Source organism: Protomyctophum bolini, assembly GCF_963924005.1.
Source record: "Protomyctophum bolini genome assembly, chromosome: 11".
Lineage (NCBI taxonomy): Eukaryota > Metazoa > Chordata > Actinopteri > Myctophiformes > Myctophidae > Protomyctophum > Protomyctophum bolini.
Window position 1 is genome coordinate 24,594,856 of NC_137872.1, and position 288,358 is coordinate 24,883,213.

Genomic DNA, 288,358 nt, shown 5'->3' on the forward strand with positions numbered 1-288,358 from the left:
AGGGCCATCTCTGGAGAGGTGGTCTTCATACAAATAGTAACTGAACTGAAAAGACAGAGAACCCTGGACTCAAGACAGAAAAACTGATACCATGTATTGCAATTCCTTACTACTGTACTGCCAAACTCAATGTAATAATAATTATGACTGCCATGAATAATTTAATTTTAAAAAAAGGAAAGCAGGACATGGGTTTAAAATGTATTTCGAAACTTAATTGTTGTATTAAATATTGTAGGATGGCATTTTGTATTGCCGCTATTTTTTATTCCTCAGGTAGACAGGTACCCACACTTTCACTCCATAATAAGAACACACGCTCTTACACCAAATGGTAGGGCTGTAATGATTACAAATATAAGTTTATGATTAATTGTCACACATAATTGGGTGCTTGGACATGTATGAACCCACGCGTCACTCATCACTAACTAATGTCCTACACATACAAGACAAAGGAAGTGTCCCTCTCTCACACAGCAGTCATCAGTGCTGCTGTACGGTACCTTCTGTATGGGGCCGAGACATGGACACACAGGACAAGGGCCCTGGATGGAGTCAGTCTGCACAAGAATGTACTAACTAGGTGTCACATGGACGGACCACACCAGAAATGTGAACCTCTGTCTACTCTACAGGGACCTACAGTATACCAGGGGTCGGGTCGGGTCAGACAGACAGACAGACAGAGGATGAGGCTACATGCTTGGCAGGACTTACATTGACAGAGGTGTTGACACAAGCCAGCGTCATATGAACCAACCAGAGAGAGAGCGAGAGCAAGAAAAGAAAGAAAGAAAGAATTATGGCCACGGCGGCCATGAGGAATTGACCAGTACATAGAGATAAGTTTTGCCGTCAAGCCAGTCATTAAACAATAGCCGTCACAACACACATTCTTCAACACACCCACAACACAGCAGCCGCACACTTAGTAACAATAACTAACTACGGTATCTACTAACTGTAGTGTAGATGAACATCAGTCTTCATTTTTAAATGATGGCTGTCGTCATGTGAAAGCCCAAAACCTCTAGCTTGAACTTAAAAGGCTAATTGTTTGTTCAGTGGCAAACACAACTGACTGCAGCATCCACCCAATCCCAGAGCAGACACAACACAGACTGCAGCATCCACCAAATCCCAGAGCAGACACAACACAGACTGCAGCATCCACCCAATCCCAGAGCAAACAACACAGACTGCAGCATCCACCCAATCCCAGAGCAGACAACACAGACTGCAGCGTCCAATCCCAGAGCAGAAACACAACACAACACAGACTGCAGCATCCAATCCCAGAGACACAAACAGTCACTGACTGAACATGTTTCATTAATTGCCACCCAATCATTGCGTCCTAAAATGACAGCAACAGCTTGAAGTGTACATACAGCTTAATTTGCTTACAACACAAGCAGCAGCAGCAAAGATGGGGAAAAGGGTTCGTACCTTGAGCTGTCTTCTACTTCAGTTGTAGAAGAAAGGATGGCGGCCAGCAGGGTCAAAGTTTGGAACCCACCAATGGATAGAGAGAGATAGAGCCGTCCTCTTTTAGTTCGTCCTCATATGAGCCCTCCAGCGGGGTTTCCAGTCCTCTCCATCCTCCATACATCCCGACTGTGGCGACTGTGGCTCAGGAGGTAGAGCAGGTCCTTGGGCAAAATTGCTCCCGATGTGCAGGTTGGTACCTTGCATGGCTTCCGTCGCAATCAGTGTATGAATGTGTGTGTGTGTGTGAATGGAATGCATATGTAAAGCGCCTTGGATAAAGGCGCTATATAAATGGCACCGTTTACCATTTAATCCCAGTGTCAATGGCACCGACCAGCCTCATTCTCCTCCTCCTGGAGGCCATCTTCTCTCACCCACCCTCGGTATCACTCCATACAGATGCATGTTGATAACGTGTTCATCCTGGTTGATGTTTAGCACTGCACGTAGCATTCTGGTGTAGCACAGTGGGGCCAGGGACGGTAGAGCAGGCTTCAGGGTACAGCATTCACAGCTATATAGGAGAGCGGACATCATGAATGGTAAATGGTGCATTTATATAGCGCCTTTATCCAAGGCGCCTTACATAGATTGTGCATTACATTCACCCATTCACACATACATTCATACACAGATGGCGGCGGAAACCATGCAAGGCACCAACCTGCACATCAGGAGCCATTAGGGGTTCATAAATAATAATAAGATTGACACAGGGGTGAAAAATGGGTTACAAAAATCGTGGGATAAAAAATATATATAAATCATAAATAATAACTTGAATTTATATAGCACCTTAAAAAAACAAGGACACATCAACAAAAACAACTTGTAGAAATGCCTATTCTCATACTTTAGTGTGACAGTCTTGTATGAAGAAGTATATAGGGCATTAAGCCATTTTGGGGCGGGAACCCCTTTTGGTGTTTTAAACATTATGTTATACTTTAGCTATTGAAAAATAGCAGATCTACAAGCTCATAGCGCGCTATAAACTTGTAGGTCTGCTATTTTTGAAAAAAAATTCCTCAAATCTTTGAATATATATTCTTTCAGAGTTTCAGTTCAAATCTTTGCTTCTGGGGGGTCCCTGGAACAACATATTTTCAATGGGGGTCGGTGGCATATTACATATCATTTTTGGGGTCCTTGACATGAAATATTAAGAACCACTGATATAGAAAATTAGGTTTTTCTGAAAAAAAATAGGGTATATTCTTTTAATTTCAGGCCTAAATCGGGGATATGATATTTCTGCCTAACAGCAAACAAACACAATATTATTCACTTCACAGGCACAGCACACAAACAATTATGCTTTATATCCTGACTAGTTCTTTCATTTTACTTTTTGTAAATATAATTAGTGACATGACATTACACACAAACAAACAATTCACCTCTATTAACCATGAATGCTAAAGCAGCTAATTAACTGTAGCTAGGTAAGCTAACGCACCTGGTCTCTTGGGGAATGGACGATAATTAAACTTCTCCTCCTGCTGTCACCGTCATGTCTCTGGGCAGTTTCCACTCCCTGACAACACTGACAACTCTCCTCATCTTCCATGAGGTGGAAGTTGGGACGTTTTAGTTAACTTGTTTATTTCACTGTTTTACTAACAAACACAGGAGTTTGACAAACACTCGTCAGTAGAGCAGGTGTGTGTGTGTGTGGGGGGGGGGGGGGGGGGGGGAGGGGGCTGGAAAACCAAAGCCCTTTAAAGAGCCCGCGCGTAGGGAGTGTCTGCCAATAACTTGCATCACAGAATAGAGTGAGCGTCTGCCTTATTACGTTTTTAACTCAAATCTATGCTTCTGGGCCGGGGGTCCCTGGAACAACATCTTTTCAGATGGGGGTCGGTGGCCAATTACATATAATTTTTGGGGTTCCTTGACATGAAAATGTTTGAGAACCACTGACATAGAAACATAGGGTTTTTCAGAAAACTGTCATGATTTAGAAGACATTTTGTAGAATCGTTCTCACGTCTAAATGGGTTAAGACATTTAGGACTGAGGCTGCCGATTCTACAAGATGTCTTCTAAATCCTGACACTGGTGCTCAAACTATAGTTCATGTCAAGGACCCCCAAAAAATTATATGTAAAAATGATCCGCCGACCCCATCTCAAAATATGTTGTTCCTGACCTGCAGGGACCCTCTTCACCCCAGAAGCAAAGATTTGAGTTAAAAACGTTTTCTGTGAAAGAATATAAAATTAAAAGATTTGCGCTACATTATATATTCACAGATTTTTTTCAAAAATAGCTAAAGTTAAAGTTTAAATAAAGTTAAAATAATTGGTTAAAGTGGTTAAGAGCTATAAAGGTGACACAGATGCGTTCCAGGTCTCAATGGGATAATATAAGAAAGAGGAACACATGTTGAAAATAGCTGATCTACAAGCTCACAACGCCTCGCAATATTCATCTGTGGAACAGAAAAAAACTAAATGTAATGCCTCAACTACTACAAAAGTGTCAGGCTGGGTAGTCCCCCGTTCATATGATTATTGTGGGGGGTCCCCCGTTCATATGATTGATGCAAGCTAAATAGCATCATCTAACTTTTAAGTTCAACCAATCCTACTCTAAAAGTGATTCATGAAACAGCTTTGTTGCAAAGCGTTTAATGGTGTGATGATTATGTAGAAGCCGTAATTCAAATCCACCAATTAAAACTTTTGATTGTACAACCCAACTCCTCATATACTCCCACATGGTGGATCTGGTGCCTGAATGACTCCAGATTTTCTGTCTGATCCCCATCCTGTTCTCTTTATATGCTGTTTGTTCTCCCAGAGCAACCACATAGATCATGATATTTTATCTGTTGTGGTCAAACGTCGGTATGAGCGAGAAGCTGATAAACAGCCAAAAGACACGCACATCCCTCCCATCCCAATTCCCAAACCTAATGGGTGCTGGTCTGCTGGATCAAGAACAGTAACATTATATAAGAATAAAAAAATCTGCACACCACTATTGCCGCTCCCAAATGCAAGTTTACTTATGTAACGTTTGTCTGCCATGACATTTTATCAATCATCTCTTTTCCTGGCAAAGAAGACATGCCCAGAGACATGAGATTGTGAGAGATGCAAAATACTTATTTTGGTCTGGTCGTAGGTGGTGGTGAATGCAATGTATTATTCCTGGAACGGAAAGTTGTCCTCACCACAGCAGCTGCCTGGGGAGGCCGAAGCACTGAATGCAGGTAGCAGATGTCTCTGCAAGCCTCAAAATCAACCAAACAGGGTACCTGGTGACTCGGTAGTTCTCAACCTGTGGGTCGAGACCCCAATGGGGGTCCCCACATGATTGTGGGGGTCCTCGGATGACTTTTTAAGACCTTATTAATGGATAAGAAGGGGGGGGGATAAAGAAATATCACACCCATGTGGAGTGAGGGGCGCTCTTATCATACATCATCTCATGAACAACTGAATTTATGTGATCGGTTAGTCGATTTGCTCGCCTACATATGACGTACATTTTCCCTTCAAGGCTTCATGGTCAATTGCATTTAATGTTTGTGTTGCCACAAATCACATCATATTTGAGATATATGATCTATAATTTCTTCTTTCATTGTCACTGGCAATTATGAGACGTGTGGGGACAAAACCTGTAAAAAAAAAGATTACGGCATTAAATAACTGGTCAAACCTTGACAAAATTGTCGAATAATATAAGAAAGCGGCATTGTGAGCTTGTAGATCAGCTATTTTCACAATATTTATCTGTGGAACCGAGTCAAATTTAATTGAATGCCTCAACTCCTACATTCCAAGTGCAGGGTGGGGTGTCCCCAGTTCAAATATGATTATTTTGGGGGGGGGGTCACAGGTTGAAAAGGTTGAGAACCACTGAGTTTAGTGCACTGCACAGACCATAATTATGCTCCTTGCAAGCAACTGAGTTTGAATCAGATTGTCTTGCATGCATCTTCTCTCTCTGCCCCTTCTACTCTCCTACCTGAAATAAAGCATGAATTGCCAGAAATACATGTTTGAAAACAAACTACCCATGCCCAGCGGAACTAACGGAGCCAGCTTCATCACCTCAGATATTGAGGTCACGCTTCAATCCATTAATCATGGAAATGAATCAACACCATGATTCATTTTTAACAAGGGCTGATTAAAAAGACATGTTCAAATTCAAGTGATGTTAAGTGATGTCCTCTGTGAGAGCCTTTCGTCTAGCACTCTAGCTGGTCAATGTGCATGACGGCTTTATCTATGAGGTGAAGTATAAAGCATATGTTTCTGGGGGAGTCTGACTTTAATTATTTTACAGATTTATGAAAATATAGACTACTAGCAGCACCCATTCTTGAAAATTGGGACATACACAACAACAAAAACATGTTGGGTGAAAATTAAACTTGGACAGGCTGCCTGATACATTCCTTTATATAATTTTTTTGTCAGACCACCCACTGACTTCTTGTGGGAACCTCTGTCATCACCCAACACCACAGGAGAGCAGTAATGCTCTTAACTGCATTTTTAACTGTAAATCAAAAGTTGAATGTGTATGCAATAATGTGCGGCTTTCATACTAATTGTTCCCTTTAAGTGATTTTGTTGTGCCAGTTGTATTTTAGTATAATATAAATGTCATGTTTTAATGTATCTGGCTCAGGGTAGCAAGAAGAGAACACAATAAAAACAAGCCAAATTCCAGACAGAATGAGGGAAACCCCCGGTGGACCTCCTCTCACAGTAGCTGGATATGTGCACGAGTGAGCTTTATGGCTTTGCTCATTCACTCACTTAATCATAAGTCAAACTTTAGAGCAAAACAAGAGTAATGCATGTGGTAATGCATCACAGCCCTGCGGCTTACCAACCCAGCCTGGCAGACAGTATGCAGGCTCAGAGGAGTGCACCTTTCCAGTTAATATTTTGCCCCACTGTTGTGTGTGGGGCTCTTAACTGATTTTGTGGTACAAATATACTCGTACCCCCCAGCTCTAGGAGACGTTATCTGCCAGCTACGTATATCTTTGTACCTCTGCATACTGTGTATACAACGGTTGAGCCCCACGGCATAAAATTGATCCGATTGCTATGGCAACGCCCCGTCATCTCCAGCTATGGGACGTAAAGTCTGACCACCATCTACCTCAGTTTTACCCACACCACCTCACACAAACAGGATTTTCAAACCTCCATAAATCGGAATTTTGGAGAGCTGTCCTTGGTGGATCTTTTTCCATCCAAAGTTTGGATCTAATTTGTGACTTTGTAATGTAAACATTTCTGTCGACAGGTATACAGTGTGTGCTTGCACTAATGATAGAGTATGTGTGCTGAGTGGACTGGGGGGGGTGAGCAAAATCCTCCTCTTGACTTAAAGACAGTGGACGCGGCAATGGTGGCACTGGGAACTGGGATTTATGATTGGCACAGGGGTGAAAAATGGGTTACAAAATCGTGGGATAAAAAATATATATAAAAAAATAATCATTCACTCAGTGTCCCGGCTATATCGGGATATATGCTGATAAGCAATAGGATTTACCTTGGTCTGTCTGTCGACTAATGGCTTCAGTATCATTCACTGATGTTATTAAGGTATACTATCTACTCAAACCCAAAGCTTTCAGTTAACCAGTAGTTTCACTTCTTGCTGCATATGGGCCCAAATGGACTGAAATGACTGGAGGCCTGTAGCACCCATAGTGAGCAAATGCTTTGAGAAACTCGTCAGAGATGATCAACAACACATTGCCACCCACACTCGACCATCTATAGTTTGCTTATCGCCAGAACAGATCCACGGATGACGCGATCGCCACAGCTCTCCATACCACCCTCTCTCACCTGGAGAGAGAAAAGTCATGTGAGAATGCTATTCATAGCTCAGTGTTTAATACCATTCTTCTTCTTCCCCCGAACAATCAGATACATGAACGAACTGATAAGAACCAAACCGAAACCGGGCAAAGGAAAACGCTAGCCCCCCACCCCTCTCCCTCGGCCCTCCTATCATGATCAATTTTTGCACACTTCTAAACTAAATTTGCTGTATATATGGAACATAGCCTCAATTGCACCTTGCACCTAAATTGTGTTGTATATGGAACATAACCTACTGTGAAGCTGTTCACAAAAAGTTTACCTAACTTTGCTACTACAGGGAAAACATGCACATGCATACATATGTTACTATTTTTTTTACACTTTGATTGCCCTTTCTTGCACTCTTTATTCTTGTTTGCTGTGGTTTTGTTGTTTTTTAATGTTATGCTATCTATGCTGCTATGTCTCAAAACAAACTGGTCAGAGAACTCACCTAATGCCTGCTCATTCTCTGATCAGGTAAAGAGTGCATGAGACTAGTCACCTGATCAGGTAGGCGTGCTCACGAGTTGTCTGCCTGAACTAGCTACACAGGCTGCACATCATTAAAACAATAAAACAATAACTCTGAGATGTCCAGCAACAGTAAAACAATTCTACTCTGCATATGAATTGCAGACATTTGTCTGTCTTATTATTTAAGCTCACAAACAGAAGAGTCCTATCAGCAACAGACAGGCTATTTGTGGTCACTAGTGTGGAATGTTTGCCTGGGCTGGTTTCAGCCTACTGATGGAAATAGTGAAATAGGAGAATGTGTATATAAAAGACAAAGCCTGGAGAGGTATAGTGTGTGTGTATATGTGGACTTCACAGTTTTTAGATTTTCTTTGTTGTTAGAAAGTGTTGCCAAAACATCATGCCATGTAAACACTACTGTATATAAAATAAATTGCATCAAGGCTGCATGTGATTCTGCAGGTTATTTGTTGTTGCTCCTTTGGCTGTTATCATGCACATGGATAAATTTATATAGAATCTCATGAAATCATATACTGTAGGCTTACTAGGCTACGGTATATAAGCGGGACTGACTCCATGGCCAATAAAACATGCAGAACATACTGTACTGATTTAGCAGACACGTTTTCAAACATCTGACACATGCTGAGCAACCCGGGTGGTGTTTCACAACACCGCTCTCCTCAGTGGTGGAAAGTAACTAAGTACATTTACTCAAGTACTGTACTTTAGTATCATTTTGAGGTGCTTTTTTTATTTCACATTTCCAGTGGCCTTGTGGTTAGAGTGTCCACCCTGGGACTGGGAGGTCAGGGTTCGATCCTGGGTAGGGTCATACCAAAGATTCAGAAAAATGGGACGCAGTGCCTCCCTGTTTGGCACTCAGCATCAAGGGATGGATTGGAGGTCCCTGTGACATACTAGCATCATGTCCAGGGATTGTACTTGTACATCATGTCCAGGGGGTGTATACTTGTACATTATGTCCAGGGGGTGTATACTTGTACATTATGTCCAAGGGGTGTATACTTGTACATTATGTCCAGGGGGTGTATACTTGTACATTATGTCCAGGGGGTGTATACTTGTACATTATGTCCAGGGGGTGTATACTTGTACATTATGTCCAAGAGGTGTATACTTGTACATTATGTCCAAGGGGTGTATACTTGTACATTATGTCCAGGGGGTGTATACTTGTACATTATGTCCAGGGGGTGTATACTTGTACATTATGTCCAGGGGGTGTATACTTGTACATTATGTCCAAGGGGTGTATACTTGTACATTATGTCCAAGGGGTGTATACTTGTACATTATGTCCAGGGGGTGTATACTTGTACATTATGTCCAGGGGGTGTATACTTGTACATTATGTCCAAGGGGTGTATACTTGTACATTATGTCCAAGGGGTGTATACTTGTACATTATGTCCAGGGGGTGTATACTTGTACATTATGTCCAGGGGGTGTATACTTGTACATTATGTCCAGGGGGTGTATACTTGTACATTATGTCCAAGAGGTGTATACTTGTACATTATGTCCAAGGGGTGTATACTTGTACATTATGTCCAGGGGGTGTATACTTGTACATTATGTCCAGGGGGTGTATACTTGTACATCATGTCCACTTGTCCAGGGGGTGTATACTTGTACATTATGTCCAGGGGGTGTATACTTGTACATTATGTCCAAGGGGTGTATACTTGTACATTATGTCCAAGAGGTGTATACTTGTACATTATGTCCAAGGGGTGTATACTTGAACATTATGTCCAAGGGGTGTATACTTGTACATTATGTCCAGGGGGTGTACTTGAACATTATGTCCAGGAGGTGTACTTGAACATTATGTCCAGGGGGTGTACTTGAACATTATGTCCAGGGGGTGTACTTGAACATTATGTCCAGGGGGTGTACTTGAACATTATGTCCAGGAGGTGTACTTGAACATTATGTCCAGGGGATGTACTTGAACATTATGTCCAGGGGGTGTACTTGAACATTATGTCCAGGAGGTGTACTTGAACATTATGTCCAGGGGGTGTACTTGAACATTATGTCCAGGGGGTGTACTTGAACATTATGTCCAGGGGATGTACTTGAACATTATGTCCAGGAGGTGTACTTGTACATTATGTCCAGGGGGTGTATTTGTACATCAAGCTGCCTCACGCTACAGAAACAGGAGCTATAGTCTCCTGACCTATCATCCTATGGGCCTCATGGCTCGGCAAGGCTTCATTACTTTACTTTACAGAGGCAAACATTTTACTTTTACTCCACTATTATTTCAATCCATTAGATACTATAGTTACTTTTTGATTATTACAAAACATGAATTAACCACTTCAGCCCTATATACTTCGGCTATTTTTTTAAGATTAATACATTGTAGACATTTAAAAACTTGTGAAATGGGACATTCTGCGTATTGAGTACTTTTACTTTTGGTAATTTGCTATATTTTGATGCCGATACTTTTACTCTGGTACATTTTGAACAACGGACTTTCACTTGTAACAGAGTATTTGTATTTCTACATTGCAGTATTGATACTTTTACTAAAGTAAAACATGTGAGTACCCGCGACACACTGTCATGCTGAATTACCAGCCAGGGTGCCTGGACTGCTAAGCCGGCCCAGGCCAACTGCCAACATGTGAGTACTTGATAGGTGTGAACAGAGTGCCGTACTCATCTGCTGCAAATCACAAAGAAAAACTGCTCATGCAAACATCCAGAGACATGATTATGTAGGTTGCTCAGAGATACAGGTTTATGGCAAAAGACAAATGGCGGTGAAACAATGGAGTGCCCCCCCCGTATCAGTAAAGGACAAAGGACTGAAGCTATAGTGCAGTATGTTCTGTGTGTACCAGTACTACACTACAGAGACCGGGTCAAGATCAACTATTGTGCCATGAAAAGCATTCGTACAGTTTGTGTTTCCAGGGGAGAACAATGCAGAATGGAGATGAAACCATATTGAGATCTCTACAGGATTTATGCAATGCACATGGGTGGATATAAATACTGCCATTACAAGTAAATGTAGAAAATGCTATTTATTTTTTCTTCTTTCCTTTTTTTGAGGGCCTCCTATTCCCAGCTTTGTGTGTTTGTGTGTACCCCATAGCGATGATTTGATTGGCTGAGCAATGTGTGTACCCCATAGCAATGATTTGATATTGGCTGAGCATGGAATGTGATGTATGATGATAAGAGCACCCCTCACCTCACACAAGTGTGATTCGGTTCGGAGTGGTGCAACCAGGGTGCAGCCGTGCAGCACTCCTATGCCCAGCTTTGTCTGTCTGTTTGTCCCTCGTCAGACAGACAGACAGACAGACAGACAGACAGGAACCAAGACACTAAACTATCTGCAATGTCGCATGGATGACTGTTGCATTGCACATCCCTCGTCAAACAATGTCCTTTCTTTTTTTCTTGGTGCTTGCATGATAGAAGGTTTTTCTGTAAAAGTCTTCACAGACCCTCTGTTTTAAAACCATCCTATGCCAGCGGCAAATATGACTACATATATATTGTTATACACAGCTGCTGAGCTAATGTGAAAGTCAAGTACCACAGTTTTCCCAATTCAGAGATGAAGTATAAAATACCAGTGCTGTGCTCATTTGTGGTCTCAGCTGTGATCACCACTGTCCTCCTGTTCCAGTTCCAGGACCACACACCATGAAGTCAAGATACGTTTCAAGACTAGATTGTCTGGCCCATAATTTAGAGTTGTGGAGAGAAGGATGTGTACGAGTCGACTGTACATGCATGCAGGTGTGTGTGTGTGTGTGTGTGTGTGTGTGTGTGTGTGTGTGTGTGTGTGTGTGTGTGTGTGTGTGTGTGTGTGTGTGTGTGCTGACTCAGAGACTGTGAGAGTCTCTGAGGACATAATAACCCCCTCACCTCTGAGCTTTTCTATGTGACAGGAAACAGGTGGTCAAAATAGGTGATCTCGTCTCGCTGTCGAGGCTCCTAAACACCGGGGCCCCCCAGGGGTGCGTCCTTTCTCCACTTCTGTACTCATTATATACTAATTTCTGTCAATCTCACTTTAGTACAGTTATGATGTATAAGTTTGCTGATGACACATCTTTAGTAGGTCTTAATAGCAACGAGGTTGAAACCGACTACCGCAGAACAGTAGAGGAGCTGGTGAGATGGTGTGAGAGTTACAACTTGATTCTAAACATCTCTAAAACCAAAGAGATGTTCATAGATTTTAGGAAAAATAAATCGTGTCCCGTCCCCCGTCCCCCCTCTTCATCAATGGGGAAGAGGTAGAAAGAGTTTCCTCCTTCCGGTTCCTAGGGACCACCATCCATGAATCCTTATCATGGGATCTTAACACCAGTCTCATAATAAGCGAATCACACCAGCGTCTCTATTTCCTGCGGCAGCTTAAGAAGTTCAAAGTCAGCCAAGCAGCCATGACTCACTTCTATAGGGCCACTATTGAAAGTGTTCTCACCTTCTCCATGCTCCATGTCTGGTTTGGTCACACAACCTCTCAAGACAAATCAAAGCTGGAAAGAGTAGTACGTCGCGCATGAAAAAACATAGGATGCTGGCTCCCTACACTTTCCTCACTCTATTCCACCAGAATAATTAGGAAGGCAAATAAAATCATTGCAGACAACTCCCATCCTGCACATCACCTCTTCAATCTCCTCCCATCAGGCAGGAGATATAGAAGTATCCAGAGCTCTACATGTCGCTTCAGGGATAGCACTTACCCCGTAGCCATTAGACATCTGAACTCATAGTATATGCATATAGCACTTAAAAAAAACTGGATGTAATTTCCTATGCTGCTGGTTTTTGTATTGTACTGTCCTTCTTGTTTGTGTATATGGTTGTCTGTATATGTTGAGTATGAACCAAGACAAATTCCTATCAACTTGTTGACATGGCAAATAAATTATTGAATCTTGAATCTCTTGGTTATTTTTCATGTCAAGAACCCCCAAATGATATGTATTTGACCACAGATCTCAAACTATTTTGTTCCAGGGACCCCCAGAAGCAAAGATTTTAGTTAAAAATGTTCACGTTAAATATAAATGATATATATTAGGCTATATATTCAACAGATCAGCAAATAGATCGGCACAAAGTGGCACGCTTGTATATCTGCTATTCTTGAATAACCAAAGTAGACTATAAAATAATGGTTATTGGTTAAACTCTAAAATGACACTGTATACGGTTTCAATGGGTTCATAAGATATCAGGCCCATTAGGTAAAGAGCAGGAACAACACAGCCAAACATTTATAAGAATAATACTCTTTATGTATTGATCACTTTTGACTCGAAGATGTTACACTACTGCTGATTTAGACTCAAGTGAATACTTTAACAAAATCCAACAAATCTGGAAATGTGAAAATATGCATACCGGTATACAGCATATAAACCTGGACAGTATTTAATAAATAATTACAAAAGCTCTCTCTGATACTAATCACAATATTATATATCTGCACTATTACACATAAAGACACTATTACAAGTAGGCATTACTAATGTACGTGACAGGTGACAGACACAGCTGTAATTGACTGGTGTAATACTGCCCTCTACAGGGCAAGAATGACTACACAAGTTAAATTAAGATTACTCTGGAAAATTACAGACAGATTAAGACAGTTGAAAGTAAAACAAAATAAATGAAAAAAGAAAGAAAAGAAAAAAGCAATGAAATGAAAAAAGTATTTTAAACTTCTTCATCTGTGCCTAATCCTTTCATATCTATTCATTGTACAATCACTCACAATGCAAATAAAATACTAAAGTGCTCGGTCACTGATATTCCATATTACTAACTTTAATGAGACAATGTGGTCAATGAGTCCATTCACAGCAGAACCCATGAAAATTGAAATCGTTTACTGGGGCATTCCGGTCGGGTCTAGTTAGATTGGGTTTTTGGGAGTGGAACGTGTCCCCTCTTTGCTGCCACTGTACACACAGTAAATGTAAGTGTCGAGTCAACTCTGAAAGTAAAAATGGACCCTGGGTCAATTTCTGAATGATAACTCCTGGAATTTCAATGTGTGTACTAGTTTGTCGAATGGCCAACAAAGTAATGGCCTTGGCTTGGAGTCTGACATCCGTCAAAGTGCCACAAATCCCTCTCAGGCTACAACCACGGTACCAAAGTGCAGCCTGAGCTGTTCCAGAAACATGAAGGTCAGAACTGTGTGAGGGATGAGGCGGATAGCAGCTGGAACGAGACCCTTCATGGACACACAAATAGTGAAGTTAGAGCTTTACATTTTTCAGAGGAATATTGAAAGCAAGTAAAATGAGAACAGAACATGTGTTTAACAATGAAAGGGATTATTTGGAACATTATAATCATCTCATTAATAGAGCATCAAAGTCTGACATAATTTACGCATCCTACATGGGTTACGTTTTTCCCCCATTCTGAATTCTCATAGACATCTTTAATATAGTCATATAAGAACTGTGTTCCAAAAATAATGACATGAGCCTGGCGATTTACGACAGCAAAAACATTAACCGCTCACCAGAAACCGACAGTATCAAATATGACTATTGTAAACTATACAGAGCCCCCTCCTCGACAATAGTGGCAGGACAATTTGTTTATTTTTTAACCACAATTCATATATGAGACGATTCTAAGATGACCCATACTCCATAGAGAAATTACTTCCGTGACCATGGGGATGAGTAAGTGACGTCAGGACTTGGTGTTAGATTCTACCTTATAGAATGCCCTGGGACCCAGCTTTGCCGTTTCTGTCAGGCAGTGAAAAACACCCTGAAACCAAAATAAAGAAATAAGCAGAAGCTGGGGAATGTTAACCTGTGTAGTTCTCTAGTTAGTGCCAGCAATTAAACATTTATGCCTGAGCAAAGACAAGCTGAAACCACATTGATCACCTAAGAAGGAACGCAATAAATCATAAAACATGGAAGCAGACGCAGTAGACATGATACGCTTGTTGTAACATTTCGGTAACACTTCCTATGAAGTCCATGTCTATAATGCATTATAAATATACTTATACGATGCATTATAAATTATCTGCTTATAATAACACTGTATAATTATAATACAAGACCGGTCAGAAAACAGACTCACCCTGTATTCTTCTGCTGAATTCATCATTCTAGTTTTAACAACATCCAGTGGTTGGCACAGGATGGTTGTACAGGCCCCCTGTGTAGAAAAAGGGGATAAGAAAGCTTTTGACATTGATTCTTACTGTTGAAGTGTACTGGATCAAGAAAGACCATGATGGTGGGAAGTCATTTACTCACCGCAAAGACACTGGCCAAGAAGTGTGTGAGGATGTTGTCCTCCATGTAGCTAGTGGCCAGAACCAGCTGTTTGGACTGGTCATAACAAGCCAGCTGCAAGGACACAACAATAGAACCACTGCCTTAGATCTAGAGCCTGTAGATCTAAGGAAAGTGGTTCATAAACCCCCCAAAATAAATAATCATATTTGGGGACCCACCCACCACCCTGACAAGCACTTGGAATGGCCCCCTGGAATTCAGGTATAACATTTTGTGTGACTCAGTTCCACGGATAAATATTGTGAAAATAGCAGAGCTACAAGCTCACAACACCTCGCCTTGCGGTTTTTTGTGCCTCTTTCTTATTATTATTTGACAATTTGGCCAGTTTTTGAGCGGTGCCTTCGCTCCATTACGGAGCTTTGTGTGTCCCTATGTTTATGTATTATGTACTGTATGTATGTATGTGCGTCCCAGCACAGATGAGCACGGAGAGCTGCAACACGATAACTGTCATTTCTCTACCGTTTCGGACGCGGGAAGGCTCGCCAGAACAGGCTCGCTCCCCTGGCCATGTTCCTGAGGGTCCGGATGTTCCGGGGACCCTCGGGGGACACACAAACGGTAACTGTCATTTCTCGACCATATCCTCACCTGTCCCACAGTGACGAGAGCACCTCTACTAGAAGCCATCGTGGCTCCAGAGAACAGTTTCTTCAATCCTTCTGGAATAAAATGGTCCAGTGGTTATGCTATATTGTCAGAAGATCAAAATCTAAACGCCTTCTAAATCCTAATCTAGGTTTTCTGGAAAAACCTCATCTGTTCTCCTCTGTTACTTTTCAGGACTCAAATTCAAAAGCATCAAAAGTAGCAGCTATAAGTCTAGAGGCTGAATCATTGTTTTTATAGAATATTTTCTTATATCAGTGTATTTATAGAACCAAAGACATACGGAGCCACTTTCAACCTGGCATCCCTACTTTGGCCATGTACAATTGCATTAGTGAAAATAGCAGATCTACAAGCTCACAATAGCATCTACAATGCATCATGTTGTGAGCTTGTAGATGGTCCTGGACTGTGAATGTGAAGATTCAAAGCTTCTGCCTGACAGCAACGATATTCTGTTGTTTTATGGTGACATTAGGTTAGGTATCCTTAAATTAATTACCTTACCTTTGCTCCAAACTCGAAACAGTCCGTCTAGTGCATGCGCATAACTGGTGGGACAAAACTCACAATGTGCTGATTTGCATACAAATATACAATATTCCTTTCATGAATGGGACTGTAAAATATTTCAAACTATGCGTAATACTGTGGACTAATGTTTCCAAATACTCACTTTCTCCTGAGCTCTACTGGCAACTTGACGTCATTCTGCATGCTGGACAGAAGTCGAATGAAAAGCATTTGATGTAAAGTGTTAAACTGTCACTGAACAAACTAATGCAAATACACTAATGAGACGTGATGATTTTGAGTCAAATTTGGAGTCCATTGAATTAGAAATACTTTACTAGCAGGGCTATATAATAGTAGTTTTATTGCCATCTGTTGTTGTGGTATTGCTGCAACAGCAGTATAAAATCATAGCCCAGTCAGACAATATTAAAATACTGACAAAAAAAGAACAATAAATCCACAAAACACAGACCAAATGATTCATTCTATTATGCTTTTTAAATTTAGCCTTTTAATACCATTTTATGACTATGTAAAGCACTTTGAATTGCCATTGTGTATGAAATTTGCTATTACAAATTTAATTGCCATGGCCAGTTGGCCAGTTGATCATCAATCACTGATCTGTTCAATACTTCCACAGATAAGAAGAGGTTATGTACAATTTATCTCAAAACATCACTCACCGGACATTTATCATGTCAGCTGGCGTCCCAATGAAACCTCCTGCAAAACCTGCGGGACAAGATTACACGAATCGTCAACACAGCCATCAGACATGACAAGACCTAAAAGAACTGAAGAAGGTACCTGTAGCCTATGTAGCGTCACATACCTGCAAAGGCCCCTAGCAGGACCTTCTGATAAAAAGGCATATCGCCTTTGTTCTGGCAGCTCTGCATATCCCTCACGGTCTCATAAATGGCAAACCGAGACAGAGAATATGTCATCTATCGGAAAGGAGAAGCAGCCATTTTAAACAAATTGTTGTTTCAAGGGATAAACATTGATTGACTTGATTTATGCAACTGAAATAATATGGTTGCTAAATTGCCCATGTGCACGTGCATGTCCATTCACCTGCCGACAAAGGGCCGCACTCAGACCGTTGTAGAGGGCCAAGTATCCCTCTCTCCTCACAACGCTCACCACCATCCCACTCATCCTCATCCTCACCTCCTGCTGCGTCTGTAAGTGCACCTAAAATAACAAACCACATACAAGTGAATCCAAGCAATGATACAGAAGATAGGCCTACTCCGCACAACGGCAGTGGCTCAAGGGTAGAGTGGCTGGATGGTAACCGCAAGGTTGCCAGTTCAAACCCGGGCTCCACCAGAGTTAGTGTCGAAGTGTCCTTGAGCAAGACTCTGAAGTCTGAACCCCTAATTGCTCCTGATGTGCTGGTTGGTGCCTTGCATGGTTTCCGCTGCCATCGGTGTTTGAATGTGAGTGCAAATGTAATGCAAAATCTATGTAAAGCGCCTTGGATAAAGGCGCTATATAAATGCACCATTTACAACAAACATTTTAAGGCTCAAGGGAACAAATGGGGCAATCCCACTGACTGACACATCTGTACTATACACTGCACACACACACACACACACACACACACACACACACACACACACGGGATAACAACCCCTTGATGTATACCTGCTTACCACCTCACTGACATGTAAGGTAGCTTTCTATGATCATGAACTGTTCTGTATATCCTACTAATTTTACTTGAGAGTTTACATTCTTTATTTTGTTCTTGTTTTATTAAAGTTTCTCATTTTATTATGTTGTAATGTTATCGTGTGTATGACTGTAGGTATAGTTTGCTTTTGTCACTGTTCTTATTCAATTTAACACAAAGTTCTACACAAGGTCAAATAAGGACTCTCCAAACACCTGGCCTGGGCATAAAGCATAGGAGGATCCCATGATTTGTGTAGTCATCAACACATTAACATACACGGATAAATATTGTAGAAATCTCAGGTAGCAATAAACTCAAACTAAACTAAAATATAGCCTTTGTAAAGATTTAAAATTAGTGGTTTAAGTAGCCTAATCCGCGCGAGGAACAGCTGGAATAGCCTATAGGCCCCAGAAGGTTTTAAGAAGGTCATTGAAGTCGCTAGATTGAAAGCTAGATTGAAACATTGGAAAATGGAAACTGTTGGCGACTCCGTGGCTTCATAATCTGAAAGGTTTGGTTACTCAGTGGTAGGTGGCCTACTTTAAAATTCGTTAGTTTTTACCTTGATCAAATCCAATGGGTGTGTTAGACAGGCGGCTGCGCTGCTGGCAACTCCGCCAAAATACCAGCGAGAGAAGCGCTTCTCTTGCATTATGATGGAAGTTGAACTTGAAATTAACGTTCATTCAAGTTGAACAGATCCGAAGAACGCGTCGCGTCTTGACTCCTACTGTGTCTGTGTCCGTCCACTTCCGGCCTCGCATAGCGTTGTTGTTATTCCACTCCAATGCTGTTGTTGATTGCTGGCCATGTTCATCATTATATCACATACATGAATCATGATGGACAAAATGATTGAAAATAAGGGTAGCCTTAGCCTATTACTTATTGTAAAAGTGAATTCAAATTTGTTTTCTCAAGTAGCCTTCCAATGCCACTTGCGTGCTGCTCCAGTGGTGGTGTGTGTGTCAGATCAACTCCGTCTCCATGGTGCCAAGAAAGGGGTGCAGCTGGTTAGGCCCCAAGTGTACGTGACTGATACAAAAATAGTAAAGCCAGCCTTAACCCTTAAGTAGGCTATACTGCTGTAGTTTTGTGAATGTGGTAGCCTATGCCACGCCAGCTGCCAAAGTCAGTAGGCTGAAACACTGTAGGCATCTCAGTAGTAGTATCATACTTCAGAATGCCTAAATTACTGCACTACAGCCTACTCACCTCAACAGAACTGCAGGTCATAGGTCAGGTCAGAGAGTTTGGAGAAATGCAGAGAGAAGACAAAGTGTGTAAGCAGTAAGCACTGCCAAGTTGCCAACACTGTCCCACTCAGGATTACTATTCCAAAGTTTCTCATAACTATAGTGCAGATTCTTGAAAATAGAATTGTTGACCTTGCAGATCTGCTATTTGCTGTATTTTGGACAATTTTGATAATAACATGCCCAGAATAGACAGCAAGTTGAAAGTGGTTCAGGCATGACATCATGACTTTAAATAGGCAGTGTGAATGGGGGAGTTTGGCACAAATGTGTTGACATGGTCTTGAAGCAGGGAACTGCACGACATGATAGAAACATACGATACTATATAGTAATTGGATACTCACTCTGAGCAATGCCATGTTAGGTTAATGTTAGGTTAATGTTATTCTTCAAAATAGGTTAATTAAATTCCTGCATTTACAATTTTACACAGTAGATAACACACTTGACAATCTTACTGTGTACAGCGAACCAGCGAATGTACCTACATTAGGCCAAAAACATTTAAAAGTACATGGTGAATAATATTCTACCCCATAAGTGACTGGTAGTAATGTATGTCTTTGCCTAAAAACGACACCAGTGGATTATTCCTATAGTTTTAGCATTTGTCAATACATTTTCATTTAATCAGGGTCTTGTTTGTAGACCTGTCCAACATGTTTTTGATGACATCTAGTGGTTATCAGCAGCAGAACAGTATCCACATATGCACTGGGTAACAGTGACTTGATATTATCAGTTTAGAAGATTGACAAAGGATTATGACTAGGGTTGTACCGATCCGATCAAGTGATCGGAAATCAGAGCAGATCACGTCATTTTAAAATTATCGGAATAGGATCGGGAGCAACAAACGTGATCGGGACATGCCTAGTATCAATATTATATCCATATCATATTAGACTGGATATTGTCTGAGATTTGGGATATTTTGATATGGCAGTGTTCTATGAAAATATAAACATCGTATCGGGAAAAATCTGTATCGGCATTTAGCAGATACTCAAAATCAAATGATAGGAATCGGATCAGGAACAAAAAAAAGGTGATTGGGACATCCATAATCTAAAGACCATACTGGTGGTGTGGCATCTTTTCAAAGCATACTGTAGTTCATCTAATTTCCAAGCATATCATTGGATTCCATTAAACTGAAAATCAACTTGAAGAAACTTTTTTTAGATAATAATCCAACAACAATTATCATTGCACGGTTATTTTCTGCCAAAGTTCATTTATTCTCGCATTTTGAAGCATTTTAAAGTGCGGTTCGATTTGAAAAGCCTAGAAACTATTCCCTGGAAAAGAGATTGGTCTCCCCAACTAATGTCAACTTTTTATCTACACAATGAGGTTTAGAATAATTGATGCAGAACCATTACAATGACTAACATTTCTAAACATTAAACAAACAAAAAAAAGATAACCGTTAACAGGGAAATTGACAATTTATTCACAACATATAGTCAAAGCTGTGAACAGACTGACATGTAGGGACGGCAGTATGTTCAACACACTAAACTTTTTCTTCAATAAACTTAGATTTCTAGTTTGCATATCCAGGACTCGAAATGTAACAGTTTTTATTACTTGGTAGCAGTGGCGCAATGTAAATATACATTGTAAGGGACTGATGGGAGAATGAATGTCAAGCTGTCTGATGAAGATCACACAGAAAACAAAGGAATGTCTGTGCATTCTATGACATGTGCCAATGTGCAAACCATCTCCACACTACATGCCCCTCAGTAGGGGCGGCAGTGGCTCAGGGGTAGAGTTACCGGATGGTAACTGCAAGGTCGCCAGTTCGAATCCAGGCTCCCCCAGAGTTAGTATCGAAGTGTCCTTGAGCAAGACACTGAACACCTAATTGCTCCTGATGTGCTGGTTGGTGCCTTGCATGGTTTCCGCCACCATCGGTGTATGAGTGTGTGAATTGATGCACAATATAAAGCGCCTTGGATAAAGGCGCTATATAAATGCACCATTTACATGCACCAGCTTTCCTAGAGCCTACGGGACTACCTTTTACGCAGAGCCTCTGTTTTCGATGGGCGCTGATTGGACGCTTGTAGCCGCTACGGCACTGTAAAACAAGCGTCCAATCAGCGAAAAGCATGCACCCATATAAAATGCTAGTACGCTACGGCGTAGCGTACTAGCATTTTATATGGGTGCATGCTTTCCGACATACCATTGGTCCGGACAACCTACCTCAAACCCTAACCTAACCATAACCGCAAGCACGGAGCAGCGCATCACCAACCTTAATCCGGTCGTTTTAACGGACCCCTCACCAACCTTAATCCGGTCATTTTAACGGACCCTTCACAAACCTTAATCCGGTCTCCTGTAAAACAAGCGCCCCCCTCAGTGACCATCGACTACCAGACTCTGCGTAAAAGGTCATCCCTAGTAGAGCCTATTGTCAGCTGAACTCAGTTCACAAGGCACATACTGAGGGAACTAGCAAATATACATATGCATACTGTAGGTGACAAAACGGTTGCAATTTCGAGCCCGGATTTTTATCACTAGACCAACTTCTTTGTACCCAGATTAATCAACCGTAAATGAACCATGTAAGAATACATGAAAGAAAATTAATAGGTTTACTTTAATCACATAATTAATTCCCTTGAAAAACACCTGTGGTTTGAAGTTATTAATTAGCCACAGAAAGACACAGCTCTATCTTCTCGTGTACTCATTGTTTATTTTCCCCACAGGTAATAGTACGAGTGTCCCTATAGGCAGATGTTCATAACGACCCTCATGGCGAGTTACAGTAGATACAGACAAAATGACCACCGACTTACTTGGCAACCCAGGGCCAGCATTTCTGTAGCTCACAGGCTACGAACAGTATGAGACAAATAGACGAGTTGACACATGGACAAGCAGACAGCGGGCGGTCACTGTGCTCAGGTTAGCAGCCTGCAAAGTTCAGTCCGAGTTCTGTCCCGCCGCACCTCTGATAAAGCAAGTGGGAAACGTCCAAAGGCATTTGCTTCATCCCTCCCAGGTGCCTTTCTTCTTCAATGTATAAAAAAAAGGACAAACAGAAATAAGGAATAAAGTGGAGAGTCAGGCGGCTGTGCAGATCTACTCCAGCACCACGGTGCCACCTGCCGCCTCCAGGGCTGCTTTCAATTTCTCTGCCTCCTCTTTGGACACATTGGCCCGGATCTCCTGCGGAAGGGCCTCTACCAGCTTCTTCGCCTGAGTGAGGAGAGACAGAACACAGAAAATAGTGAGATCTACAACCTCAACACGTTGCACAGCTAGTCCACTCCCTTTATAGACAGAAAAGAGATACATACACATAGTAAGAGACAGGAGTAAACCCTGATTTATCCTGAAGGATTTGATGATTGGCAGTTCCGACAAATTAGGTGAGATTGCTGGTACCACACATCCATTCTTCATGAATCATGAGATTATATTAAAGGTGAATTGGGGCTAAAATGTACCTGATTCTCAGTTTCAAAGGTTTTGAACAACGCCATGGTGATCTTCTGACCAAATATATCACTTTAGAGTGAGCATTGTATGTACTGTACATGGTAGCCTACAATGAATTATTTTGAGGCATGTAAATGCACCACCAGAATGATCACTAAATCACAGAGATCATGTCATCAAAACAGATGCACTACCCATCTATAATTGAAGTATTTCAAGACATAGCTAAGTCGTCTAGTTTAGTTTTGATCTCTGCCGGTGTAATGGTAGACTGAGACTTTTTATTGAGCAGAGCAAAAGATACAGAGCATTTCCTTTTCCTTCCATGTCTCATGCACAGTGAAAAATGGGATACATGGACATTTTTACAGAAGTGGTTCTAAAATAAATGAATCATAAGAAAATGTATCCGATTGACAAATGCATGATTTTGATTATTGGATGGGAAGTCAGTTGATATATTTGTTATGTTGACTTGTATGTATTATGTTTAAGACTGTTTGAATCAAAGAAACTGTGCAAGCAACCTCAGTGACCTCGTATGGGATTGTGTAAAATGACATGCACTGTGCAGCAGTACTAGAAATAACTGGCCCGCAACAACCTGTACAGAACTCACACATGCAGAACTATAAATAACGTTTAAAGTTAAATTCCGCCCTCTGAGACTCTTCCATCAATAACTCATTAGTATCAATCCATGATGTTTAAAGGGGGTTAAGTGATATATTTTACGAATGAGTGTTGAATAGCTCTGTATTACGATAATAAGTGCTATAGTGTTTGTTCAGTAACAGGTCTCCCAAACTCTCTAGCTCTTTAGCAATTGGGAGGTACATTTTCAGGTCGGCCAGGGATACAGACTTTATCCAATCAGGAGGGAAAACTCATACAGGATAAACTGGTGAAATTGCAAGTTATGATAAAAAAGGTAGACAAAATTGGAACACTAAAAATAAAAGGTGCTAAATTATATTTATGGAGGTCTGTCTCCTGTGATCTTATATTAAAGCTGGTATGGGTAGATGGAGGTTGAACATCACAAACGTAACATTATCTGGGGCACACATGTGACATCCGTGATGTAGTGCTTATGTCAGGAAAGTAACATGATTGCAATCAGAGCTTAAACTTTACAAAACCTTATCACCTACCCCCTTTAATGTATTCCAGCAGTCATTTTGTGATTAAGCACTGCAATTAACTTTTGAGTGTAAGCATTTCCCCTCAATTACAATTAAACGCTCTACATCCATTGAGTTAATTCGGTATTTACTATTTAAGCCGCGAGCGCCTCCTCCAGATCCACTTCCGGGTCCTTAGGAGCGGTGTTTGAACCGATCCGAGACTAGAACAACCACTAAAGTCTCATTTTACCACTTTCCTTTTATTGCATTGTGTCAACTAAATCCTCCATTAGACATCGTATTAATGCAATACTGCACAAATTCTAATATGCCCCCGAAATATTGTATTGAGCAAATGTAGTTACCACCATCAAAAAATAATAATTATAGTCTTTATTGTCTCCACATCATATATTTTCTTTGTCATGGACTCCCGGGTGCCACTTGGACCCGAACGTAAAGTCCTACGTTACAAAATGACGTCAGACTTAAAGATGGTTTCAAACATTTCCCAGAATGCAGTACAACAACCTGTTCAACTATGTTGATTGATTGCTTTATGAACAGAGGTAGTGTACAGTTAAAACACTTGGGCTAAAAGGATAACACCATTGTGGTCCCATATATTGAAGAAACATTTGTGATAGACTAATATATAGCCTGGGAGAGTTAATACATTAAAAACTACTATTCTTAATAAACTGAAATAAAAACACCTACCTGCACTAGATTCAAGCCTTGGATGCAGTTCTTCACTTCTTTTATAAGTTTGACTTTCTCAGCTGCTTTCAGTTCTGTCAATTTCACAGTAAAAACAGTCTTCTCTTTCTTGACTGGGACGTCGTCCTCTTCTGGGGCCTGGGAATACACAGGGTAAAATGAAGTGGGATTATACATTTTATTTGGATTCCCCATTTGCTTCTGCTTGCTTAAATGACTAGAACCAACACCTTGTGAAATACTGACCACATGGCATGAGAGTAGTTATATAGCCATGAAATGTAAATCCAGTCTGATTTATACTTTGTCATACAAGCGGACTGTATTGCTCCACTCGCCAAATATAGCTGATCTTTAAGCTCAGATAGGTTATTTCCAGCAAGCACCACAGTCACAGTTCAATGGAGTTATATAAATTAAGTATAATGGATGATAACCAGAACGCTCGCCCCATTTTGTTCCGCAGACAACTCACCTCTGGCGTTTCTTCTTCTTGTATTGATTTTTACCGAGGTTAGGAATAAGTCTAGGCCGTGTTAGGCATAGTTTAACGAGGTGACGTTTAGGAATAAGGTTAGGTTTAGGCATAGTTTTACTGAGGTTAAGTTTAGGAATAAGGTTACATTTCACAGTCAACTGAGGGTTATGTTCAGGAATACCTGATGCCGACCCTTCCGAGGTCACAGGATTGGACCTGGGGGGAACATTCTGGTATTCTAATGAATGGGTTAAAGAATATAATGAAGTACTCCATGGTGTGATGATCATTTAACTCACCTGAACAGGCGCTGCTGCAGTCATAGCTCCCATCGGCATCATTCCAACATCTTGAATATTGAGGGTTTTCTGTGACAAAACGTATGTCAGAGCGGTGTTTATAATATCATCCATGGTGCCAATAATTATCACCGTACTTAACATGGTTTCAGGTTCAGTCCGGATATTTCACATACCTTGAGGAGCTCATTGAGGTCTGAAACCTCTAATAAAGTGAGGCTGGCTATGTCATTGACCAGCTGTCGAATTTTGTCTGGGTATTGTTTGGGAGCTCCATCTAGTGGAGGGGTGGCGAGGGCAGCATCACAATGAACTGCTGGACTGGTCTTCAGTAACCTAAAAGCACAAAGTGCTGGTGTCTGCCTCTGAAGGTCTTGCCTGTGGAATGAATGTATGACCCAAATGATTACATGATGATGCATGGATATCTCATCTAAGGATCTCCTCTTTTTTGGCTTGCATCCAGCATTTACGTCCATAGATAGAACAAAACACATTTTTAATAATGATTGTACCAGTGTGCTTAAGAACTGATAGATTTGATTAATTCAAGTATAAATTAAGATCAGTTTGCAAAACAGGTACATCAGTACAGAACTACAGATTTATACAAATTACAAAAGGATGCCAATTGCTATAAAGCCCCCCAAATCCAGAGCTTATTTTCATTGAGGTCGTGTCTGTGTATTCAATTAATCGAGACATTAACTTTTCAGTTCATGCAAAACTGAAACCTTTGGTGAAGTCAGCTATAACGGTTATGCATTTAAAATCACACAACACTATAACACTACTAAGTCAAATGAGCATGACCTTGGCTGCACATCTAGTTACAGGGATCGGACATGGAGAGGGATCGAGGGGGGGATAATTTACAGTCATTTAAATCAAGTAAAAATACAAGTGCAGTTCCAACATAACTTGGCTCAGAGAACTCGTCTTAAAATAAGACTTTACAGTTAGCAAAGCATCGCTAATGGTTGACAGTTGAGTTAGCCACCGGACAGGCTAACTGTCAAACTGCCGGGGATTTCTTCAGTGCAGATGGTCTGCTCTGCTCGGGCACTTCAAGTTACCTACGTAAACTCCGACTAGTGTTTATAATTCTACAATGAAACGAGTTGGCGGTCTTCTGTCCTTGAACAACACAGATGTCTGAGTAGCAATGACTGGGGTCTTTTCATAGCAACAAGACCCCATACAACCATACTATAGCTTCTCCAGCTCCAGCACACTGACACTGACACCCGCTTATCTTAACGTTACATACCGGTGTAGATTAGCTGAGATCCGCAGCACGGTCCGTATACAGCGTCTCGTGCAATACATCCTAATTTATTTAATATAAAGTTCCCCAAAATCCACTCTGATCCGCGCTGGTCTACGTTCAGATCCTTCTCCTCAAAAGCACATGGCGTCCTCCGCTCTATTCCTGACCTACCCACAATGCAGTGCATGACGCAAACCAATCTGGCTGCGGCTCACAACTTTATTAACAGGACATGGACAACAGTGTTAGGGCACTGGGCAGTGGGCAATGCGCCAATGCCATGGGGCAATGGGCATGTAATTACGGTGGTCCATACTATACCGTTATATACATTTTATAAGGTATTAAAGGTCTAGGTCAGTGCTTCTCAACCTGTGGGTCGGTCCCCACATGATTTATTTTTTCTTAATTGTTTTGTCCAATAATATAAAAACAGGCACAAATAGAACTACAAACTTGTGAGCTTGTTGATCTGCATTTTTGTAACAATATTTATCTGTGGAACCGACGAGTCAGACTGTTAATGCCTCAATTCCTACAAGTGTTTGGCAGGGTGCATGGGGGGTCCCCAGTTCAGATATGCTCATTTTGGGGGTCACGGTCTGAAAGGTTTGAGAGCCACAGGTCTTCTATAATCTAGGACGGTAACCATATGTGCCATAATTATAAATATAAGAATAAATTAATAAATAACCAACCAAAAATATACTTGGTTTATTAATGTATGTATTTTGTGCATGCATGTTTTCCAGGGGGATGTGTGTGTGAAGAACTTGAGGGGTGAAGGGGCACATCATGGAGAATCAATCCTCTTAAACAGGTAATCTCTGGACCCATCTGCTCATGCCTCAGCCTCCACCAAGAAGTCATTTCCTCGACTTGTGGTGGTACAGCAGAGTAAGTTTTTGTCTCTCTGAGAGAGAAACAGAACACATTCAATGTTTCTAATTGTTTTGCCTTTATGTTATGTAGACAGATGCCAGGTCATTTGTAGAGCTGGCATCCTAGTTTGTATAGTTTCAATGTACATTATTATTTTAGCATTTTATTTTTATATAGGCCTACTGTTTAGATTATTTCTTCTTGGTTTACATATGATCCTAGATTACCATTTCTATGCATTTTATGCATTATCTCGTGTTTTCCTTGCTCTGGGTAAAGAGTGTCTGCTAAATTCCTTGATTAAAAATTGTAAATACCGGTAGTTTTTATGTGGTAACACAAGACATGACTTCTTGTGGTAACACAAGACATGACTTCTTGTGGTAACACAAGACATTCTTCTCCCAGCATGCTGCTGTCTCCTCTAGCGGAGAGGAACTGGGAGGATGTCTGTTCGGTGCTGGAGGAGGTCCTGGAGGTCCAATCTCACAGGGAGCTGTTTGCCTTAGAGCTGGGTTCTGGAACGGGCCAGCACGTCACACGCTTTGCACAGAAGATCCCCTTTGATGTCAAGTGGCAGCCGTCAGATATCAAAGACGAATGTCATGAGAGGTGCGTACTACTGTGTGTGTGTGTGTGTGTGTGTGTGTGTGTGTGTGTGTGTGTGTGTGTGTGTGTGTGTGTGTGTGTGTGTGTGTGTGTGTGTGTGTGTGTGTGTACAGTGTACACTGTAAATCTGCTGAGCATATTAAAATCATTAAGAGCTCATGAGGTCTATTCTACAATGTCTTCTAAATCCAAAAAAAAATCAATGGTGCACACACTTTTACATGTGAAGGACCCCCCAAAACATTTTGGCCACGGACCCCCATCTCAAAATATTGTTGACCCCAGAAGCAAAGATGAGTTTAAAAAGTTTGCTTAAAATAATTGACATATTCAAAGTTTTGCACAAATTTCCACAATTTTGTGACACACTCACACACACCCACCCACACACCCCCACATTTCTTCTTTCTACGTGGAAAGCTGCACGTGGCGTTTTTACAAGGGATACCTTTTATAATGTATTATTATTTTAAAGATGACCAACGTTTCTGCAACAAAATGCCTTCTTCGGGGTTCTTCTACCCTGAAGGCATTTTGTTGCCGAAACGTTGGTCATCTTTAAAATAAAAAGTTTGCATCGTGACTACGAGCTGTGTGACCTCTCATTCCTTTTTTCAAGTTTATCTCCCGTGGTCAGCACCTCCCCACTATTGGTGCATGTGCACTCCTACCTCTTTGTTTTTTATCATGTATTAATATGAAAAATCACATTGCTTGTTTTTAACAGCATCAAGGCGTACATTGCAGCAACCAAAGCAAAGACAGTGATGCAGCCTGTTCACCTGGACGCAAGTGAATCATGGGAGAAATGGGCAGGCCTTGCCCGTAACTCCTGTGACATTATTATAGCCATCAATTTGCTGCAGTATAGCTCCTTCAAAACAGCCGAGGTATGTACAGTCATCTTAAAAAACACAGCTACATCGCTTGATTAATTAATCCTCAAACTGAATGTGGACCAATGAAACCGCATCAATGGATTGGATATGTCAAAGTCCACGTCCTGTAAATAATAAGCATGTGTTGTTTAATCTCATTCCCTAGGGTGTATTCAGTGGAGCTGGTCAGATCCTCAGACAAAATGGCCTTTTGATGCTATATGGGGCATGTATCTAATCATTTCATGTGTACTGATGCACATACACCAGCAGCCATACAAATCGATGCACAGTGCATATCCTCCATTAACTTTCAAATACACTTCCCAGGCATATGCTATTAATGGCATCATTACACCAAGCTCTAATGAAGATCTGGATGCAGAGCTACAAATGATGTGAGTGTGGCATATGCAGAATAAGACATGATCACTTGGTTTTTGCTGTGTGGGTGTCAGTATAATCTACGTTTCACCCCTACAGGAATGCAGAGTGGGGCCTCCCTGATATCGATGTGCTGAGACAACTAGCCTATGGGAATGGGATGCGTATGGAGAGGATGGTGAGTAGCCGAACAGTTTGCATATTTGCTCCTAACATAGTTGACACAATATGCCTCATTTAACTTGAGAAATGCAACGTTCTTCCAGATTGAGATGGAAGAATACAACAAATGCCTCATCTTCAGGAAATTCTAACATGAGAAGGCAATTGGGAAGAATGGAAAATGTATGTGAAGACCTCATACTGAAGTACTGCACTAATCAAGCAAACTGAACTGGTGTATTGTCTTGCCAAGGACTGCACATAGCAATAAGTGGTACAAATGGACCCAAAAGGGTCCATTTGTACACCAAGTTAAATACTCAAGGTTTTACAATATGTACACAAATCAACTGACCTTTGAGTGAGATGTAAAATATCCTTCCCTGTACCAATAACTTTCATATTTCTGCCTTTTCATTTATAACACTAGGCTAATGTGTTAGTTCAAAGTCAACCTAATGCTTGGGATTTTTCAACCTGTGGTATACGAAAACATTGTATTGATGAGAATTAAACCGGTATATACAGTATGCATCATTTACATATTAGAGAACAAACAGGATGAAACATGTGGACAATAAGAACAAGATATTTATTAAATATAATCTTAAAATTACTTTGAAGTCAGACAGATCAGTATAATGGAAGAAAGAACTTCACAGAGATGGCATTTAAGGGTTACAGAAGTCACTGACTGTGTGTATGTTACATTACACATGCAACACATGTCCATCCCACCACACATGGTTTTCATATCGTTTAAGAGACCCCAATGCACTTGAGAAAGCAGCCCCTCCGGCTGTGTTTACACTGCAGATAACCTCATCCAGAAACACAATCAACAGCAGTGTTAACCAATGACAGGTGGACAGGACACCTGCAGTTTAATTTGCACTTAATTAATTGGCAATGGAAAATGAACCTACACTAACAATCAGATTGAAAACATTAGCCATTGATAAAGGGATGCAGGGTCCACAAGAGTTGCAGGAAGGGTAGTGGATCATGACTTTAGTACTATCTACATTGTTGCTAGTTGCCTCGTTGATCATAGTTAGTGACGATTAAAGTACCAACTGACCGCCTTTACTCGCAGAATCTATAGCCTCGTTGATCATAGTTAGTGACGATTAAAGTGCCAACTGTCCGCCTTTGTAACAAGTTAACAACCCTTCCAATATGTAATCTCCACCCTCTGTTCCGTTACAGGTCTAAAATTAAACATGTGACAAACAATATAACACGCAGGCAACTACAAATAAGTGGCAGAAATGGGTGCTCTTGCCGTGTGTGTGTAGGGGGCGAATCGAACTAGCCTGGCTAATAAGCCAGACCGAATCAGCCGTTGGCAAAAAAAACTTGCCTGCCAGTCTGGCTTATTAGCCAGGCTAGAATCGAACGTCTTTGGAATGTCCATTTGTGAAGCCGATGGAGGTATAGGTTAATTCCGTTCTAGCTGTGCCGTCTGTCCTAGAAAATCTCTCTTCAGTGCATGACATGTACCCACTGGTCTCAAACTGCACACATAGATGTCACGCCATTGACTATATTCACACAGCAGCCATTGCTTTTACGGGTGGGGAAGAAATGAACCCGGAGTGGCGTTATTTCGTTAACTGGCAGGTGAATATGGTGAATTTGCCACTAAAAGTCACAACGCTCACTCCCATTTCAGAAAATAATGACAATTTAACACATGCACATTTTCTTTAGAAAAATATGAGACAGGATGGTTATGCCTTGTCTTTTTTCTTCTTGAATTTTTAACATGTTCTTGTTTTTTTTAATTGTATATACCACTTGACAATTTTTTGAGCTTCTGCAATTTGTTTAATATGGAAATACTACATACATATTGGAGGGACCAAGATGGAAATAATTTAAGAGCGTCTGGTCTGCCCCCCCACACCCCTACCTCCCCACCATCTAAAGCCACATTCCTGTCCTGTGGTGGGGTGTGTGCGTGGGGGAGACCGGGCCAGAAGAACAGTTCTGTAACATCATTACAATATTTGCACATTGCCACAACATCACAGCGAGTTGAAACCATGTGTGTGTGTGTGTGTGTGTGTGTGTGTGTGTGTGTGTGTGTGTGTGTGTGTGTGTGTGTGTGTGTTTCCAGAGGGGAAGGAAGATGCGGGGGGGGGGGGGGTTGTCCAGGAGAAAGGGGAGAGACAAGAGAAAGATAAGGACAGCTAGCAGGTGTAGTGTGTGTGTGTGTGTGTGTGTGTGTTGCACCCTGCAGGTCGAGGCTAGAGTACTTGAGCAACGGAGGTCAGTCAAAGGAGATGAGCTGTGCCTCTGCACTGCCGGGGATGGCCTGGGGAGGGTGCTGTTGCTGTTGGTGTTGATGTTGCTGCTGTGGCTGCTGCTGTGGCTGCTGCGGTGGGCCACCAGGGGGAGCCATCTGACACAGAAACACACAGGTTAAGAATCAACAGATTCAAGGTCATTCATTACTCATGCAAGTTTGGTTTAGCTTCCTCAAAATCAATAACAAGAGAAAGAAAGACTAACTAACTAAAGTAGTACGATAAAGAAACGATAAAAGTATGTACAGTAATCAGCAGACTTTGACACATACGTAGGGGGGCAGACAGAAAGGCAACGTAAGAGGATAAAGTCAGACATACATTTGTCAGCTCAATAAAATTGAGAGAGAGAGAATGTGACATCAAGTTCCAGTTCACAAGACAGCCGTCACAATGGTGTGAGACCATCGGTGTGAGGCAAACAACAAACAACATTGTCCCTGCATGGCCGATGGTATGCAATACCATCGGCCATGCAGGGACAATGTTGTTTGTTCACCATTGGTGAAGCTCTTGCTCAACAATTGCATCTACATGAACCATAGCATTAAATGTGATGAGGTCAGCACATTTGGGCAAATGGCCACTGTTTTTATACATTCTCAGGTCTTAATAGTTAAACGGCGACTCTCTGCTTGCAGAAGACCACAGGCAAGGAAGTAGAAGGAAGGGGGAACAGGAGACTCACCTGCTGGTACATGGGCTGCTGGCCTGGCATGTAGGGCTGCTGCGGAGGCATGTTGGGGTCCTGTCCTGGCATCATGTTCTGCATGCCGTACGGCTGGTAGCCCATGTAGCCCATGCCATTGACAGGGGCTGCTTGGGGCATGGGAGGCATACTCTGTGCTTGGGAAACCGCATTCTAAAGGATGGAACACAGGCAACAGGAGGCAGCCGTCAGCAGTCCGTTTATCAGACACCAAGAGGTGAGAGGAGTGTGACAGTGGGCCGCATGGCTAGCGGGTGGTCATCCTACCTGATAGCCTTGTGTCGGGGTGGGCTGGTAGTTGGAGTAGGCAGGACTGGTGGTGGGTGGAGGGGCCTGGCCCGGAGGAGCAGGCTGCCCATTGGTGCCCGCTGTCTGGTACATGTAGGGGTTAACCATGTTGGGATCTGCAGGAGGAGATCCCCCATATTAAGCATCTCAAATGCATGGGCATGGGGCTTTGTTTCACTCCATGTAACAGTCGTATTATCAATGGGCGCTATGCACACACGTCATTTTGGAAAGAACTTGGGGCCCTTCCCTACTTCCTTCACAGGTGGTATCGATGATACTAATAAGATCACCGAAGTCCGACGTCAATATCGGTAGAGGGCGCAAATCCACGGGCTCATGTACTTTTTATTTGCATTGTAATCCCCATAGGGGGATTTTAAATCGCCTCATATAATAACTGTTGAAAAATCAACTGACAGAGAAAACACTATTGTTACTGCTACTGAATATAGATACTGTAGATAGATATAGACTAAATGAGTGTCGCAAATTATACAGCAACACCTCCCTGACAATAACGAGGAGACAGTTTGTTTATTTTTGGACCACAATGCTTATATGAAACAATTTTAAGATGACCCCTGGTGGAGGGGATGAGCGACTGACGTCAGGACGTCGGCGCTCTATGAAGGCTCTGTTCCATTCTGGTCCAACAGAGTCAGGGTTGGCTCACTGGAAACACTGCTACACCAGGCTGAATACCAATACCCAAAATCTCGCTCACTCACACTCCAGCATGGTGATTTATTGCGGTTGGCTTATTTGCAGAGTTTAAAGGGGGTGTCAGTGATTTCAGTCAAAAACCCTTAGGTTTCGTTTTTGCCTTGGGACACAAGCTTTCATCCAATCTGGATAGAGAACAAAAACGAAACCTAAGGTTTTTTGACCCCCAGGGGTTAACTGGGGACAGGTAGGAACTCCTTATATGGTCAGCACACTCTATAGTAGAGAGGATTATCACAACAAAACAATAAAATAAGTGATATTTGAATTAAGTGAAATCACTTACTCTACCTTTAACCTAGTGATATTTAGGCAGCGTATTTAAAGACCTCCGTGCAAGTTATGTGAAGTCCACAAGATGGTCGCATATTTTGATAGGTCACCAATTTCACCATGCTGGAGTGACCAAGTATAAGTGAGCGAGTGACCAATATTTGGAATATGGCTAAAGTGTCCTTGAGTGGGTTCCGTATGGGTTTGTAACTGAGAGTTATGGGGGTCCATAAAATTAAAAGGTTTGAGAATTGTAAATGGAACAGAGCCTTATCATCGGTAACACCTGTGGCTGTGAAGGAAGAAGTTATTCTGTGCAAATAGAGCATTGCAGTCCTGCTCCCAAGGAGGGCACCGGAACAGAATTTAAAAAAGGGCAGGATACAACACTTTTTTTTAGAGTGTGAACAGATTGTTGTCCCGTTGTTGAGCTCCTGACCTGTAGGTGGCATGGCCTGGTACTGTGGGGGTGCATTCTGCCCAGGTTGGTTCATGTAGACGTTGTGCATGGGGGAGCCCTCCACAGAGCCGGCAGGACTGAAGGTGCCAGGGTAGCTCGGTGGGGCACCGGGCTGGTACACCACCCCGCCCGCCACGTTGGGCGGTAAAGACTGCATCTGGGCCGTGGAACAAATTGACAGCTAATGAATAATCCAGCACTGAGGACAGGACCGTTTAGTCATTCTGTGCAAGATCTCTAAAGTTACTCTTATCAAGCTCCAATAAAGTCAAAATATCAAGGCTACGCCTTGGGATTTTATTTATTTATGATATATTGTAGGGATGCACCGAAAGGGAAATTCTTGGCCGAAACCGAATACCGAATATAGGAAACAGTTGGCCGAAAACCGAATACCGAATAGCCGAATACATCTTTGTTGTAAAGCTACCTGATTATGGCAAAAGACATGATTATGGCAAAACCTAACTTAAATAATAAACACTTATGGGTCCATTAAAAAACATCTAAATAATTGGAGGCTTTGTGATTAATTAATCTCAATTAATCACATTTTAATCGCATATCAATAGGCCTATTTGACCTGAGCAGTGAGCTTTTTTTTCTGCATAAGCATAGGCAATAAAAACAAGTAGTAATAATAATAATAGTGATAATAATATTATTTATATTAAGCTTCTCTGAGTACTTAAAGACACTTTTCAAAGAGAACATGAGAAAACAAATAAAAACAACTTTATTAGAGAAAAACTAAGACTATGGAATAAAATAAATTAAAGTGGAATGAGATAGCAATATTCCAGAGGTGGCTTTGAATTTATAGGTGGTGGCATGTCTCTGAGTTTTGGGAAGTGTTTTGGGAAGTTTTGACAGGTCTGCCTGCTGTGGACAACGATACAGTCTATCATTCATTGTTAAAGCTCCAAATGATATTCCCATTCGTCTTTGTGTCTGTCCGTGTAAACGCAGCAGCGAGTGTGAGGGGACGAGGGTTGGAGAACGGATGTAAAGTACATAGTGTTAAACTAACGTTAGCTCCCATGCTAGCTACTAGCTTTCCTCGTCAACAGAACACCACCACAGATCGGGTGGAAGCTGCTAATATCACGTTGCTTGTGCCCGTGGATGGGAAATAAGATTTAGAAGGCTATGGAATCGTGGATGAAAGCACAGTTGTGTCGGATCTGCCTGTGCGTTCCGTGACTGCTGCTCGTGTGTTGTGTTGCGAGAAACTTGCGACTGTCGCTGGCTGGGGGCTGCTGAATGATGCATAGTAAAGAGCGTCATAAGCATGCGCCCTTCCTGCGCTGAAAGTAGCAGATCTACAAGCTATCTACCCGTCGCAATGCACAGCGCGTTGGGCTTGTACATCTGTGTTTTCCTCTCAGTTTAGTTCGATTCACAACTTTAGGACCACTACTACTATTCGGTGATATTTTTCGGCTTATTTGAGCCGAAACCGAATAGGCCGAAAATACATTTTTAGCCATTTTCGGCCGAATATTTTCGGTGGCCGAATTTTCGGTGCATCCCTAATATATTGTATGATATATTGTATTTATATCATGCAAAATAGTCTCTATAATGGATGTCATCAGTGTTTATTTTATATACCAATTAGTTTATATACTAATATACCAAATTTATAACAAATAAGTTTAACCATCAATGCCCAATTTCATACTTTCACAAATAGCGAAAATAGCCCATCTCTGTGCTGAGAGTGCATGAGACAATTAAAAAGAAATAATTCCAAATATGAGGGTGTAGAATTTGCCTCTGCATTGGGAAATGAGTACTGATATAGCAAATTAAAAGATGCATAAACTGTAGTGTATACTTTGATTCCAGAGGTACTATAGATGTTTTTGACATGACATGAGTTTTGCTTCATCACGTCATGAAGCAAAACCTTACAAAAATGATAATTAATGCGGCTACCTGGGCGTAGGGCAGAGAGAAGGCGGGCATCTGGGCTCTCATCTGGATGGTGTGTTTCTGCGCTTCCAGGCGCATCTGCCTCTCCTTCTCCTGTTCCTGCAGACGCTGAATAGCCAGCTGTCTTTGCATCTCCAGGTACTCCTGAAACTCAAAACATTCTCCTTGTCAAGGCACTCAAGACAACACACATATACAGGTAGGTGCGGTGCAGAGATTGAGATTGTGTGGAGTCTTCATTGTCGCTTGCCTGCTTCTTTTGCCTCATGATCTCCAGCTTCTGTGCCAGCTGGATCTGTCGCTGTCGCTCGGCCTCCTCTGCAGCGCGGCGAACCTTTTCTCGGTGTTCGTCCCGAAGGGCGTTGAGGGCGGCCCGTGCGTCACGTACCTGAGCCAGCTTGTCCTGCAAGCCCTCGTAATACACTGCAGCACCCATGATGATGACACACAGGGGTGTAATAGGTTATACATTTTTTTCAACTAATTTAAGGGCTAAATACATTGTTGTACAATGAATAGCGATCCAAGCTAAGCCGCTAAGCATGTGTTTCGGATACTTGTTTTTGGAAATATTTGTAATTGTTGCGCCTATAATGACATGCCCAAAATAGGCATACCAGGCTGAAAGTGCTTAACATTTACCCTGTAGCCGTGTCCACAAGGCCTTTTTTCCAGTGCAGCGTATGTTTTGAGTATTTTCAATGGGAGCGCCGCATATTCACGCCATGCCGGAAACACCAGCAGCGCTGAGTGTCTATTCTGCCTCTGTCTTTCAACATTTGGAAGCGTTTTCGGTGCGTGCCTTGCTTTTTCAGCTGGGGAAAAATGCTTTGGTGGACACAGAACTCTAATGTAAGTATGTAACCCAAGCCTCTGGAAAAGTGAAGACCAATGTCCTCACTTTCAGCAATCTGGGGCAATGTTGTTTGTTCACCATTGGTGAAGCTCTTGCTCAATAATTGCATCTACATGAACCATAGCATTAAATGTGAATGCTTTGAGTGGTTCAGGAGTGAATTTGTCATCCTACGGTCTAGCACACTCACGTCTCTTCTCGTCCAGCTGATTGAGGATGTCCAGCAGCTGTGGGTGCATGTTGTTGATGGACTGGAAGAGCGACAGCACAGCGCTGTCGTTGGTGATGCTGCGTCCGCGCATGTGGTTGCTCTTCATGCGGTTCAGGAAGGTGGTGACGGCGTTCGTCAGGGCCTTCAGGAACTGCTCGTGGCTCTCCTCCGACTCCCCATTCTGGTACTGCTGCTGGAATGGGTCGAGATTCAGGGAGGGAGCGTCATTTGCAGCATTCGATTGACCTTGGTTTGGTGTAAACCATTAAGACCTGAGATCTACAAATGTACAAACTCGTTTTCTTTCTTTTTTATAATTATTTTGGGCTTATTGCTAAAACAGTAGGTTGACAGGAAATGGGATGAGAGAGATGGGGAGTGACACGCAGCAAAGATCGGGAATCGAACCTGTGACGTCGAGATTGGGATTCGAACCCGCAACGTGCTGTCAGGCTACATTGAGCCTAGGTACCAGAACACTAGGCCAGGGGTCCAGCCCTTGCTATATGAGTGGTTCTCACACATTTTCATGTCAAGGACAACAAATTATATGTATTTCAGGGACCACCAGAAGCAAAGACTGTTTGAAAATATATATAATATTATTTATTTATTTTCAAAAATAGCAGATCTACAAGCTTGTACTGTATTTGCCATTTTTTTAACAGCCAACCAATGTGCTGTGCTATATATAGGTTTGCCATACTTTGCATAAAAGATTCAAAATACCTCTACTATGTTGGCGGGCTGAACGGGGACGTGAGTGGGGACGTGAATAGGGACGTGAGTGGCGACGTGAGTCTCCACTGGCTGTGGCTGGCTGACTGGCGCCGGTGGTGGTGGTGGTGGTGGGGGCAGGGGCTCGGCTATGGGCACAGGAGCAGGGGCAGAGGGGGTGGGACTCTTGCGAGCCTCTTCTTGTTTCTTCTCCCAGTACGTTCTGTTCAGGTAGCGAGCCAGCTGGAATGTGATTACAAGCTTACATCAATATCAGTGGGTTTTTATTTATTAGAATATGTGGCTGGTAGTTAATGAATGAACTGAAGCACCCGTACCTCTGGGTCCACGTCTTCAGCTGACGGAGCAGAGGAGTTCTGGAGAGAACATGACAGTATTAATGACGAAAGACAAGACAGACTCTATCCAACTGAGAGGCTAATTAATTTATACTTTGGCACATTTTCACACATTTTAACAGAAAGGTGTCAACGCAACAAAAATACAGAATTGATCTTAGCCACTTAGATCTTACGATAGGAGAGGAATAGAGGGTGCTGACTGGCGGGGCTGAGGAAGTTACTGGGGTCGGCTCGGCTTTAGGATACACCGAGTAGGAGTTCTTCTGCCTCTGAAAAAACAAATGCAGCCACGTGTCAGCTTCCTGATGTACACTTGACTTGACAGTAACATGGTTGTAGCAGTGTTGATTTCGTCGACTGAAACTATGACAGAACATTCGTCGACTACCTTTTTCCATTTACGAAAACTAAATCAAAATTAAATAAATACGAAAACTAAGACTAAATACATTGACAATTTCATCAACAAAAACCAAACTACACCAGCTTGTAGATCGCCTATTTAAAGCATGCAACCAAGTGTAAATAACGCCACCAAGGGCAGTCAAAATACATAAAACATATTTACTTTTATGAATTTTCATTCAAAAGACTATGAGAAAAACGAAATACAAATATTTCTGTCAAAATCAACACTGGGTGGTAGTTTATGCGAGTAACCCACCATCCTCTCCTTCTCCTCAGCCTCGCTTTGGGACAGAGCGATGGCCAGCTGGAGCTCCTCCTCCTCCTGCAGCGCTGCCTCGTCTCTCTTCGGGGGCATCTGTTGAAACACGGGGGAAGAAGGTCAGACCCGAGAGTAACAGCGAGTGGGAAAGCTCTCAAGGGACTAGCAGAGGGACAAAACATTACCATGAATGGGGTTTGCCAGGGACGGGTGAATTATGGATACAGTAGAAATACACATAAAAAAGAAACACACCAATCCAAATTGCACAGTATAATACCAAAAACCTTTTTTGGTACATCTCAAGAGGATTCCGACAACATAAGGAACAAATCACAATTGTCTAACATCAAATGGAAGTTATTTAACACACCGAGCTGCATCCAAGCAAGCCTCAACCTCAAGATCTCCATTTGAGCCACAGATTATTATCATTTCTCTTTTTGACGAGGCATAATTTTGAACTTTGACGCCTCATAAAAGCTGGGCAGTAAGTTGCTACAGCTCCACTTACTGTTTCTGAGACCTCTACCTGAGACTGCTGAGAGAGCGGGCTAGTCAGGTACTCCGGGGGCAGCTCGGCAGGGCTCGAGGGCGGGGCTTTGCCCTCTGCTTTCCTAAGCGGGGGAGAGAGGGAGGGGTGGCTGGTGAGGAAAGGGGATCAGGGGGGACAAACAACCTTGTGAATCAGCTGAGGGTCAAACGCCGTTTGAAATATCAACAACCCAAAACAGCAATGCCTCCATATAATGTACTTCACTATACAATGATACATGCAATCATCAGATAATATATAGAAAGTACTAATAAATGCCTCAAGGTATCGTGAATCGTGAGTACAGAATGAAATCAAAGCAACCTTAGGTTCTACAATTCCAAATATATTGCTTGAACCAATGAAGAAATTAATATTTCCTTTCAGGGAACAGCTGCATCCAACATGTTGTATGCAACAAACTTTACACTCATAGAATGGAATTCTAGTTATTTCCACAAGTTCCACCCTCGGCTCTTCTAGCCACTCACTTGTTCAGAAGCTCATAGCAGGGCTCACACACACGCACTTCCTTCTCGATGCCAAACTTTGGAATGGTGGAGTATTTAGAGGAGCACTTCCCACAGAAGATCTGACCACAAGCACGGCAGTGGTGCTGGCAAAGTGAGGGACAGGAAACTAGGTCAAAAGCATGTCGTCAACATGCGCCAACGTTAAATAATGACTCCATACAAGACTGCTACTCATAAAGGAAACCATAAACAGTCCCCCTGGTGGCCTGGTTCCAGGTCAGCATACCTTTCTTGTCATAACACCAAACTGAACTCTGCACCGGTGGCACTCTTCAGCATCAACCCAGTCTGGGGCCTAGAGAGGACACAGAGCACAGTACAAACGTTTGTGAAATGTCACCCGATTAATGCAGTCAAACCACAGGTGGGAAATATGAGAAAATAACTCACCCTCTCAGCTGCAAACATGGCATCGCTCTCCTTAAACTCAGGAAACACGTGGCCTGTGTAAAAAGGAAAAACATTTGGTTTTGTACAGTATATTTGTATGGTTTTGTAATAGTGTATGCCATTATTACATGTATTTCAATGTGGTTTAGAGGTATAACAGTGTATAATGATATACATGGGTATACGTTTTTTAATGTATGCTTTTAGCGAAATGTATTATACATTTCAGTAAAAGCTGTGAATTAAAAATGGTTGGTCACAAAAACAAATCGCTACACTATTATAGTAACATTTGTTTTTATGACCCAACTTTGTTACTGTTGCTAGTATTGCAATATTCAAGTTTATTGAATTTATGGAGTGAACTGAAATCTGTCTGGTGCTCAGACTATCTCTGTGGTGTTGTCTTGTATCTCTGTTTTTATATGGAGTGTGAAGTGAGAGCCCCCTTATCTCTGCTCAGTCAGACACATATGACGTGAATTCTCCATTCATTGTCAATGAGAATTTAATGTTTGTGTAAGACGAAAGTCTACACTTATAGCTGCATATAGGAGGGGCTAGTATCTAAAATAATTGCATCAATATGATATCACTTTAAGAACACCTTCAGAGGTTCAGGGTGGTCTAGCTTAGCGGTGCTTAACACTAGAACATTTTTTACCGTTTTGGGGGGCCCACTTTTGCCCTCTCAAATTAAATTAACATTCAGGATTTTGTAGTGTGGAGGTAAAGAATTCCACCTACCCTCCACCTTCATGATCTGGTAAGTGTCTTGGACCACTTTGTACTTGGGCTCGTTGCGGAAGGCGTGTGCCCACGCCTGGATAAGGTAAAGGATCTTATTCTTGACGTTGGGTTCAGTCTGTTTCTGCGAGAAAAGGATCACAGCTCAATCTTTTGAATACCAAAAGCTTCTTATTTCTGGTTATCTATGCAAGTATTACAATATAATACAAGCTATAGATACAATATACCTCCTCTTTGTTTACATCTCTAACAACTAACAAGCATATCACATTTCAGAGTGAGGTTTTAGAATTGTTGTCTTGATCTACTCTTTCCCACAGGGAAGTCCCTTGCTTTGGTATGACTCAAAACAACATGTGACCAGACGATGACATCACCAGGAAGTAAAACCAACATCAGCTGTGTGAGCCTGTGTCACATGATGAAGTCAGCATCCAATCAGATATTGCTAACTCATACCATAATGCAGCCAGCTCTGAGTGCAGGAGTAAGTAGTTATGGAGCCAAGTGCCTTAGTTAGCTATAATATAAATTCACAATAATCACCAAGACACAAACACAGTGATGAATAAATAACATATAATGGTGACCTGTATATGCAAAAGATACAAATAATTCCCAAAAATCTTTTGTCCACCAGTCGACTTTGAGGCTTAATCAGGAGTTGTAGTAGCCATGGGGTAATCAAAGCGGTGGACATTGCTGTTTGTCTTTATGTATTTAATATTGTTTCGTTTTTTGTGCTACAGTATGTCAATGTGTGTACCTGTATGTGTTCTGTTTACAAGACAAACTTCAGGGTGAACTGACAATAAAGTACTATATCATAATTAATCATATCATATCATAGTTTGGGGGCAGTGGGGGGATTGGATTGTTTTCAGCAGGCTGATGACAGTATGGTCCAAATGTTTTGACAAACGTGCTTCACAACTATTAACTACAAGTTAACAGTGAAAGCAGACCGATAGTAGACAGGTTTAAACAAATGTAAAAGCTAATGCAAATGTGTGGGTGGGTCTATGTAAGAACTGGACAGTGGTAGGTAAACATTGGGTTGAGTGATGTGAATGGGTTGAGGGGATTACATCCAAAGTGGAATGAGGGAACCTATTAACGGGACAAAGGTCACCTTGAGTAGATCCTTTAGTTCCTCCATGGTCAGTTTGCTGGCCACCTCATCATGGACGGTCTGACCACAGTTCTTCACCACAGACTCCAGGACCTAGCGGAATACAACATTAACACATAATTAAAACCGGGAAAGCATTATCTTAAGCTCTATATATAGCAAGTTTTTCAGAAAACTGTATATTTCCCCGTAAATTAACGCCCTACTTGATACAGCATCACACAAAAGCATAAAAAAGCATCAAAAGTAGCAGATCTACAAGGTCTAAACGAGGCACAAAGCGATCCGTTTTGACCCTGTAGATCTGCTACTTTTGCTATTTTTTTATTTGAATCCTGAAAAGTTGAAAAAGAGGTTTCCACCCGACAGATGATTTGTCGAATCAGCCTCAGTTCTTGGTTAAAAGATGAACAAACGACCACAACATCCTAAACGCAGCCTCAGTGATAAGGCTGTTAGTCTAACAAGGCTCTTTTAAGAATATAAATAAAATGATAGAACTATAAACTGATAATGAATAACAGATATCAGATATATCCAGTTACTAAAAGTGTCAGACAGCTGTCTTTTCCAAACGCCTGTACCCCACACTAAGTACCCCACCTACCTCGAGGGCATAGAGGGCAACATGTGGATTTTTGTCATTCAGTTTCTTCTTGATGGCGCCGATTGCATATTTAGCTCTGTAGTTGAAAAAAGAAAGCACTGTTAGTTTTTAAGAGACGGGTGATGAGGCATTATTCAACATATTTGTCCAATTAAAAAAAAGTCCTTATGCACATATACGGCGACAGGTGTGTCAGATAAGTGAACTGGAAGAGTAGGAAAAAACTGGAATCCTGCACAACTGTCTTCACTTACAGAATTTAAACGGCAACATTTCGGTCGGTCAGACCTTCATCGGTTAAGCCTTCATCTATAACCGATGGAGGTCTGACCGACCGAAACGTTGCTGCTTAACCGTGTCAGCAGCATAATGTCTAGGGAAGTGAAACAATAACATTATCACTCACTGTGTGTCTCCTTGTCGAATTAAATCACAGATCTGCAGGATGGACTCCCAGTCTGTCTCCAGCAGAAGTTGACTGGTGGCTTTATCTGAAGCAGCATGGCAAAAACACAGGGGTCAACTAAAGTCTGCCAAAGATCAAATAAATACTATACCTGGCATGACAAAAACCCTCCATCTTGTGATGTTATAATAGTTGTGTACTTCGTGTGTGAACATATTTTTTGTTACAAGATTTCGGCGATGTATTACAGCAGTGGTTTTCAACCCTTTTCATATCAAGGTCCATTATTAATTTGGCATTTGATCTACAGACCACCACTTGTTGAGATTTAGCCTCTCTTTATATATATATTTTGTTATCGTTGGATAAGATTTTCTCAACAATTCCATCCAGCAGTGATGTGGTACTATAGGAGAGATAACAGGCAAATATTGATCAAAATAACAATTGTTCTACATTCTCTAATTGTGTAGACTGTAAATTAAGTAATGTGGACATTTAACAATAATTTTACGCTATCACGAGTTCAAGATCTATAAGGGTCCATTTGGTTAGCAACTCCATCATTTAGCTGGAGACCCCCTGGGACCCGTTCAAGGATCACTGGTGGTCCCTGGACTACTAGCGAAACGGCAATGCTTATAACATTGGGTGGAAGGTTGTGGTTTTGTTATTGCCGGCTTAGACTGTTACGCTTTACCATTAACATAGTATGTCATTAACTAGTTTGACAGCTAAACTACAAAGCCAAGCATTGTTTTAATGTTGACCAACAATGTTCTGGACAGTCAGTGACACATCTCTCTAAGCCACGTGAACACTAGCAATGCATTCTCTTATGCAATCGATTATCAAACAATCAAACAATATTCATAAAAGAAACTAAGGCCTCGTTGGGCGTTGGCATGGGTAATTACTAATTAATCAGGTTAATTAAACAGCAGTTACATAAAAAGCTTTTTTCATTAGCCATTTGTTACACAAACTAAAACGGACAAACACCAATTGAACCTGTGTTGTAAACCATTAATAAGCCCTTGTTTGTTAAATGTTCACAGCGCTGCTACATGGATGGCATCAGTCTGTATTAAGGACTGTTATGGCATCTTCATCTGCTTGATATGAGCTGGTTCAACCATTAACCGTTAGTTATATCACAGTAGTTGACACTTGACACAATGAGCAACGTCTTGATCCATGACGAGCCTTGTTGGATCAATAATATCAATCATAGCTGCATTTGATCGATTGTGATATTTGCATATCACAGATGCATAGATGTATGCAAATACCAAAATCGATAGACTTGATCCGAGGCTTCGACAGTACAAAGATTGCAACGACTCATTTTTATGTCCTGTAACACAACAAGGGTGGAAACTACATCCGACGATCGCTATCCAGACAATTAGTTTAAATATAAATGTCGGCTACGAATAAGTTTGTAGATGAATTTGATCCAACTCGGGCCTCCAACCCTAAACAATAGCTGTGTTCGCTAGCCAGTAGCAGCTAGTATGTGGCCTGGCTGGCAGTGGGAGCCCCAGCCCAGCGCCTTAGCTGCCCTGTCATAACAATACAGAGCTGAAAACATCGCACTTTTTCCTCGTTCATCACCAAACTAAAAAAGATACAAAGCATGTCCATAATTATATTTTACCCAGCAGTCGATCGAACGTGCCGCCGCCTTTCCCCATGATATGATCCAAGTCGCAGACAACCGCAGACGGAGTGACTTTAGTCTTCAGCCAAGACTGTTGTTTTTCACCGATAGATTAGCTTGATAGCTGTTAGCCTCCTGGCTCCTAGCACAGCTGTAAAGTTATCCTACTTCCTGTTTCCGGCGTTGTTAGCCAATCAGTGTTTACTGAATATGCTGGGAATTTTGCTCCCTCTAGCGTTTGACGACTGTACTGATTACTTGAATGAAATATATCCTGGTAAAAAATCTCTCTGATAAAAATAAAAATAAACAGTTCACGACTTCACGTAATTATTCACGTAATTTCACGCGGATGAAGATGGATGGATTGAAGATGGTATGGGGATTAAAAGGAAAATATCCTAAAACCTCAAAATCCACAATACATACAACTGATACAACATAATATTGCATCAGAGAGCTCCAGACTTCCCTCTACAGAGCCACATTCGTAACTTCATTCTGTGGGATCCCAGAACATTTTGGAGTTATAATCTCTCCATCTCAATGATCTCATCCTTGGTCTGCCCGGGGGTCTCCTTCCAGTGGGACGTGCATCGAGGACCTCCCTATAGAGCGTTGCAGTCCCGCCCCCCTCGAGAGACCCGGAAAATAATTCTCCTTTCATATTCATCTTTGTAATTATTTGTTTGGTCCAAAATATTGTGTTTGTTGTCATGATTTGTCACGACTCGAGTTGGTTTCATACAACGCTTAAAATGTCTTTAAATAAATACTTTTTGAAATGTCTATGGGGAAAATGCATTGGGAATTATTTCCTGGGCCTGGCGTCGTCATGAAAGGGGGCGGGACTGCGACGTTCTATAGGGAGACGCTCGAGAGGCATTTTTACCAGATGCCCGAACTGGCTCCTTTCCAAGCGAAGAAGCAGAGATTCTACTACTCTGGGTCTCTCATGCGTGACTGAACTTCTCACCCTATATCTCTAAGGGAGAGCCACCCGTCTGAGAAAACTAATTTCGGCCGCCCATACCATCTTGATGAACTGAATACACAGGACCACAATGGAAACAAGCCCCTAGGGCTTTTTGTGTTATACTTAATCAATCAAATTTACCTCTGTACTTATGCAAACTCTTAATAAAGTATTCAATCAATCAATCAATCAATCAATCAATTAACATTGCTCAGTAAATGTAATCTTGTCACTGCAACTCAAAGGATGCTGCCCTATTTCTCTTATATCCAGGGGCTACGGCTACCTCTATATTTGTGTATATTCCCAACAGGAAAGTTTAGTTTAATACATTAAATTAACCTCTGGCATGTTCCTCAAGTTATAACATGAAATAAATGCTAATTGTATTAAAGAAATTCATGAGGAAATCATTTGAGACATTTTGACATACCAGTGTATGCTGCTACATTTGTGTTGTGTTGTGTTGTGTCATGCCATGTGTCACCACCAACAATGACCAACCAACTCTGTTCTAATTTCTAGTGTAGAAGTTTATGTTTATTTATTTGACATGGACATCACAATAATAACATTGGATGAACCAGATGCATTGCTTACACTTACAGTGTACAGTGTATTAACACCTGTCCACAGAGGTTGTTCTATTTCTAAAATAGAATAGAATAACACTCCTTACATTTAAGGGGTAGGCTAAATTGTGTATAAATAATATATTTTATTCAAGAATAGAGAACATGCTGAAAACATATGTCCTGGAATGACTCAATGTTTAATTCAAAATTATTTTCCATAAGATGTTTAGAATTGCTCAATCAATTTAATAATAGGTATACAAATATGTTTTCATTCAAAACAAGGAGGACATGCATATGAAATAATAAAATTTGTTCAGATTTCCCCTAAACTATTGCCTGTTTTGTGTAGTCGGTTATCGGTACAGAATGTGGTATACAAGTAGCACACACACTGACTCCATTGGAAGCTCCTGCAAGATGTTGCTCTGCTTGTTTATTGCCCATAGTGCAGTTTTCATGCTCTATCCGCACACAATGACACAAACTGCCTTACTGTATTCACAGCATTACTTTATTTCCAACATTGGTATATAGGCCTACTTAGGTCATACATGAGTCACTACCTGGTACTTGGAACACTAGGGTCCATTGTCATCGTGGTGTTGTAATGCCCAGTACAGTGACATTGTCAGTGCTCTGCCCTCAGCCGTTACAAAAGGACGGTGGCAGAAAATGAACGGGAGCCAAGTATGCTGTCACCATTATGGGCTAGCTTATTAGAGCTGATAAATCTACAGTAATACGGTAACATTTCTGATCTTGTACTTGTACAATATCATGAACCATCCAGACCTCTCAGTTCATCTGGAAAAAGTCTGCTTCCTGTCCCTGTAACCACATTTTTTGTTTTTATGCATTATGTACCATTTATCTGGAACAAACAAACTCCCAGAAAACATGCAGGACAGTGCTGACACTCTTATTTATTTTAAAACACAAGTAAAGATCTTTCTGTCTGCTACTGCCATTGAGTTATTGTCTCCAACAGGCCGAAGGCATGGGGAGAGAGTTTGTTTTGTAATCCGTCTGTCAGTGTGTCTGTCCGTGTGTGTGTCCGTGTGTGTGTGTGTGTGTGTGTGTGTGTGTGTGTGTGTGTGTGTGTGTGTGTGTGTGTGTGTGTGCGTGTGTGTGTGTGTGTGTGTGTGCGTGTGTGTGTGTGTGTGTGTGTGTGTGTGTGTCCGTTACCAGCTAATCGCCGGCACCGTTGGCCTGATCCATGCCAAACTTTGCAAACACACTACCTAGATGCCAACGATGAACCTCTGCCCCAACTTTTCCAGAACGGCCTGTTATAGCGCCACCAGGAGGCCGAATTTTGTAAAACATTTTTTTTGCTATTACTCCTCCAGATTTTGTCCAAAAATCCCACAAATCGTTACACAGTATCTCTATAGTCATGTGCTCAAGGCGGATCTGTCCGATATTTCATATTCCATCCTAATTGGCTAACATTGTCTTTCATTGGCTTTTCAAAATCTTTCACACACTTTCCTACTAGGCTGAGGAGTATATCCCACCCTTTCACATTGGCCTGTTATAGAGCCACCAAAACAAACACATTTTTCTTACAATATGCCTCAAATCATCCAATTACCATCAAAGGCATAATAACAAATGGCACCCTTTTCACATTGGCCTATTATAGCGCCACCAGGAGGCCACAACCTGACCTGCCCTGGTGGAGACCTGTGCCCAGAGGGGCACTTTTCCTAGTTTTTATTTTTTCTCTATCTGCACTGTGACTCTATCTACATTGTTTTATGCATCCAAATGTAATTTTATACATTTTCAATTGTGTTTCCTTTGCTTGATGTTCTGTGTAAAACACATTGAATTGCCTTTTTTAAGATTAGTTTTTTTTAGCTTTCTGCCTATTGATAATTACAAGACGGACAGGAAAGAGGGAGGGAGAGCAGGGACAGGGGAGAGACATCAGACATGCAGCAAAGGCCGTCATGAACACATGACTCAAACGCATGACACGCTGTCATGGGCCAGAGTGCCTATATATATGTGGCATGTGCCTGGACAACTAGGCCAGCGGGCACGCCTGGACCACTGGGCCATGGGGAGCCACTTGAACTGCCTTGTTGTTGAAATGTGCTATACAAATAAAACTGCCGTGCTCCTTGCCTTGTCTATGGGCAACTAGAATAGTACAAACCATTGAAATTATGAAATCCAATAACCATTATATATGGCTGATGATATGTGTTAATAATGTCCTCATAATCAATAGAACAAAGTTATTATGAATTAGCTGTATTTTTTAATATATATAAATAGGGATCATGAACAGCCATTTAAATCAAAGAAATGTAGCACAAGACGCTGAGAGATCTCAACAATGTCTCATGAATAAAGATATGCTCCATAGTGAGCTATAAGATCATCCCACATCACATGCTTACACAAAGACACACAGACTCACACTTTGTATTTCATTTTTCTGTATTTCAAAGGATCTTATAGTTATAGTATAATATTGTCTTCCATTGTCAGAAGAGGGTCATGGTTGTGTGTTTGGTTTATTGGTCTGGCTCCATCTGTAAGTCTTTGTAATCTTGGGACAACGATTAACATTATAATTTGTATTATTATTATTGCTAGTCTTCATTACTGGATGTCTGGATCGTGGAGAATAATCGGACGAAAGACAATTCACGCACATAATTTCTCTCACACGCTTTCTCTCTCGCACACGCACGCACGCACACACACACGCACACGCGCACACGCGCACACACACACACACACACACACACACACACACACACACACACACACACACACACACACACACACACACACACCACACACACAGACACTTGTCAACAGTATGGCACCACAGACAGACGTAAACACATCCCTATTGTTCTATTGTTCTGCCCCAATCAACACAGCACTACTCATTATTGTTCACATGAATGAGAAACACATGCATTGCAACAAACCATTCAATAAAACATGTGCTGTAGAAACTGCTTTTAAAAGAAGAACTACTGTTTATAAGACACACATAATACACACGATTTTCTCCTTCGGAGGAATTGGAAGACTGAAGACTTTATTGTATTTTACACTGACAAACAGAGCAAACAAGGTTATCAGAGGACATGCATATGAAATAATAAAACAAGTTCAGATTTCCCCAAATAGCCTCCTGCAGCTTTCCAAGGAAAATGGCAAAATGGCAACATTAAATATCAAATAATTAAAAAGAGGAATATTGAGAGAGGGAGAGAAAGGTTTTTCATTTTTCACTGGTCAGGGTGGATTTGTGGGTCTGGGATATTCAAAAAGAATTGCGCAATCAGACGTAACCTTTGACCTGTGAGGCAGCCCTACGCGGACTGCTGTCTCCACTGCTGAAGGTGGGAGAGCCAGGCATGCCAGGAGGACTCGATCCAGCGTAGAGCAGGGACCCCCCTATAAGGATCAAGGCAGAGGCCACCCAGCCGACATAGAGGGCCGGGCCCAGCTCACGCTTATGTGGCGCTGCTACGTGTGGGTCATAGAAGTCCCTGATGATGGCATGGGCAGTCCAGCAAATGGGCACAAGGTACAGGAAGCCTGCGATGGCGAAGATGGCACCAGAGATGCGAGCGACACGGGCCTTTAGGCTGTTCACACCAATGCACTTGGTGCACTTGACTCCTACGACACCCAGAGCCAAAGACAGGCCACACATCAACATGGAGAGCACCGTTAGACCCCGGGCAGCTTGCATGTCACTGGGCAAGGCCAGCATGCTGTCGTACACCTTACACTGGATCTGACCTGTGCTCTGCACAATGCAAGTCATCCAAAGGCCCTCCCAGATGATCTGAGCCACCACTATGTTGTTACCAATGAAGGCAGTGACTCGCCACATGGGCATGGCACACACTATTGCCCCACCAACCCAGCCTATGATGCACAGGATAAGGCCCATCAACTGCATGCCTGTGGTTGCCATGGCAAAAGGTGTAGTCTGGATCAATTAGCTTCGTCTTGGCTATATGAAATCTGTCTCTCTCCTTGCCGCACCAAGGCCCGACTATAGTCCAGAGAAGAGTCGTGATTAGGTCACTAGGGCACTCTATACGGCTGGAAATGTGTGGTAGACTCTGGTCCACTGGACCCCCTGTGATAGGGTCAGAGAGCTGCTGAGGTCAGCTTGGGGCAGACGAGGGCTGGTACCTGAAACAGAAAAACGGAAAGCAATGGTTAGACTCAAGCTCTTGAGTACATTTTGTCCACTACTACAAGTAGTGCTGCACAGCAATGCACACCATAGTAATAGCAAAAAATATGAATGACTCTTAACAGGATTACTACTTGATACAATTAGCATAACACGAGTAAGATTTTAAAAGATCATGGAGCATATATTTATCAGAAATATTTGGAAAACAAGCTGGGAGGGCCATGGTGAGTGGATTCCAGTGAAGAGCAAAGAGAATGGCTTCCTTTGACACACAGCTGTGGGTGTCAAGCTACGCCTGGCCGGGTGAGTGGATAATCTCAGAAAAACATGAGGAGATTCTGAACACAAGCAGCTTTCATGGAGACTCGTAGAGTGGGCCAGGACGACCTGTCTCAGTCTTTTACTAATACTGTGAATCAACTCATCTCTTTATAGCACATCAATTCATACACTTCATTTTTGCTTGTATAGGACATTTAGCATTGGGTTAAAACTGTAAGCATATAGATTCAATGATGGAAGAGGGAATACATATTTACATATGATGACACATTTGTGTTCTTGGCTTTGAAATAACTAAAACAAAGTTCTACTCTGTCATTTTCCCCCCAAAGTTGACTACTAGATGTTGGTACGGTATGAGACAGCTTGAGATTTACCTCGAATTAAGCGTTCTGGAGTCAAACGCCTTCCCTTGGTGATGGTCCAGAGTCTGCTTTTAGTCTTCCAGTCCTATGGTCCAGTAAGTTTGTTGTGAGTGCCTGGAGCAGGTTGATGGTGATGGCCCTGAGAGGATCTTCGCTCAAGAGGGTCAGGTGAACTGAAGCAGAGAGGTGCTGATCGGCTTCGACACACCAGGACTGGACTGAGAGAGGGGGCTGTCCTCCGAGATGCCAGCACAAGACTGTGTGGTGCGGTGGGCAGAAGCACGCGCTTCTGTGCGCGCCCGAGTCAGTGTGTGAATGCGTGAATGTGTCCGAGTGTGTCTTCCAGTGCCTGGTGTGCGAGCACAATGCCCCGCTGTTCTGCTGTGCCCTCCATCCCCGCTCCTCTGCAACCTCTGTCCCACCCATACCCTGCACCCCACCATCCATCCAACCCAACAACCCATTCTCTCCTCTTTTTCATCTCGGGCCCTCTTGTTCCATGATGTGAGCCTTTTCTCTCTCTCTGTTTCATCTCGCCTTCTCTCTCCTGTACTGCCATTTTGTGGGTTCCACACTGAAGCTTCACATTGAAGGGAGTCCATGTGCTTTATGTTGCTCCTTACCTTTGTGCTCATGTTCATGAAAGAGAGGTTGAAAATAGTTATGTAATGTTCTGGAGTGGAATGGGTCAGTGGTGGGCCATTCTTCATTGTTATTATCTTAATAAATAGCATGATTGAAGCTGAATAAAATAAAATAAAGTCTGAAGATTTCCTAAAAGTTCAGATGCTGCAGCAACTGGAGATAATCTTTAAGGGGGCAGTATTTTTTCCACTGTACAGGCGCCCAGGACTGAAGAAAGGATGGAGTCTGTCACTAAAGGTATCCGTGAAGGTGTGGATGTGGACCCCAGTGTCTACGCAGTAGAAGGACACGTGGCCCGCTCTGTAATCCAAAAACATGCCAATCTTCGTGGGCTTCTGTCCCAAAGCCAGCGGGGTGACAGGCAACGTGTTGGCCATATACTGGCCTCCAGGCTGCAGGCTCACTGTCCAGTAGCCGTTGGCCGGGCTAACGGTGAACTTGCCCTTCCTGTTCACAGACTGTCTGACCACGCCGAGACTCCACTCTATCTTCTCCCCCACCTCCACCTCCCAGTAATATCTCCCGCCGCTGAAGCTCTCCTTGCCCAGGGTATTAGCCACGCGGTCGAACCTCTTGGGATTTCCGGGCACCTCCTGGAGCTTGTCTGTGTGTCTCACCTCTTTTCTGTCATCTGAGACACACAGGGCAGGGTGGGCCGTCTTAGGACTCAGGTTAATGTCCACTGAGACAGAAGGAAGGACAGAAAGACAGAGGGAAGTCAAGCAACTGCATGTTATCAGGTAATGAAATATAACAAAACTTTGATTCGTGTCCCTGCACCCAATGCTTACCTGAGTATTTTTCGATTCGCTTTAGTTCTGCAAACGAAATAAATTTAAATCTTAGTGAGATATAGGAACAATACAGTAGAAGCTGGGTTACACAGCCAATGAGAAGCACAATCATTTATGTTAAAAGACATGAGTTGAGTGAGATATAGTTGAGTGAGTCATATATGGGCCATGCAAAAAAAAGTCACTAACCTGATTTGCAGAGCCTGTTCACCTCCCCCCTTATCGTATCCATTTCCTCCGAAAGGGCTCGTCTGGTGAGCCCAAGACAAGGATCAGCTTCTATTGTAACCTTGGACCAATCCTTCATATTGGAGGGGCATATGTTGGAACTTGAAGTGATGCCCTGTGTTGTGTAATATACAAGCAGGATATTACTTTGAGTGTAGCAATTTACAGTGGTGGAAAAAGTACTCTCATTTTTTAGGTGTGCTAGCCCCTCCTATAAACAGGTTTAATGTTTGTCTTTAGTTCAACGTCATATTGTCTCTTTATTGTTAATGGTGTTTAATGTTTGTGTTGGCACCGTTTGTTTTACATCTTACTTCACCTAATCAACATGAGTTACTGTAGACTTTAATATATTTTCGCCCCTCACTTCACACGGGTGTGATTTTTTACTTAAGTAAAGTATCAATACTGAAATGTAGAAGTAACTCTGTTACAAGTAAAAGTCTGGAATTCAAAATGTATTTGAGGTATTGGTATATAAATTTACTTAGAAAGAATTATGCAGAAGGTCCCATTTCACGAGTTTTCAAATGCATACAAAATGTGAAATGTATATGTAACTACGGTTTTCAAATAATTGTAGAAAAAGTACAATATTTGCCTCTGAGATGTATTGGCGTAGAACTAAGTATTGAAAATTGGAAATACTAATCCAGTGAAGTAAAAGTACCTCAAAATTGCACTTAATACAGTACTAAATTTACACCAGTGCAATTTATAACACTTTTTGTCTATCACAACCATGACTCCCCGAATGCTGCTGCAAGGTGCTCAACCTTTTTCTCGTCGTCTCCTTCATCGTCGTGTAGCTCAGAGTCAGACACAGATTCGTTGTTCTCGCTCCTCCTCAGTTCCATGATCTCCTTTTTGAGCTCCTTCACAAACTTTTCTACTCTCTTCTCTTCCTCTCTCTGCCTGTCCTCGATTGCCACCACGACCGCTTTGTGGCTCTTCTCCATGGCATTCACCAGGGCAGAAAACACTCTCTGGCTCTCACGCACCTCTCGGTGACAAGAGGTCTGATTGGACAACATGGTCATCATCATAATATAATAATATATCATAATATTATCAATATGAAAATTTAAAAATGTAGTTAATAACATAGTTTTGAACGCACCTTTAAGAGCTGTAGAGAGCATTTAATCCTTTCTATTTTCTGTAGTCTCTCTTGAATCAGTTGCTTAACATCTACCTGCGTGCGTGTTTGTGTGAAGGAATAAAGCAAGACACAAATGAGCAATGACAGACATATCAGGTTAATGTGTGTTATACTATTTTGATAGCTTTATGGAGGAGAAGAAATGGCAGCAAGATTCTAGTTACCATCTCCTCGACAGGTGTTTTCTCTGGGCGAGACTTCCTGAAATTGTCTGTTACATCTGCCAGGATGCAGTTGACACTGAGGCCAGGCCTCTGAGTAAATACTAGCTTGCACTGGGGGCAGTAAGACTGGTGACGGGTCCAATACTGGCAGAGACAATTCTTGCAAAAGCTGTGTCCACATGGTATGGTCACTGGGCTGATGAAAATGTCCATACACAGATGACACAAGAAGTGCTTCTCTGGGAGGAGGCCTATCGTAGACGCCATACCCTGGAAAGGACAGACAATGCCTTTTACAAACCAGTATTGACAAATAGGACAGAATGTGGCAGTGCTACATGTCTCTGCTCAGCTCCCATATCATGAGTAATTCATTATGCAATGCATAGGGAAATAGTTGTATAAAAGTGAAAAGGACTATTATACATTATAAATACTAATATTAAATTACGTATAATAATGTAGTATGCTGTTCAAGATGACTCATCAGTGACATCTCTCTGCTCCTTCAGACAGGAAGGCACATAGAGGTTTCCCAGTTTGTTACAGAAAGTTATGAATGTCCAATAGAAATATGTCTCGCATACAGTAGCCAGACCTTTCTTCACACTTTGATTAAGCGCTGATTAAAACGAACCCATAGTTGAAAATGCATGTGTTATGAAGCCCAAACCAATAAAATCATACTTAATTCATACTCAAATGTATCTTGTTGAAAGCAAACCTACTGTGAATGTATTTGAATACCATGTAGGAATGTATATTAAGAAACAATAATAGTACGGTAAGTATACATTCTTGTAACAGTTTTTGAACAAATATTTGTGAAACAAATGGCCTTTTCTCTTTTTTCAGTTTAGAATAACTATTTATTTTTGCACTCATAAGCATTTACAGTAGAACACTAGAGCAAAATCAATCAGATTTTCAGTTCAGCACAGTTGAACTTATGCCCTGGGCTGTATAGGGCAGCATTCCACCTCCTGTTACATAATGGTATTACACAAAAGGAATGACATGTAGGCCTACTCTATGTTCAATAGTGAAAGTATCGTTAATTTTAATGGCCGTGAAGGGCACGTTTGCAAAATATTAACCCTCTAACAATGTAGTTGTACGCACTATACCACGTCCACAGTTCAGTGCTGTTTTATTTATCATATATCGAAATGGATAGAGTTATTTTGGTTGGTAAGAGGAAGTTGGAGAGAAAGATGACGCTGAGTGACTGACTGTGTTGAGGATGTAAAGTATGCGGCAGAACAGGTAGTCACAACACAAAGGATCTTTGAGGTTACTGCTAATGAATTCTTTTGAATAATTCTCACAAGACATGATACCTTTTTCTTTACTTCAAATAGTACAAATACAATGAAAATATGTCAATTTAAACAATAATGTGGTGAACATAAAGATTCTAAAATATTTCTAAACAACAGTTTAATCGTTTTTTTTGTTTCAGTTTCGTCATGGTTTAATCATTATCAAGACAGAACACAAGTATAGTTTAGTTTTTAAAAATAGAATTACAAACTACTGATAAAATAAGCTTGTAAGAGGATGACAAAGTTTACCTTACCTATACCAGCTGTCCACATATAGTCTCTGTTTCTGGATAATTCAGACAGTACAATGGACTATGGCAGGTGTATACTTAGGTGTGTGTTGTTTGGGAAAGGGGCAGTACTTTAAACAATGGCATCTAAGACTCCACCCCGCAAAGCATTATGTACACAGCTAGTGACCACTGTCGGGGGAGGTCAATCAGTGCAATACAAAACTAAAGAGAGATTGAGAGATTTACAGAACTAGTAACCATTGCTAAACAATCTAGTTAAAATCTGCATGTGAACTTGAAATGATCTAAGGCTGATTAAAGTTACACATTTTCTAAATCCAGTTTTGAATCTGACCAGAACATGTAAGAAACCTCAGCAACATACCAAAAGTGCATGATAAATTAACATGTTTTAACACTTTGTTAAAAACAGGCAGGTTGCGCACATGCAGTCCCTTGCTGGTGCTGGACAATAGGTAGTTGCAATGTAAAAGAGAGAAGTCCGCACATAGCTCTGCTCCACAGTTAAATTTAATTTAAAACAAGGGCATTGATTTAACAAACAACAATTTCACAAATACGGACAAGAAAACAGGGCAGTTCTCGTCGGCCACATGACGTGACCCACGACCATATAGGGGAGGCTGTCATTGTCATTGATCTTGTCACCTGATGAAGGCCAACCATGGCCGAAACTACACCTGTGTTCTTTAAATCAATGCCAGTGTTTTAAAATAAATGAAACACTGTGGAGCAGAGCTGTGTGCAGACTTAACACTTTGTTCCCACATAAGAGAATACATGAAATGCAACACCGTTCATTGTAATCACGCTTGTTTAGAGAAGTTTGAGAAGAAGCGATTAATGAAGATGGAGTTGAAGTTGAGCCTGGCAGGAGGCGCAACTCTGTCATCCATGTGTTTTATGGCCACCTGGGCTGCACCTCCCGCTGCACCCCCCACAGCACCACCTATTATCCCATACAGAACCATGATCCCCGCGCCGCCCACAGCCCCCACTAGGACGCCCATGCCAACCCCAGCACAAAAGCCCATTCCCAGCCCTCTGGCCCGGGAGACTCTGAGCCAGTTGTTGTCCACTTCTGCCCGGGCTCTGATCTCTTCCCCAACAGCAATGTTGTAGGCTTCTTTCTGCCTGTTCAAGCCCTCCCTGTTGTACTGTTTCTCCAGTTCGTTCCACACCTTCTCTGTCTCTAGCTCCTTCTCTTGTCGAAGTTTCTTCTCCTCTTTCTTCACACTGTCCTCCGCCGTACGGAAGCTCCTATTGGAGAAGTGGTCGCCCCCCAAAGACTTCACCATCTGCTCGAGCTTCTGCAGAAGCTCTCGGCTCCGGCTGCGATCCCTGCAGTTCTTGTTGAAGACGTGGTAGCGTCCCCCAAACATATCTATTAGTTCCATCACCTTGTCATTCAGTTTGACTCTATCCGGGTTTCCTCCGTAAGCCAAGAGGACCATGCAATGACAGATACATTTATCTCCAAAGCGTCTCATCACAAGCTTTGGGGTCCACATGTCATTTGGGGAGATCTTCTCCAGGTCAAATGCAATGAGCAGGCCGTGAGGACCGGGGATGCTCAAACACATGGACCTCTTCAATTCCATTGTCTTCTTGGCTTGGCATATGTCTTTTTCATAGATATTCAGTCCATTGATCACAGCCACTCGTCGCCCAGCCAACTCTCCAGTGAACTTTGTTGCACATGGAATGCTGGTGGTGTCTTTAGAAAACAGATGCCTACCAAGTATTGCATTGGTACATAGAAACTGAGATGATCCACTGCTGCCGACCACCATAAGCCTCAGTTCAGGTTCTGTGAAAACTAACAAAAACAGGTGAATACACAAATAACGAATGAAATTAAAATAGTGTGTATGTCAAAATTATTCATAACTGGTACAAAGGAAACTCACCTTTCTTTCTTTTATCCATTTGGCAGGTTTGCACTGACACTTTCATTCACTTGTTGCAAAGCTGTTGCATGCAAATGTTCAATCAATGGCTTTAAATACCTACCCTCGCCCCTCTCTTTCAACCTCTCTCTCTCTCTCTCTCTCTCTCTCTCTCTCTCTCTCTCTCTTTTTTTTTCTCTCTCTCTCTCTGATTGGGCACCAGATTTTAAATTTGGTGGAAAATATCCTGAGGGCATGAGGCTGGCAGAGAGCACATGCTCATTTATTGATTAGTTTAGTTTATAAAAAAGAAAAAAGATAATCAAGCACTCATTATGCAATAAATGATTATATAATGTATGGAAGGTGTTATAAAATGTTAGAATTATTACAACCAAATGTGATTGATAAAATTAGCAACTCAGCAATGTCTCTACTCTATAGAGAGTAAATAAAAGAACATGGTTTTAACACAGGTTTTTATTTTATTTTATTTACAGTAACCAAACCATATGATTTATATAACCAGAACAATGTTTTGCCTGTAATCAGGGAAGTCAATATCTAATTATCCTAGTCAGTTTGATCTTTGGACATATGATAATATTTTCAAAGATAGCTGTGTCCCCCAGTGAACTCCAGCCAGTAGTGCTCTTATAGAAAATATATAGGCAACCGCCAAACAAGGTTTACCTTTAGAGAGATTAGATAGCCTATAGCTCTTTGGTTATATAGCCTATATAGCCTATAACTCTCTCATTTCTCTACCGTTTCGGAAGAGGGGCGGCTCGCCGGAACCGGCCCGGCACCCTGGCTGTGGTCCTGTGGGTCTGGAACCTCCGGAGACCCCACGGGGACCCCCACATGGAGTTGCACCACTCACTTCACACCGTTGTGATTTTTGTTTCTTTGTTGATTTTTTTTCCTCTTCTGTGCTGTCGTTAAAAAGAAGAAAAAAAAAGAAGAAAAAACTCAAGCATGGTATTTTTAAGATGTTCATCCTCTACCAATGTTTTGTAGTACTCATTGCTAGTGTTTGTTCAGTAATAGGAGTCTCCATGTCTCTCCAGCTTTTTATTAGACAGAAAAGCAATTTTATCCAATCAGGATCGATAACGCAGTCAGGATACAGATTAAACAAGTGGAATTGTAAGTGATTAGTGACACTGATGACACAAAGAAATGACTTGAGCTGAGCAGACAAAATTGGAACTGGAAGAGTATAAAAATCCCACCCGTGTGAAGTGAGGGGCACTCTTATCATACATCATCATACATCACATTCTGTGACAATAGGCTACAATACAACGACTCAAACTAGTTAAAACATGATGTATGTTTTATGTGTAACCTCTATTAATCTAACTCTAATATATTAAAGTCTATCTCGATCATGTTGCTATGATTTAATAGCCGGTGTCGGTGATGTAATGATCGTTCCCAAGTAGGCCGGCACGTAGGCCTACAAGTCTAGTTGAACTAAAAAAACAATTAAACCTGTAGGCCTACATAGGATAGGCCCTCAAAAATAGCTACTCTCTCCTGATTCGCTGACATTTTGTCACCTACCTGAAAATGTATTTTCTGTTTATTATTTTAAAGGTCCAGTATTCTATAAGAGCTGGAGAGACAGGGAAACCTCTGTTAATGAACAAACACTATAGCAATGATTACTATCAGAATAGTATTACCTTTTAGCAAAAAAACTGAAAATATCACTTACAATAAAGTGAACGTTTAAGGTAAATGATGTGGTAGCATGTAAGTCCAAGAGGTTTGTAGCCTACTGTAGCGTTCAACTCAAGCATGCATACATTTCAGTAGCCTACTGTTACTGTACAAGAGTCGGAAGAAGATAATTACTTACATCGAACAGCACCACCGCGTGGTCAAAGTGGGTAACGAACAAGCTCAAACTGGAAGACTGTTATTGTTTTCTTCCTGGTTCGCCATGTGAAAGGTTCCGGGGTCCTAGTCCTACGAGGGCAATACTGGAAGCACATTATAGAAAATAATTAAAATATGACCAAAATGGTTACACGTGCATTGCTTACAGCAGCATTTGCTCCATCCTTACATGTAAGACGGTGCTCATCCGTGATAGAAAGAAGCGACTTAATTCAAACAGTGACAGAAGAATTCTCAGGCTCGAAATCTGTCCTGAACGAGGCTTCGCTCTATCTGCATGTGAGTTGAGTTGGTACATTACCGCACATATCACTGTAAAAAATGGCATAACCAAACTAATATCATTTAAATGTACTGTACAATAATGTATGCGACCTCGCTCAAGCTGTCGAACTCCTAACCCTGTTCCAGTGTCGCAGTGTGCGTTAGCAGGAAAGCTGTAACAACGGGTAAAGATTCCACTGCCATTCTGTTTTGTGCTGGTGAAAGTTTATTCTCCAATCTCCAGGCCGGCTTCTCTGTATGATATACTTTTTTGGGGGCATAGAATAAAACAAAATAATTTATTTAGAGCGCCCTCTACAGATCTGGTCTGTACTGGGCCAGGGCTATCAAACTCTCTGTCACTGTCTCCTCTCTCTTGCAGTGGCCCTACTGTCTGAGAAGGTGTTCCTACTGCAATTTCAACAAGTATATTCCTAAATCTGACAATAATGCCTTAATGACGGCGTGCCTTCAGCGAGAGACTGAAACACTACTGCGACTGAGTCAGGTGTCCAGGTAGGTCTATAATATGGATATTTATTCAACTAGTAGTCACTATACTCACTAGTCTGTCTCAAAATCATCTTATCTAATGCCTACCTTACATTTCATCTTTAATGCCAATGTCAGTTCAGTTGGTCTACTCACACCGTCATTGATTATGATGTTTCTTTTAGCATCACATCTGTCTTCTTCGGTGGTGGGACTCCAAGTCTCGCCCACCCGTCTACCATCGCCGCTGTCCTGGAGACAGTTTCCAGACATGCTGCTCTCTCAGACGAGGCTGAGGTCACACTCGAGGTCAACCCTACGCCTGTAGGGAAGTCTAAGTTAGAGGACTATTTCCAAGCAGGCGTGAACCGTTTCTCCATTGGTGTGCAGGTGAATAATCAGTAATAACAAACTACTACTGGCTTAATTCAGGATCAATTTGCGTGATTCATAATTTCTTTTCCTTTTCTTTCTTTTTTCCTCACTCTAATCCTACAGTCTTTACAGGATGAGGACTTGAGAATTCTGGGGAGAGACCATAATTCCCAGCAGGCTTTACAGACCATTGCGGAGGCCCAGCGGCTGTGTCCAGGGAGGGTGTCTGTGGACGTCATGTTCGGACGGCCGGGACAGAGTCTTGACCGCTGGGAGAGCGAGCTGTCCGAGCTGCTGCTGCTGTGTGACGACCACGTGTCTCTGTACCAGCTGACCCTGGAGAGAGGTACCCAGCTGTTCAAGCAGGTGCAGTGGCGTAATGTAACTGTGTACATTTACTCTGGTGCTGTACAATTTTGATGTCGTTTTTTTATTTACTGGAGTATTTCCACTTTAACTTTCTACTCCAGTACATCTCAGGGGCAGATGTTGTACTTTTAATCCACTACAATTATTAGAACTTTAGTTACTTTGTAGATTTGGATTATTACAAAAACATATACAGTATGATTAACCACTTCAACCCATACATTTTTTGGCCATTTGAAAGTAGCCGATCTAGGGGTGCCCGCTGGCCTACTGGTCCAGCCGCATATCACACATACATGTAGGCAAGTGCAATGTGCTGTGATGCGACACATTGTGACCTTTGTGATCTGCTATTTTCAAAAGATTTGTATACATTTTATACATTTGAAACATTCTGCATACTTTCTATTTTTTCTTTCTCTTTTCTACTTAAAGCACATTTTAATACCAATTGTTTTGTACTTTTATTTAAGTACATTTTTGAATTCTGTACTGATATTTACGTGAATACTTTTCCCACCACTGAACAGGTGCAACACAGGGAACTGACCCTTCCCAGTGACGATGTCACAGCGGCCATGTATGCATCCGCCCGGAGGATTCTTCACAAGCATGGCTTTCGGCAGTATGAGGTGTCAAACTTTGCGAGACACGTAAGTACTCCGCAAATGGAGTATTGGACATCGATCAATCAGTAATAGTATAGATCATGTACCGATAGTTTTCCTTCCCGATAGCGATTCCGATAACTTGCTTATTGGTCGATACTGAGTACTGATCCGATACCAGTAGGCCTATGTCATTTAAAAAAATCACACCTGTGTGAAGTGAGGTGCGCTCTTATTGATTAGATGATGTAATGATGATGTAAAACAAACAGTGACAAAACAAATATTAATTTCTGTCCATTGTCAATGGTATTTTAAAAATAAACCTATAAACCTGTATATAGGAGGCTCCCCTCAAATATGTGGTCCAGGCCAGGGACCCTCATGGTTCCTTGAGATGGTTCCAAATGGACCCTTACTGCAACTTTGAGGGTGTACAAATCAAACCAGTATACTCAGAGTTATGGGAGGTCCTTGAAATTAAAAGTTTTGAGAACCACTGGTCTAGGAATAAAATAAATACTGTAAATACAAACCCATAATAATAGTTAAAGTGTAAAAGAATTTACAACAGAAATCTACATTCTCAAGAAGACCTTGTGTCTTGACTGGGAGCTTTGTGCAAAAATAATAATCTCATCACGTGATACATGACATGGTATCGGAATGGCATAGATTGGCATACTCACCGATACTTATACTTGCATTTTAGGCAGTATCAGCAGCTTGTCCGATACAGGTATCGGTCAGAACAATTCTATCAGTTAATCAGTGGGGTTTTGTCTGTTGATGTGAGTAGTGGAGGCTTTAATCAATGCGAGTAGTGGTAGCTTTAGTCAATGCAACCATTGCAACAATGAGGCTGTCGTGTGTATGTAGGATGGTATGTCACTCTGTTTGCATTGACTAAATACACTGTTATTACAATTAACCTAGCCCAGGGATGCCCAAAAGGTAAATCGTGATCTACCAGTAGATATCAAAGACTTCAGGTAGATCACACACATGCCCCTAAAATTATATATAATTAAAAAAAAAAATATATATATATATATATATATATATATATATATATATATATACATATTGGCATCTGCCAACTTGTGACTTGATTGATTAACATCAAAAAGGGCCTGTCAGTTCAAACCCACAATGCAATACTTTGCTTTGAGCACAGACATCAGTAGCATTATAAATATATAAACAACCCTACCAAGTCCATTTCCTCCCCTCTTATTTCCCATCCCAATAAGTGCGCCGCTACGTACATTTTTAAACAATTTTCAACAATGGGATAATACTTTTTTTTGGGTGGGTAGATCTTGTTGAGCTGGTCATTTTGAAAGTAGCTCGCAAGTCAAAAAATTGCTTTTGCCTAAAATGATATGCCCAAAATGTGCGACGAATTACATTTCTAACTCAATATCTGATGTGCAATTTGGTGGTCAAAGTTGATCCACACTAGCCTGACTCTTTCGTTTCACTTCATTATTCGCCAGGAGATATTTTTTAATCGTAGCGATTCAGGGCTGGAGCCAGGCTAGAGCCACACAGCACAACTATGCACTTTTTTCAGTAATCTTCGATCAGTGATGAAGATGCCTGTGTGGTCTTTTTTTTTGCAGAATGCCATCAGTCTTCACAACATGAGATACTGGAAAGGGGGGCAGTACCTTGGTGTTGGGCCAGGTAAATTATCAATGATTTAATCAAGACATAATTTGTATTATCGAAATTTGATTAGATTTGAGGAGGTGTTAAGCCCTTAGTATGAAGCCATTGGGCTGTATTTTGTGTGTCTTAAGAACCAGGTCTTATTCCCTAACTTGAGTAAACTAAAGACCTGGAGGCGTGATCAATGCCATTTGGCTATTCTGAGTGGCCAAAGAGCATTGACCACGCCTCCAGGTCTTTAGTTTACTCAAGTTAGGGAATAAGACCTGGTACTTAAGACACGCAAAATACAGCCCATTGTCTTTTCAGGAGCGCATGGACGTTTTGTTCCCCTGGGGGAGGGAGGTGTTGTTAGGGAGGCTCGTACCCAGACCCTGGAGCCTGACATCTGGATCCTAGAGGTCCAGCAGCGGGGACATGGAACACGGAGGAGGATCTCCCTGAGCCATCTTGGACTGTAAGCTGATTGCTTGTAACCGGTATTATGCTTTTTAACTGGGGAGGCGAACATGCACAGCTCATAACATGTTGCGTCCGGGGCATGTAGATCAACTATTTTCAGCAAAGATATTTGGTGTAGATGGAAATAAGGACGCAAGCCAGTATAGACCTCCTTATATAAAGTGTCTGTTTAAACTTTAAAACAATGGCCTTGGGGCACTGGGGCAGGGGAAGTTGCAATTTTCATTTAGTTCATCACAAAAAAGAAAATACTCTGTGAAATGTCAGTATGACTGTCATGACACAGTATGAGCAGTGTGATAATGGTTGCTATTCCATGTCCATTCATTCAGTTGTATTCTATTCTATTTTTGTCCTTTTTGGATTGATTCTTTATTGTTAGATTACACATTACAGTAGTCTGACAGGAAATGGGGAGAGAGATGGGGGTGACATGCAGCCTATTTTTGTTCTTGAGCTCTCAGTCATTCTGTCTTCTCATTCATTCATTGGTTTATTTGGACGGGACAGCATTCATTTATTAACTAATGAACACTGCACATACAATGCAATGTAAATATGCTGGATTTAGCAAGGATGCTAGTTTCCATCTGTAGTCCCCAAACGGAGAACAGGCAACGAAACAAAAAGAGCACATATAAACATTACTAAGGGGGTACAAATATGAGAGAAAAAAAACAATAGTTAAAAGGCCATGTAATATGGCCTAAAATACAATTCTCAAAGTAATACAGTACCAGTCACGACGGAGTTATGTCATAGCCAGTCCACTTATTGTGATGTTCACTTATGAAGATTCTGTTTTTGGCAGATTGGAGGAAGTGTTGGTGATGGGACTTCGAATGACTGAGGGCATTACTCACCAGGTGAATGCACACAATTATCCATCCATTCATACAGCACATAGTGTATTCTACAGCAGTGGTTCTCATATCTCCGGCACCGTTGGCTTGATCGCAGCCATACTCTGCACACACACTCCCTGAATGCCACAGCTGAACCTCTGCCCCAAGGTTTTCACATTGGCCTCTTATAGTGCCACCAGGAGGCCGCTTTGTGCAAAAACAAAATTGGACAGTACACCTACAGATTTTGTCCAAACATCACGCAAATTGGTACACAGTCTCTCTAGTGCCATTCAGCGAAACTGCTCATTCATATTTCTCCATCCTGATTGGCTAAGATTGGCTTCCAAAGTTCGCAGGAGTGCTCAGTTTCAAACAAAATGCCGTAAATCACGAACACATCGTGTGATTTCTGTGAAATTGTGCACGCACATTCCCACTAGGCAGAGGAAGAAATGCCACTTGAACATTTTCAACTCAGCCTCATGGTGGCGCTATAACTGGCCGATTAGCGTTTTTACCTCTAACTGCACGGATCTGTGTAAAACTTTGTATGCACACTCCCTAGAGGCAAAGGAAAAACCTTTGCCTGGAATTTTTCACATCTGCTCTATATAGCACCACCAGGAGGCCGACATATGTAAAACACATTTTCTAATATTACTCCTTCAGATTTTATCAAAATTTCACGCAAATCGGTACACATGCTCTCCATATTCATATGATCAAGACGGGTTTGTTTGATTTCTCATAATGCATCCTGATTGGCTACGATTGGCTTCTAAATTTTTCAGGAGTAGCCCGCTTTGTACCCGTTTTGTACAAATCGCCACAACTCCTCAACACGGCGTCCAATTGTGGTGAAACTGTGCATGCATATTCCCACTACACTGAGGAAGAAATGCCACTTGATAGTTTTCAAATCAGTAGGTGGCGCTTCAACAGGCCATGTCGCATCACACACACACACACACACACACACGTCTCACTCACACACACACACACACACACACACACACACACACACACACACACACACACACACACGCACACACACACAATTATAATATCATAATACTATGCAAACTATGCAAGGCTCAAGGACACCTCAATACTAACCCACTGTTGCCCCCACCCACTGCCCCATCCATTGCCGCCCCCATCCACTGCCACCCCCTTTGTAGAATTCTGTCCTGAAACTCCTGTCCTGGCACAAAATTATTTCAAATACGTATCAATGTGGGTGTCAAAATACAGACAATAAGTATCAATTTGGGGGACATGAAAATCACTGCTCTACTGAATTATTAGGACCACAACACTACATGTATACCTTCTCTCTACTTTATTTTAATAAAAATGTATAAATGTCCCTTTCACTAATTATGTGCTATACTAATATCTCCATGATTTCTTAATTTATTTATGAGTACATTACACAATTATGCCACATTTGTAATTTGACAACAGCATTTGTCGCCGTATACAGTTAAAGAAATATATCTGAATGCATGGCTTATCTGTTTATGAATGCAATATATCTGCTTTGCACTGGCATATTGATTGCAGCATTGGCAGCTATTCAGCTCTGACCTGGATCTTCATGAAATCTTTGGTACGTCCGTGGATGTGCAAGAACTGCTTGCAAGCAGACAACTAGTTCTTGATGACAGGTACTTTATATTATATGGGCAGCATTTTCTAAAGGATCATATTTGTATTGTTTGTATTGTATTTTCATCACAGAAGGAGAATAGTGCTGATTTCTGTTTTGAGTCTCTGGACCTTTTGCTTTCTAGGGGCCTGCGCTGCTCCTGGAAGGGACTGGCCTTACTGGACAGTATGTTACCAACCTTACTGCTGGACCTGGAAACCCAGGTCACCCAGAGACAACAGAGAAACCATGTGGCCGATAGACAGAGAGGCAAAACTGCCTCGCCCAGTTGACAGATCCCTTAGGCGCAGTGTCCACAGAAAACGTTGCGCCGGAGCACTACCTTTTCCTGGCACAAGCAAGGCATTTAAGTGATCGATATCTTTGATCTTTGGCAGAATTCCCTGCAGGGTACCTCAAGCACAAAAAACTGTTCAACATTTGGGAGAGGAGTGCCGCACAACAATGTCACGTTCCTATGCATAGGGGTGGAGAGATGCCCACAAGCATTTGTCTCACTCAGTGCATGTGTAACGCTCTCTGGATATGATATCCAAAGCTGTCCGTGGCTCAAAAAACCCTTTCTGTGGACACAGCACAGCCCTTTATGGAACTGCCTTAGGTTAGGTCCACTGTGCACAGTGGGCAGGGAAGGATAGTAATGCCCAGCAACAGAGAAGTTGCTGGAAACAGGCTGCTCTGTGACACTACTTTCTACTAAATCATTGGTTGGTGGCTGCACCTGCACGTAGTATGTCATGTGTAGCTGTTTTATTTTAAAATCAATATCCACCTTTACTTGTAAGTTGTGTGCCACGATCTGTCTGATGACTGATATTGTCCTCCTAATGCTTGAGGGCCACTGAGGGGCTGTGTTTTATTTTATTAATATTATTTATAGCGGTAGACTTCCGTGTTCTGGCTGATACGACAATAAGCATTTCAATACATTTTGATCTTTGTTAGGTCAAAATCATTGTAAAATACTATAATGAAATGATACTACTGGAAAATGTGCAGGTCGAAAATAATGCAGGTCCCACAATATTGCTCTATGCAGACTCTGTATGTGGTGCTGGTTTCATTCATGCCATTTCCAGGCCTATGATTTATTAATTTCCTTGTGGATTTAATTTGCTTGTTTCATCTGACATATCAGGAAGATGCATGACTTACTGATAAAAGTGCTGTATGTTAGGTGTTATTTTCAAGTGTGTTGGCACTTTAAATTCCATCATTTCCACATATAGCTGCCTTGGCAGCCTGGGCTCCTACCCACATCTTCACCCACCACATCCAGTCTGACCATAAATGGTTATTATTGGCCCTTTGAAAAAACCCAGCAGTACAACATAGATAAGGGCATTGTTTTATTCGTTTTAAAGCAAAACAGCAATACAATAAATACACAAATGTCTAATGCATTTGTTAGTGCAACTACAGAGTATAACTCCTTACATAATTAATTATTGTAGCATACTACTACAATGGGTTTTTTATTGAGAAGCAACACAGTTCATTGAATTTGACACTTCTCATGTTTGTTTTGTCCACCAAGGTGTTTGACCTGCTCCAGGTCGCTTTGGAAGCTTGGGCGGCGGGCCAGCGGGTACATAGTGGCGATAGGACCGTTGAGCTGGCTTGGTCTCCATTCTCGCATGCTACCCGCGCACAACAGTTGATACGTGTGGATGGAGATGTTTTGGTGTTCTGTCGGGCTGGTCTCGTTAGGAAGCCGTCCCTGTTTGGCGAGGGCACTAAATGCACATGGTAGTCCGGTGCCCGCCTTGGCAGAAGTTTCAAAGTATGCAACCCCTTCACCGCCGAGGATTGAGTCAATTTCAAAGCGGCTGACAACTCTCGCCATGGGGCCCAAGTCCATTTTGTTCCCACAGACCACGACTGGAACTTTTGCCTTCAGCTTCATCAACTTTGACTTGGCTGCATTGATCTCCTTAATCAACTCACAGACCTCCCTGAACGACTCCCTGTTGTCCACACTGAACACCAGCAGAAAGATGTCACCTGAAGAAAATACAGATTTGTTAATTTGTATTCATTTCACTTCATATGCCTAACACAGTGGTTTTCAAAGTGGGACCTCTCTAGGCCAGGGGTCATTGAGAGAGGGGTCCAGGGTGTCCCAGCCCAGACATTAATTTTGAAGCCTAATAGTATTTTAATTACTATACATCAATTAGCTTAAATTTAATCAATTAAAATTGTGTGTGAGAAACCTATTCAATAAGAATATGTTTCAATATCACCACTATAAATCTATTTCGCATACAATGTATAATATTTTTGAGCTATAGGTCAGAATCATTTGAAATGGGCATGGCATAATGAAAGTCTGAAAGTTCGAAAAGAGCTAAATGAAAAGCATAATATCCACAGTACTGTCCAGTCCTTACCTGTCAATATTGACAGCCTCCGTTTAGCGGGGTAGTGTCTCTCTCCCGCAGCGTCCAGAATATCAATCTGATATTCCTGTCCTCGTATGTGGTACAGCTTGGTGTGGAAATCCTCCGTCGTTGCTTCGTAGTGTTCTTTGAACTCCTCGCCCAAGAAGCGCCGGAGGATGTTTGTTTTGCCCACTCTCGGTGCGCCAAGCGCAACTATGCGCCGACAGTTCCGTGGTTTAATCAGAGTCTGATTAAACGCCCTTTTGATACCGGTGTCTGTCAGGAGCTGGGCGCGGGCTTTGCACTGGAGACGCCGGATCGGACTGAGAGTCATGCTACGGTAGAAACGGCTGTGTTTGTGAAGTGGAGTTGTCTCACATGCACCCAGCTTGGTATCCGCCAATAGCGATGCCACGCGCGCTTGGCGATGCCCGGTAGAGCCGAAGGTTTTTTCGGGGATGTCATCAACGGACAGGTAAATATTTTCACTTGTGTTCGTCTCCTCCATGATGTTTTCAATGTGTCCAGGAGGCAGGCTACGGGGACGTAATGTCTCCGCTCGGTTCCCTGAGCGGCATGCCACTGTGTGTAGTTGAGGCATTATTGTCTGTCTGCAGGAGCGTATTCGTCGAGCTATATAGGAGTACCAACGTCAAGCGAAGCGTCATACACTGAACTGATTCCCCTCATACAGAACACGCTCCTTATATAGCACTGGCCTATGAAAGGCAGTATCTACTCAAAACACATCACGACACGACATCAATGATGGGTTTCATTAGCCCCATTTACACCTCATCAATGATTCCCCATGGTGAGGTGTAATGGGGCCATTGAAACCATCACAGATGGGTCTATGCCTAGGTTTCACTAGACATGCAAGGTTTCGCTTCCCTTTAATGTAAATGAGTCAGATGGTATATATAGCCTACACAACATCCTAAGTGCTTTTGGCCTTATAGCTGGATGTGCTATTACTATTAGGCCTATGGGTTATATGGGCCTGATAATAGCTAATAATAATAATTGTAGCCTAATGGAATTCATATTGCTCAAAGTGTTGTAGTAGAGATGAGACGGTGAAAACCATGCAGAGATAACAAATGCCATATAGGCCTATGAACAGAATTAAATTAGCTATAGATTGTTAAAATCCACAACCAAAGTGTGGCCTGCATGTGCTAAGACCTGAATTTCAAGAACCACCTTTTTTTATAATAATAATAATAATAATAATGTTGATGATAAATGTATTTAGAATAATCTTTCCATGGTGGATTAACGTGTCCCAAAACCAAAATCCACCATGACTCCAATTTCCACAGAAGCATCCAATATCAATTGGTAGCCTACTATATGCAGACACGTATACTAGCTTCCTCCAGTCACAGTGCAATCTCTTATTTTTTCATTATGTTTCCCATTTTCCCCCTTTTTATTGTATTCAAATGTCCTCCTTTTATATTATGTGTGTGTGTGTGTGTGTGTTTTTTTTTTTTTTAGTGGTGCAACGACTCCCTTACGGAGCTGTGTGTGGGTGGCTGGGTCTGAGCACGAAAACAGTGGTTGTTTTTCACCACCGGTGTGCAACCTAACACACACGCACATATTAACTGTATATGATTTTGGGCGTGACAGTACAGTACAGTGACAGTACAGTAGAGTAGAGGGACCCCCACACTGTAATTCTGTCATTTCTCAGCCGTTTCGGACGTGGGGCGGCTCGCCGGAACCGGCCCGGCCCCCTGGGGGTCTGGATGTTTTTATAGCTCTGTGTCCTGAATAGGTAATTGCCTGTAATTGCCTTGTTGAAATAATCATGCAAATATTTTTGCCTAGATGTTTTTGAACAAAACCTTGCTGCAGAGCCTTTTCTATTTTTGTTAAGTGTGTGGGCATGTGGGAACACCGTGTTTTTGCCTTTGTATGATTAGATGGATTGCACCGACATGACCTGATATACTGATAATGTTCACTCTGTTGTCATGGACACTGAGGATGTGAGGTATGTGGCTATGTGCACGATGTTCTCTTATAAGGCTGTCATTGAGACAATAGTGTGTAGCCTGTATTTACATTTATTTGAAATGTATTATAATTATGCATTCATTCAAGACCTGTAATTTATATTTACATCAAGTCCCAATGGCATGTTTGCCATCATTGCATTTTAAACATATTTTGTCACAGTATCCACTGACATAACTCTTCACTTGGTGTTTTGTTTACATGATAAAGCAGGCTTTACAATAAGTTATTGTTGCATGACAAACCTCTGTGTGCTCTACAGCGATCACAACTTCTTCCACACTGTTACGTGTTGCTGTGTAAAACCTGAAGAAACGCCTCATGCTCTGATTCACCAGGACATACTGATGACTCCATTTTGCACCAGGTACAATGATGACATTTACAATTTTAAGCATAAAATCCTCTTACTGGGAGTCTTTGGGACGTACCTTTTTGTGTGAAAATTGAATAGCTGGACGTTTAGAAGTCATGCAATATAAACCCAAACGCCCACTCCAAACTTAGTTGCAGTGATGGAAGTACTGACATTGTGTACTTAAGTAAAAGTATCAAATAGTCTGTTAACAAGTGCATGTTTGGTATTCAAAATGTACTTGAGTAAAAGTGCAAAAGTATTGACATATATTAGTTTTTATTTGGTTTTTATAGACATGACAAACAAGACATACATTGACATCAAAAATTGAGTGAGTAAAAGTACTCATCATTATGCAGAAGGTCCCATTTCACAAGTTTTCAAATGTAGAAAAACCCTTCGGAGTAAGATGTAACGCACATCCTCTGTCATTGGTTCTGAGCCAAACCGTTAAAACAGACAAAGTAGAACAACGTGGGCCTCGCAACTCACTTTAGGATGCTCCAAATAATATAGATATATTATTCAGCAACATGGCAGGCAAAAATAATATGACGTTTCAACCGTGTGGTCTTTGTCAAGTATGTAATACAATATATATTTTTACAAAGACCACCTGGTCGAAACATATTATTTTTGCCTGCTGTGTCACTGATTAATATTTTTAGGCTATTATTATTAATTTAAAAACATCCTCAAAATTGTAATCAAGAACAGTTCTTGTGTATTTACAGTTCTGTAAATACACTTAGTTACTATCCACCACTGATTACTAGATTAGTTGTATATAGGCCTACAGAAAACGGTTCCCGGTGAAACCTGACAGAATTTTCTCACTGCTATGGAATTTGGCCTTCTTTCAACACATGCGTGAAGCATGTGAAATGGAAGAACATTATATCCCCCATGATAGAAAATGATTAAGCCAGTCTGCTTTCTCTTGAATACCACTAGGAATTCAAGTCAAAATTGGAGATATCTCCTTACTTTACAATATGTTTCAAGGTATATATGTTTAACCGCTTGAATTCTAGCATCCCGTTATTCTAGGCATGTCATAATAAGCATAAGAGAGAGAAAAACATGGCAAGTTACATAATGGTTGCTTACAATGCTGAATTTCAATTCAATGCCCTTTCTCTATCCAAGGACACTCCAAAATAAATAGCATTGTGCTGTTGGAAAGGGAAAAAACCTATTGCCATGGAGACACTATTCTTGTTAGCATTGACAACTTTGACTAAGAAAGGATAGAAGCCGCACAGCTCGTGGTCACGATGCTATAGAAACTTAATTAAGCATTGACAACTTAAAGCTGTTGAGGAACACTTCCATTCTGCCAGATATATTTGTCATCATGTTTCATTACTCTTAATCTATAGCATTTCAAGTGAGACAGGGATTTTTAAAATAGCAGATCTACAAGCTCATAGCATGAAGAGACGCACTATCTATGACGGGTATATTCAACTAGATTAGGCAAGGGGCCACAATTGTAAAAATTACTTGACGTCGGGGGCCACCAGACAGACCGTAAATAAATGTGTAACTGGTTGGTTAAAACGGTTAATTGTGACCGAAGGTGCAAAGGTCATTTGTAGGTAAGTTTATTACTATAAAAAATGTACCTGTTTTTTAGTTTTGAGTGGACTCCAATCACCCATAATAGCATCCCGGGCTGAATATCATGATGCCCCAACTCTATACTAATGTTCATGAAATGCATCATGAGAGCTTGTGCTCTCTCTCTCTCTCTCTCTCTCTCTCTCTCTCTCTCTGTCTTTCCCTTCTAAGATGAAAGAAATGGTGCCTTCTGATAATGCGCATGAGGACCGAATTCCAATTATATGAAGATAGACTGAAAATTGGTGAATCTGTAGCTGCCTATTTTAGATTTTTGAGTGGACTCCATTCACTCCAATCATTCAGCTGTATGGCTGAATGTCATGATGCCCTAACGCTAACTCTGCTTCTGCCTAACCTCGCGTCACCAGACTTTCCACCTTGGAGGAAAGCCTGGTCTGTGTTTCTAAATCCTGCCTGATGATTACAAATCAGTGACTACGACGTGACGTAAGTTACCATCCACTCCCAAACCGGATCATAAACCCGAAAAGGAATGCTTCCCAGGCTACTGCCTTGTTCTATAGGTTGAATTTGCTAAACCTAATTTATGCCCAGTAGTATACTGCACCTGAGATGTTCCTTTTTTACTCAGACCAAGTAATAAAAATACACTGAATATCAATACGAAGCAACTGAAAAACACGTTATTTTGATGGTAGTGGATGGAGAGAAAGGATTTTTGTCCAACCAAGAAACAGCAACCAATGGATGGGAGCAAAGAGGGGCATAACCACGGGCGGGACTTGACAAAGACACACCCGAGAAAGCCGGATGTCCGGGGTATTCGAACCCACAACCTCTGTGGTGGTGGGCAAGGACTTTACCACAGAGCGTTATAAATTTCATTTTAATGTAGGGGCTTAGAGCTCATTATCTCTGTACAATCACCATGGGTACGGACAGCGTTCTATTATTCATTGTCTATGGAAGCAGATGACATCATTCCAGTCCTGTCTCTGCTGTTGTGTTTAACTTAAGGATAGACTTGTTCAAATTCACAAATTAAAACTATAACAGTACAATATTATAGAAATAACATGCTGTACAGTACTGTCCAAAATGTTCCTTTTAAAATTAAAATGTCGGAAATAGCAATTTTGCCAACGCCAATGTGACATGTTTTGAGCTTGTAGTCACGCCATTGATCATTATTGCTCTAAGAAATTGGAACATTTTGTGTCCAGGGAACATTTTATTGAAAGAATAATGAATGTATTGTTTCTGGGTCACTTCGTTGCCTCTGGGTTGGATCATTGTTGCCCAAAATACTTTCTACTTTCTATTGTTATCTCAAGACACTGCAATACACTGACAAAGGGTATAGTGCATAAGTGCACTATTTGGAACTTTGTCTGGGGCTAATCTTGCAAAATGCTCGACAGATGAATTCCAAACTTCTTATGGATGCTGCCAGTAGTCCAAAGAAGAACATTTCCACTTATTGTTTTCACACATTTCATGTTTTGTATTTTTTTATTTCATAGTGGAAATCGATTCAATTTAATTCAAATGAGCTTTATTGGCATGAGAAAACATATGTTTACATTGCCAAAGCAAGTGCCAAAATCTATCTATCTTATATATGCACCACGTCTCTGTCTATGTGTACGGTTGTAATGCACGTAACTCGAGAACCGTTCACCCCACCGACTTCAAATTGGACACACACGTTCCACACCCCCACAGGGAGTGCAGTGCCCGTTGTGTGTCGGACCCACGGTTGTCCAGAACCGCCACAAAAGGCCTCTGCCCAGGCTCTGGACAGGGCCACTGCCCGACGTCCATATATGGAGCTGGCCTGTTCTGACATCATTCTGACATCTGCATAGACTTCATATTTGGGCATGCCTGGCAAAGAACTCCATATATGGGCATAAATGGGACACAGACACAATATCTGGGTGGGGCATGCATTTCCAACTATCGTTCCACAGTATGTAGAGGTTCCAACGGGCACCGCTCTAGTATAATAAAACAGTTGGAGTATGGAGTATACACTAGTATACAGTTTATACAGTACAGGGAGTATATACAGTTGGAGGAGGTACAGCATTGTGTAAACACTGAGCTATGTCACATTGCATTGTTATATACATGTTATATGTACAGGGTCAAGGTATGAAACGAATAGCAGCAATCTTTTGAAGTCATTTTGGGACAAAACTTTAAATAGTAGGCTATACAAAAGGGGAGAAAAACTCAAATTTAAGTGTGTGTAAAAGTAGCAGCTCTGTTTACATAGTTACAAGTTTTATGTCGTTGGTCATGTTTTCAAACTAATTTTGGATGTGTGTAATCTGTGGGAAGTATGTGTCTCTGATATCTTCGTATAGTGGGCAGGTGGTTAGAAAGTGTAGCTCTGTTTCCACCACATTTGGAGGGTTGTGTGCAGTCATTCATGTTATCATTGGTACTTCTGTGCACTGTTGAACATTGAAGAACTGCAAATATTTTGAAACATGTTCATTTATATATTGAAACTGTGAAATGTTACAGTACATTGATTGTAGGTCACCTGTGCCACCTCTGCAGCAATGCTGTTAATTGGGAGGGACTTATTTTTGATTGATTGATATTTATAACCGTTTGCAGAATTACAGTATACATTTCAAGCACAAACTCAATACAAAGTGAGGGGAAAGGGGGGGGGGGGATTCAGATTTTACGGGGGCCAGTTTCGAATTGCAGCCGTCCGTAGGTGCCCTTTGAGAGAGGTTTTGAAGGAGTCAAGGGATTACCATGTCTTAATGACTGTTGGTAGGGCGTTCCACATTTTGGTGGCATAGGAGCGAAAATAATTTAGTCCCTTGTTTGTGCCGAATCTGGGTTGTACATGGTTTGTTGCACTCCCTCTGGTGTTGTGGGTGTGGACTTCGTTAACATTAAGGAAGTATTTAGACAGGTACATGGGTATCTTGGTGGTGTATCGAATCTTGTGGACCAGACCCATTGCAAGATGCTGTACTCTGTCGTCGACCCTAAGCCATTCCAGCCTGTCAAAGTGGGCAGGGGTGAGGTGGGTTCGGGGGGTGAGGCCTTGTGAGGTCTGGAGCCTTGTTTTAAGGGCCTTTGAGGTGCTGTGGTACCAAGAGGTGCATGCATAGTCAAAGAAACCTTGTACGAGGGCTCCTGTTAAGGTCTTCAAGGTGTTTTTGTTGACCAGTGAGGAGATCCTGTAAAGGGATCTTGTGCTTTGATTGACTTTTTTTATTACGTTGGTGGCCATTTTATCACCGGAAAGATTAGCCTCCAGGGCCAATACTGTAAGGAGGAGGGGTGTTTGGTTTCATGTGTTATTTAAGGTAAATGTTGGTTTTGATTGAAGATTTTAACTGAACAACATATTGTAATACTCTGGCAGGATGAACTGACCAAACAAAAACACTTGAGGGCAGCAGACACTGAACATACACTTTCAAGAATGAGAGTATAGGCTTTGTTATGTGGGCAGACTGGGCACAAATTGACATTTGACAACTCACTAAGCAAGGTCCAGATCTTTTTCCAGCAGGAATCACCTCTCTCCAGTCCCGTGATGTTACAGCCATGCAGTAGGCTGGTATTATTATCAGTTTCCCCCCACCCCCTTCTTTTATCTTCCTTCCAAGACCATGCCAGCATGTCCCCCTGCAATGACATCACCCAGCCTTTGTTTGGAAACAAAGAATGTCCAGGAGTCTGTTTTCAGAAGAAATAAGAGAGGAGGCGGCCGAATGATGAGATATAATTTGATCGTTTGAATACAACTGAACCAACCTTTTGACAGAGAGTTTTATTAAAGATGAATAGCAGTTGCAAGTTGCAACAAGTGTACAGGCGAAACATAACGCAAACTTATTTGAACTATCCAACTAACCGTTTCTGAAATGCTGACCCCTGCTCTTTTGTATAATGTCACCTCCGCCTCCTCCCCTTGTTGCCAGATAATGTTATATGGTTTCTTTACTCTGCTCCATTGTCGTGTCTTTGTGGCTTCAAGGTGGAGCTGGTATTTCCGGAAATTCCTGCTTATTGAACCTGTCACAAGATCCACTGTTCCCTTAAGTCAACAAGGAATGCCTTTTCACTATGACTTTACCTGTTTTATAGCCTGTTGTACATTTACATGTACATTAGGCCTATGTGTACAGTTTGCAATCTTCATTTGTAAAGTGTCAGGGAGGGGGTGGATTAAAATGCGGACCCCACAACCGATACTCTTTATAGCTTTATCTTAAATCCTTACCAGCGACTTAAAAAGTATCCAGGGCTTTGTATAATGTATAAGAATGTGACATCACAAAGTGTGCCATTAGTGGCCATGAATAAGTAAAGGGCAACACTGTAGCAGAGATTGAACAATGAGACTGCTAAAACGGAAATGAGTGCTTTGAGGAATCCCTCTGGAATGTTTTTTCCATTATTTTCTTTTGCTGTGGGATTTAGCGTACATCTCATTTCATTTGCTATCATTATAGCTAACAACTCCATTGAGTTAAAAGCATCTCGTTGCACAAAATGTGAACACACAATTCACAAAATGTATACAGAAGGCCTCCTACTGAAACCTAAACCATGCCATCTGAAGAAACACCTGATACCATGCATTGTATTTTGTGTGTAGGGCTACTATGCATCACTTTCTCCAGCCAAGCCAATACACAATCAAATCCTGAATCCTCCGTATTCATTTTTCCCTTTATCATAAGTCCGAGACTGTAAAAATGGAACCAAAATAACGGACCCGCCGTATAATGTACAGTACTGTAAATAATGAAAGCCCAACAACTGTGTTGTGTGTACAGGGCCAGGCATTTACTTCAGCAATGAATGGGTTAAATCTGACTATGCAGGGCAGGCACCGAGCTGCACCCCTCCCTCTCTGACTCCCTCCTGTCGTTCCCGTTCCATTCCATTCTACTGGCTTTTTAGGGGGTTGTGCCAATGATCTGCAAGCCTGCCGGGCCGTGCTATGTTTTTGTCATATGCACACAAGCAACAAAGTTTCACGTCGGACGCCCGGTAGCAGAAAAAAGACGTCACCACGCAAAACATTTTCGGTTCATGTAGCTTCGGTAGATGCTTGTGTTTCTATGATTCGAATATTATTTTGTATTAGTTTCTTTCCCCCCCTTTTCCACTCGAAACCCTCGGATTCGGAAGATGTCGACGGGAGGCGTTGCTTCTTTTACCGAAACTGATCCCAAGTTGGGACCTTTTTGACGCGTGGATCAATGCCAGAGAGGTAAGGGAACGTGTAACCATACGTGGTTTATTTTTACAGTTTGTTTTAATTTAGAATTCTGATTGTTTGTAGGATCAACTGTCGTATAAACTTAAAACATAGAAGCTATCTATAGCTGAGTCACGGCTGTGCTCTGTTTTGCCTGGGCTCACCTCAGCCGATCATCCCATTTGACGCAATGTGAGGGATGGGGGCTCATATGCGTCCTAGTTAAAGTCATATCCCCAAAAATAAAGTTGCAAAAGGTGCCATCAGTGGCTCAGCATTAAAACGCAATTAATATTGGAAGGGCTCAATACAAATTAATGTACAAGTCTAGCAACTAGACCAATGAGTGGAACCTCACCTTAGCTACATGCATTTTATAAGTGGTCACAACTAAATGACAATGACAATCAGCTTATAACTTGAGGATAATGTTAATGAAAATATATATATATCCACAAACAAAAGTTAGCACTCTACTTTCACCAATCAGCCCCCTATATGTCATGTCAAGGTCATGGCTCCCATTCTTTCCCAACATATTCTAATCTAAGGTGTGTAACAGTTACACAACACCAGAAGAGAGCTAATGGAGAATGCTGAAATACTGTCTAATATGTCTGTGTGAGGTTCTTGTTGTTTTTTTTTTTAATATCTGAATGAAACACTGCACTCAATTAAAACAATTTAAATTAGCTTTATTGGCATGAGAAAACATACATTGTAATACAAGCCAAAGCATATTATAGTCCATGTCAAGGTGATATTTGTATCACAAAGCTGCATGTGAATCTAAACATATGTCAGTGGAAGCATCCAAGTTGGACCAGAAATCTGTCCTGAGGCAGAGATTTGTCCCACTCTTCCATCGTCCCATCATGTCAGTTTCATCATTAATAAGTAGCCTATGAATTCAACCCTGTACCTCCCCAATGAATAAACAGTAGGCTACCAGCCAGGTATAGATATATTTTTTAATAAACAATGTTTTTTATTTGTATATATATTATATTTATTTCCTACTTCGGCCTGAGTGGGAATTCCAGGAATCCAGGGTTTTGCTGGACTGTCTGTCTGCCACAAGGATATACTGAGTGATGAGTGCTGGGCAGAACTTGTATGGTGACCACTTGAGATAGAAGCCTGCAAGTTGTCAGCCGAACCACAACACTGTCTGCCCCTTCCACTTGTCTATTTACAGTTACAGTTTGCTATCTATTATGATATCATAAAACGTATTAGCTGCCCAAGTCAATGTGGTCACCTTTTTACTTATTGTACGTGTGGTGTGTATTATAGTGTGGTAAACTTATATATTGTGTTGAGACAATTAGGCCTACAATTGGTTGCTTTTGTAATATACTATGTTTAAAAACAATGTTTAAAAACTATAAGAAATATGTTTGGTCATTTGGTTTCTTAATGATCACTAGCAAACCATTTAAAGTGGGCAGACTCCTACTTAACTTAATTTTACCACCATTTTGGAAACACTATAACTTGGGGCAACACTTTCTCCTGAACAAAGGGATTGATCCTGCATGTTCATGCATATAAATGATTTGTTAAATAGGTACCATTGACTTATGAGTGGAAAGTTTCCTGCGTTCCTGATTCCCTCCCTGGCTTGATAGGTAACAGAAAGCATTTCAAAGTCCAGGTTAATGCCCACTGCTGCATAGAATGCAACGTGGAAAGTGTAATTTAATATGATGTCAACTGGTAGTAATTTCATTATTGTTGTGTGTATGCATTGCAGATATGCAATAGGTAACCACTTAAACCACGTATACTTCATTAACTGGAGTCCCCCATGGCTCTATCCTTGGCCCCCTCATTTTCTCCCTCCACCGAATCTCTTTGCCAAAAATAGCTGATCTACAAGGCAAGCTCACAATGCGTCGCAATGTATGTCTGCTATTTTTACCAAAGCGAGGGTTCATATGTTAAACTGATTAGTCAAGTGGAGTTTTGCTGGTCGTCTAATGGTCTGAGGTCATACTTCTGCTCTGGTGTTGCAGTTAGGTCACTAAAGATGAGAAGGGGCTCCTCCCTTTTTGTAATATCTCTCAAAGGAGAAGTGTTGGACAGATTTTGACTAGTTATAATTTCTGCGATCACACCCATTCTCAAACTAATAATATTTGTGTTGCCATGAAACAAGACCTGCTGTTCTGATATGGCATGGAGGAAAAAGGCTGACAACAGGCCGGTGATTATTGCTTACTTTGAGAGGATTCCACCATGATCAACTTCACTGTGCCACTGCCAAGTTCACTTAGGTTAAAAAGAAAAGTCCAGGTGTACTGTTTCACATTAGTGGGGAGGTGCTGAGTGGTTCCCTCCATGATCTACTCCTGAATGGACAGAAGGGTGACAGTTGAGTTGTATTTACCCAAGCATGTGTTACAGATAACATGCCAAAGGTCTCCGTGGTACAGGAAGAGGCTCCGTAGTGTTTGTTTAGCAGGGTAAGAGTTCACTTACTGTAGACCCTGGAAGGTACCAGTGTGTGTGTGTGTGTGTGTGTGTGTGTGTGTGTATATATATACAGTATATATATATATATATACGGTCTGTGTGCACTGACCGGCTAAGCCACAATTCACTCTGATATCACAAATTGTCTTTAGACCATATATCTTGATGTGTCAATATTGTGCTGATGACTGTTGGTGCTTTCATATTTATACAATGATATAAAAAAACATCCTCAGTAGTGCCTATATAATAACTATGTAAAAGCAAATAATAGAACAGTTGGGTACAGAATATTACCTTACTGTAACGCAGTTACACTACACAGTTACACTACACACTTACACTACACTACACAGTTACACACACTTTAAACACAGGAAGCGACAACACTAGTGCCATTATGATATTATGATATCCATAAACCCAGATTATATCTAGCCTCAGATCATGATATCAATATAATATCGATATAGATATATATACTATAGATAGTTAATAATGATACTGCCTATGCATCTAACTGATATGATGTTATTTTTCAGTAGGACTGAGCTCATGGATGTCACCAAAGTTCTCTAGAGGAGGACGACGTTGCTACTTGAATCCACTGAACTGATCGTCAAGCCTCTTCCCTTTCCAGGACAATACAGTAGGCTGGCCTGCTGTTCCAAGAACTTCTGTTAGCGGTAGGCTACTGCTTCCACTGCCACCATGCAGACCTCATCGCTACGACGGCAGGTGAAGAACATGGTCAACAACTATACGGAGGCCGAGGTCAAGGTCCGCGAGGCCACGTCCAATGACCCCTGGGGTCCGCCCAGCTCACTCATGTCGGAGATCGCCGACCTGACCTTCAACGTGGTGGCCTTCACCGAGGTCATGGGCATGATCTGGAAGCGGCTGAACGACCACGGAAAGAACTGGCGCCACGTCTACAAGGCGCTGACCCTGTTGGACTACCTGATCAAGACGGGGTCCGAGCGTGTGGCCCAGCAGTGTCGGGAGAACATCTACACCGTCCAGACGCTGAGGGACTTCCAGTACACGGACCGGGACGGGCGCGACCAGGGCGTCAACGTGCGGGAGAAAGCGAAGCAGCTGGTGACTTTGATAAGGGACGAGGAGAGGTTGAAACAGGAGAGGACCCAGGCACTGAAGACCAAGGAGCGCATGTCGGGAGCTGGGTCGACTATGCCACCCCCGTACCCAGGGCGTCGCACGAGCCAGCCCACAATGGCAGCCCTCTATGGGGACGAGTTCAGCCGGTCTAGAGGGTCCCCCCCATCCTCCTTCCAATGTGAGTATTACAACAACCGTTAAGCCTTATTTATACTTTGTTTGTTGATGCTTTACTTGGGAACATTCATACAGTACTGTATGTATGCTCTTATTGCGCATACATACAAGCATACATACATAAAATGTATAAATCTGGCATTTCATTTCTGAGTGTCAACTGTCAAGTTAACTTGCAGAGTGTACAAATAAACCCATAAAGGGTCCTACTTCTAGAGTCTTGAACGTTACATTGACAGTATTGTACAGTGTAGACAAAACTCAACACTTACCCATTGAAGGAATGACAGAAATGACAGAAACCAAACACATGTCCCAAGCTTCTGTACAGTAGAACTAGATACTGCAAGTGGTTAATGAAAAAACATAAAATACCGGTTTACAAGATTAAAACATTGCCTCCTAGCCTTCTTCAGGCAGGCTCACTTACCCATTCTTGGACAAATCGTGTTTCCATTCCTCATGTGGTTCATAGAGTATCATAGACCTACCCGTTCAAAGTAAGAATGTCTCTTTCAGTACACAGCCTCATCACCTGAGCGGAATGTACTTTAATCAGATTTAACAGCATTCAGGCTTTGAATTCATCACTTGTTCTTTTGGTATTTGAGAAGGTTTTATGGTGAAGACACAACATGAACTCTTTTGAACTTTGTGATGTTCTTTTCTGACACTCACCTCTCAAGAGCTTATGCAACCAGCAGGAATTTACTCTCATATCTGTGTGGCATGGGCCCTGTTTGAACAACAAAGTTTACTTTTTGCCCATGTGATTTTCATAATGAAATAGAAAGTGTTTACCATGCAGCAGTAAAAAATAGCTGTATATTTCCGCTCTCTCCAGCATTCTGTGTGGTTTTGCGTACAGGCCGCTGCAGCTGCAGCAGCAGCAGCAGCAGAAAGTGACAAACGTCAGCCCCAGTTCCCCATTGAAGCAGGTGCCATTGTCCTTTCAGCAGCTGGACACCAGGACCTCGATAAAGTCCCCAATGATTCGTTCCTCCGTATTGTCCTTCCGGTGGTTCACACACAGAAAGTGTTTGTTAGTTGCTGTCCTGGTGGTGGGACACGGAGGGCATTCCACTCATTCCCCTGCTTATCGTCCCGTCAGCTAAACTGGAATGACAATGGTGGGGAGGCCCTTTTTTTCTGTCTGTCACACACATGAAAACCATGAGTGGCCATCCACCCACCATGGTCGCACTGGTTGTACAAGTACCGTTGTGCTGCAGCTGTGGTACATAGTTCATAGGCCAGATTTATATTTACGTTTTTATATGATAATTTATACTGTACTCTGGTTGACAATTGTCATATAAATAATTGTCTGGCGGTCAATGCTAGTTGGAAGACGTGAAACTTTTTTTTGCAGGCTGTGGGAAAATGTTAAATTGTTTTATATCTCTTGGTGGTTAATTAAATAGGATTAGTTTTTCTCCTATCATCTGATGACAGCAAAGCATGGAAGTGCTTTGGGAATATAGCTGTCAGAAGCATGTTTTAAAAGTAGTGAGATCAGCGTGTATTGCGGTGCTAATGTACCATGATCATTTTGAATTCATGTTGGTCTGTGCAAAGGATTTAGTGTTAGTGTGTGTGCTTTGTTTTTAACCACTTTAACTGTGGCATCCCAATTTTTGGGGGAAAATCATAAATTAACTTTTCCTCCAAAATAGCCAATCTACAAGGTTATTTTCAAAATAAATATGAAAATGTTTGTGGTTAAATGGTTATGGTAAGTGTAAGTGGTTAAGTATTTGGGCTGTGGTTTCAGAAAAGCATCAGACAGTCACTTGTGTGACTGTCACCCACATGTCATAGGCCTACGTCTGGTCTCTGTGGCCAGCTTGAGCTTCCCAGAGTTTCACGGTGGGCAGAGTTAGACGTCACGTGTGTGCCCATAGATAATATCAGACTCTCTTTCACCACTGACTCTTTTAAAATCCAATCCCAGTTGCTGTTTCGCTCCAGAGAATTTTCCACTTGATTTAAGTTCCGCACATAGCTTCCCCCTTTCCCCTAGTTCTCTGGTTCAGTGTTACCTTACCGGTACAGCTTCACGAAAAGAGCATCTCTGAGAAACCGAAAGGAAATCTGATAGGTCCACCTGACTGGAATGCATTATAGCAAATGTTCTACATGCTCACTTTGGGAGTTTGTTTTCACCAGACCAAAACAAAGTGTGTCAAAGTCTTGTTCAGTGAATTTTCGTTTCCATGCCGGATGATAAACATTATGATTCCACTCGCTAGAATTTCAACTTGTAATTAAAATCACTTGGTCTAAATGCCAGGTTGGCAGGCTTCCAAGCAGGCTGCACAAGAAGCTGTGGTTGTCCCCTTGAAACAGTTGAGTCTGTGTTTGTTCCCACAAACACTCTAGTCTACCGCACCTCAATATTGACTTTTATCACAAATGTAATGTACTGTAGGTTTCAAATTACTTGAAAATGGACATCTGTGCATTATGTGCTGTTTTGTCTGCGTGCAAAGTACAATAAGTTATGCTTAATATATCTAGGCACAGGGCTGTGTATAAGTATGACATTATGCTTTAGTGCAATTTGCCAAATAACGAAAATATAGCAGATCTACACAACATGTTGCAACATAGTGTATGGAACGCTGTGAGCTTCTAGATCTGCTATTTCCACAGAAGGTTTGATCATTTTCACTGAATGTTCACCTATTATGCCCAGAATAGGGACACTAGGGTTCATGGGGTGCAGTACTTAGTTTAGAGACAGTACTTGGTTTAGACTAGTCATTGGTTAGACCAGTCATTAGTCGTTAATCACTTCTGGCTCATTTTGAAAAAGGAGAGTGGAGACAGAGTGCTACTGCGTCCATTAGAGACCTTTTTTGACACCCGCATCCGTGTGTGCATATTAATAATCCTCTCTTTATCCGACCGCATTCATTAATTAATCCAATTTATGAATCGCAACCACCCGCCATCCGTTCTCTGATTGTTCTCTGAAATGGTGGACTCTGTTGTAAACAAGTGTAATGCTTTATCAGTGTGTCGTCCACAGTAATAGTTTTAGTAATGAGTTACACAGTAATAGTTTTTGTATTGAGTTGTGCTTACATGTGAAATGAACCCATTTTGAAAACTGTTAATAAACACTTCAATCAATCAATTCAATCGCGCATGGAAGCACATTCAGTATAATTCAGCCATTAATCAATGTGGATCGGCTATACAATATGTCACTCACCACTCTCGAGAGTCACCAATTTTATGTAGTGGTTGTATTTCCATGGTAACAAGCCGTCCATGTTCTGACGTTCACGTTCTCATATCGTGACGTATCGTCGGCAGGGTTAAGAACTTCAATCCCATGATGTCTCACGCCAAACTTATATTCCTCTCTTCTTTTTGAGTGGTGCAGCCACTCCAAGGAACAGCAATGTCCCTATGTCCTTCCCTATGTCCGTCCATCCCTATGTCCCTATGTTTAGAGTACCAGTAGGGGCAAAAGTGGCACTGTTGTGCTAGAAACAGAGAGAGAGATAGTGTTGCACTGTTGCCTGCTAATTACAATGTGGAGCGTGCATGTGAGAGAGAGAGAGAGAGAGAGAGAGAGTGTTACAGTAACTCTCGACCATTTCGGACGTGGGTCGGTTCGCCGGAACCGCAACTCTGTCATTTCTCGACCATTTCGGACACGGGGCGGCTCGCCGGGACCGGGCCGGCACCCTGAGCGCGTTCCTGTGGGTCTGGAAGTTCCGGGGACCCACCGGGAACCACCACACGGAGTTGCACCACTCAGTTCACACGGGTGTGATTTATATTTAGTTTTAACTTTCTCTCAGACTCATTATAGCTGCCTGTAGCCTGTACCCGCACTGTGTTTTGGGTCCTTCCCAATGCAATGTGTATATTGGCGGGTAATTTGTGCCAGATGAAAGAATGTGTGTTTTAAAAGCTTATAGATAGATGCCATACATTTCTTTCTGGCATTATTTCACCCGCGGTTTATCCAATATTAATTTATAATATGTTTTAACGACCCATATCCACCGCGGTTAACTGCGGCAACCACGGCTAAATCCGCCACCCGCTGGTCTCTAGCATGCATACCGCTGGTGGCCTTGTGCGGGTTCCAGCCAGTCAGCCTGTGGCTGAAGGTTTGATGGGCTGCTGATGGACAGAGTGGGTGGAGGTCAGGAGGTTGGCAGCATCTAATCACCAGCGAGCATTCCAGTCCAGGCGGGGGACATTGAGGGGCAACGCAGTGGAAGTGATTGGGTTCAGAGACCCGGCTGTGCCAACGTGTGGCCCACTGCACTTTTTTTTTTAGCCCCATTAGCCCTGACCCACAGCCTCGCACCCAGACTGGTACCCCGCCAGTTTACCCTCCCCACACAATCTGGACGTTACTTTAGTCCTCCTGGAACCCACCCAAAGGATGTGGGGGTAATAATACAGGCCCCACTCCAACCCCCTTCCCCTTTCCCTCTCTCACTCCCTTCACCACCCCAATTCCTCACACAGGCACGCCATTGTTCAAGTTGGAGGCACAGTCAGACAGGCCGTGGTAAGCGATGCCAGCACAGGCCCTGAGACAACAGAATTAACATGCAAAACCAGTGGCAGCTCTTTCTTATGCCCTGATCTAAAAGAAACAAGTCCAAAGCAAACTGTTTACCTCCCCCCAACTTCCATCTGTCAGTGCTTCTCTCAATACGCCGCATGAACACCACTTTCCTGTCCGGTTCCTCTGTCATTGAGCCTCGTCTTCTTCCCCTCGTATAGCTCCAGACTTGGAGCAGGCTCGGCCCCAGACCAGCGGCGAGGAGGAACTACAACTACAGCTGGCCCTGGCCATGAGCCGTGAAGAAACCGATAAGGTACATTTCCTCATCATAACACACATGGAGGCATGCACGCACACACATCACACACAAGCAAACACAGTGACCAGACACTAAGCACAGCAAACCTCAGTGCAAGGACCTTACAGTTTGTAAGAAGCCCTTTTAGTCCTGCTGACTGTGCAGGAATGCTGTAAACACGACCACCCGCCCCCAACCCCTCCACCCCTCCACTCAAATGCTTGGACAGTATCCCCTATGGAGGAGGTGGAGCATCCCTCTGCGCTCCTCTCTCCTCTAAAAGGGGCCTCCACTTCCCAGAACCCTAAATCGAAAAGAGCACCATCATCTCCTGTCTCTCCAATGTGGTCAGTAATGGAGCTTTGGCCAATCGGTGCGAGTGATGCTGCAGGAATGAATGAGAGGCCAGGGCACCTTGATCCACTGCCAGCCCTGGTGTCTGATCTAGCAAGGGCAGTCACTGTCCTCTGTGCAGCTTATTTATGTTAAAGGGAATATTGTGCATGAGAAACTTCCCGCTTTTCCATTGTAATCAAAGCAAATCACGAAGATTTATCTTTTGTCATGAAATTGAGTTTATTATGAGTTATACTACTATAAATATAATTATAATAGATTCTCTGTTCTAATCACTTTGAACTGGCGAATGATTACATTGATTAACTGTGTTGTATGTCTTTCAAGTTATAAGATCATCTAATCAGGCGTTTAACCCATTAAAACCTGGAAAGCATCTGTGTCATTTTAGATTTTAGCATACCGGTATTCAAAAATAGCAGACATACAAGCTCACAGCATGTCACTTCGTGCCGCGCTGCGAGCTTGTACATCTGCTATTTTTGAACATTTTCGGAAAGTGTGAGAACTACTGATTCAGGAGGGATTTGTATAGAATCGTCCTCGGGTCTAATGGGTTTAGTCAAAGATGATTTTACCTTTTACCCTACTTGAACCCAGCCGCCGCCGCCTCCCCCGGTGGATATCGATGAGCAGACCCAGCTCCAGATCGCTATGAGTCTCAGCAAGGAGGAGGCCAAGAAGGTACACAGAGAGATGCCTGAGCCAGGGATGTCCCCCCCTGCCTTGCACCCAGCCACTGACCCAGGGATGTCCCCCCCTGCCTTGCACCCAGCCACTGAGCCAGGGATGTCCCCCCCTGCCTTGCACCCAGCCACTGAGCCAGGGATGTCCCCCCCTGCCTTGCACCCAGCCACTGACCTGTAGCACATGCATTTCCCTTCAGAACAAACTGCTGCATGCACTCACTCTCACTCTCTCTCCCAGCATCTGATCTGTGGCCTCCCCTCACCCCTGAGCAGCTGAAAGTGGCACGTGTCTTTCTCGCTCTAATAATTAGAGACTAACCAATAGCACTCTCTTTACTGTATCCTGTCTTTAGACCAATCATTTGCCAAGCCCAACAACCTTAGCCTCTCTGACCTCTTCTGGTGTGATGGCCGAACCGTTCTGCCAGGGAAGGGCAAAGGGACACCCCCCCTTTGCTCTTATTGGTTGGGTGGAGAAATCTAGTGTGGCTTGCATGGAATATATATTGTATGGTTATAGCAATGCACTTTTTTTTAAAGGGGATGTAATTTATGTGATATGTTTTTGTTAAAAAGTTATATCTCTATATACTATATACCGGTAGTAATCATTGCCTATAGAATGTATTATTATTATTTGTATTATTACAGTATAGGGGTCTCCCCATCTCTAGCTCTTTAGCAAATAGCAAAAATAAAAAATATCGGAAATATAGAGGAATTTAAAACGTATTTTAACACAAATATATCAATTACTCCCCCTTAAGTCTAATGTTGATGGTTTGCAATGTCCTTCACTGATCAATGTCCTCACAGCCGGTGCAACGCGCCCCCCCTGAAATGGATGAGGAGGTTCAGCTCCAGATAGCCCTGAGCCTCAGCAAGGAAGAACACCATCAGGTAATGTCAATGAGGCCTGATTTATACTTGATTGTGCACCGATAAAAAAGGCTTCTAATCTTTTTTCCTGAAAAACCTGTTTCTGTGTCAGTGGTGCTCAACCATTTTCATGTCTAGGACCCCCAGAATTACCTATATTTGCTTGCGGACCCCCAACTGAAAATATGTAGTTCCAGGGACCCCCCCCCAGAAGCAAAGATTTTAGTTAAAAACGTTACATTATGCTTAGAACACCAAAAGGCCAGGGCATAGTGGCACAGTTGGTAGTGCTGTCGCCTCACAGCTAGAAGGTCTTGGGTTCGATTCCCGTGCGGGATGCTGTGGGTGCTGGGGGCGTGTTCTCTCCTCCGCGTCATCAGTGCCCATACCTGAGACGGGTTTGGCGAAAGGGCCTTTCTGTGTGGGGTTTGCATGTTCTCCCCGTGTCCCCCCCTCACAAAAACATGCAGTAATCCTCGTCTCTAAACTGCCTCTCCCTGGACAGCCGGGGCGCCTGAGGGGAAAGGAACTGGTTGGAATAACGTGTTCCTTCCACGCGCTACGTCCAACCAGGGAAACTCCCTCCTGTTAGGTGTAAAGGAGCGACTTGGACACTCATGCATGAAGGAAGCATGAGTTCAAGTCCGTTGCTCTCCCCAGGTTGGCGGAGGGTGTGTAGAGCCCAGGATCACATTAGATAATTGACACAGGAGTGAACAATGGGTTACAAAATCGTGGGATAAAATATTAAAAAATGACACCAAAAGGGGTTCCCGTCCAGAATGGGTTAAAATAGCTGATCATCAAGCTCACAACGTATTGCAGCGTGATGTGTTGTGACCTTGTAGATCTGCTATTTTTTGGCACTCAGCACACATTGCAACTGAGCCATAAATCAGCCATAAAGGTAGCTCTACAGTAACACTACAGACTACAGATTACTGCAGACTGGTAGTCGAGTGAAGTCGGGAGATCAGTCGGTTGGAAGGTGTAAAAAAAAGTTGCTGAATGCACCTGAGAGCCGATACTGACAGGCGGCAACTATGGTGCTAAAATCGCCTATTGCTGTTGTTGGGTGAAATTCCGACCACGTTCTGCTGACTGCCTCGTAACATAATGGTCTAGTGACTAGACTTTCAATCCATAGCTCCCGTGTTTGAATCGAGAGATGCAAAGTTTGGGGCGTTTTATTTTCTCCCAAACGAGTCTTCCAACAACAATTATAGTGCAGTATAAATAGTGAAGGCCTTAAATAACACTTTACCAAAATTTCACAAAGAAACTAATACTTGACAGCAAACTAAACTAATGAAAACAACCTAGGAACTTAAGATACGGTTTAACAGGCAAGACAAGACAAGGGCCCTGGCAGCTCTCCCCTAGGCGCTTACAGCTTGTCTCCCTCTTATAGGGAGTGGATCCTACCACATGGCATGCAATCAATTAACAGTCATTAACCCAGCTATACATTCTCATAGCCTATGATGACTAACCTCACCTTTAAAGGATGTTGTACACCATAATATAAGTTACATTTCTCACTCAACATTATATTCAACAGACTCCTACAGACTCTGTAGTGTGCAGACTACAGTCTGCACACATTCAATCTCTTGGTCTGGTGTTGGGTGGGACCAGCTTTTATGTGTGTGCCCTCTCCCTGACTCATAAATATAATGTTTATGACAACCTGCCCAAAGTACTGTCATGCCCACTGGCGTCCATGTGTCTGTGTCCATTGCCAGGAGCAACAGAGTCGCCAGGGAGACGAGTCTTCGCTCCAAAAAGCTCTTGAAGAGAGCAGACGAGAGATGGAGACCAAAGGCATTGGGGTATGTTCTTTTTACTGTACCAGGAGATTCTTTCACACATTCTCTTCAGCATTTTATGGGAAATATCAACTTTAAAAAAAACATATTCTTGTTCCTGTGGTCAGACTGCCTTCATGGACCTGGTGGATGTTTTCGCAGTACCCGCAGAAGCTCCCCGCAGTGACAACCCCTGGGACATGTCAGGGAGTGACAACCATGTCCGGCCTCAGGCTTCTGCTCACTTGGCTGGCTCAGACCCCTGGGACTCGCTTGGTGAGCCATGAGCTAGCGTACTACAGTATGCCTGGTCCACAGCATACATATTAACCTCGCTGTACTGAATCATTGATGAAAGGCCCATATGGGGTCTCCATATGGGCCTGTGATCACCAGTCATACTGCATGTCAATACACATGAATCGATTGCACAACGCATTTTGTATTGGTTATTCATTAACACAAGTCCTACTACACCCACGCATTGCAAAAGTATGTTGCAATCCATACATGCAAATGTATGGATTGCACCGCATCTCTAGCACTGACACATACAAGGATAATGTTACAGTTCAGTACAAGATAAAACCTCAAAATTAAACACCTCAACAAAAGGCAGCGGTAAATGGAAAAGATTTCTGCACCCATATTTTACGGTCTTGTGGTCAAGTTCACCCTGGACTGGCCTTCCATGCATTTAATAACATAACTGCAGGAGTATTGTTGTATATTCTCATAAAACTAATGTGCATGTCACTCAGAAACAGTTTTTATCATGTAAAGTAGGCCTAAATAGCACAGCTTATCTGATGATTTTCGTTTGCTGCTTACCGTATCTAAATTAATCGTCATTCTGATTTATTGAATAAAAAATGGATGAAATTGGCTCAGGTAACTGCAGCTGACAAGACACACATTGGATTCAGACAAAGCTTTGGGTACAGTGTGGCTACAGTGTTGATAATGTAAATGACTTTAATTACATAAGATTATATTATTATATTTATTATTATAACGTTTTACAATTTTTGGGGGATTTTCTGCCTGTATTTTGGATAATGCCGTGTAGAATGACAGGAAACAGGGAGAGAGATGAGGAGTGACACGAAACAGGTCGCGCTCTGGAATCAAACCCGCAGGCTGCAATAGAGCCTATATAAGATACACACCTTAACCACTAGGGCTAGGCCATCGGCGTCATTACGGGATAAATTTAAACTTTCAGATTTAATGGCCATCTAGTCTAGTTATCGATGGCCCACTCAACTTGACTCAAGTGTGTATTTATATATATTCACAACTGTTCACATTGTTGCTTTTTAACCCATTTAGACCGGGAACCCCTATAAGTATAACTATACATTTAAATCCGGTTGCTGCTATGTATAGTATATAGCAACATACTGTATATTGTTTGTAAGTAAGTATTGAATAAATATTTTAAGTTTTTCAGAAAACTTGTGTCAGGATTTAGAAGGCGTTTTTAGAAACGGTCTAAATGGGTTAAGCTAAATACAAATGAAATCACATGAAGCATGTTCATAATGAATGGCCGTCAACAAAGTCAAACTCAGTGTGGACATATATTTCCTGTGTACACTAAGGCACTCGCTGGTCTTTCCCGCAGCAGACACGCATGTGAGACACCACGTCGATGTGATGCTTCCAGTGTGTTTCGGGTCTAAGCACGTACTCTGGTTTCGAATATGTTGATGAGATAATAACACAGCATTGTGTCTTGGCATGTCTCTGCAGCTGCTTCGGGTGTCGATCCATTCTCTGCCCCAAGAGAAAGAGCTGCACCTGTGGGTGCTGCTAGGGCACCTTCTCCCCGAGCCGGGAGCCCCTCAGGTGAATACATGTTAAACCCTCTTGTCCCTGTTTTGTCATCATTATTAGGCTTGCCAATATTATGACATAATCGTCGAATCGCAATTATTTTTTAGATTAGATTAGATTCAATTTGACATTATTTTGCATAATTGTTTTCATGTTGAAAAATGTTCATACATTTTCCAAAAATAGCAGATCTACAAGCTTACAACGTGTTGTGTTACTGCTATTTTAATGGCCATCAATAGCAGAAAATCAGATGAATCGCAATTATTTCTGTGACAATTCATCGTCAACTTCAATTTGTAATTAGCACTTGTAATTAGCACTAGTAATTATAGGTGAATATTTTCAAAGGTTTTCAAAAAACATTATTTAACTTTCTTCCCAAAATGTGCAGAAATAGCGAAAATAGCTGATCTACATGATCGTATTCTAGTTTTGCTATTAGTCGTGTGACAGAGTATACCGGGATTGTGTGGCTAATGAGGTTCGATGACTCCCACATACGTTGGACTTCTGACCTCTCTTCTCCACCTGTTAGATGGGGATCTGTTCGATGAAGCCATGGATGGAGGCCACATGAATGGTAACTGGAGGGGTGGCGGCAGCCCTGAGCTCTTTGACCTATCACGTCTCGGGGAGAGCCTGGCCGCTCCCAGCCCTCGTTCCTGTCGGACCCCCGAGGCCTTCCTGGGGCCCACCGCAGCCAACCTCGTCAATCTGGACACGCTGATACCTGCCAACTCTCCGGCCAAGAACAAGAACCCTTTTCTATCATCAGGTAGGCCCCATACTTCAAATCCCAAAACATGGTGTGGCAGCCTAAATTGGGAAAGCATCTGTGTTTGATTTTTGGCTATTATAATGGAAAATATGAATATCCAGTCAGGGTGAAGTGTTGAGAATTAATTCTGAAGCTTCAGGCAGAAGAACAGCATACAGATCATAAGGAACAGGCCTCTTCCAGCAGCCCCTCGGGACACAAGCCTTCCTCAGCCCCAAACTTAGACCATTCTTATAGTCCTCTCTAACAGAGATGCTATTCTAAATGTTTATATAAGGATCTGCACTAAAGATAAGAGCAGCTTTCCAAACAGGATTGTTTAGGAAAGGGGTTGGTCTCACAAATGTATGGTATACTAGAAGGGTTTCATAAAGATGACTCGGAGAAGATAAGACAAAAATGGACACAGGATCTTCAAGTGGAAATCTCAGAAATTGATTTGGGTTTGATATGTTCCAAGGCACAAACGCAAACTATCAATACTAGATTAAGACTAATTCAGTATAATTGGATAATGAGAACTTACATAACCCCGGAGAAAGTAAATAAATTTGATCCAAACATTCCTGATTTATGTTATAAATGTGGGGAACATAAAGGTACGCTGTTCCACTGCTTATGGGAATGTGAGGAGATTAAAACATTTTGGAGGTCCGTGGTCCATTATGTCTCTCAGATTACGTCAGGTCCAGTTCCTCTGTGTCCTAAATTATGTATACTCAGTATTTATCCATTAAATTGTACACTAAATAGTAATGAAAAAAGAATGACCGACCTCTGCCTGTTACAGGCCAGACGCTCAATTGCGCTATGTTGGAAGAATGTCAATGCCCCTACGATCGGCTTTTGGCTGAGGAACTTAACAACCAGTTTGGCACATGAGAAACTAACATATGTAATTAGGAAGAAACCTGCAGTATTCTATAAGATATGGGAGAAGTTCTTGGACTTCATTAAACGAGGTGATATTGAAGAGGCTTTGGATGTATAGTGGTTAACTCAGGGGTAGTCAGCTGTGGGGTGGGGGTAGGGAACTGTGATGTATGTAATGTGTTTTATTTTCGTTTTATTTTTCGTTTTGTCATTATTATTTATTAATTTTTGTTCTGTATGTATTGTTGTCAAAACATTTTGTGATAAGATTTTGTTTGTATTTGTGCTGCCATGGGGATGTGGGGGGGGGGGGGGGGGAATATATGTCAATTGTTTTGAAAATACTTCTTTGTACTGTAAAGAAAATCAATAAACATATGTTTTAAAAAAAAAAAAAGATAAGGGCAGCACACAAATAGTTACACAAGTACACATTCGCTGACAGAGTGATAGTAAGTAAGGAGAAGTCAGGTCAGCTGTTAGACAGCTGTAGTCTAGTCTAGGCGAGTTAGAATTAGCACATTGATGCTGTGAAAAGTGGCTCACTAGCATGAGATTGACAAGTACAGAATAATACATATATTTTTCAATATATTTGGCATTCTAAAATATCTATTACACTATTCTAAAAATAGCAGATATACTGTACAAGCTCACAGCACGTCATCTTGTACATCTTCTATTGTTGAACATTTTTTAAACATCTTGAAAGTGTGAGAACTACTGATTTAGAAGGAATTCGTAGAATCGGCCTCAGGCCTTAATTAAAACAGACCTGATAATATCTGTTTCCTTCTTCAGGCCTGAGTGCTGCTCCTTCAGCCACAAATCCGTTCCAGACTGAACAGCCCAAACTGACTCTGAATCAGATGTCGATCGGCTCTGGTTCTCCCGTACCCCCTCCGGCCACGTCTCTCACATACAGTGCGTCCCTGCCCCTGCCAGTGAGCACCCACCAGCCCGCCAGTCTCCCAATGTCCCTCACCCACCCGACGCAGCCTGGTCTGGACCTGCCAGGGGCCCTCCCCCACCCGCTGCTGCCCCTCTCCTCTGCCAGCACTCTGGGATCACAGGTTGATCAGCACAGTCAAAACCCTTTCCTATGAGGAACAGGAAAAACAAACTGGAACTGGACCTTAACTCATCGCAGTGTGTATAGAGGGAGAGGGGAGGGGTGGGAGGGGGCAACAGGTTATACTTACCGTACTCTTGAATTATCAGTCTAGCCTCAGACAGAACTGGAAAGTCCCAGGACTCAAAATGAAAAACCTTGTTTTTATATATTCTCTAATACTGTAACCCTTAGAGTGCTGCAAGTTGCCTCTGCTCTGTAACAGCCTGCCTGGTTCCTCATTTTTGATGGAGGTTGTGCTTTTTGTATCCTGACAAGGTTAGTGTCACGTATTTAGGAACTCCTCAAGGCCCTAACCTGATCTCAAGTGAATCCAGACACGAACCTATATGCCCGCAGTCTGATATTTTGATGCCGTACCGTACTTTGCCATAATTACCGGACACAGGTTACTGCTTTTTGACTTCACGCCACTTGCCCTACTCCGCTGCTTTATATGGCTGCCTTAGCACTGTTGCTGTTGATCTAGCAGCACTGATCATTGAATGCCAGATATGCCCGCTGCCTCAGCTAGTCCACAATGCTCTTGAGATAGGCTGTTCTCTGCTGCTTGCACCGGTCCTAGGCTCTCACACATTATGGCACCAAGGAGGAGAGGGTATCTGAAGATCTAACAACCAGCCCATCCAGTTAAGTTTGCTTAAGTTCACTTGAAGTGAGCTACTATTGGATTGGTACGGATTGAGAAAGTGTATGGCTTAATTATATTGTAGTGGAATGATTTACTGGGGTTAACTGAATGAAATATTACATGTTCTTATGTGATGAATGCATCAGAATTCACTAGTGAGCAGGGTAACAGTTGAAAATGTAGGAAATAATGATTTTTCATTGCTCGTTGCTTGTGAAACACTGATTCTTATGAAATACAAGGTTAGACTTAAACACAACTGTATTTGCTATTCTTCAGTTCATTCTTTTCTTGTTTTCATTTCTTGAATTTCATGAACTGCATTCACTGAATCATTCATCAAAGAAGCACAAATGTGAAGGCGTTAAGCACATTTCAGGTAATTTTTATGGATCTAATGCCCCCTAGTGGTCATTACTCATCAATTCATTGCAGCCACCGCTCCACACTCATCTTAGTGCCCCACTAGTGAATAAAATAAAACATAGCCATTTGTATTTTAGGTAAGACTTTCTATGAGTCCCAAAGCCCCATAAATAAACCTCCTTAATGACACCATGATGTCTTGCAACAACAACAACAACTTTAAAGTCACTTCAATTCAATTATGAGCAAATGTGATGCCTGAAGTCCTATTACAATAATTGGAAGTGGTTCAACGTAAGTTGAGTAAGACATTGTGAGGCATTTATGAAGGCTTATAAAAACCCTTATAATGCATTATGCATGTGTTATAATGCACGATAGATAAATGCTTAAACGTGTTAGCATATTGGTAGATGATCGCTCCATTATACCGGTACAATTGTACATTTGAATGACTTTCTAGTGAGATACTAACACTTTTCCAATACTTAAATTTCACTCAGATTTCTATTTTTTTACATCTAGCTATTTATAAACTTGTAATTTGTGCAAATGACTACTGTTGTAGGAGAAATTTCAATATAGGTTATACAACTATTGCTACTACTATATTCCTGCAAATCAAACATACCTTTATTGAATCTTATAAGCAACTGTGATCTTTTAATCCTATTATAATCTTGACTTGTTACTATTCCAATGACCAAGTTGTGACAAGTGATATTGAAATACAAAGTTACAGTGCATATTTTCACATGACTTTGTAGTGTTTATTTAAGGACAGTCTTTAACCTAACTGAAACTATAATTTGATTAGCCAACAATCTTTTTTATTTTATTTCAAACTGACCGTCAAACTGACTGTCTTTGAAATAGTATTGGTTTATATTCAGCTGGTAACAAAAAATAATAAAGAAAAAAAACTACAATAAACCTATAGTGAGAGCTAAACAGGGAACTAGTAATTCAACATTGCCAGTTTCTGTTAATAAATGGTCAGTAGGATTGTACTACTTATACAAGTTCAAGATGTCTTAAAGTTTGCTTTGCAGTACTGGGATTCAATGTCAAAGCTTTAGTAACGCTCAATTCTTTAAAACTGAACATTTACTAGGAATGCAGATAGTCGATTATTACAATGGCCGGTAATATCGTCATTCCAGTTTCCTATGATAATAAGTTACAACACATTAATTCATGACTTCATCATCTTCAACAGTTCCAAATAAATGTTGTGCCACACAAGATTATTCATTTATTTACTTTCAAGGCTATTAATTCTTCTTTCTTCTCTACCAGAGCTCTTATACAAACATATAAAGCATGTATAATAGAAGATTGTGTGAAAATACTCTTTTATTTATATTACGATGACATCTCCTGCCAACTCGGTTTGTACAGTACATCACTCAAAGTCTTGAAGTTGTGATGGACGGTGGTGTCATGCGTTGTGTGCAAGAGGAGGATGGCGTGCAAGTTCACTTGGTCACGGCTGCATCAAGCCAGGCCAGTACCTCCTGAAGTCCCTGACCAGAACGCGCACTGAGTTCCAGCGTTGTGATTGGCTGCGTAGCGGATGCAACAATGTCGTCCATTCTGAACAATGACTTCATCTCTACCAAACTCATTGTGCAAGGCAGATCCCTGGGAAAAGGTGGGAAGAAAAGAAAAGGGTGTTTCCAGCTGAGAATGATAGGATGAATGACAGCACTGTTCTCTCTGAGAGCCTGAAGAGTGGGGTCCAGGGACCCTCAGGGTTCTAAATGGACGCTTAGAGGTCTGTAACTCTGAGAGTGTACAAATGGAACCAATTTGTTACCCTCTCAGGGTTATGGGGGTTCTTATCCTTGAAATTAAAAGGTTTAAGAACCACTGCTATATATTATTTCCTGTCTCTGAGATCTAAGTAAGTATACAGAGTGCATTAAATGTCAGTGTTATGTCAATGTTATGTGTTATGGCAGCTTCACCTTTTGTTGAATATAACTAGAACGGAGGCAGTCTGCAGAGGCTTGGCGGCGAGAACAGACAGCAGCTGGATGCAGGAGGAAGATACCTGTGATATGTTGGCTGAGTCCACCATGAACTATGTAAAAACATACAGTACATATATTTATCGGTTAATCAGTCAAGCATCATGTCAGCACTGAAAACTTAAACAGGCTTTCAGTTCACATGTTGATGTTATTGTGTATTTTAGGCTTAGAGTTAGCCTAAAATAATACAGAAACGGTGAGTATGCCAGTCCGATACCACATAATGTATCACATGATTTAATTTACAGTCATATTTTGAATGCTTCAAATGATGTTGCAAGACTGTTTTATACACTTAATGCTGGACACTGGACACGTTTTTCTGAAAAACGCGGCTAAAAATCAGAAAAATGCAGTAGTGTGCAGGGACCTTTACAAATTAATTTAAATAATAATTTTAATTTATTTTTACTAACTTGTAGCTGCACTTTAACAAATTATTAATGTAATTGTGATTGTGAAACCTTTTAATTTCAATGTATTGGCACATCTCTAGTGTGGCTTAGTGTTAATTCAGAAGTGATTCTGAAAGAAAAACGTATGCTATAAGAAGAACGTACAATGACACAGGAGCAGTCGTTGAAGTAACTCGGCCAGATGGGGCCCATACAGCCTCCTAGCTCCCTGACAGTCACCCTCTTCTTCTTCAGTGTCACGTCTGTTAGGTTGGTGCCAACCTATGTTAGAAGAGAGATATTATCCGTTAGGTTGGTGCCAACCTATGTTAGAAGAGAGATATTATCCGTTAGGTTGGTGCCAACCTATGTTAGAAGAGAGATATTATCCGTTAGGTTGGTGCCAACCTATGTTAGAAGAAAGATATTATCCATCAGGTTGGTGCCCGGGGTGCATACTTAGTTTAGACTAGTCATTGGTTAGACATGGGTTAAGGTTAGGTTTAGGTGTGCTGCCCCGTGGGAGGTTAGGGTTAGGGTGAGGGTTTGAGATAGGTTGTATAGTTGTAGGACTAAAGTAATGACTGGTCTAACCAATGACTAGTCTAAACCAAGTACTGTCTAAACTAAGTACTGCACCCTGGTGCCTATGTTCTATGTTAGAAGAAAAAATAAAATACAGCGCCATATGACAATCCACCCATTTTATGTATATTACCGACAATTACCGAAACATGTGCCATATATGCGCACGCACGATGATTCCATTCACACCTCTCTCTCAACACCACTTCTCTTTATTACTCACTGTAGGCAGAGTAACAGGCGGTTCTCCCAGTTCAGCTGACCCATCACCTGTGAGCTGTACACACGACCCGTGTTAAAGAAGAATGTTTATATACTTATCTTCATACACCATTTCAGTTTAGGGTTGTAGTCCCCCAACCCTACAGGCCTATACACCCAGTTATATTACCCTGTGTTGTCGTCGCATTTATGTACAAAAACCTAAGGTGTGCTGTAGCCTAAAGATTTAAACTCTCGTACACACACGTGCAGTCAATAACCGTGTAACCAGAAATAATGTAGTAAATCAATAAGTTGATCACCTTAAGCATACTGGCCCTAGAATGGCAGATCATACATTATACTGTATACACATGATGTATTACACACTACAATCTTTGTAGACCACCGACACAAAGGATATTATGTAGACGCTTCAACAATAGAGTTTTCCCAACACCAGTCGCTCCAAGCAACAGACACATTTCATTGCTTTTCCAAAACAAAACATGTGCTATTATCAAACAGGAGTAGATGACACATCACAGCGATGAGCCAGCAAGGGCACTGTCTAGTGAGCTAATCTAGTGAGCTAATTTAAGGCTTCCGGTGGACGATCTCTTCAAAATAAGAGTACCTCTAGAGTATTGAAAAAAAGTTTAATTTGCACATTAAAACTACAAATTAAGCATTTAAATGATGCTATAAGACACACATTATGTTTCTGTGTAAAAACAAGTAATTAAATAATAATAATAATAATAATAAAGTTATCTAAATGGATAAATGCTATTCACTGGAGTGCATGGACTTCATAAAGTGGACACTGGACAAAAGACGGCTCCGCGAGGCAACTATCTGGACATACCCACGCGTCCGGGGAGATGTCCTCTACCACACCCCACTCTCCGCTAAGCGGGAGAGGTGTAAAATTCACAGCAGCAGAGCTTCTACTGGGGTCAATGCAAAAAAATGTACCGTTTCCGGACCCAGAATGGACACTGGACAAAAGACGGCTCCGCGAGGCAACTATCTGGACATACCCACGCGTCCGGGGAGATGTCCTCTACCACCCCACAGTCTCCGCTAAGCGGGAGAGGTGTAAAATTCACAGCTGGAGCCCTTCTACTGGGGTCAATGCAAAAAAATTACCGTTTCCGGACCCAGAATGGACACTGGACAAAAGACGGCTCCGCGAGGCAACTATCTGGACATACCCACGTGTTCAGGGAGATGTCCTGTACCACACCCCAGTCTCCGCTAAGCGGGAGAGGTGTAAAATTCACAGCTGGAGCCCTTCTACTGGGGTCAATGCAAAAAAAATACCGTTTCCGGACCCAGAATGGACACTGGACAAAAGACGGCTCCGCGAGGCAACTATCTGGACATACCCACGTGTTCAGGGAGATGTCCTGTACCACACCCCAGTCTCCGCTAAGCGGGAGAGGTGTAAAATTCACAGCAGCAGAGCTTCTACTGTGGTCAATGCAAAAAAATGTACCGTTTCCGGACCCAGAATGGACACTGGACAAAAGACGGCTCCGCGAGGCAACTATCTGGACATACCCACGTGTTCAGGGAGATGTCCTGTACCACACCCCAGTCTCCGCTAAGCGGGAGAGGTGTAAAATTCACAGCAGCAGAGCTTCTACTGTGGTCAATGCAAAAAAATGTACCGTTTCCGGACCCAGAATGGACACTGGACAAAAGACGGCTCCGCGAGGCAACTATCTGGACATACCCACGTGTTCAGGGAGATGTCCTGTACCACACCCCAGTCTCCGCTAAGCGGGAGAGGTGTAAAATTCACAGCTGGAGCCCTTCTACTGGGGTCAATGCAAAAAAATTACCGTTTCCGGACCCAGAATGGACACTGGACAAAAGACGGCTCCGCGAGGCAACTATCTGGACATACCCACGTGTTCAGGGAGATGTCCTGTACCACACCCCAGTCTCCGCTAAGCGGGAGAGGTGTAAAATTCACAGCAGCAGAGCTTCTACTGTGGTCAATGCAAAAAAATGTACCGTTTCCGGACCCAGAATGGACACTGGACAAAAGACGGCTCCGCGAGGCAACTATCTGGACATACCCACGTGTTCAGGGAGATGTCCTGTACCACACCCCAGTCTCCGCTAAGCGGGAGAGGTGTAAAATTCACAGCAGCAGAGCTTCTACTGTGGTCAATGCAAAAAAATGTACCGTTTCCGGACCCAGAATGGACACTGGACAAAAGACGGCTCCGCGAGGCAACTATCTGGACATACCCACGTGTTCAGGGAGATGTCCTGTACCACACCCCAGTCTCCGCTAAGCGGGAGAGGTGTAAAATTCACAGCTGGAGCCCTTCTACTGGGGTCAATGCAAATAAAATACCGTTTCCGGACCCAGAATGGACACTGGACAAAAGACGGCTCCGCGAGGCAACTATCTGGACATACCCACGTGTTCAGGGAGATGTCCTGTACCACACCCCAGTCTCCGCTAAGCGGGAGAGGTGTAAAATTCACAGCTGGAGCCCTTCTACTGGGGTCAATAGGGTCAATGTATAAAATCTAATGGGTCATTGTGCATTCCTACGGCCAAGTCTGGGATGCTATTCACTAGTTGTTGAGTGACACCACAGATTGTTTTGCAATCAAATGTGTGACCTGGATTTTGAAAAAACGCTTGAATGAGAGCTGCTAAATTCCCCGGCATAGATGACAACTGAACCATCGAAGTAGGTGTCAATGGTTTCAATTTATCTCGTACTACTTGTAGATGCAGTATAGATTGTAGAGTTGCATTTAGCCAACAATTATTTTCATTATTTGCAAACCTGCATATACTATTGCAAAATCCTGTCTCTGTGACTCTGATTTGTGGCTTTGTTTTGTCTGGCACACTTGCTGAGCTTTGATTTTGTAAGAACATCTTTGAATGTGGGGATGGCCGGTGTTGATAAGAGCCCCTAAGATGTTTAGGCAATTTTCGTTTTTTGTTCCAATTTTCTACAGGTGGTGCTGGGTTTACACACTCTACCTGTGTTGTTCTGTATGCTGCTTTGTCACAGAAATCTATGGCTGACTGGTTGTAAAATAAGCGCATGTGCTGTACACATTCGTCAAGTCTGTGTTTCTCATTTCGTAAAAGCAACACTTTTGTGTTTTTGAATGTGGCCTCAGAAATAGCTGTGCTTTTCTTACACAGGTTTATTTGTGCAGCATAGGCTCCAGAGAATCTCTGCAAATCACCTGAGAGGAGATCTGACCATATTGGAATAGTTGACAGCATCTTGAACAGCTTGTTTAAAATCAGTTCCCCATGGTAGGTATTTTCACCTGTGTCATTGGTGGTTTTCATTGCTTTATTGGCTTCAGTCCTTACTGTTTCAAAATGTTTTTTGAAGGGAGATGTACTTTCACTGACATCCTCAAAATCACCAAAGAAGTCATGATCAATCACAGTGTCATAAGGACTGTCTTGTCGATCATGCTTTGTATCAACAATTTCTTTCTGTGGCGCTAGTTTCTGTGTCTCAGACATGATGGTGTCAATACTGGCTTGCACCACGCTAGAGTTCCTTTTACTACCAAGTACAATACAAGCAGCTTGTACTATTGTACTTGTTTGTTGTAGTGTTTTGGCATTAACTAAAGTGCTGAAGATGTACATAGCCAAATTATACCTCTTATCTCTGTGTATGTATTGTTGTTTGCAAATGTGACTTGCCTGTTTCATCAAATGACTTTTACATGCCCTTATGGTACAGAAATCTAAATCTTTGTTATCTGCCTTTCCTACCACTATTCTCCAGCAGCGTAACAAGTACATACTCATGCTATCTTGATTGAAGATACGCATACTGGCTTTTAAAAGCACTATGGACCTGTCACTATTAATCTGAATCGGTGTTGTGTTTGTACCAAATATCTCCTTCTCTTTGCATCTCAATTGTGTGAGTAGTTCCTCTATAGCCGATTGAGTATGTTCTTCAGAGATCATGAATGCAACAGGAGTTGATGAATTAAATGAACTTACTATAATTTCATAATACAAAATCCTTTTCTCTGTTAGTTTAGTCTTAATGATCCCCCCTGTGGCATCCCATGACGCGGCACATTGTGCGGTCGCATTGTGCCACAGTTTCACTCCTGCTTCACTAAAACATATAACCTTAAGGGGACTAACTTTAATAACTTGAATGAATCCTTTTACAACAACACTGTCTGTGTCTTTATCCTCCCATTCTTTTTTAAGGTCCATCAAAGCTTTGATCTCACTGTTATCCTTCCATCCTAGTTTCCGCTGTTCATATTTGACCTGCCTGTACAAAGAAGTGTCTTTGCCAACTCCACTACGATTTCCAGCTATTAAAGACCTTGGGTCTGCATTGTTCACTGCCTCAATGTAAGCATTATGTGCAAATCGGTTCTTCATTTTTCTACCCAAGTTTGCACGCTCTGTGCTTCTAATATATCTACCTCTCAATTTGTCCTTTGTGTGATGTATGTTGCCAGTGTAAGCTATATGAAATATGCCGTCTTCGAATGAATAGAGATGTATTTTAAAGGTCATCTCACATGAAGTATGCCGACAGGCGCCAATGATTGTCAGACATGGCTTGCTTGATTTTCTAACGACAGCGGTAGAAAAGTAGTGATTAACAAAACGGATTATACAGTATGGATTCGATTCCTTGACTTTGCTGGCAAACAGCTCTTGCCATTCATACATCTTAAAATATTTATTTCCTTTGACTCTTAAGGAGTTTACAGTGTCCCATTCTGAAGACTTCAAAGTAAAGGTAGTAGGTTCAATGGCACTGTGTTTGAAGGGTCCTAATGTAGCACTAGATAGTCCCATGACACTCTGAACAGTACCATCATCTAGACTCAGAGTCTGTACAGACTGATGTACAGTGCTATACGAGTGATCTATTTCTACAGCATCTAGACTCAGAGTCTGTACAGTGCTATACGAGTGATCTATTTCTACAGCATCTAGACTCAGAGTCTGTACAGAATGATTATGTACAGTGCTCTCATTTTGCATTGACCCCAGTAGAAGGGCTCCAGCTGTGAATTTTACACCTCTCCCGCTTAGCGGAGACTGGGGTGTGGTACAGGACATCTCCCTGAACACGTGGGTATGTCCAGATAGTTGCCTCGCGGAGCCGTCTTTTGTCCAGTGTCCATTCTGGGTCCGGAAACGGTATTTTTTTTGCATTGACCCCAGTAGAAGGGCTCCAGCTGTGAATTTTACACCTCTCCCGCTTAGCGGAGACTGGGGTGTGGTACAGGACATCTCCCTGAACACGTGGGTATGTCCAGATAGTTGCCTCGCGGAGCCGTCTTTTGTCCAGTGTCCAGTCTGGGTCCGGAAACGGTATTTTTTTTGCATTGACCCCAGTAGAAGCTCTGCTGCTGTGAATTTTACACCTCTCCCGCTTAGCGGAGACTGGGGTGTGGTGCAGGACATCTCCCTGAACATGTGGGTATGTCCAGATAGTTGCCTCGCGGAGGCCTCTTTGTCCAGTGTCCATTCTGGGTCTGGAAACGGCACTTTTTTGAGTGTTGACCCCAATAGAAGGTCTGCTGCTCTGAATTTTACACCTCTCCCGCTTAGCGGAGACTGTGGGGTGGTAGAGGACATCTCCCCGGACGCGTGGGTATGTCCAGATAGTTGCCTCGCGGAGGCCTCTTTGTCCAGTGTCCATTCTGGGTCTGGAAACGGCACTTCTTTGAGTGTTGACCCCAATAGAAGGTCTGCTGCTCTGAATTTTACACCTCTCCCGCTTAGCGGAGACTGTGGGGTGGTAGAGGACATCTCCCTGAACACGTGGGTATGTCCAGATAGTTGCCTCGCGGAGCCGTCTTTTGTCCAGTGTCCATTCTGGGTCCGGAAACGGTAATTTTTTTGCATTGACCCCAGTAGAAGGGCTCCAGCTGTGAATTTTACACCTCTCCCGCTTAGCGGAGACTGTGGGGTGGTAGAGGACATCTCCCCGGACGCGTGGGTATGTCCAGATAGTTGCCTCGCGGAGCCGTCTTTTGTCCAGTGTCCATTCTGGGTCCGGAAACGGTACATTTTTTTGCATTGACCCCAATAGAAGGTCTGCTGCTCTGAATTTTACACCTCTCCCGCTTAGCGGAGACTGTGGGGTGGTAGAGGACATCTCCCCGGACGCGTGGGTATGTCCAGATAGTTGCCTCGCGGAGGCCTCTTTGTCCAGTGTCCATTCTGGGTCTGGAAACGGCACTTTTTTGAGTGTTGACCCCAATAGAAGGTCTGCTGCTCTGAATTTTACACCTCTCCCGCTTAGCGGAGACTGTGGGGTGGTAGAGGACATCTCCCTGAACACGTGGGTATGTCCAGATAGTTGCCTCGCGGAGCCGTCTTTTGTCCAGTGTCCATTCTGGGTCCGGAAACGGTAATTTTTTTGCATTGACCCCAGTAGAAGGGCTCCAGCTGTGAATTTTACACCTCTCCCGCTTAGCGGAGACTGGGGTGTGGTACAGGACATCTCCCTGAACACGTGGGTATGTCCAGATAGTTGCCTCGCGGAGCCGTCTTTTGTCCAGTGTCCATTCTGGGTCCGGAAACGGTACATTTTTTTGCATTGACCACAGTAGAAGCTCTGCTGCTGTGAATTTTACACCTCTCCCGCTTAGCGGAGACTGGGGTGTGGTACAGGACATCTCCCTGAACACGTGGGTATGTCCAGATAGTTGCCTCGCGGAGCCGTCTTTTGTCCAGTGTCCAGTCTGGGTCCGGAAACGGTATTTTTTTTGCATTGACCCCAGTAGAAGCTCTGCTGCTGTGAATTTTACACCTCTCCCGCTTAGCGGAGACTGGGGTGTGGTACAGGACATCTCCCTGAACATGTGGGTATGTCCAGATAGTTGCCTCGCGGAGGCCTCTTTGTCCAGTGTCCATTCTGGGTCTGGAAACGGCACTTTTTTGAGTGTTGACCCCAATAGAAGGTCTGCTGCTCTGAATTTTACACCTCTCCCGCTTAGCGGAGACTGTGGGGTGGTAGAGGACATCTCCCCGGACGCGTGGGTATGTCCAGATAGTTGCCTCGCGGAGCCGTCTTTTGTCCAGTGTCCAGTCTGGGTCCGGAAACGGTAATTTATTTTGCATTGACCCCATTAGAAGCTCTGCTGCTGTGAATTTTACACCTCTCCCGCTTAGCGGAGACTGTGGGGTGGTAGAGGACATCTCCCCGGACGCGTGGGTATGTCCAGATAGTTGCCTCGCGGAGGCCTCTTTGTCCAGTGTCCATTCTGGGTCTGGAAACGGCACTTTTTTGAGTGTTGACCCCAATAGAAGGTCTGCTGCTCTGAATTTTACACCTCTCCCGCTTAGCGGAGACTGTGGGGTGGTAGAGGACATCTCCCCGGACGCGTGGGTATGTCCAGATAGTTGCCTCGCGGAGGCCTCTTTGTCCAGTGTCCATTCTGGGTCTGGAAACGGCACTTTTTTGAGTGTTGACCCCAATAGAAGGTCTGCTGCTCTGAATTTTACACCTCTCCCGCTTAGCGGAGACTGTGGGGTGGTAGAGGACATCTCCCCGGACGCGTGGGTATGTCCAGATAGTTGCCTCGCGGAGGCCTCTTTGTCCAGTGTCCATTCTGGGTCCGGAAACGGTACATTTTTTTGCATTGACCCCAGTAGAAGCTCTGCTGCTGTGAATTTTACACCTCTCCCGCTTAGCGGAGACTGTGGGGTGGTAGAGGACATCTTCCCGAACGCGTGTGTATGTCCAGATAGTTGCCTCGCGGAGCCGTCTTTTGTCCAGTGTCCACTTTATAAAGTCCATGCACTCCAGTGAATAGCATTTATCCATTTAGATAACTTTTTTATGTTATTTAATTACTTATTTTTACACAGAAACATAATGTGTGTCTTTACAATAACTGTAATGTAATAATAATACTAATAATGTAATGTAATAATTATTTAAATAACGAATTAAATATCCTTATTTTATTCTGAAGGCAACCGGATGTCTTAAATTAGCTAGCTCTCAGACAGGAAGTTCTAAATTAGCTCATAAGACGGAGCCGCTAGCAAGGACCACTAGCCAGACAGCCTGTCTGGTACCATAGAAACGGACGCTCATGTGACAGTCCACCGGAACTGTGATAGGACAAAAATAAACCAATCATCCAGTTGCTGATTGTTGATTGGTTAATACCTTGATGACACACTCACACACATAACCAAGCACATAACCCGGTACCAAAACACAAGTCGCAACAATAACAAGCAGAAGCAGCTACTCCCATCCTCATGTAAACCAATTAACTCGAGAGTCCTACTGTCAACAGTAGGAGTACAGTGTCGTGAACATTCTACACCGGTTCCTCGAGAACTTGTATCACACCATATGGACCATGGAAGCTAAGATCAAGAAGGAGCTGGGCACCTCCACGCTGAAGGCAACTGGATATTCTGGGAGTGGATGCATCAGCGAAGGGCACAGCTATAGCACTGACAATGGGACTGTGTTTGTGAAGATAAACCACAAGAGTCAGGTTAATTTCACTGTTTATGTCTTCTGATTTAATATCAGTTCGTTTGCAATTTACTTTAGTGTCCCCCTGGACTGACTCCCCCTCATGATTCTCATCACACCTACTCATTTAAATGGACACACAGGATAGGTGCAGGGGCACATCGATGTAAATATTGTATTTTCTAATATTTTGGAAAGAATAGCCCATTTAACACGGAGATGCCCACTCTTGCTTGTTGCACACCTATCCTGTTACCATTTAAATTAGTTGGCTCGATGGAATTACGGTTACACGTATTATAATACAGAGTATTCATGGATATGGAAAATCTAAATGTTGAGAGCCGACACTAATCTTTTAATGGTGCAACCACACACACACACACACACACACACACACACACACACACACACACACACACACACACACACACACACACACACACACACACACATCTTAATTGTTAACCATACAACAGGTGACGTATCGTGTTACTTCAGGCATGTTAATAAATCTCTAATTTTACCGTTTTCTTTTACCGTATTCAGGCCAAGGAGATGTTTGATGGGGAAATGGCCAGCTTGGAGGCCATCATAAAGACAGAAACCATAAAGGTTCCTAAGCCTGTGAAGGTGATTGAGCTTGACACAGGAGGCTCTGTGTTTGTAATGGAACATGTGGACATGAAAGGCCTGACCAAGTAAGATCTCTTTCATACTATAATTGGTATAATACTGTATATATTGACATTTGTTATTAATCTGACATTACCGTACACAGGATGCAGGTACTCACTATTTCTCCTACACTGTTGCGTACATTTACTATGTCCTCATATACAGTATTAACCTGAGAGCTTAATATGTGTCTACTTCTGTATGTACAGTTTGTACATGTATATTCTTACGTTAAGTTAACTTGTAGCATCATGTGGGGTGGATTGTTGGGAGTACTGAGGTGAATATATTTGATGATTGTTTGCCATCTTCCTCAAATACAGGTATTCAAAGGTGCTTGGAGAGCAGATGGCAAATCTACATCTTCACAACAAGAGACAGATTGACAAACTAATTGAAGAGCAACAGACCGTAGGTAATTCAACTCATATCAATAATAACTCACTTAATACCATCCACTGTAGGTAACTGTAAAATGTAAGAGATTTTTGCTGGATACCTTACTGTACATGTTATCGTGGTTAGTCTATGTCTGCTTTAAGTATAATATATAAATACATATGCAAAATAATAATAACGCCTCAGATTTATATACCGGTAGTACTAAAAATCGAAATGAGAAAGTTCCACCAGGAGGTTTGCGGCATCACTGGACTGGACCTGAGTGGACATGAGAATGTAGGAAGTCAGAGAGGTATGGATGGAGCAGTATTTTGTAGTGGATTGTTTGATGGGTATCCCGTCGAGGTCACGGAAGAGGACTGGAGTAATGTGGTCTCGGGAGTGGGCACTGGTGAGCAGGCGGGCAGCTGAGTTCATGCTTAATTTATGCTTAATATGCACGCAGGAGAAGGAGCTGGGCAGTCTGAGGTGGCCACCATTGAAAAGTATGGCTTCCATGTACCTACATGCTGTGGATCAATACCACAGGTAAATGATGGTATCACTGAAAAGTCTGTGCACAGATCATGATGTCTGTCTATGTATTAATACTGGTTTGTTTGTCTCCTGACAACGAATAATGGAGCTTGCACTAAAACGAAGTTCACCCTCTTCTTTAGACCTGTAAACATGTGATGAAATTAACTCTGATTCTCTGATGATTTTAAATTGATTGCTCAAGTGGAATAATATTGCTGGTCTTCTAATAATCCAAAGTCGTACTATTTTTACAGAATGTTTGCCTGTTATTACATGCCCTGAATACAATAGCGACGCTAGGGTTTTAACTAAGTGATTACATTTTGCATGCTTTTCATATCTTCCCAGGAAAATGAGTGGCAGGATGACTGGGTGACATTTTACTCCAGAAATAGACTGGAGCATCAGCTTAATCTAGTGGAGAAGTCTTATGGGGACAGAGAAGCCCGGGAGTTATGGACTCTGCTCCAGGTAACCCCCTCCCTCAGTCAGAACATTTTGAATCATGTATAAGTCTTAAGTAGCAATATCAGAGTATTTGTTACAAGTAAACGTCCTGCATTCAAAACCTACCATTAAAACTGTGAATCTGTGATTTAAGCAATATTACACGAGAGGGTGTGGTTTAATATGATTATTGCCACGACAGTGATGCGGTAAGGAACGAGACGAAGTAGAGTTCCGCAAGCATCACTGAAGTGAATGTTAAAACACACCCTCAAGTGTAATATTGCAATTCTATAACAGTTACCCTTAAAACTAAGAAAATCGCTGAACAAATATATCTTTTTAATGACAGATGTAGTCACTACGACCACAAATGTCCCAAGAAACTAGCTAGCCTAGCCACCGAGTTTGCTAGCGCTCTGGGAAAACAGAGCAGCTGAATTCTTTGTTTTGATTAGGTGGTGAATGGTGCGGCTAGAAGTCGTTTCAACCAATCAGATTTCTTCCTCGAAACTACCTGTTGTAGAATTTAGATTTTAGCATTGGCTATTCAAAATAGCATAAGCTCATAGCACGTCGCTTAGAAGGCATTGTGTCGGCCTCAGGACTTAATGTCATAGTACATTATTACAGTACCATCGACATGAAGTATCAAGAGTAAAAGTAGACATTATGCAGAATCTCCATTCAGAATCATAATCATGTAATTGTACTATCATTATTGTCAATAATGTATTGATCATTAATGGGTTAATCACTTTTAATGTTGTCGCTAGTAAAGGTGGAGCTCATTTTAATGACTTATATACTGCTGGGTAGCGTAATCTATACAAATGTATCACCATTTATAATTTACAAATCACACTGAAGTGAGGGGTGCTCTTATCATCATACATCATCTCATTCCGGCCAATCACAATTTTCGTCCTCACCTTCATCTTCAATGTTTGTGTTTACACAAACACTCAAAGCTAGCTATGCATTGTCAATGGCATTTAATGTTTGTGTTTACACAAACCGTCAAAGCTGGACATAGGAGGGCGTCCCTCAAAAAAGTACAATATTGTGCCTCTGAAGTATAAAGTAGCATGAAATGGTAGTATCAAGTTAAGAACCAAGAACCTCTACAAGATCTGATATTTTCACCAGTTCTGGAGCTAAAATCTTTGGGAAAGACTGCTGTAAGTGTAAAGTACATCTTATCAGTAATGGACAGATAAACGTTTCTCTTCATATACTCTCCTGTCTCTTGTGTTGACCTGCTGTTTACAGCCCAAGATCCCTCAGATGTTTGCGGATGTGGAGGTGGTTCCTGCCCTGCTTCACGGAGACCTGTGGGGAGGCAACGTGGCAGAATGCTCCGAGGGCCCCGTCATCTTTGACCCGGCTTCATTCTATGGTCATTCAGAGTACGAGCTTGCCATCGCGGGGATGTTCGGCGGTTTCAACAGCTCCTTTTACTCTGCCTACCACGACAAGATTCCCAAGGCGCCGGGATTTGCGCAGAGAAATCAGCTCTACCAGCTCTTCCACTATCTGAATCACTGGAATCACTTCGGCGGAGGCTACAGAGGCTCCGCGATAAGGATTATGAAGGACCTTGTGAAATGAGTGCACACTTAACCGATTCAAAGAGGTCTAGTTTGACCTCTGATATCCAAAAGCTTTCATGACAAATTGTAACAGAAACCACTTTCTTCTACGAATATAAACATCACTGCTAAATACTTAGAGGTTGAGCATATTCTGATTTCTGTTTGTGTGTTTTGGAGATATTCCAGCACTGAAAAAAGGTAGTCCGAAATCATTCCATTTCTCAGCACACAGACATGGCATTCCCTCTCCTAAATTCTAAAATGTATTATTTATAATTATTCACTGAAGTTATTGTTCTATAGGTTTCTTTATTTTAGTATGATGATTGATTTATGTATGTACGAAACTGAACAAGTTTATTACCTTTTATTAACTTGGTTATGATGTCTATAACATAGACAGCTTGCACACTATGTTTTTATTGATCTGTATTGAACAATACATTAATTAACTGTTAATTATTACCTTTGATTCCAAATAAAACGAATATCCCATGCTTCAGATCTCTCTTGGAGCATGGGATGGGGAACTAAGCTTAATATATTGCCAGGTTTATTCTGTACAAAATAACAGTGAAGATATGTATTACAATGTGATAATGAGAAGCGCACGGATGAATTAGGTAAAACGCCATGAATGCTTGGTGAATACTAGTTCATTTGCATGATATAGAAAGGTAAGAATCACACCCTTGTGAAGTGAGGGGCACTCATCATCTCATTCCGGCTAATCGCAATTTGTCTCTTCACTTTTCTGCCCTCACTTTTTAATAAAAAGTTTATATCCTCAATACGTACTTTACTCAGCCAATCAAATCATCTCAATTCGTGCTCAACCAATCAAATTATTGTTACGATTCACACAAACGCACAAAGTTTTTTGAGGGACTAGCGCCCCTCAAAAAAGGTGATTTCCAGGCAACGTGACTATACCTGACTTTATTCTAGTGAAAACATTGTATAAAGTTTCCATGACGTCATGTGGGTCAATTCATCATCATCAGGCCCGGATTAGCAATGGATTAGCAATGGAATTTACTAGAGTTTACTCCCCAGGGCCTGCAGCCTGCAGGGCCCTATTTCATACAAGGTACAGTTGTTGCTTCCGTCTAAACCGTATTCATAGGTCACCGATTTCAATGTAACGCAACACAGGAACCCCAGCTAATGTTTTTGGTCATCCAACAGTTTCTAAACCACTCAGTGGTAGGGAGGAGACTAAAAAACTGCATTGGGCGTGTGAACGCAAAAACGGTTGTAGCCTACTTGATTGTGTTACGCGCACATGAATCACATGCACGCGCGCAAAGATGGAGCCTTTTGATTTTTTGTAGTGCTAAAGATTCATCATACATCAGCAACCACACTTTACCTCTATCTTTCTGGTTTTGATTTAGTTTCTTCTATTTCCATTGTTTTCATTCAATTTTAAGTTGGGTTTAGTTACTTAAAATGTTATTGATGTTTGTTAACATATATATATTTTTTTTTAATGTTTGTGCAGGCTTTCGCCTTTATTTTATATTTTTATAGAGGGATAGACAGTAGACTGACAGGAAATGGGGAGAGAGATGGGAGGGTGATATGCAGTGAGGGCCATCGGGAGTCGAGGGGTTCCCCTCAGTTTTACGTTTTTTTTTAAACATGTTTTAATGTTTTACTATACAGGTGTGCCCCCTCGCCACTTTCAACTGGCCCCGGCCCCTTGTTCATTTCATCCTGGAGCCGAGCCTGTTTGTCCAGAAACTTTTATAACCTTGGCTTTGACCTGCTTGTCATACAGACAACAGATGAGTCGCCTCACTGGACTTGGTTCAGATTCCTTGTCCTTCATTTGTGTGATTGACAGGAGAGATCATCAGAGGAGTAGCCAATGTGAAGTGAGACATGCAATATTTCGCATTTTCAGATCGCTTATTCGCATCGCGTCGTTAATTCGCCAGTGTGTAATGAGACTTTAATATATTAGCGACACTCACTTCACACAGGTGTGATTTAATACACATAAGAACTCAAAAGCAGTACATACCGGTAGCAAAGTATTTAATTTAATATCAATCTGAATTTCCTCATTAGTTTGCACTGTACAGCTGTCATAATCCAATAGATATAAATAATGGTATACCCGGTATCTGCATTATAAAGCCGCAGCAAAAAATCAAATGAGTTGACATAACACAAGCTGAACTGAACCTTCTCGCTCCCTGTAGCGGCTAGCGGGGCGGTAACCAGCGTGATGTTGTCGTGAACAGTGAGCACAGAAAACAAGTGGATACATTGTTACAACTTATATTACTGTTGTATTTTTTGTGCGCGTACGTCTTTTTTTTTGTATTATTAAAGATAACTATTTTATAAATGTATGTAACTGACGACGCAGACTAAAATTGTATCCGCCTGCACCGCCACCAAAGCAAGAAAACCCAGTTCGGTTTGTTATGTCGCAGTTCCTCCGCGTTAGCTATCTGTCATAGCAACAGTACCATTAGCTAGCGAGTCAGCTGGACTGGACAGTGGTCAGTGGACAGTCTTCTACGTTCAGTCTCCTCTCCAGGTTCTCTGTGTGCGCGCTACTACACGATTTAACTAAGTGAAATTAGACGTCCTTTCTTTGTTGTTAAAAACTCAAGCTACAAGCATGGCTCTGACGGAGACGGAGGAGAATGGCTGCAGCGGCGAAGGTGGAGGTGAAGCGGAGGTGGTGGCCAAAGCCTGCCTCCTGGGGGAGTTCAGGGAGAGCGCCGAGGCCCGGGCTCTGCTCTGCAGCCTCCCTGAGGTGCACGGCAACACCACCACCAGAGATGTTGCAGTAGAAAAGTTCCTGGGTGAGATGATGATATAAATATAAGCATCGATCACTGTGTCAATCCAGTAGAGTAGTTCACCAAAAATATCACTTATTACACACCCCATGTTTTGTGTGATTTGTATATCCCCATTATCACAAAAAACGGGTTCAATATTGGGCAGGAAAAATTAACCGACACCGGTGGAAAAGGGGCCAAAGAGTCTCCTACTAGTACTGACCGACCGATGACCCGGTCATCAATTTAATAGTGTAGGATTAGGATTTAGGAATGTTACAAAAACTAAAAATGGGGGGTTCTGCCTTTTATTGATACTTGATAGTATAGTAGAATGACAGGAGTTGGGGAGTGACATTTAGCAGCTTATTGCCCAGAACGCCAAGCCAGCCGCCCATGCAGTGGCATTTCCAGGAATTACATTTTGGGTACACACAATCAGAAACACTAAAGGTGGCTACAGGTGATGGTCCACTCAGACCCCCACACCTAGAGCACCCCATGGCACAAAGGCTGAAAGGCGTGTATTTGCTGCGGCCAATCTGCTGCCCAAATAGTTCTCAGGTTTGGTGTTTGAACTCCTTTGGTCTGCCTTTACAGTGATACGCCGCTCTGCGTCCGGGCCTAAAGAGTTATTTTTGATTGATTGAATACTTTATTAACAGTTTGCAATTAGTACAGAGGTACATTTACAATAATTGTTAAAAGGATAACACAATCCCTCTAGGGGCTTGTTTCCATTGTATCAATTCATTAACTTGTTAGCTAGATACCTCACTCTAAAATGGTGCTTCTTTTGTACAGTCATCATGGATCGATACCAGGAGCAGCCGCATCTTCTGGACCCACATCTAGGTAAAACACACGCTTGCACACGCATGGCCGCAAGCGTGCGCGCACACACACACACACACACACACACACACACACACACACACACACACACACACACACACACACACACACACACACTCACACTCTCTCAGTGTGGTAGGATGGTGTCTCTGTCTCTCACCCCATTCTCGTGCTATGTGATTTGAGCCTATGTAAATTGTGCAGCCAATAACCAACATATGTTGGTTATCATCCAGATAGGGTTAGATAGTGCAGAGTGGATGGGATTATGGGATTTGTGGTATTGTAAACCGTTCAACCGTGCCTCACCTGCAAATGGAAGTTATTCTATTTACCATTCTAGACAGTCTTGGTTCCTTGGCAACGAATGTGACTCCCATTGCGAGAAACCTGGGTGTCCAATTTGACACTGAACTCCGTTTTGAATGCCAGGTAAAAAAGGTAGTACAGACCTGCTTCATGCATTTAAGAAACTACAACATTAAATATTTTCTTTCTAGTCTACAGGTAATCTTAAGACTTTTGTGAATGCTCTAGTGTATGATTACTGTAATGCTTTGTACTGTGGTTTTAGCCAAAGCCTAATACATCGCCTACAACTGGTTCAAAATGCGGGAGCTAGGCTCATCACAGGTACTAGGCGATATAAGCACATACAACACCGGTCTTAATGGTCTAGCGCCTAGCTATCTATGCAATATCGTTGAACTATTATGTGCCGGCACGTATCTGGTCGGCGTCCATTTGAATTTAAGGTGACTCATAAGGCTAAATTGGTCACCAAAGTTGTAAAGGCCCCTAAGCTCTGGAACAGCTTACCAGAGGTCAGGTTAACTCAATCATTAACAAGTGTTGTTATTGAAAGGTGCCAGATATACAGGGAGGAGACAGGAATACAGACGGAATCAACCAGGCAAACTCCAACTGAATTATCTTAGTAGGGTTTATTCGCAAGAAAGTAAAGTACAGACAAACAGGATACGCTGTCAATATCGTAGAAGCAACCAGCTCATCCTAAAATCTGCTCCTTTTATATTCTCTTTTATGTATCTGTTCCAATAATTCATAGACCCCTGGATTCCAATATGACATTGTTACTGTGCAATCTTCATTTTGGCGTTATAGTGGCCTGGTGTTGGCAATAAACCCCTGTTCCAAAGTTCTCTCCTCTGTTCTCTCCTTCACATTATCTCAGCCAAAAGGATAGACTCTCCTCCAAGCATCTGGTAAAATGTTCACAGAGGCCAAGGCCTCAGTTTAGTGCTGAGTTTGTTATTTCTTTATCTGTTGTTATTTAATTATTGCATTATTGTTGTTTATTGCTGTTTTGATTGTTTGTAACTTTGTTTTAAAAAAGTGCTATATATAAAGTTTTATTATTATTATAATGGTAGAAGAAAGCCAACAGACCCACAAGATGGAAACTTATCTGGGATGGTCCATCTGCAACATTCTGTGCAGGCAGTCGTGGGAACGGGACTTACAAATTGCAATTTATGACCATCAATGGAAAAAGAAATGTGCTAAATAGTAAAAAGATATGTTGCAACTACAAGCCCCAGGAAATTCAATTCAAGATTATACATATATTACAAACTACACCATATCAAAGGAGCAAATATGATAAAGACTGCTCTGGCACATATGTGCATCTAATGTGGCGCTATCCTATGGTACTGTGCTACGTTGTCAATACTACAATGTTGGATTGAGGATGTTGTTCCATCTGTATCAATTATCAAGTTGGCTCCATAATGTTCTACAACTGCTCCCACTAGACGGCTCACACATGTTCTCCATGGAGACGTGGATGGATTTTTCTTAGTTTGGGGCCCAGTTGTGGAATACATGGGAGGAGAATATGCAGAAATATTATCAAGGGATTTAGCAAATTAAGGAACCATTCCTGTTAAGTACAAAGGTTTTATGATTTCGAAGACTATATGAATACATATAAGTAGTAAGAAGAAGATGATCTATGGACGTATGTATGTATAATGTATGATTGTATGTAGGTATGTCTGTGTTAGTCTGTCTATGTATATGTGTGTCATGTATCAGTTTGTGCAAACATGAAAAATAAAATGATTGAAAGAAAGGAATCGCAGCCATGACGATTATCAAAACATTTCGTCTCTGCTATCATCGCCTTCATCGCCCTTTTCGCCCATGTGGTCCAGGCCTTTAATAGAAGTTGAATGGGCTGATTATGTTTTCAACACTGGTATATTCGTCTGGTTTCCAGGCTAGGCCAGCATAACTGCTTCTGTGCAACTCAAGAGATCCTTTTATGTTTCTGCTCAACACCATTTGTTGGAATATCTAGCCTTTGGTCCACATGAGTTCTTCTCCTCTGCCATTGACCTCGGAATGGCAAATTGAAACCAGCTGTGTGTGTCTCTCTCTCTCTCTCTCTCTCGCTCTGTATGTGTGATTGTCTTGTCTTGTCATTGTTGTTTTTTGTATACTTGGATGAAAAAGGAAAAATCATCAATCATCATGTGATAAATTACGTGGCAACATTTTTAGGCACTACTGCATCTGTAACTTTGCCGATACTGGTTTCGAAACGAATGTGAAGTATCTGACAATTCCTTCTTACATAGCCTTTGTTTGAAGCTCTTTGTTTTCTCCCCAAATTTTCCAACAGAGTGGATGTTGAACATGTTGTTGGACTTGGTGAGAAGCGAGAAGTCTCCACCTATGCTGGTTCATCTGAGCTTCAAATGTCTCTACATTATCTCGAAGGTCAGCCAAAAGCCGTACTCTCTTCGACTGTCCAGGTTGCACTCTGTGTAATATGGTTGTTACAGTGGATGAACGAATTGAACCCCTCTCTAAATTAAGTCTGTTACTTGTTGTTTTGTTTTCTGAGCAGGTGAGGGGTTATAAAATCTTCATGCAGCTCTTACCTCATGAGGTTGCTGATGTGCAGCCAGTTCTGGACCTACTGTCCAGACAGGATCCTAAAGAAACTGAGGTAAGCTTACAATGAAAAAGCCTGCTTCCTGTATATGTCTGAATAGAATAGAATACTTAAGTGTACAATGTACTGTAGGGGTGCAATAATTAAACTAATGATAATAAATCTAGAATTTGACACATTGTGAACTTAGATTGGCGATATATGCCTGATACTGACTGTTGTATTGTAAAGTGCATAGTGCCGTTTTCAGGCCAGGTGTTACTTTTCTCATATGCAGAATATTATAACAAATCAGTGTGGAAGTGGCTAATGGCCTGGTTCAGGTGGATGAGTGACGGTTCCATCTGGGGGAAGATACTGTTTCTCAGTCTGGATGTATGGAGGCATGAATAGTTTTATAACACCTTGTGTATGGGCAAACAAGGGGTGGCATGGGTGAGTTTGGGCCCTTGGTGATGTTGATTGAACCCACTGAGCTGCTCTTCTTTCCAGCTGAGTTCTGCCCCATGCAGGAGCTAACTTTTTGCATAGACATAGCACTCTATAGTGTATACGCATTACGCAATGCATCGTTTCATTAATGATTCTTGATTACTTGATTTTTATGTATTTGATTTATTACCTTGTTTTGTTCTTGCTTACTGTAAATCGCTCTGGATTAAGTGCAAATTGCCTAAATTGTAAATGAGCAGTTAAATCCACACTAATTATCCATAATGTATAAATGATGGATATGGGTTCAGGACAGCTAGGCCTTTTCGGGGAGGGGTCAGAATAAATGATGACTTAGACTGTTATTCGTCTCAACTGCTCAATTGTTGACTCTTGAAGAAGTTTCTGGTGGACCCCTTGTGGACATGTGGTCTCACCATGATATGATTTTACTGCATACTCAAACACTCAAACATACACTTACTTTGACTCAGGATTTTGCAATGATGTATTTGTATCTCTCACCCCTGCCGGTTCTTCCCAGATCTGGGAAACCCGCTACATGCTGCTGCTGTGGCTCTCTATGACCTGTCTCATACCCTTTGACCTTTCCCGTCTGGACGGCTACCTCGACTCAGAGGCTGGCCAGACCAGAGAGCCCACCATGGATCGCATCCTTTCTCTTGTCAAGGTAACCTCACAATTATATGTTGTTTTCTTTAACCCATTAAGACCTGAGGATCCGATTCTACAAATGTCTTCTTAAATCCTATCCTATAGATAATCTAGTATGGTTCTATAGCAGTGCTGCTCAAACTATGCTCAAGAACCCCTATAGAATTATATGTAGGCTATTTGGCCATAGACCTCCATTTCAAAATATGTTGTTCCAGGTACCCCCCAGAAGCAAAGATTTGAGAGGTGATAAAATGATTACCAATGAAATCAAAAAAGTCTACCAAAGAACAAGATTCCTTTAAAGGATCTCCTCGCTGGTCAACAAAAACACCTTGAATACTAACAGGAGCCCTTGTACAAGATTTCTTCGACTATGCATGCACCTCTTGGTACCACGGCACCTCAAAGGCCCTTAAAACAAGGCTCCAGACTTCCCAAAACAAGCTGGTCAGGCTCCTACTTGGCCTCACCCCCTGAACCCACCTCACCTCACCAACCAAGATACCCATGTACCTGTCTAAATACTTCCTTAATGTTAACAAAGTCCACGCCCACAACACCAGAGGGAGTGCAACAAATCATGTGCAACCCAGATTCGGCACAAACAAGGGACTTAAATATTTTCGCTCCTATGCCACCAAAATGTGAAACGACCTACCACCAGTCATTAAGACATGTGAATCCCTTGATTCCTTCAAAACTGCTCTCAAAGGTTACCTATGGACGGCTGCAATTCTAAACTGGCCCCAGTAAACCCCCCCCCCCCACCCACCCCTTTTTCCCCTCACTATATGTTTCTTTTCCCTTTTTACCTCCTTTATGATGAATTCCTGTTCTGTTCTTTGGCTATATAGATATGTGTCTATTTGTACGTCTCTAAATGTTTTGATGAATTGAACAAGGTGGACCCTCTTGTAAACAAGTGTAATGCTGTATTTGGTCGTCCACTCACAGTTAACAGTCTTTGTATTGAGTTGTGCTTAAAATGTACTGTAATTTTCCAAACAGTTAATACATATTTCAATCAATCAATCAAAAGTTAAAATCTTTCGCTGGGAAAGAATAAATATTCAAAGATTTGCGCCACATTTTCAGGATGTTTCAAAAATAGCAGATCTACAAGCTCGTAGCGCGTCACTCTGTTCCGCGCTATGAGCTTGTAGATCCCCAGGACTTTTTTGTGTTATCCTTTTAGCCTTAATCTCTGACTGTACCACATGCTGTTTACATTTCTGACTAATATAGTATTCAATCAATCAAATGATAGGAAACATTGGGCAAAAATGTGCAGATCTCCAAGCTCACAACGCGTCACAGTGGGACATGTTATGAGCTTGTAAGTCAGCTATTTTCGGCAATTCGATTTGGTGTAGAGGGCAAAAAAGAGGGAGCCAAGTATAGCCGATCAATGAAGTATAGGGTTTGGATATAGCTTTAATGCCTGTGGTGTGTTGTCTGCGGCTGTGTCTTGGGAATACTTTCATTGTTTGTTTTTCTAAAGAGCATGTCTGCTAATGACTGCATTTACCGTGTCTTATCAATTAATAATTTATTCCACATTCACTTAACACATCATCATAATGAATCTGTTGAGCCCTTATCGTAGCTCAGTGCAGGCAGCATATGTCTTGGTTGGAAATTAATTTTGGATTCTTAATGTTTAACAATAATATGTGATTGGCTGCAGAGTAACATCATTTGTACCTCCAAGATGTTCTAACTAGTCGAAATCACATCAGATGACCACAATGCAAACATTGTGTGTGATTTGTCAGCAATTCATATTCATAATAATGTTGAATGGGTGTGCTGTTAACTGTTAACTAATGGATCATAAAAATAATTCACCCACGTTTACTACTAAATCTGTGATGTGACGATAAAGCTTATTCTGATTCTTATTCTGAACATTAAGTTCTCAAAGTGAAACGCTAGATGCAAAGAACTTATTTAGTTTCAACCAAAGTTATTTGGACTTTCGTTATGTTGCCTGTTTTAGTCGATTTGAAGGCCTGCACCTTGACAGGAGTATTTTGGAGAAGATCACAATTAGATGTTGCCCAGAGCCACCACATGTAATGACCTGCAGTGATATGATGATTGTATAAAAGGGCTGGCTGATGTGGACAAAATTACATTTCAACCAAATACCTGATAATATTGCAAAAATATTTTTGCCATTTTGGAAAAAACTTGAAAATATTGTTTTGTATAATGTATTATTACTACATTACCGTATGTCCAAAATCGAACACGATATCTAGTCTCATGATAACGATGTCAGTGTAATACCAATATACTGTATTGCCAAGCCCTATTGTACAATTATGATGGTGGATTAACATGCATTTTGTTGGTTTACAGTCCTATCTAACCGTCAGTGATAAATCCAGAGATGCTGCATCTGTATTGGTATCAAAGTAAGTACACACTGGAACTGATCGTAAAGAACTTGAGGCTGAATTTATGCTCCATCACACAACAGTGTCTCTTGTCCTTTGGGGGAATCCCTGTTGCCATCTTCAAGGCTTTTCCAATTCATGATGTCCGCTCCTGTCAGACATTTGTTTATTTATTAGAAAGTGGGTGACATCGAGTCTGTTCCATTTCCAGACCACAACCATTTCAGGAAGTGTCCACTTGCGTGACATAGCCAAAGACAATACAATAGGAAGCAAAGACAACCATCCTCCATTTCCTGTATACATAATGTGTATCGTGTCGCATGGGTTTAGGAAACCTGTGTGAGTCTCTTAATTCCAATGAAAAAGTGCAGGGACCACGCCCATTTAGGAGCCCCAGTTTGTGTATACATTCGTTTTGAGGCTGAATTTTGGCATAGGTACACTACTTTTAGTCCACCACTTTGTCGACGTAGGGGCTACGACGTGGTCGACAACACGGTGGGGAGTCAACTGATTGGTCAGCTTGGGTCCCGTGACCGTCGCTAATCTCTGTGGATTTAGACTAGCAGATGCAAGTGATGCATTATTAAATAAGCAAGTGATGTATTCATAAATAATCTACAATCATTCACATTTAGCAAACAAGCACTGCACATTCCCACCTCTTTCAGTGCTTTAACAGACCATGTTCAAAAGTCTCACTGCTATTGTTGTCTTGTCTCTTCCACTGTGCTGCTTTGTATCACTAAATGTATGAGAGAGAATGTAAACATGATGATATAGAGGTTTTTACAGGATTAATGCATGACACTGCATTCTAGTTTTGCGATATGACGGTTAACAGATGCAAGCAGCCGCAGAACTATAAATCACTCTGCATGAGATGTCTCAACATAGAAGTATAATTCAGCCTTTAGGCTTTCAAAAAAATGCGACCATGCATGAGGAACAATGCTGTACTAGGCTGCTTTTTGTCATTAGTTTTGATGTGTATAACATTTATCAAATAGCCTTTGTATGATCTAATCTGGAGCTAATCATCTGGTATTGTTATTGTCTTTGACAATCGAACACTTCATTCACATCCAACGTTTCAGAGGAACACATATAGGGTTTAAATGGTTAATACTATACATTTATAATTACTGGTACTTATAAACCAGAAAAAGTTGCAATTAATTTACAAACCAGTGGAGGGCAACCATGTGTCTTTAAGATGACTCCCCTGATGATGTCACAGGATTGTATGACATTTCTTTACACTGATGTGTCATTATTAATGCTTGCCCGTGCAGGTTCATGACACGCCCAGATGTCAAACTGAAACGCCTGGGAGACTTCTTGGACTGGTGTCTCACCACTATATCCCAGACAAATGACCAGTCAGTGGCTGGCATAATGGTGCTGGATGGTGCCCTCAAGTCTCTGGTAATCACCTGAGCTCACTCACTCAGCTGTGTGTGTGTGTGTGGTGTGTGTGTGCAAACGTGGGTTTTGGTTGTTTCTGTGTGTTCTGTAATTTGCAGAGGGTAGTTTACAAGAACTAACATGACTACCTGGTATGTAATTACGGTAGCTAATGTGGTTTTGGCAGGTGTATGATGCACCTGCTGCATGCATTTTAAACCAGGTGACTTATTTTTCAACGCTAAACTGCTCCTTGGGCCTGATTTATACTTGGGCGTTTGCCACATGAATTGTGTATGAAATGGCTGATTTACTAGGTCGCAATGCCTGATGCTTTGTGAGTTTGTAGATCAGCTATTCTCGGCGAGCGAATATATATTATCCATCAGGTGATTACCCCTTTTCCCCCATATTTCTATGTATTTCTACAGCATTATTCCTAGAGACAATAATGCTGTATAAAGACTTTGCAAAGTCTGCAAATCATTCTAGTGATAAAGCCACTTTAAATCACTTACTGCATCAATTATTTTAATTTAATTCATCCCCGAAGCAATCGCCAGCAGACATTATTGGCATTGAAAGTGGCAATGCATGTTTTGTAACCGTCCGTTTGTGCGTCACGGCTGTGAAGTCAAACTGGTGCTTGGGGCGTTCAAAACTGGCTCTGTTTGCTCACACAGCAAGCCTGCAGGGGTTATACTTGCAAACTCTGTTCTTAGGAGTTTCAAAAATGATTGAAAGGCACAAGAAAACATTGGTCTACTATAGACTGTGAGTGTGGCCTAACGTGAAGTGTGATGTTTAATTTCAACAAAGTGCTTGTTTATTCACCACCCACAGTGTGGATTTTGGGTATTTGGGTTGTACATACTGTCCTCCAGTATGGGGAAATGATCTGCTGTCTTTGTTTGTTTTCCCTAGGCTCAGCTTTTCAAACATGGAAAACGGGACGACTTCCTACAGTATGGTAAATAATCCATCAGACCTTTTTTTTTTAATCAAATAAACACATGATAATAGTATAAGAGAATTGGAATATCAGTCCATTTCACTCCCAAGATGAATGAAATGAAATTAATGTATTAATTTAAGATTTCTCTGTATATAACGGTATGAATTCCTGATTCATTTAATGAAATGAACATGTTAACCCATCAAAACCGGGAAAGCATCTGTGGCATTTTAGATGTTATCATTGGCCTGCGAGTTTGTACATCTGTATATAGACTATATTTGTGTTTATGTAGACTTATGTAGACTTTTTTTCACATTGTGTATTTTTTGTGACTACATGACATGAGTAACCCTGGGTAGGATAATTGTTGCAGTTGCAGCCTCTGTGTGTGTACATGCTTGGACCCGTTGTTGATATGATGTTATTGTTATCATCTATCAGTGTTGTTTTTGTCGACTAAAACTAAGACGAAAAATGTTCGTCGACTACCTTTTTTCACTGACGAAAACTAAATGGAAACTAAGCTATGATGACTAAAACTAAGACTACATTTATTGACAATTTGTTGACAATTTGTTGACACCTCTGACAATTTGTTTGTTATTTATTGAAAATCTTGCATGCTGAAAATAGCAGATCTACAAGCTCACAACACATCGTTGTGAGCTTGTAGATCGGCTATTTTCAGCAAGTGTAAAATCAGTCAACTGTAGAGTTAGTAGACTAAAATCTTAGCAAAAACAACACTGTCATCTATCTACACATTGTTGTATTTGTTCCGCAGCACCTACAGTCCTACAATGTCTGGAACGCAAGCGTCTGTCAGAGAGCAGCCAGGCCATGCTGAGAAAGTTTGGGGTTAAACTGATCCAAAGACTGGGCCTCACCTTCCTCAAGCCACGGCTGGCCAAGTGGAGGTCAGTCTTGGGGTTGGGACTGGTTGAAATAATGCATACATATATGAAGTCGTGTTGTTTTACTCCTGTCCATTATTTCATGGGAGATTACCCAACAAACACTGATGTTAGATCACGTCAGCTGATTGGGTTAAAGTATTAAAGTACTTTCATACCGATCATTCAGTAACGTATAAAGATGAATCCCTTGCTTGTCCTGTCACATCGAGACCACATAAAATCCACAAATAACCACAAAATCGAGTTAAAGAAATCCCAGTTTATAATGAAGACGTCCTGTTTCTTTCTTTTGGTCTCTGAAAAAAAGAAGTGAGTAGAAGTTTTTAACTGTTACAAAGGTTTAGTTGTAGCATGTTCCAGCATGCTGAAAGTAGACAAGTGATTTATTACTGACGTACTGTGACGTACTAAGTGACATTTTGACTTTGATTTCTTCATTACAGACACCTCTGTCTTGTAGTGAAAATGTCAAATAAGCTGCAACACTATTTTCCTGGTCCTTTTCATCAAGCCGCTCTCAATGCATTCTGAATCTGATCAGCAGCTACAGAAACCAGTCTGAAACGGCACTGTTACTACAAATCGCTCGGATCTGCTCTGGAGAACCGGATTTTTTATATATATATATATATATATATATAGCTGTTAGAGTGTCCGCCCGGGGTTCGATCCCCGGCCGGGTCATACCAAAGACTGTTAAAAATGAGACCCAATGCCTCCCTGCTTGACACTCAGCATCAATGGGTTGGATTCGGGGGGTCAAATCAACTAATCAAATGATTCCCGAGCGCGCCACGGCTGTGGTTCACCGCTCCAAGAAATGGGTCAGATGAGGAGAACAAATTTCACTGCGGTAACATGTGTGACAAATCGTACGACTTTGACTTTTAAGGTACCAGAGAGGAAGTCGCTCACTTGCAGCCAACCTGGCCGTGTCCCAAGCTACTATGACTGTTGAAGCCGTGACTCCAGATGTGGAGATGCGGGATCAGGATGAGGACTATGACATTCCGGAGGAATTGGAGAACGTCATTGGTCAGTCTCTCTGCATCTGCTCCGCTTGCTTCATCATATAATGCAGCTTCATCACCATTTCCCATTAATTGAAAATGGAGGACCTCAGTGTAAATACGTCTTAGCGCTTTTCTGGGTTTGTCCTCTTATAGCAGACCTTGTATTGAACTGTGCTTACTCTACAAACTGTTAATACAACTTCCAATCAATCAACATCTCTGTGACACTCACATTTTTGTGTGCATGCTATTTTCACAGAGCAACTGCTGATTGGACTGAAAGACAAGGAAACCATTGTCCGCTGGTCTGCAGCGAAGGGGTAACATCAGTTCACTGTACACACACTACACACCATTCAGTTGTAGAATATTACAATGAATGAATGATCATTTAATTCGAAACGTTTGGTATCATCATGACATCATGTCACGGTGGAACATGCTTTGAGAGTCGAGTTGTTCCGATTTTTCAACAACAGCAGTTTTGTAAGACTACATGTGTGGTCTCTGTGTGTCTTCTGGTCCCCAGCGTTGGCAGGGTAACGGGCCGGCTTCCCAAGGAGCTGGCAGATGAGGTGGTTGGGTCAGTGCTGGACTGCTTCAGGTAAATAGTATAACCCATTCTGACCTGAGATCAGATTCTAAAAATGTCTTCTACATCCTGACAGTTTTCATTCTGACCTGAGATCAGATTTGAAAAATGTCTTCTATGTCAGTCGCTCTTCGATTTTTCAAAAATAGCAGACCTACAAGCTCGTAGGCGCGCTATGAGCAGTGGCGCGCTATGAGCTTGTAGATCTGCTATTTTTCAATAGCTAAAGCGTGACATGATGCTAATACCAAAAGGGGTTCCCACCCAAAATGGGATAAATATTAAATACGTAAAACATGACGGGGAAAATTATCTCTTCTCTTTCCAGTGGTGGGAAAAGTAATGTCTCAAATGTTTTACTTAAGTAAAAGTATCAATACTGCAATGTAGAAGAGTACAAGTAAAAGTGTGGAATTCAACATTTACTTGAGTAAAAGTAAAAAAGTATTGACATCAAAATTTACCTAAAGTAACACAAGTAAAAGTACTCATTATGCAAAATGTCCCATTGTAAGTTTTCAAATGTTTAAAAATCTTTTGTAAATAGCAGTTCTAATTGGGTTAAATCACAATTTACTCCTCGCACACAATTGTTTAGTGTGTCACAAACTTGGACATGGTTTATACCAATCCAATTTGGCTTAGTTTGTTTTAGTTTGTTTTGTAAATCTGATTGCAAAACATAGAAACAAGAAAAACTGGGGGCGCCTGCTGGCCTAGTGGTCCAGGCGCATGCCACATATAGGCTCTGGCCATACAGCGTGTCACGTGTTCGAGTCCCGTTCATGACGACCTTTGCTGCGTGTCTCTCCCCTCTCTCTCTCCCTCTTTCCTGTCAATCTTCACTTTAAACTATCAATAAAGGCAGAAAACATAATTATATATATATATATATATATTTTTTTCTTTTAAAGAAGTAAAAAAAAGGTTCAGACATCGTCATATATCGTCATATGCTGTATGTTCTCAGCTTCCAGGAAACGGACAATGCTTGGCATGGTGGTTGCCTGGCACTGGCAGAGCTGGGTAGAAGAGGCCTGCTGCTGCCCTCCAGACTCAGAGATGGTAGGTGTCAACATTTACATCATTTACAGTGAAGTAGCCATCATAAGACGAGTGTTTTCTTTATGTTTTTCTTCAGTTCCGTACGGGTGGGGATGTTTACATGTCACCACAACCCCATAGATATACATATAGGTATACATTATCAAATAAATCATGTACATTATTTTATTCCAATATTTACATAACCTTATCTAACCAAACAAGAGTTGAGAATTTGCATACAGTCAGTGCATTTAGGATTTTGTCTTGTGAGTCACCTTGTCATGACTGTACCACAGAGTAGTGAACTTGTTCAGTGCTTAAAAAACATTTGATCATTGTTGTCTCATAAGTTCATATTTGTACATTGAGGCTTACACTAGCGAGGGTTAAAGTTAGTCGAGTCCACATAACCAATCATTCAAAGAGTTCAGAGTTTTTGTTCCTGTCAATATTGTTCAGGAACAGCGAGGCCTCCTCCGTAGGACCCGGCCTGAGTCTTTCTCCTTAGCTTTCTTAGCTGGTGGTTTCTGGCAGTTGGGCAAAGCCTGGCCACTGATTTCTCTTTTCACCCCCCTCGCTTTAGTGCTTTGCCCAGCCTTGGCTCTCTCTTTGTGGTACAAACTTGGAGCACAGGGATAACCTGCTGGGCTCTCGGCCTCCGTGGAGTTGCCTGAAGTACTGTCTACTGTGCTGAGGCTGCAGGGGCTACTGACAGAGCTGGCTCTGGCCAGCTGGCACAGCGCCAGGGCTGCGGTCTGTCTCTGGTGGTCACATGGCTCCTCGTCTGACTGGCTGTGTAGCCTTTGTTGAAGACCTCCGGGTGGGCTGTGGGTAGAGTGGTGCTCTGTGTTGCTGTGATGGTCCCTGAGGCTGAGGTTCATAGGCAGTTCCACCTCTGTATGTTTCCCTGTGTCGGATGAACTCATTTCCTTCTCCTGGTCCCTTGTAGAGAGGTTGAGCGGAGCTAATTCTTCTGTGGTCTCTCCATCGTCTCGCTCCGACGAAGACTCGTGGCGTTCTTCTCGAGCAGAACTAGAAGCTTTGCTGCTGTTCTCTGTTGACCTGAGAAAGTGGAAATGAGGATGGACAGCTACTGTCAATTTGCTGTACCGTCATAACTCATTTAAGTTGTTAATTATCAACATTCATCAGTAATCAATAAGGTAATGTACTCACCCTCTGTCTACATTTCTTAACTGCAGCAGGCCTTGTGCAGAGTCCTCTCTGCTTAAGTCTGCTGGGCTTTCCCTGACTGTAGCTTTGTTTCCTGGTTGGGCGATGGATTGCGTTTCACCCAGGGTGGTGTAGTGCAGACTAGCGTCCGTGTCCCTCTGAATGATGTTTGACTGGCTCGGTCTGTCAGGAGACCCTGAAGCTGAACAACCCGCCATAGGACTCTGCCTAGTGGCTTTGTCTCCTGTCTGCACCTTGTTGCTCTCCTGCTCAGTAGGTCTGCTATGGGGGTCATTGTGCGGCGGACGCAGGTGCGTATACAAGTCATATTCTTTTGTGCTGAGTGCCGGGCCATACAAATCAAAAGTAAGGTACCTGGATCCTGGCATCGGCAGGGAGAGCTCAGGTGGTCGATACAGGCCATAATGCAGAGGGGGCCCGGGGTGCAGGGAGGGACAGTATCTGTATGGATACTGGGGGAAAAGGGAGTTGTGAGCTTGGCCGATGGGCTGTGGCACTACTGGCCTCTGGAGCTCTAGAAGCTCTGGGCGGAAGGAAGGAGGGGTCAGTCCGTTCACATGGTGGTTTCCTGGGAGGTAGTACGGTGCATAGAGAGGGTGGAGGCCGCGCTCTGGCAGGAGAAACGGAGAGTACTCTGGAACCATGGGAGTGGGGAAAGGTTTTAGTGGCATGGATGGTGACAGTGGCCCCCATGGGAAGGTGGGGTTGTTGAATAGTGGTGGAACAATGGCTGGTGGATCGTTGGATGGCTGTGGAGGTGACGGGAGCACCTCAGAGCCCTCTCGGTTGGGTGTGACAGGTGAGAAGGCGGATGGGCGTGGCAGCGACTTGGTTTCTTTTGATTCCCCTTTCTCCCTCTCTGGACTTGGTTTTGTCACACTCTGCCCGTCCTTCCTGACAGGGCTGTCGCAACCGACGTCTACATCCTCTGTCTCATCCCCATGCTTCTCTTCGTCGGTTTCGCTCTCCCCCACACCTCCCGCTTTGTCAGGACTAACGTTCTGAAATGCTGGGCTGCCCTTTGCTGCGACCGGTGAAGGGACAGTCTTTGATGATGGCTTGGCCGGCCTAACTGCTTGCCCTCCCTTTTGTGACACCAGGGAGATGGAGTTTTTACACAAGTTGTATTTCATGTGGTTGAAAAGATGGGACTTCTCATTACAGGTGAAGGGACACTGGAAGCACTGGTACTTGTAGGGTTTGCCTGGTGGTCGGGGAATATAGTGGGGCCTTTTGGGCTTGCGTTCCTGAATGGTGTCCATCTCGCCCCTTGCACACTTTCACTGTAAAGACACAAAGGAAATGGCAAATAAAACATTGGATGAGGTGTATTGGCATTTTTTTCCCCAGCTCTTTTCAGGTGCTGGGAGAATATCAGCTGGATTATGACTAAGAGAGCAACCCATTGTGAGTGCTTAACTCCTCTGTCTCACTCAGTAGATTTGGCCTAATAGAGTTGCTGGACTGGTTCTGATGGAGAGTGACTTGTATAGGCAGTTTCCTTTTTCCATGTGTGTCCTCAGTTGCTCAGGCAGAAAAAAAAATCCCTAGCTGTATAAAACACTGCACCCTCAGGCTAACCTATTCTACCAACTGTTACTTCAACCTGTGTTGGGCAGCAAACATAGAGAAATATACAAATTAGAAAATTGATATGCTACTCTATGCAAAGCACTACATGTTTGCATGGGCCTTTTGTCCTAGTGTTGTGTGTCGAGGTTCATTTGTGACAGACAACCTACATTATACCAGCATCTCCGCTTGCCAGCTCTCTTCGGTTGGTCGAGACTGTCTGTCATCATATTCCACTCATCGATACTAATTTAATATGGATTACAGCGAGATAAACTTGAGATTGGCAGAAGCTGGTAGAGAAGGCACCCTGCAGGGCATGTAGAAACTCGCTCCCTCTCCGTACTCTACTAAACTCTGCGCTCTCAGCGTGGGAACCAGCAGCCACCTGCTTCCCATGACTACACCTGCGGGATGCACTCAGCTGCCATTCATCACCTGATGAGCTCACCCATGTTGGAGAGAGTGTGGCGCAGGCCCTCTTTCCAGGGAAGCAATACATGTTGCAATGACCAGCGATGAGTGACAACAGATGCCAGTCTTTTTTTTTTAATGAAATGCTGTTTAACATGCTGTTGGCATGCGAAACCCCTCGGGTTCGTCTTTCAAATGAAGCGTCTAACCTGAGGCTGTGAGTTAGGCGTTGTTGGGTTGCTGTCTGGAGGAACCTGCTTGTGATAGCGCTGTCGCAAGAAGTTGCCACTCAAGTTTCTGTCCAGGTGTATAGTAGTAGCATGCAGGACCACACCCTTCTTAAGAAAATAAATTAATTTGGGGAAGCCTTTAAGCTTTAGACTTTAATGTCTTCTTAGTGCTTACTGTAAAAGTATTACATCAGCTTAGACTTTTTATTTTGAATGATAGGTATATATGTGGTATAAACAAAATGAGATGGTACCATGGCAAGTTGGCTAAATATTTTCTTGAATCTCAACAAGTGCACTCAGCAGCACTGCTTAAGCGTCTGTCTGTATCCACAGCACAGCAAGCAGATAATTTCAACCCACACAGGTGACAGGTGCATGGCTTGATCCCAGCCTACACCTGTAAAACAATACCTCATGAACCAGTGACAGCCAGGCCACAGCTTTGACACAAGACCAAAAATAACTAATAACCAACCAGTCTCTTGTTTCTGAGATTGCTCTCGGAAATTCAAATGAATTACACTTCCTCTTAACGATGGATAGAGAGTAAGGGCCGTTTAAATATGAATGCACAATAAATCTTACCTGCTCTTGTGTGTGTGAAAGTCTCGAGCGATCGGCGAACAACGAACGATCTCCTCCTCACGCCTCACCAGGCTCAGCGGCGGTGTCTTAGATAGAACGCTCTGTACGATGTGCACTACGGGTCCTGAGTGTGTGCTCGCTCCACCGGGGTGACGTTTAGTGGTGTGGTGAGTTGACTTTCTCTCTGTGAGGTGTTGGCTCTCTGGGAGGCGGGGCCTCAGCCCAACCAGCAGAGCCCTCAGGCAACATCGATGCACCTGATATTAGTCAAGCCCCAAGCCACGATTTACATGATGGGCAAAGAGCTCCCCCCCCCACCCCCCCACTCCCTTGCTTTCATGTTCCATCTCTCAAATGCCCACATGCATTGTAAAATGCAGTGTTCATTTAACTCGGGAGAGTGTACAAATGTAACCAAGTGCACCCTTAAGGGTCAATTTTGGTTTCATTTCATTTGGACATAAATAATACCTGATATTACTGTGTGGAAATCGGGGGGCTGGTGTAATTTCCTTTTTGCTTTTTACTGGAAATAAGCTGTTGATTGAAAACAAATATCGTGTCACTTTTGAACAAACATTCAAACAATCTTTCCCTCCCTTGTTTCCCCCTGTTGAATGTGTTGTTGTTGAACGAGCACATTGCTGTGTGAAAATAACATAAACCCTCTGTTTATGTAATGTTATACACACATTAAATATGGATGAAATTATATGAAAAGATCATGTCATAAATTCTCATAATTATTGTGACCAAAATAATTGTTATTAATGATATCATCGCAATATTCAACCATTATTCAAGCCAAAAATAGACGATCTACAAGTGCGACACGCTGTGAGCTTGTAGATTTGCTATTTTTGCTGAAGAGATAAGAGATTTGGAGTAGATGGTGGGGAAAAAGCTGTACAGAGCAAACTTGGTACCAGTACTTGTTTTTGCCAATGATATTCAATTCCTGCTTTCTTTTCACTTATTTTGTCAGTACCACAAAGAACTTTGGTCATTCCTTAACCCATTCTGGGCGGGAACCCCTATTGGTATCTTACCCCCTCAGGCCGGGAACCCATATTTGGGTTCTGTACAGTATGTACAGTATTAAAAAATGTTACATTTTTGATGCTACTATATAAATATTTGAAGTTTTTCAGAAACATTTAGAGGCGTTTTTAGAATCGGCCTTAGGCCTAAATGGGTTAAGTTCTTGTGATAACAATATACACCACCATAATCAAATGGATGCTATCATATCGGATGACATAATTATGGCTTCCCATTTGTCTCTCTCTAGTGTTCCTGTATCTTGAGACTAAACTGCTCATCCCTTTCTTCTTGTTCTTGTTTTCAGTCGTTCCACTCGTACTGAAGGCCCTGACCTACGATGAGAAGAGGGGTGCGTGTAGTGTTGGCTCCAATGTGCGCGACGCCGCCTGCTATGTGTGCTGGGCCTTCGCCAGGGCCTATGAACCTCCAGAGCTCATCCCCTTTGTCAACCAGATTGCCAGGTAAAGTCACTGTAAAGGTCCCTGCATACAGAGCGCGTTTTTTTTATTTTTAGCTGCGTGTCTCCATCGGTTTTCCGAAAAACGCGCCCAGTGTGCAACCACCTTTACTCGCTATGTGGATTGAAGTTTGCAGTCGCCACAACTTATTTCTGTCATTTGGATTCCATAGAAGCCAGCATGTCTTCAATGGAAGCTTGCTGCACAGTGAAAACATTTTCAGTCGTGGACTGAATACCTCTTTGTTGACAAATGTTATTAACCGCTTGCAATTGTGCACCACCAGAAGCTCACTCGTATTTCACTTTAAAACACTTTTGGGTCTACTTTAGTCTTTGTGCACCCAGCCCCAGACAGTTTTTAAGTTGCTTGTTTCAACATTTAGGTATTGGGTATTCTTTTTATCAGACATGAAATCAGACACTCATTATTTGTTCTGGTGACTGATATTGTCCTTTTTTAGGAAAAAAGTTTAATAAAATAAATGAAAAAAGTAATTGAAAAGAACCTGGGACGTGTGTTTTCAGTGAATCTAACATGGAGTTTGATGTTACAAATGGCTTTGTATAGGAAGGGGGAGTGTCTGATAAATAATCAATTTCAAACATCTAAATATTGAATCAAGCAACTTAACAATACTTTATCTCTAGACTAGATGGGTCATTAATATGTCCTCTCAGTGATTTGCATACAAGCTGTAGAGCTTGATGTATAAAGCAGTTATGTACATGTACAGCCTGAAAACCAGTTTTTCTGTTCAGCGCTACATGTCCTTGCTTTACCCATGTTAGCAGCAGACATGATTTATTAGTACCTATACCGTTGAAAGCAAGGGTTCTGAGAGTGCTAGTCTATGGTTTAACCACTTTAAACCTGGCATTTTCAAAAATACCCATTGTCTCAGCTGATTTCACTGTTGTCTCTTCTGCCTCGTTCCTGTCAACATGGTTTTTAGACACCAGTGACTTTTGCTTCTTATTAGTCCCTGGCCTATCCCTTCTTCAAATGAAATCATAGGCCTACTGCCTAGCCCATTTTGGACGGGAACCCCTTTTGGTGTTTTAAACATTATGTTATAATCTACAAGCTCTCAAGCTATGAGCTTGTAGGTCTGCTATTTTTGAAAAATCGTTAAAATGTGCCTCAAATCTTTCAGATAATTTTCATGATTTAGAAGATTTTCTTTTTAATTTCAACGTCAGGCCTAAATGGGCTAGTTAAAAGCAGAACATGCCTATCTGCCCTACAGCTGTTGGATCCATTTCTTCTTCTCAAAACCCCGTCAAGTAACAGGCTCTATAGGATAGCTGATCACGGTAGAAATAAGTTGTATCAGCAGTTTTGTAATAAATAAATGTATTCGAATTTTAAGGTCCGAATGAAATTCACTAACTTTCATAAACTTAGCATCCTTTTTCTAGGCATGTCATAATAAGCATGAATTGGCAATATACCGGTATATAGAAACTGAGATTTCGGTTTGTGATGCATTGTGAGCTTGGAGATCCGCTAATTTCGTCAAAGAGATTTGGGGCCCTATTTTCATCAGTGCCCTTATCCTCAAACTTCTTTGCCATATCCTCAAACTTCTTTGCAGCCCCCTTTCATGATGACGAGCGCCCCGGAAGACGATTTCCAATTCATTACCCTGCCCTTTTTTTCTTCTTTCTAATTATTTGTTCGGCCCAACAAATTTGTTGTCATGCGTTGTCACCGAGGCTTACAGGTCTTTAAATAAATCCTTTATGAAACGTCTATGGGAAAAATTAATTGGAAATTGTTTTCTGACTGCAACGCTCTATAGACCAGGCCCAGTCAACAAAGTATATAAGTGGTACTGAGTGTACAGCACTTTGGTTCGATGTTGTTTTAAATGTGCTTTATAAATAAAGTGGAAAGGATTGAATTGAGTTTAAGTGGTAATGGTGCAACTGAAAGTCACCCAATGTAATTAAAACATTGCTATAAATGTATACGTCTAAATGTATACGTCTAAATGTAGACGTCTAAATGTATACAGACGTCTAAATGTAGACGTCTAAATGTAGACGTCTAAATGTGTACGTCTTCTCTTATGGGGGTCCCTGGCATATCTTTTCAAATGGGGGTCCACGGGCTAAGTAGTGTCAATTTGGGGGTCCTTGACATGAAAAAGTTTGGGAACCACTGCTTTAAACACTTTAGCACTTTATGAACATGAACAAAATAGATGGGTCCCCCCTGGAACTCCCTCAGGTACCCCTGGGGGTCCCCGGACCCCACTTTGGGAACCACTGGTCTATAGGTTCTGATATCTGCTGACAGGTATTAGGTAATGGCGCATTACTTCGGGGGGAGGGGGTACATCAATGAGTAATTGTTTCACTTCAAGATACAGTATGTCTTGGAACATTCATTTCGGTTAGAACACAAGTTTGAAAATTACTTTGTAGAAGAATGAGAGAAAGGAGCTCATCTAGTTGGCAAAGTAAAAATTCCCAACAAGGTGCTCTTTGGTACAAATGGGTCCCAAAATTGAATTGCAAAAATGGAAGCACCAAGGCACTCTTGTGGCAAAATTAAAAAGCCTTTAATTGTATGGCTGATGCATGGCAATAAATGCAACAAAAGTTCGAAATTAACTTTGTATTTGACATTTAAACTGATCAAATAATTTTATACGTGACATATAATTTGTTATTGATATTGGTAAATTTCAAATATTATCAAAGTATTCTGCGTCACCCAGTTTGAAAAACCCTGCTGTAGATGTCTACTTAAAATATTTTAAAATAATACAATATGAAAGATACTAGTCTAGCGATTCTGTCTGCCTATGCTTTTCACAGGCAGGGTGTTCTGAACGTCCGATAGGGGCCTGGACAGAAACGTCCAGGGCCTTAGACAGTGTTTAGCAGCTAGGATGTAGCAGCCAAGCCTTCAATGTAATCGGTGAGATCTTAAAATCAGTTCAAAAAGCGACAGTCAAAGAGTAGAGCGGCTACAAAATAGGGGTAACATCACAAGTACCGTGCACTGTCAAAAGCAACGGTAAACCTCCATGCTACCTTTCCCCCCCATCTGCATGTGTGGACCTGCGGCCTCTGACTGTGCAGACCAGCTCTGCAGTGTCAGTTTGAACCCCCCCACCCCCCAGCTCCCACTCCCATTATCATTATCATCAGCCGTCCCAAATGCACCCTCCCATTCCCTTGCCTACAGCACTGCCAGGTTTCGCCTGTTGCTGTAGGTTTCGGTCGCCGTTTGCCAGTGAAGCTCAAGACAAGCTGAGTCCTGCTGCGTATCCATCACAGCGTGATGACATCCACACCACCATTTGTAATGTGGCATTTCAAATAAAGTGCAACTTTTGTGACAGACCTTTGTGACACATTCTGACGCACGTTCTACTTGTTATTTGCTGTAGCATCCCCACGCTGGGTTCAGGATGTCCTCAGGGCGTTGTCCACAGTAGAATCAAGTCTATTTTATTTATTTCCACACCTCCAGGCCTCAGACACTAAGAAATGCTCCTGTGTCCACCTCCAGGCCTAGGTTTTAATATTTGCAGACGAGGCACTCCAGGGAACAGAGCTGATTGCAAACATCTTGCAGCAGTTTGTCTCATACTATATTTAAATCATTTGCTGGGTGTTTCTTCAACAACTAACGTTCACAGACCCATGATCGCTCTATGAAAGACTGAGAAGCAATACATTAAGTAAGGCTTTTGGGCCGTGGCATAATCAACTGCCCACTTTCAGTGCCGCCGGTGGATTCATACTTAATCATCAAGTGCCTGTGTCAGCTTATTACTGGCAGTCGACCAACTTGACATGCTGTTCTGGGAACGTGCACATGGCACACAAGGCCAGTTCCAAGACAATGATTTAGTCCTGAGATATGAGCAGATTATATATGCTTAGTGTGTACTGTGTCAGCTACACATTAACTGTCATAGTCAGTCACAGTCGAGTGTACTATGAATCACAGACTGAGACGTGAACTTAACCAGAACCCAAACCCCAACATCCCTGTTCTGGGGGGAACGTTCACCAAAAATAGCAGATCAAGACCAGTGGTTTTCAACCTTTTCATGCCGTGAGTCCGTGACCCCCCCCCCCCCCCCCCTCTACAAGTGAGGCGCTGTGAGCTTGTAGATCAGCTCTTTCTTACAGTATATCATTTGACAATTTGGCCAATGTTTGACCACAGGTTGAGAACCACTGATCTAAACGTATAAAACTACAAAACTACAGTTGCAGCTACTCGAGTAGTGGGTTTAAGTAGTGGCATTTAATACTCGGGGGGCAATGCTAGACAGACGTTTACCACACCAATTATGGACAGTATATATTCCATTGTGTTCTGGTCTGTGTTTTCTTTCTGCAGTGCTCTGCTCATCACAGCCGTGTTTGATCGAAATGTCAACTGCAGGCGAGCCGCATCGGTAAGTGCCTACGTGTGTTATCGTTGACTTCCAAAATCTGCACTGTACAGCTAAGAGATATGACAGAACCTGACTTTATTCGTCTGTTTCTGTCCCGCCAGGCTGCTTTCCAGGAGAATGTCGGAAGACAGGTTTGTGACCACAGTGACAACGTTTTTTTTTTTAACAACTCACAGAATTACTGTGATTTCAGGCTATGAAACATCCAGATCTTGTTGGAACTTGTTTTATCGGTGGTGAAAGTCTTGCGAGCAAAATAACGGCCTTCAAAGTGGGCCAATCCACCTGCAATTGGCTACAGGGCACTGTAACAAACAGTTAAATCTAGCAGACATTAGTGGAGCCACGCATGTAAACCTCTGTAAATCCTTTGATCTGAGCTTTATCTTAAGTTGCACTGAATCACTCATTTCCCCATCATGTCATCCTCTGCTCGCCACCAGTGATTAGGGCTATTCTCACACTCTGCACACTGGTCTGTTTGGTTCAACGTCTTCTCCTCCCACAGGGCACGTTTCCTCATGGTATTGACATTTTAACCGCTGCAGATTACTATGCTGTTGGAAACCTTAACAACTGCTACCTGACCATTAGGTAAGAGACGCGTCCGTCTGGACGCCTTTCCCTCACAGCCTTCATTTGGTATAGTCTCACCATTTTGGGCATATAGACACATATTTAGGTCAAAAAGTTAAAGCATATCTACAACCCAGAGGTCACGTTAGTTGCCGGTTTTTACCTTTTTGTTTGTTTTTTAACTTTTTTATGTTCAAGAGTCAAGACCGAACATTTTAATTCCCTCTGGACATCCTGACCGATTTAAAAAAAAAACAGTAATTTATTGTTATCACTGTCTACAAATCAGTCACATTTCTCACTCTCAATCTCTCTCCCACACGCAATAATGTCGTAGACACTATCACAGCAGAGACGCTCTGTTACACAAGAATACTGTGATGTTCCATGTGGAACTGTCACAGAAAATGTAATAAATACACAAAGTTGTCTTGCCACAAATCAAGAACAATGCACACACAGTTGAAGATGAAGAAGCATCAGAGTCAGTGGGAAGATGGAAGATGGACTGCACGCACCGTAAACAAACATTACACACACGTGTTCCACACCACCACAATGATGCGCGACCTGGCCCTTTATTAGCCAATTGATCACACCTGATCACCCCCCAACGGCCACCGCTCTAGTTTGAAAGAAATCTCGGAATGGGTCGGAATCGGACCAAAATAATTGTCACAGGTCCATCCGGGTGTGTTTCAAAATGTTTTTGGAACGGGTCGGAATCAGATCAAATTTCACAAATTCATTTGGGGTTCGGGACGTTTTTTTGGGACCTGTGAAGAGCTCTAAATTGTTGAAAGGTGTGAACAAATCCATTTCTTTTATGAAACGTCAACCATTAAACTGTTCAAAATGTGGTCAGTGAAGCATCAACCATTAACGCCGTGCTCGGAAATCATTTGTAGTTGATCTAACTCCCCAATCCAACCCTACAGCCTTCTTTTGTACTCAAGACATATATGCCTGTCAGCGTGTAAGTTTGCCATTTAAGATATGAACTGTGTGCAGTGAATGTCACCATGCAACGAAACAGAGCCACACCCTTCTTCAGAATTGTCACCTCCGCAGCCATCTGAACAAACATTTCTGAGCTAAAAAATGGAGAAAGATGCTAGCCCCAGGGCATGAGTGGTCATAGAGCTATACAAACAAACTCAAACCAAGACATATCATACATCTTAACCACATTCTTTTTAATAATGCTGACCCTAACTACTTTCAGATACATCATTAAAAGAGAAGGAGCATGAGACTTGCCACTTACATTTTTGTCACCTGTTCGCTGTGAATGTTAGCAGCTTAGTTTTTTACACATTAGGGAACAGCTGATGTTCATCTCCTGTCAGCTAGTGCTGCAATTGGAAATAATTTTTGAGTCTTAAAAATATGTTTTTTTGTAAGTGTGAAAAGGTGTGTAACTAAAGATGTCTTTGGCCCGACAGTGTCTACGTAGCTAGTTTCCCAGAGTACACCAAGCCAATGATAGAACACCTGGTAGCCATGAAGATCAACCATTGGGACGCGTAAGGACTCATTTTATATCCCTGTCCTGACAAAAATAATAATAAAATTAAGTATTGTCACAGCATTGGTGATTAAGAATGCGTAACATTGTTTTGGTTTTCAGGGTGATCAGGGAGCTTGCGACCAAAGCTCTCCACAACCTGACGCCTCAAGCGCCCGATTATATGGCAGCGACAGGTAAACAATGTCACTGTACCTGTTCCCCAGGCAATAAGAGAATGCCTAAGGAAAAGAAAGAACACATTTTACCAATGGACTTTAAGACCTGTAATTATTTGAGGTATGTCTGTTTCAGTTCTGCCCCAGTTGTTGCCGGTGGCGATGGGTATTGACCTCCATAGTCGTCATGGAGCTATCCTGGCATGTGCTGAGATCACCCACGCTCTGCACAAGCTGGGCACACACAACAACAGGTAACCTCTCAGCACGTCGTTAAACTGCAGAGCTATAGCCTTGGGTGTGTAGATTTTACACCAGTGGTTCTCAACCTGTGGGTCCCCACATGATTTTTGGGGGGTTGCCAGATGACGGTGAAGTGACAATTTATGGACCTTTTTAATACCTTGAAAGAAAAAAAGGCATGTAGGTCTGCTATTTTCCACAATATTTATCTGTGGAACCGAGTCAAGCAAATGGTTTTTGTTTTTCTTCACAGTTGTCTGTTTATTCGAGATTTCAGGGTATACATAACCACCACATGCAAAGTATTGTGGTAGCATGAAAGAAAAAATAATTGTATAGTCCTATACTAACAGGGAAGTGACACTGCAGTTGAGTCAAGCTAAATGTAACGCCTCAACTCCTACAATTCCAAGCTTATCAGGGTGGAGGGTCCTCGGTTCAAATATGATTATTTTGGGGGGTCCCCTCCCCTGTTCGAATATGATTATTTTGGGGGGTCCCCTGTTTTAATAAGATTGTTTTTGGGGGGGTCCCCTCCCCAGTTCAAATATAATTATTTTGGGGGGTCACAGTCTGAAAGGTTGAGAACCACTGACCCCAAACCGTAACTAATAGAACGTGGTCTTGATCTGTAGATCCGTGGTGGAGTACATCTCTTCAGAATGTGTGGACGGCTTAAAGAGCATTCACCAGAAGGTCGGTGTCCTTTGAGAAAACATACTGTATTTTCAGAAGACAGGAGATTTTCATGTTGAAAGTCTTCATCATCTCTGACAACGTTTGTCTTTTCCTCCCCCGCCAGATTTTTGACCGCAAGCAATACAGGTAATCCAAATGCATAGCGGTATTTTTTCAATCTTCTTCTGCGTTAAATAATCTATATACACAATAGAGACGTTTGACTACTGATTGGCTTCATAATAACGTTGTTTCTCTGCTGTAGGGGATTGTATGGTGAGCTGATGAGGCCAGCAGGTATGTATATCTTCAAATCAAACATTAGACACTGTTAATTGGGAAAAGAATGAAGATGTTATGTCAGCACTGGCCTTTAATAATACATAGGGTAACTATAGACTCTTGTTTCTCTCAACAGTGCTTACTCTCATAGAAAAGATGTCCCTCTCCCAAATGCCTTTCAAAGATGACCCTATCATCAGTAAGTTATTAGTTATTATTACTTTCCCGTTTAATTAGGAGTGTTTGTGGCACTGGTTCCACAAACTGGGTTCCTGGGCTTTGCTTTCCCCCGCAAAATGAGGAACAGTTTAAAACTCTTAAAACTATTTTATATTGCTCACAACGCATTGCCATGTGATGGTTGCTGGGTAGGCGTGTAATACTTGCGACTGTGGCTTTCAGCCGACTGGCAGTGGCTGATTGACGACACCCTGAAGAGCCTTCACCTGGTGTCCAGTGGATCCAGGGATGCCATCACGGTATGATAATAACCCCATCCCTGCATGTCCACTGTGATGTTTCTGTTAACCCCATCATCCCTGCATGTCCACTGTGATGTTTCTGTTAACCCCATCCCTGCATGTCCACTGTGATGTTTCTGTTAACCCCATCCCTGCATGTCCACTGTGATGTTTCTGTTAACCCCATCATCCCTGCATGTCCACTGTGATGTTTCTGTTAACCCCATCCCTGCATGTCCACTGTGATGTTTCTGTTAACCCCATCATCCCTGCATGTCCACTGTGATGTTTCTGTTAACCCCATCCCTGCATGTCCGCTGTGATGTTTCTGTTAACCCCATCATTGCATGTCCACTGTGATGTTTCTGTTAACCCCATCCCTGCATGTCCACTGTGATGTTTCTGTTAACCCCATCCCTGCATGTCCACTGTGATGTTTCTGTTAACCCCATCATCCCTGCATGTCCACTGTGATGTTTCTGTTAACCCCATCATCCCTGCATGTCCACTGTGATGTTTCTGTTAACCCCATTACAACAGGGAAATCATCTGTCATTTTAGATTTGAATCACTTTAACCATTATTTTATACTTGCTATGCTATTAAAATAAATCGTGAAAATGGGTGCAAGATGCATGTCCTTGACAAGTTTGAGAACCACTGATCATTGTAAACATACATTTTCAGAAAACTGAATTTTTTTAAACTGAAACTGACATTTGTAGAATGGGCCTCGGGTCTAAATGGGTTTAAAGGGTTTGTCTTCCTGTCTCTGTTAGGATGCAGCGGTGTCGGCCCTGGCCGCTCTGTGTGTCCAGTACTACCAGACAGAGACGGGCCTAGCTGACCCTAAAATGCAGGGTGAGTAGGAATACGGAAGACCATATTACATTTATATACTAAATGTATAAACACTGAGGATGTAGTTACATAGCTTGTGTGTGTGTGTGTGTGTGTGTGTGTGTGTGTGTGTGTGTGTGTGTGCGCGCGTGCAGATGTCCTGGTGTCCCAGTACGTTGAAGGGCTGCGGAGTCCAGTGGTGCTGACTCGTTGCGGCTCGGCCCTGGCTCTGGGCTGTTTGCCAAGGTTCATGATCGTTGGCAAACTGCAGCAGGTGTGTTTACTGTTGTTTCTTCAAGTCAAGTATACCCGTCTTCATTGCACAGTATATAGGTATAAGATAGGTGTGTGTGTGTGTGTGTGTGTGTGTGTGTGTGTGTGTGTGTGTGTGTGTGTGTGTGTGTGTGTGTGTTCATGTTTGTTTTTTAGATCCTGGAGGGCCTTCAACAGGCGTGTAAAGCTAGCCAGAAGGAAGTGAGCTTCACAGAGGCCAGGAGAGATGCCATCAGAGCCATGGCTCAGTGAGTGCCACATTTTGCGTGTGTCTCTAGTAGGGATGAAAATGTCACAATAATTGTGGCAAAAAAATATTTTGAATAATGATATTAACGCGATAATCCAAATATGCATTAAAACCTAGAATGCCACTTTAGTTAGCCACACGATGGGGCGGCAGTCGCTCAGGGGTAGATTATCCAGTAGAAAGGCCGGATGGTAAAACAGTGAGGTTCCCAGTTCGATACCGGGCTCCCCCAGAGTTAGTGTTGAAGTGTTCTGAGCCTCTAATTGCTCCTGATGTGCAGGTTAAAGCCTTGCATGGTTTCCTCTGCCATCGGTGTATGAATCTGTGTGTGAATGGGTGAATGTAATGCACAATCTATGTAAAGCGCTTTGGATAAAACTTTCTACAGTACAAGATCTACAAGCTCACTGCGCGTTGCATTGCAACATGTCGTGAGCTTGTAACAGATATGCTATTTTTGGCTAATTTTGTGCAGTTTTTAAATTCCGACGTCATGCCTGAATGGGTTAAGTGGTTCTGAATTTGCAGCTATGTTGTCCACTTTTGGCCTGTCTCACACGTAAATATATCCCACACAGTCCTCTGCAGTTCCCATGCCTCTGCCCACCCACATCTTGTGTGTCTGGTGGCTTATGCGCTCAATTCAGGTGCTGCTCGTAAGGCTAAAATAAACAGCCACCTGCCCATACCTGCAGGACCTGAATGACACGTCTGTCCACCACACTTTCCGTCACTCTCTTTGTCCACGCTTCTTTAAGTAGAAATCCTCATTTTGCCAGCATGCGCATGCCATCAGACATTGTTATGTCTTCTTGCGCACCTTTTCCGTGTTCTTTCGGGAGGCTTGGCTTATTAACATGATTGCTACTGTGTATTCCCAAAATATTGTTTTATATGATGTTATAATGGACATATGGACAGGTTGAGATTTTATGGAATATTAGCCATAGTCTCCCTTAATGTCTGTCTGTCTGTCTGTCTGTCTGTCTGTCTGTCTGTCTGTCTGTCTGTCTGTCTGTCTGTCTGTCTGTCTGTCTGTCTGTCTCTCTCTCTCTCTCAGAGTGTGCTTGACAGCAGGTGTGCAGGCTAATGGGTCCTCAGACTCTGCAGTCTGTGTGGAGAATGTAGCAGGCGTGTACAGAGCCCTGCTCGGCGGCATTGACGACTACACCATAGACAGCAGAGGGGATGTGGGGGCCTGGTGAGACACCTCTGACCGTCGTCAATACACACACACACACACACACACACACACACACACACACACACACACACATACCTGTACACACACACACACACACACACACACACACACACACACACACACACCAATAAACAAATCACTCACTATCATTTGTCGTAATGCTTTGAGGAAACGGAATGTCCCGCCAGAAAGAATCCTGTGTGTGTGTGTGTGTGTGTGTGTGTGTCCATCCCTCCACCCTACAGGGCCATGGGGAGTTGGGGACATCACACCTGCCCCGGGGCCATGCTTACCTGCTCATAGGAATGTCACCTGGCTTGTCACTTGTCTCTCCATTTTGGGATGGGCTGCTTTTCCCTCCTGTCTTTAATAATCACTTCTTCACCTCCTGTTTGTCTACACAGTCCGTCAGGCTCTCCCTTCTTTTCTCTCTCTCTCTTATGCCAAACATCACACCCGTGTGAACTGAGCTGCTGCTCAACAACACTCCAGACAGACAGACAGACAGACAGACAGACAGACATACAGTACATACATACATACACACAGGGCCAGTCATTGGAACGGTTAGGCACCGCTCAAAAATAGCACATCTACAAGCTGACAGCGTGTTGCTTCTGCTATTTCTTTGCTGTGCGACACCCGTCGTTGGACAAAGTATAAGTCAGACGTTTGCTTCCCAGGTTGGATCCATACACATCATGCTGTGAGGGCACATACCACACATGTCCCCCTAGGCGCTCTCTGTTGCCGTTCACCTTAAAACATGTTCTTCCACCAAGCCAATAAAGCACTGTTCCATTGATCGTGCAGCACATGCACCTGTTTCCACCTGTTCGGTTGGGAGTGAGCGTTGCTCAACAGTTTTGAACGAGTGCCCTGATTAGCATTTCACACAAACAAATTGTGCCCCGCAGCCACCACACAGCATATTTGACTATTTGAATCCCTGCGTTATCCAAATCGCTGTATTTAGACTAGAGTGACAGTGTCGGGGGGATGATGGCGAAGTTAGGGGTGTATATTAAACTCAGGGACGTTGCTGCTTACTGTATATTATTAATGTATAACCTATAGCACTGTTTCCCAAACAGTGGGTTTGCGGGTCGTGGACACATTTTTATGGGTCCCTTTATTTTTAGTTTCCTAAATGTTGTTTTGAATTATCTAATTATTCTAAAAAGAAAAAAACATTTTAATTCAATGATTGTTTTCAGTAATTTCATGAAGAAATCAAAGTCCATAAATTACGAAGTAGTGAAACTAGCTGATCTGTAACAAGCTCGCAACGTTATGAGCTTGTAGATCTGCTATTTTCACTAGTTTGGGTCCCGGGGAGACATCACACTTCTCTATTTGGGTCACAGGCTAATGTTTGGGAACCACTGACCTATGGTATGGAATGGATGCATGTTGATGATGGACTGGGTCTCAGTCTGCAGAGTCTGCAGACACACCAGGATGATGATGGATTGTGTCTAAAGGCCTATTCATAGTCTGGATTTTCGGTGGTGAGGTGACCACCGCTCCGGTGGTGAGCTGACCATAAGCTGAAATAACGTTGAGCGGTGGTGAGTAAAAACAGAGAGAAGGGCTGGAGCGGTGGCGGTGGTTTGCTCTTCACCGCGGCTCGTGACGTCATGTTGAAAATCCAGACTATGTATGAGCCCTCAGTCTGCAGACCCCCAGGATGCAACTCACTCATGTCTCTGTCTGTCTGTCCGCAGGGTGAGAGAGGCAGCCATGTCCAGTCTGTTGGACGTCACCCTGTTGGTGGTCAACAACGCTCCAGAGCTGCTCTCTCCAGACCTGTGAGTAAGAGGCGCTGAACTTCAATCTAAAATTAGCTGGCTCTTTTTCAACCAAGTGTCACGCCTAAGCTTTGTTAATAATCAAAGCACCAGCGGTGGAGCACAGTAAATCTAGAGTTGAGCAATCTCTGACTTGTTCTTTGTTCATTGCCTCGGGGAGTCTTGATTTAACGGTGCGGGATACAAGCACGTGCAACTGGGCTCTTCTTTTTGCTCCTTGTACCTTCTAATTAGGGATGTCCCATATTGACTTTTTTACCGATATCCCAATATTGTCCAACTCCTAATTTCCGATATTGCGGGCGGGCTTTTTCCAGTGGTGGAAAAAGTACCGGTACTCAAAATAATATATTAGTAAAAGTATAAATACTGCATTATAGAAGTACTCGTTACAAGTAAATTCAACATGTACTTGAGTAAAAGTACAAAAGTATTGTTATCAAAATGTACTTCAAGTACCAAAAGTAAAATAAATTAAATAGCAGATCTACAAGCTCACAATGTGTCGCATTGCAATACATTGTGAGCCTGTAGATCTGCTATTTTCAAATGGCCGAAATATAGGGCTGAAGTATAATGTATGATTTGTATTTTGTAATAATAAAAGTCACTTGTAACTAAAGTTTTCAAATTAATGTAGTGGAGTAAAATACAATAGTTGCCTCTGAGATGTAGTGGAGTAGAAGTAAAAGTATTGGAAATTGGAAATACTCAATTAAAGTAAATGTACTTAGTTACTAAGTACATCACATAGTTGAGGCCTATTTGTCAGTGCAGAGTAACGAGCACCAATGAGGACTGCAGTGCTCTAATGTGAAGCTTCAATCCCATTTCTCTCCAAAAGCCCATATGGAATATATATAATATTATGGATTACTGTGATTATGGTAGGCTCACATTTCACATACCATACAGTAAGAACTCCAATATTAATTTTCATGCCTATAATATAATGTTGATAATATCGGGAGGCCGATAATATTGGACATCACTACTTCTAATATAATGATAATGAATTAATTTATACACCTTGCTTAACTCCATTGGACCCTCAAACTGTCTGCTAAAACAGCTAACTCCACCACCTCGCCCCCTCTCATGCAAGTAATTGACAATATATAAAGTCAACACACCAACTTTGATGAGGCATTAATGCTTTGTTTTCAAAATATTTATATACAAAACATTTCCTGAAAAGGTTATATTTTTCATTTTCTGGAAAATGAACATTTTGGAGGTGATTTCTTCCTGACAGCAATATCTACAGGTTAAAAAGCTGAAGGAGGCAAAACGACTAAGAAAAGGCCTTAAAGGAGAACACCACACCAAAACACACTGGCCATGCATCTACCTTCATCCCTGTGCCATCATCCATAGTGCCCTTGATTTTTCTCATAGATGCCCCCTCCTCTACATCTCCCTCTGACTCCCCCCTCCCCTCCCACAGCTTGCATTTGCGCATGTTGTCTTCCTTCTAATGTGGGTATTTAGATAGCTCCAAACTTTTTTTTTTTTTCACATATCGTATTATTATAGTATACTGAGACTCACGCATGCGCAGTTTTCACTCTAGGCCAGCCGTTACATGTAATCCCAGACGTAGTCGATTCCAGACGAGATTCTCGCGAGACGCGCGAGACTTCAAGCTGGAGCGCTCCTTTCAACTGTGATCCACTATCTCTCCCAGTCTCCCTCTTGTTTGTTTACATGCAATCTGATGACTGATCGCGTCGCATCATTATAGTCCTTATCTTTCTGTATTATTAACAAACTAGACTAGTTTCATAATGGCCGAAGTTGAAGAAGATGTTGAGTATATGTCTGAAGATTTTGAATATGGCGAGGAGCCCTACTTATACGAGCCAGAGTATACCGACGAAGATATGCGTCTAATGGAGGAGGCACGGATGAACGAGGCAGCTGGTGGTTCTACTGTTCCCCTTCCAGGCGTACGGCAGAGAACCGAGGATTTATTTTGGTGTTCATGTGGAAACTGCGATTTAAAGCCATTGGAAGTGGAATGTAAATGCAGCAGAGAATGGGAAGAGTGGAGGTCGAAGCCTGTATAGTGATGATGAAAACACAGAGACAGTAGGTGTTTCTCGTCGTCGCTCATGCATCACAGACAATGCAGATCTACCTCTACCCCATCTACTCGACAGAGGAGTATTGGAATTATTTTTTCTGACCAAGAAAATAAACTGGGACAAACGACCAAAACCAGAAGGAGAAGACGGGCACCTATCCGTTGAGTAAGTATAGTCTACAACAACGTAGCCTACTATTATAATTACTAATACCTACAATGATTATACATAAGTGAATAACGGATCTAAATCTAATCATTCACCATTACATGACTTGTATTTATGAACGTTGACATTCTGGAAAATAAATAAATGCATGCAAGCAGGGAGGCTATTCACCCCCTCCCCCTGAATATTATACCTCAGATAGAGGCCTATATCTACCAAGCATACACATTGTTGTAAATTGTAATCCTATTGTAATCCTTTTCTAAAACTTTTCTCTTCGAACACAGGCAATGCAGACTAGCCTCCTATAGGATTGTTTTATTTGTTTTGGAGTTCGTCCTCCGTGGAGAAACGCTTGGGAAAGGCAACAGAATTGTTTTGCCATCATGTTTGGTTTCCAAAATAAGAAGCATCTACCCCTCACCATCCGGGCTGTATCGTGGATTCTTAGAGGAAGCAGGAGATATCAGTGTTGGTTTTTCCTAGAGATGAATAGCCTAATTTCTACAATGTTTCTCTCCCTTGTTCATTTCAATCCATTTTCAAATTGAAAGTAAATTACAATATAACGACTGGCTTTTATAATGTTGTCATTATAATTAATAAATGTCACTGTTATAAAAACCTATTTGTATTATTTATAATTTCCTTCCATGTGACTATAACAGTTGCCATAGAAATTCATGCTGTTGGCTCATTATTTATCTAATCTAAATGCCAGTGTTATTTCAAATATAATTCATTATATTGTATTTCTATTGATACTATATATATTAATATTTTAACATTGTACTATTGACAAACCTTTAAAATAATGTCAATCATACATACTATTTTGGGGTGCATTTTTTAAATGAGTCACAGAATGACACGCTTCAGCCAATATGCTCAATTCTTATTGGAAGTAACAACAATATAGTGTTACACAGATTCAATACAGGAAAATGAATGAAAAAAATATATATATATAATTTGTATGTAGATAAGTAACATAAGTCTGGAGTAGGTAGTTATAAATTGACGCAGCACCATTTTAGCAGTAGTAATTCCCACTAGTTTGGCATTTACATTTTTTATTCAAAGTGTTCAATGTGCAGTGTGAAGTCAATAGTATTTATCGGCACGGTGGCACATTCAGTAGTGCTGTTGCCTCACAGCTATAGCCCAAATGTTTTGATTCTCGTAGAGGTTTTTTTTCGATTCTGACGAAGAAAAAAACCTCTACGAGAATCAAAAAATTTGGGCTATCACAGCTACAAGGTCCTGGGTCAGACCGTGACCCTTCTTTTTATGTAGCGAGGCAGTAGTTTCTTCTTCTTGTTGTTTTGGACGAAAATCATCTGCCTTGAAGTGATCGCTGCAAATAATGCGTCCTTGAGTCTGCTCATCTGAGCTATTGAGATCCATCTGTAGTGCTAGAAGCCAACGTCTCCTCAAAGTAGGTATCGCATGAAAACTTATCGCATGAAAACTTTTTCTCTTTAGAGTTGACCTAGTCTTTGCGGTTGAACAGCCTGGATATATACAACGAGGCATGTTGTTGCTCAAATAAATGAAACTAGACAACTAGTAGGAATGCTTGACACGCGTGCGAATGTAATTAAACAATGTAAACACAAGTGGTAGGCGGCGGCGTGGAAGAGCAGAGCACAGAGTTGAGTTGACAGGAGCTTGAAGTCTCGCGCGTCTCGCGAGAATCTCGTCTGGAATCGACTACGTCTGAGATTACATGTAACGGCTGGCCTAGAGTGAAAACTGCGCATGCGTGAGTCTCAGTATACTATAATAATACGATACGTGAAAAAAAAATAAAGTTTGGAGCTATCTAAATACCCACATTAGAAGGAAGACAACATGCGCAAATGCAAGCTGTGGGAGGGGAGGGGGGAGTCAGAGGGAGATGTAGAGGAGGGGGCATCTATGAGAAAAATCAAGGGCACTATGGATGATGGCACAGGGATGAAGGTAGATGCATGGCCAGTGTGTTTTGGTGTGGTGTTCTCCTTTAACATAAGGTTCGGTTTTTAGAAGTGAATTAAAGGAAGACACTGATTTTGCTCGCCTCAGATCAACAGGCAGGTCATTCCAAAGCGTGTATATATATATATATATATATACATTATACACAGTATAATATGTATTCATCCCATACTGTCCTGTTTGCAGTGTGCAATGCATGATGCGCTGCCTGGCCCAGCAGGCGGCCGAAAAGATCGACCGCTACAGAGCGCACGCCGGCACCATCTTTCTGCAGCTCCTCCACAGCACGGAGCCTGCAGTGCCTCACATCCCCCACCGGGAGGAGCTGCTGGACATCTTCCCTGTGTGAGTTAGACTCTCTCTCTCTCTGCCACTCCTTTTGGTGTGTGTGTGACCGTGTGGTATTATCGTTATCGGCAGTCTGCCATTATTCACATGTCAGTGGTTAAGCCTTCTTTATACATCCGTGGGCTCAGCGCCACCTGGCTCACTGGTCAGGTTTTTGTTTTAACCAAGTTTGTCTTTTAAACGTTGTACCTTCAAAACTGCCATTTAAGTCATCAGTGTTGGCAGAGGGCTGTGAAAAGGGGCCTGCGGGTGAACACAAATAAGCTTTACATTTGTCGGTGACTTGAAACAACCACGTTGACTCACTGTCATTGTGCTCACTGTGTTTTGTTTTTAACACTATTTTTATGCAGACTTTTTCCATTTGTTAAAGTTCCCACATATAAATGGTAGAGACAATTATTGATTGTTGTGCACATTACTTGCACAACAAATTACAATGTATAAGTAAGCTACGAACCTAACATCCGTCTTACAGTAGAATATCTGTACAATGAAACTATGAGTAAGTTACATACATTTAGCCTTTGCATACAGTACGCCTCGCCTGTAAGGTAGTCGAGACTAGTGCATAGTCTTTGCACTTTATACTTAAAGATCAATCATTTGAACTTTGAAAGGTCTTTATTCCTATGAGTACACTTTACACATTTGTCTGTCTGTTCTTACTGTTCTTATACATTGAAAAACACATTTTTGACACCTCCCCCTAAACCACAGGTCATATGTTATGTGTGTGTATGGCTCATTATTGGAGCCAGCTTATCAAAACCGACATAAAACGCGTTTATCTTATTTACATGGTTGAAGATATTGACCAATCAACTTAAAAATGGTGTGGTTCGGTACATGAATGGTCAAAATAACAAGCATCAACAACCAATACAAACTTTCAGGATAGGTCTACATTATGGTAACGTATCTTATCCTGAAAGTTTCATTGAATTAAAGTTTACCACAAGGGGTATATACTCTATATAATCTGACATAAATGTATAGTCTGATACAAAAACATTTTGCAGTCCATAATTTATTCCTTTGGAATCCAAATAACAAAGACATATCTTCAATTAAGGTGTCAGAAAGTCACATCAACTTATACAATTTGATTTTCTTTTCTTTTTTCAAGTGAGACGTCCGTCAGTCTGAACTGGAACGCCCCGTCTCAGGCCTTCCCCCACATCACCCAGCTGCTGAGACTGCCTCGTTACCAGTACCACGCCCTGCTGGGTCTCACCGTGTCGGTGGGAGGCATCACAGAGTCCACGGTATGAGTCGTACGACTGCACACACACACACACACACACACACACCCTGCTGTTGGGTCTCACCGTGTCGTTGGGAGGCATGACGGCGTCAACGGTACGACCACTGCAAATTCGGATGTAGTTTTAGTCATTGACTTTTGAATAAATGTTTAATTTCCTTTTGTTTAGTCATAGTCGTTTTAGTCTAGTCTAGTTTATAAGATTTTAGTCGCCTAAATCTACGGTTGAATTTATCAACAGAAATGTATTTTGGTGCGCCTGAAGGAGTCGCAATGGCTGGTTTTACACTTGGGTGCGTGCTGAAAATAATTTTCGTCATTGAAAAAAAGTAGTCGACGAACATTTTTCGTCATAGTTTTCGTCAACGAAATGACCACTGCGGACTGCCGGTATAATGCCAACCCAAACAGGATCTATGGTGGGCCTGATAGAACGGATATTATAATAATGAGCTTTCCTTTCTCCTGTGATATTGACACTGAATAATGTCTTTGTTATTTGGGTTCCAAAGCAATAAATTATGGACTGCAAAATGTTTTTGTTTTAGTCGAAATACAATCTTAAATGAGGCTGAAATGCTCAGATTTCATGTACGGCAGTGATTTATTTATCCTAGGTTTAATTTATGTTCATAGTTTATTGCCTTGGATAATATTTATTTTTGTTTTCTTTTACCCAAAAATGTGATACTAGAACAAGTGCAATAATGCTAACAATTATCCAGGCTTACTGTTGTTTTGGGGTTTGAACCAATAGGTGGAGCCAGAGTTTATCATGTGTAGTCTATTCCAAGCTCTACACATAAATATACTTTTTGTCCCAAGAAAGCTTCACTTTCTCAGAATTATTGAAAGCACGCGCACATATCAGGTTGTATAATTATGACTCTGACCATATCTCCGCTCCCCCTTGTGAACAATATGGTGTCCGTGGGTTAAACTTCAAAAGACTGAGGGGCTCATCCATAACCAATGGATCTGAAGCCAGCGTTTCCCCATCTGAAACGGTGACTTGCATTGATGATGAATGGCCACTTCTAAAGAGCATGTCAGCAGCTTCCCACTCCTGACCCTGCTGCGCTCCCGTCACTCTACATTAAAGAAGGCAGTCTGGAGGAGGCCCCAGAACAGGGGGGGCAACCAGTGGTCTCTCCTCCTCCTCAGTCAGTGGTGGGGACATTTGGGAGCTTAATTTAGGAGAAAAAGTACAAAAGTATTGGTATGGAATTGTACTTAAAGTACCAGAAGTAGAAAGTAACCAGAATGTTCCGTTTCACAAGTTCTCAATAATATTGAAACAAATTTACATATTATGTAAAATGACTAAAGATCTTTTGAAAATAGCTGTTCTACAAGCTCACAATGCGTCGCATCACGACACATTGTGATCTTGTAGATCGGCTATTTTCAAATCACCGAAATGTATAGGGCTAAAGTGGTTAATGGTGTAATGATAAACAAAATCTACAAAGTAACTCGTTTTTTAAAAAGTTTTAAAATAAAAGTACAATATTTGCCTCTGAGATGTGGCGTTATTTCCAATTGAAAATTGGAAATAATTTAAGAAAGTAAAAGTACCTCAAATTTGTACTTTGTACGATTAACTATTTTTAAACTTCAGCATTTGTGGATATAATAAAGAAAAATAAGGTAAAAGCCTCTAATGGTTGCAGTGAGATCTGTAAAGCTGAGCTCATCTGCCAACAGGCTATACATATATTCCCCAGGGGGCAATCTGGCTGTATTCTAGTGTTCACCTCCTCATTCTCCCCTAGCCTTTCCCAGATAGACCATCAGAGTGAGTTGACTCATAAGTTAGGAGTAGGACAGGGCGTTGAAAGGGAAAACTGTGCCAAAACAATGCATCCCTGGTGTGAAATGACCATTCTTAAGTTCTTTACACATCCGGGGGCCGGGTATTACCCACATTCTTCATTCATGCAGGTTGATGCCTTTAGTCGCAGTGCAAAATCAACCTCATTCCAAATAAAAATAGCGTTGCTTGAATGTATGTACACATGACATAAACAACTATTTGTGTCACACCGGTCCTAGTGTGTATGGGCCATGCGCGCACACACACACCCACGCACATTCTAATGTGAGAATGCAACCTGTGTCGTGTGTACACAAAACGTGAGAAATGAATTAACCTGTACACCTGCAAATCAACCTGCACAACTCCCAAGAGATGCAAATACGTAAATCAAATATCGGAGATGTATTTTATCACTGATGATTTTACTGTGTGTCGAGTCCTGCGTCGCACCCTCAACTCCCACCTTCAACAGCAGTCATGAGTTTGTCTTTTCCCACCGCGTTACGACATATCTGATCTCACTGACTGATCACTCTGATGTTCACGTGCAATATTGCTGGTTCTATTTCTCAGAACTGCATAGTGTCGTTTTACCGTGCTTCGGTTGTCGAGGCGGTGTTGTGTGTTACTATCACTGAATGTGTGTGTCGGTGTCCCAGTGTGCTTTTCTATGAAACCAACGGGTGTTCCAGTCCGTAGATCTGTTTCCCTAACCTCTAGGTTGCTCCCACTGCTATTGTTTGGAAATGGCAGATCTACAAGCTCACAACGTGTCAACGGCATGCTGTGAGCTTTTCAAAATGATGTTGAAATCAAGTGGTTATAACTTTCCTGCTCTGCTTTCTTCAGGTGCGATTTTCCTCCCAGTCACTGTTTGATCATCTGAAAGGCATCCAGCAAGACCCCACTGATCTGGGACAGTTTGGAGACACACTGCTGAGCATCTTCAGAGACAACATCCGCAATGACAGGTACACGCACGCACGCACGCACGCACGCACGCCTCGCACACACACACACACACACACACACACACACACACACACACACACACACACACACACACACACACACACACACACGATACATTACATCAGGGTTTTTTCAAGCCAAGGACCCCTTAGCTGAAGCAGGGACCTCCACTAAATATTGGATTCATGTTAAATGTGTGTTTTCAGACATATAAACACTAAACCCTCAATACTTTTAAAACTTGACCTATGGCTTGCTCTGCTCTTTTTTCCCTGTACACCAAACCCCTTCACCAAAGAATTGCTGATCTACAAGCTCACAACGCCTGCTTAATCTATTCATTTTTTTAAATAAAGTCCCTATGACACAAAGATTTGGCGGCCCCCCTGCAGTATCCCTTGTGAAGAACTGCAATATCTGCTAATGGCAAGAAGTCAAAATTAGACTGGTATGGTAATTTTAAATGCCTGCAACCGTGATACAGTATTTCACAAGATGTATTTATACAAGATGTCACGGCCTTGAGTGTATTAACGGGTCCTCAGCGATTAACAGTAAGATCACTGACCGTTTTAACCAACACCATTTTGTTGCCTGTACCAAAACCAAGAACAGCAGTGGGTTACGGTTTATTCTACTTGAACTTCAGTGTGTTCTAGAGGGAACCGTGTTTTCATAATAAAATATCTACCACACACTCGAGAATTAGTCATGGATGGTCATTTACACCAGAGGTTCCCAACCACCGGTCCGCGGGACACGTGCCACTGGTACGCGAGAGGGGAATTCCATAAAAATATAAAAATCAATTTGAAAACACTGAGAAAAGAGAGAGGACAAACACCAGACCTGATGGCCGTTGCGCGTAGAGCGCGACGCTCAATCACCCATTGGAATGCAAATGCTTGCCTTTCAGGCTTCCTTTGTATCCTACTCATCTCTTTGAAAACGCTTCTGATTGTGTGGCGGGGGTGGACGGACGACGGGGACACACCAAACGGCGGTGAAAAGTTGACTTCACTGACTGTGATTTATAAACGGCTTCGAGTCAGTGTTACTTCCATGTTGCGTAGCACTGTCCAATCCTTGGTATCTTTACTGTTCATGTATGCTCTGCGGGCAGCTGCAGCTGTAGGCTATTTTGTCAAGATCGCGCTAATGAAACCAAACGCTACACGGTGATGGTACAGTACAGGATTATTATTTCATGTCAAAACGAAAAGATGATGTTATCCACGTGGAAGACGTTCGTGGTGCCGGTCCGTGAACATTTTATGAACTATCAGCCGGTCCGTGACAATATAAAGGTTGGGAACCCCTGATTTACACGACATGACTGGTAGCGTCGCTGACCTCACCAGGCCTCTGGAACATGACTGGTAGGGTTAGCAGACCCTGTATTGAACTGTACTTTCCTGTGCCCATTTCTTTTGCACACTGTTAATAAAGTATTCAATCAATCAAAACCTAAGTGAGGCAATGCAGTGTTTATTTATTTTCTCCCCTCTCCCATAGAGTGTCCATTCCTCTGCTGAAGATGTTGGATCAGATGTTGGCTAATAGCTGCTTTGAGATCTTCACAACCCAGGACAAGTGAGTATTGTTCAGACTGGCAGCCCAAATCCCAATTGGGATTTGGGATTGGAACCAAATTGTTTTTTGAGCGGTGCACACCGTTCCAATGGCTGGCCGCGTCTGTCCCTACACTTATGTCCCTATGTATGTATGTCTGTTTGAAGTATGAACAGCTGCAATACCGCTGGGTGACCTACCTTCAAGTGTTGAACTTTACACTGCACTATAACTATTACAATAGTACTGTACAGTACAGTACAGAGTACAGGAGTAAAGTACTCTGAGTACAGTACACATTATAGTACACCGTACGGTACAGTACAGACGACGGTACAGTAACTATCACAATTCAAGTTCTAGATTCTAGTTGCAACACTCAGTTCACACAAGTGTGATTTTTATATTTAAGTCTGAACAGCACAATGAAAACACATGGAAACCTTTTTCCAGTCAGATTTGAACCACAGGCAAATCAAATTTCTAACAACGTCTCAGTCTGGACACTCGAATGCGACGCTTGTCGTACGACAGTGTTGCTTGGTGAAGATAGCCGATCGGCAGATCGGCTATTTTTGTCAAGTGACAACATCTTACAAACACAGTATAATTTAAGCATTGCTTACTTACACCTATGTCATAATGTCGTAGCAAATGCGAGTGATCTTCTTTTGAGAAACAGTTGAGAAACCAATCTGATTTGCGAAGCCTTAGATCAGGGGTCTTCAACAGGGGGTCAGCATCCTTCTACCGATACTCACTAATATGTACCCATACTCACTATCCCTCCTCTATACATGTCCAAACCATCTCAGTCTGGCCTCTCTGACTTGGCTTTATCGCCAAAACATCTGACATGCGCTGTCCCTCGGGTGTACTCATTCCTGATCCCTATCCATCTCTGTTACCCTCAGAGAGAACTTCAACATTTCAGTCTCTGCTAACTAAATATTGACTGTAATTATCAAAAGAAATATCACATTAGCATGCATCCAACTATCTATGAAATCTATGAAAAGGTTTGATTTGCAACACAATTTTATACAATGTAGTGGAGGGTGGGTTCCCTGCTTCATCTGCTAGCTAAGACTCAGAGAGAATGTGCATTATGTATACCAGTTTCACCATGCATGAAAGGTCAACACTCGCCATAGAGCCCAACGTTTGTCTTATTCCTGTCTCCTCAAAGTCACCGGTTCTGTGTGGAGCTGCTGGCGCTCTGCAAGGAGTTCAAGAAGTCCAAGGACTTCCAGAAGCTACGCTGCTGCATAGACGTGTGAGTGTCTCTGCTCTGCCTTCATCATATAAACACACTAGTACTAGTCCAGGGCTGTCACCATTATGAAATCCTACTTCATTGTCACTCCATTGTTTTTGTTGCTTTTAGGCTCTGTAAACAAAAGGTGTGTAGGCAGATATAACAAATTACTTACACAATTATATGAATAGTGGAAATAGCAGATCTACAAGTTTAAAACGTGGGTCTTCCATTTTTTATACTTATATTTTTTAAATATATTAACTTTTTTCAACATGGAAACTATTATGACGATCATTGCGATTAGGTGATTTTGTAATAATTTTGACAGGCCTAAAATACACCTAAAGTACAGTGTATTTTTGTTAGTTTGGGTCTCAGGAGGGCACCATATTTCCTCTTTTGGGTCATCATGAGCTGGGAACATCCGTTCTAGGATGTTCTGGGGTGCTGCCGTTGATTCTGCTGCCGTCTCTCATGTTGTCTCAGTTTCTGCGGGTTGGTCCAGTTCCCGGGCGAGGTGAGGAAGAAGGTTCTGCTTCAGCTGCTGATGATGCTGTGCCATCCCTTCCCCGTGGTACGTCTTCTTGCCATCTTGGGCTGGAAACAATGTGTTGTCCACAGTGTGGTCCACACACAGTACAATACGTCTCCACAGTTCTCGTGATGAACCCGCTGTGTCGACATGTTCTGGTAGATTGTCTGAATCTAGTTTATTTTATTTTATGCGTTTGACAGCTCTGTGGTGGCTGTATTGTTCTGATGCAAAACAGAAAAGTTGCCTTTTCAAAAAGAACAGTGAAAACTTAAAAACCTTTAAGATGTGCCCGTTGGGGTATTTAGCATAGTATGGGAGACATCAAAGGCTCTTCAGAATAAAGCAATGTTGGGAAGGTCCATGTTGTCTCAGAACATCTCATTATGCTCTTCTTTCAACATGGAACTCTTTTCGTCACAGTCAAATTCGCAGTAGGGCTGCGACTCTTTGCAGTTTTACCCCCTGCTCTTTGGAATTGCCTTACCCTGGTGAAGGGGGAAAAAACGCAGTCAGTTGATTCTTTAAAAAATGTTATTTGACCTTACAAGATTTATCTTGTAAGGTCTATTGTTTTAGTCTGTATTAAACATACTAATTTCCTGTTATTCTTTAATTTTTTATATAATGATTTATTATTATTATTGTTGTTACAAGTACAGGGCAGACCCTTGTAACTGTTTGTTTTTAATTAAATTGACCTTATCTTGCCCTTTTGGTTCCATTTGTACCCTCTTCAGAGTTGGGGTCTGTTTGATTCCATGTGTATCCTGTTGGGGGTTAAATGGCTGTATTTCTCAGTGTGTGTAGATCGGGAAGACCATCATGTTGGGGGGTTAACACATGTGTAGATTAGGTTAAATGACTGTGTGTTTCTCTGTGTGTAGATCAGGTTAAATGACTGTTTCTCTCTGTGTGTAGATCAGGTTAAATGACTGTTTCTCTCTGTGTGTAGATCAGGTTAAATGACTGTGTGTTTCTCTGTGTGTGTAGATCAGGTTAAATGACTGTGTTTCTCTGTGTGTGTGTGTGTAGATCAGGTTAAATGACTGTGTGTTTCTCTGTGTGTGTGTGTGTGTGTGTGTGTGTGTGTGTGTGTGTAGATCAGGAAGACCACAGCCAGCCAGATGTATGAGATGCTGCTCACTTATGATGATGTCATCGACCCAGAGGTGTTGGATGATGCCATGACACTGCTGAGTGACACTAATTGGTCAGTGGGCGCAGTTTAGTGAAGTGCTTCGTCAGACTAAATGTTGTCTATTATTAAATATAGATGTATGCAGTGGTGGAAAGTAACTAAGTACAGGTATCTTTACTGGAGTATTTTCAATACTTTTACATCTACATCTCAGAGGCAAATATTGTACTTTTATTGTTTATGATTAAAAAAAAACATACATTAACTATTTTAAAATAGCAGATCTGTGTTGTGTGGGTACACAATGTGTTAAGTAAAAAAAAAAAGAGTATATGGACAGTACAGTAAGGTTGTCCTCTTTGGTGTGTCCTCCAGGGAGAGTGACATCGTGACGGTACGGACACACAGGAATCAGCTCTGCGATTGGCTGGGAGTGACCAGGCCCCAAGTAATTGCCAAGGTGACTGTTTAACCGATTTGATTTTTATTTGATTTATTTATTTTCATGTTTTACGGTTAATGACACAAGTGTATTGAATTTCTGTGGAACCTTGAGCTAACTATCGTACACACAAGTGAACTTCTGTGTTGTGTCCAGTATTTCTTATTGGACACATGCGCCTGCCTCCCTTACTGAACTCTTGCTCCCTGATTCACTTCTCTAGACAATTAGCGCTTAACGAGGGAGTTAAGTTAGTGCAGTTAACTAAAGGAGTTTCTTTCAATAAGCTATTTTGGAGCGTAAAGGGCTTGATTGCATTTCTGTCCGTAATTATACATAGCAAATGTAATGTACTTTTATTTCCTCGCCACGTTCAGATAACCTTAATCACTTCTCTTTTATCAGTAGGGCCCCGTCGACTAGGACTCTCTGGTTCTGAACACGGCGTCATCTCATCCAGGAGGAGGAGCCACGGTGAAGCACAGGACTGGAAGGTGACTGCAGGGCTGCCTAATTGCTGTTACTACACAACATGGAACATGATTAAACTGGGCATGAATGAATCAAACTACAAATCTGTCAATTTAACATAATTCCTTTTCATGGCCTGACAATAAATCAGTTCAGTTAAGTTCAACTTTATTGTCATCTGTACTATAGTACAATGGAATACAGTACTCGTGTAAAGGACACACTATCTCAAACCCACATAAAATACTAAAGACCTACATATAATAGACTCTGTATGTATACAATGCGTTGTATGTACATACATGATATACACTATAGAGACAGTACAGGATAACATTTCATACCGGTATTCTTGCTGTTGGGCAGAAACATTGTATTTTTCATAAACTAGACCTGTGCCTGCCGGGCACTGGCCTACATGGGAACTATGCAAATCAATGTAGCAAGATGTTCTGACCTTGTATAGTAGATCTGCTCTTTATAATGTTTATAAATGTTCACCTACAATGACATGCCCAAAATAGGGACACCCTTTTGAAAGTCATTACGTCTGGTTTTGGTGGGTCCATTGGAACACAGGCGCTTTTAGTTTTTCTCCTTCCCTGAAAGTCTTTCAACAAGGTTTGGATGACTTTGGACAAACCTGTACATTGTACAAGGTTTCTGCAACCTGACCTAAAATGCACATTACCGCAAGTTAATCCCTCAGTTTTATTATTGAAACTCAAAATCCTTCCTTCCTACTCAAAATCCTTAAATTACCTTATTTTACTACAGTATGTGAGGCGGTCTTTAAATTAATGCCAGCTTGCAGTCTTATGAAATGTTTCTCTCCGGGGGAAGAGGGGGTATTTGCAGAGATTGCTACCTTTTTCTTTGGTCGCGGCTTTTGTAACCAGCACCGAGAACAACACCGATCGTTGAAACCGAAACTATAGCCCAAGTGTTCTCCAGGGAAGTGGTTGCCATTTAGGAGATTTGGCATAACCACCAAACATAGTCACTGGGGCTCTGGGGTCCCACGCAGACCTACTTTGTTTGGCGTTATTGGAGGTGCCAAAGGCTGGAGGATTCCCATGGCTGTAGAACAGAGGACAGTGGCCATTGTGTCACCATTTGGGCCAGAATTTCTTATTATCCCATTAAGACCTGATTCTACAAATGACTTCTAAAAATCAGCTTTTCTGGAAAAATAAATGTCTATATCAGTGGTTTCAAAGTTTTCCATGTCAAGGAACTCCCAACATTATTATGTATTTGGCTGCAGACTCCCAACTGAAAGTATTTTGTTCCAGGGACGAAAGCAAAGATTTGAGTTAGAAATGTTCGCTTTTAAACATTCAAAGACACATTTTCACGATTCTTCTAAAAATAGCAGATCTACATTGAATAGCCAACCAATGTGCTATTAGCTCAAATGTAAAATGACACGGATGCTTTCCCGGTTTTAATAGCTTGGATACCAATGAGGTCCACATTATTTTATCGGTTCCGACAAGGATTCCTCACTCGAACAACGGTCCAATTGTTACATGGTTTTGACCTAGGTGGGGTTGGGTGGTTAACCATGTTATTGCAGAAACCCCTGAGGCAAGTAGTCATTGTTCTGTTGCATTACATTTTTTATTATGATTAATTCTATGAGGTTTAGCTTTTTCCTGTGGAAATGAAATTTTAGGGGACTTTCACTTCCAAGGGGACTTTCCGTTGTAAACTTCCCAAACTCTTGCCTTAAATGTAACCTCGCAAAAAATAAATAAGGGCGTGGAAAATAATCTGTTAGTTTTGTCTTGTGGGCTTTGCATTTGTATATTTGATCAGATCGTGTAATTGAATGTGCGGTCGAAGCTTTGATATCATCTGGCCACTATGTCCGCATGGTTTATTTTTGCCCAGTTTGAAATTCTGCAAAGAATCCATTATGTCATTCCAGGGTGTAGTTGTTTTTTATTGGGGTACTCTGCATTTAACCCATCCTATTGAGATCACTGGACTCTTTTAACCCATTAAAACCAGAGAAAGCCTCTGTGTCATTTAGATTTGAGCTATAATATAGAGTAACATACGATTTTACTCTTCATAATTAATTGCATTTTCATAGCGCTTTTCCAAGTGCTCAAAGCGCTTTACAATGGTTCATTCATTCATACATTGGGAGGTGAAGCGGCGAACAGTCGACGCCAGCGTCCTCACCTCCCACATTCACACACCAATGATGGCAAGCTCACACCGACCAACTCATTGGAGGCAATGTAGGGTTCAGTGTCTTGCCCAAGGACACTTCGACATGTGGCCAGGAGGAGCCGGGATTCGAACCGCCCATGATTCTTCAGAACAGTGATTCTTAAAAATAGCAGATATACAAGCTCGCAGCTCGTCACTTTAGTGCAGCACTGAGAGCTTGTACATCTGCTATTTTTTTAACATTTTCAAAAATCTTTTAACACAAATCTTCTCTTCTGGGGTTCCCTGGCACAAAGCATTGGCAAATGATGGTCAGTGGCCATATACAGTATACTGTATTTCATTTTGGGGGTCCTTGGCGTGGCAAAGTTTGAGAACCACTGATTTAGAAGGCATTAATGGGTTAATACACCACCCTGGTTTGCCCTGAGCAATGCAACAGGGCTAATGCTACTTTGTCCATTTACCTTTTTAAAAAGAAAAGATGATCATTTATAACCTGTCTCTCCTTATGATAAAATGTGCATACCGGTACATGGATCCCAGACTTCCCAGCCATGGGAACGTTGAAGTGAAGTTGGGGGGTGGCTCGCCCAGTTCTGCACATAGTGTCCACATTAAACTACTACTCAGCAGTGGTGGGGTAAGTACTCAATATTGCATTGTAGTGTGAAAATAGCAGATCTTCTGAGGTCAGGTGTGAGAGAGAGTGTTCCGCCGCAGTCCGCCCCGTTAAGAGTGTTATGGAGTGTCTACCACTGAGATTGGGAGGTCGGGGTTCAATCCCCGTCCGGGTCATACCAAATACTCTAAACATAGGATCCAAACCCAATGCCACCCTGTTCGGCAACAGCCTTTTATTTAATGTAAAACCAGCATAGTGGCCATGGTATCCTTTGCATACTCTGGTACTGCTCAATGGTCTCTGTAGCCATCTCACAAATCCAGAACCAAAATGCTCAAGAGACCCCTGTGTTATAAAGCAAAATCCAAAGCGCGAATCTAAATCTTTTACACTTTTAAGCGTTTACTGTGTGTGTAACTATTCTATTATAAAGTTGTTTTGGAATTCTACGTATGTTATTTGGCTATGTCATTAGCCCATGACCTCTGTGGAGATTTTTACGATGATGCTTACAATGCGGGATAGACCCTTGAAAAGCAAGGATTCATTGAAAGCAAGATGAATGGCCATGTCAGTGATCGCATTGTCCATTGTCGAGACGTTGGTCATGTCCCCTATCCTGCCTAGTAACTGCTGAGTTAGCAGCGCCTCTGTCGACACTCGGAAGAAGTGATGTGGAATCACCACAGCCCCCTCTCCTCGCACGGGAGTTATTGAGTTTGGTCTGTGCTGTTTCAATACTGGCCGTGGTCTGTAATTCGACTTTAATTAATTCCCAGCTAGATGGAAATTCCTGTTTTTGTTATTGAAAGAAATGGTGTGTTTCTCCCAAGGCGGATTGATGGTAAAGCGAGCCGCTTTGCAACAGTACACAGCATAGCCAGGAATGCTAATAATTCTAAAAGGCTTACAGTTCGCCGGCAGTAGCCATGGCAATGCCTCACATACAATGGTGGCCTTTTAGAAGACTGTGGAGGGGAGGGGGCCGTTGCTCATGAACTTCAGTTTTGGTACAATATTAGGAAAGACCTTGCACCTTCCACTCTTATAATTATTAAAGATTTAAGTGATGCCAATAACAATTTGCTCAGCCTAATGATTATAGAGTGGACAGAGTAATGGTGTTTTGAAGAACTCAAAGCTGTTCATGAATGAATAATAAATATATGGATTATGGAATCCATAATGCTAACGTGGTCCAAATGCCAAAGGTCCTGTACTGTAGTTTATTACAATATTACAATTATTTTGTGTATCATATAGAAAGTAGGCCTGTAAGATGCATATCTGATTAACTTAAAGGACCATTTCACTCATTTTCAGATTTCTGTCTACTTACTCTGTGTCTGCAGAGGAGGGCTGTGGACGGTTCGGAAGCCTGCCTACTAGTGACATCATCACTAGGCAGGTTTTGTCATTTCAAATAAGTTTCAAACTTTTAATTATTTTTTAACTTTTTATCCATGAACAATGGCTTCTATTGCATGCTAACTTTCAAGAAGAGAAAGACTGCCTTATTGTCTTGGGAAGGAAGGTGTTCTGAACTGTCCACAGCCCACCAATGAGACACTGAGTGAGTTGATGGACATTGTGGCATGTTATAATGAGCATTAGTTAGGACCAATTATATGACGATAAAGTTGAAAACGGATGAAGTGCTCCTTTAAGAAATATGGAACAAGATGTATTTATTTACCAATTACTGACAGGAAGACGTTTTAGTGACTTTGACACACAGACATCCTGGCAATTTAAAGAGAGATACACACACACTCAAGCACACACACGCACAGTACAGAGCATGTACGCATTGCACACACTGACTGCAGCACTTCAGGGTACTTCCAAAGCTCGTGATCTGGATTATGGTTCATTCTTATTCTCCTCTTGCATCATCTCATTATTACTGAAAGAGACAGATTGTGGTTCTTGCGTCCCTCATGATCCGCAGATCATTCCCAGGATAACAGAACCATGGATTGTCATTTTGCTTGCCCTCGCAATCAATGACTCGACTGTGGCAAACAAACAAGGAGGGAAACATTTGTTTAATACACCCCATTACCCCATACAAGCTCGAGTAAGCCTCTCTGTTACGGTTGTGATCCTAGACTGTAAATAATGTGGTTATGAGGTATCGTCTCGAGTATGGAGCCTGATGGGGAAAATGACAAAACAGTCCATTTTAGCGAATTACGTTTTCTTTTTAAACGTCAAACAATTACATGCTATATAATGATCAATAAAGACGATATCAATTATAGCTAAATGCAATTATGACCAATGCATTGAGTTAACGCTGAAATATTGAGAAGGGAGAATCATCCATGTTTAACCCATTCAATCCGGGAAAGCATCTGTTCCATTTTAATTTTAAAAAGTAGTTGATATAGCACCACAATAATTTTAACCACTGCATTGTTTTTGAGTGGTGCAACCACTCCAAGGAACAGCAATGTCCGTGTTGTTCACTTATGTATGTGTTCACCTATGTATGAGCATGAGTATGACTATTAGTACCAGTAGGGGTGCTGGTGTGCCAAACAGAGAGAGAGATAGTGCTGTACTGTTGCCTGAGAGAGAGAGAAGAGGGGGGGGGGGGAGTTGCACCACTCAGTTCACACGGGTATCTTTGAAAAACAAAGAAAAGGTCCCGCACACTGTCAGACACTAATAAAGAGCAAAATGTTGCTCTTTATTAGGTCGATCCGCGGCCTAATACATATTATTTTGGGTGTCCAAAATATAGACCTGGTTGCGGATTTCTCGAACATTTCTTGAACGTTTGTGCAAAACTTTGAATATTACGTGTTTTTCAAAGTGAACAAGATATGTTGAGATAGAATACTTGACAAAGTTTGAGCACCACTGATATAGCAACATAGATGTTTTCTGAAAACCGTTCGCATTTAGAAGACATTTGTAGAATCTGCCTCAGATAAATAATTAATAAAAAACCTGCATTCTCTGCCCCATTTTCTAAAAGTGGACCCACCTTGAACTGGAGCCGCTGACGGCCCAGAGAGCTAATTATTCCCAGGTGTTTCCCCCGCTGGGACATCCTGTGTATGCCCTCCCTCCCATACACACCTGGTGCAGAAGTGGCACCTCCAACTCATTAGGCACATTTGACAGTGCATGGAGCTCGGGCGCTAATTAACCACAATTTATGAAGTAGGGGTCCTTGGGGCAAGCCAAATACCTTGGCCTTGACTATAGGACTCTTTTTTTGGGTGGATTTTTTATGCCTTTATTAATAGTACAGTAGGTAGACAGGAAATGGGGAGAGAGAGAGATGGGGAGTGACACGCAGCAAAGGCCGTCGGGATCGGGACTCGAACCATAGACTGTAAAAAATATGGACAAAGCGTTCCGCGGGTCTAACATGAACATAAAATGAAGCCTGTCAGTCCTTGCACTGGAAGTCGCCATCTTTCTAGATCCGTTTGGGCCCAGCTGGCCCATTGGCTGGCCCAGACAACGAGGCGGGACTTCCCCCCTTCTTCTTTGTTGGTTTTTATTTTGACTTGAGTGGGTGGGGGATCCCGTTCATAGACTGTAACGGTAGCCACGCCCCTCAGAACATGCGCGACTTTATGGTAATTTTTTTAATAAATGGGACCATAATTTTCCAAAAAGAATATTATGACATTAGAAATGAGACTTTAAACTAGTGACTGGAAGCAAAAAGTATTCATGACCATGTTTATTAAGGTAATACAGTCTAGGTGAAGTTGGGCACAAATACATGGACTTCTATGGGGATATGGGTTTTTTTGAGCCCAATGACAGCGCCACAACAGGCCATTATATGAACTTTCATTTCCTTAGTGGCTTCACAAAATATCTGTCTGACTGCCCCCCTGACTCGAACCCATAACACGCTGTCAGGCTACATTGGAGCCTAGGCCTAGGTCCGGGCCAAAGCACATGAATTCTAATGCCTTTTTTAACCCATCAAGACCTGAGGCTGATTCAACAAATGCCTTCTAAATCAGTAGTTCTCACACTTTTCAAGATAAAAAAATAGCAGATATACAAGCTCGCAGAGTGGTACAAAGTGACGTGCTGTGAGCTTTTAGATCTACTTTTGAATAGCCAAAGGTAAAATCTAAAATGGCACTGATACTAATGAACTGTTGTGCAGTATACGTATCTTAGCGTGCGTCTGTATCGTACCCATAAATAATATAGCCTACGTATCTACAAGCTGAAAATGAAGTATAATTTGGGCTGCTTCAGTCTGCTTACTCTGGGTCAACGATGTCACCAAGCACTCAAAGCAAGTCTCGTGCTCAAAATAATGCTCTGAAGAAGAAGAAAAAAACCCAGCATACAGTGGTGGAAAAAGTACTTAAGCATTTTACTTAAATCAAAGTATCTGTACTGCAATGTTACAATTAAAAGTATGGGATTCAAAATTTACTTGAGTAAAAAAATAATTACTTAGTAGCAAAAGTTAGAAAGCACTCGTTATGAAAATGTTTGCATTTCATGAGATTTCAAAAGTATAAAATGTATTTAAAAAATCGTTTGAAAGTAGATCTACAAGCTCACAATGCATCTCATCGTGACACATTGTGTGCTTAAAGTGGTTAATGTGAGTTCTACAAAGTAACTATGATAGTTACTAAAGTTTTCAAATAATTGTAGTGGAGTAAAAGTATAATATTTGCCTCTGAAATGTAGTGGAGTAGAAGTAAAAGTACTGAAAATTGGACATACTTGAGCAAATACCACAACATTGTACTTAAGTAGAAATGTACTTAGTTTCCACCACTGCCAGCATTCGATATATAAGAGGAGGAAATTGCAAAAGCAAAGGTTTACCGGTAGGTAGAAATGACTGAATATGGTAATTACTGATAGAAATAGCAGAGATACAATAATTACACGACTGATAGAAATAGCAGAGATGCTATAATTATGAATATGACAGCTGATGCGGTCTCCTCTCCAGGAAACCACAGTCTTTATACGTTTCCAGCAAAGCCATAATCAGCACAGTGCACGAGGCATGCGTTCCCTGCCGAGGAAATTACCACGTTGTTGTTTGGAATTATAGTCATTTGGAAATGGAGGCAGCTGGACGGCGATTTGGGGACGGGGGGGGGGGACCGGGCTAATTGCTAAGTTGTGTGCTCTTTATTTTACCAACCACAGGTTAATGTGTGTTTTTATATATCGTGGGCACTCTTTGAGATGCTTATAGATTATTTTACTAATTGAGTTGAAGAGGCCGGATTCTGGTCTGGACTGTTGACCTCTGTCAGTGTTGATTTTGACATCAACTGAAAAGTTTTAGTTTTAGTCGACTAAATATACGATTTTAGTCTAAATCTATAGTTTATTTTTTCAAGAAAGAAATATTTCTGCGGACCTCGCGTCATACTCATAATGCCTGATCTCCACTAGTCCCTCCCTAACATTTTAGTCCACGAAATTGTCAATATATTTAGTCTTAAAGGTGATATAGGCAAGTTTTCAGCCAAAAATCAACATATTTATCTATCTATATTTGTGGCCTTATTCCCTCTATCTTCCCCTATATTTTGATGCTGAGCTGCTGCCCTGTAGACATACACTCTCCCTTTGTCTCCCTCTATGTGTTTGTATCTGTTTATATCCACTGTTGTTTATGTCGCGGGACGGAAGCGTCGTGTTGGGAGGAGGGTCTGTGTGGGGGGTGACGCGGAGTCTTAGCCAATTGCAGCGCGAGGCTGTGACTGTGTGTTCGACCCAGCAGTATTATAATGAAAACGCAATGCGATTTCATTGCAACTTGCAATGAAATCGCATTGGTGAAACTAAGATATGGGGATAATATTATACTTGCAATTTGCAAGTATAATATTATCCCCATATCTTAGTTTCACCATTGTTCATGTGAAATAGTATGTTTATGATGTAATATGTAAGCCTGTTGAAATTATGAGAATCGCTATGTATAGCGCATGGTTTGGTGGTCCGGCCGGCTTGAAGCTTGCATTCAACCCGTGCTCGCCAACGGTGACAAGCCGTCGCTGATCATCATAGCGATGAATAACCGTGGACAAAGTAGTTCACATGAACGATGCTGTAGTGGCTGGGGCATTTGAGGGGCAATATGTTTTATATGCACGATTACAAATGAAAGATAATTGAATTGAGAGCCAGTGAGTCTGCTCCACTACTTCCTACTTCCTCATTTGCGGGACTCGTCGTGTCAGTCTTGTGATATTGTGATTACGCTACAGTTACCCTTAAAAAAACATGTCAACTCAATGTCATTGTTGTAACTATGATATCGATAGAAATTCATAATTTTTTAATGTCATATTTAGCCATACGAGCGCAATGTCCATAGCGTCCCTCCCAGCAGCAACAACAACCCCATAGCCTGAAGTGACCTGGCTCAGCCAATAGAATGACGGGGGGAGGGGGGTGGAGCTAGATTTTAATTTGTTTGGAAACACTCAATCTGTGTACAAACACTGAAAACTTGCCTATATCACCTTTAATTTTAGTCATATAGCTTTGTTTTTATTTAGTTTTTGTCTGTGAAAAAACCTAGTCGGGATTGCAAGCTTGTAGATAAGCTATATTTAAAAGAAAATCTTGAAATACTTTTGAAAGTTTAAATATTCTTTGAACACCTCTAACAACACAAGTTTCTTGGGGGACCCTGGAACAAAATGTTTTCAAATGGGGTTGTGCGGAGTACGTCTTTGACATAAATGTTTGTGAAGAGAATCACTATCGGCCTGTAGTGACAGAAGTGACAGAAGCACCACTGTAAGATGAGAGACGATGATTGATTCTCAAGGAGTTTGGGGGTGAGGTGGGGGGTATCTATTAAAAGATTTTCATGACTTCTTGGCTTGCCTTGTAAGGCGAGATGGCCTCCAATTAGGTTCTGGTCCTTATCACTGCTGTCCTGGAGGAGTCTGACCGCCACTATCAGCCCCAGCACCACCTCCCAGACTCCACTCACATGACGGAAGGGCCTCACATTTGTGTATATACGTCTGTATACTGTATATTATGTGTGTGCGCATGTGTGTTTTGGAAGATTATTTACTTGCCTAGCACAGTGGTTCCCAAACCTTTTAGCTCAAGACCCAAAAGAGAAATCAGATGTTTGCCCAGTACCCAAACTACAAGCTCACAACGTGTCGCTTCACGCCGTGTTGCGAGCTTGTAGATCGGCTGTTTTCACTGCCTCTTTAGTGTGTATTTTCTAATTTAAATTATTTCATTTAAAATCTAATGAAACATAAATGAAAGGGATATTTACGTGCGACTCATGTTTGTGAAACACTGTTGCTGCGTATATTGAAATGCTCATGGTTTCATGCATAGATGTCTGCCCTACCTTACGTACCGTATATATTCTCATGTTTACCATGTGAAAGCCCCCAAAGGGGGAGGTAGCCCATGTGAGAGAGGGAGAGAGAAAAGGACAAGACTGTGACTGTATCTTTATCCCTCACAGCACAGGAATGTGGAGGAGGGAGGTAGAAGGACTCAGGAAAAGTATCAAGGTTATGCCCCTTATCTCTGTAATAAGGAGCGCTTAATTGCTTCATGGGCCAGATAACTGCATCTGTCTGATGTCGGGGTTTACTTCTCCGCGTCATGAAATGGAAAAAAAGCCTTAAAGCGGCACTATGTAACTTTTTTTAATTCATACATTTTAATTTTGTCATCTGTATGTACAAGTACAATACAACTTATACAATTGGGGTGGTTGTGGTTTTGTGTCCCTGCTATTCCCTTCTATTGTCAAAGGTCACGCCTCATCCAGGCACAGGATCTGACCCAAATGTTGACCTGATGGTCAAGATTCAGTTTATCCCTTGAGCAAGCAGGCAATTGTAGGTTGTATTGTTACAAGCTTAACCCTAACCCTCTATTAGCTCAATTGTAAAAAATAAATAAAAAAGTCAGCACTTGCTCAGGTCGATATCCAGGCTAGAAGAGGAAAGCTTCATACTTAGTGCAGCAGTCACAAGATGGAAAACTCTACGCCAGTGCAGTGCGTGATGGATGGTATGGTGTGCCCGTGTACGCGTGTGATGCATGCATGTGCCCAGCGCCTTAACAGACAGACGGAGGCTTGTCTTATCGCGGCGCTGAACCTAATTCATTCCTCGTCGTCACGCAACAGCTTGCCGTGTAATAACTGATTTTTGAAACGATTTGACGAAAATACTTTTTCGGCATAGAGAATTATTTATAGTCCCTATAGTTATTTTGTGACACATCGTATAAGACTCGTAACAACGAAGCATAAATGAGGCTTTAGACCAGGTTGTTGGCCAGCTGGTCTGTTTGTGTTAAAATGATATCATGAGGCCTGCTGAGGAGCCCTGAAGGGCGTCTGGGAAATGTCCCCTGTGGTATCTGCCTGATGAAAGTGCAGGAGAGGCCTATTTAGAATAACACACTACTTAGCGTCACTCAGAGTTGTCAGAGTCTTGCAGCGAGATATATTATGTTTTATGGTAAGTCTGGTCATGAATGTGATAAGACTAAAATTAGTCGTAGAGATCTGCTGGTTCCCCCATACCGCCCTCCTATTCCTTATAGTTAGATAATTATTTTCATCTATAGGGCTCTCAACTGTTGATGAGCTTCTTAGCTATCGTTCTATCGATCACTTTCTTTGATCAAGTAAATAATCTAGAAGCATGTTTTTTTTGCTTTCCCCACAATACTGATACTGGGGTTTAAGTGGTTAAATTGTCACTTCACTGTCATCTGTTTGGCAGACAGTGGTTGAGAACCACTGTCCTAGGACTTAGGGGACTGCAGTCCTTAACCACTTTTCAATAGTCGTTCCCCAGATTAGTTAGAGATGTATCTAATTGTCTGTATGGCTACTGCGAGACTACTGCTGATCTGATCGACAAAGACTAGAGCTCAAGTCATTGGCCAAGAGGAGCTTCCAGCTAGTGTGGAAAACTCTGTGGCACTAGAATCTTAGACGTCTGCTATTGTAGCACTCGGCCAACTGTAGAAAAAGGCTATTGGATGGGAAAGAGAAATTCTATAAGGCCAAGGAAGAGAGAGAGAGGAAAGAAGGAGAGAAAGAGGAGAAAGAAAGTGTGAGAGTACAGACCATTAACTATTCATCTGGGCTTAGGCTCTCAACAATAATAGCATCAGTCATGCACTTATGCCAAAGGTCATCAAACTCTCACTGTAAATGCCAAAACATGATATCAATAAGCAATCCATCTCTATTACACAATCGCCATCTCTTTGGGTAGGCTGGCTAAGTGTGTCTGCATAGTTCAATTCCAAACATATAATTTTCAAATAAGCTGTATTGTGTGTGTGTGTGTGTGTGTGTGTGTGTGTGTGTGTGTGTGTGTGTGTGTGTGTGTGTGTGTGTGTGTGTGTGTGTGTGTGTGTGCGTGTGACACTGCGTGTGCGTGTGCGCTGTATATTCTTCCATTATTTAGTAGTAAACCTTAGGCAGTATGCTGTGTATGTGATTGGCAGGGTCAGTAGTACATAAAGCTCCGCTGAGGGCCCTGGCTGGCAGCACTGTACTATTACAGTACGAATTATTCTGCAAGGATATGGAACTCTAACCTGCTTTTTATATTTCCTCTAAAAATATGCCGCTGGCATTTCCAAGAGCCTGTGTAAGAGGAACTCTTCCAATGTCAAATTAGCATTTGTGTTGTGTGTGTGTGGGGGGGGTGGGGGGTTTACTATGTGGCCAGCCTCTTTTTACACCTACTTGCACAATACACTTGGTCTTAAAGGTTTACACCGACGCCATGGTGTGTGAATAATATACCATCACTGAACACACCCCAAGAATGACCTCAGCACGCAGCAATGCAGCATGTCCTATCCTCTACATCTGGTTCACTTTAGCTTTAGCATCACAGAGCTTCCACCTCCACATTTCTCTCTCACTCTCATATATAAACACACACACACACACACACACACACCAGACATGAATAACGGTGAGCGGTGTGTGCTGTGAGCTCGTTGTATGCTATGCTGAAAAGCACGCCACCCCAATGTATATTTCATGAGGCATTAGTTTCTCTATTATTCATGTGTCTATCCTCAACGTTGTTTTGGTTTGGGACACGGAGAGAACCGTACAATGCATTCACGCCACAGCAGTGGGGGGATTAAAATGTCTGGAAGGTAACAAAGCCCACAAGCATTCTTTGTCCACTGGACTGGTCCATCTATAATTGTATTAGGTAATTCTCCACGGAAGAATTTATGCTAATCATCCCGAGGCATTAGTCTATATAAAACCACCTCGTGATTTGAGGAGGAAGAAGACAGTCAAGAGGCGGGGGAGGGGGGGGGGGGGGGGGAGTGGAAAGAAAAGCGGGCGTAGTTGTGTGGACTCTGGACGATACTGTAATAGAAATGATAAAACTTATTGCGGCAGCATGACCACAAGGTGGAAAAAAAACCTAAAACCTCCCTCCAGAGACCACGATGTGCGAGTTGGATAACCCCCGATGATCCGAGATGAAAAAGAAGAAACGATTCTGGAACTGCACTGCGGTTGCTTTTAACCAATCCCAGGTTTTATATTAAAAAAAAACGACGTTTACTGAACCACCTTTACGTTGACCTATAAGCCCACCTATTAAACCTGCAGGCCTCCTCACTACCACCGTCTCCTTGTCATGAACACAGAGGTCTCTTTGTTCCTTTTAGAAAGAAAGTTGGGGCGGGGGGAGTGTGGACCCTGTGCTGTAAATCATTTGAAACAGACGGGTCACAGTTTTGGTTTGTAGTTTATAACCGCTGCGCTTACAGAGTATCGGCCCCATGAGCAATCCCCTTTAAGGCCAGCTGGTCCTCTATACTCCATTCTGGACCTGGTGTGCCGAGGAGGATGGCAGTTTGGCAGCGAGCAGGCCGTTGCTCCTGTGCCTTGTCAAAAGGTATTTATGTGACCGTACAAAACGGTGGCCTATTGAGACTGTACAGCAGGCGGCCTTTGCTACGTCAACATCACTCAATGCAAAGTGACAGAGGATGAGTGGTTGATGACAAGTTATGCTCAGGGCAGATTCTTTTGGAATGTTTACACTGCCACGTACAAATAGTTCCTCCGATGTTCCTCTACATGTAAACTTAAACGCCACCATAACTCTACTACTAAATACGGTATTTCATGTGTACGCATATACACTATATATTTAAATATATATTCTGTATACATATACACTGTTCAGGGCTATATATAGCCTTTTATAAAAATGATGTCTAGTCGAGAGCTCAGACAGATCGGGTAATGGTATGAAATAAGATAGACCAATACATTAAAAAGGTGGAAAGGGCCGAGTGGAAAAAGTTGATATACAGCAGAGAAAGAGGGAGACGGGGATAGGGAGAAGAAAAAATAATAAACGGGAGAGAGGGGAGGGGTCGGTGGACAGAGAGCGCGCAAACTCAATTTAGCCATATGCAATCCAATATCTCCACGGCAACGCCTTGTGTTTGCAGGGAACAGTTTGTGAGCTTTGGCACTCGCTGAAGTCCTCTCCCTGCACCTCTGGCCCGTCCTTAGCTACCACCCTGAAGTCCTCTCCCTGCTCCTCTGGCCCGTCCTTAGCTACCACCCTGAAGTCCTCTCCCTGCTCCTCTGGCCCGTCCTTAGCTACCACCCTGAGGTCCTCTCCTTGCACCTCTGGCCCGTCCTTAGCTACCACCCTGAAGTCCTCTCCTTGCACCTCTGGCCCGTCCTTAGCTACCACCCTGAGGTCCTCTCTCTGCTCCTCTGGCCCGTCCTTAGCTACCACCCTGAGGTCCTCTCCTTGCACCTCTGGCCCGTCCTTAGCTACCACCCTGAAGTCCTCTCCCTGCTCCTCTGGCCCGTCCTTAGCTACCACCCTGAAGTCCTCTCCCTGCTCCTCTGGCCCGTCCTTAGCTACCACCCTGAGGTCCTCTCTCTGCTCCTCTGGCCCGTCCTTAGCTACCACCCTGAGGTCCTCTCTCTGCTCCTCTGGCCCGTCCTTAGCTACCACCCTGAGGTCCTCTCCCTGCTCCTCTGGCCCGTCCTTAGCTACCACCCTGAGGTCCTCTCCCTGCTCCTCTGGCCCGTCCTTAGCTACCACCCTGTGAAACGACGAGGAGACGGAGAGGTTGGAGAGAGAGCGGACGGAACGGAGATAAAAGCGAGGGCTGCCGGAGGGATGCGCGGACAGAGTATAAGAATGAACGCCGTGAGGGGATGAGAGGGAAAGAGTGAGCGATATAGGGAGGTGATGAAGTGAGCAGAGACCTGAGAGCGGGAGCCAGCGGGACATTCCTGGGCCAGCTGTGGGTTGGAGGGGGAATTCTGACTGAATCCCTGACAAATAAAACAAGACTCAGGCTATTTCAGTATTCCGGCGAAAAACCCACTGGCACACTTGCGTTTGGAATGGAAAGGGGGGAGAGGCAAGGCTAATGAGAGAACCAGCAGGCGTGCGGCGTCCAGTAAAGGCAGGCCCCGAAAACCCACAGCCGTCCAGTGGTTAACCTTTAACTGCCGCTCCCTCGCCGGTCTCCTACACCGATGGAGTCACAAAGTTAGAGCGTATGGCGGCGGTTCACCGGGCCGACGCGCACACATTCCTCACACCGTCTCTTCTCTCTTGTCGGAGAGAGAGACAGGTGGTGAGATGTTTAATAAATACAGGATTTGACGGAGGGAGCCGACCAGGGAGGGGGGGAGTCAAAGGCCGTCGCTGACTGTAAACAGCAGCGAGAAGAGCAGCCATAACATGGCTACCGCTCCACGGGCGGAGTGGTGGGTTGGGGGTGCAGGAGGAGGGGGTGGCGGGCGGGGTGGGGATGGACCCCTGACTCCACTCATAACTCCCTGTTAATGACTCACTCATTCAGCTGAGCTGCTTGCTGAATATCTGTAAACACTGTTGGTCCTGGTAGACAGAGTGACTACAGATGGCTCAACCCCTAATAAGCCCTGCTTAACCATTACAGCGATGGGGTTCAGCGGTCATCACGCCACGGCCACGCTGGGTGGTGTTCATTGTCTCTGCTGTGACAAGAGGCTGTCAGCCTGTATACATGGCTGTATACAATATACATATACTGTATGTTTGTATAAAAAAGGCCTGGTCAGAAAGCTTGTGAGCTCAAGGCAAAGTTTGATGTCGTGAAGGTCGTGAACCTCATGAAGTTTAGTGAGAGAGTAGGAGGACCAGTTCATATAAACCTGTAAGACTTTTTCTAGTCTTACTTTACTTTATATTTTGTGCAGGACTTGTAGAATAAGCATTGCATTGCCAGTGATTGCTGCCCTGCTGCATTGCCATTTGCCTCTATGCATTTGACTAGCAATAAACAATCCGTACATCACTGAGAATTAAGCCAGACTTATACTTCGTCGTACGATGGTGTCGCCCCCCGGAAATTGCACTGCAATGTGTTTTCGAGTTTGATTGTAGATCGTGCCGAGCATTTCACTGACAAACCTCACACTCAAACACACAGAGGTTGACGGAATGGCCATTTTGGAATTTTGGTATTTCTTTTGGTATTTTATTTATTCAGCACAGTATAAAAACAACACAGTGAACATATAAATATAAGAATGGTAAAGTGCTAGGCTGAGGCAAACTATATAGTGTTACAAGGCATATTATGTTAGTGTTTACCTCTGTGGATTTCTGCCCACCACAACACAAACTGTGGTGTGGAAGAAGTGTGTCCGTGTGGCGTGAGGGACACACACACACACACCCTCCACACCACAGTACCCACAAGGGAGTGTGTTAAGTGTGTGTGCGCACAGGTAGGCGGGGTTGAACTGGCTGCTACCGATGAGGCAAGAAGAGTGATCCATTTTGATTAACATCAAGACCCGAGGCCGATTCTAACAGTTTTGTGCTCAAACCCCCAAAATAATGTATTTGGTCGCCGACCCCCCATCCCAAAATGGTTTGTTCCATGGATACCTAGAAACAAAGATTGGAGTTAAAAGCGTCTTCTTCCGCCATCGGTGTATGAATGTGCGTGAATGTAATTAATGTAAAGCGCCTTGGATAAAGGCCGAAGGCGCTATATAAATGCACCATTTACCATTTAATCTAAAATGTTGATGCTTTCCCTGTTTTAATTTGTTGATGTCAGTAGGTTGCAACACGGGTAATTATTATTATTATTGATGTGCAATAACAATAGAGAACATTGTGGAGACTTTGAATCCTCCGTGGTGCGTTCAGATTGTCCGTGTTTGCGCGAGGTTAAGCTGGACAGTTCTATTCCCGCTGCACTAGCGAGGGGCCTGTCAGCCTGGCATGTTGAACTGTGAGGAAATAGGTCGTGCCTCCATATGCACGTGTTTAAAAAGCTTTGCAGGAGTGAGTGGTTGAGGTTATGTACGCCTCGGTTGTTGGAGCAGCTATGCCGGCTCATACTGGATTCATGTCACGACCGAGGGCCCTGCAGCCAGGCAGTGGTGGCTCTGAAGGGGGGGCGAGAGAAGAAGGCAGATCCACCGCAGGCTTCAAAGTCCTTTCTGTGGTGTGTGCTGCGGCAGAGGGACGGGGAGTTTCCGGCGAGCGGCGCTCCTCTGGGGCCGCCCGCCCGGAGACGGAGGATGGTGGCCATGTGTGGCAGCGGGCCACCACATCACAGCCCACCTACGTCTTCCACCAAAACCTGGTGTGATGATGTGTATCTCCGATGGCTTGCGAACTCAGAAACACCACTGCGGCCATCTTTCCATACCCCCGTCCCCTGTCCCCCCTGTCCACACAACCCACACACACACATACACACTCCCCAAACCGCATAAAATGGGAGGGGGACAGTAGAGAAATTATCATTTGACATGGCGAATCCCACATCCTGAAGTTTATGTGCTCTGTGGGGGACTGTGTCAAGTCATCTCGGTAAAAAATATAATAACACTATGATGGGTAAGAGTGAATGACAAGAGTTACTGTACTGTCTGGTTCACAGTATGAGCATTCTTCCATATGCAGGATACAGAGGAATAAGCTTTTAAACATGCAACCAGTCCAGCATGGTGTTGTATGTGGAGCATAAGTACTTGAAGGCAGGGCTCAGACTTGTGTACCTTATCTAGAATGACAGTTTCTGGTAGACCAGTACGACCGCATCCACTGTTCTCTGTTCGCCTGTCCGTTCATCACTTCTCTGCTGCACTAGAATTTGTCTGCACACGCTGGTCTGATGTTGCACGGCACGGCACAGCACGAGTGACGCAAATCATTTCAATTTTCAAAGGATCTTTTTTCTTTTTTTTAATTGGCAGTCGTGTGGTGATCTCCGCTAAACCATTTCGGAACATTATGTGGATCTTGAACACGCAGCGTGGAAACAGCCTTTTGAAAGAGTTTTTCAACCTCCGCTTCCACAGCCCACATCACCGATGGAAATGATTAAGTATATCAGAGTGTAATTCCACCCCCCTCGGCCTGGCTCTTAAAATAGAGAATCGGAGTGGAGGAGGCCGGCTGGCCCGGGCGGATGTCTGAATTCCTCTGATTGGAGCAGAACAGCAGCTTGTTATTAGGGCTGATGCTGGCCTGTGACCGCACTGCAGGCCTGCCATGTGGGGGAGAGCACCATGGCATCAGTCACACAGAGGCCCCTCTCCTTCCCTCTCCCCCCACCCACCTCTCAATCTCTCCTTCTCCCTACTCCGGAGTGCTGCCAGGCTGTGGGCTGAACATTATATTGATTTCAAAGGCATTCCTTTAGAACTGGAAATGTAAACAAACAGGGCACATTATGCACGCACGCAGACACACAAAACATACTGGGCTTCCAACATGGCAAATCAATTTTCTTACAACAGAGCATGCCTTGACATAGAGAGTCAACGTCCACGCACACATCTTGCAGAAATCCATTTTATAGTGCTGGCTTATATGAAACATGTGCCCCAAGCTCTGTAGCCATAACTGGAAGTGACTAGCAGCACTGTAGCTTGTGTGATATTTATCATGTTAATAACCCACACACGTCTGGCACGGCACAAAGTCCTCCGTCGTTGTTGTGTTCAGTGCAACAGGCTGGTAGGAAATGAGGCATTGGACATCTGTAGCATTTCAAAGGAAGTAGAGGTTAAGCTGAGTACGTATAATTCAACCACCTGAAAGTCACAGCTTTTCTAGCCCTGTAATTTGAACTTCTGCTAAAAGACGAGGCAGATGTCTAGAATAACAGAATGGTAACAACATTTTTCAAAACGAAATCTGAAGGGACTGGTACTCGTCCTTTCAGATTTTGAATAGAGATTTGGTTGGGGTAATGGACAGACAAGCGGCTTTCAAACAGAAACGTTGAGCTGTCTCGCTGAGGTTAACCAGACAAGTCTAAACACTGACCACAACCACAATTCAGACTTTAAAAACTCTGTTACACGCAGACAAACAAAACGTAGATTATTGAACATGAAGAAAGTGTCGAAAACATACGAGGGTCTCAAGGAGCACAGAGGAGTCAATTTGACACAGCATCTTGTCCAGGGAGGTCAGTGGTTGAGTCTACGTTTTGGATGCCAACTCAAAATGCATGGTCAAGACGGCGCTGCAGTACTGTAGGAGACCAGGCTCTGTAATCAGAAAAGCACATTTTTTGTGAAGTGGTTTGAATCCTCAGATCTTTTGAAGGGTCATAAAGATAAGTAACATCAACACTCTGCAACCGTGCCCTCACTAACAATAGATCACTGATGCTGGGGTAGATTCTCCCCGTGACCCCTGTTGAATAAATAAAATATATGGGCCCCCTAAAACCCAAACAAGTCAAAACAAGACTCTGCTGATATTATAGTCAAGGGATTTAAAGGGGAGCGGGATAGAGAACATTTTGAGAATCTACATTGGCTAATGCAGAGGTTCTCAACCTGTGGGTCGGTCCCCACATGTTATTGGGGTTTTTTGGGGGGGGGGGTCCCTAGATGACAATTTAAGACAATGTAAGGTTATAGTGTCTGCCCTGAAACTGGGAGGTCGGGGTTCGATCCCTGGCCGGGTCATACCAAAGACAAAATGGTACCCAATGCTTCCCTGCTTGGCACTCCTTGGCTGCGGCTCACCGCTCCAAGAGATGGGTCAAATGCGGAGAACTAATTTCACTGCCGTAACGTCTGTGACAAATCATACGACTTTGACTTTGATATAGTAGGTCCTAATGGTGAGAACGATGGCTTCCATCATTTTTACATTGCAACTTTTCAGTACTAGAAAGCCTGCAGTTTCTATTAGCTTCACCATCGATGGTGTCACTGAACTGAACTGCCCACATGAGACACAGACAATTGACACACAAAACAATTGTGCCATTTTATCATGATTATTAGTGAGGACCTACAGTATTATATGAAGATAGATTGAAAAGTGGTGAAGTGGTCCTTTAACTTCAGAGTTCAGGCTGCAGACATCACCTGTTGAATCTGAAATGTGCAATTGTTGGATAAAGATCATCTTTCATCCAACCTGTCCCATCATCTTTCACTGTATTTCTTAATGCGAGTAGTGGCGCTGTTGCAGCAGTCAAAAGTCTTTATTACACTCGAGCTTAAATTAATCATTACTGTGGAGAAATGTCAAATGCGCCGACACAAAAAGACTCAATAGACCAGCGGATGTGTCATCTGATTTGGGAGTCGTGTGATATCTGGAGGACCCTGGGGGGTTGTGCGGAGGCTCCGTAACCGCACATCACAAGTTCAAGGCCAGCCATTGTGAGTAAGACATTGGCCCCGGAGGCCGTCTTTGGCTGTGCTCCTCTGACCTGACAGAGCTGCACCGATCACATGCTTAAACCACATTCTAGTAATTGCTCAGGGAGACGGTCCACTTCAAACTGCAAATTGGTCTCCTTCAGTTTGTCCAAGAAAAGATCTTGCAATAATGTGCAGGAGCCGAGTGGAGTGGAAACAAAAGAAAAGAGTCCTTTGAGGAGCAGATAGGTGATTCCTGCGGACGAGGACAACAGATAAGAGGAATGCATCAGTGGGAGAAAAACATATTCATATCATGTGCAACTTAACCAGTTTAACCCTGACGTCTCTGTTGTGGGAATGCCATTGTAGGTGCAAATACAAACTAAACCAAACTACTAAGCTCACGACTTGCGGCACGCTGTGATCTTGCAGATCGCCTTTTTGTTATTTGTGAAATGGGGCTAAAGTGGTTAAAGTCATCATTCAAGAAGATTCTTAGGGCCGATTCATACTCCTATTTTAGAGCCGAATAAAAGTCGGTTCGGCTCTATAGAGCCTACAATGTGACGTCATTTGAGGTTCGGGAGGGCGGGTACCGACCTAAACTCGACTCTTCGGTGCTACGGAAAATTTCTGATGAGCCGAAGTGAACTACAGCGCCAAAACAGAGGTAAAATAGGGAGTTCTAATGAACTTAGCAGATTAATGCAGTCTGAAGTGTCACCTCTCTCTCTGGATAACAAGATATCAGTGATAGGATTTTAATAGTGCCTGCTAGTACTTATCTCTTAGGTTACCTCACGTTGTTTTCATGCCAGTAAAACCTTTCCATGCAGATTTCATTTGGCATGATTTATGGATACATTTAAATGGATAACTGTATTTGGACAGACGTTTCATGTTCATTCTGGCCATCATTAAAACCGTTGCTTTATATTTCTCATGTAACAGGATGGATGCCATTGGATGACGGGGTAATGAAACGCTAACCCAGCAACTGGGAAAAGGGGAAACGGAACGTAAATACCTGCCGTAGCCAAAGAACTAATAATAAAAAAAGTCAACACTGTCAAAAGTAATTCCAGAGATGTGGATTGAACTCCGGCTGACCACGTTCTGTACACTGCTGGTGGAGTGGTTTGATGATATTACAGCCATGATCCCCCAATCACAGTGTGTATCTGACCTCCTTGTTAGACATCCAAGCCCCCCTCCCCCCACGCCAAGCCAAGCACCGCTAGCAGATTCAGCAGGGCCAAGGGTTGGCCCGCAAGGCCCAGAATATGCCTGCAGTATGTGGCAGCTGCTTTCTATAGCCTTTCCAAGCCACAGTCCTGGCCTAGCCCCAGCTTGTACCCCAGAGCACCACGTACGTGTCCCACGTGAGCCCCTCAAAAGACCTTTCCCGACCCTCCAGCTCCTAACAGCCCATGGTACATCTACCCCGAGACACCTTTACCCCAACTGTTGGACTTGGCTTAGCAGCACCATCACACCTAGCCCCCACCAGAGAGCCCGGGGGCCCCAGAGGATCTTCTGGATCTAGAACACTGTTCTTCTCTCCCTGCCCCCGCCCTCGCGTATTTGGCTCCCCTCCGCACCCACCCGGTTCCAGGGAACAGCCGTTAATCTGAGCACGAACGCCGTAGAGCGTCTCCTTTTAATTATCAGAGAACTCTTGACTGACTGGCTTTCATAATGGATTCCAAATGCTGGAGCTCGGGGTGGGAGTATAGTGGGTACTGGGTGGAGGAGGTGGCTGTGGATGGAGGGAGCAGAGGAGAAGAGGGGGGAGGACGAGGGAGTAAAGAGATATGGCTCCATCTCAGGTTCTGACCCTTGGCTGCCCTCGTGCACGTGTGCCTGCCACAGATTGAGTCCAGATTGACTTGGCTCGGCTTCTAGAAGATGACTGAGTGACAGAGTTATCTGACAAACAAAAATCACAACAGAGCCCCAGTGGAGTTATCTTTTCCCCCCACAGGGTCTGCCTGTCTGTCTCTCTGGGCTGCTGATACCTTATATGCCTCCAGAGATCTTTAACTCTTTGCTCATATTATTGATAGAGCAGCACCGCTTTAGCCCTTTTGAGTGGGAATGCGCCAGGGACCAGTGTGGGGGGGTATGGGGATAGCGTTGACTTGAATTTCACTGTCCTATAGCTAACACAAACACAAGCTGACCATACCCCAGCACAAGAACCCCCTCGGCATTTATCTTTATAGAAATAGTTGGTATGAGTTAGAAGTGCAATCCTTCATGTTCTGTCCTCCTCAGTATTCCCAGGATGTAGCAGAGGTCCTTGACAGAGATAGAGATCTTACAGCAAACAGGCTTTAGGAGCCCGGCGAAAAAATAATACAATCACACAAAACATAACAACAGCTAATCATTAGGACTCCAAACAGATCACACTCGCGCACACGCGCACACACACACACACACACACACACACACACACACACACACACAAGGACCATACAAGGACCACCCCTGAGAGCTGACCCGGCCCTGCCCCCTATAACACTCGGCGCTGGCACGCGTCCAGAGCAAACCGGGCCTCCTCGTAGGGGAACAGCAGAAGGCTGCGGCGGCTCCACGCTGCTCCTCGAGGCGCCGTGGGGGCGGCAGGCTGCCAGTGGTCAAAGCCACAACTAGTGGTCACGCTGGCCCCGGGTTGCTGGGAAGGGTGTCGCACTGACCCTGTCCTCGTGCTGGCCAACGCCCGGGTTCAGGGGCCTGGGGACCGGAGGTCGGGGGAAACGGCACCCCACCACCCACCCCCCCCCCCCCCCCCCCCGCGCCCCGCGGGGGGGGGGGGGGGGGGGAAATGAGATGAGCTCATTTTGGCCAGGATCCAGACAAAGAGGCGAAGCCAGAATCCTGAAGTCTGAGCTGTCCCCATGAAGTCATTCTCCAGAGCGCGGATCACCACAGAGCAGCCATAGGCCCGGCAGCCACAACAGCAGCAGAGCACAGACAGACTCCACAGACAGACAGACCGACAGACAGACAGACGGAGACACACAAAGCCCGTCTTTTAGATTACAGGCCCAGACAAGAGAGGGCTGAGGTCCAACGCTGGGCCACAGAGAGGCTAGGAAGAGCAAAGAGGAAAGTACTGCAGTAACTTTGTTAAAACATTAAGGTGAGGTCATTACACCCTGAACTCAACTGGCACTGTGTGACACACTGGCTACCTACTTCTAAGAAGTCCTATTAGTGGTGTCCAACCGGATATATACCATCAAGTCCAGGGAAGTACCAGCCGGACGTTTCATGTCTGAGAGGTGGTGCTAAACTGTTTGTGGGCTTGGACCGGAAGAGGGAAAACGGGTGCAACAGTTAATCCAACTAATACATTTTTATAAAATAATAATAAATAAAACATTTTAATTCAATAATTTCAAAAACACACAATCTCTACAATCTCACAACGCATCACGATGCACAATGTTAGTTCATAGGTATACTGTAGGCTATTTTCTGTATTTTCACGACTGAGGAGGTCCCCCATCATGGTCTATATTTGGCCCCCTCCTTGTTTTCCTCTAAATAGCCATATAGATCTGAACGTTCGCCTGTTTTCGGCATGCTAGGGTTCACATGCTTAAAATGAGCAACCTAGGACATGCAGGTCTTCAACAGGGGATCCGGGACTCCTAGGGGGTCCTCAGAGTTAGTATGGGTGTTCAACAGGGGATCCGGGACCCCTAGGGGGTCCTCACAGTTACTATGGGCGTTCAGCCAAATCTTTGTCAGTTTGTGACAAAGACTCTTGTAAGATTGGCTATTTTCCAAGAGTTGCTGTGGAAAAGAGAGGAGCAGACAGAGCCGACGGTCAAGTTGCCTAAATTAAAAAATATACATAATTAGAATGAATCCCACATATTAACAGAAAATAAATCTAAGTTTCATCTGCAACACAATTTTATACAATATGTAGTGGCCTAGTGCTTCATCTCTCTCGCAGCTAGGGGGTCCTTTTGGCCTGAAAAAGGTTCTAGAAAAGAGAGCCATGATTCAGCCAGAGATTGGAATACAAACATACGAGACATACTGTACGCTAGTACTGGCAGTGGTGGAAAAAGTACTCAAATAGTTTACCTAAGTAAAAGTATCAATATTGCAATGTAGATGTACTCTTTTACAAATAAAAGTCCGGTAATCCAAAAATTTAATCAAAAAGTAAAATATTGGTATCATAAAAGTAGAAAGTACTCATCATGCAGAATGTCTCCCATAACATGAGTAGCTGTTATAATAACATAATAACATAACATGAGTAGCTCTTTGCCTGCCTGCCTGCCTGCCTGTCTGTCTGTCTGTCTGTCTGTCCATGAGTAGTTATTTGTCTGTCTGTCAATGAGTAGCTGTCTTACTGTCTGCCTGTCTATGAGTAGCTGTCTGCCTGCCTGTCTATGAGTAGCTGTCTGTCTGCCTGCCTGCCTGTCCAATTGTCCATGAGTAGCTGTCTGTCTGTCTGCCTGTCTGAGTAGCTGTCTGCCTGCCTGCCTAATTGTCCATGAGTAGCTGTCTGTCTGCCTGTCTATGAGTAGCTGTCTGCCTGCCTGCCTAATTGTCCATGAGTAGCTGTCTGTCTGCCTGTCTATGAGTAGCTGTCTGCCTTCCTGCCTGTCCAATTGTCCATGAATAGCTGTCTGTCTGTCTATGAGTAGCTGTCTGCCTGCCTGCCCAATTGTCTATGAGTAGCTGTCTGTCTGTCTGTCTGTCTGTCTGTCTATGAGTAGCTGTCTGCCTTCCTGCCTGTCTGTCCAATTGTCCATGAGTAGCTGTCTGTCTGTCTATGAGTAGCTGTCTGCCTTCCTGCCTGTCCAATTGTCCATGAGTAGCTGTCTGCCTGCCTGTCCAATTCTCCATGAGTAGCTGTCTGTCTGCCTGTCTATGAGTAGCTGTCTGACTGCCTGCCTGTCCAATTCTCCATGAGTAGCTGTCTGTCTGTCTGCCTGTCTATGAGTAGCTGTCTGCCTGCCTGCCAGCCAGCAAGTTGGTTAACAGAAAATAAATTGTTATGGCTGAGTAAAATAAAATACAATAAACACAATTTGCCTGAAAATAGATTACCCAGCTATGACCTTTTTCATGAAAAAATGAGTAGTGATATGGCTGACTGAGTAAAATAAAACAATCTACCTGAAAATAGATAGCTATAAGAGCAATTTCCATTTCCGCAATTTCCGCAATTTCCATTTCCATTTCCAACTATTAATGGCAGCTGGGTTTCATCATTCAAATAAAATAGAATTCTGTCCGTTTAGCTATAAAATTATGTCAGGGAATAGGGATACACAGTATATGTCTTTCATTTGCATTGCATCTCCCCCCCCCCCCCCCCCAAGCTTTTATTTTCGTTCGAGTAATAGTACAACTCTAATAGTATTACTTATAATAATGTAATTAAAGATAACTTCATTCAGATTTATTTATTTTTATTTCATTTTCCAGATCTTTTTTTCTTCTTTTTTTTAGATTTTCATTGGTGGGCCAGTCATAATGGTCCCGCGGGCCTGATGTGGCCCGCGGGCCTGAGGTTGAGTATCACTGGCCTACAGTACTAGTATAGTAGGCTACTAGTACAGTACTTGAGTAAATGTACTTAGTTAATTTCCACCACTTCAGCCAGAGATTAGAATACAAACGCAGAACAACAACAACAGCAGTCCATAGAGAGGCACGGTAGCTACAGGTCTGAGCCTGTGTTCTCATGCATACTGTATTACTGTACATATCATTGGGCACGCGTAAACACACCGCCACCTGCCAAGGACACAAAGGACATGCCTGTCTTCCAAGGCCATGTTATGCCCCTTGCTATGCAAATATGAGCTTTGCATATTCTAACGTTTAGCGTGAGGACAGAGATTTAGGGATACGGGCGGATATGTGAGGCTTGTGTAAAGTAAACTACTAGGAACGATTAGAATGGCCACCTATGGACCGATTCCTTTCTGCCAACTAACTAATGATTGATATGAGTACTGCTTATTCATACAAACGTGTTCTCATTTGATGAAACTAAAATTCAGAACCGTACCGGTAAGCTGATTTGCGATACACGCGTGCAATTTAGCTTTAATCATAATATAACTTAATTTGCTAATTCTAACATAATTACATACTGTCGCCACACTATTTTGAGACACAAGGCGGAGGGAAGGTAGACGAAATAGAAAATCCTGGAAGTGAGCAGGGAAAAAACTGAATTTTACCTCCTGTATGTCAGTAGATTTACCTCTGTCAGTAGATTGACCTCTGTATGTCAGTAGATTGACCTCTGTATGTCAGTAGATTTACCTCTGTATGTCAGTAGATTGACCTCTGTATGTCAGTAGATTTACCTCTGTATGTCAGTAGATTGACCTCTGTATGTCAATAGATTTACCTCTGTATGTCAGTAGATTGACCTCTGTATGTCAGTAGATTGACCTCTGTATATGTCAGTAGATTGACCTCTGTATATGTCAGTAGATTTTACCTCCTGTATGTCAGTAGATTGACCTCTGTATGTCAATAGATTTACCTCTGTATGTCAGTAGATTGACCTCTGTATGTCAATAGATTTACCTCTGTATGTCAGTAGATTGACCTCTGTATGTCAGTAGATTGACCTCTGTATGTCAGTAGATTTACCTCTGTATGTCAGTAGGTTGACCTCTGTATGTCAATAGATTTACCTCTGTATGTCAGTAGATTGACCTCTGTATGTCAGTAGATTGACCTCTGTATGTCAGTAGATTTACCTCTGTATGTCAGTAGGTTGACCTCTGTATGTCAATAGATTTACCTCTGTATGTCAATAGATTTATCTCTGTATGTCAGTAGATTGACCTCTGTATGTCAATAGATTTACCTCTGTATGTCAGTAGATTGACCTCTGTATGTCAGTAGATTGACCTCTGTATGTCAGTAGATTTACCTCTGTATGTCAGTAGGTTGACCTCTGTATGTCAATAGATTTACCTCTGTATGTCAGTAGATTGACCTCTGTATGTCAGTAGATTGACCTCTGTATATGTCAGTAGATTGACCTCTGTATATGTCAGTAGATTTTACCTCCTGTATGTCAGTAGATTTTACCTCCTGTATGTCAGTAGATTTTACCTCCTGTATGTCAGTAGATTTACCTCTGTATGTCAGTAGATTTTACCTCTGTATGTCAGTAGATTGACCTCCTGTATGTCAGTAGATTGACCTCTGTATGTCAGTAGATTTTACCTCTGTATGTCAGTAGATTTTACCTCTGTATGTCAATAGATTTACCTCTGTATGTCAGTAGATTTACCTCTGTATGTCAGTAGATTGACCTCTGTGTGTCAATAGATTTACCTCTGTATGTCAGTAGATTTACCTCTGTATGTCAGTAGATTTTACCTCTGTATGTCAGTAGATTTTACCTCTGTATGTCAGTAGATTTGATCTCTGTATGTCAGTAGATTTTGGAGTGTCAGTCATGATTTGAGTGTTTACCATAGAAAAAACGAATTAATTTGTCACCTTTACCCTTTACTGTGTCTATTACTGTACCTCATCCCCAGATGTGCAGCCCACGACCACCCGTCTCTCCTTGTCCCCTGTACTCGGTGTCATCGTGACTCAGATAACACAGACGTCAGACGTCAACGCGGGGTCCTTTTATACAGGACCCCCCGCCCCCGTCCTCATCCATTCTGTACTAAACCACATCCTTGCTCACTACGGGCTCTGAGACTGATTAGAACCAGAGTTGTGGCAGTGCTAGAACAGGAAATTGAGACGCCATATATTTCTGGAGGCCTACAGCTGAACCGGTTACTATTTTGAGGTAAGAGACACAGAGAGAGGCCTAGGAGAGGTCCTTCAACAACACATAGGATAGTCCCATCACGGCACTTATAAGGGCCGCACTCACATTATCTGACAGATCTAGGTTAACAGCAACTGAGGAACACGTAGACAGAGTTGAACTGCATGCAAAAGAACACAAGCCCTGGTTATTGACCATTTGGACCACGAACGGGCCGGCCTCTCCTGTCTGCCCAGATCTTTCACTTGTCCAGTTTCTCCACAAACAGCAGGCAGCTCCTCTCCTAGGTACACACCGCCGGGAGTACAGGGGGGCCCCTGGTCCCCCCTGCTCCTGGCAGGCCATTGTCAGGGGCCGCGGGGCTGCTTTGCGTGCATCAGCTGAGGATCAGGTTGCTTGTGTTGGTCCAGTTCCAGGCCCACGGTGCTTTGCCGTCCGACTTCAAAGGGCCGTGTCAGCGTGCGTTAGGGGAGATGAGAGGGCGGCAGCAGGACGACTCAGCGGAGTGTGATGGGCAGGGGCCACCGCACGCCCTCCGGACCACACCGTGTTATCTTAGCAGGAGACGCAGTCATGCAGCGCTGAGACAACACCCATGCGCGGGAGGTGAGAGGCACAAGGGGAGCCAGGCAAGCGCCAAAGAGCTAGCCTCTGGCAGCGGCCCTATTAAGTAGGTCGGGAGAGGCTTATTGTCGGTATCAGCCGATAACACGGGAGTCTGTCCCCATTACAATGCGCTAGACCCCAGGGGGATGGATTACTGAGGTGGGGTGCCACTCCTATCATCAGCTCCTAGTACGTACCACACCACTTTCCACACCCAAACTGTCCTACTCATACGCTGAGTTGGCGATGCTGGGGTTCTAAACCATGACCTTGTGCTCTGTGTGTGTGTGTGTGTGTGTGTGTGTGTGTGTGTGTGTGTGTGTGTGTGTGTGTGTGTGTGTGTGTGTGTGTGTGTGTGTGTGTGTGTGTGTGTGCGTGTGCGTGTGTTTGTATGTGTGCGCACAATTGCCCTCCCTGGCGCCTCCAGGCGGCCCCCACTTTGAAAAGCACTGTGACAAGCGATGGGTTGATGGAAATGGGTGGTGGCAGGGGGAATACTGCACTGAGCTGTGCAAATATAGACAGACTTCATACAGTAGGTGCTGCAGCCATTTGGGGTCCAAATGGTCAGATCCCACCACACAGAGAACAGAAGCAGACTGCTACAGTATGATATACTTTTGTGTGCCTTTTGGGCAGAAACCCCCTATCTCCATATTTATTTTCGTGAATGCCCTAATAGTTCATCGTACAAGAGTGTCTCTCTCTCAAAAACATAGATGATCTACAAGCTGACAGGGCATTGTGAGCCCGCATACAGTAGATCGGCTAATTTCACTATTTGAAAGGTTGAGGTTTCCAGCCGACAGAGGTGATGTGCATGTGCAATGTGTGGCTGTTTGATAAGCACCAACCGTTGGAGAGATGGTACCGCAGTGGTCAGGCCAGGTCGTGTAGAGGATGGTGGAGGTCAGCCGGTCAACATACAGGAGGCAAAACATCCTCCCCCCCCAGACGGCCGAAAATCACATCCCTTAGTGCCGGGGCCAGAACATCCTCTCTCATAGCCAGGTCCAAACACAGCAACCAGCCACAGCAACAAGAGCTTGAGACTAATTAATCACAACATTGGATCCATTGGAACACAGGTTCTTTTCCCACTGTCTGAAAAAGCAACAGTTTTGGACATACAAAACTTCCAATCCATAGCCATGATGATGGTTGATTCATTTTACACTCTCAAGAGTTAAAGATCTCTAAGGGTCAATTGGGTTACCAGCTCTCCATTTAGGGACGACCTGGAACCTCACTGGTTGAGAACCACTGCTTTTAAGGAGAAAATCGTCAATTCTGTAGAAAAGGAGGGAATGTTGTTTTCCATGATGTTTCTGCACTTGCGACCTTCTGTAATTTGTTGTATACTGTATCGCCTGATCAACCTGTCCAAGGCTGTCATATTAGACAAAGTTAATGGCTGGTGGCTGAATGCAGGCCACAGGTGCAGATGCTTTGTTTTATTCCAGGAACCACGGCAGGTGCTGCAGGGTGCCAGGTGCGTGCAACGTGTGTGTGTGCGCAGTTACTATCTAGGCCTACTTGTAGCCAAATGCGTGAATTTGAGAAATAGACATTGCGTGATTGCGTGCGTGCGCGCGTGCGCATTTGTGTGTACAAACTGTACATACTGTATATATTTGTCTGTCTGTACATGCATGGATGCATTTGCACCGTTGAGGTGAGGCTGCCTCGTGCGCAGAGGGAGGGGGGGGGGGGGCTTCATCAGCAGGTGTGACCCCTGACCCCTGACTCTCTCTGCGTCTGTCAACACCCCCCGTGCAGCGCTGGTGTCTGGGCTCAGGCATGGAGGTACATGCCGCGCCGCTCACCTGCTCGCATGGATACAATAACCACTCTATTGAGCTGACGGTGACAGGCAGACGGTGTCTTTTCTTTTCAACATAACACCATCCTTTCTCTCGTCTATTCAGACCTCGGTAAGTGTGTCAACATGCATTCTTTATTAACAACTTAAGCCCCAACTTTATAGGCCTAGTCCCTCCATCCGTGTACGACGGTGTCAACAGGGACGTGCCCAAAATAGGGACGCCAGGGGTAGAAAGTGGGTTAAGAAAAGAATCAAACGCAGTACAAAGAGCTTGGCTCGTGCTCTGTGTGTGTGTGTGCGTGCGTGGGCTGGCACGGCCTCTGTGTGGATTGTGTTAGGTTTCTCAACATCGGGTCCGGGGCCCACCCGGGGTCCAAATGGATCCGTTCCATTTGAACACTGTGGATTGGTATTCCAGTTTAGTTTATAGTTCAAGTGATTCTCCACCTTTTTAATTGCGAGGACCCCCTGTGTGATATGCGTCAGGCCACAGACCCCCATTTGATACAATGGGGGAGGGGGGTATCTCTGGAACCCCAATCTAACACCCTCGAATGATATTTTAAAGGAGTAGTTCACCCAAAAACATACACGTTTCCTATCAATTACACACCCCATGAAGTTACAGACCCATAAGGGTCCATTTTAAGAGTACATTTTTGGACGACTGGTGGTCCCCTCCCCGAACCATGCACCAGAAACATTACTGGGTATTCCCCTATGGAAGCAGATGCAGAAGTATACGTAGGTCCAGTAGTGGAGCACCCCATAGTGAGTCATTTGGAGGGTTCGGATCGCAGGCAGCTTGTTGTCTTTGAGCAGGAATGTGTTCACTGAGAGATGATGTCAAAGCCCAAATATTTAGCCTACTGGCCATCAACCAGTGAGCTTCCCTAATTTATTTTTTTGGGACGCGTGACTAATATACCACTCAATGATAATAACATTCCCGGCAAACCTCCTGAAAGACAAAAGACAAGCGAGTGTGCACGCACACGCACACACACACACACACACACACACGAACGCACATGCACTTTTTATTCAACCGGACAGATGATTCCAGATGTTTCCTTTATGGATGAAAGGTGGGGGGGAAGAAGCTCCTCACCAGACCCAGTGTTTTGCTGCTGGATTTATGTTTCACCGCGTTGCTGTGTTGCGTGCCGGAAATAGCAGATCTTTAAACTCAAAACACGTAGCAGATGCGATGCGCAGCGAGGTTGTAGATCTGCTTTTTTCCCCCTTTGTTCTGGGCGGGGTGACACGGTCGTATGGGTAAAGTATAAATCAGCCCCTGGACTGGGCTAATCACTGGAAGCCCACCAGGAACTGTCTGGGCTTCCGTAGCATTTCCTCCAGTCCACATCGCTCCCCCCCCCCCCCCAGCCAGGAGCTTATATTAGTGATTTATCTCCCCAGGATATGTAGGGAGCACAGGGAGGATGAGGGAGCTGACATCCATATCGCTAAATACAAAGCCCCCGTGATAAGAGACAGGCGAGGGGAAAATAAATAGATTAAGAAAAAAAAATTAAACAAAAGCAAAACATTCTCTGCCATAATACAAGTGTTACTTTAACGTACGTTAACCAAATGGAACCGTACATTTGCCTACATTGTGCTCTCTGCATGGTTACATTTAAAGACAGGGTGACATATCATTTGAAACCCTGGAAATGTAACTAAATGTGAAGGGGAAAAAAACAGTATACTTGACAGTTGGCTGCATGTCATATACAATAAATAGGCTATTTTATGTACATTTTGGAATGTTAAACCGCTAAATCCACCCCAACCCCATGCATCATTCCTGATCTCAAGGACATTTAGACAGTTAATATAATCAATGCTAGCAGTCTTCTAAAGTTGTTCCTTATCTGTTGGCCTATCTTTAACACAGAGGCCTTTCCTATGCATGGCTTTGAAGAAGGCATTTTCTGTGTTCTCATTTCATTATGTATTTATGGCAGCATATTAGTAGATCGGCCTGTTTTCTTTGACACTGTTTTTCCAAGTGGAGTGTTCTGTGTGGTTAAGGCTTCTGGATTGGCACAGTGAAATGAAAGCGCTCCAACTGGCCACTCTGTTGGTCACAGATCAGTGGTTCGGTTCCCCTTGAGGAAAATGTCAGGAAGTTATTAGATCTGTCACTCAAACTGTGCTGGACTTGCAGAGTGTGGCTGTACAGTACGTACAGTATAGTCGCTGTCGGGCGGAAACCTTATCGCCATATTAATTAACGCCCTACTTGATCACCGTACAGCATCACACAAAAGCTTCAAAAGTAGCAGATCTACAAGCTCGAAGCGTGGCCGTTATGCTACTTTTGCTACTTTTGAATTTGAATACTGAAAGAAACAGTTGTGGACATATGAGGTTTCCACCTGACATGCAGAGACTGTGGCCTAGTACAGTATACACATTCAAAAGGGCTTCTTGTTTACGTTCCAGCCACGGCCTCAGGTGTGCACAGAGCCACCCGTGTGTTCCTTCATTACACCTAGATTAATCAAACATCACTCAAAACCACAAAGCTCTCAAAGTATCACTGAGAGGTGAAAGACGCAGGGGGCGGGGAGGGGAGGAGGAGGGGTATTTTTCACCTGAAAGAGAAGAGTGTAACAATTATGGCATTACCTCAGTGCACCTACAAAGACTCCATTGTGTGCGGCAGGCATCTCTCCCCGGCCAGGCCGCCGCTGGTGGATCTGAGGTTTGGCGAGGAGGAGAGCGAAGCGGGGCTGAGGTGCAGACCAGCGGTCGGGCCCGCGCCACACTGAATCGCTGGCTTTGTCTGCAGACGTGTCCTGGGATCTTGATCATACGGTTGAAATGGCGCGGGCCGGTGGACGCAAAGCCGCTTAGCTCCGCTTCCTTGCTGCGTGCTCTGCACGTGATCTTTGGAAACATGTGAAATCAGCTGTCCTGATACAGGTTTAACCACTTTCAACCTGGCATCCCTACGTCGGTCATGTCATTATTATAGGCAAAAAACACACCAGATCTGCAAGCTCACAATGTGTTTAATGTGACATGTAGTTAGCTAGGCTGATTTACATTTGTCATAATGATCGGGCTTAAAGGGGTAGATTTCAGATTACATTTTATATTGAAGGGATAGCCCCTTGAGTTGCAGCATCTCATTTTAGAGGGGGACCCGTAACATACAAACAAGATACATAAGACGTACAGTACACAGATAAAGCAACAGATGAATGAAAGTGCAAATACATCAGTGAATGTGCTATAACTGGTACTTTAAAAGCCTAAACAAGTATTTCACTTTCAAGCAATCAACTGGTTAATCTTGCTGTGAAAGGGCGCCCGCTAGGCTAGCGGTTCAGGCACATACCAACGTACATGGATCTAATGCAGCCTGACAGCGTCTGTGGGTTTATGTTCTCGATCCAGTATTCCAGTCGACCTTTGCTGCGTGTCATTCCCCTTCTCTCTCTCCCTGTTTCTTGTCTCGCTCTGCTATTTAGGCTACTGTCAATAAAAGCCAAAAGGCCCATGCTTTGAATAGTGGATTGGTTTTCTAGTTTACATTGCCTTCACTATTTTGTTTTAGAACTCATAGCGCACAACTGTGCGCTAGTTGCAAAGCAAAAATGCTCAGTGTTAAGTTGAACTGAAGAGACCTGAGTGATCCTTTCATCTTTATTTGTGTGTGTGTGTGTGTCTGTGCTCACGCATGTGCCACCTGTCTGTCTGTGACAGCTCTTCCTCGCTGGTCATGATTCACCTGCAGCGCACATACAGTACGTGTCTTGTCACAACACGGTCTGATATGATTCATGTCTTGCAACAGGTGTCAGCCAGCATAAATCACTATAATAAGAACCGCTTAGCATGAGGGCACATTCAGCATCCAGGGTACATTACTTAAAGTAAACTAATCATGCTAACCTGCATTATGAGCTCTTTCTGTGAGCCAGCAACAGGCCCTGTTATATGCTGGATTGAACTTTAACATACATATGCCTAACATAACAGCCAGATGGAATACTAATAAGTTAGCTAGATTGACTCAGCTTGAAGAAGGCTGTGTTGGCCACTATACACGTGGGTTATCCCAGTTTTTAATTTTCTATCATGAATCACCTGAGTGACTTGCTTTCTTTTTCCTTTATTGCAATCTTCAGCCCCCCACTTTGCTGCACTTTTTTTGAACTTCCGAGCACCCAGAAGTGGAACTTATCCTTTTTCTCATAACTGTTTGCTTGACTGACGCCACTATATTTCCAACTCCAAGTGAAATCACATTGGTGTAACTTCAACCATGCGCATGACACAAGCTGTCCATGTCTCATTGGCTATCTGTTACAGTTTCCTCATGCAGCTCCTTGTGACACTCAGAGCCACCGGAGCGTGGCTACGTGTGCCTGTGTGTGTGTGTGTGTGTGTGTGTGTGTGTGTGCGTGTGTGTGTGTCTGCATGCGACAGCAGCACACAGCCCTGGGACGCGTGCAGAGAGTGTGAGTCATTGCATGTCCTCCTAGGATATCAGTGCCTGGGTGCGTTCTTTTATGAATTGCACAAGTGTGTGTTGTGCGTGTGTATCATGCGTGTGTGACAGATACAAACCGGACTGACAACTTCACTGATTCAACCCCACGGCATTGAGAAGGTGTGTGTTTTCGTCAGAAACCGAGCCTGCTTTATATGGGCTACAGCTGGGCGGGCTAAGAGTGGAGTGGAATGGAGTGGAGAGAGGAATAGAATGGAGTGGAGTGCCGGGCGGGTCGCACAAAGCACAATAATGAGATCACAGAGCACAGCCTCCACACTCAGCCCCCATGATCCCTCAGCTGATCCTTCAGCTGATCCCACAGCCACAGACAGCCTCCATGTTCCACACACTCAGCACTTCAGCTGCTTTCAACTCTGTCCAGGTTACTCAAAAGTAATACCCTTTTCTGAAAACACAATGTCACACGCTAAGACGCAACAGTTATCCACTAATTTGGGATGAAGATTCCCCAGTGCAGACTTGATATAGCATCTTAGCCCTGTATGACCCTTATAATTTCTTCCAGAAGCTGATTTTCAGTTCTGACTCACTTACTGGGAAGCACAGTTAAGCTTATATTGAGAGATCATTTTGTGTACTAGGTGTGTCTGTGTATGACTGCGTAAATTGATACTGATAGAGTGGTTAGATTTCTGTCTTTCCTGCGGCTAAAACTGTGAGTGGTCTACACAGGGAAGCCATTTTCCTTTTTCGCGTTCCCTGGATACCTTGAGCTCAAAATGGCTCTTGGTTTCACCACAGGCTGACGCTGACGGACTTCCCAGCATGCCCTCAGGATGGATCCAGTAAGATACAGACCCAACAGGTTATTTGTTTGTCACTCTTTAGTTGCGGCTTCGCTCAAACGTCATGCTTCAGGTCTTGGCATGTTGTGTTGGGTGTTTTTTCCTCATGTGGGACTGCAAAACCAGAGGAGAGGATTAAGTATTTTGCAAGGCCTTGGCACTGAGTGTAGCTAAGCTCTGCAGTGCTTTTTTTCCTTCCCCGTTCCTCATCAGAAAGATGATCCCTCCACAGCATGCCAAGGAAGAAAATGATAATGAAATGTGGCCATTTTATGTCCTGAGACGGCCAGCTTGCTCTCTACTTCTAAAACTGCACTAAGGCCTGTAAAGCTAAAAGGAATGTTCCCCTTAATACAATTGCTGAGTTTGCCCTACTAAAGTTTCCGCCTTTGCTCCGTTTATTTTAGTGAGGGGCATTTCCTTGGAAAATAATGTGCTTGTCTGTTTCAATTTTGCCATGGGTGGTGTGGTTGTGCTAAAACATCAGAGCCCCGCCAGTACTGAGGGGATCAAAATCAAATTATAATTAGATAGTCTGTGCTCTGACAAGTCAAAACACTATTAATCAAGTAGTGATACAGTCAATATATAGCCTACAGTAATTACTTTATATCACAGCATGAGTAGAGGAAGCAGCTTTTGGGATGCCATTAGGTTTTATGAGGAAGTTTTACTACATAATAACTTAATTTCACAACTCGATAGCTGAAGCTAGCATTGTAGCTAAACCATAATTACTGTGTGACAAACTTTCCTAGAATTCCTACTATCTGGGTGGCAGTACCCTTAAGGGGAGAAATTTCACTTCATTACTTGCAATAATATCTGTATTAATTCGGCTCATATTTCATCAGCCTACTTTATCTCGCTTATAGCTGTCATTGTCTGCTTTCTGTGAGTGAGGCGAATGAGACAGGTGGCCAACCACCTGCAGCATCCCGGCGGACCATTAAAAGCCCTGGCGATGTTGTTGCTGTAGTGCAGAGCATGTAAAACTAGAGATGAGAGGTTCCAGCTTGTCCCAAGTAGAGGCATCAAGCTCAATGGACCATGCTAACCTCCTGCTCTCGCTTGAGCATTCAGGTCATGTGTGGATTGACATGTCAGTGCATGAGGCAAAGAGAGAGATAAATGTGTGTGTGCGTGCATGCGTGCTCGCTTCTCTGTACATAGCTGTAGGGAGGTGTGTAACCACTGACCAGTGACCTCACATTTAGCCATAATAAGCCATCTAATGACCCCTACCTTTCCCATGACCCCTACCTTTCCCACGAACCTTGCCACCTCCTGTCACATGCGAACCAGGGCTGTCACCAGCTAGCCAATCAGAGGACTATATCACCTTCAGAGTGGACCACGCCACCGAACGGAATGGAACTATGGTTTCCGAAATATATCTCCTGTTACGGGCAGAATGAGATCCATTCAAAGGGTTGCCAGAGAATCTTAAATACCCCCTCTGTGTCACTCTGCTCCATACACCATACTACTACCACTCACTGCATAATTTCCATGGAGAGTGTTTGGCATTAGGGTTTGACGCCAAGATTGGGCTGTTTGTTGTGTACGAAAATAGTTTGTTGATTGTCTCTCCAGGGTGAACCATGTGCTTATATAAAACTTGCAAAATGTGGATGGACACAATAGACTAACTGTTCTCCTCTCCTGCCCTCATCTTCCCCTCGTTCCCTCTCTCTCTGCCTGTGTAAACACATGGTCTAGTTAATGACAGTTAAACTAAAAGAGCCTTGCCTGTTGGATGTGTTTCGATGGTGGTGCATCTGGTGAGAATGTGTTTATATCGTTTATTGCGTTTTGAGCAAGCCCTCGTAAGGCAGGGCGGTAAATGGTGTAAAAATGTTTGTTTCTTTATTTACTCTAAACCACATGGAGTCGGCGAGCAGGTATCTCCTTGGAGAACTTAAGAGAGTGAAGAAACCTAAATCAAAAACATAGACTTAGTTGACCAATAAAAGGCTCTCTTTATAGCAGCCACAAGGAGTCTGGCAAGCATTCTTCATGACTGGCAGATAACTGCTTCTCTGATCGAATGCAGACAACGTTCTCCTGCGATGTTACAACTCCATAAAAATCTATGTTGCTTCTTTTTATTATTATTTTTCTTGGAATTCCAAACTTATGAAAGATTGAACACAGGATCTGGCATGCATGGTCAATGTGAAATAGATTTTTTTTTTCTAAAACATTTATGGATTGCCAATTGTTAAAATGTTGTCACAGACATTTAAACACAATGTAAAACAGTTTGGGAGAGGTATAGAACCGTAGCGCTGCAAGGAAGCATGCCAAAGCCTGTGGGCAGATAGAGTTGATCTAATGTGTGAGCCAGAGAGAGAGAACTTAAGGCTGAACAAAAAGAAAGCGCTGTGTGTCTCCCCCCCCCCCCTTTCAGTCTCTACAACTACCATGGCTGTCACCCAGCATCAGCAGGGCTAATGGCTGATGCTTTTTGTGCCCAGGCATCCTAGGCTGATCCAGCGTATCGGGGAATGAGTGTACCCATCAAGGAAACTCTGGTCCCAGGGGGGGCCGTGGAGAAGAGAGGGATGTGGGCCAGAGTGCCGTCTCCACAGGAAGCCATGAGAAGCAGATCACAGCGGCTAATCTGGAGGGAGGAAGTCACCCTAGCTGCCTGCAGCAGTGGTGCTCAAACTTTTTCAAGCCAAGGAAGGACCCCCGAATTAATATGTATTTGGCCACAGACCCCATCTGAAAATATTTTGTGCCAGGGATATTTTTGGAAAATAGCAGCTCACATGAGCCTGTACTGTAGATCGCTATTTTGGTAAAGGTGATACTGATGCAGCATTCTGCTGGGCACCCCTGGGGGTCCCCGGACTCAACTTTGAAAACCACTGGCCTGCAGTATAAACTCTAGCATCCCTATTTTGGGCATGCTAATAGGCAAACATTTGGCAAAAATACAAGCTCACAACATCTCACAACGCAATTTGTTGTGAGCTTGTAGATTGTCTATATTACACTTCCATTTGTGGAGTTACCACCATTACTTTACCACCTTTACTGCTACAGTATCTTGACTGCAATATTTCCTCTTCTCTTGTAGCCCTGCTTTTTTATTAGCCATTCCTTCATGCACGGTCATACCGTTGCTAGGCTATGCTCTTCACGAGGGGTAGCTAATCGGCTAATTCTGCAAGCCTCAGACCCACCTGGATCCGCAGGCCCTAAGCCATTTCTGATCCCTGTGAAATCTGAAGGCAGGGAGAACAGTTGAGTTCCCCTTTATTGCGCTGCATGCTTTCATGAGAGTCCCCCACCTGCCAGGGTGAGCGCCCTGTCAGAAAGGGCTTTGACCCAAATTCCTCCTGTGAGCCCACAGAGCTGTAGTCCTCAGATTTATATGAGCCGCTGAGAGCAGGATAAGAAGGCAGAGAAGTGGATACAGCTTGAATGCATCAAGGCCTAATGCAAGCATGTACTGTACTCCTGCAAGTCACTGCATTGAGGCCTAAGTAACTGCATACAAGGCCGCAGTGACCTCTGCGCAGACTGTGCTTATCTATCTTCTCTATGTAGTCTTGGTTCAATACAACTCCAGACACAAATTCAGTGTCACTGCATTGGCATTAAAATAAATTCTATGAAAATTACACTTGGTCTTTCATTGTCATATAAACGCACGTATTATCATCATCATCATCATCATCATCATCGAGTACAAAACAAAAAGGCAAGCTTTGTCTTCCTCGGATTGCAAAGACCTCTGAGAATTTTGACGGAGACGCAACAGTTGCTGCGCATTCTTCAAATATGCTGCTTTCCTCCCACATATTTTCACACTGACTGGTTGTATGGATGCTTTACGTACTGGATGTATGAATGCCTTACTAGCAGCGATAACCAGCGAAGAGCACGGCTGATGATTGAAGGAGGTCAGCAGTGGTGGAATGCAGAGCACGGTTATTACTGTCCCGTCCCAGAAGTTCTCCTTTGTTTGCAGCTTTATCAAAACTACGGCTGAGCTGAATAAGGTGTTGGAATGAAAGCAAACACCCCTGTTTTCAGATAGTGGTCTGACACTTAAAATTACAGGGTTTCCTCATGTTTACTGAAAGGAATGTGAACAATGATGGACACGGCTTTGAGCACCGCTGCATATGTGACAGCCTGGAAGGGAGCCAGACGGGGGATGTTGACAGGCAGGTCGCCTCTCTCGATAATATCAGCACCTTCCAATCTGCCAACGCATACCACCAGATATTGCTACATGCTTGCAATGCTTAAGTGCAATGTTTATATGTATTTAGCATAAGCAAACAGGTACAGTAGGCCTAAGTAGACTAGCCGTCTGACTATTAGTGAAACTAACACTTGTTAACTTATCAGACATGTTGAAAATTAACTCTTTCACAAACAGTAACGATCCCTAACGGCATGGTTCAACACATATTATAATCGTGTCGTGTGCACCAGAAAGAGATAATGCCGCTCCGAACAATGGGTTAATTATTTTATGAGCCCAGATTCCATTCCGCAGGTGTTTTGTATCATACCTGGTTTTGCATTTGCCCACATAGGAACAATTTGTAAGGAACCACAAGTGCTGCTCAGTGTTCAAACTAATGAAGGGATTTGAGGACAAGGCGATGACAAGGCCCCGTGCAGTACACACGAAAACACATAACGCGCACGCACACACAAAGAATCACATCCTGCCAGAGGTGCAATCTACGTTATGTCTGCTTTTCCACCTGGGGCCTAGTTGTGGGCACGGTGAGTCACGCTCAGCAAGGGATCTGCACAACATGGCCTGACAAAAAAACAACTTTACCCTCCCCCAAAACTTTCTCCACTCTCCCGTCCAAACCCCCAACCCCTGGGGAGCACCCCACCACACCACCTATCTGCATTCTACTCCCCATTCTTCTCTCTGACCCACGTGTTCCAGTCTTCATGGAGTTCATATGCTTCATGTTTTTACCATTATATTTCTAATCAATTCATAGCCAACACCTCCATTTGAGTGTGTTGTTGTTCTGCCAAGTTTCAGTCTACTACAACCAACAACAGTTACACAACGTGTGATTAACTGACATTCTTCTCCCCTCCTCCCGCTATCTGTCAGGGATTTGGTTTTCTCTGTTGCCCCAACACCCCCTGCCTCCACTGAAATGGATGACAGGTGGAGATTGAGAGGAAAAACTCTTGAGTTGACACGGTGGAGCCAATGATGAAGCAACTGCAATAACAACAAGACGAGCGGAGGAAGGGAGTTTGGGGAGCAGTGGGAAAGAGTATAGGGCTGGCTTTAAGGGTGGAGGGACACAGTCTGGACTACTTTGACATTGTTTTCATTGTCTGTGTAGCTGTGCCATGATGCACACACACACACACACACACACACACACACACACACACACACACACACACACACACACACACACACCCCACTCGCGTGCACACATTGTTGAAAAACACATACAGGTGTAGCCCTGGACGGTGTAAGTGTGCAGGTGTCATTGGTGAAGCATCTCCAGACACCGTGTCGAGGCATGTCCCGTGGTTCCATTGCAACACCAAGTAACACTGCGTGGACTACAACAGCATGCAGTCAGTGTGTGTGTGTGGGGCAATGACAAAACAGCAACACACTTGTGCATGTGTGAACATGTGCACAGCCGAAACCAGTCACAACCAATTCCATGTCCAAAAGAAATCAGAGGAGAAGTAGCAGTTACAAACATCTCTGGTTTTCCTCGTCTAACGGGTTCTCTTCCCATGATGCCACACACAGCTTTTTACGCGCTAAACTTCACGTTTCGAGGGAAGAACATGTCGCCCAGGTGCTTGACTAGTTCATGTTGACTCATCAAATGGGAGTAGATCCATCCGTATGGCATTACGTCCATACTGTATGTACAAGTTGTGTTCCATTTGGAAAACAAGTTGATCGATGAAGGGATTACATTTATTTGAATAAAGTTCAAGTTAGGCGATTATGGCAAATTATTAACTATGCTGGAGGCTATAGGCGAATACAAAGGTAAGCTGGTGTAGCAGCTAGTATAAATTTATAAAATCAAACAGGATCTTAAAACCGAGTGGACATAAATCAAATTTGATATAGGCCTACACAAAATTGGCTGCAAAGGGGTTCCAGGGGGTCCCAAGAAATACTAGCATAATACTAGCATCACAACACCATTAACTACTTTATCCATATTTTATGACTATGTCTATTACAAAAATCTGCTTTATATATTGAAAATGCTTTAAAGTCTTGAATAATTTCTTGGGGGTCCCTGGCAGAAAAATCTTTTCACACATGGGGGTCCGCTGCCAAATAGGCTTACATATCAATATGGGGGGAGGCTATTTGGCACGAAAAAGTTTGAGAACCACAACAACACTGCCTTTATGGGTCCAATTGGTTCCATTCTGTAGTTCTGTAGAGTTTATGGGTATTTTAAACTGTGTGGGATCACGCAGTGCGCAAGCGTGATAACCCGCTGTGAGGGCAGGGTGTGACGTAGGGCAGAGTAATCACCGCCAGACAGTCAAGGAATAGAAAGGAACTCACAACACATTGGGACTGGACTAGGGCTGTCAGCTGTGCGCACTGGACTGGAGGGGCTGAATGCGCGCCTGTGTTCGCTGTAGTTTTACTACAGTCAGTGTAGTTAGTTAGCCTGGGTATCGAGGCTAGTTATTACGCTACTACTATACCGTAGAAGAATCGATCCGAAGATTCAGATTGTTGTATTCAAGTCAAGATTCAACAGACCTCCATAGTCTGGACACATGGAGACATCGCGTAGACGGAGCCCCGTCGGTGGATTGTACTGTTTTACGACTTGAGGAGAGGAGAAAGTTATAGTTGCGATCAGAGCAACAAGAAGCGGCGGTGAGTGGGAGATAAACATGCTCACCCCGATACTGGCGTATGTGCTCTCTCATCTCCTGCGGATTGTATCCTGCCAATATTCAAGCGACGAGTGCAGTTGGAAGGGCAGGTAATGAAAGAGTCATTTCTTCCACTAGTCTTCTTTTAGAGCGGGCGTGAAAGTAAAGTAAAAATGGGATGAAAGTGGCCTTCTTGATTATCAGTGACTGATTGTGACAGTTGAGTTACCAGCTTTACGAGTCTCTCGATCGTAGATATGCCTACATTGTATTTCACGTAGGATGCCAAGCAACATAATAACCTACCTAAGCTGTTCATTTATTTTGCATTCATATAGTTCTATACCATTTTCCATCCGTTTCAGCACTTATGATGAAATCGGTGCCTCACATCAAAATAGCAAAACAAGCTTATTATGACCATGATAGGCTACAATGTATTTATAGAGGAGGAGAAATCAGTTGTTTATTGTATTTATAGCTAGTAGAGGAGAAATCAGTTGTTTATTTAATTTCGACTTGTTTATAATAACTAAGGATAGGCCATAAACGTATAGGCTATGGAATGCTCAGAAGTTGCTTATTGCACTGCTCCAAAGCCTTAATGTGATTTTTCCTTTTCTGCTTTCTATCATTCTTGGGGGGGGGGGGGGAACGATTGTCAATGCAGACTCAATACCACATGGTGGAAAGTTTCACCTCTTTGAAAATCCCATCCAACATCTGCAGAAATCTGTTTTGCACTTTTAAATGCATGTGCCTCAAAACGTGTGGTTTAGTTTTTCATCCCCCAGTCAGAAGGAGTAGGCAAAATGCAGCACTTCGAGCCCATAACCAATAATCTGTTGTTCATTAGACTTACTCTTGACTAATCTCCTCTAATTGCATGCAGAGATGATGAAGTTAAAAAAGTCTTAATTAGAGGCATGCTGAGGAGAAGCTGGTTATGGGGCTTTCAGCTGCATATGCTCAACATGTGCCATGGTGGGTTGCTTTATGGCACATTTGAATTTCAGCATCTCATTTTCAAGAAACTGGGTGTTTCTCCCTAGAGTCCAACCACTGGCTTGGCATCCGCAACGCTGGTATAGAACGCTGCTGGTTTCCTGACTCTGGCGTTGCCACAGGATGACTGACAGGCTGGAGTTTTGTTTTATTTTTTTGAATCCTGACCAGGCATTAAGTTCTGGAGGGAGTCATTTGGTCATGTTGGCGCCAGAGTCCAGAGGGCTGCCTGGACAAGTCTCTTCCACTCTCTTTGGTGGCATGAAAGCAAAGGGGAGGTTCGGTGGCGTGACCTTCATTTGCACTTGCATACAGCAGAGCCCAGGCTACTGTTGTCTGTTCAGAAGGCCCCCATGTCACCTTCCCTGCTTCATCCCAATGCTGCTGCAAGCTCTTCCCAAAGGCAGGCAGCCAGTGGGCCACATTTTTGCCAAAGCTCTGGAGGGGAACAATGGTTCTATAAGGGAGTACTTTGTATCGGGAGCTGGGGTCATTTTAGCTGCAGTGGCTCGTGACCGGTCATGCCGCCGGTCTTGTGCACTGCTGGGCTTTAGCCTTAACGCTTTAGGAGGAATGTTGGTGTAATGTCCATACTCACACAGGCAAGCCTGGGGCCTTCACCTTGACGTCCCCTTTGGCTCACACTAGTCAGCTCAGGCTCAAATCAGACCACTCTCGGTGCCGCAAGAGGAACTTGGCTCTTAACAAAAAATGTACCTCTGCAAGGAAAGGGTACAGGACAGGTTATTGACAGGATATGCACAATATATAAAAATTCTAGATATTTGGCTATATTCGGCAAAGAGGTTTGGTAGACTATGTACAGACTATGTAGTGAAAGGTCAGTGGTTAAATGTCTGAAAATACACATTAACATGAATCCAACATGCAGTGCTGTCAAACTGAAAATAATTTAATCTGCAATTATGCAGTTTTATACAATATGTAGTTGGGGTCCCTGCTTCATCTCTCTCTTAGCTAAAGGGTCCCTGCTTCATCTCTCTCTTAGCTAAGGGGTCCCTGGTTCATCTATCTTAGCTAAGGGGTCCCTGGTTCATCTCTCTTAGCTAAGGGGTCCCTGGTTCATCTCTCTTAGCTAAGGGGTCCCTGGTTCATCTCTCTTAGCTAAGGGGTCCCTGGTTCATCTCTCTCTTAGCTGTCAATGGAAATTTGTGTAAGACGAAAATCTACACTAATAGCTGAATATAGGAGGGGCCCCTCAAAAATACCTAAAGATTGTACTTGAGTACAGTATATGTAGTAGGCCTACATGTGCGTGGTTACTATCCACCCCTGACCATCCTGTCTGCCCTCTCCTTCCAGCGGTCTGACTCACGAGGGCCATGCCCGGGACGTGGAGCAGGTGTACCTGCGCTGCTCCCAGGGCTCTCTGGAGTGGCTGTACCCCACGGGGGCCATCATCGTCAACCTGCGGCCCAACACGGCCTCCCCGGCCGCCGCCCTCCTCTCCGTGTGTATCAAGCCGTCGGCGGAGTCCAACGGCACCAACATCTACCTGGACCGCACCGGCAAGCTGCGGCTGCTGCTGCGCGAGCAGGACCTGGCCCGGGGCAAAGTGCACTGCTTCGGCATCCAGGAGGGGGCGCTCTTCATCGAGGCCATCCCGCACATGGACATCAGCCGGCGGATCACGGCCTTCCAGTATGAGCTGGTCAGCAGCAGGCCGGCGGGGGCGAGTGTCCACTCGTTTTCTGGTGAGATTGTTTGTCTCTTATTTACTTATTATGATGTTGCACTACAGCAGAATCTTAAGGCCTACTCATACTCCACTATTAGGTGATAAGGTGACCACCGAAAACTACAACATGACGTCACGCCATGGTGGTAAGCGACTCAGTGCTCACCCAAACACATCGCTACTGTTTCTCTGTTATCACTTAAAACTGGAGTATGAATAGACCTTTATACTATGCATACTTATTATACACTTTATCAATGTTGTTTTCCTTTTTTTAGTTGACCACTTAAACCTGTTGTTGACCTGGGTCCCCCAGTCTGTACTGCTACTGAATGGTCCCTTCCTTTTTCAACCAAATCTCTTTGAAGAAAAATCAAACAAGCTCACAGTCGTTGCGATGCTTTGTTGTGAGCTTTTAGATCTGCTAGATCCGTCAAATGTTTAACTGTTATGACATGCCTGGAATAGGGACCCTAGGGGTTCATGTATTTTATTAAGCTATCAAATATGTCTGCAGAGTCAGTGCAGACCACCTTTGATTGAGTCCGTGTAGAATCTGGTTTGCTTTGGTTTGTCTCTGTGTCCTGCTGTAGGCTACACTAAATACAGCCATCTACTGGTGGAAAGGTTTATGAGTTGTTGGAAATCGTAGGCTTGTTTCAACAGATTGCTCCTCCTCTCTCAAATCTGTTTATTTGTCTGTTTAATTCCCCATTGTTGTTTTTGAAACTGTGTATTCTTTTGCAATATTAAAGCTTCACTCTCGGTAACAACATATAATCCCCCATGGATCTGCAGTCTTTATGAAACTTGACGTCCTCTTGGATCAAATGTCGGTGTTTTGCACAGTTAATTTCCACACGCACGCATTAGATGGCTCTTAATAACTAGTTATGCAACCGAGCCAAAGTTGACTCGAGAGTTTTGCTGCTGAGCTCCACGTTGTCCTAGATGGTTTCTGTGTGAAGAGGGGGGCGCAGTCAAACAGAGGGCCTCCCTTTTAAAAACAGCCTTCTATTTTCACGCTGTGTACCTGCCAAACCTACCCAGCTTCAAGCTGCGCAAATGTGCAGCGACTGTGTTTTTTTTCCTTCTTTCCCCCACACAAAGAAAAATATAAGCTGTGCTATCGGGCCCACGGCTGTTTTCACCGCTTCTCTGGGTTCACATCTTTACGACTACATTATTAGCTACGTTATTATTATTATTGAAGACAGTGTGATAGTCTTCTTAAGCAGATTTTCAACAATTGATTTTCAAGCGACTCTGTCGCTTTCTCCCATCAGCCACACCGCGGTGCGTACACACCAGTCTATAAAACAGAGGTGGGGAGGGTTTGAGGACTTGTTTTGAGCAGATTACTTTCTTCTGCTCAGCGGCTCTGCGGTATGAGCCAGTGTTGTGGTGTGGCTGGCCAGGGCTGACATAGCGCCGGGATGACTCACGGAGACAGCAGTCTTGTGTCATGTGCATTCTGGCGCAGGGTCCCTGGACGGGTGGATGGATGCGTGCTTCTCTCACTCCCTCTCTCTCTCTCTCTCTCTCTTTGCACTATTTCTTTATTTTTCCCCCCTCTTTCCCTTCCTCTTCTCTCTGACCCACTGTGCCGGGTTTGAGTTCCGCTCCGTAAGCTTGGAATTCTTCTCTCTCACCAGATGTTGAGAGGATCTTTTTATTTTCGAGCTCACGGAGCCCGTTTCTCTCCATCTCCTGCAACTTTCTCCCCGTTGCCTCCTTTCGCCTGCAGTTTTCTCCGCTCGTCCTTTCCTATTCCGTTTTAATCCTTAACTCATTGTTGTCTTTTTCATTCCTCAACCCCTTCCTGTATCATCCCTCTCCTCCCCGTTGTTTGAAGTGGTTTCTCTTCTGTGCTGCCGAGTGGTATTACTGAGTCGTGCTCCATTAGGTCGGAATTCATCTGGGCCCAGATGTTGCAGGGACGCTGTCGATCCCCCCTCCACCCCTCCCTCTCCGCCCTCCTCCCTCTTTCGGGTCCTGTGAAGTGGTTCCGATCAGAGTGGTGCAGCGTGCGTTTTGGGCCAAGGGAGAGATGCTGACTCGGCTGCCAGCCCATTCCTGCGGTTCTTTTTCATGTCTTGACATGTGAGCTCCGCTCTGCTTTGGGTTTGGGCCTATACCCTTATGCCTAATTATACACTCTGTCGTGCGGCGGTGTCGCGCATCCAAAACAGCCGATCCACAAGCTCACAACTCATCGTGGGACTACGGCGCATCGTTGGATTTGTAGATCATAACATCAGGCCTCCCCGCTTTGGCTCTTCTTATGCCGAGGCAGCAGGCGAACCTCACATCAAAGAGCCCCGGTCTGGGCCGAAGGCTCCAGGGCGAGGTCGGTCAGTTGGCCATTTTGAACTCTCTCCTACTCTCCAGCTGTTCCCAAGCCCTGTGGTTGTGTGACCTCCGAACTCGCCGGTGATGCGCCGGCGCCTTGGGTTGCAACACAAATTGACCTAAGACATGCTCTCCCCTCAGCCCTCATGCCCCCTGACTTCAGACAGGCCAGCTAAAAATAAGACCCTCCCCTCCCACACTCGCCTCCAAGATATGACAGAGGTCGCATGCCCCTTCCATATAGCAAGACGTGTTTTCAGGATCTGTGTCTTCATTTAGTCTCTGCGGGAATATATCTGCAACAAAAGTCTCGCAGACACCTGCGTTTATGAATTTTGATGAGTCTGATAGATAGACACTGTGTGCTAAAGACATTGTCTCCATCTATCTGAACTGTAAATCGGTCTCCCTCACAGGCAGTGGATTAGTATCAGTGTTGATTTTGACAGCAATTTATTTTATTTAGTTTTAGTCATAGTCTTTTGAATAAAATTTCATTTTGTTTTAGTCATATTTTAGTCATCTGAATTTTTTTAGTTTTAGTCTAGTTGTAGTCGACTAAATACCATAAGGTTTTAGTCGACTAAATCTACAGTGGCGTTGACCAAAATGTATTTTGGTAAAAAGGTAGTCGCCGAACATTTTTCGTCCTAGTTTTAGTAGATGAAATTAACACAAATGATTAGTAAGGACTGTCACCACTCCCTCAGCAGCCCACTGCTGGCTGGCTTGGCCACCCTTCACTTATGGTCCCCAGACTCCCCACCTGCCCCTGTGGGCCACTTGGACGCTAAAAACGCACCATGTCCAGGACTAATAAAGGCATCCCTCCCACAGGCCCGGCCACAGGGCCACCTGAGTCAACTAATCATTGACTTGACTGCTCTCATTTAGGGGCCCTTTCTCCTGTTGTAAAACACTCAAAGCCTCCTGGAGCCTAGGCAGACCCAGCTGACATGCTGCTACCGCTGCAGTCAAAGGTGAACTCTGGCCTATGGGGCAGACGTTTTCAAAGGTCTGGTCACAGTGGAGGCTATTTCAGTTAATTCGTTTTTTTTTCTCTCTCCTACGCCCAATTATTTGCCCTCTGGCAGAGGTTCTTGTTTTGGTTCAAACCAAGCGGTGCTGGAGAGGAGAGGTGCTTATGTCGAATGTGGGCCATTCGTTGTTTTGACTGTTAAGCGTTCATCTGTAATGGTCTCTTATTTCCTGGCTATCTTCACTGTTGACCCATATGGGCCCATTTCTATGCCATCAGAGTCAGACTAATACCCTGGATTTGTCTGCGTACCAGTGACATTATAGTTGACTCAACTGGAGGTTGACGGGTGCGCTTGCTGTTTGGAATGGTTTAGGGACTTGTGTCAATGGACCCAGCAGGCAACAAACCTGCTGGAGCGCACCAGCACTGCACAAAGCAGAGACGTAGCCCTCCTTCTCTCTGCTCTCTGCTCTCCTCATGCCATCTCATTCATCTGGTTCTCATTTGTTGTGTCAAAGGGTTCCTATTCTGGTGGGGACAGGGGGTGAACGAGGTGATCCCATGCGCAAATGCGCGCACTCACATACACACTCATCTGCATTTTTTTTAATGACCAGTGAGTAGCTATTTCACTGCCAGCAGGCTCTGCATCCAGCTCTGTTTGGTGTAAAACCCAGAGCTCATGACAGCCGACTCCCGTTCTGCTGTCCACATAAATAAATAAACCGTCTACGGGGCGGAAATTAATTACCATGAACGTGGTGCATACGCGAAGGCCACGAGCCCCACATGCCTGGCTGGCCGCAGGCAGCACACACAGCTGTGTTACCAAAATGTGGAAAACTGTGAGCTGTTTGATTATTTTTTTATAGTTCTACATGGGGTAGGGATTGCAGGAATCAAAGTTTTCCTCTGTCGTTTTCTGTAGTCGTCGTAGACTAGTGTGCAAAAATGTAACCCATTCTCAATCTTTCTCTCTACGTAGCTCCCTGCCAGCCGTGCACAGATGCTGAGACGCTCCTAGCGGTCTGCACCAGTGACTTCGGTAAGTTGTTGTTATGCTGTTGTTATGCCACTGTTGCCAGAAATACTTGGTTTAAGTAAAAGTCTGGTGTTTACTTGAGTATTGAGTACAAAAGTATTGGCATCAGAATATACTTAAAGTACCATTATGCAGTACAGTATGTCCCATTTAACAAGTTTGTCATGTATACATGTATATTATATTATTATATGTATTAAAGTCTATGAGCTTGTAGATTGACTATTTTCAAATAGCCAAAGTAGGGTTGAAGTAGTTTCTTATTAATGTATGTATTACATTCAAATAATTGTAGTGGAGTAAAAGTACAAATAGGAAAATACTGTAAAATAAAAATGAAATAAATGCCTCCAAATTACTTGAGTCCATTTACTTGATCACTTCACACCACTGAGCGGTTCCTACTGGAACCAGTATGCTAACGCAGTCTTCCTGTTCTGGTTCACAGTGGCACGGGGCAGCATCAAGAAGGTCCAGCGCGAGGAGGAGCAGTCATCTGTCACCGTGGACATCAGCCGCCTGTACAGACAGAAGACACGGGTGTTTGTGTCCGGAGGTGTGAGGGCGAGGAGATCATGGACCGGCCAGGTGAAGATGCCCCTCCAGTGCGGAGTCAAGTCCGGGGAGGGCGACTTCCTCTTCACGGGGACGGTGAGGTTCGGAGAGGCCTGGATGGGCTGTGCGCCGCGGTATAAAGACTTCCTCAGGCTATACCTCGAGGCACAGCGCCAGGGGACCAACCCCTGCCACGTGGACACTGACTGACTTCCCTGGCGTACCTGCCGACGCTTGGAAAAACGGGACAAGTCCTCCCAGGACGGGAAGGAGAAGCTAAACACAGTGTAGAGATCCTGAGGAGAGAGAGAGGACGATACGGTCTGCTAGACTGACAGACTGGCCGCAGAGTCCCAGACCCCCAGATCCCCCCTCTCCTCTCCTGCTGTCTCATGAATTGTTCTGAGACAGAGAACGGAGCTCTTGAATGTTGCCAAGCAGCATGGTGGTTGGACTCTGCACTCACAGCCAACCGTGAGCCAATGTGGAATGTGTTAGGACTGCCATAGTTCGCAGAAGAGGAACTATGGAGGGTTTAAATGTAGCAGAAGACACCCGTTTGGTTTCATGCGTGTATAAAATGTGAATGAACATTGTAAATTGGAAGCTCCACGTGCTTTTGTAAAAAGCTTGATGTACAGTTTTGGAAGTTATTTCTTATGACAGAAATGTAAAGTGAAAGCCTGTTTTTATTTTTATTTTGTATTAAAAAAATTATGTGCAATTTAACGCCTGAATGTAAATGTGCTGTTCAGGCAGTATAATTGTACAAAAATACTTTTTTCCCCTTGAGAATAAAATGTTATTCCTTGGAACAGTGTTTTTTGGGGTTGTGTTATTTCTGTGTGAAATAAACAGCTGTCTAAATTCATAGAGGCTAAATACAGTACATAGAGGGCCTGGGCAAAGTCAAGTTTTCCATTGAGAATAATGGATTGACTATTGCTAGCAATATTTGTTTTTAACGCAAACATTAATGACCCCTCTGTCTGAGGTTTTAACTTCAGCCATCGTATTTCTCAGAGCTCCAAACATGTAGTGAGTGAGAGCCGATCAGCGGCAATCTTCATTATGGTACTAACTAACAAGTTATTTCTATATTCCTTTTTTCCCCCCTGGAAGCACTCTTGACTCGTCTATGAGTGTGTTATCCCTCCCTCTATGGTTCACCTCAGTCTTGGTCTTGTACCGTCTGCCAGGGAGGGGAGGGAGATTGATATCAGAGAGCTGGGGTGGATTCCTCTGCATTGGTTCCTGTGGTGATGGGGGTGGCCGTGTGTCAAGGTCACTGTGAAAGAGCTCTTTGTTCCAGTGCAGCCGCCCGGTAGGAGAGAGAGTGAGAGGACAGGAGATGGAGCTGAATACAGCACTGTGATCGGGCACAGGCCAGAGAGAAGCACTCTCACAACCGCAGTCCAGGTTTTGATTGGCATGGAGAGTCGCTACGGTACAGCTCCACTTTAAAAAAATGAAGGTCTTTAATTTTGTCCACCTCAAACCCTCGGAATGACTCAAGGATTGAGGTTCTATAGACCTTGCTGCTGCAGCAGATGATGCTGCCTTTAAGCCAGGCCTGCTAAGATAACATCCAATGTGTAGCCGGGCTCTTTTTGCCAGCCTTTTTCCACTTAAACGGAAATGTGCCCTAGAATGCCTTTCAATAACTTGGCCCAATACAGACAATTGCTATTCCAGACAGCCCTGTGCGCTGAATTGAACGTCTGAATTCCAGCTGAAAGCCAGCGACCCCGGCCCGGGAATCGCTCACTGGGAAATGCAAACAGAGTTCCTATAGTAACGGTGCCGTGCGGTGAACCTTCTCACTCTGGCTCTCGTGCTAGGAGCCTTGGAAGGGGAGGAGGACGAGGCCCTCCCCTTGGCTGCTGGCTCGGCCGCTGACAGCGTCTTCATCTGCCCAGCTGTCCCGTTGGGTCAGAACACTCTCTCCCTAAATCCACCCAGCCCACCTTGCTCAATCTGCTGTCACAGAGTGGTCTGCGGCAGCTGCCCATGATGACAGATGGCCAAAGTCTTCAGGTGGCAGCAAAGATCCTTATGGAAGGATTGTGACCCCTGTGTGTGCACACAAATCCTGAGATTTGATTCAACAAAGACTTAATGATTCTTTCCTGTCATACAGTTTAGCAGAAACAAATTAGGGGGGGGGGGGGACTTGGCCATAATTCTGCTGTGTGATAATGAATATGTACTTGAGGGTGAAAACATGACTTACTGCTGTCAGAGATCAGTATGCAGTTCATGTAGATAAAGCCACTAATCCTGATACCAACCAGTGTTTCTCAACTGGTGGGCATGTGGATATAGACACCCAACTGTTTTCTGTGGGATGTTTCTGGCAGGGATACTCATACATAATCATTAGTAATAGCTTCTTAAGTTATTATCTTGAATTTGAGCCAATTTCGGCAATGAACGCAAGGGTGCCTTAGTCTTTGGTCAAGTCAAGCCACGGATTTGTTGATAAAGATGTCTTCACTGTGCCTCCCTTTCTTTTCTTTTTTCTCTGTTTCCTTCAACACAATGAGATGTGATTTCATGGAAAAGGTCAAATGTGGGTCCAGTGGAGAGTGACCAGTTCAGTCTAGTTGGGGATGACTGGTCCAGACCTCACATGAATACGTCCACTGTCTCTGCCGTCCGTGTAATGCAGCCAGGAGGCAGGCAGGCAGGCAACGGTCATCATCTCGTGGGTGGAATTACAAGAGAGAAAGAAAAAGCTGGTAGTGTTGAAAAGTGCCATGGCAGCAAACTGCACAGTCACTTGGCAGCAATAAAGGCAATGGAGCGAAAGGAGTAAAAGACGACCCCTGGAGAGACGAGGCCAGAGGAACCATAGTGAGATCAGTGTTGTAGTGGCTAGCATTTCTCTCTCTTCTTTGGGAAGTTCTGGAATGTCAAGAATGTGTTGACTTCACACACGCGTGTGCAGCTTCCCCGCAGATACACCGCCTTGATTAGACGGAATCAATAGGCTCTCTGTGGTTTGTGTGTGTGTGTGTGTGTGTGTGTGTGTGTGTGTGTGTGTGTGTGTGTGTGTGTGCGTGCGCTGTGCACGTGGCCCTACCCCCATGGCACACATAAACACACCGCCCAAGCAGCGAGATAGCCGCCACCCACACTGAGCTACAACGCTGTGCAGCTGCAGAGTCCTAACACCTTCCGTCTGACACAATAACCCCCTGTCAGTACCGACTGTAGCTTTCACCTTGACAAGTTCAAACACAAATAAGATGTTATAGCCTGTTGTCAGGACCTGGTGGATACCAGTGGTTATAGCCTGTTGTCAGGACCTGGTGGATACCAGTGGTTATAGCCTGTTGTCAGGACCTGGTGGATACCAGTGGTTATAGCCTGTTGTCAGGACCTGGTGGATACCAGTGGTTATAGCCTGTTGTCAGGACCTGGTGGATACCAGTGGTTATAGCCTATTGTCAGGACCTGGTGGATACCAGTGGTTGGTTTTTTTTACTCAAGAAAAAGTATCAATAATACCACAATCTGGAAACACTCGGTTACAAGTAAAAGTATGGTATTAAAAAACATTTAAAAGTATACAAACATTTTGCCATCAAAATATAATTAAAGTTCCAAAAATAAAAGTAGGCCTACTCATTAAGCAGAGTGTACATTTCACAGTTCAATATGTTCAAATCTTTTGAAAATAAGCGATCTGCTCACAATTCGTTGCATTGCAATGTGTTGTGCATTTGTAGTATAAATAAGGATAAAGTGGTTAATATTTTATTATTATTATTATTATTATTATTATTTTTAATATATTTTTTATCCCACGATTTTGTAACCCATTTTTCACCCCTGTGTCAATCATCTACTGTGATCCTGGGCTCTACACACCCTCCGCCAACCTGGGGAGAGCAACGGACTTAACTCATGCTTCCTTCATGCTTGAGTGTCCAAGTTGCTCCTTTACACCTGACAGGGGGGAGTTTCCCTGGTTGGACGTAGCGCGTGAAAGGAACACGTTATTCCAACCAGTTCCTTTCCTCTCCATCAGGCGCCCCGGCTGGCCAGGGGGAGGCAGTTTAGAGACCAGGATTACTCATGTTTATGTGAGGGTACCTACCCTATATTTTATTATTTTAATAATAGTAACTAGTAACTAAAGCTTTCAAATAATTATAGTGGATAAAAGTACAATATTTGCCTCTGAGATGTATTGAAGTAGAAGTAAAAGTATTGGAAATTGGAAATAACTCCAAGAAAGTAAAAATACCTCAAATTTGTGCAGTACTTAAATACAATACTTGAGTATATTACTTAAATTTACATCTGATGTTGGTGAAAGGTGAGCTATTGAGGGTGTGACAACATCATCATACCCGGAAGTTATGCGGTAACGCCTATTGAGTGGCAAAAAAACTACTTTCTGGCCTTGAGAGCTCATACATCCAAACTTCCTATCTGATTGCATTAAACGACGTTAAACTGACTTTACCACTCAATTTGCCACTCACTTTATGCACATGTGCATACCCTCTATATGTAATAATGTTGAACTGTGTTAATGAAACACCTCACATGTGAATTGAGGATGATATCATTCTACACTGAATTCAGTTTGAGCCACATCTGATAACCATGAAGCCTCCACCTAACATACGGTGCCACATCATTAATAACCATTCCACATATTTCAACCACATCCATAAAATAAATTAAAATCAAGTCAATAACCAATAATTAAATTTATTTTAGCCACCTGTGAAAATAGTCAAATACATTTTGGATTATCATTTCTGAATTCTGACAAACATCAGTGGTGCTCAAACTATTTCATGTCAAGGACCCCCAAAATGTATTTGGCTGCCGACCCCTATCTGAAAATATTATGTTTCAGGGACCCCCAGAACCAAAGATTGGAGTTAAAAATGTTTGCTTTAATTAATATATTCAAAGATTTGCACACATTTTCACGATTTATATCACGGCACAAAGTGCTGCACTATATATGAGCTTCTATTTTTATATAAAATAATGCTTTTTAGCTCAAATCTAAAATAGTGCAGATGCTTTCCAGTTATCTCAGAGCTAAACTGAATGCATATCAAGTTTGATGTAATCCCTAAATTTGTTTGCAATGGAAAAACAGATAGCGATGAGCACATTATGTACGATGAGATTGGAGAAAGAAGCCAATATGGCGCCTCCTTGAGTACCCCCTAATCCCCCAGAGGGCCATGACTCTCCAGTGATGAAATGCCTCGCAGCCGCCTCCTTCACCCTGCCTCACTCTCTACTGAGCTATGGTAGGCTTAAGGACTGAGGTGTTAGGTGTCTCTTGCAGAAAGTGATGTTTGGGTCACGGCATGGGCCTGCATATCTACATATCAGATATCAAAGGGATCAGGGAATCGCATGTGCCTTAACCGAGGAATGGGCCAGAATACATTAAGTAGAACAGGCATTTTTTTCTCCATCTCAAAATATTAGATGCTTTGAAGATCACAGTTACTTAGGTTCGGGTGACTGAAGCCTGCGCTAGCTTAAAGATAATAGGTAGCACTAGGTTCACAAGTGTCACACTGACTAATGTCCATATGCAGTTGGACAATTCAGTGCCAAAATGTGTCCATTAGCAATGACAGATTTGTCTTGGTAGAAAGGTACACTTCATTTTTCATGTCGATTTCGCCATCTTGGTTGACTTCTATAGTAATTTTCCTTTGTGATTTTGTCTTGCCATCTTTTGTGAATGGTGATTCGGTCACGTGGTCCGGTCGGGTCCTACACGGTTGTCCCCTTCTTTCCTTTGTTCTCATTCCTTCGCTCTTCTCAATTAACTAGTTCTGGATGAGTGTGGCTGCTGTCAACTCATGTAGCTCCCCAAAGGGCACATGGGGGGAAAGTCTGTCTGTTCAGCAAACATGCCAATACAGCAATGCCCTGCAGAGTTTGGGGTTGGAGGGCAATGCACTGGGGGGTGCACCCAATTGCACCAGGCTCATGGGAGCTCCCCATCCTCAGTAACGCATTAACAGAGCCGGGTTAGCTTCCAAGGCAATGAGAGAAAGTCTTCAGACAAACGGCACTTTTATTTACTTGCCCTGATCACTTCCCCCTCCCCCCAAAACCTTCATTTACTGGGATAGGCAGTGCCATTTTAAGCAGCCCCATGGCAACAATAGGCTTGTCAACTGGGAAGTACTTTCTCATGATGTCACCGTGCCTTGGTGATTGCTGGTCTGCAGGGCCCGGGAAGGGAATCAAGGGATGAAGCCCTCTCTGATATATCTTCTGGATCCTGGTGGAACCCAACAGCACTGTGATATTGTGAGAGGTGTGAAATGATAACAAAACTGAACGCTTTTTAATGGTCTGTGAGTGTTCTTGGAAGGAAACGATTCTTATAAATACTTAAACAAATAAAAAAGAAAAAGAAAGAAAGAAAACCACAAACAGTCCGTTTTAGCCTGTTCCATCACTTGAACCACTTGAACACTAGCCTCTATTATGGGATAGATTCACAGAAAATAGCAGATCTACAAGCTCATAATTAACGATAACGTGCTGTGATGCATTGTGAGCTTGAGGATCTGCTATGCTATTTTCGTATAATATTTTGTGTAGAAGAGCGAAAAGGGGCCTATAGTAATAGCCCTTGAGGACTGGTCAAATAAGGGGGTTTAAGTGGTTCAATATCTTCGCTAACCCCAACATCCTGAGTGATAATTTATCTCTGACAAATCACTTTCAGAGTTAAATTCACACAAAGGATAGCAAATCATAATGACAAAAGAACACTGTCACTTACTCTGGGTTTTGAATGGCTGTGTAGTAACGTAGTTCCATGCTCTGTCCAGACCATCTTTCATGAACACTTCTTATGGTCTGATTGGCTGTGCTTTGGAAACGTACATTCTCCCAGACTCCTCTGCTCTCAGGCTTGTCAGACTCGGGGGTCAGGCATGGCGATCTGCTGTTTACACAGTCCAATGAGCATCGGTTGCTCTGCCTTGCTGGGTGTAAACCTCCATGGCAACAAAACCAAGCCCCCATGACCCCTGATGAGGGTCGCGGCCTCATAGGAAGAGAAGAGCGGTGAAAATCATTCCTGTCTAAATTCAAGTAATTAGAATATGGAGGAGACGGGGCCATGGCCTCTAGCCTCCAAGGGAAACACACATCTTTGGTCATTGTGGGGTGACAATGATCGTTGGCCATGGCGGGGCAAGTGGAGAGCATGATGGATTGCTTGTGACGTCTGATGGACGTCTAAATGAGGAGTATAATGGACACCGTGATGGATAGATAGGAAGTGGAGGACGGCGAACACTTAGATTTTCACACAGGAGCGGATGTGAGCTGTTTGCTTTCAGTCAGAGAATGATTGATCGATTTTTGAGGAATGACGAAAAAGATGGAAATCATTGTTGTTGTTGTCTGTTTTTAAAGATATAATTTTTTGCCTTCATGCTCCTCACTGTATCCATCATGGCCATGAACAAATAGCTGAAACCATGTCCCACATCTTAAATGGTTGCCATGTTTACAGGGGCCTTTACATATGTAGGCATGACAGAATAGTGGATTTGATATCGAAAGACATCTCTTCCATTTTCAGGTCCTCCATGCTTTATAAGCATTCTACTGTGAAGCCGAGGATGTTTAACCTGTGTAATGATGACTCTGTGTTCTCTAGCATTTCAGCTAACACCCCTGATGTCATTGTTGTAAATGTAAACCATAGAGAGGTGTTCATTCTCGAGGTCGGCTGTACCTCTAAACCACCACACGATGGCGCTGTAGCAACAACAGACCACCTGTTACACTCCACACTGTGCAGATCTCGGATCTCCTCTTGCACAAAGTCTAGTAAGGGGCGGAGTCTAGCCAAGTACACAGGCCGGGGCTTCCGCTTTACTTCCGCGTCTATACAAAACAGAATGGAGAATTCCTTCAGTATAATCATAGCTTTATTCCGATACTGTTAACTAAGCTAAATTGTTCGTTTTTGTTGTACTTTTTTTTGTCCAAGTCTGTGTTTATGTTGTTAATGTACGTACCGTTCGTTTTCATCGTTTGTTTTGTCAGTTAGTTAGTTACCGGTAGTTAGGTTTTAACATGAAGAAAACCACGGTGAAGTTGATGAGGAGGGCAGTGGGCTCTACCGAGCATTGCTCAGTGCCTCTTTGCACTGCATCAGCTCGGTTTACAACATTGAGTTTTCACCGTTTCCCAGAAGATGCTGAAGTAAGGGCTAAATGGATTGTTAACATTAGAAGAGACAATTTCACCGTCACTCCTCAGTGCTACGTGTGCAGTAGGCACTTCATGAAAGAAGACGCGATAGAGACTCCAGGTGGACTTCATCGCATTAGAAAGGGGGCCTTGCCTGTGTTGTTTGAGTGGAATAAATATGAAGTCCATCAACGCGTTAGTGTTTGGCAGAGGAGAGAAAGACCTACTAACTGCCCAGATCAGATGGCGATGGATGGTGCAGCAGCTGCTGCTGGAACTGTCATGGAAGTGACCACGACTTGTGACCACGACTACTGCACACCCCCTGAACTAGCCCCTCTCGGAACCCCCTGGGTCAGCCCAATCCGAACCGAACCGGGCTGACCCGTAGGGTCCCTGGTCAAGCTAAGATTTTCCAATGCGATTGTTGGAACGCGGATATAAAAAACTCAACCTTTCTTCGATCTGCTCGCTATTACCGCGCTTTGTATTGTGTTTGATTACGGATGTGCGAACTATAAGTACCTTACATACCTCTGATAAAATCTCCTGTGTCGCGGAAGCCGTTAAGTATTTTTAATCCATGTTTGATTAAAAATGTCGCTTTGATTTCTTCTTGTTTATTTACCGTTTATTGTACCGCCTCCCGATGTGCGGTTGGCTTTGCGGGCAACGTCCCTGCCTTTGATCTGCTCCGTCATAGCTGTAGCACCACTAGCTAGCCAGATAGGCGGTACAATGAGGTGTCAATAAACAAGGTAGGAAGAAGCGACATTTTTAATCAATCATGGATTAAAAATACTTAACGGCTTCCGCGACACAGGAGATGTGTCGGTATGGTATGTAAGGTACTTATAGTTCGCACATTCGTAAGTCAATACATGAATAACCATGGTAAAAGCGCGCAGAAGTCCGTCTCATGGCGTGTGTACATTGTATTTGTTTGTGCGTAACTGGCGACAGCCCCACTTGAAGCAGGACCCAATGCAGTAAAGTCATAAAAGTGTCAGAAACTTTACTACATTCGGGTTCTGCTTGCGGGGCTACCCCTGAACCTGCCGCTGTTGACCTCGCATTGAGTGAGAGGGATGACATGAAGGATGTAATCACTCAACTGAAGAAGCAAGTGGAGGACTTGTCACTGAAATGTAGGTTTGGACTACATCGATTTGAAGGCTCAGACTCACAGACTAGACACTTCACAAGGTGAGAATAACTTGCATAAAGCATACCAATTTCATTTATTTATTGTGTAAATTTATTTATGTAAATGTCATTACATGAAAGTAACCTTGCTCATGGTTATAAACAATGACAATCCTAATTTGTCCAAGATTTGCTACCTATGAGCACCTGGTGGTGTTTTGGGAACTGATTGAACCATCCACAGCCAACATGATCCGAGTCACCCGGGCACGGAGAGCCCAGCAGAGGAATGAAGAAATATTTATTCCATGTACTTACTCGGTAAGTTTACTCAGGCTGTTTTAATATTTTGTACTGTGCTAATCGTTACTGTATAATCGCTATACCAGAGGGGTAGCCAACCTAGCACTGGGGCCAACATTGGCACAGGGGAGGGGAACACTGGCATAAGTGTGTGAGAGGGAGAGAGGATCTTTTAAAAATAAAATAATTTGTAGTACTCTCACATATGTATGCAAATGACATTCTGCACATAATTCTACATTCATTCAAACTCAGAACTCTGAATGGGGAGGGAGTCTGAGAGATACAGTAGGTGGGTTATTGGTCTGAATCTAATGATCCTTGCATCCTGATGTGAAAGAAAATATATTGACAACTAAAATATGTTGGAAATATTAATTGATGTGATGTCATAATTAAAATGAAGATATGAATGCCACACTGACTATCAGGAAGCATTGACCCTGACATTGTCATCGAGGGTAGTAGTATTCAGGTTGTATCAGAATTTAAATATCTAGGAATTCCACTAGTAATTTACATTTAAAAAACATGTTAAACATTTAGCCAATAAAATCAAATTCAATGTATCTAATTTCAGACACATAAGACCATATCTAACAACAGATGCAGATAAACTCTTCATGCATGCTATGATTGTCTCACACATAACCTACTGTTTCACAGCCTGGTCGCAGACAAATCAGACAACTTTAAAATCACTGTACTAACAGACATCAAGAACACTTGACCAAAAGCCCAAACGTTACCACCATTCCTATAGTTCAAAAGTTACTTAATTTTGACAGATTTAAACATTTTGCAGATGCTTGTCTCATTTTTAAGATCATAAATGGACTTGCACCACTGAAACAGTTCATAGGTCGAAGGGACAGTGGTGACAGAGCAACAAGCGCAACTACCAGAGGGGACTGTGGAGTACCAACCAGACGTAGTGTGTTGTATGTGTAGTGTGTAAAACACACTAGACATAATTGTCTATGTTTTGTACATTCTCTTTCAGAGACATGCTCTGCTTCCGTGGGATGAATTCTTCCTTTTCCTCATGTACCTGGCGTTGGGGTCCACAGAAGTTGACCTGGCAGATCGTTTCGGGATCCACCCATCAACGGTCAGCCGGATCATAACAACGTGGTCATATTACCTGTACTTTCTGCTGGGCTCACTGAAAATTTGGATGTCCCAAGAGGAAGTTCAGGCTGTGTTGCCGAGGGAGTTCAGGGAGAGCAAATACGCTGATACACAGGTAAACGCAATCACTTGCATTAGTCTAGACTAGATGGAAAGGGGGTCCACAGCGCACATAGGGTGGTCAGTAGCTGTCAGTAATAATAATAATAATGAATTGCATTTTTATAGCGCTTTTCTATGCACTACGTGCCTACTCAAAGCGCTTACAGTGATTAATTAATTCATACATTGGGAAGGGCAGCGTAGTCTTAATGTTGTGTGAGCATGGGCAGATCAATGTATCTCTCCAGACATTGTTAAAACCTGAGAACTGTTTTCTCTGCATCACTTTGACCTAGAAAAATCATTTATGATGTTACTTCATTTTGTAGGTGATTATCGACTGCACAGAGCTGAGATGCCAACAGCCAGAAAGCTTGTCTCTTCAGAGTGAGATGTTCTCATCCTACAAGTCACATTCCACCCTGAAGGGCCTGATTGGCATGGCACCTCATGGAGCAGTCACCTTCATCTCAGACCTGTATGCTGGCTCCATCAGTGACAAAGAGCTGTTTAAGCAGTCAGGCCTCCAAGACCTGCTGACAAAGGATATGGCTGTGATGGCAGACAAGGGATTTTTGATTGTTGACTGTATCCCAGGTCAACTGTATCGCCCACCCTTCCTCTCAAAACAGAGCCAGATGCCAGCAGGAGATGTTAATAAAACCCAGGAGATTGCACACCTTCGAGTCCATGTTGAGAGAATAATCGGAAGAATTAAACTGTGCAAGCTCTTCCAGTCTGACATCCCTGTTTCCTTGATGGGAAGCATTAACTCTCTGTGGACTGTGGCCTGCTTACTCAGCAACTATCAATATGGACCTCTGGTGAAGGCCTGGGCTCAACAGTGATGAATTGAGACATGCTGATTGAGACAGAGGCTGATATGTAGATCATAAAATCACACCCATGTCAAGTGAGGGGCGCTCTAATCATCGTACATCATCAATAATGGTGGTCCCTTATTGGCCAAGGGTGGCCACCGACATACATGCTCAGACACATGACGTAAATTCTCTATTCATTGTCAATGGCATTTAGTTTGTGTTGAGACAGAATGTACATTGTAGCTGTTGATAGGATTGGCTAAAAATATTACATGTCAATAATTTCACTGTATATTTAAGTTGTCATATCGGCTGGGATTTATTTTATTAGGAAGCCTAAAAGGCAAACAGACATTCTTTTGATTCATATGTTCCAATGCTCAAAGCCAAATACACAATTCAATCATTAATCACTATTATTTGGTGACATTTTAGTGTCCTCACTTTCATTTTTTTTTTTTTTTGTCAATTACTTAAGTGTGCTTAACCCATTCTGGGCAGGAACCCCTTTTGGTGTTTTTAGCATTATGTTATACTTTAGGTATTGAAAAATAGCTGAGCTTGAGCTTAAAACAGCATTTATGATATTTGTCATACACAAACAGGTATGAGACTTACCTCACCTGTACAAGTCATGGCTGTTCAGATGTTCTGGTACTTTACTGCCCTTCCCACAAATGAAACAATCTTGTTGTATGCTCTCACTTACTATCATCATTTTCTGGAGTAGTTTGGTCTACTACGCGACCAAACTATATGGACCAAACCAAATTACGCGACTTTAATTCTCAATTGCGCGACTTTAATTCTCAATTGCGCGACTTTAATTTTCAATTACGCGACTTTAATTTTCAATTACGCGACTTATAACTATGGGATATGGGATATAACTTGGGTTATATTGAAGCGTGCACCTACACACGCACAGGCGCACATGCGTATGCACACCTGGACCTGTAAATGAACAACACAAAAACTAAGGCACTGGTGTCGCCATTTTTCATCATTTTTGATGATTTGACAAAAATGAAAAAATTGAAAAAACGATGGGTTATAGCCCATGTTTTTTGAAATTTTGAAAAAAGAGTTATCCTCGTTTCTCATCATTTTGGACCATGGGCTATAGCCTATATCGTACGGCATACTATAGCGCGCCGTTTTTCATCATTTTTGATGATTTGACAAAAATTTAAAAATTTAAAAAACGATGGGTTATAGCCCATGTTTTTTGAAATTTTGAAAAAAAATGTTAGCCTCGTTTCTCATCATTTTGGAACATGGGCTATAGCCTATATCGTACGGCATACTATAGCGCGCCATTTTTCATCATTTTTGATGATTTGACAAAAATGAAAAAATGGAAAAAACGATGGGTTATAGCCCATGTTTTTTGAAATTTTGAAAAAAAAGTTATCCTCGTTTCTCATCATTTTGGACCATGGGCTATAGCCTATATCGTACGGCATACTATAGCGCGCCGTTTTTTAGCATTTTTGATGATTTGACAAAAATAAAAAAATAAAAAAAACAATGGGTTATAGCCCATGTTTTTTGAAATTTTGAAAAAAAAAGTTAGCCTCGTTTCTCATCATTTTGGACCATGGGCTATAGCCTATATCGTACGGCATACTATAGCGCGCCATTTTTCATCATTTTTGATGATTTGACAAAAATGAAAAAATGGAAAAAACGATGGGTTATAGCCCATGTTTTTTGAAATTTTGAAAAAAAAGTTATCCTCGTTTCTCATCATTTTGGACCATGGGCTATAGCCTATATCGTACGGCATACTATAGCGCGCCGTTTTTCATCATTTTTGATGATTTGACAAAAATTAAAAAATTAAAAAACGATGGGTTATAGCCCATGTTTTTTGAAATTTTGAAAAAAAAGTTAGCCTCGTTTCTCATCATTTTGGACCATGGGCTATAGCCTATATCGTACGGCATACTATAGCGCGCCATTTTTCATCATTTTTGATGATTTGACAAAAATGAAAAAATGGAAAAAACGATGGGTTATAGCCCATGTTTTTTGAAATTTTGAAAAAAAAAGTTAGCCTCGTTTCTCATCATTTTGGACCATGGGCTATAGCCTATATCGTACGGCATACTATAGCGCGCCATTTTTCATCATTTTTGATGATTTGACAAAAATTAAAAAATGGAAAAAACGATGGGTTATAGCCCATGTTTTTTGAAATTTTGAAAAAAAAAGTTAGCCTCGTTTCTCATCATTTTGGACCATGGGCTATAGCCTATATCGTACGGCATACTATAGCGCGCCGTTTTTTAGCATTTTTGATGATTTGACAAAAATAAAAAAATAAAAAAAACAATGGGTTATAGCCCATGTTTTTTGAAATTTTGAAAAAAAAAGTTAGCCTCGTTTCTCATCATTTTGGACCATGGGCTATAGCCTATATCGTACGGCATACTATAGCGCGCCGTTTTTTAGCATTTTTGATGATTTGACAAAAATAAAAAAATAAAAAAAACAATGGGTTATAGCCCATGTTTTTTGAAATTTTGAAAAAAAAAGTTAGCCTCGTTTCTCATCATTTTGGACCATGGGCTATAGCCTATATCGTACGGCATACTATAGCGCGCCATTTTTCATCATTTTTGATGATTTGACAAAAATGAAAAAATGGAAAAAACGATGGGTTATAGCCCATGTTTTTTGAAATTTTGAAAAAAAAGTTATCCTCGTTTCTCATCATTTTGGACCATGGGCTATAGCCTATATCGTACGGCATACTATAGCGCGCCGTTTTTCATCATTTTTGATGATTTGACAAAAATTAAAAAATTAAAAAACGATGGGTTATAGCCCATGTTTTTTGAAATTTTGAAAAAAAAGTTAGCCTCGTTTCTCATCATTTTGGACCATGGGCTATAGCCTATATCGTACGGCATACTATAGCGCGCCATTTTTCATCATTTTTGATGATTTGACAAAAATGAAAAAATGGAAAAAACGATGGGTTATAGCCCATGTTTTTTGAAATTTTGAAAAAAAAAGTTAGCCTCGTTTCTCATCATTTTGGACCATGGGCTATAGCCTATATCGTACGGCATACTATAGCGCGCCATTTTTCATCATTTTTGATGATTTGACAAAAATTAAAAAAAATTAAAAAACGATGGGTTATAGCCCATGTTTTTTGAAATTTTGAAAAAAAAAGTTAGCCTCGTTTCTCATCATTTTGGACCATGGGCTATAGCCTATATCGTATGGCATACTATAGCGCGCCATTTTTCATCATTTTTGATGATTTGACAAAAATGGAAAAAACGATGGGTTATAGCCCATGTTTTTTGAAATTTTGAAAAAAAAGTTATCCTCGTTTCTCATCATTTTGGACCATGGGCTATAGCCTATATCGTACGGCATACTATAGCGCGCCGTTTTTCATCATTTTTGATGATTTGACAAAAATTAAAAAATTAAAAAAACGATGGGTTATAGCCCATGTTTTTTGAAATTTTGAAAAAAAAAGTTAGCCTCGTTTCTCATCATTTTGGACCATGGGCTATAGCCTATATCGTACGGCATACTATAGCGCGCCATTTTTCATCATTTTTGATGATTTGACAAAAATGAAAAAATGGAAAAAACGATGGGTTATAGCCCATGTTTTTTGAAATTTTGAAAAAAAAAGTTATCCTCGTTTCTCATCATTTTGGACCATGGGCTATAGCCTATATCGTACGGCATACTATAGCGCGCCGTTTTTCATCATTTTTGATGATTTGACAAAAATTAAAAAATTAAAAAACGATGGGTTATAGCCCATGTTTTTTGAAATTTTGAAAAAAAAGTTATCCTCGTTTCTCATCATTTTGGACCATGGGCTATAGCCTATATCGTACGGCATACTATAGCGCGCCGTTTTTCATCATTTTTGATGATTTGACAAAAATTAAAAAATTAAAAAAACGATGGGTTATAGCCCATGTTTTTTGAAATTTTGAAAAAAAAAGTTAGCCTCGTTTCTCATCATTTTGGACCATGGGCTATAGCCTATATCGTACGGCATACTATAGCGCGCCATTTTTCATCATTTTTGATGATTTGACAAAAATGAAAAAATGGAAAAAACGATGGGTTATAGCCCATGTTTTTTGAAATTTTGAAAAAAAAAGTTAGCCTCGTTTCTCATCATTTTGGACCATGGGCTATAGCCCATATCGTACGGCATACTATAGCGCGCCATTTTTCATCATTTTTGATGATTTGACAAAAATGAAAAAATGGAAAAAACGATGGGTTATAGCCCATGTTTTTTGAAATTTTGAAAAAAAAGTTATCCTCGTTTCTCATCATTTTGGACCATGGGCTATAGCCTATATCGTACGGCATACTATAGCGCGCCGTTTTTCATCATTTTTGATGATTTGACAAAAATTAAAAAATTAAAAAAACGATGGGTTATAGCCCATGTTTTTTGAAATTTTGAAAAAAAAGTTATCCTCGTTTCTCATCATTTTGGACCATGGGCTATAGCCTATATCGTACGGCATACTATAGCGCGCCATTTTTCATCATTTTTGATGATTTGACAAAAATGAAAAAATGGAAAAAACGATGGGTTATAGCCCATGTTTTTTGAAATTTTGAAAAAAAAGTTATCCTCGTTTCTCATCATTTTGGACCATGGGCTATAGCCTATATCGTACGGCATACTATAGCGCGCCATTTTTCATCATTTTTGATGATTTGACAAAAATGAAAAAATGGAAAAAACGATGGGTTATAGCCCATGTTTTTTGAAATTTTGAAAAAAAAGTTATCCTCGTTTCTCATCATTTTGGACCGTGGGCTATAGCCTATATCGTACGGCATACTATAGCGCGCCATTTTTCATCATTTTTGATGATTTGACAAAAATGAAAAAATGGAAAAAAACGATGGGTTATAGCCCATGTTTTTTGAAATTTTGAAAAAAAAGTTATCCTCGTTTCTCATCATTTTGGACCATGGGCTATAGCCTATATCGTACGGCATACTATAGCGCGCCATTTTTCATCATTTTTGATGATTTGACAAAAATGAAAAAATGGAAAAAACGATGGGTTATAGCCCAAGTTTTTTGAAATTTTGAAAAAAAAGTTATCCTCGTTTCTCATCATTTTGGACCATGGGCTATAGCCTATATCGTACGGCATACTATAGCGCGCCGTTTTTCATCATTTTTGATGATTTGACAAAAATTAAAAAATATAAAAAATGATGGGTTATAGCCCATGTTTTTTGAAATTTTGAAAAAAAACGTTAGCCTCGTTTCTCATCATTTTGGACCATGGGCTATAGCCTATATCGTACGGCATACTATAGCGCGCCATTTTTCATCATTTTTGATGATTTGACAAAAATGAAAAAATGGAAAAAACGATGGGTTATAGCCCATGTTTTTTGAAATTTTGAAAAAAAAGTTATCCTCGTTTCTCATCATTTTGGACCATGGGCTATAGCCTATATCGTACGGCATAATATAGCGGGCCATTTTTCATCATTTTTGAGGATTTGAAAAAAATGAAAAAATTAAAAAAACGGTGGGTTATAGCCCATGTTTTTTGAAATTTTGAAAAAAAAAGTTAGCCTCGTTTCTCATCATTTTGGACCGTGGGCTATAGCCCATATCGTACGACATACTATGGCACGCCGTTTTTCATCATTTTTGAGGATTTGAAAAAAATGAAAAAATGAAAAAAACGGTGGGTTATATCCCATGTTTTTTGAAATTTTGAAAAAAAAAGTTAGCCTCGTTTCTCATCATTTTGGACCGTGGGCTATAGCCCATATCGTACGGCATACTATGGCACGCCGTTTTTCATCATTTTTGAGGATTTAAAAAAAATGAAAAATGAAAAAAACGGTGGGTTATAGCCCATGTTTTTTTTAATTTTGAAAAAAAAGGTTAGCCTCGTTTCTCATCATTTTGGACTGTGGGCTATAGCCCATATCGTACGGCATACTATGGCACGCCGTTTTTCATCATTTTTGAGGATTTGAAAAAAATGAAAAATGAAAAAAACGGTGGGTTATAGCCCATGTTTTTTGAAATTTTGAAAAAAAAAGTTAGCCTCGTTTCTCATCATTTTGGACCGTGGGCTATAGCCCATATCGTACGGCATACTATGGCACGCCGTTTTTCATCATTTTTGAGGATTTGAAAAAAATGAAAAATGAAAAAAACGGTGGGTTATAGCCCATGTTTTTTGAAATTTTGGAAAAAAACAGTTAGCCTCGTTTCTCATCAGATTGGACCGTGGGCTATAGCCCATATCGTACGGCATACTATGGCACGCCGTTTTTCATCATTTTTGAGGATTTGAAAAAAATGAAAAAAACGGTGGGTTATAGCCCATGTTTTTTGAAATTTTGAAAAAAAAAGTTAGCCTCGTTTCTCACCATTTTGGACCGTGGGCTATAGCCCATATCGTACGGCATACTATGGCACGCCGTTTTTCATCATTTTTGAGGATTTAAAAAAAATGAAAAATGAAAAAAAACGGTGGGTTATAGCCCATGTTTTTTGAAATTTTGAAAAAAAAAAGTTAGCCTCGTTTCTCATCATTTTGGACCGTGGGCTATAGCCCATATCGTACGGCATACTATGGCACGCCGTTTTTCATCATTTTTGAGGATTTGAAAAAAATGAAAAATGAAATAAACGGTGGGTTATAGCCCATGTTTTTTGAAATTTTGGAAAAAAAAGTTAGCCTCGTTTCTCATCATTTTGGACCGTGGGCTATAGCCCATATCGTACGGCATACTATGGCACGCCGTTTTTCATCATTTGTGAGGATTTGAAAAAAAATGAAAAATGAAAAAAACGGTGGGTTATAGCCCATGTTTTTTGAAATTTTGAAAAAAAAAGTTAGCCTCGTTTCTCATCATTTTGGACCGTGGGCTATAGCCCATATCGTACGGCATACTATGGCACGCCGTTTTTCATCATTTTTGAGGATTTGAAAAAAATGAAAAATGAAAAAAACGGTGGGTTATAGCCCATGTTTTTTGAAATTTTGAAAAAAAAAGTTAGCCTCGTTTCTCATCATTTTGGACCGTGGGCTATAGCCCATATCGTACGGCATACTATGGCACGCCGTTTTTCATCATTTTTGAGGATTTGAAAAAAATGAAAAATGAAAAAAACGGTGGGTTATAGCCCATGTTTTTTTAAATTTTGAAAAAAAAAGTTAGCCTCGTTTCTCATCATTTTGGACCGTGGGCTATAGCCCATATCGTACGGCATACTATGGCACGCCGTTTTTCATCATTTTTGAGGATTTGAAAAAAATGAAAAATGAAAAAAACGGTGGGTTATAGCCCATGTTTTTTGAAATTTTGAAAAAAAAAGTTAGCCTCGTTTCTCATCATTTTGGACCGTGGGCTATAGCCCATATCGTACGGCATACTATGGCACGCCGTTTTTCATCATTTTTGAGGATTTAAAAAAAATGAAAAATGAAAAAAAAACGGTGGGTTATAGCCCATGTTTTTTGAAATTTTGAAAAAAAAAAGTTAGCCTCGTTTCTCATCATTTTGGACCGTGGGCTATAGCCCATATCGTACGGCATACTATGGCACGCCGTTTTTCATCATTTTTGAGGATTTGAAAAAAATGAAAAATGAAAAAAACGGTGGGTTATAGCCCATGTTTTTTGAAATTTTGGAAAAAAAAGTTAGCCTCGTTTCTCATCATTTTGGACCGTGGGCTATAGCCCATATCGTACGGCATACTATGGCACGCCGCTTTTCATCATTTGTGAGGATTTGAAAAAAAATGAAAAATGAAAAAAACGGTGGGTTATAGCCCATGTTTTTTGAAATTTTGAAAAAAAAAGTTAGCCTCATTTCTCATCATTTTGGACCGTGGGCTATAGCCCATATCGTACGGCATACTATGGCACGCCGTTTTTCATCATTTTTGAGGATTTGAAAAAAATGAAAAATGAAAAAACCGGTGGGTTATAGCCCATGTTTTTTGAAATTTTGAAAAAAAAAGTTAGCCTCGTTTCTCATCATTTTGGACCGTGGGCTATAGCCCATATCGTACGGCAAACTATGGCACGCCGTTTTTCATCATTTTTGAGGATTTGAAAAAAATGAAAAATGAAAAAAACGGTGGGTTATAGCCCATGTTTTTTGAAATTTTGAAAAAAAAAGTTAGCCTCGTTTCTCATCATTTTGGACCGTGGGCTATAGCCCATATCGTACGGCATACTATGGCACGCCGTTTTTCATCATTTTTGAGGATTTGAAAAAAATGAAAAATGAAAAAAACAGTGGGTTATAGCCCATGTTTTTGAAATTTTGAAAAAAAAAGTTAGCCTCGTTTCTCATCATTTTGGACCGTGGGCTATAGCCCATATCGTACGGCATACTATGGCACGCCATTTTTCATCATTTTTGAGGATTTGAAAAAAATGAAAAATGAAAAAAACGGTGGGTTATAGCCTATGTTTTTTGAAATTTTGGAAAAAAAAGTTAGCCTCGTTTCTCATCATTTTGGACCGTGGGCTATAGCCCATATCGTACGGCATACTATGGCACGCCGTTTTTCATCATTTTTAAGGATTTGAAAAAAATGAAAAATGAAAAAAACGGTGGGTTATAGCCCATGTTTTTTTAAATTTTGAAAAAAAAAGTTAGCCTCGTTTCTCATCATTTTGGACCGTGGGCTATAGCCCATATCGTACGGCATACTATGGCACGCCGTTTTTCATCATTTTTGAGGATTTGAAAAAAATGAAAAATGAAAAAAACGGTGGGTTATAGCCCATGTTTTTTGAAATTTTGAAAAAAAAAGTTAGCCTCGTTTCTCATCATTTTGGACCGTGGGCTATAGCCCATATCGTACGGCATACTATGGCACGCCGTTTTTCATCATTTTTGAGGATTTGAAAAAAATGAAAAATGAAAAAAACGGTGGGTTATAGCCCATGTTTTTTGAAATTTTGAAAAAAAAAGTTAGCTTCGTTTCTCATCATTTTGGACCGTGGGCTATAGCCCATATCGTACGGCATACTATGGCACGCCGTTTTTCATCATTTTTGAGGATTTGAAAAAAATGAAAAATGAAAAAAACGGTGGGTTATAGCCCATGTTTTTTTTAATTTTGAAAAAAAAAGTTAGCCTCGTTTCTCATCATTTTGGACCGTGGGCTATAGCCCATATCGTACGGCATACTATGGCACGCCGTTTTTCATCATTTTTGAGGATTTAAAAAAAATGAAAAATGAAAAAAACGGTGGGTTATAGCCCATGTTTTTTGAAATTTTGAAAAAAAAAGTTAGCCTCGTTTCTCATCATTTTGGACCGTGGGCTATAGCCCATATCGTACGGCATACTATGGCACGCCGTTTTTCATCATTTTTGAGGATTTAAAAAAAATGAAAAATAAAAAAAACGGTGGGTTATAGCCCATGTTTTTTGAAATTTTGAAAAAAAAAGTTAGCCTCGTTTCTCATCATTTTGGACCGTGGGCTATAGCCCATATCGTACGGCATACTATGGCACGCCGTTTTTCATCATTTTTGAGGATTTGAAAAAAATGAAAAATGAAAAAAACGGTGGGTTATAGCCCATGTTTTTTGAAATTTTGGAAAAAAAAGTTAGCCTCGTTTCTCATCATTTTGGACCGTGGGCTATAGCCCATATCGTACGGCATACTATGGCACGCCGTTTTTCATCATTTTTGAGGATTTGAAAAAAATGAAAAATGAAAAAAACAGTGGGTTATAGCCCATGTTTTTGAAATTTTGAAAAAAAAAGTTAGCCTCGTTTCTCATCATTTTGGACCGTGGGCTATAGCCCATATCGTACGGCATACTATGGCACGCCGTTTTTCATCATTTTTGAGGATTTGAAAAAAATGAAAAATGAAAAAAACGGTGGGTTATAGCCTATGTTTTTTGAAATTTTGGAAAAAAAAGTTAGCCTCGTTTCTCATCATTTTGGACCGTGGGCTATAGCCCATATCGTACGGCATACTATGGCACGCCGTTTTTCATCATTTTTGAGGATTTGAAAAAAATGAAAAATGAAAAAAACGGTGGGTTATAGCCTATGTTTTTTGAAATTTTGGAAAAAAAAGTTAGCCTCGTTTCTCATCATTTTGGACCGTGGGCTATAGCCCATATCGTACGGCATACTATGGCACGCCGTTTTTCATCATTTTTGAGGATTTGAAAAAAATGAAAAATGAAAAAAACGGTGGGTTATAGCCCATGTTTTTTGAAATTTTGGAAAAAAAAGTTAGCCTCGTTTCTCATCATTTTGGACCGTGGGCTATAGCCCATATCGTACGGCATACTATGGCACGCCGTTTTTCATCATTTTTGAGGATTTGAAAAAAATGAAAAATGAAAAAAACGGTGGGTTATAGCCCATGTTTTTTTTAATTTTGAAAAAAAAAGTTAGCCTCGTTTCTCATCATTTTGGACCGTGGGCTATAGCCCATATCGTACGGCATACTATGGCACGCCGTTTTTCATCATTTTTGAGGATTTGAAAAAAATGAAAAATGAAAAAAACGGTGGGTTATAGCCCATGTTTTTTGAAATTTTGAAAAAAAAAGTTAGCCTCGTTTCTCATCATTGTGGACCGTGGGCTATAGCCCATATCGTACGGCATACTATGGCACGCCGTTTTTCATCATTTTTGAGGATTTGAAAAAAATGAAAAATGAAAAAAACGGTGGGTTATAGCCCATGTTTTTTGAAATTTTGAAAAAAAAAGTTAGCCTCGTTTCTCATCATTTTGGACCGTGGGCTATAGCCCATATCGTACGGCATACTATGGCACGCCGTTTTTCATCATTTTTGAGGATTTGAAAAAAATGAAAAATGAAAAAAACAGTGGGTTATAGCCCATGTTTTTGAAATTTTGAAAAAAAAAGTTAGCCTCGTTTCTCATCATTTTGGACCGTGGGCTATAGCCCATATCGTACGGCATACTATGGCACGCCGTTTTTCATCATTTTTGAGGATTTGAAAAAAATGAAAAATGAAAAAAACGGTGGGTTATAGCCTATGTTTTTTGAGATTTTGGAAAAAAAAGTTAGCCTCGTTTCTCATCATTTTGGACCGTGGGCTATAGCTCATATCGTACGGCATACTATGGCACGCCGTTTTTCATCATTTTTGAGGATTTGAAAAAAATGAAAAATGAAAAAAACGGTGGGTTATAGCCCATGTTTTTTGAAATTTTGGAAAAAAAAGTTAGCCTCGTTTCTCATCATTTTGGACCGTGGGCTATAGCCCATATCGTACGGCATACTATGGCACGCCGTTTTTCATCATTTTTGAGGATTTGAAAAAAATGAAAAATGAAAAAAACGGTGGGTTATAGCCCATGTTTTTTGAAATTTTGAAAAAAAAAGTTAGCCTCGTTTCTCATCATTTTGGACCGTGGGCTATAGCCCATATCGTACGGCATACTATGGCACGCCGTTTTTCATCATTTTTGAGGATTTGAAAAAAATGAAAAATGAAAAAAACGGTGGGTTATAGCCCATGTTTTTTGAAATTTTGAAAAAAAAAGTTAGCCTCGTTTCTCATCATTTTGGACCGTGGGCTATAGCCCATATCGTACGGCATACTATGGCACGCCGTTTTTCATCATTTTTGAGGATTTGAAAAAAATGAAAAATGAAAAAAACGGTGGGTTATAGCCCATGTTTTTTGAAATTTTGAAAAAAAAAGTTAGCCTCGTTTCTCATCATTTTGGACCGTGGGCTATAGCCCATATCGTACGGCATACTATGGCACGCCGTTTTTCATCATTTTTGAGGATTTGAAAAAAATGAAAAATGAAAAAAACGGTGGGTTATAGCCCATGTTTTTATAAATTTTGAAAAAAAAAGTTAGCCTCGTTTCTCATCATTTTGGACCGTGGGCTATAGCCCATATCGTACGGCATACTATGGCACGCCGTTTTTCATCATTTTTGAGGATTTGAAAAAAATGAAAAATGAAAAAAACGGTGGGTTATAGCCCATGTTTTTTGAAATTTTGAAAAAAAAAGTTAGCCTCGTTTCTCATCATTTTGGACCGTGGGCTATAGCCCATATCGTACGGCATACTATGGCACGCCGTTTTTCATCATTTTTGAGGATTTGAAAAAAATGAAAAATGAAAAAAACGGTGGGTTATAGCCCATGTTTTTTGAAATTTTGAAAAAAAAAGTTAGCCTCGTTTCTCATCATTTTGGACCGTGGGCTATAGCCCATATCGTACGGCATACTATGGCACGCCGTTTTTCATTATTTTTGAGGATTTGTGAAAAAATGAAAAATGAAAAAAACGGTGGGTTATAGCCCATGTTTTTTGAAATTTTGAAAAAAAAAAGTTAGCCTCGTTTCTCATCATTTTGGACCGTGGGCTATAGCCCATATCGTACGGCATACTATGGCACGCCGTTTTTCATCATTTTTGAGGATTTGAAAAAAATGAAAAATGAAAAAAACGGTGGGTTATAGCCCATGTTTTTCAAAATTTTGAAAAAAAAAGTTAGCCTCGTTTCTCATCATTTTGGACCGTGGGCTATAGCCCATATCGTACGGCATACTATGGCACGCCATTTTTCATCATTTTTGAGGATTTGAAAAAAATGAAAAATGAAAAAAACGGTGGGTTATAGCCCATGTTTTTTTAAATTTTGAAAAAAAAAGTTAGCCTCGTTTCTCATCATTTTGGACCGTGGGCTATAGCCCATATCGTACGGCATACTATGGCACGCCGTTTTTCATCATTTTTGAGGATTTGAAAAAAATGAAAAATGAAAAAAACGGTGGGTTATAGCCCATGTTTTTTGAAATTTTGAAAAAAAAAGTTAGCCTCGTTTCTCATCATTTTGGACCGTGGGCTATAGCCCATATCGTACGGCATACTATGGCACGCCGTTTTTCATCATTTTTGAGGATTTGAAAAAAATGAAAAATGAAAAAAACGGTGGGTTATAGCCCATGTTTTTTGAAATTTTGAAAAAAAAAGTTAGCCTCGTTTCTCATCATTTTGGACCGTGGGCTATAGCCCATATCGTACGGCATACTATGGCACGCCGTTTTTCATCATTTTTGAGGATTTGAAAAAAATGAAAAATGAAAAAAACGGTGGGTTATAGCCCATGTTTTTATAAATTTTGAAAAAAAAAGTTAGCCTCGTTTCTCATCATTTTGGACCGTGGGCTATAGCCCATATCGTACGGCATACTATGGCACGCCGTTTTTCATCATTTTTGAGGATTTGAAAAAAATGAAAAATGAAAAAAACGGTGGGTTATAGCCCATGTTTTTTGAAATTTTGAAAAAAAAAGTTAGCCTCGTTTCTCATCATTTTGGACCGTGGGCTATAGCCCATATCGTACGGCATACTATGGCACGCCGTTTTTCATCATTTTTGAGGATTTGAAAAAAATGAAAAATGAAAAAAACGGTGGGTTATAGCCCATGTTTTTTGAAATTTTGAAAAAAAAAGTTAGCCTCGTTTCTCATCATTTTGGACCGTGGGCTATAGCCCATATCGTACGGCATACTATGGCACGCCGTTTTTCATTATTTTTGAGGATTTGTGAAAAAATGAAAAATGAAAAAAACGGTGGGTTATAGCCCATGTTTTTTGAAATTTTGAAAAAAAAAAGTTAGCCTCGTTTCTCATCATTTTGGACCGTGGGCTATAGCCCATATCGTACGGCATACTATGGCACGCCGTTTTTCATCATTTTTGAGGATTTGAAAAAAATGAAAAATGAAAAAAACGGTGGGTTATAGCCCATGTTTTTCAAAATTTTGAAAAAAAAAGTTAGCCTCGTTTCTCATCATTTTGGACCGTGGGCTATAGCCCATATCGTACGGCATACTATGGCACGCCATTTTTCATCATTTTTGAGGATTTGAAAAAAATGAAAAATGAAAAAAACGGTGGGTTATAGCCCATGTTTTTTTAAATTTTGAAAAAAAAAGTTAGCCTCGTTTCTCATCATTTTGGACCGTGGGCTATAGCCCATATCGTACGGCATACTATGGCACGCCGTTTTTCATCATTTTTGAGGATTTGAAAAAAATGAAAAATGAAAAAAACGGTGGGTTATAGCCCATGTTTTTTGAAATTTTGAAAAAAAAAGTTAGCCTCGTTTCTCATCATTTTGGACCGTGGGCTATAGCCCATATCGTACGGCATACTATGGCACGCCGTTTTTCATCATTTTTGAGGATTTGAAAAAAATGAAAAATGAAAAAAACGGTGGGTTATAGCCCATGTTTTTTGAAATTTTGAAAAAAAAAGTTAGCCTCGTTTCTCATCATTTTGGACCGTGGGCTATAGCCCATATCGTACGGCATACTATGGCACGCCGTTTTTCATTATTTTTGAGGATTTGTGAAAAAATGAAAAATGAAAAAAACGGTGCGTTATAGCCCATGTTTTTTGAAATTTTGAAAAAAAAAAGTTAGCCTCGTTTCTCATCATTTTGGACCGTGGGCTATAGCCCATATCGTACGGCATACTATGGCACGCCGTTTTTCATCATTTTTGAGGATTTGAAAAAAATGAAAAATGAAAAAAACGGTGGGTTATAGCCCATGTTTTTCAAAATTTTGAAAAAAAAAGTTAGCCTCGTTTCTCATCATTTTGGACCGTGGGCTATAGCCCATATCGTACGGCATACTATGGCACGCCGTTTTTCATCATTTTTGAGGATTTGAAAAAAATGAAAAATGAAAAAAACGGTGGGTTATAGCCCATGTTTTTTGAAATTTTGAAAAAAAAAGTTAGCCTCGTTTCTCATCATTTTGGACCGTGGGCTATAGCCCATATCGTACGGCATACTATGGCACGCCGTTTTTCATCATTTTTGAGGATTTGAAAAAAATGAAAAATGAAAAAAACGGTGGGTTATAGCCCATGTTTTTTGAAATTTTGAAAAAAAAAGTTAGCCTCGTTTCTCATCATTTTGGACCGTGGGCTATAGCCCATATCGTACGGCATACTATGGCACGCCGTTTTTCATTATTTTTGAGGATTTGTGAAAAAATGAAAAATGAAAAAAACGGTGGGTTATAGCCCATGTTTTTTGAAATTTTGAAAAAAAAAAGTTAGCCTCGTTTCTCATCATTTTGGACCGTGGGCTATAGCCCATATCGTACGGCATACTATGGCACGCCGTTTTTCATCATTTTTGAGGATTTGAAAAAAATGAAAAATGAAAAAAACGGTGGGTTATAGCCCATGTTTTTCGAAATTTTGAAAAAAAAAGTTAGCCTCGTTTCTCATCATTTTGGACCGTGGGCTATAGCCCATATCGTACGGCATACTATGGCACGCCATTTTTCATCATTTTTGAGGATTTGAAAAAAATGAAAAATGAAAAAAACGGTGGGTTATAGCCCATGTTTTTTTAAATTTTGAAAAAAAAAGTTAGCCTCGTTTCTCATCATTTTGGACCGTGGGCTATAGCCCATATCGTACGGCATACTATGGCACGCCGTTTTTCATCATTTTTGAGGATTTGAAAAAAATGAAAAATGAAAAAAACGGTGGGTTATAGCCCATGTTTTTTGAAATTTTGAAAAAAAAAAGTTAGCCTCGTTTCTCATCATTTTGGACCGTGGGCTATAGCCCATATCGTACGGCATACTATGGCACGCCGTTTTTCATCATTTTTGAGGATTTGAAAAAAATGAAAAATGAAAAAAACGGTGGGTTATAGCCCATGTTTTTCAAAATTTTGAAAAAAAAAGTTAGCCTCGTTTCTCATCATTTTGGACCGTGGGCTATAGCCCATATCGTACGGCATACTATGGCACGCCGTTTTTCATCATTTTTGAGGATTTGAAAAAAATGAAAAATGAAAAAAACGGTGGGTTATAGCCCATGTTTTTTGAAATTTTGAAAAAAAAAGTTAGCCTCGTTTCTCATCATTTTGGACCGTGGGCTATAGCCCATATCGTACGGCATACTATGGCACGCCGTTTTTCATCATTTTTGAGGATTTGAAAAAAATGAAAAATGAAAAAAACGGTGGGTTATAGCCCATGTTTTTTGAAATTTTGAAAAAAAAAGTTAGCCTCGTTTCTCATCATTTTGGACCGTGGGCTATAGCCCATATCGTACGGCATACTATGGCACGCCGTTTTTCATTATTTTTGAGGATTTGTGAAAAAATGAAAAATGAAAAAAACGGTGGGTTATAGCCCATGTTTTTTGAAATTTTGAAAAAAAAAAGTTAGCCTCGTTTCTCATCATTTTGGACCGTGGGCTATAGCCCATATCGTACGGCATACTATGGCACGCCGTTTTTCATCATTTTTGAGGATTTGAAAAAAATGAAAAATGAAAAAAACGGTGGGTTATAGCCCATGTTTTTCGAAATTTTGAAAAAAAAAGTTAGCCTCGTTTCTCATCATTTTGGACCGTGGGCTATAGCCCATATCGTACGGCATACTATGGCACGCCATTTTTCATCATTTTTGAGGATTTGAAAAAAATGAAAAATGAAAAAAACGGTGGGTTATAGCCCATGTTTTTTTAAATTTTGAAAAAAAAAGTTAGCCTCGTTTCTCATCATTTTGGACCGTGGGCTATAGCCCATATCGTACGGCATACTATGGCACGCCGTTTTTCATCATTTTTGAGGATTTGAAAAAAATGAAAAATGAAAAAAACGGTGGGTTATAGCCCATGTTTTTTGAAATTTTGAAAAAAAAAGTTAGCCTCGTTTCTCATCATTTTGGACCGTGGGCTATAGCCCATATCGTACGGCATACTATGGCACGCCGTTTTTCATCATTTTTGAGGATTTGAAAAAAATGAAAAATGAAAAAAACGGTGGGTTATAGCCCATGTTTTTTGAAATTTTGAAAAAGAAAGTTAGCCTCGTTTCTCATCATTTTGGACCGTGGGCTATAGCCCATATCGTACGGCATACTATGGCACGCCGTTTTTCATTATTTTTGAGGATTTGTGAAAAAATGAAAAATGAAAAAAACGGTGGGTTATAGCCCATGTTTTTTGAAATTTTGAAAAAAAAAAGTTAGCCTCGTTTCTCATCATTTTGGACCGTGGGCTATAGCCCATATCGTACGGCATACTATGGCACGCCGTTTTTCATCATTTTTGAGGATTTGAAAAAAATGAAAAATGAAAAAAACGGTGGGTTATAGCCCATGTTTTTCAAAATTTTGAAAAAAAAAGTTAGCCTCGTTTCTCATCATTTTGGACCGTGGGCTATAGCCCATATCGTACGGCATACTATGGCACGCCGTTTTTCATCATTTTTGAGGATTTGAAAAAAATGAAAAATGAAAAAAACGGTGGGTTATAGCCCATGTTTTTTGAAATTTTGAAAAAAAAAGTTAGCCTCGTTTCTCATCATTTTGGACCGTGGGCTATAGCCCATATCGTACGGCATACTATGGCACGCCGTTTTTCATCATTTTTGAGGATTTGAAAAAAATGAAAAATGAAAAAAACGGTGGGTTATAGCCCATGTTTTTTGAAATTTTGAAAAAAAAAGTTAGCCTCGTTTCTCATCATTTTGGACCGTGGGCTATAGCCCATATCGTACGGCATACTATGGCACGCCGTTTTTCATTATTTTTGAGGATTTGTGAAAAAATGAAAAATGAAAAAAACGGTGGGTTATAGCCCATGTTTTTTGAAATTTTGAAAAAAAAAAGTTAGCCTCGTTTCTCATCATTTTGGACCGTGGGCTATAGCCCATATCGTACGGCATACTATGGCACGCCGTTTTTCATCATTTTTGAGGATTTGAAAAAAATGAAAAATGAAAAAAACGGTGGGTTATAGCCCATGTTTTTCAAAATTTTGAAAAAAAAGAGTTAGCCTCGTTTCTCATCATTTTGGACCGTGGGCTATAGCCCATATCGTACGGCATACTATGGCACGCCATTTTTCATCATTTTTGAGGATTTGAAAAAAATGAAAAATGAAAAAAACGGTGGGTTATAGCCCATGTTTTTTGAAATTTTGAAAAAAAAAGTTAGCCTCGTTTCTCATCATTTTGGACCGTGGGCTATAGCCCATATCGTACGGCATACTATGGCACGCCGTTTTTCATCATTTTTGAGGATTTGAAAAAAATGAAAAATGAAAAAAACGGTGGGTTATAGCCCATGTTTTTTGAAATTTTGAAAAAAAAAGTTAGCCTCGTTTCTCATCATTTTGGACCGTGGGCTATAGCCCATATCGTACGGCATACTATGGCACGCCGTTTTTCATCATTTTTGAGGATTTGAAAAAAATGAAAAATGAAAAAAACGGTGGGTTATAGCCCATGTTTTTTGAAATTTTGAAAAAAAAAGTTAGCCTCGTTTCTCATCATTTTGGACCGTGGGCTATAGCCCATATCGTACGGTATACTATGGCACGCCGTTTTTCATCATTTTTGAGGATTTGAAAAAAATGAAAAATGAAAAAAAACGGTGGGTTATAGCCCATGTTTTTTTAAATTTTGAAAAAAAAAGTTAGCCTCGTTTCTCATCATTTTGGACCGTGGGCTATAGCCCATATCGTACGGCATACTATGGCACGCCATTTTTCATCATTTTTGAGGATTTGAAAAAAATGAAAAATGAAAAAAACGGTGGGTTATAGCCCATGTTTTTTGAAATTTTGAAAAAAAAAGTTAGCCTCGTTTCTCATCATTTTGGACCATGGGCTATAGCCCATATCGTACGGCATACTATGACACGCCGTTTTTCATCATTTTTGAGGATTTGAAAAAAATGAAAAATGAAAAAAACGGTGGGTTATAGCCCATGTTTTTTGAAATTTTGAAGAAAAAAGTTAGCCTCGTTTCTCATCATTTTGGACCGTGGGCTATAGCCCATATCGTACGGCATACTATGGCACGCCGTTTTTCATCATTTTTGAGGATTTGAAAAAAATGAAAAATGAAAAAAACGGTGGGTTATAGCCCATGTTTTTTGAAATTTTGAAAAAAAAAGTTAGCCTCGTTTCTCATCATTTTGGACCGTGGGCTATAGCCCATATCGTACGGCATACTATGGCACGCCGTTTTTCATCATTTTTGAGGATTTGAAAAAAATGAAAAATGAAAAAAAACGGTGGGTTATAGCCCATGTTTTTTTTAATTTTGAAAAAAAAAGTTAGCCTCGTTTCTCATCATTTTGGACCGTGGGCTATAGCCCATATCGTACGGCATACTATGGCACGCCATTTTTCATCATTTTTGAGGATTTGAAAAAAATGAAAAATGAAAAAAACGGTGGGTTATAGCCCATGTTTTTTGAAATTTTGAAAAAAAAAGTTAGCCTCGTTTCTCATCATTTTGGACCGAGGGCTATAGCCCATATCGTACGGCATACTATGGCACGCCGTTTTTCATCATTTTTGAGGATTTGAAAAAAAATGAAAAATGAAAAAAACGGTGGGTTATAGCCCATGTTTTTTGAAATTTTGAAAAAAAAAAGTTAGCCTCGTTTCTCATCATTTTGGACCGTGGGCTATAGCCCATATCGTACGGCATACTATGGCACGCCGTTTTTCATCATTTTTGAGGATTTGAAAAAAATGAAAAATGAAAAAAACGGTGGGTTATAGCCCATGTTTTTTGAAAATTTGAAAAAAAAAGTTAGCCTCGTTTCTCATCATTTTGGACCGTGGGCTATAGCCCATATCGTACGGCATACTATGGCACGCCGTTTTTCATCATTTTTGAGGATTTGAAAAAAATGAAAAATGAAAAAAACGGTGGGTTATAGCCCATGTTTTTTGAAAATTTGAAAAAAAAAGTTAGCCTCGTTTCTCATCATTTTGGACCGTGGTCTATAGCCCATATCGTACGGCATACTATGGCACGCCGTTTTTCATCATTTTTGAGGATTTGAAAAAAATGAAAAATGAAAAAAACGGTGGGTTATAGCCCATGTTTTTTGAAATTTTGAAAAAAAAAGTTAGCCTCGTTTCTCATCATTTTGGACCGTGGGCTATAGCCCATATCGTACGGCATACTATGGCACGCCGTTTTTCATCATTTTTGAGGATTTGAAAAAAATGAAAAATGAAAAAAACGGTGGGTTATAGCCCATGTTTTTTGAAATTTTGAAAAAAAAAGTTAGCATCGTTTCTCATCATTTTGGACCGTGGGCTATAGCCCATATCGTACGGCATACTATGGCACGCCGTTTTTCATCATTTTTGAGGATTTGAAAAAAATGAAAAATGAAAAAAACGGTGGGTTATAGCCCATGTTTTTTTTAATTTTGAAAAAAAAAGTTAGCATCGTTTCTCATCATTTTGGACCGTGGGCTATAGCCCATATCGTACGGCATACTATGGCACGCCGTTTTTCATCATTTTTGAGGATTTGAAAAAAATGAAAAATGAAAAAAACGGTGGGTTATAGCCCATGTTTTTTGAAATTTTGAAAAAAAAGGTTAGCCTCGTTTCTCATCATTTTGGACCGTGGGCTATAGCCCATATCGTACGGCATACTATGGCACGCCGTTTTTCATCATTTTTGAGGATTTGAAAAAAATGAAAAATGAAAAAAACGGTGGGTTATAGCCCATGTTTTTTTTAATTTTGAAAAAAAAAGTTAGCCTCGTTTCTCATCATTTTGGACCGTGGGCTATAGCCCATATCGTACGGCATACTATGGCACGCCATTTTTCATCATTTTTGAGGATTTGAAAAAAATGAAAAATGAAAAAAACGGTGGGTTATAGCCCATGTTTTTTGAAATTTTGAAAAAAAAAGTTAGCCTCGTTTCTCATCATTTTGGACCGTGGGCTATAGCCCATATCGTACGGCATACTATGGCACGCAGTTTTTCATCATTTTTGAGGATTTTAAAAAAATGAAAAAAACGGTGGGTTATAGCCCATGTTTTTTGAAATTTTGAAAAAAAAAGTTAGCCTCGTTTCTCATCATTTTGGACCGTGGGCTATAGCCCATATCGTACGGCATACTATGGCACGCCGTTTTTCATCATTTTTGAGGATTTGAAAAAAATGAAAAATGAAAAAAACGGTGGGTTATAGCCCATGTTTTTTTTAATTTTGGAAAAAAAAGTTAGCCTCGTTTCTCATCATTTTGGACCGTGGGCTATAGCCCATATCGTACGGCATACTATGGCACGCCATTTTTCATCATTTTTGAGGATTTGAAAAAAATGAAAAATGAAAAAAACGGTGGGTTATAGCCCATGTTTTTTGAAATTTTGAAAAAAAAAGTTAGCCTCGTTTCTCATCATTTTGGACCGTGGGCTATAGCCCATATCGTACGGCATACTATGGCACGCCGTTTTTCATCATTTTTGAGGATTTGAAAAAAATGAAAAATGAAAAAAACGGTGGGTTATAGCCTATGTTTTTTGAAATTTTGGAAAAAAAAGTTAGCCTCGTTTCTCATCATTTTGGACCGTGGGCTATAGCCCATATCGTACGGCATACTATGGCACGCCGTTTTTCATCATTTTTGAGGATTTGAAAAAAATGAAAAATGAAAAAAACGGTGGGTTATAGCCTTAGAGTATATATACAATAGAGAAGACACCCAGAGAAAATCCTGAAGCGCAATGGACATAGTGGCCGAAGAAGGTATTGCAGTTTGGTAAGGTTTTGCCCTCAAACACATGAACGCGCACTAGGCTCCGCCCACTCCAGCAAGTTTCAGCAAGCTCTCTGAGCTCTGCCCCAGAGCGGAGCGCTGAGAGACAGACCGCATTAAAACCAGGAAATGCCGCATCAGGACTTTTGCTCATTACTTATTATTCTGTGTATATAAAATATAGATAATTTGTCTAATCTCTAGTTACATCAATATTGTTCTTGTAAAATAGTTGGTTTGTGACCAAGTATTAAGATTATAAAGATCGCTTATGTCATTTTGACTTCCCATTCACTTACCATAGGCTTCTGCTGTAGAACTCCCGAGTCCGAATTCTTTTTTTTTTTTTTTAAATAGCAGCTGTACATGAAATGTTAATGTTGATTTAGCATCAACATGATTATTTACCGATATAAATACATGGTTTGATAACCTACAAGTAGGCGAAACTCATTTTCTGCCAGGCGTATGTCTCTCCATTTACCCCGTCTTCAAGCCTCCATCCCTGGGCAGAGGTTGAATGATTGACTGGTGGTCGTGGAGCTCTGTGCAGTGCCGTCTAAAATCAATGGTTAAATTATTCCATAACACTGAAAATGATCAATTTTCCAATTAAAATCAAATTATGGTCAAGTGTGTAAATTACATTTATTCTGTTTGGACAAAGTGCAGTTAAGAAAAGGTGGAGATCAAGGAAGAATTTCTCTATGTCACATGTGAAGTGTAAAACTGGGAATTTCACCCAAGGAATCCATGATGAAGTGCTAAGATAACCACAATAATAACCCAGATTCGTATTGATGTGCTTACCGAGATAATCAAAATGCTTTCATTTTAAACCAACCTCTGAATTAAAACATTGGGTTCTGCAAAAGTCACAGATCAAATTGCAATGATTTTTAAAATAATCTATTATTCACACTGGATAAACAACAGTGGGACTGGAATACTGTACATCCAGTATTGAGACATATTTCCTATGCACATATATGAACCTGAATGGCATAGAATAGCCTACGCAGCATTTATTCTGCATATCAGATATTGGAATATGTTCATATTGTCTAAAGAACCAAAAACAATATCTGTCTGGTCAAGCAGTAGATCATGTACGATTTGGTATTTTTGTTAGTAATATGTCTAAAAAGTCATTGCTCATAGTGGTGCGCAAATTGGCATGACAAGTGTCAAAGTGCTCTTTTTTAAACTATATTGACATTCTTTTTCAATTACAATTTTACAATTGTGACAATATTGTCACACTTTAAATATTATTTTGTTATATAAATATATAGTTTGTATTACATTTGTTGGTTGTCTGATACATATTTAATATTTATTATATTTGCATTCATAGTGCTACAAGTGCTATGAAAAAGAACCCATCATTTATTGTATTTTGGCATTTTATTAGAGATCTGTAGCATTATTATTTAATAGTTTAGAGTGGTGCTGTGACCTTGCATTTGCCATGAAGGCTTAAAGTGTTCTTCAGAGCTAAAATTGTTCTACATTGTCATTGGTAAAGTGTATTTGTAAAATGTATGTAGCCTATATTTTCACTTTCTTCTAAATGTGAATTAGCAAAAGTATAAAGTCCCTTTAAAAGCAAATATTCAACTGCAGCACTGCACCACACAATAACACAAGTTGGAATGAACTTCAGTTTATTGCATTAATATTATATTATATGGTGTGTAAACAGTTCATAGAGGTGTATAAAAATAACGAATTTAAAGAATCAGATACATCCATGTTCTTAATCTATTCAAAATGCTAATATGATAAAAAACAGCAGACGAGTCTGCTGCCAACATAGCGATGCGCGTTCACCACGAGTAGCACGCACACGCACACACGCACGATGCTAGTTCATGTGTCGGTCGTCGCGCGTTCATGTGTTTGAGGGCAAAAATCCAGAATGCACAGGGCTCCTAAACCGGAAGGAGGAGTGGATTCGCCTCATGCGCTTCTGAGCAACTCAATGCAAGTGGACGGGAGGAGAACTTGGGTGTCTTCTCTATTGTATATATACTCTAAGGTTATAGCCCATGTTTTTTGAAATTTTGGAAAAAAAAGTTAGCCTCGTTTCTCATCATTTTGGACCGTGGGCTATAGCCCATATCGTACGGCATACTATGGCACGCCGTTTTTCATCATTTTTGAGGATTTGAAAAAAATGAAAAATGAAAAAAACGGTGGGTTATAGCCCATGTTTTTTTTAATTTTGAAAAAAAAAGTTAGCCTCGTTTCTCATCATTTTGGACCGTGGGCTATAGCCCATATCGTACGGCATACTATGGCACGCCGTTTTTCATCATTTTTGAGGATTTGAAAAAAATGAAAAATGAAAAAAACGGTGGGTTATAGCCCATGTTTTTTGAAATTTTGAAAAAAAAAGTTAGCCTCGTTTCTCATCATTGTGGACCGTGGGCTATAGCCCATATCGTACGGCATACTATGGCACGCCGTTTTTCATCATTTTTGAGGATTTGAAAAAAATGAAAAATGAAAAAAACGGTGGGTTATAGCCCATGTTTTTTGAAATTTTGAAAAAAAAAGTTAGCCTCGTTTCTCATCATTTTGGACCGTGGGCTATAGCCCATATCGTACGGCATACTATGGCACGCCGTTTTTCATCATTTTTGAGGATTTGAAAAAAATGAAAAATGAAAAAAACAGTGGGTTATAGCCCATGTTTTTGAAATTTTGAAAAAAAAAGTTAGCCTCGTTTCTCATCATTTTGGACCGTGGGCTATAGCCCATATCGTACGGCATACTATGGCACGCCGTTTTTCATCATTTTTGAGGATTTGAAAAAAATGAAAAATGAAAAAAACGGTGGGTTATAGCCTATGTTTTTTGAGATTTTGGAAAAAAAAGTTAGCCTCGTTTCTCATCATTTTGGACCGTGGGCTATAGCTCATATCGTACGGCATACTATGGCACGCCGTTTTTCATCATTTTTGAGGATTTGAAAAAAATGAAAAATGAAAAAAACGGTGGGTTATAGCCCATGTTTTTTGAAATTTTGGAAAAAAAAGTTAGCCTCGTTTCTCATCATTTTGGACCGTGGGCTATAGCCCATATCGTACGGCATACTATGGCACGCCGTTTTTCATCATTTTTGAGGATTTGAAAAAAATGAAAAATGAAAAAAACGGTGGGTTATAGCCCATGTTTTTTGAAATTTTGAAAAAAAAAGTTAGCCTCGTTTCTCATCATTTTGGACCGTGGGCTATAGCCCATATCGTACGGCATACTATGGCACGCCGTTTTTCATCATTTTTGAGGATTTGAAAAAAATGAAAAATGAAAAAAACGGTGGGTTATAGCCCATGTTTTTTGAAATTTTGAAAAAAAAAGTTAGCCTCGTTTCTCATCATTTTGGACCGTGGGCTATAGCCCATATCGTACGGCATACTATGGCACGCCGTTTTTCATCATTTTTGAGGATTTGAAAAAAATGAAAAATGAAAAAAACGGTGGGTTATAGCCCATGTTTTTTGAAATTTTGAAAAAAAAAGTTAGCCTCGTTTCTCATCATTTTGGACCGTGGGCTATAGCCCATATCGTACGGCATACTATGGCACGCCGTTTTTCATCATTTTTGAGGATTTGAAAAAAATGAAAAATGAAAAAAACGGTGGGTTATAGCCCATGTTTTTTGAAATTTTGAAAAAAAAAGTTAGCCTCGTTTCTCATCATTTTGGACCGTGGGCTATAGCCCATATCGTACGGCATACTATGGCACGCCGTTTTTCATTATTTTTGAGGATTTGTGAAAAAATGAAAAATGAAAAAAACGGTGGGTTATAGCCCATGTTTTTTGAAATTTTGAAAAAAAAAAGTTAGCCTCGTTTCTCATCATTTTGGACCGTGGGCTATAGCCCATATCGTACGGCATACTATGGCACGCCGTTTTTCATCATTTTTGAGGATTTGAAAAAAATGAAAAATGAAAAAAACGGTGGGTTATAGCCCATGTTTTTCGAAATTTTGAAAAAAAAAGTTAGCCTCGTTTCTCATCATTTTGGACCGTGGGCTATAGCCCATATCGTACGGCATACTATGGCACGCCATTTTTCATCATTTTTGAGGATTTGAAAAAAATGAAAAATGAAAAAAACGGTGGGTTATAGCCCATGTTTTTTTAAATTTTGAAAAAAAAAGTTAGCCTCGTTTCTCATCATTTTGGACCGTGGGCTATAGCCCATATCGTACGGCATACTATGGCACGCCGTTTTTCATCATTTTTGAGGATTTGAAAAAAATGAAAAATGAAAAAAACGGTGGGTTATAGCCCATGTTTTTTGAAATTTTGAAAAAAAAAAGTTAGCCTCGTTTCTCATCATTTTGGACCGTGGGCTATAGCCCATATCGTACGGCATACTATGGCACGCCGTTTTTCATCATTTTTGAGGATTTGAAAAAAATGAAAAATGAAAAAAACGGTGGGTTATAGCCCATGTTTTTCAAAATTTTGAAAAAAAAAGTTAGCCTCGTTTCTCATCATTTTGGACCGTGGGCTATAGCCCATATCGTACGGCATACTATGGCACGCCGTTTTTCATCATTTTTGAGGATTTGAAAAAAATGAAAAATGAAAAAAACGGTGGGTTATAGCCCATGTTTTTTGAAATTTTGAAAAAAAAAGTTAGCCTCGTTTCTCATCATTTTGGACCGTGGGCTATAGCCCATATCGTACGGCATACTATGGCACGCCGTTTTTCATCATTTTTGAGGATTTGAAAAAAATGAAAAATGAAAAAAACGGTGGGTTATAGCCCATGTTTTTTGAAATTTTGAAAAAAAAAGTTAGCCTCGTTTCTCATCATTTTGGACCGTGGGCTATAGCCCATATCGTACGGCATACTATGGCACGCCGTTTTTCATTATTTTTGAGGATTTGTGAAAAAATGAAAAATGAAAAAAACGGTGGGTTATAGCCCATGTTTTTTGAAATTTTGAAAAAAAAAAGTTAGCCTCGTTTCTCATCATTTTGGACCGTGGGCTATAGCCCATATCGTACGGCATACTATGGCACGCCGTTTTTCATCATTTTTGAGGATTTGAAAAAAATGAAAAATGAAAAAAACGGTGGGTTATAGCCCATGTTTTTCGAAATTTTGAAAAAAAAAGTTAGCCTCGTTTCTCATCATTTTGGACCGTGGGCTATAGCCCATATCGTACGGCATACTATGGCACGCCATTTTTCATCATTTTTGAGGATTTGAAAAAAATGAAAAATGAAAAAAACGGTGGGTTATAGCCCATGTTTTTTTAAATTTTGAAAAAAAAAGTTAGCCTCGTTTCTCATCATTTTGGACCGTGGGCTATAGCCCATATCGTACGGCATACTATGGCACGCCGTTTTTCATCATTTTTGAGGATTTGAAAAAAATGAAAAATGAAAAAAACGGTGGGTTATAGCCCATGTTTTTTGAAATTTTGAAAAAAAAAGTTAGCCTCGTTTCTCATCATTTTGGACCGTGGGCTATAGCCCATATCGTACGGCATACTATGGCACGCCGTTTTTCATCATTTTTGAGGATTTGAAAAAAATGAAAAATGAAAAAAACGGTGGGTTATAGCCCATGTTTTTTGAAATTTTGAAAAAGAAAGTTAGCCTCGTTTCTCATCATTTTGGACCGTGGGCTATAGCCCATATCGTACGGCATACTATGGCACGCCGTTTTTCATTATTTTTGAGGATTTGTGAAAAAATGAAAAATGAAAAAAACGGTGGGTTATAGCCCATGTTTTTTGAAATTTTGAAAAAAAAAAGTTAGCCTCGTTTCTCATCATTTTGGACCGTGGGCTATAGCCCATATCGTACGGCATACTATGGCACGCCGTTTTTCATCATTTTTGAGGATTTGAAAAAAATGAAAAATGAAAAAAACGGTGGGTTATAGCCCATGTTTTTCAAAATTTTGAAAAAAAAAGTTAGCCTCGTTTCTCATCATTTTGGACCGTGGGCTATAGCCCATATCGTACGGCATACTATGGCACGCCGTTTTTCATCATTTTTGAGGATTTGAAAAAAATGAAAAATGAAAAAAACGGTGGGTTATAGCCCATGTTTTTTGAAATTTTGAAAAAAAAAGTTAGCCTCGTTTCTCATCATTTTGGACCGTGGGCTATAGCCCATATCGTACGGCATACTATGGCACGCCGTTTTTCATCATTTTTGAGGATTTGAAAAAAATGAAAAATGAAAAAAACGGTGGGTTATAGCCCATGTTTTTTGAAATTTTGAAAAAAAAAGTTAGCCTCGTTTCTCATCATTTTGGACCGTGGGCTATAGCCCATATCGTACGGCATACTATGGCACGCCGTTTTTCATTATTTTTGAGGATTTGTGAAAAAATGAAAAATGAAAAAAACGGTGGGTTATAGCCCATGTTTTTTGAAATTTTGAAAAAAAAAAGTTAGCCTCGTTTCTCATCATTTTGGACCGTGGGCTATAGCCCATATCGTACGGCATACTATGGCACGCCGTTTTTCATCATTTTTGAGGATTTGAAAAAAATGAAAAATGAAAAAAACGGTGGGTTATAGCCCATGTTTTTCAAAATTTTGAAAAAAAAGAGTTAGCCTCGTTTCTCATCATTTTGGACCGTGGGCTATAGCCCATATCGTACGGCATACTATGGCACGCCATTTTTCATCATTTTTGAGGATTTGAAAAAAATGAAAAATGAAAAAAACGGTGGGTTATAGCCCATGTTTTTTGAAATTTTGAAAAAAAAAGTTAGCCTCGTTTCTCATCATTTTGGACCGTGGGCTATAGCCCATATCGTACGGCATACTATGGCACGCCGTTTTTCATCATTTTTGAGGATTTGAAAAAAATGAAAAATGAAAAAAACGGTGGGTTATAGCCCATGTTTTTTGAAATTTTGAAAAAAAAAGTTAGCCTCGTTTCTCATCATTTTGGACCGTGGGCTATAGCCCATATCGTACGGCATACTATGGCACGCCGTTTTTCATCATTTTTGAGGATTTGAAAAAAATGAAAAATGAAAAAAACGGTGGGTTATAGCCCATGTTTTTTGAAATTTTGAAAAAAAAAGTTAGCCTCGTTTCTCATCATTTTGGACCGTGGGCTATAGCCCATATCGTACGGTATACTATGGCACGCCGTTTTTCATCATTTTTGAGGATTTGAAAAAAATGAAAAATGAAAAAAAACGGTGGGTTATAGCCCATGTTTTTTTAAATTTTGAAAAAAAAAGTTAGCCTCGTTTCTCATCATTTTGGACCGTGGGCTATAGCCCATATCGTACGGCATACTATGGCACGCCATTTTTCATCATTTTTGAGGATTTGAAAAAAATGAAAAATGAAAAAAACGGTGGGTTATAGCCCATGTTTTTTGAAATTTTGAAAAAAAAAGTTAGCCTCGTTTCTCATCATTTTGGACCATGGGCTATAGCCCATATCGTACGGCATACTATGACACGCCGTTTTTCATCATTTTTGAGGATTTGAAAAAAATGAAAAATGAAAAAAACGGTGGGTTATAGCCCATGTTTTTTGAAATTTTGAAGAAAAAAGTTAGCCTCGTTTCTCATCATTTTGGACCGTGGGCTATAGCCCATATCGTACGGCATACTATGGCACGCCGTTTTTCATCATTTTTGAGGATTTGAAAAAAATGAAAAATGAAAAAAACGGTGGGTTATAGCCCATGTTTTTTGAAATTTTGAAAAAAAAAGTTAGCCTCGTTTCTCATCATTTTGGACCGTGGGCTATAGCCCATATCGTACGGCATACTATGGCACGCCGTTTTTCATCATTTTTGAGGATTTGAAAAAAATGAAAAATGAAAAAAAACGGTGGGTTATAGCCCATGTTTTTTTTAATTTTGAAAAAAAAAGTTAGCCTCGTTTCTCATCATTTTGGACCGTGGGCTATAGCCCATATCGTACGGCATACTATGGCACGCCATTTTTCATCATTTTTGAGGATTTGAAAAAAATGAAAAATGAAAAAAACGGTGGGTTATAGCCCATGTTTTTTGAAATTTTGAAAAAAAAAGTTAGCCTCGTTTCTCATCATTTTGGACCGAGGGCTATAGCCCATATCGTACGGCATACTATGGCACGCCGTTTTTCATCATTTTTGAGGATTTGAAAAAAAATGAAAAATGAAAAAAACGGTGGGTTATAGCCCATGTTTTTTGAAATTTTGAAAAAAAAAGTTAGCCTCGTTTCTCATCATTTTGGACCGTGGGCTATAGCCCATATCGTACGGCATACTATGGCACGCCGTTTTTCATCATTTTTGAGGATTTGAAAAAAATGAAAAATGAAAAAAACGGTGGGTTATAGCCCATGTTTTTTGAAAATTTGAAAAAAAAAGTTAGCCTCGTTTCTCATCATTTTGGACCGTGGGCTATAGCCCATATCGTACGGCATACTATGGCACGCCGTTTTTCATCATTTTTGAGGATTTGAAAAAAATGAAAAATGAAAAAAACGGTGGGTTATAGCCCATGTTTTTTGAAAATTTGAAAAAAAAAGTTAGCCTCGTTTCTCATCATTTTGGACCGTGGTCTATAGCCCATATCGTACGGCATACTATGGCACGCCGTTTTTCATCATTTTTGAGGATTTGAAAAAAATGAAAAATGAAAAAAACGGTGGGTTATAGCCCATGTTTTTTGAAATTTTGAAAAAAAAAGTTAGCCTCGTTTCTCATCATTTTGGACCGTGGGCTATAGCCCATATCGTACGGCATACTATGGCACGCCGTTTTTCATCATTTTTGAGGATTTGAAAAAAATGAAAAATGAAAAAAACGGTGGGTTATAGCCCATGTTTTTTGAAATTTTGAAAAAAAAAGTTAGCATCGTTTCTCATCATTTTGGACCGTGGGCTATAGCCCATATCGTACGGCATACTATGGCACGCCGTTTTTCATCATTTTTGAGGATTTGAAAAAAATGAAAAATGAAAAAAACGGTGGGTTATAGCCCATGTTTTTTTTAATTTTGAAAAAAAAAGTTAGCATCGTTTCTCATCATTTTGGACCGTGGGCTATAGCCCATATCGTACGGCATACTATGGCACGCCGTTTTTCATCATTTTTGAGGATTTGAAAAAAATGAAAAATGAAAAAAACGGTGGGTTATAGCCCATGTTTTTTGAAATTTTGAAAAAAAAGGTTAGCCTCGTTTCTCATCATTTTGGACCGTGGGCTATAGCCCATATCGTACGGCATACTATGGCACGCCGTTTTTCATCATTTTTGAGGATTTGAAAAAAATGAAAAATGAAAAAAACGGTGGGTTATAGCCCATGTTTTTTTTAATTTTGAAAAAAAAAGTTAGCCTCGTTTCTCATCATTTTGGACCGTGGGCTATAGCCCATATCGTACGGCATACTATGGCACGCCATTTTTCATCATTTTTGAGGATTTGAAAAAAATGAAAAATGAAAAAAACGGTGGGTTATAGCCCATGTTTTTTGAAATTTTGAAAAAAAAAGTTAGCCTCGTTTCTCATCATTTTGGACCGTGGGCTATAGCCCATATCGTACGGCATACTATGGCACGCAGTTTTTCATCATTTTTGAGGATTTGAAAAAAATGAAAAAAACGGTGGGTTATAGCCCATGTTTTTTGAAATTTTGAAAAAAAAAGTTAGCCTCGTTTCTCATCATTTTGGACCGTGGGCTATAGCCCATATCGTACGGCATACTATGGCACGCCGTTTTTCATCATTTTTGAGGATTTGAAAAAAATGAAAAATGAAAAAAACGGTGGGTTATAGCCCATGTTTTTTTTAATTTTGGAAAAAAAAGTTAGCCTCGTTTCTCATCATTTTGGACCGTGGGCTATAGCCCATATCGTACGGCATACTATGGCACGCCATTTTTCATCATTTTTGAGGATTTGAAAAAAATGAAAAATGAAAAAAACGGTGGGTTATAGCCCATGTTTTTTGAAATTTTGAAAAAAAAAGTTAGCCTCGTTTCTCATCATTTTGGACCGTGGGCTATAGCCCATATCGTACGGCATACTATGGCACGCCGTTTTTCATCATTTTTGAGGATTTGAAAAAAATGAAAAATGAAAAAAACGGTGGGTTATAGCCTATGTTTTTTGAAATTTTGGAAAAAAAAGTTAGCCTCGTTTCTCATCATTTTGGACCGTGGGCTATAGCCCATATCGTACGGCATACTATGGCACGCCGTTTTTCATCATTTTTGAGGATTTGAAAAAAATGAAAAATGAAAAAAACGGTGGGTTATAGCCCATGTTTTTTGAAATTTTGGAAAAAAAAGTTAGCCTCGTTTCTCATCATTTTGGACCGTGGGCTATAGCCCATATCGTACGGCATACTATGGCACGCCGTTTTTCATCATTTTTGAGGATTTGAAAAAAATGAAAAATGAAAAAAACGGTGGGTTATAGCCCATGTTTTTTTTAATTTTGAAAAAAAAAGTTAGCCTCGTTTCTCATCATTTTGGACCGTGGGCTATAGCCCATATCGTACGGCATACTATGGCACGCCGTTTTTCATCATTTTTGAGGATTTGAAAAAAATGAAAAATGAAAAAAACGGTGGGTTATAGCCCATGTTTTTTGAAATTTTGAAAAAAAAAGTTAGCCTCGTTTCTCATCATTGTGGACCGTGGGCTATAGCCCATATCGTACGGCATACTATGGCACGCCGTTTTTCATCATTTTTGAGGATTTGAAAAAAATGAAAAATGAAAAAAACGGTGGGTTATAGCCCATGTTTTTTGAAATTTTGAAAAAAAAAGTTAGCCTCGTTTCTCATCATTTTGGACCGTGGGCTATAGCCCATATCGTACGGCATACTATGGCACGCCGTTTTTCATCATTTTTGAGGATTTGAAAAAAATGAAAAATGAAAAAAACAGTGGGTTATAGCCCATGTTTTTGAAATTTTGAAAAAAAAAGTTAGCCTCGTTTCTCATCATTTTGGACCGTGGGCTATAGCCCATATCGTACGGCATACTATGGCACGCCGTTTTTCATCATTTTTGAGGATTTGAAAAAAATGAAAAATGAAAAAAACGGTGGGTTATAGCCTATGTTTTTTGAGATTTTGGAAAAAAAAGTTAGCCTCGTTTCTCATCATTTTGGACCGTGGGCTATAGCTCATATCGTACGGCATACTATGGCACGCCGTTTTTCATCATTTTTGAGGATTTGAAAAAAATGAAAAATGAAAAAAACGGTGGGTTATAGCCCATGTTTTTTGAAATTTTGGAAAAAAAAGTTAGCCTCGTTTCTCATCATTTTGGACCGTGGGCTATAGCCCATATCGTACGGCATACTATGGCACGCCGTTTTTCATCATTTTTGAGGATTTGAAAAAAATGAAAAATGAAAAAAACGGTGGGTTATAGCCCATGTTTTTTGAAATTTTGAAAAAAAAAGTTAGCCTCGTTTCTCATCATTTTGGACCGTGGGCTATAGCCCATATCGTACGGCATACTATGGCACGCCGTTTTTCATCATTTTTGAGGATTTGAAAAAAATGAAAAATGAAAAAAACGGTGGGTTATAGCCCATGTTTTTTGAAATTTTGAAAAAAAAAGTTAGCCTCGTTTCTCATCATTTTGGACCGTGGGCTATAGCCCATATCGTACGGCATACTATGGCACGCCGTTTTTCATCATTTTTGAGGATTTGAAAAAAATGAAAAATGAAAAAAACGGTGGGTTATAGCCCATGTTTTTTGAAATTTTGAAAAAAAAAGTTAGCCTCGTTTCTCATCATTTTGGACCGTGGGCTATAGCCCATATCGTACGGCATACTATGGCACGCCGTTTTTCATCATTTTTGAGGATTTGAAAAAAATGAAAAATGAAAAAAACGGTGGGTTATAGCCCATGTTTTTTGAAATTTTGAAAAAAAAAGTTAGCCTCGTTTCTCATCATTTTGGACCGTGGGCTATAGCCCATATCGTACGGCATACTATGGCACGCCGTTTTTCATCATTTTTGAGGATTTGAAAAAAATGAAAAATGAAAAAAACGGTGGGTTATAGCCCATGTTTTTTGAAATTTTGAAAAAAAAAGTTAGCCTCGTTTCTCATCATTTTGGACCGTGGGCTATAGCCCATATCGTACGGCATACTATGGCACGCCGTTTTTCATTATTTTTGAGGATTTGTGAAAAAATGAAAAATGAAAAAAACGGTGGGTTATAGCCCATGTTTTTTGAAATTTTGAAAAAAAAAGTTAGCCTCGTTTCTCATCATTTTGGACCGTGGGCTATAGCCCATATCGTACGGCATACTATGGCACGCCGTTTTTCATCATTTTTGAGGATTTGAAAAAAATGAAAAATGAAAAAAACGGTGGGTTATAGCCCATGTTTTTCAAAATTTTGAAAAAAAAAGTTAGCCTCGTTTCTCATCATTTTGGACCGTGGGCTATAGCCCATATCGTACGGCATACTATGGCACGCCATTTTTCATCATTTTTGAGGATTTGAAAAAAATGAAAAATGAAAAAAACGGTGGGTTATAGCCCATGTTTTTTTAAATTTTGAAAAAAAAAGTTAGCCTCGTTTCTCATCATTTTGGACCGTGGGCTATAGCCCATATCGTACGGCATACTATGGCACGCCGTTTTTCATCATTTTTGAGGATTTGAAAAAAATGAAAAATGAAAAAAACGGTGGGTTATAGCCCATGTTTTTTGAAATTTTGAAAAAAAAAGTTAGCCTCGTTTCTCATCATTTTGGACCGTGGGCTATAGCCCATATCGTACGGCATACTATGGCACGCCGTTTTTCATCATTTTTGAGGATTTGAAAAAAATGAAAAATGAAAAAAACGGTGGGTTATAGCCCATGTTTTTTGAAATTTTGAAAAAAAAAGTTAGCCTCGTTTCTCATCATTTTGGACCGTGGGCTATAGCCCATATCGTACGGCATACTATGGCACGCCGTTTTTCATCATTTTTGAGGATTTGAAAAAAATGAAAAATGAAAAAAACGGTGGGTTATAGCCCATGTTTTTATAAATTTTGAAAAAAAAAGTTAGCCTCGTTTCTCATCATTTTGGACCGTGGGCTATAGCCCATATCGTACGGCATACTATGGCACGCCGTTTTTCATCATTTTTGAGGATTTGAAAAAAATGAAAAATGAAAAAAACGGTGGGTTATAGCCCATGTTTTTTGAAATTTTGAAAAAAAAAGTTAGCCTCGTTTCTCATCATTTTGGACCGTGGGCTATAGCCCATATCGTACGGCATACTATGGCACGCCGTTTTTCATCATTTTTGAGGATTTGAAAAAAATGAAAAATGAAAAAAACGGTGGGTTATAGCCCATGTTTTTTGAAATTTTGAAAAAAAAAGTTAGCCTCGTTTCTCATCATTTTGGACCGTGGGCTATAGCCCATATCGTACGGCATACTATGGCACGCCGTTTTTCATCATTTTTGAGGATTTGAAAAAAATGAAAAATGAAAAAAACGGTGGGTTATAGCCCATGTTTTTTGAAATTTTGAAAAAAAAAGTTAGCCTCGTTTCTCATCATTTTGGACCGTGGGCTATAGCCCATATCGTACGGCATACTATGGCACGCCGTTTTTCATCATTTTTGAGGATTTGAAAAAAATGAAAAATGAAAAAAACGGTGGGTTATAGCCCATGTTTTTTGAAATTTTGAAAAAAAAAGTTAGCCTCGTTTCTCATCATTTTGGACCGTGGGCTATAGCCCATATCGTACGGCATACTATGGCACGCCGTTTTTCATCATTTTTGAGGATTTGAAAAAAATGAAAAATGAAAAAAACGGTGGGTTATAGCCCATGTTTTTATAAATTTTGAAAAAAAAAGTTAGCCTCGTTTCTCATCATTTTGGACCGTGGGCTATAGCCCATATCGTACGGCATACTATGGCACGCCGTTTTTCATCATTTTTGAGGATTTGAAAAAAATGAAAAATGAAAAAAACGGTGGGTTATAGCCCATGTTTTTTGAAATTTTGAAAAAAAAAGTTAGCCTCGTTTCTCATCATTTTGGACCGTGGGCTATAGCCCATATCGTACGGCATACTATGGCACGCCGTTTTTCATCATTTTTGAGGATTTGAAAAAAATGAAAAATGAAAAAAACGGTGGGTTATAGCCCATGTTTTTTGAAATTTTGAAAAAAAAAGTTAGCCTCGTTTCTCATCATTTTGGACCGTGGGCTATAGCCCATATCGTACGGCATACTATGGCACGCCGTTTTTCATTATTTTTGAGGATTTGTGAAAAAATGAAAAATGAAAAAAACGGTGGGTTATAGCCCATGTTTTTTGAAATTTTGAAAAAAAAAGTTAGCCTCGTTTCTCATCATTTTGGACCGTGGGCTATAGCCCATATCGTACGGCATACTATGGCACGCCGTTTTTCATCATTTTTGAGGATTTGAAAAAAATGAAAAATGAAAAAAACGGTGGGTTATAGCCCATGTTTTTCAAAATTTTGAAAAAAAAAGTTAGCCTCGTTTCTCATCATTTTGGACCGTGGGCTATAGCCCATATCGTACGGCATACTATGGCACGCCATTTTTCATCATTTTTGAGGATTTGAAAAAAATGAAAAATGAAAAAAACGGTGGGTTATAGCCCATGTTTTTTAAATTTTGAAAAAAAAAGTTAGCCTCGTTTCTCATCATTTTGGACCGTGGGCTATAGCCCATATCGTACGGCATACTATGGCACGCCGTTTTTCATCATTTTTGAGGATTTGAAAAAAATGAAAAATGAAAAAAAACGGTGGGTTATAGCCCATGTTTTTTGAAATTTTGAAAAAAAAAGTTAGCCTCGTTTCTCATCATTTTGGACCGTGGGCTATAGCCCATATCGTACGGCATACTATGGCACGCCGTTTTTCATCATTTTTGAGGATTTGAAAAAATGAAAAATGAAAAAAACGGTGGGTTATAGCCCATGTTTTTTGAAATTTTGAAAAAAAAAGTTAGCCTCGTTTCTCATCATTTGGGACCGTGGGCTATAGCCCATATCGTACGGCATACTATGGCACGCCGTTTTTCATTATTTTTGAGGATTTGTGAAAAAATGAAAAATGAAAAAAACGGTGGGTTATAGCCCATGTTTTTTGAAATTTTGAAAAAAAAAAGTTAGCCTCGTTTCTCATCATTTTGGACCGTGGGCTATAGCCCATATCGTACGGCATACTATGGCACGCCGTTTTTCATCATTTTTGAGGATTTGAAAAAAATGAAAAATGAAAAAAACGGTGGGTTATAGCCCATGTTTTTCAAAATTTTGAAAAAAAAAGTTAGCCTCGTTTCTCATCATTTTGGACCGTGGGCTATAGCCCATATCGTACGGCATACTATGGCACGCCGTTTTTCATCATTTTTGAGGATTTGAAAAAAATGAAAAATGAAAAAAACGGTGGGTTATAGCCCATGTTTTTTGAAATTTTGAAAAAAAGAGTTAGCCTCGTTTCTCATCATTTTGGACCGTGGGCTATAGCCCATATCGTACGGCATACTATGGCACGCCGTTTTTCATCATTTTTGAGGATTTGAAAAAAATGAAAAATGAAAAAAACGGTGGGTTATAGCCCATGTTTTTTGAAATTTTGAAAAAAAAAGTTAGCCTCGTTTCTCATCATTTTGGACCGTGGGCTATAGCCCATATCGTACGGCATACTATGGCACGCCGTTTTTCATTATTTTTGAGGATTTGTGAAAAAATGAAAAATGAAAAAAACGGTGGGTTATAGCCCATGTTTTTTGAAATTTTGAAAAAAAAAAGTTAGCCTCGTTTCTCATCATTTTGGACCGTGGGCTATAGCCCATATCGTACGGCATACTATGGCACGCCGTTTTTCATCATTTTTGAGGATTTGAAAAAAATGAAAAATGAAAAAAACGGTGGGTTATAGCCCATGTTTTTCGAAATTTTGAAAAAAAAAGTTAGCCTCGTTTCTCATCATTTTGGACCGTGGGCTATAGCCCATATCGTACGGCATACTATGGCACGCCATTTTTCATCATTTTTGAGGATTTGAAAAAAATGAAAAATGAAAAAAACGGTGGGTTATAGCCCATGTTTTTTTAAATTTTGAAAAAAAAAGTTAGCCTCGTTTCTCATCATTTTGGACCGTGGGCTATAGCCCATATCGTACGGCATACTATGGCACGCCGTTTTTCATCATTTTTGAGGATTTGAAAAAAATGAAAAATGAAAAAAACGGTGGGTTATAGCCCATGTTTTTTGAAATTTTGAAAAAAAAAGTTAGCCTCGTTTCTCATCATTTTGGACCGTGGGCTATAGCCCATATCGTACGGCATACTATGGCACGCCGTTTTTCATCATTTTTGAGGATTTGAAAAAAATGAAAAATGAAAAAAACGGTGGGTTATAGCCCATGTTTTTTGAAATTTTGAAAAAGAAAGTTAGCCTCGTTTCTCATCATTTTGGACCGTGGGCTATAGCCCATATCGTACGGCATACTATGGCACGCCGTTTTTCATTATTTTTGAGGATTTGTGAAAAAATGAAAAATGAAAAAAACGGTGGGTTATAGCCCATGTTTTTTGAAATTTTGAAAAAAAAAAGTTAGCCTCGTTTCTCATCATTTTGGACCGTGGGCTATAGCCCATATCGTACGGCATACTATGGCACGCCGTTTTTCATCATTTTTGAGGATTTGAAAAAAATGAAAAATGAAAAAAACGGTGGGTTATAGCCCATGTTTTTCAAAATTTTGAAAAAAAAAGTTAGCCTCGTTTCTCATCATTTTGGACCGTGGGCTATAGCCCATATCGTACGGCATACTATGGCACGCCGTTTTTCATCATTTTTGAGGATTTGAAAAAAATGAAAAATGAAAAAAACGGTGGGTTATAGCCCATGTTTTTTGAAATTTTGAAAAAAAAAGTTAGCCTCGTTTCTCATCATTTTGGACCGTGGGCTATAGCCCATATCGTACGGCATACTATGGCACGCCGTTTTTCATCATTTTTGAGGATTTGAAAAAAATGAAAAATGAAAAAAACGGTGGGTTATAGCCCATGTTTTTTGAAATTTTGAAAAAAAAAGTTAGCCTCGTTTCTCATCATTTTGGACCGTGGGCTATAGCCCATATCGTACGGCATACTATGGCACGCCGTTTTTCATTATTTTTGAGGATTTGTGAAAAAATGAAAAATGAAAAAAACGGTGGGTTATAGCCCATGTTTTTTGAAATTTTGAAAAAAAAAAGTTAGCCTCGTTTCTCATCATTTTGGACCGTGGGCTATAGCCCATATCGTACGGCATACTATGGCACGCCGTTTTTCATCATTTTTGAGGATTTGAAAAAAATGAAAAATGAAAAAAACGGTGGGTTATAGCCCATGTTTTTCAAAATTTTGGAAAAAAAAGTTAGCCTCGTTTCTCATCATTTTGGACCGTGGGCTATAGCCCATATCGTACGGCATACTATGGCACGCCATTTTTCATCATTTTTGAGGATTTGAAAAAAATGAAAAATGAAAAAAACGGTGGGTTATAGCCCATGTTTTTTGAAATTTTGAAAAAAAAAGTTAGCCTCGTTTCTCATCATTTTGGACCGTGGGCTATAGCCCATATCGTACGGCATACTATGGCACGCCGTTTTTCATCATTTTTGAGGATTTGAAAAAAATGAAAAATGAAAAAAACGGTGGGTTATAGCCCATGTTTTTTGAAATTTTGAAAAAAAAAGTTAGCCTCGTTTCTCATCATTTTGGACCGTGGGCTATAGCCCATATCGTACGGCATACTATGGCACGCCGTTTTTCATCATTTTTGAGGATTTGAAAAAAATGAAAAATGAAAAAAACGGTGGGTTATAGCCCATGTTTTTTGAAATTTTGAAAAAAAAAGTTAGCCTCGTTTCTCATCATTTTGGACCGTGGGCTATAGCCCATATCGTACGGTATACTATGGCACGCCGTTTTTCATCATTTTTGAGGATTTGAAAAAAATGAAAAATGAAAAAAAACGGTGGGTTATAGCCCATGTTTTTTTAAATTTTGAAAAAAAAAGTTAGCCTCGTTTCTCATCATTTTGGACCGTGGGCTATAGCCCATATCGTACGGCATACTATGGCACGCCATTTTTCATCATTTTTGAGGATTTGAAAAAAATGAAAAATGAAAAAAACGGTGGGTTATAGCCCATGTTTTTTGAAATTTTGAAAAAAAAAGTTAGCCTCGTTTCTCATCATTTTGGACCATGGGCTATAGCCCATATCGTACGGCATACTATGACACGCCGTTTTTCATCATTTTTGAGGATTTGAAAAAAATGAAAAATGAAAAAAACGGTGGGTTATAGCCCATGTTTTTTGAAATTTTGAAGAAAAAAGTTAGCCTCGTTTCTCATCATTTTGGACCGTGGGCTATAGCCCATATCGTACGGCATACTATGGCACGCCGTTTTTCATCATTTTTGAGGATTTGAAAAAAATGAAAAATGAAAAAAACGGTGGGTTATAGCCCATGTTTTTTGAAATTTTGAAAAAAAAAGTTAGCCTCGTTTCTCATCATTTTGGACCGTGGGCTATAGCCCATATCGTACGGCATACTATGGCACGCCGTTTTTCATCATTTTTGAGGATTTGAAAAAAATGAAAAATGAAAAAAAACGGTGGGTTATAGCCCATGTTTTTTTTAATTTTGAAAAAAAAAGTTAGCCTCGTTTCTCATCATTTTGGACCGTGGGCTATAGCCCATATCGTACGGCATACTATGGCACGCCATTTTTCATCATTTTTGAGGATTTGAAAAAAATGAAAAATGAAAAAAACGGTGGGTTATAGCCCATGTTTTTTGAAATTTTGAAAAAAAAAGTTAGCCTCGTTTCTCATCATTTTGGACCGAGGGCTATAGCCCATATCGTACGGCATACTATGGCACGCCGTTTTTCATCATTTTTGAGGATTTGAAAAAAAATGAAAAATGAAAAAAACGGTGGGTTATAGCCCATGTTTTTTGAAATTTTGAAAAAAAAAAGTTAGCCTCGTTTCTCATCATTTTGGACCGTGGGCTATAGCCCATATCGTACGGCATACTATGGCACGCCGTTTTTCATCATTTTTGAGGATTTGAAAAAAAATGAAAAATGAAAAAAACGGTGGGTTATAGCCCATGTTTTTTGAAAATTTGAAAAAAAAAGTTAGCCTCGTTTCTCATCATTTTGGACCGTGGGCTATAGCCCATATCGTACGGCATACTATGGCACGCCGTTTTTCATCATTTTTGAGGATTTGAAAAAAATGAAAAATGAAAAAAACGGTGGGTTATAGCCCATGTTTTTTGAAAATTTGAAAAAAAAAGTTAGCCTCGTTTCTCATCATTTTGGACCGTGGTCTATAGCCCATATCGTACGGCATACTATGGCACGCCGTTTTTCATCATTTTTGAGGATTTGAAAAAAATGAAAAATGAAAAAAACGGTGGGTTATAGCCCATGTTTTTTGAAATTTTGAAAAAAAAAGTTAGCCTCGTTTCTCATCATTTTGGACCGTGGGCTATAGCCCATATCGTACGGCATACTATGGCACGCCGTTTTTCATCATTTTTGAGGATTTGAAAAAAATGAAAAATGAAAAAAACGGTGGGTTATAGCCCATGTTTTTTGAAATTTTGAAAAAAAAAGTTAGCATCGTTTCTCATCATTTTGGACCGTGGGCTATAGCCCATATCGTACGGCATACTATGGCACGCCGTTTTTCATCATTTTTGAGGATTTGAAAAAAATGAAAAATGAAAAAAACGGTGGGTTATAGCCCATGTTTTTTTTAATTTTGAAAAAAAAAGTTAGCATCGTTTCTCATCATTTTGGACCGTGGGCTATAGCCCATATCGTACGGCATACTATGGCACGCCGTTTTTCATCATTTTTGAGGATTTGAAAAAAATGAAAAATGAAAAAAACGGTGGGTTATAGCCCATGTTTTTTGAAATTTTGAAAAAAAAGGTTAGCCTCGTTTCTCATCATTTTGGACCGTGGGCTATAGCCCATATCGTACGGCATACTATGGCACGCCGTTTTTCATCATTTTTGAGGATTTGAAAAAAATGAAAAATGAAAAAAACGGTGGGTTATAGCCCATGTTTTTTTTAATTTTGAAAAAAAAAGTTAGCCTCGTTTCTCATCATTTTGGACCGTGGGCTATAGCCCATATCGTACGGCATACTATGGCACGCCATTTTTCATCATTTTTGAGGATTTGAAAAAAATGAAAAATGAAAAAAACGGTGGGTTATAGCCCATGTTTTTTGAAATTTTGAAAAAAAAAGTTAGCCTCGTTTCTCATCATTTTGGACCGTGGGCTATAGCCCATATCGTACGGCATACTATGGCACGCAGTTTTTCATCATTTTTGAGGATTTGAAAAAAATGAAAAAAACGGTGGGTTATAGCCCATGTTTTTTGAAATTTTGAAAAAAAAAGTTAGCCTCGTTTCTCATCATTTTGGACCGTGGGCTATAGCCCATATCGTACGGCATACTATGGCACGCCGTTTTTCATCATTTTTGAGGATTTGAAAAAAATGAAAAATGAAAAAAACGGTGGGTTATAGCCCATGTTTTTTTTAATTTTGGAAAAAAAAGTTAGCCTCGTTTCTCATCATTTTGGACCGTGGGCTATAGCCCATATCGTACGGCATACTATGGCACGCCATTTTTCATCATTTTTGAGGATTTGAAAAAAATGAAAAATGAAAAAAACGGTGGGTTATAGCCCATGTTTTTTGAAATTTTGAAAAAAAAAGTTAGCCTCGTTTCTCATCATTTTGGACCGTGGGCTATAGCCCATATCGTACGGCATACTATGGCACGCCGTTTTTCATCATTTTTGAGGATTTGAAAAAAATGAAAAATGAAAAAAACGGTGGGTTATAGCCCATGTTTTTTGAAATTTTGAAAAAAAAAGTTAGCCTCGTTTCTCATCATTTTGGACCGTGGGCTATAGCCCATATCGTACGGCATACTATGGCACGCCGTTTTTCATCATTTTTGAGGATTTGAAAAAAATGAAAAATGAAAAAAACGGTGGGTTATAGCCCATGTTTTTTGAAATTTTGAAAAAAAAAGTTAGCCTCGTTTCTCATCATTTTGGACCGTGGGCTATAGCCCATATCGTACGGTATACTATGGCACGCCGTTTTTCATCATTTTTGAGGATTTGAAAAAAATGAAAAATGAAAAAAAACGGTGGGTTATAGCCCATGTTTTTTTAAATTTTGAAAAAAAAAGTTAGCCTCGTTTCTCATCATTTTGGACCGTGGGCTATAGCCCATATCGTACGGCATACTATGGCACGCCATTTTTCATCATTTTTGAGGATTTGAAAAAAATGAAAAATAAAAAAAACGGTGGGTTATAGCCCATGTTTTTTGAAATTTTGAAAAAAAAAGTTAGCCTCGTTTCTCATCATTTTGGACCGAGGGCTATAGCCCATATCGTACGGCATACTATGGCACGCCGTTTTTCATCATTTTTGAGGATTTGAAAAAAAATGAAAAATGAAAAAAACGGTGGGTTATAGCCCATGTTTTTTGAAATTTTGAAAAAAAAAGTTAGCCTCGTTTCTCATCATTTTGGACCGTGGGCTATAGCCCATATCGTACGGCATACTATGACACGCCGTTTTTCATCATTTTTGAGGATTTGAAAAAAATGAAAAATGAAAAAAACGGTGGGTTATAGCCCATGTTTTTTGAAATTTTGAAGAAAAAAGTTAGCCTCGTTTCTCATCATTTTGGACCGTGGGCTATAGCCCATATCGTACGGCATACTATGGCACGCCGTTTTTCATCATTTTTGAGGATTTGAAAAAAATGAAAAATGAAAAAAACGGTGGGTTATAGCCCATGTTTTTTGAAATTTTGAAAAAAAAAGTTAGCCTCGTTTCTCATCATTTTGGACCGTGGGCTATAGCCCATATCGTACGGCATACTATGGCACGCCGTTTTTCATCATTTTTGAGGATTTGAAAAAAATGAAAAATGAAAAAAACGGTGGGTTATAGCCCATGTTTTTTGAAAATTTGAAAAAAAAAGTTAGCCTCGTTTCTCATCATTTTGGACCGTGGGCTATAGCCCATATCGTACGGCATACTATGGCACGCCGTTTTTCATCATTTTTGAGGATTTGAAAAAAATGAAAAATGAAAAAAACGGTGGGTTATAGCCCATGTTTTTTGAAAATTTGAAAAAAAAAGTTAGCCTCGTTTCTCATCATTTTGGACCGTGGTCTATAGCCCATATCGTACGGCATACTATGGCACGCCGTTTTTCATCATTTTTGAGGATTTGAAAAAAATGAAAAATGAAAAAAACGGTGGGTTATAGCCCATGTTTTTTGAAATTTTGAAAAAAAAAGTTAGCCTCGTTTCTCATCATTTTGGACCGTGGGCTATAGCCCATATCGTACGGCATACTATGGCACGCCGTTTTTCATCATTTTTGAGGATTTGAAAAAAATGAAAAATGAAAAAAACGGTGGGTTATAGCCCATGTTTTTTGAAATTTTGAAAAAAAAAGTTAGCATCGTTTCTCATCATTTTGGACCGTGGGCTATAGCCCATATCGTACGGCATACTATGGCACGCCGTTTTTCATCATTTTTGAGGATTTGAAAAAAATGAAAAATGAAAAAAACGGTGGGTTATAGCCCATGTTTTTTGAAATTTTGAAAAAAGAAGTTAGCCTCGTTTCTCATCATTTTGGACCGTGGGCTATAGCCCATATCGTACGGCATACTATGGCACGCCGTTTTTCATCATTTTTGAGGATTTGAAAAAAATGAAAAATGAAAAAAACGGTGGGTTATAGCCCATGTTTTTTGAAATTTTGAAAAAAAAAGTTAGCCTCGTTTCTCATCATTTTGGACCGTGGGCTATAGCCCATATCGTACGGTATACTATGGCACGCCGTTTTTCATCATTTTTGAGGATTTGAAAAAAATGAAAAATGAAAAAAAACGGTGGGTTATAGCCCATGTTTTTTTAAATTTTGAAAAAAAAAGTTAGCCTCGTTTCTCATCATTTTGGACCGTGGGCTATAGCCCATATCGTACGGCATACTATGGCACGCCATTTTTCATCATTTTTGAGGATTTGAAAAAAATGAAAAATAAAAAAAACGGTGGGTTATAGCCCATGTTTTTTGAAATTTTGAAAAAAAAAGTTAGCCTCGTTTCTCATCATTTTGGACCGAGGGCTATAGCCCATATCGTACGGCATACTATGGCACGCCGTTTTTCATCATTTTTGAGGATTTGAAAAAAAATGAAAAATGAAAAAAACGGTGGGTTATAGCCCATGTTTTTTTAAATTTTGAAAAAAAAAGTTAGCCTCGTTTCTCATCATTTTGGACCGTGGGCTATAGCCCATATCGTACGGCATACTATGACACGCCGTTTTTCATCATTTTTGAGGATTTGAAAAAAATGAAAAATGAAAAAAACGGTGGGTTATAGCCCATGTTTTTTGAAATTTTGAAGAAAAAAGTTAGCCTCGTTTCTCATCATTTTGGACCGTGGGCTATAGCCCATATCGTACGGCATACTATGGCACGCCGTTTTTCATCATTTTTGAGGATTTGAAAAAAATGAAAAATGAAAAAAACGGTGGGTTATAGCCCATGTTTTTTGAAATTTTGAAAAAAAAAGTTAGCCTCGTTTCTCATCATTTTGGACCGTGGGCTATAGCCCATATCGTACGGCATACTATGGCACGCCGTTTTTCATCATTTTTGAGGATTTGAAAAAAATGAAAAATGAAAAAAACGGTGGGTTATAGCCCATGTTTTTTGAAAATTTGAAAAAAAAAGTTAGCCTCGTTTCTCATCATTTTGGACCGTGGGCTATAGCCCATATCGTACGGCATACTATGGCACGCCGTTTTTCATCATTTTTGAGGATTTGAAAAAAATGAAAAATGAAAAAAACGGTGGGTTATAGCCCATGTTTTTTGAAAATTTGAAAAAAAAAGTTAGCCTCGTTTCTCATCATTTTGGACCGTGGTCTATAGCCCATATCGTACGGCATACTATGGCACGCCGTTTTTCATCATTTTTGAGGATTTGAAAAAAATGAAAAATGAAAAAAACGGTGGGTTATAGCCCATGTTTTTTGAAATTTTGAAAAAAAAAGTTAGCCTCGTTTCTCATCATTTTGGACCGTGGGCTATAGCCCATATCGTACGGCATACTATGGCACGCCGTTTTTCATCATTTTTGAGGATTTGAAAAAAATGAAAAATGAAAAAAACGGTGGGTTATAGCCCATGTTTTTTGAAATTTTGAAAAAAAAAGTTAGCATCGTTTCTCATCATTTTGGACCGTGGGCTATAGCCCATATCGTACGGCATACTATGGCACGCCGTTTTTCATCATTTTTGAGGATTTGAAAAAAATGAAAAATGAAAAAAACGGTGGGTTATAGCCCATGTTTTTTGAAATTTTGAAAAAAGAAGTTAGCCTCGTTTCTCATCATTTTGGACCGTGGGCTATAGCCCATATCGTACGGCATACTATGGCACGCCGTTTTTCATCATTTTTGAGGATTTGAAAAAAATGAAAAATGAAAAAAACGGTGGGTTATAGCCCATGTTTTTTGAAATTTTGAAAAAAAAAGTTAGCCTCGTTTCTCATCATTTTGGACCGTGGGCTATAGCCCATATCGTACGGCATACTATGGCACGCCGTTTTTCATCATTTTTGAGGATTTGAAAAAAATGAAAAATGAAAAAAACGGTGGGTTATAGCCCATGTTTTTTTTAATTTTGAAAAAAAAAGTTAGCCTCGTTTCTCATCATTTTGGACCGTGGGCTATAGCCCATATCGTACGGCATACTATGGCACGCCATTTTTCATCATTTTTGAGGATTTGAAAAAAATGAAAAATGAAAAAAACGGTGGGTTATAGCCCATGTTTTTTGAAATTTTGAAAAAAAAAGTTAGCCTCGTTTCTCATCATTTTGGACCGTGGGCTATAGCCCATATCGTACGGCATACTATGGCACGCCGTTTTTCATCATTTTTGAGGATTTGAAAAAAAAGAAAAATGAAAAAAACGGTGGGTTATAGCCCATGTTTTTTTAAATTTTGAAAAAAAAAGTTAGCCTCGTTTCTCATCATTTTGGACCGTGGGCTATAGCCCATATCGTACGGCATACTATGGCACGCCGTTTTTCATCATTTTTGAGGATTTGAAAAAAATGAAAAATGAAAAAAACGGTGGGTTATAGCCCATGTTTTTTTTAATTTTGGAAAAAAAAGTTAGCCTCGTTTCTCATCATTTTGGACCGTGGGCTATAGCCCATATCGTAGGGCATACTATGGCACGCCATTTTTCATCATTTTTGAGGATTTGAAAAAAATGAAAAATGAAAAAAACGGTGGGTTATAGCCCATGTTTTTTGAAATTTTGAAAAAAAAAGTTAGCCTCGTTTCTCATCATTTTGGACCGTGGGCTATAGCCCATATCGTACGGCATACTATGGCACGCCGTTTTTCATCATTTTTGAGGATTTGAAAAAAATGAAAAATGAAAAAAACGGTGGGTTATAGCCCATGTTTTTTGAAATTTTGAAAAAAAAAGTTAGCCTCGTTTCTCATCATTTTGGACCGTGGGCTATAGCCCATATCGTACGGCATACTATGGCACGCCGTTTTTCATCATTTTTGAGGATTTGAAAAAAATGAAAAATGAAAAAAACGGTGGGTTATAGCCCATGTTTTTTGAAATTTTGAAAAAAAAAGTTAGCCTCGTTTCTCATCATTTTGGACCGTGGGCTATAGCCCATATCGTACGGTATACTATGGCACGCCGTTTTTCATCATTTTTGAGGATTTGAAAAAAATGAAAAATGAAAAAAAACGGTGGGTTATAGCCCATGTTTTTTTAAATTTTGAAAAAAAAAGTTAGCCTCGTTTCTCATCATTTTGGACCGTGGGCTATAGCCCATATCGTACGGCATACTATGGCACGCCATTTTTCATCATTTTTGAGGATTTGAAAAAAATGAAAAATAAAAAAAACGGTGGGTTATAGCCCATGTTTTTTGAAATTTTGAAAAAAAAAGTTAGCCTCGTTTCTCATCATTTTGGACCGAGGGCTATAGCCCATATCGTACGGCATACTATGGCACGCCGTTTTTCATAATTTTTGAGGATTTGAAAAAAAATGAAAAATGAAAAAAACGGTGGGTTATAGCCCATGTTTTTTGAAATTTTGAAAAAAAAAGTTAGCCTCGTTTCTCATCATTTTGGACCGTGGGCTATAGCCCATATCGTACGGCATACTATGACACGCCGTTTTTCATCATTTTTGAGGATTTGAAAAAAATGAAAAATGAAAAAAACGGTGGGTTATAGCCCATGTTTTTTGAAATTTTGAAGAAAAAAGTTAGCCTCGTTTCTCATCATTTTGGACCGTGGGCTATAGCCCATATCGTACGGCATACTATGGCACGCCGTTTTTCATCATTTTTGAGGATTTGAAAAAAATGAAAAATGAAAAAAACGGTGGGTTATAGCCCATGTTTTTTGAAATTTTGAAAAAAAAAGTTAGCCTCGTTTCTCATCATTTTGGACCGTGGGCTATAGCCCATATCGTACGGCATACTATGGCACGCCGTTTTTCATCATTTTTGAGGATTTGAAAAAAATGAAAAATGAAAAAAACGGTGGGTTATAGCCCATGTTTTTTGAAATTTTGAAAAAAAAAGTTAGCCTCGTTTCTCATCATTTTGGACCGTGGGCTATAGCCCATATCGTACGGCATACTATGGCACGCCGTTTTTCATCATTTTTGAGGATTTGAAAAAAATGAAAAATGAAAAAAAACGGTGGGTTATAGCCCATGTTTTTTTTAATTTTGAAAAAAAAAGTTAGCCTCGTTTCTCATCATTTTGGACCGTGGGCTATAGCCCATATCGTACGGCATACTATGGCACGCCATTTTTCATCATTTTTGAGGATTTGAAAAAAATGAAAAATGAAAAAAACGGTGGGTTATAGCCCATGTTTTTTGAAATTTTGAAAAAAAAAGTTAGCCTCGTTTCTCATCATTTTGGACCGAGGGCTATAGCCCATATCGTACGGCATACTATGGCACGCCGTTTTTCATCATTTTTGAGGATTTGAAAAAAAATGAAAAATGAAAAAAACGGTGGGTTATAGCCCATGTTTTTTGAAATTTTGAAAAAAAAAGTTAGCCTCGTTTCTCATCATTTTGGACCGTGGGCTATAGCCCATATCGTACGGCATACTATGGCACGCCGTTTTTCATCATTTTTGAGGATTTGAAAAAAATGAAAAATGAAAAAAACGGTGGGTTATAGCCCATGTTTTTTGAAAATTTGAAAAAAAAAGTTAGCCTCGTTTCTCATCATTTTGGACCGTGGGCTATAGCCCATATCGTACGGCATACTATGGCACGCCGTTTTTCATCATTTTTGAGGATTTGAAAAAAATGAAAAATGAAAAAAACGGTGGGTTATAGCCCATGTTTTTTGAAAATTTGAAAAAAAAAGTTAGCCTCGTTTCTCATCATTTTGGACCGTGGTCTATAGCCCATATCGTACGGCATACTATGGCACGCCGTTTTTCATCATTTTTGAGGATTTGAAAAAAATGAAAAATGAAAAAAACGGTGGGTTATAGCCCATGTTTTTTGAAATTTTGAAAAAAAAAGTTAGCCTCGTTTCTCATCATTTTGGACCGTGGGCTATAGCCCATATCGTACGGCATACTATGGCACGCCGTTTTTCATCATTTTTGAGGATTTGAAAAAAATGAAAAATGAAAAAAACGGTGGGTTATAGCCCATGTTTTTTGAAATTTTGAAAAAAAAAGTTAGCATCGTTTCTCATCATTTTGGACCGTGGGCTATAGCCCATATCGTACGGCATACTATGGCACGCCGTTTTTCATCATTTTTGAGGATTTGAAAAAAATGAAAAATGAAAAAAACCGTGGGTTATAGCCCATGTTTTTTTTAATTTTGAAAAAAAAAGTTAGCATCGTTTCTCATCATTTTGGACCGTGGGCTATAGCCCATATCGTACGGCATACTATGGCACGCCGTTTTTCATCATTTTTGAGGATTTGAAAAAAATGAAAAATGAAAAAAACGGTGGGTTATAGCCCATGTTTTTTGAAATTTTGAAAAAAAAAGTTAGCCTCGTTTCTCATAATTTTGGACCGTGGGCTATAGCCCATATCGTACGGCATACTATGGCACGCCGTTTTTCATCATTTTTGAGGATTTGAAAAAAATGAAAAATGAAAAAAACGGTGGGTTATAGCCCATGTTTTTTTTAATTTTGAAAAAAAAAGTTAGCCTCGTTTCTCATCATTTTGGACCGTGGGCTATAGCCCATATCGTACGGCATACTATGGCACGCCATTTTTCATCATTTTTGAGGATTTGAAAAAAATGAAAAATGAAAAAAACGGTGGGTTATAGCCCATGTTTTTTGAAATTTTGAAAAAAAAAGTTAGCCTCGTTTCTCATCATTTTGGACCGTGGGCTATAGCCCATATCGTACGGCATACTATGGCACGCCGTTTTTCATCATTTTTGAGGATTTGAAAAAAATGAAAAATGAAAAAAACGGTGGGTTATAGCCCATGTTTTTTTAAATTTTGAAAAAAAAAGTTAGCCTCGTTTCTCATCATTTTGGACCGTGGGCTATAGCCCATATCGTATGGCATACTATGGCACGCCGTTTTTCATCATTTTTGAGGATTTGAAAAAAATGAAAAATGAAAAAAACGGTGGGTTATAGCCCATGTTTTTTTTAATTTTGAAAAAAAAAGTTAGCCTCGTTTCTCATCATTTTGGACTGTGGGCTATAGCCCATATCGTACGGCATACTATGGCACGCCATTTTTCATCATTTTTGAGGATTTGAAAAAAATGAAAAATGAAAAAAACGGTGGGTTATAGCCCATGTTTTTTGAAATTTTGAAAAAAAAAGTTAGCCTCGTTTCTCATCATTTTGGACCGTGGGCTATAGCCCATATCGTACGGCATACTATGGCACGCCGTTTTTCATCATTTTTGAGGATTTGAAAAAAATGAAAAATGAAAAAAACGGTGGGTTATAGCCCATGTTTTTTTAAATTTTGAAAAAAAAAGTTAGCCTCGTTTCTCATCATTTTGGACCGTGGGCTATAGCCCATATCGTATGGCATACTATGGCACGCCGTTTTTCATCATTTTTGAGGATTTGAAAAAAAATGAAAAATGAAAAAAACGGTGGGTTATAGCCCATGTTTTTTGATATTTTGAAAAAAAAAGTTAGCCTCGTTTCTCATCATTTTGGACCGTGGGCTATAGCCCATATCGTACGGCATACTATGGCACGCCGTTTTTCATAATTTTTGAGGATTTGAAAAAAATGAAAAATGAAAAAAACGGTGGGTTATAGCCCATGTTTTTTTAAATTTTGAAAAAAAAAGTTAGCCTCGTTTCTCATCATTTTGGACTGTGGGCTATAGCCCATATCGTACGGCATACTATGGCACGCCATTTTTCATCATTTTTGAGGATTTGAAAAAAATGAAAAATGAAAAAAACCGGTGGGTTATAGCCCATGTTTTTTTAAATTTTGAAAAAAAAAGTTAGCCTCGTTTCTCATCATTTTGGACCGTGGGCTATAGCCCATATCGTACGGCATACTATGGCACGCCGTTTTTCATCATTTTTGAGGATTTGAAAAAAATGAAAAATGAAAAAAACGGTGGGTTATAGCCCATGTTTTTTGAAATTTTGAAAAAAAAAGTTAGCCTCGTTTCTCATCATTTTGGACCGTGGGCTATAGCCCATATCGTACGGCATACTATGGCACGCCGTTTTTCATCATTTTTGAGGATTTGAAAAAAATGAAAAATGAAAAAAACGGTGGGTTATAGCCCATGTTTTTTGAAATTTTGAAAAAAAAAGTTAGCCTCGTTTCTCATCATTTTGGACCGTGGGCTATAGCCCATATCGTACGGCATACTATGGCACGCCGTTTTTCATCATTTTTGAGGATTTGAAAAAAATGAAAAATGAAAAAAACGGTGGGTTATAGCCCATGTTTTTTGAAATTTTGAAAAAAAAAGTTAGCCTCGTTTCTCATCATTTTGGACCGTGGGCTATAGCCCATATCGTACGGCATACTGTGGCACGCCGTTTTTCATCATTTTTGAGGATTTGAAAAAAATGAAAAATTAAAAAAAACGGTGGGTTATAGCCCATGTTTTTTGAAATTTTGAAAAAAAAAGTTAGCCTCGTTTCTCATCATTTTGGACCGTGGGCTATAGCCCATATCGTACGGCATACTATGGCACGCCGTTTTTCATCATTTTTGAGGATTTGAAAAAAATGAAAAATGAAAAAAACGGTGGGTTATAGCCCATGTTTTTTGAAATTTTGAAAAAAAAAGTTAGCCTCGTTTCTCATCATTTTGGACCGTGGGCTATAGCCCATATCGTACGGCATACTATGGCACGCCGTTTTTCATCATTTTTGAGGATTTGAAAAAAATGAAAAATGAAAAAAACGGTGGGTTATAGCCCATGTTTTTTGAAATTTTGAAAAAAAAAGTTAGCCTCGTTTCTCATCATTTTGGACCGTGGGCTATAGCCCATATCGTACGGCATACTATGGCACGCCGTTTTTCATCATTTTTGAGGATTTGAAAAAAATGAAAAATGAAAAAAACGGTGGGTTATAGCCCATGTTTTTTGAAATTTTGAAAAAAAAAGTTAGCCTCGTTTCTCATCATTTTGGACCGTGGGCTATAGCCCATATCGTACGGCATACTATGGCACGCCGTTTTTCATCATTTTTGAGGATTTGAAAAAAATGAAAAATGAAAAAAACGGTGGGTAATAGCCCATGTTTTTTGAAATTTTGAAAAAAAAAGTTAGCCTCGTTTCTCATCATTTTGGACCGTGGGCTATAGCCCATATCGTACGGCATACTATGACACGCCGTTTTTCATCATTTTTGAGGATTTGAAAAAAATGAAAAATGAAAAAAACGGTGGGTTATAGCCCATGTTTTTTGAAATTTTGAAAAAAAAAGTTAGCCTCGTTTCTCATCATTTTGGACCGTGGGCTATAGCCCATATCGTACGGCATACTATGGCACGCCGTTTTTCATCATTTTTGAGGATTTGAAAAAAATGAAAAATGAAAAAAACGGTGGGTTATAGCCCATGTTTTTTGAAATTTTGAAAAAAAAAGTTAGCCTCGTTTCTCATCATTTTGGACCGTGGGCTATAGCCCATATCGTACGGCATACTATGGCACGCCGTTTTTCATCATTTTTGAGGATTTGAAAAAAATGAAAAATGAAAAAAACGGTGGGTTATAGCCCATGTTTTTTGAAATTTTGAAAAAAAAAGTTAGCCTCGTTTCTCATCATTTTGGACCGTGGGCTATAGCCCATATCGTACGGCATACTATGGCACGCCGTTTTTCATCATTTTTGAGGATTTGAAAAAAAGAAAAATGAAAAAAACGGTGGGTTATAGCCTATGTTTTTTGAAATTTTGAAAAAAAAAGTTAGCCTCGTTTCTCATCATTTTGGACCGTGGGCTATAGCCCATATCGTACGGCATACTATGGCACGCCGTTTTTCATCATTTTTGAGGATTTGAAAAAAATGAAAAATGAAAAAAACGGTGGGTTATAGCCCATGTTTTTTGAAATTTTGAAAAAAAAAGTTAGCCTCGTTTCTCATCATTTTGGACCGTGGGCTATAGCCCATATCGTACGGCATACTATGGCACGCCGTTTTTCATCATTTTTGAGGATTTGAAAAAAATGAAAAAGTGAAAAAAACGGTGGGTTATAGCCCATGTTTTTTGAAATTTTGAAAAAAAAAGTTAGCCTCGTTTCTCATCATTTTGGACCGTGGGCTATAGCCCATATCGTACGGCATACTATGGCACGCCGTTTTTCATCATTTTTGAGGATTTGAAAAAAATGAAAAATGAAAAAAACGGTGGGTTATAGCCCATGTTTTTTGAAATTTTGAAAAAAAAAGTTAGCCTCGTTTCTCATCATTTTGGACCGTGGGCTATAGCCCATATCGTACGGCATACTATGGCACGCCGTTTTTCATCATTTTTGAGGATTTGAAAAAAATGAAAAATGAAAAAAACGGTGGGTTATAGCCCATGTTTTTTGAAATTTTGAAAAAAAAAGTTAGCCTCGTTTCTCATCATTTTGGACCGTGGGCTATAGCCCATATCGTACGGCATACTATGGCACGCCGTTTTTCATCATTTTTGAGGATTTGAAAAAAATGAAAAATGAAAAAAACGGTGGGTTATAGCCCATGTTTTTTTAAATTTTGAAAAAAAAAGTTAGCCTCGTTTCTCATCATTTTGGACCGTGGGCTATAGCCCATATCGTACGGCATACTATGGCACGCCGTTTTTCATCATTTTTGAGGATTTGAAAAAAATGAAAAATGAAAAAAACGGTGGGTTATAGCCCATGTTTTTTGAAATTTTGAAAAAAAAAGTTAGCCTCGTTTCTCATCATTTTGGACCGTGGGCTATAGCCCATATCGTACGGCATACTATGGCACGCCGTTTTTCATCATTTTTGAGGATTTGAAAAAAATGAAAAATTAAAAAAAACGGTGGGTTATAGCCCATGTTTTTTGAAATTTTGAAAAAAAAAGTTAGCCTCGTTTCTCATCATTTTGGACCGTGGGCTATAGCCCATATCGTACGGCATACTATGGCACGCCGTTTTTCATCATTTTTGAGGATTTGAAAAAAATGAAAAATGAAAAAAACGGTGGGTTATAGCCCATGTTTTTTGAAATTTTGAAAAAAAAAGTTAGCCTCGTTTCTCATCATTTTGGACCGTGGGCTATAGCCCATATCGTACGGCATACTATGGCACGCCGTTTTTCATCATTTTTGAGGATTTGAAAAAAATGAAAAATGAAAAAAACGGTGGGTTATAGCCCATGTTTTTTGAAATTTTGAAAAAAAAAGTTAGCCTCGTTTCTCATCATTTTGGACCGTGGGCTATAGCCCATATCGTACGGCATACTATGGCACGCCGTTTTTCATCATTTTTGAGGATTTGAAAAAAATGAAAAATGAAAAAAACGGTGGGTTATAGCCCATGTTTTTTGAAATTTTGGAAAAAAAAGTTAGCCTCGTTTCTCATCATTTTGGACCGTGGGCTATAGCCCATATCGTACGGCATACTATGGCACGCCGTTTTTCATCATTTTTGAGGATTTGAAAAAAATGAAAAATGAAAAAAACGGTGGGTAATAGCCCATGTTTTTTGAAATTTTGAAAAAAAAAGTTAGCCTCGTTTCTCATCATTTTGGACCGTGGGCTATAGCCCATATCGTACGGCATACTATGACACGCCGTTTTTCATCATTTTTGAGGATTTGAAAAAAATGAAAAATGAAAAAAACGGTGGGTTATAGCCCATGTTTTTTGAAATTTTGAAAAAAAAAGTTAGCCTCGTTTCTCATCATTTTGGACCGTGGGCTATAGCCCATATCGTACGGCATACTATGGCACGCCGTTTTTCATCATTTTTGAGGATTTGAAAAAAATGAAAAATGAAAAAAACGGTGGGTTATAGCCCATGTTTTTTGAAATTTTGAAAAAAAAAGTTAGCCTCGTTTCTCATCATTTTGGACCGTGGGCTATAGCCCATATCGTACGGCATACTATGGCACGCCGTTTTTCATCATTTTTGAGGATTTGAAAAAAATGAAAAATGAAAAAAACGGTGGGTTATAGCCCATGTTTTTTGAAATTTTGAAAAAAAAAGTTAGCCTCGTTTCTCATCATTTTGGACCGTGGGCTATAGCCCATATCGTACGGCATACTATGGCACGCCGTTTTTCATCATTTTTGAGGATTTGAAAAAAAAGAAAAATGAAAAAAACGGTGGGTTATAGCCTATGTTTTTTGAAATTTTGAAAAAAAAAGTTAGCCTCGTTTCTCATCATTTTGGACCGTGGGCTATAGCCCATATCGTACGGCATACTATGGCACGCCGTTTTTCATCATTTTTGAGGATTTGAAAAAAATGAAAAATGAAAAAAACGGTGGGTTATAGCCCATGTTTTTTGAAATTTTGAAAAAAAAAGTTAGCCTCGTTTCTCATCATTTTGGACCGTGGGCTATAGCCCATATCGTACGGCATACTATGGCACGCCGTTTTTCATCATTTTTGAGGATTTGAAAAAAATGAAAAAGTGAAAAAAACGGTGGGTTATAGCCCATGTTTTTTGAAATTTTGAAAAAAAAAGTTAGCCTCGTTTCTCATCATTTTGGACCGTGGGCTATAGCCCATATCGTACGGCATACTATGGCACGCCGTTTTTCATCATTTTTGAGGATTTGAAAAAAATGAAAAATGAAAAAAACGGTGGGTTATAGCCCATGTTTTTTGAAATTTTGAAAAAAAAAGTTAGCCTCGTTTCTCATCATTTTGGACCGTGGGCTATAGCCCATATCGTACGGCATACTATGGCACGCCGTTTTTCATCATTTTTGAGGATTTGAAAAAAATGAAAAATGAAAAAAACGGTGGGTTATAGCCCATGTTTTTTGAAATTTTGAAAAAAAAAGTTAGCCTCGTTTCTCATCATTTTGGACCGTGGGCTATAGCCCATATCGTACGGCATACTATGGCACGCCGTTTTTCATCATTTTTGAGGATTTGAAAAAAATGAAAAATGAAAAAAACGGTGGGTTATAGCCCATGTTTTTTTAAATTTTGAAAAAAAAAGTTAGCCTCGTTTCTCATCATTTTGGACCGTGGGCTATAGCCCATATCGTACGGCATACTATGGCACGCCGTTTTTCATCATTTTTGAGGATTTGAAAAAAATGAAAAATGAAAAAAACGGTGGGTTATAGCCCATGTTTTTTGAAAATTTGAAAAAAAAAGTTAGCCTCGTTTCTCATCATTTTGGACCGTGGGCTATAGCCCATATCGTACGGTATACTATGGCACGCCGTTTTTCATCATTTTTGAGGATTTGAAAAAAATGAAAAATGAAAAAAAACGGTGGGTTATAGCCCATGTTTTTTTAAATTTTGAAAAAAAAAGTTAGCCTCGTTTCTCATCATTTTGGACCGTGGGCTATAGCCCATATCGTACGGCATACTATGGCACGCCATTTTTCATCATTTTTGAGGATTTGAAAAAAATGAAAAATGAAAAAAACGGTGGGTTATAGCCCATGTTTTTTGAAATTTTGAAAAAAAAAGTTAGCCTCGTTTCTCATCATTTTGGACCGTGGGCTATAGCCCATATCGTACGGCATACTATGACACGCCGTTTTTCATCATTTTTGAGGATTTGAAAAAAATGAAAAATGAAAAAAACGGTGGGTTATAGCCCATGTTTTTTGAAATTTTGAAGAAAAAAGTTAGCCTCGTTTCTCATCATTTTGGACCGTGGGCTATAGCCCATATCGTACGGCATACTATGGCACGCCGTTTTTCATCATTTTTGAGGATTTGAAAAAAATGAAAAATGAAAAAAACGGTGGGTTATAGCCCATGTTTTTTGAAAATTTGAAAAAAAAAGTTAGCCTCGTTTCTCATCATTTTGGACCGTGGGCTATAGCCCATATCGTACGGCATACTATGGCACGCCGTTTTTCATCATTTTTGAGGATTTGAAAAAAATGAAAAATGAAAAAAACGGTGGGTTATAGCCCATGTTTTTTGAAAATTTGAAAAAAAAAGTTAGCCTCGTTTCTCATCATTTTGGACCGTGGTCTATAGCCCATATCGTACGGCATACTATGGCACGCCGTTTTTCATCATTTTTGAGGATTTGAAAAAAATGAAAAATGAAAAAAACGGTGGGTTATAGCCCATGTTTTTTGAAATTTTGAAAAAAAACGTTAGCCTCGTTTCTCATCATTTTGGACCGTGGGCTATAGCCCATATCGTACGGCATACTATGGCACGCCGTTTTTCATCATTTTTGAGGATTTGAAAAAAATGAAAAATGAAAAAAACGGTGGGTTATAGCCCATGTTTTTTGAAATTTTGAAAAAAAAAGTTAGCATCGTTTCTCATCATTTTGGACCGTGGGCTATAGCCCATATCGTACGGCATACTATGGCACGCCGTTTTTCATCATTTTTGAGGATTTGAAAAAAATGAAAAATGAAAAAAACGGTGGGTTATAGCCCATGTTTTTTTTAATTTTGAAAAAAAAAGTTAGCATCGTTTCTCATCATTTTGGACCGTGTGCTATAGCCCATATCGTACGGCATACTATGGCACGCCGTTTTTCATCATTTTTGAGGATTTGAAAAAAATGAAAAATGAAAAAAACGGTGGGTTATAGCCCATGTTTTTTGAAATTTTGAAAAAAAAAGTTAGCCTCGTTTCTCATAATTTTGGACCGTGGGCTATAGCCCATATCGTACGGCATACTATGGCACGCCGTTTTTCATCATTTTTGAGGATTTGAAAAAAATGAAAAATGAAAAAAACGGTGGGTTATAGCCCATGTTTTTTTTAATTTTGAAAAAAAAAGTTAGCCTCGTTTCTCATCATTTTGGACCGTGGGCTATAGCCCATATCGTACGGCATACTATGGCACGCCATTTTTCATCATTTTTGAGGATTTGAAAAAAATGAAAAATGAAAAAAACGGTGGGTTATAGCCCATGTTTTTTGAAATTTTGAAAAAAAAAGTTAGCCTCGTTTCTCATCATTTTGGACCGTGGGCTATAGCCCATATCGTACGGCATACTATGGCACGCCGTTTTTCATCATTTTTGAGGATTTGAAAAAAAAGAAAAATGAAAAAAACGGTGGGTTATAGCCCATGTTTTTTGAAATTTTGAAAAAAAAAGTTAGCCTCGTTTCTCATCATTTTGGACCGTGGGCTATAGCCCATATCGTACGGCATACTATGGCACGCCGTTTTTCATCATTTTTGAGGATTTGAAAAAAATGAAAAATGAAAAAAACGGTGGGTTATAGCCCATGTTTTTTGAAATTTTGAAAAAAAAAGTTAGCCTCGTTTCTCATCATTTTGGACCGTGGGCTATAGCCCATATCGTACGGCATACTATGGCACGCCGTTTTTCATCATTTTTGAGGATTTGAAAAAAATGAAAAATGAAAAAAACGGTGGGTTATAGCCCATGTTTTTTTAAATTTTGAAAAAAAAAGTTAGCCTCGTTTCTCATCATTTTGGACCGTGGGCTATAGCCCATATCGTACGGCATACTATGGCACGCCGTTTTTCATCATTTTTGAGGATTTGAAAAAAATGAAAAATGAAAAAAACGGTGGGTTATAGCCCATGTTTTTTGAAAATTTGAAAAAAAAAGTTAGCCTCGTTTCTCATCATTTTGGACCGTGGGCTATAGCCCATATCGTACGGTATACTATGGCACGCCGTTTTTCATCATTTTTGAGGATTTGAAAAAAATGAAAAATGAAAAAAAACGGTGGGTTATAGCCCATGTTTTTTTAAATTTTGAAAAAAAAAGTTAGCCTCGTTTCTCATCATTTTGGACCGTGGGCTATAGCCCATATCGTACGGCATACTATGGCACGCCATTTTTCATCATTTTTGAGGATTTGAAAAAAATGAAAAATGAAAAAAACGGTGGGTTATAGCCCATGTTTTTTGAAATTTTGAAAAAAAAAGTTAGCCTCGTTTCTCATCATTTTGGACCGTGGGCTATAGCCCATATCGTACGGCATACTATGACACGCCGTTTTTCATCATTTTTGAGGATTTGAAAAAAATGAAAAATGAAAAAAACGGTGGGTTATAGCCCATGTTTTTTGAAATTTTGAAGAAAAAAGTTAGCCTCGTTTCTCATCATTTTGGACCGTGGGCTATAGCCCATATCGTACGGCATACTATGGCACGCCGTTTTTCATCATTTTTGAGGATTTGAAAAAAATGAAAAATGAAAAAAACGGTGGGTTATAGCCCATGTTTTTTGAAAATTTGAAAAAAAAAGTTAGCCTCGTTTCTCATCATTTTGGACCGTGGGCTATAGCCCATATCGTACGGCATACTATGGCACGCCGTTTTTCATCATTTTTGAGGATTTGAAAAAAATGAAAAATGAAAAAAACGGTGGGTTATAGCCCATGTTTTTTGAAAATTTGAAAAAAAAAGTTAGCCTCGTTTCTCATCATTTTGGACCGTGGTCTATAGCCCATATCGTACGGCATACTATGGCACGCCGTTTTTCATCATTTTTGAGGATTTGAAAAAAATGAAAAATGAAAAAAACGGTGGGTTATAGCCCATGTTTTTTGAAATTTTGAAAAAAAACGTTAGCCTCGTTTCTCATCATTTTGGACCGTGGGCTATAGCCCATATCGTACGGCATACTATGGCACGCCGTTTTTCATCATTTTTGAGGATTTGAAAAAAATGAAAAATGAAAAAAACGGTGGGTTATAGCCCATGTTTTTTGAAATTTTGAAAAAAAAAGTTAGCATCGTTTCTCATCATTTTGGACCGTGGGCTATAGCCCATATCGTACGGCATACTATGGCACGCCGTTTTTCATCATTTTTGAGGATTTGAAAAAAATGAAAAATGAAAAAAACGGTGGGTTATAGCCCATGTTTTTTTTAATTTTGAAAAAAAAAGTTAGCATCGTTTCTCATCATTTTGGACCGTGTGCTATAGCCCATATCGTACGGCATACTATGGCACGCCGTTTTTCATCATTTTTGAGGATTTGAAAAAAATGAAAAATGAAAAAAACGGTGGGTTATAGCCCATGTTTTTTGAAATTTTGAAAAAAAAAGTTAGCCTCGTTTCTCATAATTTTGGACCGTGGGCTATAGCCCATATCGTACGGCATACTATGGCACGCCGTTTTTCATCATTTTTGAGGATTTGAAAAAAATGAAAAATGAAAAAAACGGTGGGTTATAGCCCATGTTTTTTTTAATTTTGAAAAAAAAAGTTAGCCTCGTTTCTCATCATTTTGGACCGTGGGCTATAGCCCATATCGTACGGCATACTATGGCACGCCATTTTTCATCATTTTTGAGGATTTGAAAAAAATGAAAAATGAAAAAAACGGTGGGTTATAGCCCATGTTTTTTGAAATTTTGAAAAAAAAAGTTAGCCTCGTTTCTCATCATTTTGGACCGTGGGCTATAGCCCATATCGTACGGCATACTATGGCACGCCGTTTTTCATCATTTTTGAGGATTTGAAAAAAAAGAAAAATGAAAAAAACGGTGGGTTATAGCCCATGTTTTTTTAAATTTTGAAAAAAAAAGTTAGCCTCGTTTCTCATCATTTTGGACCGTGGGCTATAGCCCATATCGTATGGCATACTATGGCACGCCGTTTTTCATCATTTTTGAGGATTTGAAAAAAATGAAAAATGAAAAAAACGGTGGGTTATAGCCCATGTTTTTTTAAATTTTGAAAAAAAAAGTTAGCCTCGTTTCTCATCATTTTGGACTGTGGGCTATAGCCCATATCGTACGGCATACTATGGCACGCCATTTTTCATCATTTTTGAGGATTTGAAAAAAATGAAAAATGAAAAAAACGGTGGGTTATAGCCCATGTTTTTTGAAATTTTGAAAAAAAAAGTTAGCCTCGTTTCTCATCATTTTGGACCGTGGGCTATAGCCCATATCGTACGGCATACTATGGCACGCCGTTTTTCATCATTTTTGAGGATTTGAAAAAAATGAAAAATGAAAAAAACGGTGGGTTATAGCCCATGTTTTTTTAAATTTTGAAAAAAAAAGTTAGCCTCGTTTCTCATCATTTTGGACCGTGGGCTATAGCCCATATCGTATGGCATACTATGGCACGCCGTTTTTCATCATTTTTGAGGATTTGAAAAAAAATGAAAAATGAAAAAAACGGTGGGTTATAGCCCATGTTTTTTGAAATTTTGAAAAAAAAAGTTAGCCTCGTTTCTCATCATTTTGGACTGTGGGCTATAGCCCATATCGTACGGCATACTATGGCACGCCATTTTTCATCATTTTTGAGGATTTGAAAAAAATGAAAAATGAAAAAAACGGTGGGTTATAGCCCATGTTTTTTGATATTTTGAAAAAAAAAGTTAGCCTCGTTTCTCATCATTTTGGACCGTGGGCTATAGCCCATATCGTACGGCATACTATGGCACGCCGTTTTTCATCATTTTTGAGGATTTGAAAAAAATGAAAAATGAAAAAAACGGTGGGTTATAGCCCATGTTTTTTTAAATTTTGAAAAAAAAAGTTAGCCTCGTTTCTCATCATTTTGGACTGTGGGCTATAGCCCATATCGTACGGCATACTATGGCACGCCATTTTTCATCATTTTTGAGGATTTGAAAAAAATGAAAAATGAAAAAAACCGGTGGGTTATAGCCCATGTTTTTTGAAATTTTGAAAAAAAAAGTTAGCCTCGTTTCTCATCATTTTGGACCGTGGGCTATAGCCCATATCGTACGGCATACTATGGCACGCCGTTTTTCATCATTTTTGAGGATTTGAAAAAAATGAAAAATGAAAAAAACGGTGGGTTATAGCCCATGTTTTTTGAAATTTTGAAAAAAAAAGTTAGCCTCGTTTCTCATCATTTTGGACCGTGGGCTATAGCCCATATCGTACGGCATACTATGGCACGCCGTTTTTCATCATTTTTGAGGATTTGAAAAAAATGAAAAATGAAATAAACGGTGGGTTATAGCCCATGTTTTTTTAAATTTTGAAAAAAAAAGTTAGCCTCGTTTCTCATCATTTTGGACCGTGGGCTATAGCCCATATCGTACGGCATACTATGGCACGCCGTTTTTCATCATTTTTGAGGATTTGAAAAAAATGAAAAATGAAAAAAACGGTGGGTTATAGCCTATGTTTTTTGAAATTTTGAAAAAAAAAGTTAGCCTCGTTTCTCATCATTTTGGACCGTGGGCTATAGCCCATATCGTACGGCATACTATGGCACGCCGTTTTTCATCATTTTTGAGGATTTGAAAAAAAAGAAAAATGAAAAAAACGGTGGGTTATAGCCCATGTTTTTTGAAATGTTGAAAAAAAAAGTTAGCCTCGTTTCTCATCATTTTGGACCGTGGGCTATAGCCCATATCGTACGGCATACTATGGCACGCCGTTTTTCATCATTTTTGAGGATTTGAAAAAAATGAAAAATGAAAAAAACGGTGGGTTATAGCCCATGTTTTTTGAAATTTTGAAAAAAAAAGTTAGCCTCGTTTCTCATCATTTTGGACCGTGGGCTATAGCCCATATCGTACGGCATACTGTGGCACGACATTTTTCATCATTTTTGAGGATTTGAAAAAAATGAAAAATGAAAAAAAACGGTGGGTTATAGCCCATGTTTTTTGAAATTTTGAAAAAAAAAGTTAGCCTCGTTTCTCATCATTTTGGACCGTGGGCTATAGCCCATATCGTACGGCATACTATGGCACGCCGTTTTTCATCATTTTTGAGGATTTGAAAAAAATGAAAAATGAAAAAAACGGTGGGTTATAGCCCATGTTTTTTGAAATTTTGAAAAAAAAAGTTAGCCTCGTTTCTCATCATTTTGGACCGTGGGCTATAGCCCATATCGTACGGCATACTATGGCACGCCGTTTTTCATCATTTTTGAGGATTTGAAAAAAATGAAAAATGAAAAAAACGGTGGGTTATAGCCCATGTTTTTTGAAATTTTGAAAAAAAAAGTTAGCCTCGTTTCTCATCATTTTGGACCGTGGGCTATAGCCCATATCGTACGGCATACTATGGCACGCCGTTTTTCATCATTTTTGAGGATTTGAAAAAAATGAAAAATGAAAAAAACGGTGGGTTATAGCCCATGTTTTTTTAAATTTTGAAAAAAAAAGTTAGCCTCGTTTCTCATCATTTTGGACCGTGGGCTATAGCCCATATCGTACGGCATACTATGGCACGCCATTTTTCATCATTTTTGAGGATTTAAAAAAAATGAAAAATGAAAAAAACGGTGGGTTATAGCCTATGTTTTTTGAAATTTTGAAAAAAAAAGTTAGCCTCGTTTCTCATCATTTTGGACCGTGGGCTATAGCCCATATCGTACGGCATACTATGGCACGCCGTTTTTCATCATTTTTGAGGATTTGAAAAAAAAGAAAAATGAAAAAAACGGTGGGTTATAGCCCATGTTTTTTGAAATGTTGAAAAAAAAAGTTAGCCTCGTTTCTCATCATTTTGGACCGTGGGCTATAGCCCATATCGTACGGCATACTATGGCACGCCGTTTTTCATCATTTTTGAGGATTTGAAAAAAATGAAAAATGAAAAAAACGGTGGGTTATAGCCCATGTTTTTTGAAATTTTGAAAAAAAAAGTTAGCCTCGTTTCTCATCATTTTGGACCGTGGGCTATAGCCCATATCGTACGGCATACTGTGGCACGACATTTTTCATCATTTTTGAGGATTTGAAAAAAATGAAAAATGAAAAAAAACGGTGGGTTATAGCCCATGTTTTTTGAAATTTTGAAAAAAAAAGTTAGCCTCGTTTCTCATCATTTTGGACCGTGGGCTATAGCCCATATCGTACGGCATACTATGGCACGCCGTTTTTCATCATTTTTGAGGATTTGAAAAAAATGAAAAATGAAAAAAACGGTGGGTTATAGCCCATGTTTTTTGAAATTTTGAAAAAAAAAGTTAGCCTCGTTTCTCATCATTTTGGACCGTGGGCTATAGCCCATATCGTACGGCATACTATGGCACGCCGTTTTTCATCATTTTTGAGGATTTGAAAAAAATGAAAAATGAAAAAAACGGTGGGTTATAGCCCATGTTTTTTGAAATTTTGAAAAAAAAAGTTAGCCTCGTTTCTCATCATTTTGGACCGTGGGCTATAGCCCATATCGTACGGCATACTATGGCACGCCGTTTTTCATCATTTTTGAGGATTTGAAAAAAATGAAAAATGAAAAAAACGGTGGGTTATAGCCCATGTTTTTTTAAATTTTGAAAAAAAAAGTTAGCCTCGTTTCTCATCATTTTGGACCGTGGGCTATAGCCCATATCGTACGGCATACTATGGCACGCCATTTTTCATCATTTTTGAGGATTTAAAAAAAATGAAAAATGAAAAAAACGGTGGGTTATAGCCCATGTTTTTTGAAATTTTGAAAAAAAAAGTTAGCCTCGTTTCTCATCATTTTGGACCGTGGGCTATAGCCCATATCGTACGGCATACTATGGCACGCCGTTTTTCATCATTTTTGAGGATTTGAAAAAAATGAAAAATGAAAAAAACGGTGGGTTATAGCCCATGTTTTTTGAAATTTTGAAAAAAAAAGTTAGCCTCGTTTCTCATCATTTTGGACCGTGGGCTATAGCCCATATCGTACGGCATACTATGACACGCCGTTTTTCATCATTTTTGAGGATTTGAAAAAAATGAAAAATGAAAAAAACCGGTGGGTTATAGCCCATGTTTTTTGAAATTTTGAAAAAAAAAGTTAGCCTCGTTTCTCATCATTTTGGACCGTGGGCTATAGCCCATATCGTACGGCATACTATGGCACGCCGTTTTTCATCATTTTTGAGGATTTGAAAAAAATGAAAAATGAAAAAAACGGTGGGTTATAGCCCATGTTTTTTGAAATTTTGAAAAAAAAAGTTAGCCTCGTTTCTCATCATTTTGGACCGTGGGCTATAGCCCATATCGTACGGCATACTATGGCATGCCGTTTTTCATCATTTTTGAGGATTTGAAAAAAATGAAAAATGAAATAAACGGTGGGTTATAGCCCATGTTTTTTTAAATTTTGAAAAAAAAAGTTAGCCTCGTTTCTCATCATTTTGGACCGTGGGCTATAGCCCATATCGTACGGCATACTATGGCACGCCGTTTTTCATCATTTTTGAGGATTTGAAAAAAATGAAAAATGAAAAAAACGGTGGGTTATAGCCTATGTTTTTTGAAATTTTGAAAAAAAAAGTTAGCCTCGTTTCTCATCATTTTGGACCGTGGGCTATAGCCCATATCGTACGGCATACTATGGCACGCCGTTTTTCATCATTTTTGAGGATTTGAAAAAAAAGAAAAATGAAAAAAACGGTGGGTTATAGCCCATGTTTTTTGAAATTTTGAAAAAAAAAGTTAGCCTCGTTTCTCATCATTTTGGACCGTGGGCTATAGCCCATATCGTACGGCATACTATGGCACGCCGTTTTTCATCATTTTTGAGGATTTGAAAAAAATGAAAAATGAAAAAAACGGTGGGTTATAGCCCATGTTTTTTGAAATTTTGAAAAAAAAAGTTAGCCTCGTTTCTCATCATTTTGGACCGTGGGCTATAGCCCATATCGTACGGCATACTGTGGCACGCCATTTTTCATCATTTTTGAGGATTTGAAAAAAATGAAAAATGAAAAAAAACGGTGGGTTATAGCCCATGTTTTTTGAAATTTTGAAAAAAAAAGTTAGCCTCGTTTCTCATCATTTTGGACCGTGGGCTATAGCCCATATCGTACGGCATACTATGGCACGCCGTTTTTCATCATTTTTGAGGATTTGAAAAAAATGAAAAATGAAAAAAACGG

At 41.3% G+C, this 288,358-nt stretch overlaps 16 protein-coding genes across 26 annotated transcripts; 7 read left to right on the plus strand and 9 right to left on the minus strand.

The window, feature by feature from the left end:
• Positions 1-13,051: 13,051 nt before the first annotated feature.
• On the minus strand, positions 13,052-18,971 carry slc25a10a (solute carrier family 25 member 10a). Its single transcript, XM_080775749.1, has 11 exons — positions 18,577-18,971; positions 17,402-17,521; positions 17,157-17,271; positions 17,008-17,056; positions 16,482-16,523; positions 16,313-16,356; positions 15,788-15,858; positions 15,152-15,244; positions 14,973-15,050; positions 14,592-14,648; positions 13,052-14,094 (listed from the first exon to the last, which is right to left on the minus strand). Exons 1-11 carry the CDS (start codon positions 18,664-18,666, stop codon positions 13,993-13,995), a joined length of 861 nt encoding a protein of 286 aa, XP_080631875.1. The 5' UTR covers positions 18,667-18,971; the 3' UTR covers positions 13,052-13,992.
• Positions 18,972-21,968: 2,997 nt separating this feature from the next.
• On the minus strand, positions 21,969-26,794 carry mrpl12 (mitochondrial ribosomal protein L12). Its single transcript, XM_080776875.1, has 5 exons — positions 26,636-26,794; positions 25,542-25,743; positions 25,366-25,434; positions 24,589-24,726; positions 21,969-22,498 (listed from the first exon to the last, which is right to left on the minus strand). The coding sequence occupies exons 1-5, from the start codon at positions 26,692-26,694 to the stop codon at positions 22,382-22,384; spliced, it is 585 nt and encodes a 194-aa protein (XP_080633001.1). The 5' UTR covers positions 26,695-26,794; the 3' UTR covers positions 21,969-22,381.
• A 1,132-nt stretch (positions 26,795-27,926) lies between these two features.
• Positions 27,927-29,702, plus strand: LOC308323688 (methyltransferase-like 26 B; the record flags this gene model as incomplete). The annotated part of the gene is made up of 6 exons (XM_080775472.1): positions 27,927-28,129; positions 28,854-29,016; positions 29,171-29,230; positions 29,335-29,402; positions 29,488-29,566; positions 29,655-29,702. The coding sequence occupies 6 exons, from the start codon at positions 27,927-27,929 to the stop codon at positions 29,700-29,702; spliced, it is 621 nt and encodes a 206-aa protein (XP_080631598.1).
• Positions 29,703-31,706: 2,004 nt separating this feature from the next.
• Positions 31,707-45,221, minus strand: hgs (hepatocyte growth factor-regulated tyrosine kinase substrate). Of its 4 annotated transcripts, none has more exons than XM_080777025.1 (20): positions 45,083-45,221; positions 43,423-43,507; positions 43,017-43,092; positions 42,410-42,502; positions 41,275-41,392; positions 40,528-40,580; positions 40,364-40,432; positions 40,096-40,220; positions 39,584-39,686; positions 39,067-39,165; positions 38,576-38,671; positions 38,379-38,417; positions 38,053-38,283; positions 37,303-37,516; positions 36,507-36,679; positions 36,260-36,400; positions 34,298-34,475; positions 32,839-32,975; positions 32,551-32,724; positions 31,707-31,957 (listed from the first exon to the last, which is right to left on the minus strand). In XM_080777025.1, the coding sequence occupies exons 1-20, from the start codon at positions 45,117-45,119 to the stop codon at positions 31,826-31,828; spliced, it is 2,373 nt and encodes a 790-aa protein (XP_080633151.1). In that variant the 5' UTR covers positions 45,120-45,221; the 3' UTR covers positions 31,707-31,825. The 4 variants fall into 4 exon arrangements, with proteins under 4 accessions (XP_080633151.1, XP_080633149.1, XP_080633150.1 ...); XM_080777023.1 differs by having other exon boundaries at positions 39,584-39,713; XM_080777024.1 differs by having other exon boundaries at positions 41,275-41,398.
• Positions 45,222-49,952: 4,731 nt separating this feature from the next.
• Positions 49,953-50,597, minus strand: cldnk (claudin k; the record flags this gene model as incomplete). Its single annotated transcript, XM_080775101.1, has 1 exon — positions 49,953-50,597. One exon carries the CDS (start codon positions 50,595-50,597, stop codon positions 49,953-49,955), a length of 645 nt encoding a protein of 214 aa, XP_080631227.1.
• Positions 50,593-56,608, minus strand: btr02 (bloodthirsty-related gene family, member 2). The gene is made up of 8 exons (XM_080776652.1): positions 56,048-56,608; positions 54,469-54,738; positions 54,263-54,337; positions 53,919-54,161; positions 53,104-53,257; positions 52,912-52,938; positions 51,488-52,802; positions 50,593-50,821 (listed from the first exon to the last, which is right to left on the minus strand). Exons 2-7 carry the CDS (start codon positions 54,733-54,735, stop codon positions 52,258-52,260), a joined length of 1,311 nt encoding a protein of 436 aa, XP_080632778.1. The 5' UTR covers positions 54,736-54,738; positions 56,048-56,608; the 3' UTR covers positions 50,593-50,821; positions 51,488-52,257.
• Positions 56,609-56,613: 5 nt separating this feature from the next.
• Positions 56,614-60,308, minus strand: LOC308324560 (GTPase IMAP family member 6). Its single transcript, XM_080776655.1, has 4 exons — positions 60,014-60,308; positions 59,804-59,927; positions 57,958-58,843; positions 56,614-57,866 (listed from the first exon to the last, which is right to left on the minus strand). The coding sequence occupies exons 3-4, from the start codon at positions 58,001-58,003 to the stop codon at positions 56,854-56,856; spliced, it is 1,059 nt and encodes a 352-aa protein (XP_080632781.1). The 5' UTR covers positions 58,004-58,843; positions 59,804-59,927; positions 60,014-60,308; the 3' UTR covers positions 56,614-56,853.
• rsad1 (radical S-adenosyl methionine domain containing 1) lies at positions 59,917-67,405 on the plus strand. Its single transcript, XM_080776651.1, has 10 exons — positions 59,917-60,123; positions 60,491-60,624; positions 60,786-60,990; positions 61,099-61,341; positions 61,875-61,997; positions 63,578-63,641; positions 63,936-64,083; positions 64,900-64,954; positions 66,503-66,606; positions 66,733-67,405. Exons 1-10 carry the CDS (start codon positions 59,959-59,961, stop codon positions 66,878-66,880), a joined length of 1,389 nt encoding a protein of 462 aa, XP_080632777.1. The 5' UTR covers positions 59,917-59,958; the 3' UTR covers positions 66,881-67,405.
• On the minus strand, positions 67,204-69,964 carry rasd2a (RASD family member 2a). Its single transcript, XM_080776654.1, has 3 exons — positions 69,002-69,964; positions 67,575-68,612; positions 67,204-67,323 (listed from the first exon to the last, which is right to left on the minus strand). Exons 1-2 carry the CDS (start codon positions 69,591-69,593, stop codon positions 68,104-68,106), a joined length of 1,101 nt encoding a protein of 366 aa, XP_080632780.1. The 5' UTR covers positions 69,594-69,964; the 3' UTR covers positions 67,204-67,323; positions 67,575-68,103.
• A 7,967-nt stretch (positions 69,965-77,931) lies between these two features.
• Positions 77,932-96,890, plus strand: epn3a (epsin 3a). Of its 4 annotated transcripts, none has more exons than XM_080776914.1 (10): positions 77,932-78,228; positions 81,237-81,991; positions 86,752-86,846; positions 87,789-87,872; positions 88,694-88,777; positions 90,502-90,588; positions 90,693-90,840; positions 92,320-92,415; positions 92,942-93,181; positions 94,859-96,890. In XM_080776914.1, exons 2-10 carry the CDS (start codon positions 81,406-81,408, stop codon positions 95,161-95,163), a joined length of 1,725 nt encoding a protein of 574 aa, XP_080633040.1. In that variant the 5' UTR covers positions 77,932-78,228; positions 81,237-81,405; the 3' UTR covers positions 95,164-96,890. The 4 variants fall into 4 exon arrangements, with proteins under 4 accessions (XP_080633040.1, XP_080633041.1, XP_080633042.1 ...); XM_080776915.1 differs by having other exon boundaries at positions 81,240-81,991; XM_080776916.1 differs by having other exon boundaries at positions 81,335-81,991.
• Positions 96,891-97,030: 140 nt separating this feature from the next.
• Positions 97,031-99,965, minus strand: arl16 (ADP-ribosylation factor-like 16). 3 transcript variants are annotated; one of them, XM_080776918.1, is made up of 5 exons: positions 99,827-99,965; positions 99,426-99,480; positions 98,783-98,899; positions 98,157-98,272; positions 97,031-97,830 (listed from the first exon to the last, which is right to left on the minus strand). In XM_080776918.1, the coding sequence occupies exons 1-5, from the start codon at positions 99,886-99,888 to the stop codon at positions 97,665-97,667; spliced, it is 516 nt and encodes a 171-aa protein (XP_080633044.1). In that variant the 5' UTR covers positions 99,889-99,965; the 3' UTR covers positions 97,031-97,664. The 3 variants fall into 3 exon arrangements, with proteins under 3 accessions (XP_080633044.1, XP_080633045.1, XP_080633046.1); XM_080776919.1 differs by having other exon boundaries at positions 99,426-99,472; positions 99,819-99,959; XM_080776920.1 differs by lacking the exon at positions 99,827-99,965 and adding an exon at positions 99,727-99,739 and having other exon boundaries at positions 99,426-99,479.
• A 7,673-nt stretch (positions 99,966-107,638) lies between these two features.
• On the plus strand, positions 107,639-112,461 carry LOC308323709 (ketosamine-3-kinase-like). Its single transcript, XM_080775499.1, has 6 exons — positions 107,639-107,926; positions 108,457-108,608; positions 108,909-109,000; positions 109,433-109,515; positions 109,855-109,977; positions 111,226-112,461. The coding sequence occupies exons 1-6, from the start codon at positions 107,786-107,788 to the stop codon at positions 111,562-111,564; spliced, it is 930 nt and encodes a 309-aa protein (XP_080631625.1). The 5' UTR covers positions 107,639-107,785; the 3' UTR covers positions 111,565-112,461.
• Positions 112,462-113,770: 1,309 nt separating this feature from the next.
• tbcd (tubulin folding cofactor D) lies at positions 113,771-160,258 on the plus strand. 3 transcript variants are annotated; one of them, XM_080776113.1, is made up of 40 exons: positions 113,782-113,799; positions 114,179-114,373; positions 115,157-115,207; positions 117,858-117,955; positions 118,086-118,187; positions 119,110-119,256; positions 121,608-121,663; positions 122,944-123,076; positions 123,980-124,025; positions 124,798-124,930; positions 125,823-125,965; positions 126,203-126,263; positions 126,473-126,547; positions 127,506-127,600; positions 132,929-133,085; positions 137,454-137,511; positions 137,613-137,642; positions 138,020-138,105; positions 139,533-139,613; positions 139,718-139,791; positions 139,910-140,027; positions 140,652-140,712; positions 140,819-140,841; positions 140,960-140,991; positions 141,113-141,175; positions 141,379-141,455; positions 142,217-142,298; positions 142,433-142,551; positions 142,707-142,798; positions 143,861-144,001; positions 145,732-145,815; positions 150,237-150,395; positions 151,528-151,666; positions 154,334-154,455; positions 155,972-156,049; positions 157,218-157,304; positions 157,776-157,863; positions 158,925-159,034; positions 159,338-159,422; positions 159,813-160,256. In XM_080776113.1, exons 2-40 carry the CDS (start codon positions 114,187-114,189, stop codon positions 159,825-159,827), a joined length of 3,588 nt encoding a protein of 1,195 aa, XP_080632239.1. In that variant the 5' UTR covers positions 113,782-113,799; positions 114,179-114,186; the 3' UTR covers positions 159,828-160,256. The 3 variants fall into 3 exon arrangements, with proteins under 3 accessions (XP_080632240.1, XP_080632238.1, XP_080632239.1); XM_080776114.1 differs by having other exon boundaries at positions 113,771-114,373; positions 159,810-160,258; XM_080776112.1 differs by having other exon boundaries at positions 113,771-114,373.
• Positions 127,624-131,730, minus strand: znf750 (zinc finger protein 750). Its single transcript, XM_080776115.1, has 3 exons — positions 131,581-131,730; positions 128,759-130,059; positions 127,624-128,644 (listed from the first exon to the last, which is right to left on the minus strand). Exons 2-3 carry the CDS (start codon positions 130,036-130,038, stop codon positions 128,038-128,040), a joined length of 1,887 nt encoding a protein of 628 aa, XP_080632241.1. The 5' UTR covers positions 130,039-130,059; positions 131,581-131,730; the 3' UTR covers positions 127,624-128,037.
• A 42,232-nt stretch (positions 160,259-202,490) lies between the features above and the next one.
• metrnla (meteorin like, glial cell differentiation regulator a) lies at positions 202,491-211,268 on the plus strand. Its single transcript, XM_080774863.1, has 4 exons — positions 202,491-202,928; positions 205,147-205,538; positions 209,842-209,901; positions 210,347-211,268. The coding sequence occupies exons 1-4, from the start codon at positions 202,837-202,839 to the stop codon at positions 210,661-210,663; spliced, it is 861 nt and encodes a 286-aa protein (XP_080630989.1). The 5' UTR covers positions 202,491-202,836; the 3' UTR covers positions 210,664-211,268.
• Positions 211,269-221,267: 9,999 nt separating this feature from the next.
• LOC308323243 (uncharacterized protein) lies at positions 221,268-222,284 on the plus strand. Its single transcript, XM_080774936.1, has 2 exons — positions 221,268-221,368; positions 221,685-222,284. The coding sequence occupies exons 1-2, from the start codon at positions 221,300-221,302 to the stop codon at positions 222,201-222,203; spliced, it is 588 nt and encodes a 195-aa protein (XP_080631062.1). The 5' UTR covers positions 221,268-221,299; the 3' UTR covers positions 222,204-222,284.
• Positions 222,285-288,358: the final 66,074 nt, after the last annotated feature.

What these genes read in the sequence shown, in the direction of transcription:
- LOC308324560 (XM_080776655.1), bottom strand. Translation starts at nt 58,003, where the DNA reads ATGAAAGTGTCAGTGCAAACCTGCCAAATGGATAAAAGAAAGAAAG. An exon ending in AATGGATAAAAGAAAGAAAG is followed by an intron (nt 57,867 to 57,957) that starts GTGAGTTTCCTT and finishes TGTTTTTGTTAG; the next exon opens with TTTTCACAGAACCTGAACTG.
- tbcd (XM_080776112.1), top strand. Translation starts at nt 114,187, where the DNA reads ATGGCTCTGACGGAGACGGAGGAGAATGGCTGCAGCGGCGAAGGTGGA. An exon ending in ACTGCAGGCGAGCCGCATCG is followed by an intron (nt 137,512 to 137,612) that starts GTAAGTGCCTAC and finishes CTGTCCCGCCAG; the next exon opens with GCTGCTTTCCAGGAGAATGT. An exon ending in GCCATCAGAGCCATGGCTCA is followed by an intron (nt 142,799 to 143,860) that starts GTGAGTGCCACA and finishes TCTCTCTCTCAG; the next exon opens with AGTGTGCTTGACAGCAGGTG.
- LOC308323243 (XM_080774936.1), top strand. Translation starts at nt 221,300, where the DNA reads ATGTCCCAAGAGGAAGTTCAGGCTGTGTTGCCGAGGGAGTTCAGGGAG. An exon ending in GCAAATACGCTGATACACAG is followed by an intron (nt 221,369 to 221,684) that starts GTAAACGCAATC and finishes TTCATTTTGTAG; the next exon opens with GTGATTATCGACTGCACAGA.
- rsad1 (XM_080776651.1), top strand. Translation starts at nt 59,959, where the DNA reads ATGACCAAAATGGTTACACGTGCATTGCTTACAGCAGCATTTGCTCCA. An exon ending in GTTTCTCCATTGGTGTGCAG is followed by an intron (nt 60,991 to 61,098) that starts GTGAATAATCAG and finishes CTAATCCTACAG; the next exon opens with TCTTTACAGGATGAGGACTT. An exon ending in GTACCCAGCTGTTCAAGCAG is followed by an intron (nt 61,342 to 61,874) that starts GTGCAGTGGCGT and finishes ACCACTGAACAG; the next exon opens with GTGCAACACAGGGAACTGAC.
- arl16 (XM_080776918.1), bottom strand. Translation starts at nt 99,888, where the DNA reads ATGTGTCTGTTGCTTGGAGCGACTGGTGTTGGGAAAACTCTATTGTTG. An exon ending in ACGACTGCTCCTGTGTCATT is followed by an intron (nt 98,273 to 98,782) that starts GTACGTTCTTCT and finishes GTTTTTACATAG; the next exon opens with TTCATGGTGGACTCAGCCAA. An exon ending in CTAGTTATATTCAACAAAAG is followed by an intron (nt 97,831 to 98,156) that starts GTGAAGCTGCCA and finishes ACCTTTTCCCAG; the next exon opens with GGATCTGCCTTGCACAATGA.
- btr02 (XM_080776652.1), bottom strand. Translation starts at nt 54,735, where the DNA reads ATGGCGTCTACGATAGGCCTCCTCCCAGAGAAGCACTTCTTGTGTCAT. An exon ending in GCTCTCTACAGCTCTTAAAG is followed by an intron (nt 54,162 to 54,262) that starts GTGCGTTCAAAA and finishes TTGTCCAATCAG; the next exon opens with ACCTCTTGTCACCGAGAGGT. An exon ending in AAGGAGACGACGAGAAAAAG is followed by an intron (nt 53,258 to 53,918) that starts GTTGAGCACCTT and finishes TACACAACACAG; the next exon opens with GGCATCACTTCAAGTTCCAA.
- rasd2a (XM_080776654.1), bottom strand. Translation starts at nt 69,593, where the DNA reads ATGCCTCAACTACACACAGTGGCATGCCGCTCAGGGAACCGAGCGGAG. An exon ending in GAGGCTGTCAATATTGACAG is followed by an intron (nt 68,613 to 69,001) that starts GTAAGGACTGGA and finishes TATTTTCTTCAG; the next exon opens with GTGACATCTTTCTGCTGGTG.
- LOC308323709 (XM_080775499.1), top strand. Translation starts at nt 107,786, where the DNA reads ATGGAAGCTAAGATCAAGAAGGAGCTGGGCACCTCCACGCTGAAGGCA. An exon ending in GACATGAAAGGCCTGACCAA is followed by an intron (nt 108,609 to 108,908) that starts GTAAGATCTCTT and finishes CCTCAAATACAG; the next exon opens with GTATTCAAAGGTGCTTGGAG. An exon ending in GCTGTGGATCAATACCACAG is followed by an intron (nt 109,516 to 109,854) that starts GTAAATGATGGT and finishes ATATCTTCCCAG; the next exon opens with GAAAATGAGTGGCAGGATGA.
- epn3a (XM_080776914.1), top strand. Translation starts at nt 81,406, where the DNA reads ATGCAGACCTCATCGCTACGACGGCAGGTGAAGAACATGGTCAACAAC. An exon ending in GCCGTGAAGAAACCGATAAG is followed by an intron (nt 86,847 to 87,788) that starts GTACATTTCCTC and finishes ACTTGAACCCAG; the next exon opens with CCGCCGCCGCCTCCCCCGGT. An exon ending in GAACCCTTTTCTATCATCAG is followed by an intron (nt 93,182 to 94,858) that starts GTAGGCCCCATA and finishes TTCCTTCTTCAG; the next exon opens with GCCTGAGTGCTGCTCCTTCA.
- mrpl12 (XM_080776875.1), bottom strand. Translation starts at nt 26,694, where the DNA reads ATGTATTGCACGAGACGCTGTATACGGACCGTGCTGCGGATCTCAGCT. An exon ending in CTGCAGCAGCGCCTGTTCAG is followed by an intron (nt 24,727 to 25,365) that starts GTGAGTTAAATG and finishes GTGTATTCCCAG; the next exon opens with GCCCCAGAAGAGGACGACGT. An exon ending in AAGGCTTGAATCTAGTGCAG is followed by an intron (nt 22,499 to 24,588) that starts GTAGGTGTTTTT and finishes CTCCTCACTCAG; the next exon opens with GCGAAGAAGCTGGTAGAGGC.
- slc25a10a (XM_080775749.1), bottom strand. Translation starts at nt 18,666, where the DNA reads ATGCAAGAGAAGCGCTTCTCTCGCTGGTATTTTGGCGGAGTTGCCAGC. An exon ending in ACCCATTGGATTTGATCAAG is followed by an intron (nt 17,522 to 18,576) that starts GTAAAAACTAAC and finishes TTGTTATTTTAG; the next exon opens with GTGCACTTACAGACGCAGCA. An exon ending in CCAGTAGAGCTCAGGAGAAA is followed by an intron (nt 16,357 to 16,481) that starts GTGAGTATTTGG and finishes TTGTCCCACCAG; the next exon opens with TTATGCGCATGCACTAGACG.
- metrnla (XM_080774863.1), top strand. Translation starts at nt 202,837, where the DNA reads ATGCTCACCCCGATACTGGCGTATGTGCTCTCTCATCTCCTGCGGATT. An exon ending in GAGTGCAGTTGGAAGGGCAG is followed by an intron (nt 202,929 to 205,146) that starts GTAATGAAAGAG and finishes CTCTCCTTCCAG; the next exon opens with CGGTCTGACTCACGAGGGCC. An exon ending in GAGTGTCCACTCGTTTTCTG is followed by an intron (nt 205,539 to 209,841) that starts GTGAGATTGTTT and finishes CTCTCTACGTAG; the next exon opens with CTCCCTGCCAGCCGTGCACA.
- hgs (XM_080777022.1), bottom strand. Translation starts at nt 45,119, where the DNA reads ATGGGGAAAGGCGGCGGCACGTTCGATCGACTGCTGG. An exon ending in CACGTTCGATCGACTGCTGG is followed by an intron (nt 43,508 to 45,082) that starts GTAAAATATAAT and finishes ATGCTGCTTCAG; the next exon opens with ATAAAGCCACCAGTCAACTT. An exon ending in AACTAAAGGATCTACTCAAG is followed by an intron (nt 41,399 to 42,409) that starts GTGACCTTTGTC and finishes CTTTTCTCGCAG; the next exon opens with AAACAGACTGAACCCAACGT.
- znf750 (XM_080776115.1), bottom strand. Translation starts at nt 130,038, where the DNA reads ATGGACACCATTCAGGAACGCAAGCCCAAAAGGCCCCACTATATTCCC. An exon ending in TTAAGAAATGTAGACAGAGG is followed by an intron (nt 128,645 to 128,758) that starts GTGAGTACATTA and finishes CCACTTTCTCAG; the next exon opens with GTCAACAGAGAACAGCAGCA.